This window comes from Typopeltis vanoorti, chromosome 24 (genome assembly GCF_054136105.1).
Source record: "Typopeltis vanoorti isolate ZY-2024b chromosome 24, IOZ_Tvanoo_1.0, whole genome shotgun sequence".
NCBI classification, from domain to species: Eukaryota; Metazoa; Arthropoda; class Arachnida; order Uropygi; family Thelyphonidae; genus Typopeltis; species Typopeltis vanoorti.
Window position 1 is genome coordinate 34,748,651 of NC_143572.1, and position 251,310 is coordinate 34,999,960.

Sequence of the window (251,310 nt, forward strand, 5' to 3'; positions counted from 1 at the left end):
AGAAAAATCGGAATAATACTACACACCAAATGGCAGGCAGAGTACACCTCCATTTGATCCCGGCAACCGAAACAGAGATGCACAACCCATCTGACCCTCTCCCCAGAACTTCTCAAGACAACACCAGAGACAATGTCTCAACACCTGACATCCAGTCCTTGGAAAACTGTGATGACTACCAGGTAGTGAGCAGAAAAAAGCATAGGAAGGAGGCTCCAGCTGCAGAGCCTGAAGCATCAATGGACACAGCGGCACAGACCAAAGAGCAGGTCCCACCGGTGATTCTTAGAGCTAAAGAGCAATGGTTGACATTTGCAGAGGTAACGAAGAACTCCGAGATTAAGTTCACATCGGCTAAAAACTTTGATGAAGGAGTCCGCATTCAACCCGTAATAGCATCGGACTATCGTCGGCTTACTGAACTCATGGATGAACTGGAAATTCCATATCATACATTTCAACTAAAGAGTGAGAAAAACCTAAAGGTTGTTATTAGAGGTCTAGTGGAAACGATAACATCAGAAGAGATAGCCACTGACTTAAATTCACAAGGACTAAAGCTGATAAAAGTCTCTCGTATATATATATATATATATCGGGCAGCCAAACGTCCCATACCTCTGGTTCTAGTGAAAATCAGCAAGAATCAGAGAGAGAGAGAGAGAGAGAGAGAGATATGATCTAAAGACTGTTTGTAATCTTGTGATAAAAACTGAACCAATCAGAAGGAAAACATCTACAGGTCAATGCCACCACTGCCAGAAATACGGGCATGCACAGAAGCTCTGTAGAGCAGAGTACAGATGCTTAAAATGAGGAGACAAACACCCGTCCCTCTCATGCATATTCCAAACCATGCACCACTCCTACTAAGTGCGCAAATTGTGGTGGTCTGCATCCGGCGAACTACAAAGGCTGTGCATTCCACCCAACTAACCTGTTGAAAGCTAGAGAAACAGGAACTCCAACATCACAGAACTGTACAACACCTCCTGCTGCAGAAAGCCCTCTGCAGACTACCACTCACAGCTCGTACACCACAGTGGTTGCCTCACATTCAAAACTGGCAGATCCCACTCCAAGCAGTCAAAACTCTGCTGTTATTCTAGCTGCTACCTTAGGAAAGATGCTAACTGCTTTCAGCAAAACCAACCCAAACCAGGGTGATACAAACAAATTCCTGAAAAATACTCAAGTCATATTCTGAATGCTTAATGGATAATCCGACTATCTCAAGTAACTCCATACAGATTGCATTCTGGAATGCTAACGGTCTTAGCAACAGACTCCTGGAGCCATTACGGATATACCCACGCTACTTCGCGGGATTGCCTCTACATACTTCGCTCAGGCGGCTTTCCACCCCCAATCAACTATTCAATAATCACCCAGCTACCATGAGAACGAGAGAGATGGAAACACAAGCGCCCGAAGGCAGTTCTGCTCATCGATACAAGCGCTCTGTGCTCGATAATTTTTTTCTACATTTAATCAACCCTTAGCGATGAAAGGATAAAAATCCACTGGATTATTATCCATCTTGACATAAAAGTTAACAGTTAACATTATTATGTCACTATAAAATAATACAATTAAAGCGTGACATTGCATTAATGTCCACGACCGTTTACTCTCTTTCTTTTTAGGATCAGAGGTGGATCTAGGCTTTGATAAGCTGTTAAAACTTTGACAGAAACCTTTCTGTAAGAATTAAACTGTCTCATCTCACAATGGTGATAGTGTTACAATAGACACCGAAATTCAGCTAATATGTAGGTTATATTTGTTTACTTTTTAAAACCCTAAATAATAAATTTCCAAAGCTGAAAAGAGTTTTATAAAACATTCTTGCCACAAAGGATTCGAACCTAGTATATTATAAAATCATAACGGGAATCAAAGTTATTACACTTTCTTTTAAAATTGAGCAATGTTTTTATTTTTTTAATTTGATTTCTGTCGCTTTCAAAAATGCATTTCTTATTTAGTTTGCTGAAAAAATATAAAACACGATGAATGGTAGATCATGCCATTCATGAAATATGGATATGCAGAGATCAGTTGTTAGTGATAATAGTACTTGAATAGCATTGGTAGCAAGTGCGAGGGTGGGTGGTTTTGAGATGTGGCTGGCGCTGTTTAAGCCATTATGATACGGTAACGCCTGAAACATCTGCAATTATTTCTGCTTTGTAATGCTACTGTAAATTTTCCTTGCATAATCACTGCCTTACTGTTGCCGTATACGTTTTATGCTGATTACGCTTACTTTATTATTATTTTTAATTCTTCACGTACTCAATGCTATAAGTGAAAAAGAAAAAAAAAAAAAAGAGAGGAATGAATGGTATTCCAGTATAGCGTGAAAGCAAACGTGACGCTTATATTTACAGTATAATGAAATGGAGATTAAATAAAGGGATACAAATGTAGTTTCAGCCATGAAATTAGCAATATATATATATATATATATATATATATATATCGAATTTAACGAACATTTGAAATCTGATGGAGCATTTAAAACGTTTGCTAGCAGGACTATCAAATTTGCCTTTATTTTGTTTGCAGTCAAGTCAGCAGAATATGTGCGTTACATATTTCACTTACAATTAAATTTTGTTATAGCTTTCCGAGTAGTGGTTTTACAGTTTTTACACGCAGGCCTTCCATATTCTTAAAAAAGAAAAAAAAAGTACACATGATTACACTTAAATTAATCCTAAGTGAATCAAAATTAAATGTACTATGGTTACTTTACTGAAGATCATCAATAAACGAGAGCTGAGGAGATTCGTATTTAATTCTAATTTATATTTAAATTTTATGGTATGGTATAATAACAGTTGAAATTTAAATTTTAGTAGGAGTTAGAGGATATATATATATATATATATATATATATATATATATATATATATATAATGAGTCTTCTACTCTGATGAGTCTTGACTCTTGCGAGTTGTCCTGCAAGCAAGCCATATAATAATTAGAACTGTGGTCAAACTAAGATGTAACTTGAGATTTCCCCATTCCATAAATTGACTGGCTTGTGTGTGTATTCACACTGTTTAATTTCTCACTTTCTTCCATTTTTCTCTCATCCCTTATTTTTTATTTATGCATTTTTATATTTAGCTTGACATTATTTTATATAAACTAAATAAAATTAGTTAATTACTATCCCTGATATGATTTTTTCCATTAACGAAAAATAAGAGAATGGCTTATGTACTAGCTCCCAAAATAGAATACATGTTTGAAGTTTTTTTGGATAAATAACTGCTAGCCAGGAATTCTTCTTGAGATGCTGTTTTCCTGCCTGCTGTAATGAGAGGAGAAATTAGATTATTATTATTACCACCCCAAGACCTCATGTTTCTTTTATTTTTTTGTTTTTGTTATGTAGCTGTTTTTAGAATTTAGAAAGAAACAATTCAGTGGTTCATCCATTATATTGGCTTTAAAAACTTGAACTTGCATTGCTTTTTTTTTTTTTTCCAGCTTGCTGTTCAGAAATACTAAAGATAAATGTTGTTAGTTTAGATTTAAAATCAGCATAAATGAAATATCATAATTATCGTTTAGATTGTTTCTCAACTTTCAGTTATACCCAGGCAGAAGGATCTGCATCACCTGAGAACTGAAATAGATATAGCAATAACAATAGTTAGTAAGGTTTAAGATAACCATTAAAAAAAAAAAGCATTGTAATATATGTCTCTTTCTTGCTTTATGCAGCTTGTTGCATCACCAATACTGTCTGCATCCAAGTAGACCAAATAGGCAATGCTCATTGTCTGTTTCGTCTACCAACTGGTCTTTTCATATTTGTATCCAATTTCTTGCTGGTTTAACTATTCTTTTTTGGCTTCATTCCAATCTTTTCTCCCCTTCCCCCATACATTTATGAGCTACAATTGATATTCTTCATAAATCGTTTAAGTTTTTAATTTCTCAAATTTTGTTTTATTCAATATTTTTTATGAATGTTTTCATTTCACATGTTGTATTTATCATCATCAGTTTCCTGATGATGAACATCCCCCCAAGGGATGTTCACGTTATTATGACTACATTACATGACTAAGTTGACATTATGAATATATATATGTTCTATAGGTTCTTCATTCAGAATGCAGTTGATGTATTAATATTTCTGCCTATTTTCATAGTTTTGGTCTTTTTATTGTTGATTTTCATGACTAATTTGTTATAGCGGAACGTGAGAACCCTGCTAACCAACACACTTTTACAGTTCATCTTAAAACTCATAGGACCAACTTTACTGCCTCTTCTTTTATTCCATCTACTTTTGTCCTTTGGAACAGTCTTACCCACTCTGCCTTCTCCAAAGATTACAATCCTCAACTGTTCAAGCAAAATGTGAAGAGACTCCTCCTTTCTTCTATTCCTCTTGCCCACGCATGGCACCAGTGTGCTATAGGTCTTGTGGCTTTTGTGTGTGCAAACCAGATATATAAAACCAGGTTTAAAATAGCTTGGTATCTTTAACACATATATATATATATATATATATATGCCAGCCTGGTTGGTCAAATGGTTAGCTTATCCACTCTCCAACAAAGAGGCTGCGGGTTCGAATCCTGCTGCATGGATGTTTGTGATTGTCTTCCACCTTCATACATTCATACAAGTGAATAAACACTCTCCCAAGATGGAGTGCGGTCACCATGGGAGAAGTAGACCCAACCCTCTCGCAATTGGAGAGACCTTTACCCCAGCAGTGGAGAAAAGTTACAGGCTGGTAATATATATATATATAAACTGTTATGTAATTTAGTTAGGAATCCTGGAGACTTTAACTAGATGTATTTAGGATTACATCATCATCTGCATAAAGCAAAGAGCTAAGTTTCACATCTCCAATTCTAATATCAGGCCTAATGCCACTTTCTTTTATAATATACATCCTTGTCTTATCCTTGATTTTACATCAAGCCATCTTCCTGCGTTTCCTTCATTTCTAACTGCTGACCAGGCCCGGCTGGTGTTGTGTGCGAAGTGTGCAATATACACAGGCGCCGCAGAAGAAAAGGCACCTAAAAGATGTCAAAAAATATGAGATAAGAGTTTAAACGAACAACGAATGGTACAGAATGGTACATATTATGAATGTACATCGTCTTCCGTTCGGGCCCCTTCAGATCTTCCCAGAAACGAACAAATAAATTCTGAAATTGTATCCTGGACCCGATTACATCACTGTAATTTTTGATTAAAATTTACGAAAATATACCTAAAATAGTTCTTCTTTATTTTTTGATGTATCATAAATCAACTTATGATTAATTGTTGAGTTCCGTGTAAAAAAAAATTGTATAAGCAGGACTAATCCATAGGTAACATTATATTTTAAAGCGGATTTCATTTGTTTTTCATTTCCTGTTTATTTTATTCACACTTTATTCAAAGAAACGTTTTTGGAAAGGTGCCGAACATTAATCGCACACACAAGAAAAATACTAGATGCCGGCTCTGCTGGTAACTTATAACTTAAATATAGATCATGCATTGCTCCGTATAATATTAAATAATATAGTATTACTCCGTATAATATTGCTCCATATATCCTATATAATTGTAGTCTTTTGAAAAACTTGTCTTGGGGCACCTTTTCATAGGGTCGCTGAAGCACGCGGCAGTGGATTTGAGCTGTTGTTAAAAAAACATGTTTTATAAAAGGTATATAGTGTGAATTCTTTTGTGAATTGTGCTCCATTTTTTTCTCAGTAACACAAGTGTTGTTTAGTGGTTCTGCTTTAGAGTTTCGTTGTTACATATCGTGTTATTTTTAATTTACCGAGAACGGCAGGTCACAGGCGGGAGCATTGGCGGTGGAAGAAAAGATAAGTTATGTGCTATTTGGTATAGATGAATATAGCGTTTATATATATGTATATATATATACATTTAGCATTTATATATATATATATATATGTAATAGAGTATTTATATATAATTAACGATTACTTTAGTAGTTCCTTGGCAGTAAGGAATGAATTCAGCTGCAATCACAAATGGCGTGTCACCAAGTCCTCTGCCATTTAAGAACTCTATTATAAGTAATATAATAAGGGAATTTGTGGCATGCAGTGCTTGCGGCATGTGTGCGTCTCGGGAGTTGGATATGTGCGCAAAATGCAGGCAGTGAGAAGAAATAAATGAATTAGATATATCGATAACTGACTTAGTTGCTCCAGGAATGGGAAATGAATATCGGAAGATGAGTAGTGTGATAGGAGAGAATGAAGAAAAAAAATATGAATGAGAAAATAATAGTTGATAGTATGGAAGGTGTGAGTGACTGTGAAAGTTTCGGAAATGGTTTTGTTTGGGAGAATGAATTTCGATTAAGAGTGACTGACTTGCAGAGAGAGATAAATGAGCCGAAAGAGGAGGTGGAATGACTTATGAGATGAGAAGTAGGAAAGATGAGATTAGGAGAATGGAAGAGATAAATGCAAGACGAATCAGAGTAGGGGAGAGAGAGAGTTTTGGGAATGATAGAAGAGGAGAGAATTTTGGGAATGATAGAAAAGGAGAGAATGGAAACAGTAGGAGAGAGGGAATAAGAGAGAGGTATGGGAATGCTAGAAGAGGAGAGAATGGAAACAGTAGGAGTGAGGTATAGGAATGCTAGAAGAGGATAGAATAGGAGAGGGGAATGAGAGAGAGAATGGAAACAGTAGGAGAGAGGGAATGAGAGAGAGGTATGGGAATGCTAGAAGAGGAGAGAATGGAAACAGTAGGAGTGAGGTATGGGAATGCTAGAAGAGGATAGAATAGGAGAGGGGAATGAGAGAGAGAATGGAAACAGTAGGAGAGAGGGAAGGAGAGAGAGATATGGGAATGCTAGAAGAGGAGAGAATAGGAGAGGGAATGAGAGAGAGAATGGAAACAGTAGGAGAGAGGGAATGAGAGAGAGGTATGGGAATGCTAGAAGAGGAGAGAATGGAAACAGTAGGAGTGAGATATGGGAATGCTAGAAGAGGATAGAATAGGAGAGGGGAATGAGAGAGAGAATGGAAACAGTAGGAGAGAGGGAATGAGAGAGAGGTATGGGAATGCTAGAAGAGGAGAGAATGGAAACAGTAGGAGTGAGGTATGGGAATGCTAGAAGAGGATAGAATAGGAGAGGGGAATGAGAGAGAGAATGGAAACAGTAGGAGAGAGGGAAGGAGAGAGAGATATGGGAATGCTAGAAGAGGAGAGAATAGGAGAGGGAATGAGAGAGAGATATGGGAATGCTAGAAGAGGAGAGAATAGGAGAGGGAATGAGAGAGACATATGGGAATGATAGAAGAGGGGAGAATAGGAGAGGGAATGAGAGAGACATATGGGAATGATAGAAGAGGAGAGAACAGAAGAGAGAATGAGAGAGACATATGGGAATGATAGAAGAGGAGAGAATGGAAACAGTAGAAGAGAGTTATGGGAATGATAGAGGAGGGGGGAAATGGAAACAGTCAGAGAGAGGAAATGAGAAGAATGAATGCGAGGGAGTGCTGGAACCAGGGACAGAGTGATGCGAGGACAGCAGGTAAGTAGGGGAACACAGAGAGAAAGGGTTTGAGGAGAGAGAGAGAGTGAGGGATGCAAGTGAGCAATCAAGGAACAGAGTGGTTAGAGGTGTGATGTATGGAGACTCAATGATCTCTGGTGTGCAAGATAGGATGCCAGAGGTGTGTTTGCCTGGACGGATGATAGAAAATGTGGCTATGGCAATTAAGAGGGGTGAAAGGATGGATGAAATGATTGTGATGGTGGGCACAAATGACTTGAGAGGCAGTGTAAATTGGGTGGCGAGATATCTGAGATTCTTGCTACTATCATAGCAAGAATCTCAGATCTAGGTATGATAGTAATGAACTGAGCAGAAGCGCAGCAGTACTGAATTGCATAATAGCCAGAATGCGTGGATGCTTGGAGGTCATTTGAGAACAGAAGGGAGAATAGAACTGTATGCTAGAGATTGCTTGCATTTGAATTGAGGAAGGACGAAGGCATCTGGAAAGATTGCTGTTTTCTGAACGAGTCAGTGTGTCAATGCAGGGAAACTAGAATTCCCAGGGTGGATGGTAGTAGGGGTGGCCTCTTGTGGAAATGGGTGCTTGGGGGAAGGGGGACGACATCAAGTAACATTGATTGGGGGGGGGTCGAGAGGGGACAATGATAGGTATAGAAGCAGTGACATTTTTATGCTCTATACTAATGCCACGAGTATCTGAAATAAAGGAGATGAATTGGTGGCGCTGATAGCATCAACCTGGCCAAAGATTATTGGGATCTCTGAGACGTGGTTGACGGAAGATGATATAAAAACCTAAATTGAAGTGGCAGGGTACAGCATTTTTCGTCAGGATAGGAAAGGGAAATGTGGTGGTGGAGTGCTGCTTATGATAAATGATGACTTATGTCCTCTAAGAGTGGAGGCTTTGGAAGGCAGTGACACAAATGGTTTTGAAAGCATATGGTGTGAGGTAGAAGTGGCCAACGCAGGATATTTAGTGGGGTGTTGCTATAAACCAGGGAGCAGAGAGGGTAGGGACCAGGAGATGTTTACGGCAGATGAGCTTGGCAAGTGCAAGAAGAACGATTGTTATGGGAGATTTTAACTACAGCGGTATAAGCTGGGAAGAGGAAAATGCAAGTGGTAAGAAGGGGATGGAATTTCTGGAATTCTTGAGGGACAAATGTCTTCAGCAGCATGTAATAGAGGGAACAAGAGGTTCAAGAGTTTTGGATTTGGTCATAGCATCAGAAGAGCTGATAAGAAGTGAGATGACATCTCTCCCACCAGTTGGAGAGAATGACCATGTGGTTTTGACTTGGAAGATGAACAGACATGCAGGTGTATCAAAGAAAAGGGAACGTATGTGGAATTATAAGGCTGGTAATTATAATAGTCTTAGGTATCAACTAGGGGCAGTTCCATGGAGGGCAGAATTGGAAGGCCAGGATATCATTAGTGCTTGGGAAATTGTGAAAGAATATTTGTTAGCAGCAATAGTAAGCTGTATTCCACAGGTGAAGTGGACACAATTTGGTGTAAAGTGGATGACAAACGATATCAAACAGGAACTGTAGTTGAAAAAGAGATTATGGAAGAGATATAAGGAGAGGGGTGGAGGACAGATACATGAAGAATATGAGATGCAGGCCAGGAGAGTGACCAGAATGGTGAGGAAGGCAAAACTGGAATATGAGAAGAGATTGGCACTAAGATCCAAAGAAAATCCTAGGGAATTTTTTAGCTATCTGATTGTGAAAGAATGACATTGCGGGATAAAAACTGGAATAGAGTGACTGATGCAGAGGACATAGTGGAGTGGTTCAATGAGCACTTTATTGGAGTATTTCATCCTGGAGGAGGTTTTAATACTAGAGGGATAGAGCAGGTTTAGAGGTGCAAGAGGAGAGTGTGTACCAAATACTGAGTACTCTGGATACCAGTAAAGCTGTTGGACTGGATGATATTTCACCACTGGTTTTGAGAGAATGTGCTAAAGAACTGACAGCTCCGTTGACCTGGCTTTTCAATAAAAGTCTGGCTGCGAGAAAGGTACCCAGGGAATGGAAAGAAGGTAAGATAGTGCCACTGCATAAGGGCAGTAGCAGACTGGAAGTGTCTAATTATAGGCCTGTTTGTGTGTCATCAGTAGTTGTTAAGGTCTTGGAGAAATTAGTGAGGGACTGTATACAGCATTGGGCAGATGAGGGTAATGTTATCTGTGAGAATCAACATGGATTTGTTAAGGGGTGCTCTTGCTTTAGTAATATGATTGCCTTTTATAATAAAGTGACAAGAGCAGTTGATGAGGGAAAGGCATATACTGCCATTTTTTTTTGATTTTGCAAAGGCGTTTAACAGGGCACCACATGATAAGCTGATATTTAGGTTGCAGCACATGGGTTTAAATTTTGGGTTAGTCAAATGGATTCAGGATTGGTTGACTGATAGGTATCGGAGAGTTGTGTATGGTAGGGCAATATTAAGGAAGAAGAAGGTTACAAGTGGGGTTCCACAGGGCTCAGTACTGGGACCTGTATTATTCAACCTTTGTATCAATGATATTGTCAATGGATTGCAAGGGAATATTCAGTTGTTTGTGGATTATGTGAAGCTGGGAAGGGTTATCAGTAATAGTGCAGATGTGGCAGCCCTGCAAGAGGATTTGAATAAACTAGTCAGATGGGCAAATGAATGGGGGTGTTGGTTTAATGCAGCAAAATGTAAAGTCTTGAGGTTTGGGATCCATCGATGGGAGGATGTATACTCGATTGGAGGAGATATACTGGAGGAGGTAAGGGGGACAAGAGATTTGGGGGTATTGATTGATAGAAAACTGAAATTCAGGGAGCATATTGCAAAATTGGTGAGGGTAACTGAGAGGATTGCTGCAATACTGAGAAGGATGCTGACCTGCAGAGATAAGAGTTGTATAAGACCCTGATCAGACCACACTTAGACTATTGTTCTCAGATTTGGTCTCCAGGATTTGAAGGGGTTAAATTGACTGTGGAAAGGGTACAGAGGTGGATAACAAAGATGGTTTCAGGACTGTACAATATGGGTTATGAAGATCGACTAAGGGAATGTGGACTGCACAGTTTGGTGGATAGAAGAAGGAGAGGTGATATGATCGAGACTTTTAAACTGTTGAGAGGCAGTTACAGGGTAGACATTGGAGAGTTCTTTCACTTGGTGGAATGGCGGGAAGGAGCGATGACAAGGGGCTATCCCTGGAAGTTATGAAAGGATGCTGTGTGCAAGAGGGTAAGGAGTGGTTTCTTTGCATGGAGAGTGGTTGAACCTTGGAATGCATTGCCTGAGAGAGTGGTTGGAGCAGGAACGGTCAGTGGGTTCAAGGAGTGGTATGATAAACTTTGTGTTTCCTAAAAACGACCTCCCATCTTTTGACTCCATGGAGGCCTGGATAATAATTACAAAACTTAAGTACAGATCCTTGTGATATTTAAGTGATTTCTCAATTATTTGTTGTAAATGAAAATCTAATCTTGACAACCTCTATTTGGCTTGAACCCAGCTTATTCTTCTCCAAGTTTCTCTTCCACAGTTTTTCTCAACTTTTCAAGTATACTTGCATAAAAATTTTACTTGGAACAGTTAGTAAAGAAATTCTCTGTAATTTTTACATTCAGGTTTATTCACTTTTTTATAGATGGGAACTATTAGAGCTCTACTCCAATCATCTGGAATTCAACCCTCTGACCAGACCTTCTCTGTATTATGCAGTGTAACCACTTGGCTGTAAAACTTTTATACCTCCATATTTGAACATTTCTGGTCAAATATCATCCACTCCAGCTCCTTTCTCCTTTTCAGGCTTTTGATAGTTTTTTCTCCCTCGTATTGATATGTACTGCTGTTTGTATTTTCTTGAAGATTTTCTACTGTTGTTCTGTTACTGCTTCTTTCTTTTGGCTTTCAAAGTAATTACTCCAGGCATGTAGGATATCCTTATATATTCAGTTTTCATGTTATCTTTATTATATTTTATTTTGGGGGTTTCATCTTGCGCACAGGCTAATTGGCCATAAGAACACAATGGTAATGTTATGGCATTGTTGTTAGCAGTAGTAGTAGTATAGTAGTGTATTTGAAGAATTAACTAGTAGGGGAGACGGTGAGATGTTTCTAGCAGAGTACAGTTTAGTGCCCTCCTGTAAAGATTCCTTGTAGGTGTCACATAAGAATAATAATAATTATCTTTGATTTCTTCTGTGGTACTCTTTCTCCTATTTCTAAGCTTTTTCAATAGTCTTCCAGAACATTTTGCTGCCTTCCTGATATTAGCTTTTATATTCTTACTGAAGTCTTCACATTAATTTTGTTTAGCTACTTTTGCACATATCTTGGCTCTCTTACATTTTTCTCTGCATGTTTTTAGGGCATCTGCTGAACTTTTGGTATGCTTTCTTCTTTTACAGAATTGCTTTTTTAACTTCTTGTGTCCACTATGGGGGGGGGGGTTCTTATTTTTCTATCCTTACAACTTCACCACATACATAAATGATATAGGAAATAACCTGAAAGGAAATATTCAGTTGTTTTTTGATGCAAAATTAAGTAGAGTAATAGTTAATCAAGACGATGCAGAGAACTTGGAATCTATTTATCCCAAAATGCATTACTTTATATTTCTTGGCATTAAACTGATACCCATTAACTTTTGCCCATACTGACAGTCCATTTAAACTGTAACTGCAAGTTCTCTGCATCGTCTTGATTAACTAATTAACTCTCTGTCCACCACCAGCATTGATGGAGCTAGAGTTTTAAGGCTGGTGGTGGACAGAGAGTTAATTAGAGGACATAATGCTAAAGTTGCTAAGGTAGCCTATAAGATTATTTGGCTGTTGAAGAACACATTAACAAGTAGAGATAAGGAAGTTGTTATTACTCTTTATAAAGCCTTGATACGCCCACATCTGGATTACTGTGCTCAAGTCTGTTCCTCTGGGTTTCTTGGGGATAAAAAAGTGGTGGAGAGGATGCAGAGGTGAGTGGCCTGTGGAATGTTCCTTGTGAGGATAGATTGAAGGTGTGTGGATTGCAGAAATTGGTATAAGAGAAAAAGAGGGGATATGATAGAAACATTTAAGTTGCTTCAAGGGTTTTATATGATAGATGCAGGGGGGGAAATGTTTCAGCACTTGGCTAGAGGGATCAGAACAAGGGGTCATCCCAGGGAGTTGAATAAAGGTGTGGTTAGTAGGGGGTGTGAGGACTAGATTTTTTGCTTGGAAAGTTGTGAATGAGTGGAATGGGTTGCTAGAATCAGTTGTGAGTGCTTTGTCTGTTAATGGGTCCAAGGAGAGGTATGATAGATTGGGTCTTCCACGATGAGTCTTCAGACTCCATGGAGGTGTCCGTATAATAATAATAATACCACCTACCTAGCTAAATCAATCAATATCTTCTTCCAAGTTTGCCACTGAGACTCCAAGGTTTTGTTCTTGTTTTCAAACTGCTTTAAATTTTCTTCAATAATGTTTGTATAATTGAGTCTACAGTTTACCTGTAAAAGCTGTTCAACTTTAATTCTTTTTAAAACTTTCCACATTTCAAAAAAAAGAACAGTATGTAAGACTGTTCTTTTCAATGTAGTATCCATTTTTATCATGCTTAGCACTAAGTAATGGTCACTTTAAATATAGAATCCTCTATACACTCCTTTATCTTGAACCAGCATGAAGATATCACTATCAACAATGATGCAGTCAATAAGGCTTTTCTTATTTCTTGTGTCATCTTTCCACTTGAAATTGTGCACATCTTTATGTTGTTTCAATGTGGTGTTAGCAATGACTTAGTGTCCTGAGCATAAATTCAGTAAATATTTACCATTATCATTAGCTTTTCCCTTTTCTTTAATTTTCCTGCAACATTCCTGTATGCCTGGTGGGATTCATTTCCTACTCTGCTGTTTAGATCTTTAACAAGGACCACTTTTTTCATTGTCAGCTGCCTGTTCTAATGACTCAAAATTCTTCTACTTCTTCCTTAGAAGAACCTTCTGTGGGACCATAGGCAGAAATAGTTTCATTGTCCATTTCCTCGTTTTGAAGTCTTTCCACATTGCTCTACTTGAAATTGCCTTCCAATAAAGAAGCTTATCTTCAATATTTGGTGTTGAATGGCATACTTCATATGTTGTATAATTTTTTACTTTATCAAATTTTGTTTTATCAGAACACACACAATTTACAGACAAAAAATACTAGTTGTGGTGGAGGTGGGCGGTAGATGGCATTGATGGAGATGATTCTAGTAGAGGTTCGGTGTAGTGGTTGAGACAGTTGTAGGTGTCCTCCTGCAATGAGGCTTCGGACTCCTTGGAGGTGTCACGAATAATAATAATAATTTTTTTTCTTAATGTTTTCATTTCTTTAATGTTTTCAAGTTAGTAAGGGGTTATTATAGGATCACTGTTGGAGAGGTTCTACAGAAACCAGTGGGAGATCAGGAGAGAACCAGAGGTCATCCCTGGAAACTGTATAAGGAGGGTGTGAATAGGGAAGTGAGAAGCAGGTGTTTTTCATGCAGAGTTGTGAATGATTGGAATGCCTTACCTGAAAGTGTGGTGTCTGCAGAGAATTTGAGTGTGTTTAAAGCATGGTATGATGAGCTGTATGTATGATAAAAGGACCTCCCAGATGAGTCTTTGACTCCATGGGGTCATGGGTAATAATAATAATTTCACATATTGTATTTATATGCTGTATTTTTGATTTTTCTATTGTTGTAGAAAGTATTTTACCTTGGGTATGATAAATGTTAAAGATACCAAGCTATTTTAAACATGGTTTTACTCTATTTCCCAAGTAAGTAAACAGACAAACAAGTCAAGTTTGCACCTGCAAGTGTTGTAAGTCTAGCTGACCCCGCACGTAGTGCAAGACCAAGGCAACTCTTGGCAAAAGTAGAATAAACTCTGATCACTAATCTTAATATTTACCCTTAATGCAAAGCACATCTCCTGGAGGAGATGCATGATGCTTTGTATTAAAGGCAAGGGGCCACTACCCAGACCAGTTTCGACCTTTATTGAGGTCTCATCAGTGGGAGCCAGGCTAGAAATACCAAGATTTTAGTAATACAGAGCTTATAAGTATTTTACCAGAACAAGTTTCCATAAGGTGTTTTAACCTTATTAAATAAAAATCTCAGGAGGAGATATAAATGTAGAAAGTATTTTACCTTGGGTATGATAAATGTTAAAGATACCAAGCTATTTTAAACCTGGTTTTACTCCATTTCCCAAGTAAGCAAACAGACAAACAAGTCAAGTTTGCGCCTGCAAGTGTTGCAAGTCTAGCTGACCCCGCACGTAGTGCAAGACCAAGGCAACTCATGGTAAAAGTAGAATAAGCTCTGATCACTAATCTTAATATTACCCTTAATGCAAAGCACATCTCCTGGAGGAGATGTATGATGCTTTGTATTAAAGGCAAGGGGCCACTACCCAGATCGGTTTCGACCTTTATTGAGGTGTATTTAAGTAAAGACCTCTCTAAAAAATTAGGACGATCCCTAGACCACTCCATAGTGGCTGAAAGACTATCCAACTCAGCGTTGTTCCACTCAGTGACAGGCTCATCCCGTCACCGAGAAGAACTTCTCAGCGTTGGCTCTACCCAGTGGCAGGCTCACCCCACCACCAGCTAGAGCCATAATCTCAGCAGTGGCCCTACTCAGAGACAGGCAAAAACCTATCCCCAAGCAGAGCCTCTCAAAGCCAGCCCCCACCAGTTCCAACCCCTATCGAGGTCTCATCAGTGGGAGCCAGGCTAGAAATACCAAGATTTTAGTAATACAGAGCTTATAAGTATTTTACCAGAACAAGTTACCATAAGGTGTTTTAACCTTATTAAATAAAAATCTCAGGAGGAGATATAAATGTAGAAAGCATTTTATCTTGGGTATGATAAATGTTAAAGATACCAAGCTATTTTAAACCTGGTTTTACTCCATTTCCCAAATAAGCAAACAGACAAACAAGTCAAGTTTGCGCCTGCAAGTGTTACAAGTCTTGGACTACGTGTGGGGTCAGCTAGACTTGCAACACTTGCAGGCACAAACTTGACTTGTTTGTCTGTTTGCTTACTTGTCAAATGGAGTAAAACCAGGTTTAAAATAGCTTGGTATCTTTAACGTTTCTATTGTTGTTTCACATGCATATGTCAGTATTGATAGTACTACTATTTTATATCTTACTTTTGTTTCTTTTGTTAGATCTTTATTTTTACATATAATTGAATTTAAACATCCTGATGTTTTTATGAGCCTCGGGATTTTCTTTTTTTAATTCATCTTGTGATATATTTTAACAGTTCACAGTTATCCGTAGTTATTTAAATTTCCTTACTTGTTCTGGTATCTTTCCATTCAGTTCTAATTAACATCTGATTGGTTTCCTTTGTAATTGCCATTGTTTTTGATTTTTCTGTTGGTATTTGCATCTTAAAACTGCTGCATAAAGTAAAATGAGCTATATGTGTGAAAGTGGGACCTCTTGCGATGCGTCTCTTGACTCCATAGAGGTCTGATAATGATAATAATAAATAATGTTACATCATCCACATACCAACTGAATTAAAATTTTTCTTTAATTTTTATTCCATTTAATTTCTGTTTCTTAAATTCTGTTATTATTTTATCCATTGTGTTAAATAAACACATACTTAAAGAATTGTCTTGTCTGATCCCTTTTCTTATAGGAATTTTCTGTGTATTTGTATTCCGATGTCTTATTACACATTCATTCTTTGTGTATATATCCTTGATCATTTCGATGATTTGCAGTGGTATCTTTCTTGATGCTAGTACTTTCAGGATGTCCTGTAATCTGATTCTGAGATGAAGAAGCATAAGAAGAACAACTTTTTATGTAAGTTAAATCTTATAATGTGAAGAGGTAATGGAGGATTAAGTAGTAGAGATGGTGGGTGGTGTGGCCCACCTGTAATGAGTTTTTTAACTCCTTGGAGATGTCCTGTAATAATAATAATAATGATAGACATAATTATAGAAGATTTTTCATTAAAATCATAGAAATAAAAATCATCATAAACATTTCAATATGCTTTTCTTAATACCTCATGTTACTATTACTCAGGAAGTTCTGTGAATTCTCATTTTGGAATGTCCATGCTAACCATTGTTCACACGATGCTTATCATCACCCCCCCTTAAACTCTAATGTTACTTCTAAGCCTCCATGCAGTCTGAAGAACTCATTCGTCGATGAATTACTTGCAAACACATATATTTAAGCCAAAGAATTTAGACCTCGTGGCTTTGCTAACCACATTCATACACAACTTCCATTGGTGAATTCTTGTTCTCTCCTCCCTTCTCATGTATTGAAACTGTCTTCTTCATCTATCCCATAAAAAACTCTTCCTGTCAACCGAATTTTGCAATCTACAAACCTTCATTTGGTCCACATATGGAATGCTCCACAGGCCAGTCACATTTTGGTCATCCACCTCTAGATCCTCATCCTCAAGAAGCACAGATGACTAAATCTGTATATGATAATTAGTCTTAGATGTGATCATTATCAGAGCTTTATATATATATATATATATATAAAAATGAATAATAATCTCCTTGTTTCTGTTTATCAGTGCCGTTTTCAGCATACAAGTGAGCTATTCCAGTGAGCTATTTTTCCTACTTTTATAATATGTCCTGTGAACTTCACCTACCTAATGACTATTTCTTGAAGTTTTCAGTGTAATAATATTTTCATTCTAAAGTTCATAACTTTATGCTTTATCCATTATCCCTGCAATCTTTACCCTTACTGTTAGTCTATTTAAGTCATCCTGCAGGGCATCTCATTATCTGTATTCATCATTGCCCTTCCCAATTTAGCAATTTGGAGACAACTGGTATTCTCCCCTAACAACAACACTTACTGCTGCTACACCATTGAGAAAGACATTAGTAAATAGGAACAAGAGCTTGATGATTCTTGTATGAAGCTGTGTTTGGTTCACAATGGTCCCCAGTTATAATACTATACGTGTACAATTCAAATATAATACATGTATTGGAAAATCACCCTTTCTTCTCTTCTCTTTTATTAATCATGAAATTCTAGAATGTGTTAATCATGTACTGGCTTCTGCATGAGTGAAGTAACACTTCTATCTTAAGAATAATCATCAATTTATTTTTATATAGTGCTTTTTATTATACTCTAATAAAGACACATTATTTGCTAGTATATTATTGTAAGACTGTATTGCAACATATGAATATTGCAGTACAGTATAAGTTTTTATTTTATAATAAATATTTGCATAAATTATTCTGATTATAACACCTTTGTGGATAGTCTCTGGACTCATCACAGTAAGTTACTCCACCCCACACCGATTCGTTTTCATACAGCCACACTATGCTACACATTAATCTACATTGCTGATGTATTTTATATCTGTTAATTACACATGTTCACTAGTTGGTTTACCTGTTTTGCAAGAGGGAAAAAAACCAAGACCCTGCTACCTGTGTATAAAACTGGCTAACTCACCTTATAAAGATGGAATCTCTTGCAGTGAGTCATGACTTAATGGAGATCTAATGTTAAGAATAATAAAGATTTTTCAGAGATGGTGTCTTTTTATGTTAACATACACCTTGGAGAACATAAAAATGCCTTTGATACCATTTTTATGGTAAGTCTGGACTGGCAAACCACGCTTTGGACACCCCTCACAGGATTAGATGGAAGAAAATGAATGTTCTTTATAGAAGTCTTTACATGTCAGAAAGATTATTTGTAGAGTCAGCCATGGCTATGAGGCATTCCCCTAACCTTGAACAAGTATGCTTGCATTAATTTGCAATTAAATTTGGAAGACTGTTATCTTAAGATCAATTCCTACATATCTGTAATACTTCTTTTTTACAACATTAGAGGGTGCCAAATTAGGACTTTAGATCTTTATTATTATTATTATATGACACCTCCAGGGAGTCCAAAGACTCATTGAGGGAGAGTGTGCCAACAGCATCGAACGATTGAATCCCTTCCAACTACTAACCACACTCAAACTTACTTAACTTTTTGCGAGCCATTAGTAGCAGAGGCTCTACCAATCGACCAACTTTGTCCGTTATTCTTTTACTTTCTTATTGTTGCATGTTAACCATAATGTATAATGTGCTCTGAAGATGCTGATTTGTAAGCCAGTTAATAAACATCTTTTTTATAATTTAGTTGGTTTGGTATTTATAATACCATTAAAATCAGTTATGAATTTTGGCCAACTTGAATTGATAAATGCCCAAAACTCTTCATGCCTCTGACATTTGTGTACATGAATTTTATAAACTTAGGCCATCAGCTGTCTTTGTATTCTGCAATTACCAACCCATTCAGATTTGAGACCTGAGAAACTATTCAACATTACAATCCTTTCTGTACATCATTTGTCCTGTGGCAGATGGATATGTTTGTCTGCATCTCTCTCTCTCTCATTCCATCATTTTGCACTTCCGTCCTCTTACTGAACAACACTTTTTTTCTAACCACTTAATTCCAGATCTTTCTTTCATGGTTATTACATGGTGGTCAGCATTCACTGTGTAGAATAATGGGTGTGAACTGCCATTTTGACCTTTATATTAAGGTCATTTTCAGAAATGCATATCTATAGACACTGGGACATGAACTACATCACAATACACTTTAGTGAGCTATAGCATAATTTCTCTGATCATTCTACATAATACTTTACTTGAATACTATTTTTTTATATCAGCCCCCACATATGAGAAGTCCCAAGACCTGTGACACAACAGTGGACAAGTGGTAAAAAAGTAAAAAGAATTTATTGATGTGTTTCTTGGCGGGCTGACAATTGCAATCATTTAGGAAAACAGTATGGAGAACACTGTTTCGAAGAACAGAGATATATGAAATGGAGGAGGAGAAGGTTCTATACATTTGGATCTAAACTGTGTATGAGTGTTGACCATCTGTTGCTTTTATTTGTACATGATTAGAGAAAAGTGGAGGAATGGTAGTGAAGTTCAGTCCATCAGTGTAATACAGCCTCTAATATTTTCATTCCAAAGTTCATAACTTTGGAATGAAAATATTACAGTTCAGTAGAGCAGTATCCATGGAAATGCTTATAGAAAATAAATAATACAGCAACTCATCTGTTGGAAAGCAACTGGAGGGGAGTCATTAAGAGAGAAGGAAGGGGTCATCTATTAAGTGAATAGCTCTCTTCTGAATACTGCCAAGCATTCTGAGAGCTGTTTTAGGTGCACTTCCAAATGTAAGAACGGTATTCAAAGGTCATGCAGATTTGAGATTTATAAAGTGTCAGGAGTTGAGCAAAAGAGTAACAATATTGTTCAGAATGAAAAAGAATCTCTACCTTTTTTTTTTTGGACACTGAAATGGCTATGGATGTGATGTGTTTTGTGCAAGATTATATGCCTTGGATATATTAATAGTGATCAATTGAATTTCTGTTAACTTTTCCATGGCATGTGTCCAAAAATGAGATGTGATTCTACTGTGAAGCAAGAATGGTGGAATCCATAGGGGTGATCATTAAGTTTTTTTTTCTTCTTTTAAATGTTACTTCCACCCACGAAAGGTTATTAGCGAACCTCTAGTATATTTTTGTACTGTGGGTGAAGTAAGGATATATATATATTTATCAATTTTATATATTTTTTGTATTTTGAGAAAGGTTATTAGCGAACCTCTAGTATATTTTTGTACTGTGGGTGAAGTAAGGATATATATATATTTATCAATTTTATATATTTTTTGTATTTTGAGTTTACTTTTTACATAGTCCAGAAACTCCTTTAGAGACCAAACATGGAATTTTTTCAAAACATTTCATGCCTCCAATAAGTGAGGTGGTGGTCTCACACCAGGTGATGAAGTTCATCTCCCACCTCCAGGTGGTGAAGAGGTTGGCTGTTGATGACTTTTCTGGTGTTTTCAACAGCATTGGAATCAGAGCAATAGGGGCCAATAGCTTGATGGTTGACTTTTATCTCCCATTATTCCTAGAATTCCCACCTCTACCAATATTGGGTGATGTTGGCTGTGTGGAAAGTCCTTGAAGATTTTCCACACAGCCAACATCACTCAGTATTGGTAGAAGTAGGAATACAAATACCAATAATACGGTCCATTCCACGACCAAGATGGAATTTTAGGAAAGCGAAATGGCAGGATTATTCACAAGAACTGGATAAAATAGTAAGATGGACACCACCTGTGAGTGAAAACTACAACACATTCATTAGAGCAGTTGTATCAACAGTGAAGAAGTATATTCCAAGGGTTGAAAGTTTATTTTTCACTTGGTCAGACTATAATAAATTTAGTTTAATCCTTTATCCAAGTGTGTGTAAACAAAGTTTGCACCTGAAAGTATCTTCAGGACTGGGGTAAAGTGGTACAACACCAGGCAACTCCTTGCAAAGGTGGAGCAAGCTACCAACACTCCTGTCTCAGTATCTCCTATAATGCAAAACACATCTCCTTGTGGATATGTATAATGTTATGCATTAAGGGAAGGGCCACTACCCAGACTAGTTTCGACCTTTATTGAGGTCTCTTCAGTGAGAGCCAGGCCCAAGTGGAGATACCAGGCAGAGCATTAGCAAGGTAAATTTATTATAGTGTGACCAAGTGAAAAATAAACTTTCAACATCTTTCTCTAAATCCAGAGTAATTTAATAAAAAGGTGGCACACCATTTGGTAGCTCCTATAGGAGGAGATGACCTTGCTAATGCTTCTGCCTGGTATCTCCACTTGGGCATGGCTTCCACTGAAGATACCTCAATAAAGGTCGAAACTAGTCTGGGTAGTGGCCCTTCCCTTAATGCATAACATTATACATATCCACAAGGAGATGGGTTTTGCATTATGGGAGATACTGAGACAGGAGTGCTGGTAGCTTGCTCCACCTTTGCAAGGAGTTGCCCGGTGTTGTACCACTTTACCCCAGTCCTGAAGATATTTTCAGGCACCAACTTTGTTTGGACACACTTTGATAAAGGATTAAACTAAATTTATTATATATTCCAAGGGGTTTCCAAAAGGAATACATACCTGGCTGGAATAAAGGCTGTGAAGAGCTATACGAAGTCTATTTAGAATATGGTGACTGTAACATATCTGCCAAATACTCCAGAAGTTTGATAGCGAGTGCAGAGAAAAATGGATAAAAACTACAGAGGACTTACACTTAAAAAAATCAAGTAAAAAAGCATGGAGCTTCTTTAATTAACTCCATGGTTTTTTGAGTGATTGGGAAGTAACCCAATCACCCATAAAGATCCTTTGATGACTCCAGATCAAATTGCCTTTGAATAACCTTGCTGTCTAGAGTTCCTCAAGATCATCAACACACATGGGAGGTTAGGTCACTCAGAAACTTAAGACAAAGTTCAGCTGATAGTTCCCAATTTTCAAGTGATTTTACCTTGATGAAATAACTGAGGCCTTAAAGGAGGGTTAAAACTGGCAAAGCATCAGGCTTTGATGATATTCATCCTGAATTCTTGGTTAACTGTGGAAAAAATTCTCGTCACTGGCTAAAAAGATTCTTTTCTCACATTTTAAGGATGGGAAACCTTCCAACAGCTATTGAAGAGAACCAAAATAATAGCCATATTAAAAACCAACAAGCCTCAACATCAAAAAGCTATTGCTATTACCCAAATGTGCTCCTCAGTTGCTGTTATGAGTTCCTTGAAAGACTCCTCCTTAACAGAATTGGGCCAAAAATTTTTGAAGTTATCCCTGTTGAACAAGCGGGCTTTAGGGCTCAATGTAGTTGTATGGACCAAGTACTAAGCCTTACTACCCATATCAAGACAGGCTTTCAGATGTTTGAAAACTTCTGTTGTGTTTGTTGACCTTACTGCTGCATACAACATGTATGCCTTCTGACAGGGTCTTTCATTCGGTACTGGGAAACAGAATGAGCAAACTGAGAAAGCTGAACAATGGGCAGTATTAGCACCAATTTTATTCAACTTATATACATCTGATCTATCGAGAACTAGGTCAAGAAAATTTGCTTATGCTGATGATATAGCACTCGCCACTCAACATAAGAACATCGAAGTAAATGAAGATATTCTCACAAATGACTTTAGAGCCATTGGGGAATACTTTCATAAATGGAGACTAACACCAAATCTCAATAAGACCGAGGTTAGTTGTTTTCACCTAAACACTAAATTGGCAAATAGGAAACGTCAGGTCAGTTTTAACAACACAATGCTGCAGCACCAAGATCTCTCTAAATATCTGGGTGTTACCTTGGATAGAACACTATCTTTCAAAAGACATCTGAAGAATTTCTCTTTAAAGATCAGAACCTGTAATAACATACGAAAACTGTGTGGTTCTACATGGAGTTCTTCTGCTACTAAATTGCGATTCTCCACGTTGAGCCTAGTCAATTCTGCAGCAGAATATTGTTCACTAGTATGCCCCCCCCCCCCCCAAAAAAAAAGTATAAATGAATTCTGTTATCAGTAAATATCCACTTAATTTTGCTGGGTTGCTTCATATATCATCAAGCCTTGTTAGTTCACAATTCTAGAAATGTAAAATCTTTGATAATTGTTGAGCATAGAAATCTCAACCTTAAGAAGCAGTCCAGGCAGAATTAAGTGGATGTTTGTTGAAAAAGAATATTCCCATAAAATCTTAGTGGAGATAATCCCTACACAGTGCAGCAGGGGGGGGGGGGGGGTATGGGAAAAGACATGCAAAAAGGTGCCATAATAAGCACATCCTAGTTCGATTTTTCATGTCACCATGATAAGCTTATTGCCCAAATGCAGCCACCCCTTTTGGATGATTGAAGTGCATGCTTCTCTACTGTTATAGCCATTGTTGGTTTAACAACCAGCATGTAAAATTTTTGAAACTAACAATCAACTGGCACCACCAAACTCCAGCACAACACTGGCCAGAAGCCATTTAAAGATTAAGAAGTGTAACTTCTTATTCTCTGTACCTGTAGCAATAACTAATGTGAGAATTGAAGCTAAGAAATCAGAGGTATTTAATATATTGCAAAATTTAAATGCAAAAGTTAAATACTTTTGTATTTAAAACTGCTGTAGGTTTAGATGGAATATCAGCTCGGGTGTGTGAATGTGCAAAGGAATTGTCAACCCCCTCTTACTTGGATATTTAACTTAAGTTTGAACTCTGGTATGATCCCTAGGGAGTGAAAGTTAGGCAAAGTGGTTCCTTTGCATAAAGATGGCTCTAAAACTGCGGTAGTTAATTACAGACCAATCACCATCTCACGAGTTGTGGTAAAAGTATTGGAAAAGTTGGTTAAAGACAAAATTCAAGAATGGGTGGATCAGGATATGATACTCTATAGAGGCTAACATGGTTTTGTTAAAGGTAGATCCTGCCTTAGCAATCTATTAACTTTTCATAATAGAATGACATCTGAGTTGGACAAAGGAACTGGCTATGCAGTGGTACTTCTGGATTTTGCTAAGGCTTTTGACAGGATACCGCATAGAACACCGTTACGCAAATTTGAGCAGATGGGAATGGATACTAAATTGGTGATATGGATAGGAGAATGGCTCAGGGAGAGATACCAGAAGGTGGTGTATGGAGGAGCCGAGTCCAGGATGAGGCAGGTGACCAGTGGTGTGCCTCAGGGCTCTGTGCTTGGACCATTGTTGTTTAATTTGTATATAAGTGATATAGGAAATAGCTTAAAGGGAGATATACAGTTGTTTGCTGATGATGCAAAGTTGGGTAGCACAATAAAAAATCAAGCTGATGTTGAAAGTTTTCAGGATGATTTAAATAAGCTGGTAGAATGGGCAAAAGGTAATGGATGTCAGTTCAATGTGGAAAAGTGTAAAGTCATGCATTTTGGGATTAAATGATTACCAGCTGTGTACTACATTGATGGAAAGGTACTCCAAGAGATTGATGAGGCTAGGAACTTAGGGGTGTTGGTAGCTAGGGAGATGAAGTTCAGGGGACACATTGCTAAGGTGTCCAAGATTGCACATAGGATTACTTGGTTGTTGAGGAACACACATCCAGAGATAAAGAGATTATTATTCCCCTTTATGAAGCATTGATACTTCCATATTTGGATTACTGTGCTCAGGTCTGGTCACCTGGATTCCTTGGAGAGGAGGAGGCTGTGGAGAGGGTTCAGAGAAGAGTGACTAAGTTGGTGAGTGATGTAAAAAATGCTCCCTACATTGATAGATTGAGAGCTTGTGGATTGCAGAGGTTGGTTGATAGGCTGAGGAGAGGGGATATGATAGAAACATTTAAATTAAAAAAAAAAAAAAAAAAAATCAGCTAACGCCTTTTTATTCCCGTATATACGGGAGTAGGCGAGGCCATTTAGCCCTATCTAACTTTTGGAGACTGAGTGGGCAGTTCAATCTCCACTGGTACCCAATCAGAGACAGATGGCCCAAGGCTATCACTAATTAAGCGGTACGCAGTGAAGAGAGACGGCTCAATTGTGCCGCCATCTCGTGGTCTCTAACCCTAACACAATATATTTAATGTCTGAAATAATGTGGGTTCTACGGTCGATTTTCTTGAGTTTACAGGACGAAAAACCCGAGTTTCCGGGAGGAAAAACCTGCTTGCCCGTGCCAGAGATCGACTAACTCGGATACCGGTCGAAAAAAGGCTTAGAAAAATTTCCTCTAGTCGCCGACTAGACTCGAAACCAAGACTTCCTTCGTGCGGCCTAGCGCGATGGTGTGCAAACGCCACATCCACTGAGCTACACAGGCAACTTTTAAATTACTGAAAGGTTATTTTAGGATTGATGCAGGGGAAATGTTTCAGCTGTGTGATAGTGATGGAAGAACAAGAGTCATCCCTGGAAATTAAAGAGTGTGGTTAACAAGGGTGTGAGAACAGGGTTTTTTGCCTGGAGGGTGGTGAATGAGTGGAATTCATTGCCTGACTTAGTTGTGAGTTCTTCATCTGTAAATGAATCCAAGAAGAGATATGACAGATATTGTTTTGCTAGTTTGGGTCTCCTGCGATGAGTCTACTGACTCCATGGAGATACCTGTAATAATAAATAATAATAATAATAACTATCTATTAAAGTGTGACTATCTATTAAAATACCTGTTCTGTTTTCATGTTTGCTTTCTCTTAAGGAAATTAAAGTGCAGGTATCTGTCTTAAACTCTCCTGATCCTGTCCACCTAATCTTACTCATTCCAAGAATGTTGATGTTCATTTCTTTTTGATATTTTGTAGTTTGTCTTTTTAAACAAAATTTCTCATGTTTCTATGCATAGTCTAATTTCCTCGTTTTCAAAATATTGGAGATTCAGATTCAAAGCATCAGATATTGGAGGCTCTGAAGGGTCTACTCCAATCTTATCACTCTTGTGACTTTTACTTCTAGACCTTCTGGAGCCTCTTCCCTGTAGTTTGAAACAGACAAGGTCACAGGGTTCTTGACCTGATTTGTATCTTGCTTTTCCTTTATCATATTGCCATGATGTCCTTGGAATAATGTGTGGTGGATTTCCAGGCCTATCCACACAAGATTAACATCTTTGATTAAACAAATTTGTCTCATATAATTCAAAACAAATTTGTCTCATATAATGTAACAAGGTATGAGTAAGAGTACTCATACCCTTGTTACACCACCTTCACTGCTGTTTTGTTCTTCTGAGGAACTTCTCTGCCCATTCCACTAATTTTTTTTTAGCCACTTCAGGCCTTCAGTAAGCAAGGAAGTTATCTCATACTGGGCGATGAAATTCATCTCTCACTCAGTGACAATCATAAGCATCCGTGCCCATAGCAGGATTCAGACCCACAGCTAATTGTTTGGAGAGAAGATATGCTAACTACAATTTGCTTATTTATGAGTATTTTTTTGATATTTTTCAAATTAATTTTAATAAGTTTTGGATTCCCTTATATTATTTCCAGTTGAAAATGTATATTATTTAACTTCATATTATAGGCTTTGCAAGATGATGATGATTCAAGACTGTTTTCAAATATCCATCTTATAAAGACGTAACAATGTCTGAAGAAAAAATCAACTCTTTCTTAATTAATCATGTGATTGTTAAGGGTCTTTCACGCGTATCTAATTTACATTCTGTTGTTAACATTCACAGTATTGATGAAATTCAAAGTTATTTGAAGAATGGCAATGTAAAACAGGTAAATTTTTAAAAAGTTTATTGCTATAAAGATAAATATACTACTAAAAATATACTACTAATGTCATAAATACGCAGTGTAATAAATATTACTATTGCACTGACAACTGCAAGCAGTAATCACAACATTTTTAATTACAGTAATCTGTAATTTATCCTTCCTCCACCAAAGCCGGCCTGTGGTTAGCGTATCCACTCTCCAGCCAAAAGGCTGTTGGTTCGAATCCCTCCATGCCCATGGAGGGATTCGAACCAACATGTTTATGATTATAAATGTTTATGATTGTCTGTGAAAATACTAGTGGTGGTGGCTGGTAGATGACGTCAGTGTAGATGATGATGGTAGTTGCAGTCTGCTGTAGATGGTAAATCAAGTGGTGAAGATGGTGAGTTGTGGAGTGGGTGCTTTCCTTGGTTGAGTCATTGGGCTCCTTGGAGATGTCATGTAATAATAATAACAATAAGGCTCTACAGCAGGTGCTATGGCTTAGTCAGTAAAAACGCCCATCTTGTAAACAGGACAGCTGCTTTAATCATTCGAATCCCACTGGTGGCTTCATAAATTGATTCTATATTTTCTGGTGTGAGATAAAGGCCAGCCAGACAAAATATACAGTTGGTTGTTGCTATAGTCCAGTGGTGTTCAACCTTTTTTTACTATGCGAGCTACTTTTCTATAAAAAGTTATTTGGCGATCTACTCTCTTATATAGATCACATTCCCCCAACCTGATATCTGATTCCGCACAAATAAACAACTAAAAAAAATACACAACTAAAAACTTTATTTGTGTATTTAAAAATTTATTTATCACTTTTAATTATTTTAATACAACAAAAAAAAAACAAATATATTGGAATAAAATATTTATTTCTCTATTTTGGAAAACCAAAGTTAGAAAAAACAACAGATTGATTACAAACTCATAAGTTACAGGAAATGCTGGTTGATTAAAAAAAAAAAAGTTAATGTGAAATTTGCCATTTTTTGCACCTCGCAATATTTTCATAGTCAAGTTGATATGAAGAAGTGGCCAATCACAGACAATTATCCAAATGATCATTTGTAATTTGATTTTTTATGACGGTCATATTTGAAAAAGCGGATTCTGACAAGTATGTTGATCCAAAACACGGCAGAATTTTTCGTGCAATATCAGTTAATATTGGGAATTTTTCATGTACATACTTCTGTCGTGACGTTCTATTTTCATGTTATGTTCTAAATCCGCCATCTTGGTTCAAGTCACTCTTATCAATATAACACTTAATCGCAAATTGATCACCGATCCAAAAGTAGAGAAATTTATAATTATACTGCGCCACCCTATTTTTAGATTAGTCTATATAAAATAGTAGGATCAATTCTTAATTAAGTTAGTAGTCTTCTCATTAGTTTAGGCCGAATTATTTACTATTCCATTTGGGGTTCCCGCAAGATTCGAATATTTATGAACGGTGCAATAAAAAGGAATTCAGGCAAACACAATATTTAGATTAACAAAATAAAACATTTAATATATGATATATATAACAAATACAAGAATTCTGCTTTAAAATGAAACATTACAATCAACTTAATACATCTTGCTAAGTCACTTATGCCAATTCAATGTTCTAAATTTTCACATACAATTCACAGTTTCAAAATCGCAAGCTTTCTTAACTCAAATTAGTAAAACGAAACTTCTTATTTAAACAGTCTCCACATATCCACCAGCTGTACTTAATATTTAAATTCACAGGAAACACTAATCAAGGTAGACAATATTCCAAGCAATCTTATTCCGGACCTTGAACTTCGAAGATATGTTAATGGTAGAATAAACAAACAAATATGACTACTCTTACCAGATACAATCTTCAGTACATCAATTAATTGTGAGCACACTTATGAATTAACTTATTTACGTTAGCGGAACACATTAATAAAAATTCTCCAACGATTTAACTGAACTACTGTTAATTGCGCTTCGCTACTCAAAAAAAAAAAAACACATCAATAAGGCACTGATATCTTTCCTTGTTTACTTTTCTCAAACTAGTTAATTCAATATAATTCTTCTCAGGGCAACATAGTATTAAGACGTAATCCTAGACTAACTGGAACTAATCAGAATTTTTCATTGAATGTCCAGTTCTTTATTTATCCGGATACGGCATTAATTTTCCTTTACAACACAGCTGACTTCACTTGCAGCTAAGTATATGATTCACTATGTTTTGGCTCACTTCTAAACACTATTCTCATGAATTTCTGCCCTAGAGAACTTATAATTTTCTTCCACTTCTTTTGCTTGTATCCTACCTTCCTTTCCGCTCCGCAAAAACTTCCTCTCTTCTCTCTAATTAAAAATCTTCTATATAATATCTTTCCTCTCCTTTCAGTCCGAAGGTCACGCTGTATTCGACTCGTGCTTGTTTATTTCATGCGTCTCCATGACAACGCATGAACGTAAACATTTTGCTAATGTAACACAACGCTCTACTCTTACATAAGTGATTACATAACGTTAAATTTTCACAAATAAGAATAAACAGAATATTTGAGCTACTTAATCAACTCTTTCATTACGTTTACAATTATTTATAATACACTTTTCGTTACTTTACATATATATTTAGTTATCATAAATTTCTACACATATTATTATTTAATAAATTAATAGTAGGTTAAGTTTAGAATAAATATTTAAATAGTAATCCTTAATTAAGGAACAATAAATAATCTTTATACAAATTATGATTAATACATAATATGCAATGTTAAATGTGAATAAAAAAAAATAAATTGCACAACATAGTTTCATTCACAATTTAACACTTCCAAATGACTTCATTGTTTATTGATTTTAAATGTAAACTATTCTGAATGTTTATTAGATCAAGTTCTACTTCAGCTTGGTTTATATCAAACAGCCCACAAATTTTATTTGAAATTTCTGTGATTTTCAAGAAAACTTGAAAGTTCAAGTTTTCTTGAAATGGATTATTGATAAAAGATACAATCATTTCAGTTTTATTAAAATCTTTAAATCTTGAATTTATTTCTTCCTCAACTAATTCTATTTCACGAATAAATTCTTTTAAATCATAGCGAAGCATTTCTTGATTTTGTTCAAAAAATTTTAATAAATATGGGAGATGCCTAAATTCGCAGTCATTTGTATTTTTCTTTAATAAAAGTAAGTATTGTTGGAAAGTTCTTATTGAACTTAACATGTCAATTAAATTTTTATCTCTACCTTGTAACTCTAAATTTAAATTGCTTAATTCGTACAGAAATCTACTTAAAATGAAAAGTGTAACAACCATCTTTTATCACTCAATTGTGGATAAATATCTCCTTTTTCATCAAGAAAAATTTTTATATCATTAATTAATACAAGAAATCTTTCTAAAAATTGACTTCTGCTGAGCCGGTGAACATTATTGTACAACAATAATGTTACATATCATCATCTGGCTATAATTTAAATAACCGCCGTTGCAGGGCTTTTCCTCGAACAGAATTTACAATTTTAAATGTAATATCCAAAACATCTTTTGTGTTTAATCTTTTACTACACAGTACTTGTTGGTGAATAATACAGTGGTATGTTTAAAAAATCTGGATATTTGTCATCGTTTTTACATAATGAAATGAAGCCTGATTTATTACCTATCATTGAAGGGGCACCATCAGCAGTAATAGACACAAGTTTAAAAAGCAGAAGTTTGTGTTGTTTCACAAATTCATCAAATGCTGAAAAAATGTCTTCTCCCCTAGTCCTTCCCAATAATGGCATAATTTTCAAAAGTTCTTTTTTACTTGAATAATCTTGAAATACCATGTGAATAAATACCATTACCTGAGCTATATTAGTGAAGTTGTTTGATTCATCAAATTGTAATGAAAACGCAACACACACACTGGTGAATGTCTGACGTTAACCTGGCCTGGAAACTTTTCTCCGGCAATTGGAACTCTTCCTTTCGGCAATTTGAAACCTTGTCTGCAGCCTAGAAGTAGTCTCTCTCTAACGACGTCTCGAACCGAGAAGCTCCTTTCTGGAAGCGGGAAACTCCTCTCTCAAGCAACGTGGATCCGGGCAGTCTCTCTGATGGCGACTTTTGACCGTGAGTCTTCCTCTCTGACAGCAATTCTGGAACTGGGACCCCTTCTGCTAGCTTCAGTCCCTTTTTATTAGGCCTCCTCTGAGACCTCACATGAAGTTTGGCAACCCCCAAAAGAATCGGTATGAGTCTTTCATCTTAAGTTTCAAATTCGACATGCCTTTTGTTCTCCTCTGCTTTCTTTTGATTGTAAGTTGCCGGCCATCGGAAAGTTGTTTGACCTCTTTCTGACTGACTTCAGAGATGTTTACACTTAGAGCCTGCAAGCCTTTCTCATACATACAAGTTTCAATAACAATCTTTTTAATGCCGCCATGTACATCTTCGGCGACAAAAATATTGCCTTTGTTTTTAACACTCTAACATATTCTTATAAAGCAGTATATACAGTTAGCTTCAAAAGAGTTATTTACAAAAACATATAATACAAATTATACCGAGACAAACAAAGTTTATTTTTTTACAATATTCACATGGGACTTAACCTAAGTAAAAAATCGATATAATGTGCTTTGGAATATTTAATATTTAAGCTACAATCGAGTTTTTACACTTTGCTTATAATCGTATTCACTCGGCTCGTTGTTTGACTTCCACTGATCCAAATTAATTCATTTACTCAGACTTATAAGAAAATTACTGATTTGACAGTTTTAACGAAAAATAAATAAACAATAGCAATACACTTAAAGCAAATTAAAAATAATACAAAATAATAATAAAGAAAATATTATGTTTAACATTTTAATTAAATTTGTAAGTAAGGAGGAATACACAAGAGATCGACCAAAAATCGCTCTGCGATCAACCGGTCAATCGCGATCGACAAGTTGAAGTCCAAGAAGTTCATGGATGATCTGGAAGACATGGATCGGCAAATTAGTACAATGATTACAAATTGAGTGATATGGGGTACTTCAATTATGGAGATATTGACTGGAAGGACGAAAGATCGCATGGTAGGAAGGAAATGGAATTTATACACCTACTAAGAGATAATTATTTGAGGCAGCATATGATGGAGGTGCAGAAAAGTATTGGATCTGATCATAGGATCAGAAGACCTATCTGTAACCATGTTGCCATGCGATCTTGACATGGGAAATTGTACAACATGAGGAATATTCTGTCAAGAAGGGGTATATGTGGAACTACAAGGGAGATGATTATGACAAGCTTAGGAAGAAACTCAAATCTGTGCCATGGTATAAAACATTGCACGATAAAGATGTTGTAGTGCATGGGAGATGGTTAAGGATCATCTAGAGGAAGTATTATTAAATTGTATGCCTAAGGTAAGGAGGATTAATCAGGAGCAGTTAGATGGATGAGTAATATCATTAAGCACCACGAGCTACAGAAGAAGAAAATGCTGTGGAAGGTATATAAAGAGAAAGGTGACCAGCAAACTCATGAACTGTTCAAGGCTCAGGTAAGAAAGGTGACCAGCATGGCAAGGAAGGCAAACTGAGATTATGAAAAGAATCAAGCCGAGCAGGCCAAAAGAAATCCCAAAGAGTTCTTTCATTATGTGATAAGTAAGAGGAATAATGACTGTAGAAGATTAACCTTAATGAGTGATGATGATCACGAGGAGACAGAAGCAGATAAAATAGCTGAGTTACTGAGTGACCATTTTGTAAGTGTATATCATCCTTGTGAGATTACTGCTTTAACATAAGTGACAGACACTAATGTTGGGAGTAGAGGTGAATGGAGGTTCATAGGATATTGCAGAATTGCAGTTTAAATACAGCTGTGGGATTAAATGGGATATCAGCTTAGGTTTTGTGAGAATGGGCAAGAGAGCTGGCAATTCCTCTTACTAGACTCTTTAATTTAAGTCTCAGCTCTGGTAGAGTTCCAAGGGAGTGGAAAGAGGGCAAAATAATTCCCTTGCATAAGGAGGCAATAAGACTGCAGTGCAGTAGCAAATTATAGACCAATCAGCATCTCAGGCATAGTGGGAAAATTGGTAAAAAAAGATAATTAAAAAATGGGTGGATAAAAATATGATAATGTATCAGGGGCAACATGGCTTTGTGAAGGGTCAGTCATGCCTTATTAATTTATTAATGTTTTATAATAGATTACAGCAAAGTTGGATAAAGGAAATAGCTACATGATGATTCTGCTGGATTTTGTATAGGCATTTGACACTGTGTGGAAAGGCTTATGTTGAATTGGAATTTAACAGTATTGATGCGAACACAGATTGATAAGAAAATAACTATTTATTAACTTAAAAGCTAATATTTCGCTGGTATTATATCCAGCATCTTCAGAGCACACAAACAAAGTTTGTTACAATAGCGAGACAACCAACAATCCTTTGTAACAGTGGGACTAGTATAAGTAATTGCAGCGTGCAACATAAGGCTAAAGTCCTAATTAGGCGCCATCTAAGTTTAAAAAAAAAAAAAAATTACTTCGGACTACTGTTTTTTTTAAAAAAAAAACTGTAGTCCGAAGTTATCCAAAGCATGGTCTGCCAACCTGACTTGCCATAGCGAAAGTGCCGGATATATATATATATATATATATTTTATTTTTTTAGAACTGTGGACATCTGACTCAGTGAACACAAAAAATATAGGCTTCTACAAGTCAGAGAGGTTGTTCCTGGAATCAACAGAAGCCTTAAAAACATACTCCAAACCTCAACAAGTATGGTTGTATAAATCTACCAAAGATTTGGGAGACAGTCATCCTAAGACCAAATTAATTTTTTTTTTCTTTAAAACTTTGGACTACTATTTTTCAAAACTTTCAAAGACTAGTATTTTTCAAAACTTCGGACTACTGTTTTTTTTTAAACTTAGATGGTACCTAATTAGGACTTGAGTCTTGTGTTGCATGCTGCAATTACTTATACTAGTCCCACTGTTACACTAGATTGTGGTTATCCCGCTGTTATAACAAACTTTGTTTGTGTGCTCTGAAGTTGCTGGATATAATGCCAGCGAAATATTAACTTTTAAGTTAATAAATAGTTATTTTCTTATCAATCTGTGTTCACATCAATACCGTTAAAATCCAATTCAACAGGCATTTGACAGAATCACATGTAACTCTGTTATGCAAATTAGAACAAATGCAGATGAATATGACACTGATTAAGTGGATGAGAGAGTTGCTGCTGGACAGATATCAAAAAGTGGTATATGGAGGGGCAGAATCAAAGCAAAAACAGGTGACTAGTGGTGTGCCACAAGATTCAGTGCTAGGACCCATTGCTGTTTAATTTGTACATTAATGATATAGGAAATAACCTGAAAGGAAATATTCAGTTGTTTGCTGTTGCTGATGATGTGTAATTAGGTAGAATAATAGTTAATCAAGGATGTGGAGAGCTTGCAGGATGATTTAAATAGGCTGTTAGTATGGGCAAAAGTTAATGGGGGGGGGTTCGGTTTAATGTCGAGAAATGTAAAGTTATGCATTTTGTGATAATAGATTACAAGCCATGTATCACATTGATGGCATTGTACTCCAAGAAATAGATGAAGCTAGAGATTTAGTGGTGGTAGTAGACAGAGAGTTAAAGTTTAGAGGACATATTGCTAAGGTTGCTAAGTTAGCCCATAAGATTACTTGGATATTGAAGAACACATTAACAAGTAGAGATAAGGAAGTTGTTATTCATCTTTATAAGGCCTTGATACAACTCTGTAGTTTCAACTCTTTACCTGCATCATTCAGTTGGATGCACTCGTTTGACTAACACATTGCATGGCAAATGGCTATAATCATAAAAATTGAGTACCATGCTGTGATAAAGTTTTTCACCAAAGAAGGGCTTTCTCCAAGCAGTGATTGGAGGGTTGGTGTTTATGTTAAAGCCTCTCCTTAATACTCCACCATGAAAAAATGAGCTAAACAGTTTTGTCTAGGAAGAGAGAGCATTGAAGATGATCCTTGTGATAGTTGGCTGTGGAAATGATGAATGAGGAAAATGTCTCTCATTGAGGAGGAACTGCTCAATGACAGACAGCTGAAGCTCAAAGAAATCTCAGCAATGTTGGGACTTTCTGTAACACCTATCTTTCTCATGATTCGCGAGAAGCTTCACATGACAAAGGTCTGCAAGTTGGGTGCCCCAACTTCTCTCTTCAATTCAGAAGGAGCATCATGTGACCTGTTCTCCCAGGTTTTTAGAGTGAGAGAAGTGCTAGAATCCATTGTGACCATGGATGAAGCCATGGTCCTTTATTATATGATCCTCTTTCCAAAGGGAATCCATGGAGTGGTGCAAACCAGGCCAAGCACCACTGAGAAAAGCCAAGGTCTCTCAGTCCACCAAGAAGATCATGGCAACGACCTTTTCAGATTACTGAATTCTCCTGATTGACTTCAAAGAAAGGAATACCACCATGAATGCAGAATATTATGCTTTGCTCCTGCACACGCTGTGTGATGCCATAACGGAGAAAAGACGAGGAAGTCTGAGTCACGGTGTTTGCCTGCTTCATGACAATACTCCAGTCCATAGAGCTATTGTTGTAAAGGCTGTAGTGAAGGATCCACCTTCACTATTATATTGGATGGACCAACCATCCAATCCATTCCTACAGCCCACATCTAGCACCTACACGAAACTGAAGAAAGACCTTTGAGGAAAGAAAATTTGCAGATGCCAGTGAGGTGAAAGCAGTTTTCACCCCTGAAGGTACTTAATTTCATGATGATGATTCTTTTGTTTCATAGTGGGAACAGTAAAGAAATATTATGTAAGGATAACCTAATCAACTGTGTTAGTATGTTGATGATAGAAACAGAAAAAATGGTTGAATCAGTTGTAAATTACTTTGTAAGTGTATATCAAGCAGCTAGAGATAAAGTGGTGCTCAGTGAGAGGGGGAATCAAAATGAGAATAGAGGTAGATGAACTTTGAGGTGTTTAGGATAGCAAGAAATCTCAGTGTGAATACAGCCACAGGATTGGATGAGATAGCATGATATGGAAATATGCAAGAGGCTGTGTGCATAACCAGATTGTTTAAATTTCAGCTGATAGTGTGTCACGGAAGTGAAAAGAGATCAGAACAGTTCCATTGAACAAAGAAAGCTCCAGAACTCAGGTTTCAAATTATAGACCATAATATATCTGGAACGGTTGTTAAGGCATTGGAATGTTTGTTAAGGACTGAACTGTGGAATGGGTGGATAAATAATGTGATACTTTATGGGAAATAGCATGGTTTTGTGAAGGGGAGGTCTTTTCTTAGTTATTTACTTACTTTCTACAAATAAAGTGAGTAATTTATTGCATTCACTCACTGGATTCCACATGGAGACTTATTTACATAAGTTAGAGCAAATTGTGGTGGACACAAAGCTGGTGACATGTAAAAGAGATGGCTAATGCACAGACATCAAAGAGTGATATAGCAGAGTCAAAGAGAAGGCAAGTGTCCTAGCTTTGTATTCGGCTACTACTGTTAAGTTTGAACATCTTTGATAATGTGAGTGATTTGAGGAGGCATTTCCAGTTGTTTGCTGATATACTAAAGAGCAAACCTTTTGTCAATGGGTTTTCCGTTAAAAAAAAAATTTGGTAGTTTGGACAGAGTATAATGGCTGTCAGTTCAGTGTTAGAGTGTTAAGCTATGTGCTTCAGGAAGAAAAAACTGCAGGTTGTGTATTGCATAAATAGAACAGCATTTCAAGAACTTGATGAGGCTAATGGATTTATTGTGATGGTTGGTGCATAGTTGAAATTCAGAAAACATTGCAGAAGTGAGCAGAATATCTCAAAAGATCACTTGGTTGTTACGAAAGATTGCCTCTGGTAACCTACTCCACTCATTTACCACTTTTCAAGCAAAAAAACTTGAAAAGTGGTAAGAGAACTTCCTTACCCATTTAAGGTTTTGATACGATCACATATGAGTATTATGCGAAGATTTCATAACCTGCATTTCTTGGAGATCTGGAAGTGGTGGAGAGGATTCATATCGATTGGTGACTGGTTTGCGGAGTGCTCCCTGTCAATATACTAAAGATTTGTGGTTGGGAGAGTTTAGCTAATAAGCAAAGAAGAGGGATATGATGGAAACATATAATTTATTAAAGGAGTTTTGTAGAGCATATGCTAAAGTTTTTTTTTCTTGAAAAGTGGTAAATGAGTGGAGTAGGTTACCAGAAGCAATCTTGAATGCTTTCTCAATGAATGGCTTTAAAAGAAAGATATTATTGGCATTGTATCAGTAATTAACGTAGGTCTCTCATACTAAGACTTTGTACTCCAAGGAGGGATCTGTGTAATAATAGTAATAATAATAAGTTTAGTTTAATCCTTTATCCAAGTGTGAGCAAACAAAGTTTGCACCTGAAAGTATCTTCAGTACTGGGATAAGGTAGTGCAACACCAGCAACTCATTGCAAAGGTGGAGAAAGCTCTCATCACTCCTATCTCAGTATCTCCCATAATGCAAAACACATCTCCTTGCAGATGTGTGTAATGCTATGCATTAAGACAAGGGCCACTACCCATACCGGTTTCGACCATTATTGAGGTCTCGTCAGTGGGAGCCAGGCCCAGTAGTGGAGATACAAAGGCAGAAGCAATGAGAGGTCATCCTAACCTATAGGAGTTGCCAAAGGGTGTACAACCTTATTATTAAATTACTCCGGATTTAGAGAAAGATGCATAGTTTTAATGCATAGCATTACACATATCCGCAAGGAGATGTGCTTTGCATTATGGGAGATACTGAGATAGGAGTGATGAGGGCTTTCTCCACCTTTGCAACGAGTTGCCTAGTGTTGCACTACCTTACCCCAGTCCTGAAGATACTTTCAGGCGCAAACTTTGTTTGCTCACACTTGGATAAAGGATTAAACTAAACTTATTATAGTCTAACCAAGTGAAAAATAAACTCTCAATAGTAATAATAATTTATTATATTGATAGTAATATCACCATGCTGGTTCAGGATACAAGAGTGTACAAAGGATTTGAAAGTGAAAGTGACCATTACTTAGTATTAATTATTATTATTATTATTATTATTTTGACACCTCCAGGGAGTCCAAAGACTCATCGAGGGAGAGTGTGCCGACAGCATCGAACGATTGGTCCCCTTCCAACTACTAACCGCGCTCAAACATACTTAACTGAGCCATTAGTAGCAGAGGCTCTACCAATCAACCAACCTTCGCCGGATAAAAATGAATATCACATTGAAAAAAACATTATAAGAAAGTTTTTAAAAAAATTAAAGTTGAGCAGCTCTTACAGGTAAATTGTAGACTTGACTATACAAACATTATTGAAGAAAAAAAATGAAATAAATTGAAAACAAGAACCAAACCTTGGAGTCTCAGTGACAAACTCTGAAGAAGACTTGGATTGATTCAGCTTGGGAGGTATGTGGTGAAGTTGTCTGCAACCATAGCAAAATAAGAACATCATGGTGGACACAGGAAGTTAAAGAAACAGTCGTGAAAAAGAAGAAAGCATACCAAAATTTCCTAGCAAATAAGACATCAGATTCCCTAAAAGATCTTGTACAAAGAAAAATACAAGAGAGCTAAGCCATGTGTAAAAGTAGCTAAATAAAAGGCATGAGAAGACTTTGGTACAAATACAGAAAATAAATATCAGAAAGGTGGCAAAATGTTCTGGAGACTATTGAATAAGGTCAAAAATGGATGAAAGAATATTGTAAAAGCAATTAAAGATAATAAAGATGACATGAAAAATGAAGATAGGGATATCCATGTCTGGAGTACTTACTTTGAAAGACTGTTAAACAAACTAAGCAGTGACAGAACTGTACTAGAAAAATTTCAAGAGGAATGCAGAGAGGAGTATCTACCAATACTTGAGGTAGAAAAAGCCCTCAAAATCTTTAAGTGTGGAAAGTCAGCTGGAGTAGATGATATTTGACCAGAAATGCTGAAGTATGGAGGTATAAAAGTCGTGCAGTGACTACACTTCATCATTCAGAGAGCTTTGTCATAAGGTTCAATTCCTAATGATTGGAGCAGAGCTCTCATAGTACCCATCTATAAAAAAGGGAATAACGCTGAATGTGAGAATTGGATAGGAACCTTTAAGTTATTAAAGGTGACAAGGTAAACTTGTCATCTTTAATAACTTGGAGGAGAACAAGCTGGGCTCAAGTCAAATAGAGGTTGTCAAGATCAGATTTTCACTTTAAGATAAATAATTGAGAAATCGTGGGTATATGACAAGGATCTTTACTTAAGTTTTGTAGATATGGAAAAGGCATATGACAAGGTGCCCAGAGAAAAGCTTTTCGAAACACTACAATTATATGGGTTGATTGGAACATTATACAGATCATTACAGTCTATATTTAAGTTGTTAGTCAGCAGTTGAATTGAAGTAAATGCAGGAGGATGGGTTGATGTAAAATCAGAAGTAAAACAGGATGCACATTATCTCTACTCTTATTCATCATCTATATGGATCACATTATGAAAGAAAGTGGCATTGGGCCTGATAATTAGAATTAGAGATATCAAACTTAGCTCTTTGCTTTATACAGATGTTGCACTGCTAAGCACATCTAGTGTGAGTATCCAGGATTTCCTAACTAAACTGAATAATTGCTGTAACAAATTTAGCATGAAAATCATCAATAAAAAGACCAAAACTATGAAAATAGGTAGTAGCATAAAAAACTTCAGCTTCATTATGAATGGAGATTGTATAGAACAAGTAAAATATTTCAGCTATCAGTTTTTAGTGAAAATGGCAGATTAAATCTGGAAATAGAATAAGCAAACAACAGAATATGCAAAGCTGGTATGGTGGGGATAGCCAGCTGAAAAAATTTATACATTTAGTCATGACATGAGCTAAATTAGGAATACACAAGACAGTGTTCAAACCAATTTTAAGTTATGGATCTGAGAGTTGGGTTAGAAATAAAGCACTTGATCAAGGACTAGAGACGAAAGATATATGGGTTCTGAGAAAAATTAGACAGTGAATAGATGGCATCAATGGCAGAATCATATTCAAAATGAAGATATTAGAAAGGAACTTGACATTGTTAGCATTCAAGAATGTGTAAGCAGAGCTTAAGATGGTATGGACACTTAAACAGAATCGGAGAGGAAAGGTAAGCAAAACAAATGTTTAGCTTACCACCTAGAACAAGGTCTAGGTGGATTGATTTAGTAAGAAGCTTAGAAGCACAAAATGTTAGATAATATTGGTGTGCTCACAAGTAATAGACTAATTTGGAGTAAAATTGTTGGTAGATTAATAATAATGTAAACTTAACCACGTAGTGCTGTTATAGTAACCTGAATACCCCTTGAGGGTACATATCAGGAAATTTTGATAGTTATTATTATTATTACCCCAAGATCTCATGGAGTCAAAGACTCCTCTGGGAGGTCCTTTTATCACACACACAAAAAATCTGCCTCTCGCTCCCTTACTCATACCCTCTTTATACAGTTTCCAGGGATGACCTCTGGTTCTCCCCTATCTCCACTATTTTATGTAGAACTTCTCCAGCATTGATCCTATAACAACCCCTTACCAACTTATAGGTCTCTATCATATCTCTCCTCTTCCTACTGTCCACCAGACTGCAAATTACATCTTCTCAATCTTTCCTCGTATTCGACATTCCAGAGGTCAGTAACTACTTTAGTCAGTCGCCTTTGGACCCTTTTCAACATCTCTTCATCCCTCTGAAAACCAGGTGACCAAATCTGGACACAGTAGGCCATGTGTGGCCTAATCAAAGCCTTATTCTGTATCAAATGGCCTATATCAAAGCCAACACAAAGTCCAGAAGCCTTTGTGTTGTCTTCACAATTTTGACTGTGAAGTCCCCTAAATTTCAGATCCTTATCCACTATCACCCCCAGATCTCTTATTTCCTCCACCTCCAACAATATATCCTCACCAAGCATAAATTCTGCATCCCATCTTTGTTTTCCAAATTTTAAAACCTTACATTTTGCAACATTGAACTTGCATCTCCATTTCCATGCCCAATCACTCAATTTATTCAAGTCTTCTTGTAAGGCCACAACATCTTCACTACTCTTCATGGTTCGTCCCAACTTTGCATCATCTGTAAACAACTGAATATCTCCATCCAAATCTTCACCTATATCGTTAATATGCAAGTTAAACAATGGTCCTAAAACAGACCCCTGAGGCACTCCATTAGTGACTTTCCTTTTCCTGGATATCGCTTCCCCATACACAACTTGTTGATACCTATCAGATAGCCAGTCTAATATCCAACCGCATCTGCTCTAGTTTGACTATCAATTTATCATGAGGTACTCTATCAAAAGCTTTTGCGAAATCCAAGTATATTACTGTGTATCTTTCTCCTCTGTCCAAGGAAGCAATCATTTTATTGTAATAAGTAAGTAGATTACTAAAACATGACCTCCCTTTAGCAAATCCATGCTGTCCATCAAAGATAATACCATTGTTGTCAACCCAACTCTGGATGCTAGTTCTCACAAGCTTCTCCAACAACTTAACCACAACACCTGACACACAGATAGGCCTATAGTTTGATGCTTGAGTTTGATCATCCCCTTTATGAAATGGCACAATCTTGCCCTCCTTCCACTCCTTAGGAACTTGACCGAGTGCAAGAGTCGTATTAAAAAAATATGTCAAAGCAGGTGTCAACTCCCTGGCACATTCCTTCAGAATACATGGTGATATATTATCCAGTCCTTATTAACATCTAGTTTACTCAACTCCCCATACACCTCTTGCTCATTTACAGTCACTCTCTCTCAATCTCTCCATGAAGTCACATTCACAAGATTGAAAGACCTTTATGAACTGCTCATTAAGTATCTCCATCACACATTCCACAACAGCTGTCTTTATACTAATTTCTCCTATCAATCTCATCCTTCCATAATCATTCTTTCTTTTGCTGGCTACATATCGCAGGGATTCTTAGGATTCTTTTTGGCTACCCTCACCAACCAAGTCACCCTTCTTGCCTGGTCTTTGTAGACCTCATGGAATTGGTTATTTCCACTTCTCTTATGCTGCTTCCACAATGCCCTTTTTCTCTGTATCACATGCTTAATTTCTTTATTCATCCATTTCACACCTACCTTATTTAACCTTCTCACCCTTGGAATAGACTTAGACATTGCATCTACTAGATAGTTTTTGAAAATCCCCCAAGCTGCATTGATCTCTTTTCCAGCTAACTCTCATTCCATGCTATACCCACAAGCTGTCTCCTGAGCTCTTCATAATACCCCCCCCCCCCTTGTAGTTCCACATATACCCTTTTCTCACACAGAGATCCTCACACTGCTGGCAACCACTCAGGTAATCACCTCATGGTCACTCTCACCAATTGGTGGATGATTTGACACCTCATTATAATTACATCCTCTGATGAGATGACCAAATCCAAGACCCTCAATCCTCGTGTCCCCTCTGTTACATACTGTAGGTAGTTATCCCTCAAAAACTCAAGAAACTAATTTTCTTTACTTCCAGTTGCTATCTCATCATTCCAGTCTATATTGCCATAATTAAAATCGCCCATTATGATCATCCTTTTCTTATTTGCTTGGCTAATTTGATTCCATTCACCTCTGTCTCACACCATACTGCCTCAAAACCATTGGCACTATTTCCCTCTTGCATCTCTACTTTGTATGGACATAACTCTTTCTCTATCATCAATAGCACTCCCCCCCCTTCCTTTTTACCCTTTCTATCCTCACGAAACGCATCATACCCTTCCATCTCTATTCTTGTCAGGATATCATCCTCTTCCAACCATGTCTCACTTATTCCGACAATCCTTGGGTAAACAGACGCAATTAATGCAACCATTTCATCTGCCTTGTTTCTTATACTTCTAGCATTTGTACACAAACACAACAGCTCATTTCAAGATCTACAGATAGTTCCACTGATACCACCCACTTGATGTGATCTCTCAATGCTCGACTGGGGCCATTTCCCTTTCTGCTTATTCATTTTAAAACCCTTTTCAATTCCAACTGTTTCTTCTCGATCCCAGGTCATCCCATTCCTTTCCTATCTACACATGCTCTCACCTCCTTTTGGAGCATCCACCCTTTTCAAGCTGTGTACCCCTGTCTACCCTGAGCCTCCCCGTTTCCCTGCTCCTCTTGCACACCCTTTATCTCATTTTCTATACTCATACCACTCACTTCCCCCATTCATAACCACCTCTTCAATCTCTCCTGCTTTTCCACATCACTTTCCACTTGATCTTATTCATTCTCTCTACTCACTTCTCTACCTTCCAGCAGCAGTCTCACCAAGCGACTCATGCCATAACCACGGAAATGCAGTCCGTCGCTCCCATACAGTTCACTTCATCCTTCAAACTCATTCCACAAATTAGCAAACTGTACTCCCATCTCCTCACATTTCAGCCAGCATATCATTCATAATCCTTGCTCTCCTCCTCATCTCACCATAGTCATACCTAGGCAACATGCTGACCAACCTTCCTGTCACACTATTCTCTTTTATCCTTCTAAACAGCCTCCTGATATCCATTCTGACATGCTCTTTGTCCTCTGTCAAATCATTCTTACTTATTAAAACCATCAACTCCTTTGTTTGCTCCCTCCTCATATCCAAAGCCTCAATCACTCTACTCATTTTACCACCTGGAAAACATACCTTATGCATCCTATCATCCAGCACACCTTTAATAATGGAGTCGCTCTACAACGCCACTCACTTATCTTTCATTAACTCTTTCATGCCATCAAGATTTGTTTTAATATTTTTACCTGAATTTTCTTAATTTCATTCCCCATCCATTTCATCTCTTGCCTCATCCAATCCAATTCAATTTCTGAATCTTGCATCACATTCTCTCTATCATTCAATCTTTCTAATTTTCTAACTCTCGACCCCTCTTCTCACTTTCACTCTCATTCATCCTTCTGTGTTTCCATACTTTCGGTCCAACATGCGTCCAACTTTAGCTATCATTAATTCTTTTGATTTTTTCTACTTTCGATTCCTGCATCATGCCATTTCCAGTTTCATTCGTTCTCTCAATTTCGTTTCCTTCTGCCAGTCTTGCCTCACTTTCGTCCTTATTAACATCCGTTACAGTTTTTAAATCTCTTTTTTACTGATTTTTTTAACATTTTTTTAATCTTTTTATTTATCCATTTCACACCTACCTTATTTATCCTTCTCACCCTTGGAATAGACTTAGACATTGCATCTACTAGATAGTTTTTGATTTTTTCTTTCATCTCTTTCAAATGTGCACTCATTTTCCCCACGACATTCTCGCTACTAATACTTTCTGTCATCAATTTCATGTTAGCATTCATCAATTCCTCATTCAGGTCATACTTCGCACACACACCCTCCTTTTATCCATAAATCATTTATGTAATCAAAAGAATACATATAGCACACCTCACACTTAACGAAAGGACTGAGATCTAAGTTAAAGTCATGGAATGACACAGCTGCCACCATGTTTCCTCTGTCGGTTACTACTCTAAGGTCTAATAACGAATTCGTAATTAAGTTTAGGCAAAACAAAATCCCCATACTAATAATAGTGGTAGTGCACAACTTCTACAGCAGCTCTTACTCAAACAAATACTCATATACACTTAATTATTCCAAGAATAACTTATCTCAATCCGGAGCTCTTCTTACACATGTCTGCCGAGCTTGACTCATGACTTAGTACTAAGTTTTAACTATCAAAGTTGGAAATTCTTATTAAAGTATTTATAAGGTGTCTAGATGTTGTGTTAGTTGTTTACATTAAAAATAGCTTGTTGAAATCTGCATTTTGGTTAAAAATATTTTTTCTCCTTTTTTTTTCCAGGCAAAAGAAATTATTCGAAATAATCATTGGTCTGTCAGTCACCCAGTAAGAAAACTTTTGTGGCCATTGTTATGTAAATATAATAGTAAAGAAAAGCACATAGATGGATTTTATAATGATATGCGTCAAGAATTATTAGGTAATATTAATGGATAAATTTATATTTATTTTTTCTACTATTCTGTACTAGGGAATAAACTTTTTTGACATAAGGATAAGAGTCTCCTTCGAACATATTTTCTAGCTTTCTTTCCCACTATTGGAATCGCTTATTATTTGTTACAATTTGCCAGCAGTATTACTTTAAAGTACATGATTGCAATTTGTTTGTTGCTAACCTGCCAACATGTTTTGTTTTAAAATCTGATTGAGTGAAATTCATTCAAATTCAGATTTTTGTATATTTATTTTACTTGTGAACATTCATGTGAAATATGGACTTTGGAAGAATTATGACTCAACTGATTGCTAACATATACATCAGTTTGAAATTTTTGCATGTAATCATTAATGTGATAATAAGTAATAGAAACACAGCTTTTATTTGTTGCAAACTGCTTGCAACAAATGAGAGTTATTCTACTGGCAGCTAGGAAATAACAGTTATTTCCCAGCTGTAGAGAATATGTGATGCACAAATGTTTATTAGATTTGTTTGTCCATCTTTATTTATGCAAGATAATCTGAGACTCTGGGAAGGGTTTTATTGAAATTTTGTATGTGTAATGTCAACAAAAATTTGTCAGGCTATCTCGTTTTTTATTTAAAAAAAAAAAATTGAGATATGCTTATTCATTCAGATAATTTTTGAGGACACAAGAGTTTGAGAACAGGAATCAAACCTTGGAGATTCAGTGGCAAACTCTGAAGAAAACATTGATTGATTCTGCCAGAGAGGCATGTGGTGAGGTTGTCTGCAAGGATAAAAAAATCAGAACTCTCTGGTGGACACAGGAAGTTAAAGAGGCAGTGAAGGAAAAGAAGAAAGCATATCAAAAGTTCCTGTCAAATAAGTCAGCTTGTGCTCTTAGAGAATATAGAGACAAATGCAAGAATGCTAAACACTGTGTAAAACTAGCTAAACAAAAGTCATGGGAGGACTTTGGCAAGAACATAGAAAATAAATATCAAGAAGGTGGCAAAATATTCTGGAGGTTGTTGAAGAAGCTTAGGAATGGAGGAAAGAGTGCTGTAAAAGGAGTTAGAGATGATAAAGGTGACATGAAAACTGGAGAAAAAGATATCCTTGAAGTATGGAGTAATTACTTTGAAAAACTGCTAAATGAAACAAGCAGTCATGACAGCACAATGGTAAAAAACACTGACCAGGCATGCAGTCAGGAATACATATAAATACTTGAAGTAGAAAAAGCCATCAAAGGCTTGAAATGTGGAAAGGCAGCTGGAGTAGATGATATACGACCAGAAATGCTGAAGTATGGTGGTATAAGAGTCTTACAGTGGCTGCACTGCATAGTTCAGAAAGCCTGGACAGAGGGACGAATTCCTGATGATTGGAGTAGAGCTCTCATAGTACCCATATATAAAAAGGGAAATAAAACTGAATGTGAGAATTACAGAGGTATTTCCCTACTGAGTGTTCCTGGCAAGATCTATGCAAGTATACTTGAGAAACGGTTGAGAAGAATTGTGGAAGAAAAGCTTGGTGAAGAACAAGCTGGATTCAGGCCAAACAGAGGCTGTCAGGATCAGATCTTCACTTTACGACAAATAGTCGAGAAAGCATGGGAATATAACAAAGATATGTATTTAAGTTTTGTTGATTTGGAAAAGGCATATGACAAGGTGACAAGAGAGAAGCTATTCAATATGCTACAGTTATATAGTGTCAATGGGGCATTATATCAAGCAATACTAAGAGTTTATTTGAGTTGTAAGTCAGCAGTCAGAATTGAAGGAAGTACAGGAAGATGGTTTAATGTTAAATCTAGCATGAGACAAGGATGTACATTATCCCCTCTGTTATTCATTATCTATATGGATCACATTATGAAGTGGTATTAAACATGATATCAGAATTGGAGATGTTAATGTGCTCTTTGCTTTATGCGGATGATGTTATACTTCTAAATAAATCTGCTACAAGTCTGCAAGATTCTCTGACTAAATTGAATAGCTGTTGTAATAGATATGGTATGAAGGTCAGCAATAAAAAGACAAAGACAATGAAAATAGGCAGAATCATTGAAAATGTCAACTGTGTTGTGAATGGAGAACGTGTGGAACAAGTAAAACATATCAGCTACTTAGGCACGATTTTTACTGAAGATGGTAAATTAAATATAGAAATAGACAACAGAATCAGCAAAGCTGGTATGGTGGGAAGTCAATTGAATAAATTCATATGGAATAAGAGAGAAATTAGTCAGAACACTAAATTAGCTGTATGCAAGACAGTGTTCAAACCAGTTTTAACTTATGGATCTGAGAGCTGGGTCAGAAGTAAAACACTTGACCAAAGACTAGAGACCACAGATATGAGAGTCCTGAGAAAGATTATAGGCGTGAACAGATGGCATCAATGGCAATATCATATTAAAAACGAGGATATTAGGAAAGAACTTGACATTGTCAGCATCCAGGAATTCGTTAGCAGAGCTAATCTCAGGTGGTACGTCACCTAAACAGAATGGGCGAGGAAAGATTAGCAAAACAAGCGTTCTCTGCCAGGTTGGCAGCAAAACGACCCAGTGGAAGACCAAGATATAGGTGGATTGATACGGTACAAAGTGTCTTAGACGATAGAAATATAAGATCTGATAATGTTGGAGTCTTGACAAGTAACAGACTGATTTGGAGGAAAATTGTAGATAGGAAGTTAGCAATGATATAATTTTTTCATGTAGTACTATCATATCCTGTACACCCCTTGTGGGTACATGGCAGGAATTTGATGATGACAAAAGTTAAAAAAAATTTTAAATTATATATATCAATAATTACTCTAACTCAGGGGTCGGCAAACTTTTGAGATGGAAGAGCCAAACCTGTCCCTCACAATAATTTAAAAATTATTCGAGAGCCATAAATATATTTTTACAAATTAGGAAAATTTAAAGTAATATTATAGTAAATTTATAGTAATATATAACAAGTTGTAATATTAATTATATTTTTATTAAATGAAGAAAAAATCACACAAAAAAAATTGCTCTCATTGGTTTTAATCAGTGTGAGTAATGAGCTTGCATTTCCTTAGAAAGTTTCTGTATGTCCGGTTTGTAATTAGTCATTTTTAATATAAGGGATGATTCCAAGTTGTCATCAGTAATTTGGCTCCTCGATTTACATTTAATGATATTCATGTTAGAAAACGATTGCTCACATAAATATGTAGACCTGAAGATACTGAAAACACCAAATGCAAATTTTTTCAACTCATGATACGAGTCCAGAAGACTATTTCAAGTATTGAAAATCATTGAGTCTGCCTTCTGCAGTTCTTTTATAGCAGTCTGCTTGCACTGTGAAATCAGACTGCATGTTTCTTTTTCCAGTTTTTCTATTTCAGAACCAAGACGTACAAATATGGAGTTCCATAAGTCTTTGCTTGTCAAGTCCAGCAATTGTATTTTAAAATTAGCTATATCAATATCAAACGGAGAAAAATTTAATTCCTTCACATTGACATTAAGAGGATTTGTAATAAAAGCTAGAGTCACTTTATTATTTCTGAATTCTTGAAACCTTTGAAGAAAAGATTCTCTCATGTTTAAAACTGCTGTCTTGAAATAATCTTTCTTAATGAGGGCATGGCATTGTTTTCTCGGTGATATTGAGACAAGTTTGGGAAATGAACTAAAGTTCCCTTCTCTAAATCTTCAGCGAACAGAGTCAATTTCTTTTCAAACGAAATAACTTCCTCTAGCATTGAAAAAGCAGTATTTCCCTTGTCTTGTAATTTACGATTGAGCTGATTCAATTGTGATGTAACGTCCACCATAAAGTACAATTTTTGCAATCACTGATCTTCTGTTAATTCTGGATATTGAACATCCTTGTTGTCGAGGAATAGTTTGATTTCATTTATGCAAGATGCAAAATGCTTTATCATGCCGCCTCTGGAAAGCCATCAAACTCTGTTGTACTAGAGAAGATCTGAATACTCGCTCTCCATTTCACTTAGCAGCTCTTTAAATTGTCAATGGTTAAGTCCCCCTTGCTATAATGGTGTTGGTAATCTTAATTACCAATTCCATAATGTTACCAATTTCTTCTGTAAATGTTTGTGCACAAAGTGCTTCCTGGTGGAGTATACAATGGAAAGTAATCACTTCATGATTAATTTTTTCTTTTAAAATTGAAACAAAACCCTTTTTTGCTCCTGTCATACTTTTTGCACCATCAGTTGCATTTGACACAATTTTATTGAGTGGTATATGATTTTTTTCCATGCAGTCAAGGACGGCATTTGCTATGTCCTCTCCACGCATTTGGCTCTTGAGTGGCAATAATCCCAGAAGTTCTTCTCTATGACCCTCAGATGATACATACCACACAAAAAGGGAAACTTGGGTTGTATCCTTGATGTCGCAAGACTCATCTACCGCAATTGATAAAGCTGAAGCTAATTTAACGCCTTTGACTTGTTGGTTGATCACATTTGAGGACATTGTAACTGTCCTATCTGCTACTGTTTTGGCAGATAATGGTATGTTTTTAATTTTATTTAAAATCTCTGCTTTGTTTTTGAAATCCTGAAAAAGTTCTTCAGATGCATTAACAAAACAACATTTTATGTATTCACCATCTGTGAATGGTTTTCCTCTCTTAGCGATCTCCTGACTCACAATGAAGCTTGCAATATTTACATCATTGGCAGATTCTCTCCAATAATTAAATACAGAACTTGATTTTTCAACATTTTTCTGAAGTTCTTCAACTGCTCTCTTTCTCATGTCACCGACAGGATATTTTCTGGCAAATGTGGCATGTTTTGTTGTGAAGTGTCTCTCCAAATTTGACTTTTTGTTGTGCGCCAGTTTTTCTTGGCAAATAAGACAGGTTGGAAGACCATCTAAGTTCGAGATAAACGTGAAAGATTCAGTCCATTCAGTTTTAAAGTCACAATGCTCATCTGTTGTTTTTCTTAGTTTTCTCTTCATATGTTGAAAAGCACCCTAAGCAATATATTTTATTTAACACATTATATAAATACATTATATAAAATGAACTAAGTGATTATTCAAAATAATAAATGACAATAATTCGAAAATATAATAAAAATAAATCTCGCCAGTAACATGTTTTATTGTAACAGTTGCATGTGAAATAAAACACGCTGCGGTAAATCGCGACTGTCAATATCTAAATATAATAAAACCAATATTATTTATATATATATGTTTAAAATAATTGCCTTTATAATAATTGCCAGGTTGCCTTTATCACCTTAATGCAGTTTTGGATGCACCCAGCCAAAAGAGAATACTAAGTTGCAGAAACAGCAAAGTGACAATTACTCCACTTTCACATTTCGCCATTGCCAATGTTGCCGTGCTGAGTAGAGGGTGACGGTGTTCTCACTTATTAGTCACTTTGTTCTGCAAATGACCTCAGATGTTGAGGCACCCTAAAACCTAATCCTAATTAGTCACTTTGTTTGGCTGCCCTGTCTACCATGTGCTCAACCATCCCCTCCGCACTTGCTTTCTCCTCCCTGATATTGCACATCTTAGTGCCATGAAGTTTTGCGAGACCTATAAAACAAATGAAATCACCATTATGTGAATAAAATGCTTTAAAAATTTTTTAAATGAAACTATGATAGTTTTATTTTTATTTTCAATTTTACTTCAGAGCCACATGTACATACACAAAGAGCCGCATGTCGCTTGTGAACCGCAGTTTGCCGACCCCTGCTATAGCTGGTTGGAATTTGAAATTTATAATGTATGCCAGATTTTATCCACAAGGTTCAGGTTTAGTTTCAGTTGGATTTTTTTTTTTTTTTTATTATTATTGTGGAAAGGGTTTGAAGTGGTGGTAATAATTCTGCAGAGACTATAGCTTCATTATTTTCAACAAACCTTTTATTTGAAAGACCTGGATTCAGATCTTTTCTAGGATGCAAAGAACCTGTATCAGGGCTTTTAAGTTAAGGATGATTGAGCTTGTCTCATCTGTAGGTTGCAGGCTTTTTCCTCCAAGAAACTTGGATTTTTTATTCCACAACAATACAACCAGGCCAGGAGAACATAAGCAGTTTATACACAAAAATATATATTTAGGCATAAGACTATCAACCTCAACTTCAACAATAATCCTAAGATTATTGTTGCAAAAACTAATCTTGGAAGGTTGTGGACTTCAAGAGCCTGTAAGTACTGCACATTGTTATTAGCATAGTAAATCTACTTCTAAATCTACTATCTGCATGCAAAGTAGTAAAATATGATTTGTAGAATTTCTAGTTAAATTTGATAAATCACATCAGTTTTATATTAAAGATGCCAAGAAATTATATTCTTGGTTTAATCCTTTAACCAAGTGCAAGCAAACAATGTTTGCGAATGAGGTATCATCACAACTGGGCTACTTGTATATAGAGGCTAATGACTTCACATCGATTGCCTCATGCCAGTTTTGATCTTAATTGAGATCTCATCAGCAGGAGCCAGACCTAGAAGAAATGCAGAAGTCACATATTTTTCATATACAAGTACAGTCATCCCCCAAGTTACGTCCATTTTGAAGATAAGTCCGTAATTCCTTAAGGGAATAAATAACATTTTCAGCTATACTTTTGAACAAGACACAAGCGAGCATCAAGTAAAAAGGTTTCTATTTATCTACAATGAATTATGCGCAATGGCAACAGCTCATTCAGTGGCAACCTCCCTCAGCAGTCAGCATGTGTCTTCAACAGTTCTTCTGTTGATTTTGTTTTTGAAAAGGTTATTTGTCTATTTATCATAAATATTTTGTGATATTTTGTGCCTCATGACCCCTACACACTCGATCAAAAAACCTAGTGAAGAATCACAGAAAAAGAGGCCAGCAATTGATCTTGAAACGAAGTTGCAAGTTATAAAGCAACATGAAGCTAGGACCCTGTGAGAAAAGGGTATATGTGGAAATACAAGGGGGTGATTATGAAGAGCTCAGGAGACAGCTTGCGGGTGTAGCGTGGAATGAGGAGTTAGCTGGAAAAGAGATCAATGCAGCTTGGGGGATTTTCAAAAACTATCTAGTAGATGCAATGTCTAAATGTATTCCAAGGGTGAGAAAGTTAAATAAGGTAGGTGTGAGATGGATGAATAAAGAGATTAAGCATGTGATACAGAGAAAAAGGGCATTATGGAAGCAGCATAAGAGAAATGGAAATAACAAATTTCATGAGGTCTACAAAGACCAGGCAAAGAGGGTGACCTGGTTGGTGAGAGCTAAAGAGAGGTATGAACAGCAGTTAGGGAACTCCTAGGGAGTTCTTTCGATATGTAGCCAGCAAAAGAAAGAATGATTATGGAAGGATAACATTGATTGGAGAGAATGGTATAAAGACAGCTGTTGCAGAATGTGTGGCGGAGATACTTAATGAGCAGTTCATAAAGATCTTTCAATCTTGTGAATGCGACTTCATGGAGAGATTGAGAGTATTTGATGATGGGGAGGAGAGACTGACTGTAAGTGAGCAAGAGGCGTTTGGGGAGTTGAGTAAACTAGATGTAAATAAGGCTGTGAGATTTGATAAAATATCACCGCGTATTCTGAAGGAATGTGCCAGGGAGTTGACACCTGCCTTGACGTATTTTTTTAAAATATATGAGTCTTGCACTTGATCAAGTTCCTAAGGAGTGGAAGGAGGGCAAGATTGTGCCACTTTGTAAAGGAGGTGATCGAACTCAAGCATCAAACTTTTGGCCTATCTGTGTGTCAGGTGTTATGGTTAAGTTGTTGGAGAAGCTTGAGAACTAGGATCCTGGTGAGAACTAGGATCCAGAGTTGGGTTGACAACAGTGGTATTATCTTTGATAGACAGCATGGATTTGCTAAAGGGGGGGGGTCATGTTTTAGTAATCTACTTACTTATTACAATAAAGTGACTGCTTCCTTGGGCAGAGGAGAAGGATACACAGTAATATACTTGGATTTCACAAAGGCTTTTGATAGAGTACCTCATGATAAGTTGACAGTCAAACTAGAGCAGATGGAGTTGGATATTAGATTAGTGCATTGGATTGGAGAACGGCTATCTGATAGGTATCAACAAGTTGTGTATGGGGGTACGATATCCAGGAAAAGGAAAGTCACTAGTGAAATGCCTCAGGGGTCTGTTTTAGGGCCTTTACTGTTTAACTTGAATATTAATGATATTGGCTAAGATTTGGATGGAGATATTCAGTTGTTTGCAGATGATGCAAAGTTGGGACGAACCGTAAAGAGTAGTGAAGATGTTGTGGCCTTACAAGAAGACTTGAATAAATTGAGTAATTGGGCACGGAAATGGGGATGTGAGTTCAATGTTGCAAAATTTTAGGTTTTAAAATTTGGGAAACAAAGATGGGATGCAGAATTTATGCCTGGTGAGAATATATTGTTGGAGGTAGAGGAAATAAGAGATCTGGGGTGATAGTAGATAAGGATCTAAAATTTAGGAGACACATCGCCAAAATTGCGAAGACAAAACAAAGGCTTCTGGGAATGATGCGGAGGACACTGATGTGTAGAAGTAGAGAGATTCTTGTTTCGTTGTATAAAGCTTTGATTATGCCACACATAGACTATTGTGCCCACATTTGGTCACTGGGTTGTCAGAAGAATGAAGAGATGTTGGAAAGGATCCAAAGGCGACTGACTAAGGTAGTTTCTGACCTCTGGAATGTCGAGTATGAAGAAAGATTGAGAAGATGTAATTTGCAGAAGCCTGTGGACAGGAGGAAGAGGGGAGATATGATAGACACCTTACAAGTTGGTAAGGGGTTGTTATAGGATCAATGGTGAAGAAGTTCTACAGAGAATTCCAGGAGAGAACCAGAGGTCATCCCTGGAAACTGTATAAAGAGGGTATGAGTAAGGGAGTGAGAGACAGGTTTTTTTTCATGCAGAGTTGTGAATGATTGGAATGCCTTGCCTGAGAGTGTGGTGTCTGCAAGGAGTTTGAGTGTGTTTAAGACATGGTATGATGAGATGTGTGTGATAAAAGGACCTCCCAGATGAATCTTTGACTTCATGACGTCTTGGGATAATAATAATAATGAAGCTGGTAAGCCCATTAGTGTGATCGCATTTTACAGTGATGGTCATTTTGAAAAATAGGGATAAAATCGTAGAGGCTGTGAAAGGATCTGCTTTCATTAAATCAACGATAGTGATGAAGCAATGACAAGGTCCTCTCAATGATATAGAAAAGCTACTTGCATCATGGATAGAGACCTGAACCAAAAGTGCATACCCCTTAGCACTAGGACCATAACTGATAATGCACTAAGTCTCTTCAACATGTTGAAGGAGAAAGCAGGACCTGATTACGAATTCAACACTTCTTCTGGTTGGTTTATGAGATTCAAGTAGCATTTTGCACTGCATAATGTGAAAATGAATGGTGAATCTGCAAGTGCTGATGAGAAGCTGCCAAGGAGTTTGTTGAGAAATTAGATAAAATTATTATGGAGGAAAATTATTTGCCACAGCAAATATTTAATATGGATGAGACCTTGTTTTGGAAAAAAATGCCCGAGAAGACATTCATCCACAAAAAAAGCTAAAATCTATGCCTGGTTTCAAAGCTCTTAAAGACTGTGTTACAATTTTGTTAGGGGGTAATGTGGCTGGATATAAACTGAAAGCATTTGTGATATGGCACAGTGAGAATCCATGAGCCTTCAAAAACATTAGGAAGCATTCTCTTCCAGCTCATTAGCAGAGATATAAGAAGTCGTGGATGACTCAAATATTGTTCATGGATGACTTAAACAACTGTTATGCGAGTGAAATGGAAAGTTATTGTGTGAAAGAAAATGTAGAATTTAAAATTTTATTAATTCTAGATAATGCCCCAGGTCATACGTCTTATATGGTGATCTTCACCAGTTCAAGGTCATGTTTCTCCCTCCAAACACTACTTCATTGATCCAACTAATGGATCAGGGAGTTCTTGCAGTGTTTAAGGATTATTATCTATGGAGAACTTTTTCACAAACATTTCTACCACTGAAGGAAATGACCAGACTCTCATGCAATTCTGAAAAGCATTCAATATTTATCATGCTATTAAAAATATTGCTGTGGCTTGGGACGAAGTGACCTACTTCTCAGTGTTTGAGTGGCATTATGGAAAAAGACATTAAAAAGGTTTGTGTATGATTTTGGAAGTTTTGAAAAAAATGAAGACCTTTTGTAAATTGAGTGAATAAATAGTGGACCTAGCAAACAATCTGAATCTTGAAGTGAATGAGGACGACATAATTCAACTCATAGAACCAGCCTCTGAAGAGTTGACTAACGAAGAATTGGTCGAACTGGAGCAACATGTTGCAGAAGAGGAAGAGGGAAAAGAGAAAAAAGAAGAGGTAGTTAAGCAATTTACAGTGAAGGGATTGCAAAAATGTTCTCAAAATGGCTGAAGACATGGACTCCAATGCTGAATCGCTACTAATTTGTTAAATTTGTGCTCCCGCATTTTATCATAACTGCAAGTGTTTTTTATACAAAATAAGCAGCAAACGGAAAAGTAGCAGAAGGTACTAAGCAGCCGATTACTACAACAGAAATCGTAAGTACCCATAGTCCATTAAAACTGCTATATTTTACAACTAAAAAGCCACGTGAAAGCGCTATGCCTACAGTCTGAAATAAAGATGGCAGTAACAAAAGCCAACAACGGAAGATTACCTCAAGTCCCGTTTGCGTAGCGTCGCCGACCACCAACAAATCGAATGACATTACAAAATGCTGCAGCTGTGAAACTGAAGTTAAAGAAGGAAAAAAAGGTATATTGTGCGATTTCTGCTGCAACTGGATACATATTTCTTGCGCAAAAATAAATGAATCAGCGCACAAGCTTTTCACCGATCTAAACCAGCCCTACTTCTGTACAATGTGCCTCCCTTCCATAAAACAGATACTAAACCTAGGCAAAAGAGTCACAAACCTCGAGCGACAGCTTAATATCATGATTGATACCTTCTCCTCCAAAATCGAAAAGTTTGAAACCAAGCTCAAGATGCTTAACGATCAGTGCCCAACCGCAAGTGCGCCCGTGCCTGCTAACGAACTTTGTGACCTAATCACATCATCAGTACACGAGTCAGTCGAGGCCAAAAATAGGAAACTGAATGCTGTTATCCTCAACTTTCCAACAGAAAATGGTAATTCCCTAAAAGAAGACATCAGCAAACTTGCAGGAGAATGCAATTTCGATCCCAGAAATATCATCAAATGCCATCGTATCAGACCCATAAACAAAAGAAAGGACGAAACAAACTATCCACATCTCGTAAAAGTGACCTGTGACTCACCAATAAACACAACCAAATTTATAACAACGATAAACAACAGGCAAAAGGACACTTTCCATCAGTTGTGCATACGTGCTCGACCTGATTTAACCTTTGCCCAGAGAGAAGAAAGACGCCAACTCCGAAGACAACTAGAAGAAAAACTCCAAAATGGAGACAACAGTTGGGTGATAGACTACAAACAATCCAAAGTTGTACAAAAACCAAGTGACGCCACTAGCAGCCACCAAGGACACCAACATGCAGCCACCGCATAGGAAATGTGCAAGACCCTTGGGGTCAAATCCATGCCTCACAAAACCTTGCATATCCACTTCACCAACATCCGTGGTCTCAACTCCAACCTTAATAAACCCCACCTATTCTTCTTAACAGAAACTCAAATCTCACCTTCCCCCAGGACTATTCATCTCAACCTTCCTAACTATACACTATTTAACTACTTTCAACCCAAGGGAGACATCTGTGCCTATATCCGCTCTGACATACCCTGCCAGAGAGCAACTAACTTGGAATCGCCCGACTTTGACCTTCTTTGGCTGAAGATATCCCTCCCCCCACTCAGTCAAATTCATGTCTCTATCACTCTCCTAATACCACCAATCACTCTGAGCTCTTTCATTTCCTCTCCCTGAAAGTTGATTTTCTCCAGTCCCATTCTCCTAACGGTGGAGTCGTCCTCCTGGGTGATTTTAATGTCCATTGGCTTTCCTCTTCCAGTTATACAGATCCTGCAGGCAGAGATGCTAAAACATTTGCAGTCACTAATGACTTCACACAAATTGTTCAGAAACCAACCAGAATACCAGATAACCCAAACCACTCCCCAAATACCCTAGATCTCTTCCTTACTAATGACCACTCCAAATATGCAGTGAATGTAGTGAGGCCCCTGGGCAATTCTGACCACAACTTAGTGCTCATCTCCTCCCCCATGCAACAACGCTTACCCCACACAAGAGTAGTTTGGCATTATAACAATGCCAAATGGGACAGTCTCAGAGATTACTATGATTCATAGCCATGGTTAGACTATTGTTTCCAGTCTTCCAGTTCAAACACATGCACTGAACGCATCACCAAAGTGATCCTCACTGGCATGAAAACACTGGTTTTCAAAAAAATGTGCCAAGGCTGTACAAATGAAGAATCAGGCATACCACAGCTGGCTCAAATCAAGAACACCATCCTCATTCAATACCTATATTGAAGCCTGTAACAAATGCAAGAAAATTATCAATACTTCCAAAACAGAATTTGAACAGGCCAAAAGCAGGAAGCTTACAGCCTATCCAAATGGCAGCCGTGCCTTTTGGTCTCTTGCCAAGGCAATTGGCCGTAACTTTTGCCCTACACTATTCCCACCTCTATCATACCCAGATGGCTCAATTGCAACATCACCCATAGAAAAAGCTAATCTCCTGACATCACACTTTGCCGCCAATGTACACATAACTGACAATGTCAAATGCCCTTCAGTCATTCCAACTGCCCAACATACAATGCTCCCTGTATCCTTTTGCCAAAAAAAAGACATCACAAACCTGCTGTCTAAATTACACACTAAAAAGTCTCCTGGCCCAGATGGAATTCCTCCAATTATCCTGAAGGTCTGTGCATCTGAACTGACTCCTATCCTATGCCACCTGTACACACTCTCTTACGCCACTGGTATATATCCCAAAACTTGGAAACTGGCCTATATTCAACCCATTCCTAAAAAGGTTGACAAATCACTGCCATCCAACTACCGCCCAATCTCAATCACCTCAGTCCTATCAAAAGCAATGGAGAAAATCATCAACTCTCAACTCCTAATCTACCTTGAAAGTACTCGGCTATTAAGCGACCACCAGTATGGATTCCGTCAAAGCCGTTCAACGGGAGATCTACTCTCATACATCACCTATCACTGGACAAACGCCATGGAAAAATTTGGTGAATCTCAAGTAGTTGCACTCGATATCTCCAAAGCCCTTGATTGAGTCTGCACAAAGGCTTACTAAGCAAACTCCCATCATTTGGACTGCCTCAGGACTTCTGCAGATGGATTGCCAGCTTCCTGTCTGGATGCACACTATGTTTGATGATAGATGGCTCCCTATCCTCTCACCATCCAACTAATGCCGGGGTCCCTCAAGGTTCAGTTCTCTCCGACCCTCTTCCTTCTATATATCAATGACCTACTTCAGTTAGCCTCTAACCCAATACACAGTTTTTTCAGATGACAACACACTACATTCCTCCCTTTCATTTGACAAACCCTACTCCACACAACTTACTTCAACCCACAGAACATCAACCACTGCTGCCCTTAATTCTGACCTCCAAGCCATCCGCCAATGGGGCTCAGACAACCTTGTCAACGCTAGTAAAACCCAATTCTGTCTTATTTCTCACAAAAAAGAACCATTTTCCCCCAGCATTGTTTACATGACACATAAATTCACAGACAAGACGAAATTTCTCTTCTTGCAATTACCTTGCCATCAAGCCTCTCCCAGCATAAACACATCACAACCACTGCATCCTCAGCTTCCAAAAAACTAGGTTTTTCTCTCTTGCTCAAGACGTTACTTCACTCCTAAACAGCTATTAACACTATACAAGTCACAAATCCACCCAGCTCTCGAATACTGCTCTCACATCTGGAGTGGGGCTCCAAAAAGCACCCTCAAAATGCTTGACTCAATACAGAGGAGAGCAATTAGACTAATAAATGACCCATCCCTCACCAACTTGCTCCCCTCACTTTCACATAGATGCTTGATCTCTGCAATCTGTATATTCTATAAATACTTTCACGGGAAATGTTCATCTGAAACAGCATCAATAATTCCCCCACCCTGTACTAAACCCATTGGAACGCGTACAGCTGCCGCCCAGCATCCTTTTACAGTACACCTCGAAACCCCAGAACAAGTTCTTTTCCTCCTACTGCAGTACTGTGGAACAGTCTTCCCCCTGACATATTTCCCAAGGAATACAATGTGCAGGCATTTAAATCAAATGTAAACAAGTTTCTCCTTTCACAACCCATCACCTATGTACGGTGCTAACGTGCTATAGGTTGACCAGCCAACCTCTTGTATATGGGCCCAACATAAAAAAAATTAGTAGAAACGAAAGTACATGATGCTTTCATGTACTTTTGCTTGCTATAAACAAATTTATGATGAAAAGAAGAGGAATAAGCAAAGGACATTTGATATTTTCATCAAAAAACAAAGGTTACACCAGAATAGCTGCAGCCTGTTCCTTCACATAGGGAAGGTAATGAAGATGTGATTGTGGAGAAAGATTTGGGTGATTATTCTCCTGTTTTATAGTGGCAGTAATGCATAGTACAGTTTTATAATAAGGTTTACAAATTAAAATGGAGTGTACTTATTACAGTTAAGTCCCTAACCCTTATAACACTATTGATTTAATGTATCGACTTACATCTGACCGACTTATGTTCTGCCAGATGGAACAGAACCCTGACGTAAGTCGAGGGATGACTGTAGTGAAAAGGTGTAACACCTTATTGAAATATTATGGATTAGATCCATTGGTTAAATTAATGATGACAAGAAATTATATTATCGTTTAATCCTTTATCATAGTGTAAGCAAACGAGGCCTCAATAAAGTTCGAAACCGGTCCGGGTAGTGGCCCTTCCCTTAATGCATAGCATTATACATGTCCACAAGGAGATGTGCTTTGCATTGTGGGAGATACTAAAACAAGGAGTGATGTGAGCTTGGTCCACCTTTACCACGAGTTGCCTTAGTCCTGAAGATACTTTAGGCGCAAATTTTGTTTGCTTACACTTGGATAAAGGATTAAACTGAATTTATTATAGTCTAACCAAGTGGGGAAAAAACTTCCAACATCTTTCTCTAAATCCAGAGTAATTTAATAATAAGGTGAGACACCATTTGGCAACTCGTATAGGTAAATATGACTTCTCCATTGCTTCCACCTTGGTATCACCACCTCTGGGTCTAGCTCCCACTGACGAGACCTCAATAAAGGTCGAAACCGGTCTGGGTAGTGGTCCTTCCCTTAATGCACAGCATTATACATGTCCACAAGGAGATGTGCTTTGCATTATGGGAGATACTAAGACAAGGAGAGATGAGAGCTTGGTCCACCTTTACCACGAGTTGCCTCAGTCCTGAAGATACTTCAGGTGCAAACTTTGTTTGCTTACACTTGGATAAAGGATTAAACTAAACATATTTAGATTTAACTAAATTTATTAAGCAAACAAAGTGCCCAAGAATTCTGGATCTGCATCCCAATGAGGCCTCAGTAAAGGTTGAAACTAGTCTGGGTAGTGGCTTTTCCTATAATGCATAGCATTATAGGAAATTATATGCACCCAAAAGGATGTGTGCTTTGCATTATGGGATACTAAGGCAATTAATGTGAAGTGCCTCTATGTTCAAGTAGCCTGGTCATGAAGATACTTCACGTGCAAATTTGTTTGCTTACACTTGAATAAACGATTAAACAAGAATATAATTTCTTTGCATCTTTAATTTACTATCTCTCTCTCTCTCTCTCTCTCTCTCTCTCTCTCTCTCTCTCTCTCTCCTTCTCTTCTAACCTCAAGACAGGTTGAGCTGCATGTAGATAAGAGCCTTCCACCATTCTCTGTCCAAAGCAAACTCTTTCATATGCCAACAGTTGTGAAAGTCCAGTGTAGTTCTAAGAAGTTTCTTCCATGTTAATCTATGTACAAGAGATTATTAATCACAAAGAACCTTTTATAATTATATTCAAAATTAACAATAATGGATTCAGACAATTCTTTCTCATATCCCATTCTGTGAATACAAAACAATCCTACCAATAAAGTTTAACACTAAGCTCAAAGCCTTCTTATATATAGTCAATAATAATATATAAAAAAATGGGAACATATTACTTGAGTAGTTTAAGCGCAGTTTCATTTTCTTGGGCTTTCATGATGAATGCCATTTATCACTTAAGCATGCATTTACCAACAGAATTCCTTATTCTTGGAAGGTAAGTCAAGAAAGTTCTTGGGCATTTATTTTTACTTAATGCCGTAGAGTAATTAACTGCTGACTCCTTTACTTTCTTGTAGGCTCTCCTTTCCGACGACTTTCCTATTATGACGTTTCTTCATCTTTTTCTTATCGACAAATACTTCTGTCGACAATTCTATTGATGAAGATCGCTGTCGACGAGCCTCTGTTCTTCTAACATGTAGACTCCCTTCTTTTCCAATGATGACCAAACTTCTCCCTTTCTTTTCTCTCCTCTTCTTTTCGACAAGCACTATTGCCCCCTTATAGTAGAAGTTTTAAAGCTTATGCAAATGCTTGTTTTCCAAGATTTACATCAACAGTACTGTCACAACACATTTGCTGTATTTAAGCTTCCATGTCACATGATAATTTGAATAATATAAAATTACCATATTGACATGACAGAGATGTAATTCTTATATAAACACCAAAAAAATTGTAAAAAACGAACATATTTCACTAAGACGTGAGTTTTTAACAATGGCTTAGTATGTTTGGAGAATAAAAATGTGCAAAAAAAATTTTATTTTTTAAATATCACACACACACATATATATATATATATATGTGTGTGATATATATATATATATATATATATATATATATATACCAACAGATATATATATATATATATATACACCAACAGATATATATATATATATATTTATTTATTATTAACTTTTAGGGAATTACATCTCTTACAAACATGGTTTCTAGGCTTTAAATTATAATGCCTTTGCCTATATTCACCATTTGTTAGTGTAGTCTTTACTAACAGTTTCAGAAACTTAGATATCATCATTAACATTATCTAAATTAGAAGATGTAGTTTCTTTAATCTCTTTCGAATCATCATCTGCATATTTATGATACATCATTATCATCAAATTCCTGATATATATACCCTCAAGGGGTGTACAGGATATGATAATACTACCTGAAAAATTACATCATTATTAACTTCCTATCTACAATTTTCTTCCAAATCAGTCTGTTAAATGTCAAGACTCCAACATTACCAGATCTTATATTTCTGTCATCAAAGGCACTTTGTACCATATCAATCCACCTATATCTTGGTCTTCCTCTGGGTCTTTTTCCTGCCAACATGGCAGAGAATACTTGTTTTGCTAATCTTTCCTCTCCCATTCTGTTTAAGTGACCATACCACCTGAGGTTAGCTCTGGTGCTGACAATGGCAAGTTCTTTCTTAATAGCCTTGTTTTTATTATGATATTGCCATTGATGCCATCTGTTCGTGCCCCTAATCTTTCTCAGGACTCTCATTGTCTCTAGTCTTTGGTCAAGTGTTTTACTTCTGACCCAGCTCTCAGACCCATAAGTTAAAATTGGCTTGAATACTGTCTTGTATACAGCTAATTTAGTGTTTAGGCTAATTTCTCTTTTATTCCATATATATTTATTCAGTTGACTTCCTACGATACCAGCTTTGTTGATTCTGTTATCTATTTCCATCTTCACTAAAAAATCGTGCCTAAGTAGATGAAATGTTTTACTCGTTCTATAGGTTCTCCATTCACAATGCAGTTGATATTTTCAATGCTTCTGCCTATTTTCATTGTCTTTTTAATGCTGACCTTCATACCATATCTATTACAACAGTTATTCAATTTAGTCAGGGAATCTTGCAGATTTATTTAGAAGTATAACATCATCTGCATAAAGCAAAGAGTTGAGATTAACATCTCCAATTTTGATATCAGGTTTAATACTGCTTTCCTTCATAATGTGATCCATATAGATATTTATGATACTCTGTCATTAATTCTTCTAAAGTACAACTATTTTCATGACTTAAATTATCATGTTGCTTAATTTTATCATCTACTTTCTCTTTAGAGAAATTAGGTCTATAGTGACGTATATTACTAGATGTTCTTCTGTAATTATTATGGCTTTGTTGCCTTAGAATTTCAGAACACTTAGGTTGATATCTTGTTTTATTTTTATAAAACTTTACTTTCTTACTTAGATTAGTTTGAATAGGAACTAAAGGCATATACTGCCATTTTCTTGGATTTAGCGAAAGCATTTCACAGGGTGCGGCATGATAAGCTGATATTTAAGTTGCAGCACATTGGTTTGGATGTCAGGTTGGTCAACTGGATTCAGGATTGGCTGTCCGTTAGTTATCAGAGAGTTGTGTATCAGAGAGAGGTGGGGCAGTTTCAAGGAGGCAGAAGGTTACAAGTGGGGTCCCACAGGGCTCAGTACTGAGACCTATATTGTTTAACCTTTATATCAATGACATTGTCAGTGGATTGCAGGGGGATGTCAGTTGTTTGCAGATGGTGTGAAGCTGGGAAGGGTTATTAGTAATAGTGCATATGTGGTAGTCATTCAAGAGGATTTGAATAAGCTAGACAGATGGGCAAATGAATGGGGGTGTCGGTTTAATGCAGCAGAATGTAAGGTCTTGAGGTTTGGGACACATCGATGGGATGCTGCATACTCTATTAGAGGAGATATACTGGAGGAAGTAGGGGAGACAAGAGATCTGGGGTTGATGATTGATAGAAACCTGAAATTCAAAGGACATATTGCAAAGGTGGTGAAGGTAACACAAAGGATTGCTGCAATAATGAGAAGGACGCTGACCTGCAGAGATAAAAGAGTTATCATTCCGTTGTATAAGACCCTGATCAAACCACTTGGACTATTGTTCTCAGATTTGTCCCCAGGATTTGAAGGGGATAAATTAACTGTGGATAAATTAACTAAATTAACAAAGACAATTTCAGAACTGTACAATGTTAGTTATGAGGATCGGCTGAGGGAATGTGGACTGCAGAGTTTGGTGGATAGAAGAAGGAGAGGTGATATGATTGAGACTTTTAAACTGTTGAGAGGTGGTTACAGGGTTGACACTGGGGAGTTCTTTCGCTTGGTTGAACAGCAGGAAGGAATGATGACAAGGGGCCATCCCTGGAAGTTACGAAAGGAAACTGTGAGCAAGAGGATTCTTGCTGTGGTTGAACCATGGAATGCATTGCCTGATAGAGTGGTGAGAGCAAGAACGGTCAATGAATTTAAGGAGTGGTATGATATACTTTGTGTTCCTAGGAGGGACCTCCCACGTTGAGTCTTGATAGGTGTGTTTCCTAGGAAGAACTTCCCGCGATGAGTCTTTTGACTCCTTGGAGGCCTAAATAATAATAATAATAATTTCAGCTTTACTGATCTCATAACCTGAACATTCAGTCTCCTTTAAAAAGAAATGCCATTTTGAACGTTTCAAGTATAATTTAGCTTCATCTAATCTAGAGAGAACTTTCAATAATATTTTGTAAGATATTAGATCTTTTGAGTATACAAGCAAGTCATCTTGAAGACAACTCCTTTACCTAACATATCTGATAGAACAGAATTCATCAGAGACTGAAAAGACATAGCTGAGTTTTTAGGGAAGTCTACATAATTGGTATTTCTGCCATCGTGTTGTGAAGGCAAAATATTTCTCTCTCTCAGATCTAAAACAAATCTCAAACTTCCATTAAATTTTTCTATTACAATGAAATTACTATTCCATTTTGAGTTAGACTTTTTTATAATGCCTGCTTTTTCATACTCCTGTAACTTGAAACGTCTCCATATATTTCATTGGTTTGATATTGTCTCACATAGATAGGTGTCTGAGAGTAAGTTGCACAGAATGCTCAACTGCATTAGTACAAGACATAGACACAATATCTTCAGTGAAGACATTAGGAAATAACTGAAAAGCAGACTCAAAGAATGTCCTAATTAACTTCTCACTGCCAACTTCATTGCATTTTCCACTAGGGTTTTTTTTACTCATTGAATCTTCCTTTTTACTGATGGTTACCGGCCTGGTTGGCTGAGTGGTCAGTGTATCTGCTCTTCAGCCAAAAGGCTGCGGGTTCGAATCCCGCCATGGGCATGAATGTTTGTGATTGTCTGTGACAATACTAGTGGTGGTAGTGAGCAGTAGATGGCATTGGTGTAGATAAGGTTAGCTGTAGTTGTGGATGAGTGGTGGAGATGGAGAGTTGTAGTGTAGGTACCCTCCCTCGATGAGTCTTTGGACTCTCTGGAGGTATCACATAATAATAATAATGTTTATTGCTTCAGTTTCAAGCAATTCATTCTGTTCAACTTCAGAGCATACACTTAAATCTTGCATCTTGTGAACAGGTTGCTTAATTGGATTATATTCTAATCCACAATGAGAAATATGTCATCCAAGAAATTACAGGCAAACTGATATCTCTTTAAGAAATCAAGACCAAGAATGATCTATATTTAGATTTAGAGGTCTCTGGAAGAACAATTAATTCATGAGAAACATTCAGAGGAAAATATGGAATGTGAAGAGATACATCTATTTTCTTAGAAGTAGAAATTTCAGTTTCAAAAATACCCGAATTGGATAGTTTCAATCTTACAGTATCATTAGGAATTAAGGCCTTAATTTTATTAAGGAATGACCAAGAAATAAGAGAAATATGTGTTCTGTATCTAATAGAATTTCACAAGGTGTATTTTCAATAAAACCCTTTAAGGCTGTTAAAGTTTTATCATTACTTAAAATTGTGATATTGTAAAAATATCAGCTCGATTATTTGAAGTTAGTTTGTAATTCAACTTATTGTTTTAAACTGAATTATCTATAGTTAAGTTTGTTTTCACTAACACTATATTTGAATCATATTTCATTCCAACATTAGAATTTATCCTACTCTTAGATTTATTCCCTCTAAGATTAAATATTTTCACTGAAACAATTATTAGATATATGCCATAACTTGCTTCAATTATAACACCTAGGAATAAACTTTTCTTTCACTACTTGACTACAGACTATTTTGGACTGCCTACTAAGGAGAGACATACTTTACATCTTAGTGGACTTAAATGCAAAAGTGGGAAAGAGTATGAGAGTTATGCCGGAGTGTGGCATGTTTAGTCTAGGTGAACATAACACTCATGGTGAAAGACTGTTGGAATTTATCCATGCTAACAGATTAGTTATTACCAATACCTGCTTCCAGAAACACCCGTGACGGACCTATACTTGGATATCTAACATTGATAAGTCAAGTCACCTGGCTTTCCAATGGAAGACAAGCATCTCTGATGTGCATACTTGTCCTGGAGAAGATTGTGGTACAGACCATCAGCTAGTAAGAGCCAAAGTAAGACTAAGACTCCAAAAATTTCCAAGTCAGGCACATCCCACTAGACTGAATGTTAGAGTAATTCCTAGTGGATTCACAGAATAAACATCAACACGGCTGGATGATATTTTGGAGACCAGTGAGGAGAACTCACCAGAAATGCTTTGGGAAGGAGTCAAGGTGATAATACAGGATACAGCTAAGAAGTATCTCTGCCCAATAAGAAGATCAAGAGACCCATGGATATCAGATTCAACATGGGAACTAATCAAAAGAAGGTGGTTGGGAAAACAAAGAGATACAGGGACTGAAGACAAGGAAAAGTTTTACACTAATAAATGTGAAGAGATAAAGTTCCTGATGAGGAAACAGAGTTATAAAAGGATGTTTTATTTAGTTCATAACCTAACACACAAGTTTAAGCCCAAATTGAATGTCATCAAAGACAGGAATGGAGCATTACTAATAGAAGAATTGGAAATCAAAAAACAGATGGAAAGATTACTGTGAGGAACTGTACAATAGAGTGGATAAAGAAAATTTAGAGGCACCAGGAAAATTTTAGTTTGGATCCTCCTCCACTTAAGCAGTTAAGCAGCTTAACACCAATAAGGCTCCAGGTGTCGATGGAATCCCATCTGAGTTAATTAAGGCCACAGGGGATGGAGGGATAAGAGTCTTTCATAGATTAATTAAGGATATGGGAGACAGGATCATAGCCTAGAGATTGGAAGAGGTCAGTTTTCATACCACCATATAAGAAGGGAGATATGACGGCTTGCAAGAACTATAGAACTATTAGTTTAATATCTCATTCAAGCAAAATTTTATTGAAGATCATACTAAGTAGGATTGAGGACAAAGTTGAGGTGGAAATGCTCGAGGAACAAGCAGGTAAGGGCACAAGAGATCAGATCCTTTGCCTCAGACAGATCATAGAAAAATATAAAGAATTTAGACTCCCTCCAGTAATGTGTTTCTTAGGCTACTCTAAAGCTTTTGACTGTGTTCAGCATGTGAAACTGTGGGAAGTAATGAAAAGAATGAGTTTTCCTCAACATGTTATCATGTTGATAGCCAACTTGTACAGGGAACAAGAAGCCATGGTAAGAACAGGTGTTGGATTAACTGATTGGCTTCGGGTTGGAAAGGGAGTTAGGCAAGGATGTTTACTTTCTCCTCACTTGTTTAGGATATATGCTGAGGACATCATGCATGAAGCTTTGGATGAGCTCAAGACAGGAATTAGAATAGGAGGCAGATTGATCAGTAATCAGTTATGCCGATGATCCCGTACTCCTCTGTAATGACTAGGAAGAACTAGGACAAATTCTTGATAAAGTTAATAAGATCAGTAATAACTGAGGACTTCAGCTCAATCCTAGCAAGACAAAGATTATGGTTCTTAAAGGAAATACAAACGGGGGAAGCTCTTGAGAAACAAGTGTACCTTAATGGAGAAAGAATTGAGGAAGTCAGCTAGTTTAGTACCTGAGATCCATTATTAATGTGAAGAATTGTTGTTCAGAAAGACATCAAAAGAAGATTAAAAATGGCTAAAACAACAGTCAAAGACATGTCTAAAATCTGGAAGAATGGATCTATCTCCATGGGAACAAAGTTCAGGATTTTGGATGCAGTTGTTTTTCCAACAGCAACTTATGGCTGTCTTACTGGGCAACTTGCCCAATCCTGAAGTTACTTCAGGTGCAAACTTTGTTTGCTTACACTTGTACTAAGGATTAATCCAAGAATATAATTTCTTGGCATCTTTAACCTTCCAAATGGCCAGGACATCTATAGATGTCCAACTAAATCTGGATATGATTCAGCCCACCTGTTTAAAGAACCAGGATAAGAAGTGCAATTTGACCGTCCTGTCCATTAGAAGGTGTGATAAACCCTCACGCTGAAGAGAACGGTTAATCGGATTATTTCACATTCGTAGGTACCTCTCAGTTGCCTATAACAAGAAACGCACATCCTTGTTCTATGCTGGTTAACTGGATTTTAGTTATATAGGATAGACTAAAAATAGAGAAATTACTTATATTTTTGTTTTCTCTTTTTATTGTACAATACAATTTTAATTTCTGGACAAAATAAAGGTCTTCACTTAAATATTGCCTTACCTTGGAGAACCAATTCCATTTTTAATTTTTTTTTGCTAATTTTTTTCTAATCGCTTTCTAGACAAAACATTATTCTTTGTTCTCGAAGAAATTAATTCACGATAATTATTTGAAATATTTTTTTAAAAAAAGAAAAGAAAACCGGCTGCCGACGTTCCAGATTATATTATTTTTATTTTTGTACAACACCATCGAAATCGAATAATACTTCACAGATTTCCTTTAGGACATGCTGGAGCAACTTTGCTTTATAGAGAATAACATGAAATTCTTTAATCACATCACTAAATTTTTTCTTTATATTATATAGTAATCTACTGTTCTTTGTACTTTCACTTTCTTGGTTTCCCTGTATAATTGGTCATTACAAAATGAAATTAACAGTTATAAATATATACTGCATAATTCAGATATTTTATTCTCCAATTTTTAAAGTAAGCGATACATTTGCTTATTTTTATCATTCAAAATATGTATATCAAATGCATCAAATGTGAAATTTCATTTCCTTTCACAATACAAATGAACTTTATTTTGACTTTGATAGCATCACCGCCCCCCCTCCCGTTGCAACATTATTAGACACCCGAAAGCTGTTATGAAACATAGGTACAGTTTTTATTTCATTCGTGATTTTTCCATAATAATTGTTCCACATAACGTTTAATTTTTTCGACACCGAAACTAAGTTTTGATTATTATAAATTTGCAAATTATAAATAAGAAAATATACATATTATTTCCCTATTGTTATAAATCAGGAAGTTATGTGACGTTGACTAATAGGGAAAATTAATATTTAAAATGTAGGATGACATTAAAAATGTCATCCTACAAATGCAATATCAGAATATGCTTCGAATGTCTGCTAATCAATCAGAAAGATGGAAAAACAGAACAAGGAATTTCTGCCTGTAAAATATTCAGTTATTGCACGAGGTACTTTAGTGTGCTGCCTTCTGGGCATGTTCTTTTGATCCGGTTCCCAGTGGTGTGTGTGTGGGTGGTTAGTAATCTCTGTTAGTCCACAGCTTGTTACTGGGCTGAAAGGAATATTAGAAAGTATACCCAATATGCAGTTCATTTGTGAGATGGCAAGCAAGAGCAGCAGCAGCAATAGAAGTAATTTTTTTCAAGATAATTATCAAATAATTTAGAATTTTTCGATAATAAAAGTGAAACTGGTCACTATAAATAAAGAAATCATTTTTGGCATAAATACTTCATCAGCCTGTAAAAGAAATGTCAGTTTTACTGTGTTAGGATATCTGAACAACAGAAAACGAAACAAGACATTCTTGCTTGAGGCAATTTAGTGCGACTTCTAGGAAACTTTCTGTCTTGTGTTTCTCAAAAGAGTAATCTAAGACTTTTAGCTTTTCCTCTAGGTAAGAGGATTATTGTCCAGCATTTCTAAGACATATTTCAGAAATAGCAATCAGCAGAAATAGAAGTAGTAATATTTAGATTTTTTTTTTAAAAAAAAGAAACAGAAATAACACAATTGAAATTTCTTTGTGTGGTATACAGTTTTACATGTTGAAAATACAGCATAGTATTTCTAAATCTTAGAATAATTTCAGCAGACCACTGATTTCAGATTCAAAGAAAGAGTACAGAATTAGAAGCTTCGATATACAACAATATTATTGCTTTATTTCTTTTGTCAAAACAGTAAAATGAAATAAGAGATTTTGAATCCCGACTGAAAGCTTTTAAAGCTATAGAAATTTAAAGTAGTTATGCAACTCAGTTCCAGGACAGGAGAGGGTCGATTGCAGTAAAAAATCCTAAAAATGAGCATAAATTTTTAATCATTCCATACAAGATATCCTTCCTATTATATTTTCAACATATCTACAGTGGTTAAGCACTGGATATTATAGTAATGTGCATCCTACAAAAAAAAAAAAAAAAAACCTCTGTTGCAATTTTCAGCAAAAGAAGGCGAAGAGTCTCTGATAAAATACCATTAGGTATAAATTTTTGATACTAAAAAAGATACAATATCGGAAATCGAGTAATGCAGTTTATAATCATTTGTTGTTCATAAAAAATAAAAAAAAACAATCGTTCCTGAAATTGAAATGTGACAATCCATATAAAGGTATTTTGCAAAGAAAGAAAGCAAAATGTCATATTTCACTAAATGTTATTTAAAAATATAAATATTTGACAAAATATTTTAAACGTAAACAAACATTTGAAAATTCGCGAAAAAGAATATGTTGTCAGTAAAGTGGAGGAAATTAACTATTACTAAAGTATATTCATTGCAAAGGCTGATCTATGGGCATTTCAGGATTGATTATTTATTTTGGCAGATGTGAAACTTCTATTTTTGGAAAGAGACACAAGAAATAAATTGTTCAGCAAAAAAAAAAAAAAAAAAAAAAACAATCAAATATCATAGTACAGTGAAGAAAATTCAAAGTAACAGAGTACATGTAAAGACAAGCGACACAAAAGTCGCTCAACCACAGTTAATCCGCTAATGGCTCTCAAATCGCCTTTGAGGGATTAATAGCGGTGGAGGGTAAATACTTGATAAAAGATAGAATGCCGATGAAGTTTTGATCCACGAAAAAGTCTGGGGTAGTCTTGCTATTTCATCCACCTTGGCCGGTAGGAGGGTTAATGTATAATCCAATCCTATCGGATTTTTATCCTGCTGGCTGTGCCATTTTTGTTACAATATTATTATAGTATTGTTTTACTTTATCTCATATTATTCCAATCCTATCAGATTTAACCCTCTAGGATTTCATCGTGTCAGCTGCAACATTTATGTTATGTATATATATATATTCCATGTTAGTGTGAGGTTTTCATGATACTATAATAAATATTTGTGGTATTTCCCTTTTTATGTTTAACCGATAATTAAAGATATAGTCGTGGCTTGAAATAACATTTAATTTAAATTCTATCTTTTAGTTGGATTTTTGTTTGTATTTTTTGGAACAGTGCATTGATTTCAATATCGCTATATTGTTTTCACAAATTAATGAAGCTTAAATAAAATTTCACAATATTTACTTTACCAATCACAAAGAATCTTTTATAATTAAATTCAAAATTAATAAATAGTCAATAAGAATATATAAAAAATGGGAACATATTACTTGAGTAGTCCAAATCCAGTTCCATTTTCTTGAGCTTTCACAATGCATGCTGTTTATCACTTCAGCATACATTTATCATACAGTTATTTATTCTTGAAAGGTAATAATTTAAAAAGTTCTTGGACATTTATTTTTACTTAATGCCATAGAGTAACTAATTGCTGACTCCTTTACTTTCTTGTCGACTCTCGTCTTTTTGATGATGACCTTCCTATCCTGCCATTTCTTCATCTTTTTCTTATCGACAACCTTCCTCTCCTGCCGTTTCTTTTTCTTATTGACGAATACTTCTGTTGATGAACAATTCTATTGATGAACATCGCCATTGACGATCCTCTGTTCTTCTGACATGTCAACTCCCGTGTTTTCCGACAGCAACCAAACTTCTCCTTTCTTTCTTTTCTCTCCTTCTTTATGATGAGCACAATGCCATCTTAAATTACAAGTTTTAAAGCTTATGCACATGTTCATTTTCTGAGATTTATGTCGAGAATACTATGTCACAACACGTCTGCCGTATTACAGCTTCCACACGACATGAAATTTGAATAATGTAAAATTACCATATTGGAGAAAATTTACATGACAGATGTAATTCTTATACATACATACATCTTCAAGGCCCACCTTTCCTAATTGGGTTGTGGGGGCAACAGCTGCAAGAGGAACTTCCAATGGTTACGATCCTCTGCCACCAAGCTCAGGTGTTCTGGTGGAATTCCCAAATGTGCCTGCCCAAGGTTTTGGATATAATCTATTCAGTGAGTCCTTGGCCTTCTATGTGGCCTCCCACCCTCTGACTTGACAAAGAGGGCCTGCTGACAGAGCCTCTCTTGTGGCATTTTGACCAGGTGCCTGTACCAATGTAACTGTGATCTCTCAACACGGAGAAGCAGCAGTTGAGTATTGAGGGGTTTCCTGAATTGCAGAGCTTCTGACTCTGTCGAGTCTTGTCAGCCCTGCAACCCCTTGAAGGAACCTCATTTCAGCCGCTTGGATTCGTCTGTCTGCATTCTTTCGGTCATTACCCAACTCTCATGACCATAGGTGAGGATGGGGACATAGACTGTATTGAAGACAGCCAGCTTTGCCTTCTGGCTTAACTCTTGCTTCAATACTACTTAACGGCCAAGCTCCCACAATATTGAGCTTGCTAAGCCAATTCTAGTATCTAGCTCTACGTCCCATTTTCCATCATTCGTGAATATGGACCCAAGGTATTTAAACTTCTCCACCTGCCTCATTGGGACTCCACTTATATGTAAAGTGCACTGGGATGGTTGTCTTGAGACCACAAATGTTTCAGTTTTGGCCACACGGATCGTCATTCCGGTGTCTGCACAAACAGCTACAAACCTATCCAGGGTCCGCTGGAGGTCATCTGTGGAAGAGCTAAGCAGAACTAGGTCATCTGCAAAAAGCAGACGTCCAATGCTACATCTTCCAATTCTGACACACTCACTGCCTCGGTTGTGCCTATCAATCCAGTCCATAAATATTATGAAAAGGAGGGGTGACAGAACACACCCTTGGCAGAGGCCAACAGAGACTGTGAAAGGTTTAGACTTTGTGCTGTTTACCCTGACACAAAACTCTGAGCATTCATACAGGGACTCGATGGCAGCTAATAGTTGGCCATCCACTCCATACTCCTGTACTACTTGCCAAAGCTTATCCCGAGGAACCCGGTCATATGCCTTCTCCAAGTCCACAAAACATGTGTAGACATTCTTGGCATATTCCCAAGATTTCTCAAAAACTTGCCTTAAAGTGAAGATTTGGTCAGTTGTGCTTCTACCAGGACGAAAGCCACATTGTTCTTCCTGGAACTTTGACTCAACTATGCTCCTGCACTGTCTTTCCAAGCACCTAGCATATGCTTTCCCAGGCAGGCTGAGCAGAGAGATGCCACGATAATTACTGCAATCCTTCTGGTCTCCTTTCTTGAAGACTGGTATTATTATGCCTGTCTGCCATTGCTTTTTTGCTCGCCCAGATATCCAAGCAGCCTGATACACTCGAGTCAGCCAGAGAACACCATCTCGATTTAAGGCTTTTAGCATTTCAGGCCGAATTTCATCATCGCCAGCAGCCTTGCCCGATTTTAGCGATTTTATTGCTAAATGGACCTCCTCTGTTGTGAGACTAGTCATTTCTCCGATCTGCACCTCTTGGATGTTCACAACTGCTGGGCCACCCGGGTTAAGAAGGCTCTCAAAGTAATCCCTCCATCTGTGGAGGATATCCTTCTCGGTTGTTAAAAGTGTACCATCAGAGGCCTTAATTGCCATTGCTGTGCACGAAGGTGCCGGATGGTCTGCCAGAATACTTTGTTTGCATTTGCATAGGATGAATCTAATCTTTCTCCAAAAGGATTCCCAAGCCTTCTGCTTTGCTGTCTTTACTCAGGAAAGTAAAGTCTTTGCGGTGTGCCTCAGCATACCGCAAATGCATCTCAGGTGACCTGACTCTAAGCCATGTTAGGTAGGACTCCTTTTTTGCCCGGACAGTTTTTTGGACTTCTTGGTTCCACCAAGGTGTCCTTTTCTCACTGCCCGTTGCCATGCCGAGCCGCTTTCTGCCACAGCATGAGAGTGCAGAGGCAGTGACACCTGTTCCGAACAGCTTCCACTCCTCCTCAACATCTGCAGTATGCTTGGGAATCTCTTTGAACCTGGAGGAAATGTCATTTGCAAAATTCTTCCTCACAGCCTCATTTTCCAATGCCTCCTATTTCATGCGGTATAGCTGCTTAGGCCTACCAGCATTGATGGTAGCATCTGGTTTCTGAAGTCGTAGAGTGCACACAACAAGGTGATGGTCAGTTGACAGTTCTGCCCCTCTTCTCACACGAATGTCCAACACTGAGGAAAATAGGTCTGCTGAGACTATAAAGAAGTCAATCAGAGACCTTTGTTCTAGTGTATCCCTGTACCAGGTATACTTATGGACTTCTCGGTGCAGGAAGAAGGTATTCATTATGGATAAGCTGTTAGTACAGCAGAAGTCTAATAATTTCAATCCATTCGCGTTAAGGTCAGGGGCACCATTCCTCCCAATCACACCCCTCCATGTTTGGTCCTGTTCCAACATGTGCATTGAAGTCACCCATTAGCAGGACTGATTCCATGTCTGCCACCCTGTAATTCTTATATAGACACCAAAAAAATTTATAAAAAATGAACATATTTTATTAAGACATATGTAGTTTTTTACACAAGCCTTATGAAACAAAAGAGATATATGGAATGAATTATAGAGCAGGAGCCCGTGGTAACTATAAAAGAGAATGGTGACCTCTAGCTTGATAACTGAAGGAGAAAGAAATTGGTTGTGCCTAGGATGTAGTCCAAAATCATTTTATTTATGGCAGTAAATAGTTTTAATGGAGCATGTGTGCTAGATATATTTAAAAACTTTCACAGTTTGCACATGTAAAAGTATAGAATTTTATTCAAAATCTCCAATATATTTCATTCCTTGTTATGTGGACATCATCAGGGAGCCAAGTGTTAACTACATTCAAAACATGAATCATGAAAATGAGTCATAAAGCATGTGCATACTAGCTCTTGTCTCATTCGCAGCTGAAGTATATAATTACACTAGTAGAGTTGAAAGGAACAATTGTAAAAGTTGCATAGATAAAAAATAATTTAACATAATAAAAACAAAAAAATGGCCAGTCTCTTCAAAATAGCAAAGATGATATGGGCAGGGGTATGTGATAGACACTTGGTAAGGAAAAAGGTGGTAATGTATCCTTTCAGGTAGGGCATTGAAAACTTTTTCACATTGGATTGTAGTCTTGCTGAAGGATGATAATTACCAGAATTTTTTTAAATGGTAGTTTTGCTGTATCCATTAGACATCAGATTGCTTTTAATTTTATTCAGTTCATCTAACAGAAGGGAACCAGAAGAGCAGATTGTATGAGTTCTGTGTACTAGATTGTTGATAATACCCATCTTCTGTGATGAATGATGGTGCAAGGATGAGTGATTGTATCTGCCAGTAAAGGTTGGTTTCCAGTAAACTGTAAAATCAACATGCCCTGTAGGATTTCAAATTATTATGGTATCCAAAATGAATAGATAGTTATTGGATTCACTTCTCATTCAATAGTGAACTTGATATGGGAATACAAGAAGTTTATTTTTCCCAGGAACTGAAGGTAATTCTGACTCAGAGTGGAACTAGACTGCAAACATACAGGGTGTTCGGGATAAATTTGACAGTTTCGTAAGGAAAAAGAAAATCTTCTTTGTATCTATTAAATTTAATGAATTGACAAAAAAACATTACAGGCAGAGTTAATTACAATACTATCAACAAGATTTACTCAAAATAACCACCATTAGCATCGATCACAGCTTCAATTCTGCTTCGGAACCTCGAACAAGCTGATGCTACAGTCTCCCTGGGAAGGGCCGCAAAAACTGTTTTAATTTTATCCATTAACTGGGCTTTTGTATTACTGGAAGTGCGATTGGTGTCTTTTTCAACTGCGCCCCATACAAAATAATCCATGGGGTTAAGGTCTGGGGAGTTTGGAGGCCAAACATTTGGACTGGTGAAGTCGTAGAAATTTTCAGACAACCATTTTTGACTTTTCCCAGAGGTGTGGCAAGGGGCCGAATCCTGCTGCCATACATACGGCCTACCATTGGCTACCCTTGTTATCCAGGGCTTGACTACAGTTAGCAACTCCCCGAACAAAGCCCGAATTCCAATGCCAGGGTTCTTCAACACCTGTTCCTGCAGATTTGCGAGGAATTCTGCTGTACGAACGCAATCAGATCGTCTGCTAGGGATCTTTCTTCTTGCTACATCCTCGTAGTCACCATTGCAAGTCTCTAGTTCATGCCTGATTGTTTTTACTGTATTCAGGGAGCATTGGGCAGCAGTCGTAATATCCTTATTTTGATGGCGGGCACGAATCATCATGATACAAGTTATTCTCTTCCATGATTCAGGTGGGTTCCAGCTATCCATCCTTTCTGACATCTTGTATATGAATGAAGAAGGGTCCAAACTTTTAAATGAAGAGAAGTGTGTGTTAATACATGTAACTTACGGAAAAATATAATTAATTATAAATATGTCAAATTTATCCCGAACACCCTGTATCATCGACAAAAATGTAACTATATGAGGTTGAAGAAATATAGTGTCAGTTGTTTTTCTAGATGCTCCAGTTTTTCAGTTTATTGGAAATGAACTTTTACTGGCTTTTACTTTTATTTACCTGTTGTCTATTAGGTACCTTGCTCATGTCAACAATTTTCCTCAAAATTAGTCTATTACTTCTCAGCACAATATTGTCATAACCAACATAAATTAAAGTTGCCAAGAAATTATATTCTTAGTTTAATCCCTTATTCAAGTGTAAGCAAACAAAATTTACCCCTGAAGTAAATTCACATATCCTTACAGACATGTATAATGCTATGCATTATGGGAAGGATCACTGCCCAGACTGATTTTGACCTCTATCGAGGTCTCATCAGTGGGAGCCAGACCCAGAAGTGATACCAGGGTGAAGTAATGCAGAAATCATATATGGAAATTACTAACTATTATAATAACGGAATTAACTCACATAAATTATTCTTTATTTGTAGAATTTTCACCTGAGTATCACAGGCATCATCAGTACAGGTACAAGGCTAATTAAACAATAACTGCTATATTCACAAAGTGCCACCTAAGTAGCTAAGGTTAAATTTCCTAAATTTATTTAATTATTATTATTATTATTTATTTATTTTTAAATTTTTTTTAATTATTTAAATTTAATTATTAAATAATTATTTAATTATTCAATTATAATAATTTAATTTTTTTTATTTATTTTTTATTTTATATATATAAATATATATATATGTGAATACAATTACCGCGTGGTTAGCCTAGTGGCTTTGCGCTTCGCAACCATATACCTGGGGAAGGAGTGCCCCAGGTTCGATTCCCGTTATAGACGTGAGGAATTTGAGGATCTTCCTCAAGCATAGCCAAGTTAGCCGGTCTTGGGCGCGGTCAGTAGGGTTTTTCCCGCCATTTTATCTGGCGTTTTTCATCCCGCAAACAGGCAAACCGGCCCTATGAACATATGCCTCTACAGTCAAAAATATATCCCCCCCAGCGGCAGACCAGGCGACAGGTCGGTTGGGAGTAGTACTAACAAGAAGTCGCATCTAAAGTAACACGCAGACCCTGCATGGGAAGCGGGAATAACGCGTAGTAGAAGAAGAAGATATGTGTATACAATTATATGTTAGGAAAGATTTGCTACTTTATAAAGTACTATCTCCCACAAGGGGGAAAGACATAGACCATCGGATCTGTTTAGGTTAGTAATGTTTCACATGTTTCTTTGTATAGCCGTTCCATTAGGAACCGACTTTTGTGAATGACTTTTGTCTTGTTCCACTCACAAAAGTTTGTTCCTAATGGAACGGCTGTACAAAGAAATATGTGAAACATTACTTCACTCCCCTAACCTAAACAGATCTCCGATGGTCTACGTCTTTCCCCCTTGTGGGAGATAGTACTTTATAAAGCAGCAAATCTTTCCTAACATATAATTGCATACACATATATATATTTATATATATATATATATAAAAAAAAAAAATTTTTTTTAATTATTATAATTGAATAATTAAATAATTATTTAATAATTAAATAACTAAATAATTAAAATATAAATAAATTTAGGAAATTTAACCTTAGCTACTTAGGTGGTGCTTTGTGAATATAACAGTTATTGTTTAATTAGCCTTGTACCTGTACTAATGATGCCTGTGATACTTAGGTGAAAATTCTAAGAATAAAGAATCATTTACGTGAGTTAATTCCGTTATTATAATAGTTAGTAATATGTCTATTCACGGTATTTCCTTACTGAAACTTACATATATGGAAATATGACTTCTGCATTATATGAGTAGTGAGTCCTGAAGTCACAGCACATGCAAACCACATGTGCATATAGCAGCACTCAATGTTCAAAATGTCCCCCTTTTGTCTTTGCATGCACAACATCCAATGGAAATGCTGCCACTACTTGACTGCAAATCCACCTTCAGGCTGGCAATGTTGGGATGTTGTTTTTTGCAGGTTACAGTCTCAAGCTCTGACCAGAATTTGAAGTTCAATGAATTCAGATCTGGACTTCCAGATCTGAATTCATTGAACTTCAAATTCAAATTGCCTTGTGTGCAGGGGCTGAGTCCTTTTGGAATGTCCACTGCCTACTGTGAAACAGGGTGTTGTTCACTAATACACCTCAGCATAGGTTTTGACCACTTTCTTGCAGAAATGCAACTTGGTTACCCCCAATACATCACATCCCATCAAACAATCACTGACGCAGGATGATGACCTCTGAATCCTGGGTGCTATTGCATGTACTGTTTGACTATTCAGGGCATATACCCCATCATTTTGGTGGTTAAATGACTCTTCAATGAAAATCTCATCTGTGAATAAGATATCTCTGTCTGTTGTTTGCATACCACTGGAGGAGTGCCTTTTATTTTATTGCCCTCTGCTGCATACGTTGTGTTGTTAGGAATTGTCCAGTAGAACAATGATAGGTTATCATCCCCAGGTCATCATTTAGTACATCTGAGGGATCTTTCAGTGTTCTCACAGGATTACAGCAGAGGCATGCCTTCACAGTCCTCACAGCTGTTGCATCCTAACACGGCATGGTCAACCTGTTCTTTGGTCGTTATAATGGCTATTATTCCAGTACACAAACATCCTACTGATCCTGAGTGTTTTTAGTGTGTTGAAAATAACAGGTAGCTGCATTCCAACCTTGTGAAGTGCTATTACAGCTACACAGTTCTTCTCATAATCTCCCCACTGCATCTTAAACCGTTCAGCTAGACAGCTCTTTCTTTCTTTCTACAGATAAACATGTGAATGCTGGCTGTGCACAGTGCCAATAATGGAACTGGGCTTGCCCAATTCCATTATTGGCACTGTGTACACATTGTAAGACTATGTATAATGTCAAACTATTTAAGATATGAGCATGCCCATACATGCATCCATTGTCACAAACTGTATGTAGTTCATGCTTTTGCACAAATATTAGTATGTGCACTTGTCACATGCTTGAAATGTTTGGAAATATCTGGCAAAGACATTTCCTGACATTGCTTCTGCCAGCAGGTCCAAAGCAGTATTGCTCTCCTTTTTATTCAATTCCTCATTCTATGATATAGCTGCAAGCTATCTTCTGAGCTTGTCATCACCAACCTTATAGTCTGCATTCTTCCTTTTCTCACAGAAGTCCTCATATGGCTGGCCATCATCAAGTAATCACTTTGTACATTTCATCAATTGGAGGACAATTTGACACTTCATTTACAATAACATCTTCTGATTAAATAATCAAATCCAAGATCTTTGATCCTCTTGTATACCATGTTGCATACTACTAAAAGTAATTTTCCCTGAAAATTTGAAGAAATTCATTCTCTTTCCCCTCCAGATGTCTATTTATTCCAGCCTATATCACCATAATTAAAATTATCCATAACCCTTTTCTTATTAGCCAGACCAGTTTTTCTATACATTTCCTTCTCACTCCCCACCACATTACCATGTCTATAACACCCAACTAAATATTTTCTCCTGTCCACCTTCACCTCACACCATACTGATTAAAAACCACTGTCATCATTGTTCCTCGCATCTCCGTCTGACTCCTCCACTATCATCAACAGCACTCCTCCCTTTCTGTACATATCTGCCTTCACAAAAAACATCACACCTCCTCTATCTCTGTTACTGCCAGAATGTCAATCTCATCAAACCATGTCTCGCTTCTGACAATTTTTGGGTGGATGAGCCCAATCACTGCTAAAATTCATTTCCCTTATTTCAAATACTTTTGACCAGTGCCATAATGAGAGCGTGGCGAAAGAGGCACCCCCCCGTGGGCGCAACTAGGTTTGGGGCGCAAAATGTAAAAAATGTAAAAAAAATAAAAATAAATAAATAGATATAAAAGTCTGCTATTTTATATTGTATTTTTAAATTTCAGCAATATGCCGCTTTAGACATAAATTCTGCAACACACTGCAACTCATTTTGATGGAGTTAATAGTAAGTATTTAACATATTGCATTTAGTAAAATTGAACTTGTTACATTTAAATTTTTCAAAATTTTTGTCATTTTTGGGTTAGAGGGGTGCAAATTAGACACTTGCATTGGGTTAGGGGGAGGCACAAGTTAGACACTTGCCACAGGTGCTTCACACCCTCATTACTGTACTGCCTCTGACTCTGGCGCTCTGACAGTGGCTCTATAACAGGTCCCACTGACTGTACTTCTCAGATTTGACTCCTCCATATCCTTCCAGTCATTCCTCTCTGTCATCACTAATCCTACACCTCTCCCCAGATCTATCTGCATCCTTGGTCATCCTTTCTTGTACATTCACATATCAATACTTCACAGTGTCTCTCTTCCTACCTTGACACTCCTCTTACGCTCCTCAACAACCTCCTGATGTCCATTCTTGTTACCAACTATATCATTTGTGCCTCTACCACTACCAGTTCTTTTGCTTGCTTATTCCTCATATCCAGTGCTTCAGTCGCCCTGCCTATTCTGCTCCAGAAAAGCAAATCTTATGTACTTTCTCCTTAACAACACCTCATAATTGAATCCCCATAAATAGTAACTCTTGATCATTCATCACTTCTTTCACATTGCCATCTTTTATTCTGGTCTTCCTCACTCTTCCATACATTTGTTATTCTCCTCATTTCACTCTGCAATTGTTTCATCTCTTGCCTCATCTTTGCCAACTCTCTGCTTTCACATTCTCGATTACTTTCTCACTGCCATTTACTTTCTCTTCCTTTAGTGGTTGCACTTTCTTTCCCATTGTCTTTCACATATCATACCTTACCATTACCTTCAACTACCTCTTTTATATTCTCTTTCACATTACTTTCATTGTTATGTACTCCTACAACTCCATTCTCTTCAACAATCTTGATTTCATGCCTTTCAGTATTCACTTCATTTTCTGACTTCTGAAAAGTTTCGTATTTCTGGCTTATGAGGCATATCTGACACTCTCTCTCATGTTCACTCTCTCCACTCCTTCATTCCACACTTTTTTTTCTCTCAGCAAAGAGTATATAGCACACAGACATGACAACTCATGTCAAAGCCTCTCATCAACGATTTCTTGGATGCCATTTTCTTGTTCTCTTTGGCACCATGAATGATGCTATTTATGTAATACACACTTCATCAGAAACAAAATGCTCTCAGTTACAGTCATGCATAAGGATACTGCTACCAGTAATTATCAATAATGTTGTGAATTATATATTAAATAACTTATCTGTAAGCTCGTGTTCACATCGCCACTTAATGTAAACTATCTATTGCTCTCTATGTATCATTTACTCCATATAATTGTACCATTTTGAAACTTTTCTCTTGGCATCATGTTGTATGCTTTTTTTTTTTAGATCTACAGACCTTAAGTATTGTTAATGTGTTCTTCAGTAACCAAGTAATCCTGTAAATAACCCTGGCTACCTTAGCAATATGCCCTCTTAACTTGGTCACTCTATCTACTACCCCCCCCCCCCCCCGAGATCCCTGGCTTCAGTTTCATCAGTTTCCTGGAGTACAGTTCCTTCAATGTGGTACATAGCTTGTAATTTTTTTATCCAAAATGCATAACTTAACGTAGTACACTTTTCCACATTAAATTGACATCCATTATGCTTTGCCCATACTTTCAGCCTATTTCAATCATCCTACATCACTTTGATTATCTATTATATAACCCAACTTTGCATCCTGAATTGACTACCCTATTCGATATTGCTCCTGAGAGACTAGATTTTGTATTTGTTGGCCATTCACATATGCACTCACCTCATTGGTGTCTTAGCACACACACTCATCTGTATCTACCGTAATTTCTTTAGTTTTCCTGACTTTGCACATCCACACTCTCGGCAAACAAAGCTCTCTCTCAACACATAACTCCAAATCATTCAAGTGTATTCCATGAGCATTATACAAGATCTTTCTTCCATCAAACTCAGACCATAGGTCCATAAACTCTGAATCGTTCCTTCTGCACAATCTACATATTCATTAGTTATCACTATCCTCAATTCGCCTCTATCATAGCATGGCAGAAGACCTAAAAACTTCACCTCTTGCTCTTCTTTTTCACTTTTTTCAATAATTCTTTGACATCTTCCCTCATCCAATAATAACTTGTACCTCTCAAATCATCAGGCCAGCCAAAACAATCAGTTTTTCACCTTTCCAAGGATACATTTCAAGGATATTGAAGAGAGATCATACAAATCAGGTATAGTTCATCATACTGCAAATGAGAAACATGAAGTCTTCTGGGAGCTAACAGAAATTTCATATATTGAATTCAATAGTTATATTCAGAATTTCAAGAAGCATTGGAGATAATAGTATAGCATTCATTTCAATGCAACAGAAACCAAGGCCTCATCCTAAATCAGCTTTGATCATCTTCAAAGAAAACCTGAAATTTGCAGAATTAGGTTATGATGGACATTATGCAGCATGGATAAACAATGAAGTATACATGTGAAGTATATCATTTTTAAATTATCATGCAGTGATTCTGTTGATACTAGTTAATGTTTCAAAATTTATTCTGCTTCTTTAGATATTTGATTTGTTAACATATTCTTGAAGAAGTTTTAAAAGAGGTATACCATGAGTAGACATATCGATACAAAATTAATAACTGAAAACTCACGTTAAATTAAATACTTTAAACCTGAAAAGTCTGGACTTTCAGAACATGCCATCTTCACTAGACATAGAGTTCATTAGAGAAAGACAAGAGTCCTTCACAAAAGTCGGTTCCTCATGGAATGCCTTTATAAAGAAACACGTGAAACTTTACTTCATTCTCCTAACTTAAACAGATCCGACGGCTTACGCCTATCCCCTTTATGGGAGATAGTACTTTATAAATAATGCTAATCTTTCCTAACTTTTTATTGTATACATTTTTTTTTTTGTTAGGAAATTTATTGACCTTTTTGGTTATCTTACACCAGCTACTTAGGTGGTGCTTTTTGGAATTGTCAGTTATTGTTTATTTTGAGCTTAAAATGTACTGAAGATGCCTGTGACACACAGGTGAATATACTATTAAATAATCTTTGTACGTGAGTTTTCCGTTATTAATTTTGTATAGATTCTTGAAGAAGCATGCCATAGTGTATAGGAAGTAATAGAATTAACAAAACATTTTTACATGTGGTCATACTTAATTATTTTAATATTATGAATAATAACCATAGAGATTTAATGACTTCATTACATAAGAATAATTTATTTTATTTTAGGGAATTACACTTCACCACCAAGCCTCCCATCTTTTGTTGATCCAGCATACTGTGAACATTATTACCTTAACAGTGATGGTCGAAAAGGAGCAGAACGGGTTCTATGTGTTGTAGCTCATACCCATCCAGATATTACTTATTCCCCTTTATTATATCCAGTTGTTTGCTTGTTTATGCATTACATGTCAGAAGAAGAAACCTTCAATTGCATTAATGATGTGATAACTGCACCTAGCAATCATATTGGTCAAACTAGAGCTGTTCATCAAGCCCAGTCCCGAGTCATAATGAAACTGGCCAAAAAGTTTTCAGTAGGCATCTTATATAACTAGAATTATTATTAATAATTATGCAGTTTTGATTCCTGTAAATCGTTGATTAATAATAATTGATTTGTAAAACAGTAAAGATACAAATCACTGTCATGTAATTTACATATATACACCGTATTTTTCGATAGATAACGTGCGCGTTATCTGTACAAAAAAGTCTAAATTCGTTAAAAATGAACATGCACGGTATACATTTGAAAGGTATGAGAGGTAAATCAAATGTAATAACAAAACTAAGGTAGAAGTATTACTTAATATTTATTGAACATTACACTATTCAAATCCAAAAAATTCTTCGTCAGACTCAATATTGAAAGAATCAATTGCGTTAAAAATTTCTTTTGGTATTTCTTTAGCTTCATAATCATTATCACCGGACACCACTGCATTCCCTTGTGCTTTAATGAAACCATTTCTAACACAGTTTTCACTTACAGCAACCCAACTTTCTACAATTCGTGTAACTATATCTTTATATGACGTTCTTTTCATCTGCCCTGTTTTGTTATATTCATGGATGCCATTGATCATCCAGTCTTCCCACTTAGTCCTCAAATTGTCTTTGAATGGTTTATTTACTGCAAGATCAAGGGGTTGGAGTTTTTTTTGTTAAACCACCTGGAATGACAGCCAATTTGGAAGAGCACACACTTAAATTGTTTCTCTTCATAAATCCAAAAACCCAAGATGGGTAGGCCTTGAAAACCTTTATATTATCGTTTTGTGCAATTCTTTTCGATTCCTGCAACACGGACAGTAGATATTCTCATACCTTTAGCTCTTTCACTAACAATCCAATCAAGCAGTTTTTTCTATGGTTGGCCACAAGCACCTTTTAAACCTCATCTTTCTCCAACACTGAACAATCTACCAGTTTCACAATTCCCTTTTTCCTTTGCTACTTCTACCACTTCAAGCTTGAACTGTGCTGTGTAGGATTTTCTCCAAGAAGTACTTCTGTCTTCCGTGAGTAATTCGGATCTAATAATAAAATATAAACAAATAATGATTTACTTTATGAAATGTTTTAAAATAGGATGTATGTACGGAATAATGTAACTTCATATTATACAAAAAATGTACACCTACCTTTCAATTGTTGATGCAACTAGTTACAAGAGAACGATTACTAGCAACGCACATGCTTTTAAAGAATTCCTCTGTCTTCTGTCTGTACTTCCTAACTCTACCGCTAGTTGGCGCATGCGCGTTATCTATACATCAAAAAGAAGTGATGAAAATGTTGGGGCTTGGTGTTATACATTAGATGTGTGTTATCTATCGAAAAATACAGTATATATATATATATATTTTTTTTTTTAAAATTGAATGACTAGAAACTGAGAAAAATGAAAACAAAGTTTATTAGCACAACTAGTTTCTGCTTGTATCAGCCTTCTTCAGGTGCACATTAAAAAAAAGAAATAACCAGTAAAACATAGAGGAAATAACCATAAACATCACGGAAAGTTAGTGTGTGTATTTCAATATTGAAATGCTGAAGTCTGTGCATTCAAAACTGTTCTCTCGTTGGCTTCATTGTTGGGCGTATGCATGCGTATAGCATGTCCGGTTGTATAGCATCTCGCGAATGCCAGTATTTGGTCGTAGCACAATGACAGTCAGAAAGGTTGTAACTCAGGTTGTTGTTGAGATGTTGGGGGTTGAGAATGATTTCTTTTGATTCTACTATCTTCCTTTCTAATTCATCGTAGCAATGGAAAATGTTATTAGACTTGTCCCATAGGACTGTATGTCTAAGGTTTTCTTCATTAGAATTGGCTGAGAACAGAACATGACTGGACAAAGCACTGGCTCGTGTTCTCCTGTAATCGATGTCTCTCTTATTTTCTTCAATGCGTAACTCGATCGATTTCTCTGTTTGGCCAAAGTAAGGTATATCACAGTTGCACCAAATCTGGTAAACACTGGGATATTTAAGGTTGGGATGTCTAGCTTTCGAACGGCTCACTAAGGAGCGGATTTTCAGAAGAGGAGTAAATAAAGTTCTTATGTTGTATTTCCTAAGAACCTTGGCCAGTTTGGGTGAGACAAAGCTTGTGTATGGTATGGTATGGAAATATTACCTTTCACACTATTGGTCTCTCTTCATTATGGTGAGCAGGCGGATTTAATAGGAATTTGTCAATTGTTTTTTGTGAATAACTATTTAGTTGAAAAGTAGACCTGAGAAAATTAAGTTTTTTTATTAAGTTCTATCTCATCATCCTTGATGATGAGATAGAACACTAGGACATTGTGCATGTCCTAATGTAGAAATGATTCCAAACTTTTGAGGAGGATAATGATGGGATTGACCGTGGAGATATCTGTTGGTGTGGGTAGCTTTTCTGTGAATCGAGATTTTTAATTTCTTTGAGAAGAGAACCATTAGCTTCAAACTCAGCCATAAATTTTATGTTCAGATGTTGATTATTTAGATGTTCTAGGAAGTTTAGGAGAGATTCGCAGCCATGGCTCCAAATCAGGAAAATGTCATCAATATATCTTTTCCAAATTCTTGGTTTTAAAGGATAAGAAGAGATGACTTTAACTTTCAGATCTTCTAAATAGATGTTCGCAGGTGACAATGGATTACCCATTGCAAGACCATAATTTTGTTTATAGATTGTATACTTAAACTTGAAGTATCCTGAGTGGATGCAATGAGTAAGGCCATGATCTTTTTAGATAATTTATCTTTGAGTAGTACAAGAACTTGGTCCATAGGAACATTTTAAATATGGAGATGATGTCAAAACTAGCCGTGATTTCATCTTCCTTAATAATAATATCTTTTATACATGATACAAATTCGGCAGAGTTTTCAATAAAAGACGATGACTTACTGGAAAAACACTTGAGAGAGTTAGCCAGATATTTTGAAAGGTTATTATTATTATTATTATTACGGGTAACTCCAGGGAGTCATTAGACTCATCGAGGGAGGTCCCAAAACATATTCATCACAACTATTCGACATTCATACAGTATCTATCATACCTTGCCTTAAACTCATTCACTGTCACAGCATCCACCACAGACTCAGGGAGCACATTCCACTCATTCACCACTCTAAAAGTAAAGAACCCAGCTCTAACGCCTTTACTAACCACACTTTTGCCCAGTTTCCATGGATGTTCCCTAGTCCTCCCACAACCAGCCCTGTTCTCAAATATATCTTCTGAATTAATTTTATAGAAACCCTTCAGTAATTTGAATGTCTCAATCATATCTCCCCTCCTCCACCTATCAACCAATTTTTGCAACCCACAAATCCTCAACCTGTTCTCATAAGGTTCATTCCACAGACCTGCTATCATCTTGGTCACTTGCCTCTGGATCCTGTCCACCTCCTCCCCATCAAGAAGAAACCTAGGTGACCAAATCTGGACACTGTAGTCGAGATGGGGTCTTATCAAGGCTCGATACAGAGGAACAATAACCTGCTTGTCTTTGCTTGTCAACGTATTCTTCAGCAACCAAGTGATTTGATGAGCTGATTTGGCCACTTTTGCAATGTGCCCCCCCCGAACTTCATGTTGGAGAGCCAATTCCTTCTACAATAGGTCGAAGTGGAGTTTTTTCCTTATGAATTTTAGGTACTCCATATAATTGTGGAATAAGCAGATGGAGAGAACGAAGAGAAAGGCGTATGTTTCTAGGTAGTTCAGAGGTCGTTCTTAGTAGATTGTTGGTCTGGTTGTGGAGTTCACGAGTGGGATCTCTCTCGAGGATTGAGTAAGTGTCACTCCATAAAAATTCCATCATCTTGTTATGATATTCATCAATGTTAAGAACAACTGTGGCATTGCCTTTATTCACGGGAAGAATAATTATATTTTTGTTGTTTTGTAACTTCTTAACCTCCTAGAGACAATATCTCTTCATCGTTCCGATGAAGAGATATTGTCTCTAGGAGGTTTGGCTTTATTGATGATGAAAATGGATTCAGTGCGGAGTAGGTTTGCCTCTTGGGTAGGAAGAAAGGAGGTAGCTTTTTCGATCTTTGTAAATAATAATTCTTTTGGAATAGATCTAGGAGATAAAACAAAATTTAGGCCTTTACTGAGGACACTTTTCTCTACATTGGAAAGATTATAGCTTGATTTGTTAATAATAACTTTGTCGGGATGGAGGTGTGGTTTTGAAGAAGTTAAATTTCTTTGTTATTTGTTTAAGGGCTTCGAATTTTCTAATAAGTTTCAGTTTATTGTCATTTTGAATTCTTGCGGCTTGAGATTCACTTCTCACTTTGAGAAGATTCCAACTGTCACTATCTGGAGATTGTTCAATTTTTTGAGATAATATGGTTTTTTTACTAAATAAAAAAGCTAGAGTGCATTTAGTATCAAATATCCTCTCAGCGAGAAGATCTAACTTTACTCTGTGGTAAATCCTTCTAGCCCATTCCGTTTTAATGTTTTCTTTAAAGGAGATAAACTTAAGAAAGACGGCATGGAATTTACAGCCCTTGAGAAATACTAATCTGTTGATGTTCAGGCCTATCCTCTTCAAGGTTTTCTGGAAATCCCTGATGTTATTGTGAGTTGCCTCGTCATAAGGACTAGAGATGTAGGAAGATTGATTTACTTGGTTAATATACATTTTTTTTAAAAAAAATGAATGACTAGAAATTGAGAAAAATGAAAGCAAAGTTTATTAGCACAATTAGTTTCAGCTTGTATCAGCCTTCTTCAGGTGCACATTAAAAAAGAAATAACCAGTAAAACATAGAGGAAATAACTATAAACATCTCGGAAAGTTAGTGTGTATATTTCAACATTGAAATTTGAAGTCTGTGCATTCAAAACTGTTCTCTTGTTGGCTTCATTGTTGGGTGTATGCATGCGTATAGCATCTCACGAATGCTAGTATTTGATTGTAGCACAATGACAGTCAGAAAGGTTGTAACTCAGGTTGTTGTTGAGATGTAGGGGGGGTTGAGAATGATTTCTTTTGATTCTACTATCTTCCTTTTTAATTCATTGTAGCAATGGAAAATGTTATTAGACTTGTCCCATAGGACTGTATGTCTAAGGTTTTCTTCATTAGAATTGGCCGAGAACAGAACATGACTGGACAAAGCACTGGCTCGCATTCTCCTGTAATCGATGTCTTTCTTATTTTCTTCAATGCATAACTCGATCGATTTCTCTGTTTGTAAGGTATTTTGCAGTTGCACCAAATCTGGTAAACACTGGGATATTTAAGGTTGTGATGTCTAGGTTTCGGATGGCTCACTAAGGAGCGGATTTTTGGAAGAGGAGTAAATAAAGTTCTTGTGTTGTATTTCCTAAGGACCTTGGCCAATTTGGGTGAGACAGAGCTTATGTATGGTATGGAAATATTCACACTGTTGGTCTCTTCATTATGGTTAGCGGGTGGATTTAATAGGAATTTGTCAATTGTTTTTTGTAAATAACCGTTTGGTTGAAAAGTAGACCTGAGAAAATTAAGTTTTTTTATTAAGTTCTATCTCATCATCAGAGAAATCGATCGAGTTACTCATTGAAGAACATAAGAGAGACGTCAGTTACAGGAGAATGCGAGGCAGTGCTTTGTCCAGTTGTATTCTGTTCTCGGCCAATTCTAATGAAGAAAACCTTAGCCATACAGTCTTATCGGACATGTCTAATAACATTTTCCGTTGCCACGATGAATTAGAAAGGAAGATAATAGAATCAAAAGAAATCATTCTCAACCCCTTACATCTCAACAACAACCTGAGTTACAACCTTTCTGACTGTCATTGTGCTGTCAAATACTGGTGTTCGCGAGATGCTATACGCATGCATACACCCAACAATGAAGCCAATGAGAGAACAGTTTTGAATACACAGACTTCAACGTTGAAATATACACACTAACTTTCCGTGATGTTTACAGTTATTTCCTGTAAAATTGAATTGAATGACTACAAACTTTCTCGGTTTGTAGTCATTCCGAGTAAATCAATCTTCCTACACATATATATATTTATATATAAGTGTCATTTGATGACAGAGTAATGCGATTTAATATTTTTATGGCAGTTGTAGATTATATCTGAAGTACCTGAGAGGTTAGAGCCTCTCAGGTACTACAGATATAAATTGTATAATATTTTGCTTTTGATTACAGCTTATGTCATAAATATTCTTTTGAATTGAGAGGAAAAAGCGTATTCCCATATGCTTTACATCTCCAGTTCTGAAACAGAGAAGAGCATATATTCCATACTGCAAGCTCAATATGCTGCACAAGGGAAACTGAGTATTTGTTTGTTTATGTGTGTGGAGGGGGGGGTGGGACTAGGTTCAGATGGTAAGGTGGTAGTATCAAATTTGTCTTTTTATTGTTTCAATGATCATGAGCATTGCCAGAAGAATTTTTTTTTTTTTTTTTTACAGTAAAAATAACCATATTGCAAGTTTCAACTTCTCTTTGAAAGGTGCAATATTATTATTGTTGCATAATAATATGGGAATCTCTGTGTGGTCCAAAGACTCATCATGCCCAGACTACCCACGCAATATCAGTTCTACTTCTCCTGGAAAATATTCATCAACAAAGTGGCCACAACAAATATACAAGAAACTGGGTTTCTTGTATATATGGAAATTGTATATTGGTCTTATGTTTGCAAGTCTCTCACATCTCATTCAGTGCCACTGCTCTTTATATGCTGTTTCCTTTCTCCAGACCTGAACACCTCCTCTGCCAAGGTAATCTAAGAAAAAATTTAGCATTGCAAGTGACTTGAGATGAAAACTCCAGAATTGCTCAGAAAAACTCAGTCTGCAATGCATCTCACATAACTGCAAAAATCCACCAGTGAATCTAAATCCAATTTTGAAAGGGTCAGATGCCATAAACTTCAATCCAGGCGAAATACCAGTCATTTCTCCTGTTCCCTTGCCAAGCTCATTAGATGCAACTTTTATCCATTTGATTCAATCACTCTTGCATCCAAATGGTACCATTATAATATTACTAAAAGACGAGGCTGACTTACTGGCATTACCCTTCTCCATCTCTTGCATAAATGACTAAGGAAAGCATCCTTCACTTTATCAAAATCATCTTGCCTCATGCTACACCCAGACTTTCATCATAAAAATATTCAGAAGAATTGTCAGTGACTTGGACACCAAAAAAAAAAAAGTCATCTTTTTTTTGGATAAAGAATATTTATAATGAATGTACAAAAGTTTGAAATGTTTCAAATAGCCTGTTAGTTTTGAAACTGAAAGACATTGATCAGTCAGTTGTGTTTATTATTAGGTACACCTCATATGCAGTTTGCATATTCTTGGTATCTTTTATTTATAGTATAATGAAGTGAAAAAACCTTCAGCATCTATCTCTAATCCAGAGTATTTTAGTAATAAGGTGTGACACCTTTTGACTACTTGTATATGTGAAATATATAATGTCTGCATTACTTCAACCTTTGTATCTCTTCTGGTTCTAGCTCCCAATGATTAGATCTCAATAATGGTTGAAACTGGTTTGGGTAGTGGCCCTTCCTATAATGTATAGCATTATACATACCCGTAAGGATATGTGCTTTGCGTTATGGGATACTAAGGCTAGGTGATGTGAAGTCATCAGCCTCTATATACAAGTAGCCCAGTCGTGAAGTGACTTCACATGCAAATCTTTTTTGCTTACACTTGGATAAAGGATGAAACCAAGAATATAATTTCTTGGTATCTTTAATTTATAATTCAGCATGTGAGGCTGCACATATGTGATGAAGCTCTTTGCAAAGATATTAAAAAAAAAAAATATATATATATATAGAACTCTATGTCATGCATTTAGGAAGTTGGAGGCAATTCTAGAAAAGAACACATATTGAAAGATCATTACACTCTGAGAGATTACAGAGAAAAATGTAAGAAAGCAATGCAATACAAGGCAAGAAAATTTCTTGAGGATATTGAAAATGAGGAGAACAGTGGAAGAAAGAGGTGCTAATATAAGGAATCAGAGGTGATAAAGGTGACATGAAAACTGAAGACATCCCGAATGTGTAAAATAAAAGTATTACTATTACTTCCAAGTAATAGTAAAACTCCATGGAGGTCAAAGGCTCATTGCAGGAGAGTGAACACCTATAGACAGTGATAACTATCATACCCTGCCTTTAAGTCATTTGGCATTGGGGCACTCACCACCCATTCCCCATTCTGCCAATTCATTCCTCTCATTCACAAAGTTGTGTTGCAAAGATTCTCATAACTGCTTTCTGGGGATGACCTCTCATTATCATATCACCCATTATCCTGTTCATTAATTCCCCTATATCTATCTGATAAGTTTCTCGATAATTTATACATTTCAATCATATCACCTCTCCTCCTCCTGCTATCTTCCAAGCTCTGCAGACCATATTCCTTTATCTGTCCTCATACTCAACATTCCAAACCTGAAAAATTTTTATTCATGTCTGCACCCTGTACATTGTTTCCTTATTGTCGTTATAACCAGGGCAAAGAAATTCAACATCTCCTAATCCCTCTTCTCATTCATCTATTTAAAGCAGAGTTTCTTTACTATGATAAATCTCATTCCATCTTTTCTGACCAAAGTGCATAACTTTAGACATAGTAACATTGAAGTGAAATCCTCATTCTTCAGCCCGAAGCACCAAACTATTCAAATCCTCTTGCAGCATCACATCAGAACTTGTTCTTCCTAATTTAGCATCATCAGCAAACAATTGAATATCTTCTCTCAAACTTTGAACTATGGTATATAAATTAAACAGCAGTAGTTCCAGAAGAGAACCCTATGGTACCTTCCTTCCCCCATACACAACACTGATAGAGAATATCCAAAAAGATCTCTTTTTTGTATATTATCTACTACTTTTTCTTTTCACTGTTTAATTAGCCAACAACGCTGTCAGCTAATTAGACAGTGAAACATTGAAGTTCATCTAATTTTTGTAATAAATCTATGAGCCATATTCCACATTATTTATATTCAAAGACTATTAAATGAAACCAGAAGTGACAGAATGATAATAAAAATATTGAAGAAGATTGTAGGCAGGAGTAAATATTAACCTTTGAGATAGAAATAGCTGTCAGAAAGCTTAAACGTGGAAAGGCAGCTAGAAGTAAATATTTGATGAGAAATGTTCAATGGAGACAAGTTTTATCACTGCACTGCATAATTCAGAAGGCATTGCTCAGAAGGTTGCATTCCAGATGACAAGAGTAACTTCTTGTAGTATTCATCTAGAAAAATGGAAAATAAAACAATGCAAGAATGACAATGGAACTTCATTTATAGAAGAAAATTCTTCTGTAATTGTTCTAAGTAAGGTTTATGCAAGTATACTTGAGAAAAAGCTAAGAAAAATATGGAAGAGAGACTTGGAGCAAGTATTGTTTAGGTTAAATGGGAGTTGTTAGGATCATATTTTCACTTTAAAACAAATAGTTAAGAAATAATTGGAATATTAGAAGGATATATATATAAGTTTTGCTGTTCCTTTCTTTTAGTTTTACATGGGTGAATAGCATTCATTTTAGAAATTATTGATTTTACAACCATGTTATAAATAACTATTTTAATTTTCCAACATTTAGACCTTCATATTAAGATCATCATCTGGAGTATACACAAATATTATTATTATTATTATTTGACACCTCCAGGGAGTCCAAAGACTCATCGAAGGAGGGCACCTGCTCTACAACTCTGTCACAACCACTTAATCCACCAACGGCATCTAGCGCCAGCCACCACTACCACTGGTATTTCCACAGACAACACAAACATCCATGCTCATGGCTGAATTCGAACCCGCAGCCTTTTGGCTGGAGAGCGGATATGCTAACCACTCGGCCAGCCAGGCTGGCAATGGTTTTATATACAAAGACAAGCTGAGTTACATTTCACACAGTATGCTAAAGAGACAATGATTTGATCAAGAGTTATTCTACTGGCATAACCTCTAGTGAAAATATAATATATATATAAAAAAATAAATAATAAAAAATAAAACTTAATTAATTAATTAGAAACTACATCAAAGCTATATTCTATTTAAGATAACATCAGAGAAACATTCTTTCATATAGATACTTTTCTTACAGTAACAATGATGTCCTAATTTAACATGACAATTGTTATATTAGATTTAAGATTCTTAGGGAGAAAGGTTCCATGGGTAGAATATGTGCATTCCATATGCTTGGAATTTTTAGACCATCATTATTGTTAAGATTAGGGTAGTTGATAAGAATCACACAGGCTTCCTTGAATTTACGTTCATACAATTTTTTGGTGTGATGTAAACAACTGGTGCTTTTCCAGTCAATTCTATGTAGAGTGTTCAGGGCATGATCAGAAAGGCCAGCTTCACCATAGTTATTATATTTAATGTGGTGTTTATGTTCCTTTTGTCTTATAGGAATTGTGTGTCCTGTTTCCCGTATATATGGTATATTACAAGTGCAATAAATATGGCATGCTCCAGGGTAGGCCAGCAGAGGGAGTGGGTCTTTGGATGAGTTGAGTAAGCTTTTTAATTTTGCAGGAAGTTGAAAGGTGGCTTTAAGGTTGTATTTCTGTAGTATCCTGTTTATTTTATCTGATGTCTCTTTAATGTATGGTATGGTTATAGCTTTATTGTAGTCGAGTTTATCTTTGTTTTTTAGTGAGGCCTTGTAGTGAATTTTGTTTATAGTGTTTTGGCTGTAACCATTTTTTAGGAAAGTATTGCTGATAACTCTAAATTCGTCTTTAAGCTCTTGTTCATTGGAGCAAATCTTCAAAGCCCTGTTTTTTAGAGTATTAATGACACCTAGATTTTGTGTTGGGTGGTAGGAGTTTATGTTTATATATTCGCCAGTTTAGGTTGGTTTTTGGTAAACGTTGAAGGTAAGACTGCCAGATGGAAGACGTATGACAAGTGTATAGAAACGGAAGTGTGTTCTGCTTTTCATTGTCAGTTGTGAACGGTATGTGTTTGTGTTGTTTGTTTAGGTGGCTGAGGAAAGTGTTTAATGTCTGGGGGCCATGGGGCCAGATAGCGAAAAAATTGTTAGCGTATCTAAGCCAGACTTTGGGTTTTAAAGGAGAGGAATCTAGAGCACGTTGCTCAAAATATTCCATATAAAAGTTAGCAATAGGAGGGGATAATGATGATCCCATGGCTGTGCCTTCTTTTTTGTAGGTAGAAAGCGTTTTGCCGCACAAAATAACCAGAATGTAATACATGCACAAAGAGTGCCTGATATCTGGAGGGAATTTGTCCTGTGAAAGTACGAATTGAGTCATTGATTGGAACATCGTAAAGAGGGTAGAGACATCAAAACTGACTAAAAAATCATGGCCTGAAGATACAGTCAAAAAATCACTTCCGCACTGTGCTCATTCTCTGCAAATTTGTGATCTACAAAAGATACACAAACAAAACACGCCACTCTGGCCGATAGTCGAATGTAACAATGCCCAAAAATTTCTTAGCCTAGCTAAGAAATTAGCATCAACACTCATGGAGTTGGTAGGTCTTTCCCCATCCTATATCAGAAACACACAACACTTTATAAACATAATCAAAGACATTACAGTAGAAAAAGATGATTTATTAGTCAGTTTTGATGTCTCTGCTTATCATCATCATCAAATTCCTGTCATGTACTTCAAGGGGTGTACAGGATATGATAGTACTACATGAAAAATTTACATCATTACTAACTTTCTATCTACAATTTTCCTCCAAATCAGTCTGTTACTGGTCAAGACTCCAACATTATCAGATCTTATATTTCTATCATCTAAGGCACTTTGTACCATATCAATCCACCTATATCTTGGACTTCCTCAGTCGTTTTCCTGCCAGCCTGGCAGAGAACACTTGTTTTGCTAATCTTTCCTCGCCCATTCTGTTTAAGTGACGATATTTGATATAATGCCCCATTGACACAATATAACTATAGCGTATTGAATAGCTTCTCTCTTGGCACCTTGTCATATGCCTTTTCCAGATCTACAAAACTTAAATACAGATCCTTGTTATATTCCCATGATTTCTCAACTATTTGTCATAAAGTGAAGATCTGATCCTGACAACTCTATTTAGCCTGAATCCAGCTTGTTCTTCACCAAGTTTTTCTTCCACAATTCTTCTCAACCGTTTCTCAAGTATGCTTGCATAAATCTTGCCAGGAACACTCAGTAGTGAAATACCTCTGTAATTCTCACATTCAGTTTTATTTCTCTTTTTATATATGGGTACTATTGGAGCTCTACTCCAATCATTGGGAATTCGTCTCTCTGTCCAGGCTTTCTGAACTATGCAGTGCAGCCACTGTAAGACTTTTATACCACCATGTTTCAGCATTTCTGGTCGAATATCATCTACTCCTGCTGCCTTTCCACATTTCAAGTCTTTAATGGCTTTTTCTACTTCAAGTATGGATATGTATCCCTGACTGTATGCCTGTTGAGTGTTTTTTTACCACTGTGCTATCACTGCTTGTTTCATTTAGCAATTTTTCGAAGTAATTACTCCATACTTCAAGGATATCTTTTTCTGCCATTTTTATGTCACCTTTATCATCTCTAACTCCTTTTACAGCATTCTTTCCTTTATTTCTAAGCTTCTTCAACAAAGTAATTTCCTTTTTCACTCAACAACCTCCACAATATTTTGCCACCTTCTTGATATTTATTTTCTATGTTCTTGCCAAAGTCCTCCCAAGACTTTTGTTTAGCTAGTTTTACACAGTGTTTAGCTTTCTTACATTTGTCTCTGTCATCTCTAAGAGCACAAGCTGACTTATTTGCCAGGAACTTTTGATATGCTTTCTTCTTTTCCTTCACTGCCTCTTTACCTTCCTGTGCCCACCATGGAGTTCTAATTTTTCTAACCTTGCAGACAACCTCATTACATGCTGCTCTAGCTGAATCAATCAGGGGTTTTCTTCAGTGCTTGCCAATGAATCTCCAAGGTTTGTTTCCTGTTCTCAAACTCTTTCATTTTTTCTTGAATAATGTTTGTATATTTTAGTCTACAGTTCACATCTGAAAACTGCTCAACTTTTATTCACTTTAAAACTTTCTTACGTATTCTTCTTTTCAATATGAAATGCAATTTTATCCTGCTCAAGACTGAATGGTGATCACTTCCAATTTCAATTCCTCTGTACACTCTGATGTCCTGCACCAGAGAAAAACACCACTATCAACAATAACATAGTCAATGAGACTTTTCTTATTCCTTGCATCTTCTCCCCATGTGAATTTGTGCACATTTGTATGTTGGAACATGGTGTTAGTAATAACCAATCCATGTCCTGAGCAGAAATCCAACAAGTATTTGCCATTACAAGTATTATTAGCATTGCTCTTTTCTCCAAATTTTCCCAAACTATTTTTGTATGTCTGACAATCATTTCCTGCTCTGCTATTTAGATCCCCAACAAGGACCAATTTTTCATTGTGTCAGTTGCTTTCTCTAAAGCCTCACGAAATTTCTCCATTTCTACCTTAGTAGAACCTTCTGTGGGACCATAGGCACAAATAAGTCTCATTGTTCAGTTTCCCATTCTGATATTTGCCCATATCACTCTACTTGAGACTGCCTGCCATTCAAGAAGATTAGCCTCATATTTAGTATATATATTATATTTTCACTAAAGATCATGCTAGTAGAATAACCATTGATCAAATCATTGTCTCTTTATCATACTGTTTGAAATGTAACTCTGCTTGTCTTTGTATATTTGTGTATACTCCAGGTGATGACCTTAATATGAATTTCAAAATGTTGGGAAATTAAAATAGTTATTTATAACATGGTTGTAAAGTCCATAATTTCTAAATTGAAAGTTTTGCTGATCTGTAAGTGTGCGACAAGGTGTCAAGAGAATAGATGTTCAGGACACTATAATTATATTGGGTTGGTGGAACTTCATGCAGAGCAATACATAGTCTATATTTAAGTTGTAAGTCAGCAGCTAGAATTGAAGGAAGTACAGGAAGGTGGTTTGATGTGAAATAATATGTAAGACAAGGGTGCACACTGTTTTCACTTGTATTCATCATCCATATGGATCACATTATGAATGAAAGTGACATTAAACCTCATATCAGACTTGGCCTTTTGCTTTAATCAGATGGTGTATGTTGCACTCTTAAACCAATTCAACACAGGTCTCCAGGATTCTTTAACTAAATGAAATAAAAGCTTAACAAATTTGGTATGAAAATTAGTAATAAGAAGACCAAAACTCTGAAAATAGGCAGAAGCACAAAAAACTTCATCTGCATTCTTATGAAGAATCTATAGAACAAGTAAAATATTTCAACTATTAAGGTACAATTTTTAATGAAGGTGAAAATTAAATATTTAAAACCAAAAATAGAATAAGCAAATCTGATATGGTGGGAGCCAGGTTAATAAATTTATATGGAATAAGAAAGAAATTAGCTGAAGCATACATATAGTGTTCATACCATTTTTACTTATCAATCTGAGAGTTATATTTGAAATAATTGATCAAAGAATTAAGATGGCTCCAGGAATAGAATCATATTAAAAATGAAGATATTAGGAAGGAACTTGAAATTATTAGTATTGGGAGGTGTTAAGGTAGTGTTGTTGCAGAAAGTGTAGCAATACAAGTGTTTGATACCAGAATTTTAGAAAAAAAATCTCAGAAAATGACCAAGATCTAGGTAGATTGAAGCAGCAAGAAGGCCAGTGTGTAAGGGTCTGACTATTGAACTGCTGGCATGTTCATATCAGGGGGCTATCAGACAGGGGATGTCAGTAAGAAATTAGATAATGTAAACTTAATCATGTAGAACTATCATTGTAGCCTCTATCCCCTTGGAGTGTATATACTCATAATTTCATAATACTGAGGTTCAGCCTAGTTAGGTGCCATAAGTGTGATGCATAACTTGTGACATCTAACTGCATTGTGTTCTTTCTTGGCCATCTTGAGAATACTCACTTTTCCCTTTATTTTAGAGGCTTTTTTTTCTGTAAATTATCTTTGTGTTGATCTTCTCTTCTTGAATAATTCTCTGCTCTCCTAATATTATTACCAATTATGAATAATAGTTATTAATGCAAAATAATTGACATTATGACTGGATTGCATTTATCATTCACATATTTTGCTTTTCTTTTAGAAAGCTGCATTTTCACAACTGGAAAAGGAAATAAAAGAAAAGGATGCCCTCGAAAATATGTTTCTTAGTTGGCAGAGGTGGATCTTTAAAGGTCTTCCTTTTTCACATGTGGTAGGTATGAATTATCTGAGATAGACTAGGTGCTGTTAAATGCTTTAAAAACAATTAATATAGTGGTTGGTTCCCTCTTTAGATTATTTTCTGACAGTTATTAACTTAACTGTTGACAAGTTTCCATTTAATATACTAATTGATGCATATTTTCACCCCCACCCACCACACAACATGCATGCACAGTATTTTATGATACAGTTCAGTAACTAATCTTGATGATGAAGATTCAAGTCCATCATGATTTTCACGGTATTTCGTTTATCAGAATTTATTTGTATTTGTAAATAATTATAAGGATATTTAAATAATTGGTGTAAATGTTTAGCTAGCATTTCTAAGACAGGATTCTGCATGTATATCATTTTTCCATATCACAAATCACTCTTAACCACTTAACAAAGTATACTAATTGTAATAATTGGTGGTACTTTTGTTGCTGTTGGTGGTAGGGCTTGTCCTTGAATTCTTGAGATGAAGATAAGTTTTATTATTATAAGTAGTAGTAGTAATCAAGCCATAACTGTATTTTAAGGATTTTCAAGGTATTTATGAGTTTATTTTAGTTTGTGTGTGCAGTATTATAGTAGTAGTAAACTGTTCGACTTTTGACCTAAATAATTTTGCTTGATGTAGCATATGTGAGATGTATTCATTCTCATGCAACAAGCAGTTTGCGAGATAAAAGAGGTTGATGGATTGAGAATTTGTTAAAAATTCATTATGATTAGCCAGGTAAAGGAATGGGACTCATTGAATGCCACTGAAATTGGGCACAGAGATTTGTGATATGACTGAGGATATAGGTAAGCAAATACAGAAAATGCAAAAGTGGTGGAGATACTCATAGACCCATACAGAGACCATTCAATTTCCATGTCATAACATGTGGCTTTGATATTGCTTTCATTTAAATACTGACAAATTTCTCTGGATTCCGTTGAAACACCTTCAAGTTGTCCTTGCAACAGTTCACACATTGATGCTTTTGATCCAGTGTGAGCAAACGCAGCACCCATCTTGCAGATAGTTTTCTCACATGTAAATATTCATGTAAAATATTATGTACGCGGTCATTTGAGATGCCCACACACAGCCTTAGCAATTTCACACACCTTCACTCTTCTATCATCCATCACCATATCATGGATTTTTTCAATAATTTCTGGAGTAGTGACCTCAACAGGGTGTCCAGAACATTCAGTGTCACTTGCGCTTCTAATCGAAGGTGCAGACTCACCATAATGTTTATCAAGCTTAGCTTTGGTTTCCTGAGCCGTGTTGCCTTTCAAAAAGTAATGTTTAATCACTACACGAAATTCTTTCTTATCCATTTTTCACAAATCACTTGATCGATTCAAATGAATGCCAAACAGGGTAATAGATCTATCTGACTGAAACTTAGTGTATGATCTTCCAACAGTTGCCAGCAACTAAAAGTAACCTTGATACGTACTGGTGGGGCCATCTCTTTGACTTTTCACAGACTTATCGAACAGCCCTCGTATATATATGCATATATAGGTATTATCTTCTCATGCTTATGTATGCATTAACATTCTGCAATATTTTGATTGGTTACATCCAGTTCATCTTCCTCTATTTCCAGATCATTTTTCCTGTCACATCTGTTACTGTAATGTTTGCTTCTTGTTGACGTGCCCTTGCAAGGTTGACAGCTCAATAACTCAACTATGTTATCTGCTTCTGTCACCTCTCTATCATTAACTTTAATTAAACCTAAACCTGTTCTTCAATAGTCTTTCTTTTACTCACCACATTGCTTTAAAAGTACTCTTTGGGATTTAATTTGGCTTGCTTGGCTAATTTCATCATGTGATTTTATCTTCTTTACTTTCTTAGTATGCTAATCACCCTCCTTGCCTGTGTCTTGTATTGCTTTTGAGCTTGCTGATTCCAATGCTACTATTCTCCTTGCTTACTACATACACTTTTTCAGCTTCTACTTAATAGTACTATTCATCCATACTAACTCCTGCCTGATTTATTCTACTTGAATATATGGCCAGTATACAGATGGAGCTGATTCTGACCAGTTTGTTTCTCTAGAATAATTAAAGTAATCATTTAGTGTATATTAGACAGGCTAGTTCAAAACTGGATCTGGATATGGGGTAGTTAGTACTTGGATCCTTTTTAGAAGATAAAATAAGTTAAAGATAGGTATTATTAAAATTCATATTTCATAATAGAGTGAACAGCAGAGTTATAGGATAAGAGGAATGAATATATCATGACACTTCTGGATTTTGTCAAGATATTTGACAGAATTCTACATGGGAAATTATTATATAAATTCAGGGAGATGGGTGTGCAAAACAGGCTTATGAAGAGAATAGAAAAGCAACTGGCTTTTCTTTTCTATTAGTGACACAGGTATCAGAGACTGATGCATGAAGTAGATGAGCATAAGAAAATGAGTGACCAAGCACAGGTTTTTGTGCTTGGCCCACTACATTTCAGTTTGATTATTGATGCTATTGTGGTTGGTCAGCTTATATATAATTATTATTATTATTTGACACCTCCAGGGAGTTCAAGGACTCATCGAGGGAGGGCACCTGCTCTACAACTCCGTCTCCACCATTCAATCACCGTCTGACCGCAACTACACCAACGGCATCTACTGTCGACCACCACTGTTATTTCCACAGACAATCACAAACATCCATGCCCATGGCAGGATTTGAACCCACAGCCTTTTGGCTGGAGAGCAGATACGCTATCCACTCGGCCAACCAGGCCGGCCACTTATGAATCTCATTAAAAAAATTAAAAGGATGACATCTCATGTAAATATTACATACAAAACAACATAGTAATTAAAAACCACACTCCAAACCATATGACACATTTTCAGTATTTAGAATGTGATGTAGCATTTGATATAATGAAGTGAATAATACACCATTTTCAAGCAGTCTATAGAACAAACAAAAGAAGACAAAACAAGAAAGGAAGCACAAATAAAAGTTTATAAAGTCATAGAAATATCAACAATATTATCATCATTAATTTTCTTTGTTTATTAGGAAATTAATGATGATATTATTCTTAATCAACTATCCACAATTTTCCTCCAAATCAATTTATTACTTGTGAGCACTCCAATATCGTATATGTAACATTCCGTGCACCTAAAACACTTCTGACTGAATCAATCTGCCTAGACCTTGGTCTTCCTCTCAATCTCTTTCCTGCCATCTTGGCATCAAAACTCTTCCTCATCCATTCTACCTTAGGTGAGCTCTACTGACACATTCTTGAATGCTAATAATGTCGAGTACATTTCTAATGTCATCATTTTTAATATGATTCTGCCACTGATGCCATCTGTTTACTTCCTAATTTTTCTCAGCATCCTCATATCTGTAGTCCCTAATCTTTGATCGAGTGCTTTATATATAACTCAACTCTCAGATCCATAAAACTTAAAACTCGTTTGAACACTGTCTTATTTAATCCTAGTTTAGTTAATTTCTCTCTTATTCCATACAAACTTATTCAGCTGGCCACCCACCATACCAGCTTTGCTTATTCTTTTGCCTGTTTCCACATTTAACATGCCATATTCACTAAAAATCGTGCCTAAATAGCTGAAATATTTTACTTGTTCTATAGGATATCCATTTAGAATGCAACTGAAGTTGTCTCTATTCCTGCCTATTTTCATTGTTTGGTCTTTTTATTGCTTATTTTCATGCCATATTTGTTACAGCTGCTATTAAATTCATCATCATCAAATTCCGGACATTTACCCTCAAGAGGTGTACAGAATATGATAGTACTACATGAAAAAATTACATCATTACTAACGTCCTATCTACAATTTCCTTCAAATCAATCTGTTACCTGTCAAGGCTTCATCATTGTCAGATTTTGTACTTCTATCTTCTAAGGCACTTTTTGTTGGAAGTAGAGGAAATAAGAGATCTGGGGATGATAGTGGATAAGGATCTGAAATTTAGGGGACACATAGCCAAAATTGTGAAGACAACACAAAGGCTTCTGGCAACGATGCAGAGGACACTGACATGTAGAAGTAGGGAGATTCTTGTTCCATTGTATAAGGCTTTGATTAGGCCACACATGGACTATTGTGCCCAGATTTGGCCACCGGGTTTTCAGAAGGATGAAGAGATGTTAGAAAGGATCCATAGGCGATTGACTAAGGTAGTTTCTGACCTCTGGAATGTCGAGTATGAGCAAAGATTGAGAAGATGTAATTTGCAGAGTCTGGTGGACAGGAGGAGATATGATATTGACCTAAGTTGGTAAGGGGTTGTTATAGGATCAATGCTGGAGAAGTTCTATATAAAATAGTGGGAGATAAGGGGAGAACCAGAGGTCATCCCTGGAAACTGTATAAGGAAGGTATGAGTAGGAGAGTGAGAGGCAGGTTTTTTTTAGTGCTGAGTTGTGAATGATTGGAGTGTGGTGTCTGCAAGAAGTTTGAGAGTTTTTAAGACACGGTATGATGAGCTGTGTATGCGATAAAAGGACCTCCCAGATGAGTCTTTGACTCCATGAAGTCTTTGGGTAATAATAATAAAGCAAAGGGCATAAAAAAAATCTTCAATTTTGATATCAGGTTTATTACCACTTTCTTTCATAATGTGATCCATATAAATAATGAATAACATAGGGGATAATGTGCATCCTTGTCTGTACAGATTTAACATTAAACCATCTTCCTGTACTTCATTTCTAACTGCTGACTTACAACTCAAACAAAGACTAAGTATCTTGATATAATGCCCCACTGACACCATACAATTGTAGAGTTTTGACTAGTTGGCACCTTGTCATATGCTTTTTCCAGATCTACAACACTTAAATACGGATCTTTGTTATATTCCCATGACTTCTCAACTATTTGTTGTAAAGTGAACGTCTGATCCTGACAACCTGGGTTGTAAAAATTGGTTGATAGGCGGAGGAGGGGAGATATGATTGAGACATTCAAATTACTGAAGGGTTTCTATAAAATTAATTCAGAAGATATTTTTGAGAACAGGGCTGGTTGTGGGAGGACTAGGGGACATCCATGGAAACTGGGCAAAAGTGTGGTTAGTAAAGGTGTTAGAGCTGGGTTCTTTACTTTTAGAGTAGTGAATGAGTGGAATGCGCTCCCTGAGTCTGTAGTGGATGCTGTGACAGTGAATGAGTTTAAGGCGAGGTATGATAGATACTGTATGAATGTCAAATAGTTGTGATGAATATGATTTGGGGCCTCCCTCGATGAGTCTAATGACTCCCTGGAGTTGCCCGTAATAATAGTAATAATAATAGTAATATCTTACCAGGAACACTCAGTAGAGAAATACTCTGTAATTCTCACATTCAGTTTTATTTCCATTTTTATATATGGGTACTATGAGCTCTACTCCAATCATCTGGAATTCATTCATCTGTCCGGACCCTCTGAACTATGCAGTGCTGCCACTGTAAGACTTTTATACCTCCTTACTTGAGCATTTCTGGTCGAATATCATCTACTACTGCTGCCTTTGCACATTTCAAACTTTTGATGGCTTTTTCGACTTCAAGTATGGATACATATTCCTGATTGCATGCCTGGGCCTGGTCAGTGTTTTTTTTATCACTGTGCTGTCATCACTGCTATTTTCATTTAACAATTTTTCAAAGTAATTACTCCATACTTCAAGGATATCTATTTCTCGTTTTCATATCACCTTTATCATCTCTAATTCCTTTTACAGCACTCTTTGCCATTTCTGAGCTTCTTCAACAACCTCCAGAATATTTTCCCACCTTCTTGTTATTTATTTTCTATGTTCTTACCACAGTCTTCCCATGACTTTTGTTTAGCTAGTTTTACACAGTGTTTAGCTTTCTTATTCTGTCTCTGTATTCTCTAAGAGTACAAGCTGACTTATTTGCCAGGAACTGCTGATATGCTTTCTTCTTTTCTTTCACTGCCTCTTTAACTTCCTGTGCCCACCATGGAGTTCTAATTTTTCTAACCTTGCAGACAACCTCATCACATGCAGCTCTAGCTGAATCAATCAGGGGTTTTCTTCAGTGCTTGCCAATGAATCTCCAAGGTTTGTTTCCTGTTCTCAAACTCTTTCATTTTTTCTTGAATAATGTTTGTATATTTTAGTCTACAGTTCACATCTGAAAGCTGCTCAACTTTTATTCACTTTAAAACTTTCTTACGTATTCTTCTTTTCAGTATGAAATGCAATTATATCCTGCTCATGACTAAATGGTGATCACTTCCAATTTCAATTCCTCTATACACTCTGATGTACTGCACCAGAGAGAAACACCACTATCAACAATAACATAGTCAATGAGACTTTTTTTATTCCTTGCATCTTCTCCCCATGTGAATTTGTGCACATTTGTATGTTGGAACATGGTGTTAGTAATAACCAATCCATGTCCTGAGCAGAAATCCAACAAGTATTTGCAATTACAAGTATTATTAGCCTTGCTCGTTTCTCCAAATTTTCCCAAACTATTTTTGTATGTCTGACAATCATTTCCTGCTCTGCTATTTAGATCCCCAACAAGGACCAATTTTTCATTGTGTCAGTTGCTTTCTCTAACGCCTCAAGAAATTTCTCCACTTCTACCTTATTAGAACCTTCTGTGGGACCACAGACACAAATAAGCATCATTGTCCAGTTCCCCATTCTCATATTTGCCCACATCACTACTTGAAATTGCCTGCCATTCAAGAAAATTAGCCTCGTATTTAGTGTTGAATACTATGGCTCCTCCTTCTTCTTCTTTCATTGTCATTGCCTGAATATAATATTTTGTATATATTACTCAGAAAGATCTCACAAGTTTTTGTCTTTTTTGTTTCAGTCACCTCTATTATGTTGATTTGGTACTTATCCAATTCCTCAGCTAGCTCCATTTCTTTGCCATTCAGGCTTCTTATGTTGATAGTACCGATCTTGAACTCTCGTGATATTGAGTTGGGGCATGTTTTAGGATTTGTTCCAGTAACTGAATTTTCACTGTTTGCCCTGGTTCCCAGGCAAAAACAACGGGGGGGGGGCCTTGTTTAACCAGGTGACACCCCAGCTGGCATGAAATTCTGTCATGTTGTACCATCATTTAATATTGTACTTTAAGCCAGTAAGAATACAATTTGGTCAGCTAAATCCCAATTTGCCAGCCTGTCTTCGTTCATTCAGTATTCAGATAGATACCTAACGTGGTGTACCATGAGAAGGTGAGGATTGGACATTAGGTCAGAAGCCTTGATCGATTCTCATCATTCCTTTAAAGGTTATGTGGAGGTCTCCTCTCAGTTATACAGCTTTGACCCTTAAGCAACCTTGCTATTAAATTTAGTTAAGGAATCCTAGAGACTTGAACTAGATGTTTTTAGGAGTACAACATCATCTGCATACAGTAAAGAGCTAAGTTTCACATCTCCAGTACTAATATCATGCCTGATTCCACTTTCCTTCATAATGTGATCTACATAGATGATGAATGAGAGTGGAAATAATGTTCATCCTGGTCTTACCCCTGATTTTACATACAACCATCTTCCTGTATTTCCTTCAATTCTAACTTCTGACTGAAAACTTAAATATAGAATTTATATAATTGTATAATTATATAAATAATTATACAATTGTAGTGTTTTGAAAAGCTTTTCTCTGGGGACCTTGTCATGTGACTTTTCAAAATCTACAAAACATAAGTACAGATCCTTGTCATATTCCCATGATTTCTCAACGATTTGTCTTAAAGGGAAAATCTGATTTTGACCTCTGTTTGCCCTGAACCCAGCTTATTATTATGTGACACCTCCAGGAAGTCCAAAGACTCATCAAGGGAGAGTGTGGCAACAGCATCGAATGATTGAACCCTTCCAACTACTAACTGCACTCAAACTTGCTTGTTGCATGAGCCATTAGTAGCAGAGGTTCTACTAATCGGCCAACTTTTGCTGGCAAGTTTGGTACTGCAAGTTTCTGTTCATAATCTTTCTCAACCTCTTTTTAGGTATGCTTGGATAAATCTTACCTGGAATACTTAGTAGAGAAATTCCTTTATATTTCTCACATTCAGCTTTATTCCTTTTTTTATAGATGGTACTATGAGAGTTCTACTCTGCTCATCAGGAATTCAAAATCATCAGGAAACTGAACAGTTCCGAGGACCCCTCTGAATTATTCAGTGAGCTGTTTCCAAACTTTTATTCTTCCATACTTAAACATTTCTGGTTCAAATATCATCTATCTCAGCTGCCTTTCACCATTTCAAGTTTTGAGGGCTTTTTCTACCTCAAGTATTGGCATGTACTCCTCTTTGCATTCCTCTTGAAAATTTTCTAGTACAGTTCTGTCACTGCTTTGTTTGTTTAACAGTCTTTCAAAGTAATTACTCCGGACATCTAGGATATCCTTATCTTCAGTTTTCATGTTATGTTTATCATCTTTAATTCCGTTTACAATACTCTTTCCTCCGTTTCTGAATAAGCTCAGAAATGGTTGAAATGACCTCCAGAATATTTTGCCACCTACCTGATATTTATTTTCTGTATTCATACCAAAGTCTTCCCATGCCTTTTATTTAGCTACTTTTACCACATGGCTTAGCTTTCTTACAGTTTTCTCAGTATTCTTTAAGGACATCTGTCAACTTATTTGCTAGGATGTTTTAGTTTGTTTTCTTGTTTTCAAGGACTGTTTCTTTAACTATTTATGTCCACTATGGGGTTCTTATTTTTCTATCCTACAGATAACATCCCCACATACCTTCCCAGCTGAATCAATCAATGTCTTCTTCGGAGTTTGCCACTGAGACTCCAAGGTTTCGTTGTTGTTTTCAATCTGTTTCATTTTTTCTTCAATAATGTTTTTATAGTCGCATCTGTAGTGTACCTGTAAAAGCTGCTTAACTTTAATTCTTTTAAAAACTTTCTTACATATGGTTCTTTTCAACATGGTATTCATTTTTATCCTATTTAGCACTAAGTAATGGTCACTTCCAATTTCAAATCCTCTGTACACTCGTGTTCTTTACCAGCATGAACTTTTCGCTATCAACAATGAGGTAGTCAATGAGGCTTTTCTTATTTCTTGTGTCTTCTCTCCATGTGAACTTGTGCAAATCTTTATGTTGAAACATGGTTAGTAATGACTAGTCCATGTCCTGAGTAGAAGTCCAGTAAATACTTACCATTATTATTAGCTTTGTTCTTTTCTCTAAATTTTCCCAACATGTTCCTATATGCCTGGTGGGATTAATTTCCTACTCTGCTATTCAGATCTCCAACAAGGACCACTTTTTCCATTTTTTTTATGTCAGTTGCCTATTCTAATGTCTCAAAAAATTCCTCCATTTTTCCTTAGAACAATCTTCTCTGGAACCATAGGAACAAATAAGTTTCATTGTCCATCTGTCCATTTTGAAGTTTGCTCACATAACTCTTCTTGAAACTTTTTTCCAATCAAGGAATTTATCTTCATATTTGGTGTTGAATGCTATCACAACTCCTTCCTTTATTTCCTGAAATAACATCCTATGCTTATTATTTGGTAAGATCTCACCTGTTTTTGTCAAAGAAGACAAAAACAGGTGAGATCTTTTCTGAGTAATGCCAATTATTTCCACGTTGTACTTTTCCCATTCTTCTACAAGTTTGATTTCCTTTCCATCAATGCTCCTTATATTGATGGTTCCTATCTTCACTTCTAGATGTTGAGTTGGGGCTTATTCTAGTAGTTGACTTTTCACTGTTCACCCTGCTTCCCTGATGTAAATATCAGGAGTGTCATTGTTTAACTGGGCAACACCCCAGGTGGTATGACATCTCATCATATTGTATCATCATATGCATTTCTGGTTTAAGCCAGTGTAGAGTACAATTTGCTTGGCTAAGTTCCAAATTGCCAGTCCATCCTCATTCGTTCAGTACCCAGTGGATACCCAGTAACAAGGCGTACCATGTGAAGGTGAGGATTAGGTCAGATGCCCCCAGTCAGTTCTCTGTACTCCTGGAAGGCAACGTTGAGGGCTCCTCCCAGTTAGTTGGCTTTCACCTTTAAGCAATCCACTTATATGGTTCAGAAAATTAATAGAGAGAGTGAGCAGATGAAAGTAGAATATAAGCAAGCAGTTAAAATGAGATTTCTCAGAGCATTTAAAGGATGTGGAAGCGTATAGAATATAAAATGATTATAAATAAAACAAAAAAAGGAATGAATTACAAATAAATGATAAAATAACAGCAAAATGCTTGGAAAGATTATATATAATGAATAGAAGAGGAAAGACTACCAAAGGAAGTAATTAACTATAAACCTGAAGGGAAAAAGAGAATGATAGCATTGTCCTTTAGATGTTGAAAAAGCTATAAAGGCTATAAAACGCTATATAAATATAAAGGCTATATAAAAAGGTTTTATAGCCTTAATAGATCAAGGCTATAAAACCTTTAATAAGGTTTTATAGCCTTGATCTATCAAGATTATTATTATTAGCCTCCCTGATATTATTACCAAACTGTCCTTAGAGTCAAAAGTTTTTTATTATGACAGTGGCATGAACCTTATCATTACATATAAATAATTTTTTTGCTGTATAACTTTTTCAAAGCTACTATTTCTTTTTGTTGACTTTTGACCTTGGGGAGCTTTGGATTTAGTTAAGGTTTATAGTTCGCCCACCGATTAGAGATCCCTTGACACTTCTGCACATGTCAGAAAAAGGAGAATCCATTCCAATAATAGGGTAATCAATCTGTCTTCTGGGATGAGTTTGTTTATTATTACAGGTTGGAAAATTTAGCTTTTCTTTTATGAACATTGTGGTTTTTAAAGTGTAACTATTTTGCTTGTGTAACAGTTGGAAAAATGTACGTAGAGTATTAACGAAATTAAAAAAGGTATAGCATAAAACAAAAAGTTAACTAAGTTTATTTTTAAGAAAGTTTTCTATAAAATAAAAATAATTATACAGAAAAACAAAAATTTTTTCAAATGAACTTAGATATTCTAAACTTACAGTTGAGAGAACTGAAACACTTTAATGTCCTAAACCGATTAATTATTTATGACTTGTTGTGACTCTTTTAACAAACCCATGCAAAAAAAATGTTGGAAAAAAATACCATTATCAAATCCTTTTAATCTTCAGAGTCATCTGAATCGTGTCCGAATCGGCATCGCTTTCACTTAAACTGATCACCAAAGGTTCGCATAATTCTTCAATAATTCCTCCTCTGTCCCAATGCATATTTTCCAATGAGGTGACATGAGAGCAATATTTTCCCCAGTTTTGAACTGTAATACTTTCAATCGCCTGTTCTGAAAGCTTAAAAAGTTTCGACATGTCAATATCTCCAGTTACGTTGCGATGGCGAATGAAACTTTTCACTTCTGCCGAAACATACCCAATAGCATTAATATCGCAATGATATGGTGGTAGCCTCAAAGCTAGAAATCCATGCTCTTTGAGCATCGTGTCGAATTTAAATAGTTTAGTTGTGGGCGAGTTTCTTTTGACCAAATTAAGCAATTCAATTTTTCGCATATCTGGGGAATGAGAAATGTTATTTGCAGAGAGCCAATCCATAAGAACTTGCTTCTTATTAGACCAATTTGGAACTTTGTTTAATCGAATAGAGTGATATGAAGCGTTATCAATTATAACAACAGCATTTTTAGGAAGGTTTGGAACCACTTTTCGAAGATCGTAGAATTCATTTGCCCATGGTAATCTCCAGTAGTTGAATTGGCTTCGTATAGCAAGTTTGAATTCGGTAAAAAAATCCATTTCTTCACCCGCACACAAAATTATTATGCGCCGCGAGGCATTTCCGGTTTGTAGCACTCTACATTCTTCTTTAGACTGCCAACATTTTTCATAAGTTAAATTACTATCAATCCAAGTTTCATCTAGATACACAATCAGTTTTTTCTCCTCGCTGAAACGTCTTATTGCTCTCAAATACTGCATTCAAGATAAAACAATGTCACTTCGCTCCATGATAAGTTTCCTTTTATTCTGGGACTTTATGAAACAAAATCCGATTTTATGAAGTATTTTCCTTAAAGTTTCTCTTTTCCAAGGAAAATTAATTTTTTCTTTAAGCACAGAAATCAATTTTGGAACACTCTTTTACACTCTTTTCTCGACCACATAAAATTCGTGAATAGTTCTTATAATGTCTACATCAAAATCATTCAAAGCTACGGTTTCGATGGTTTTCTTTACTCTGGCGCTTTTTTTTAGGAGATTTAAATTTTGGCTTACCTTCACCTTTTGATTCCCTACGAATTCTTTTAACAGTCGACCTCGATATGCCCGCAATTGCATTTGCACGTTTTATGACTTGAGAAAGGGGAACAAGGAGACGATTCTTTTTCGCAGAATGTCAACAAGTTCTGTTGTTAAACGTTTCAGTAGCTCTTGCAAAAGAGCTACTGATAATGTGCTGACATTCTGCGAAAAAGAATCGTCTCCTTGTTCCCCTTTCTCAAGTCATAAAACGTGCAAATGCAATTGCGGGCATATCAGGGTCGACTGTTAAAAGAATTCGTAGGGAATCAAAAGGTGAAGGTAAGCCAAAATTTAAATCTCCTAAAAAAAATCGCTGGATCCATCATACAAATTAATAATAAAAAAATAATGCATAAAAGCGACAACAAAAATCAAGCTAGTACTAGTACAGCGACAGACAAGAAAGAATCCTTCATTTCTTTCTCCCCTTCACCATGAATCGACTATTCTTGGCAAAATGGCAAGGAGAGATCTACAAATGGTGGGTGAACTATACTACATCTAAATGTAACTTGTTGGTGACAGCTGTATAAAAGTAGTTCTCCCTTTCGACATTTATAATCATTTCTCATTTAGGTATTTGTGTGGATGTAGTAGCAAAGTTATTCCTTTGGCTGATAGTATTGACAACTTTTGTCATCATCATTATGACAATTCATAATTAGCAGACTGTGTATATGTGTGTTTCTGAGGGATTATTTTTAGTTCATCATCAGTCGTGAAGTAGTTAGTACTATGAAGCACTAAATTCAATAAGTATGGCTGTATTAATTTACCAAAATTTTGAGAGATATTCTTTTAAGACCTCCTTTAGCGTAATAACTTGGAATAAACTTCCTCATTTGACCATAGAGGGGTGCCTTAATAGGGAATTAGTTCTTCTTTTTCTTCTTATTAGTCTGTTGACTCCATGGAGTCAACAGACTCATCGTCGGAGGTTCATTCAACTGACAACATATCATTAATGCATTCCATTCACTGACAATTCTCCATGTAAAAAATCTACTCCTCACACCCTTCTTCACCACACTTTTACATATCTTCCAGGAATGACCTCTGGGTCTTCCCTTCTCACCTTCTACTCTTTTTATAATCCCCTCTGAATTAATCCGATAAAACCCTCTCACTAACTTAAACGTCTCTATCAAATCACCTCTCTTCCTCCTATCCACTAAACTCTGCAATCCACATCTCTTCAATCTCTCTCTCTCTCTCTCTCTCTCTCCATAGCCAGCATTCCAAACTCGTGATACTTATCACTGGTCATTGGAGAGGGACCAAAGTCGCTCGTCTCTGGACCCTCTCCAATGTCTCCCCATCACATTGAAAACCAGATGACCAGATGGGAGCACAATAGTTTCAAGTGTAGTCTGACCAGTGCCTTATACAGTGACACAACCACTTCCTTTTCCTTGCATGTTAGAGTACTTCTTATCATAGCAGCACTACAATATGCAACCTTTGCAACACTAGCAATATGTCCTCTAAACTTCAGTCTACTGTCAAGCATCATTCCCAAATCTCTAATCTCACCTACTTCCTGCAGTATGGCACCATCAATATAGTACACAGCCTTATATTTCTGTACTCCAAAATGCAACATCTTGCACTTATTGCTATTAAAACTGTAATCCCACTCTTTTGTCCAAGTAAAAAGTCTACTGAAATCTTCCTGAAGAGATTCAGCATCAGCAGTGCTACTTATAATTCTAGCCAACTTTGCATCATCAGCAAATAACTGAAGATCCCAGTCAGTCCACATGATATATTGTTTATAAACAATTTAAACAGCAGGGGCCCAAGAACAGAACCCTGGGGCACGCCACTGATTACCCTTCTTTTTTGAGACACTGCTCCATCATACAACCTGCTGGTATCATTCAGAGAGCCAATCTCTGATCCATCTAATCAATATTAATTAATAAAAAAATAAAAAATAAAAATATATATAATCAATATACTGTCTATTCCCATCCTCTGCAGCTTGTACACCAAGTTATGTGATAATCTATCAAATGCTTTTGCAAAGTCTAAGAATATCACTGTATATGATTTTACCTTATCTAACACACTCGTCACCTTATTATAAAATGCAAGTAAATTACAGAAACACGACCTATCCTTTACAAATCCATGCTGATCATCATAAAGAATGCCATGTCCATCAACCCAATTCTGTATTGTATTCCTTACCATTCTCTCCAACACCTTGACCACAACATCATTTATACAGACTGGCCTATAGTTGGAGACTTCTATCTTAGAACCATGCTTGTGGAGTGGTATTTTGCTATTTTGCCTTCTTTCTACTCCTTAGAAACCCTACCCACTGCAAGACTTTCATTAAATAATCAGGTTAAGGGCATAACCAACTGTGGTGCTCATTCCTTAAGCATACATGGTGATATGTCATCCATTCCCACAGCCTTATTCATATCTAACCCAACCAACATCTGATAAACCTTTGTTTCATTCACTTCCAGTTCTCCTAATACTTGCCTCTCTTCTATATATTGTCCCGGATAATTTATACCAGTATGATAAATGCTAATAAAGTGCTCGTTCAATAATTCCACTATATCCTTTGCAGCTGTTAGTCTGTTGCCATGACTATCCACCAATGTTAGTCTGCCATAATTATTCTTCCTTTTGCTTGCCATGTAGCAGAAAAATTCCCTTGGCCTGACCAGCCAGTTTCATACTGCACCTTTTCTTTCTTTACTATGCTCATCACCTTTCTAGTGTGCACCTTATACTCTTCATGGATTTGATCACCACCAACTATCTTGTACCTCTTGCATAACATTTTATTTTCCAGCACAGCTTGCTTGATTTCGCTCTTCATCCATTTCACTCCCACTCTATTTACTCGCTTAACCCTCGGTATGCAGTCATATGTTGCTTTTGTCAGATACTGCCTTATGAGTTTCCATGCATTGTCAACATCTTTTCCACTCAGCTCATCTACCCAACATACTGACACTAACTGAACACAGAGCTTCCTATAATTACCTGCTTTATACTTCCACATGTATCCATTTTTGGCAGTGACCTTTTCTTGTTTCATCACTTCCCAAACAAGTACCTCATGATCACTCTCACCAACTGTGTCAACACCTCATTAACCACTACATCTTGTGAAGTTATCACCAAATCCAAAACATTAAAGTCTCTAGTTGCATCAATCACGTGCTGCTTAAGATACTTATCTCTCAGAAATTCCACAAACTCGCTCTTCTTGTTCCCACACACTATCTCCTTCTTCGAGTCTATATTCCTGTAATTAAAGTCTCCCATCAGGATTACCTTCTTTTTACATGCCCGACTAATTTGCCTAAACATTTCACAATCAGTATTCTCAGCATCCTATCAGATATACTAACCGGTTTGTTTCAACTTCGCGCCACACAGATTCAGAATCTGTGCATGCAGTATCAACTTCTACACTTTGCAGACACAATTCCTCTGCAGTCATTAACATCACTCCCCCCCCCCTCCTCTTTTTCATATCTCTATCCTTCTGAAAAATTATATATCCTTCTAATTCTATTCCAATTACTTTTGGGCATACTGTCTCAATGAATGCCACAAACTCAGCTCTCTTGTTTCGAATACTCCTTACATTTGTTCATAAACATAACAATCGCTCTGTGTTTGAGGCCATCCTACCAGCACTAACATTCTCTATTCTACACCTCTCTCTCTCTCTTCGGTTTCACCACTCCCTGTTTCCCTGATCCTGACTGTGATTTCCATTCTTACCTGTCTCCCCTTCACCTTTATGCATTCCATCACTTTGTGCTGATGCAACCACATCTTCAACCTCATATCCATCTTCCTCCTGCTGTGCAATCTGTTGATTTGTGCTATCCTGTTGCACAGGTAGACTCTGATCATTTGCTATATTAACTTCTTGACTCTGTGCCTTCTCAGAAAACAATAGCCTTTTTAAATGCCCAACACCAAACCCATTCAAATGTAATCCATCAGCTTTATACCATTTGAGCTTCCCTTCAAATTCACTCCACAGATTTACAAATTGAATCCCCTTTTAATCAAAATTAATGGTAGTCATGGGCACAAAATAGTACCACTCCTCAGTCATCTTACTAATCATTATCTCTGCTCTCCTTCTCAAATCACTGTTATCATATCTGGGCAGCACGCCTATGACTTTCCCAACACTATTCTTCTTTACTTGCTGCAACAATTTCCTCAAGAGTTTCTATCAACATTCTTCTTCTCCCCAACTAAGTCATTTGTGCCCACGACTATCACTAATTTTGACTCCCGGTATTTCCTTTTCTGCAATGCATCAGTTATTTGTTTTATTGTTCCACCAGGAAAGCATGTTTTCTGCACTTTATTAATAATCACACCTCTAATGATCAAGTCCTCATACACTGATATACAACCATCCTTTGATTCTTTCTTTATAACATTATCTTCCTCCTTCTCCTTATCATAAGCCAATCTCTCCTTTAGCTGTTTAATATCCTCTTCCAGATGTTTCATCTTGCTTTTCATTAACTCCTGCTAAAGCTCTTCTAACTGCAATCCCAACGTTTGCTCCACAAAACAAAGTTATCAATACATGAGGAAGAACTATTTGAAACTTTAAATCCTGAACTGTGTTCTGTTCTTTACAACATCTCTCAAGTTGCAGCAACTAAAGAATTTAAATATTAAAATTCGTCACATTAAAAAATTCAAAATTCTCCAACAGCTTAAAAAAAAAAAAGGTGCTAACTGCAATATTGACAGGCTCTCGTAGTTGTTAATTTATCATCATAGCAACTTAACAAAAGAAGTTGTCACCACCATCAGTCAAGATCATAATTTTGCCACCACATCTAGGTAATTTCCTACATTAGAAATTATGATCAATGTTGAATATGAGATCCGTGATCTACTTTCCATAGTGGTTAACATCCTGATTCCATGTAAACTCACTAAGACCAATATTTGATAAAATGAAATAGTTGTATACCATACTTTTAAAAAAAAGTATGGTATACAACAAGAAAATTTTAACTCCAGCTAATAAGGGATAATGGTGCTGTCAGTAATGAATCAAACAAAATATAACAATTAAAAAATCCTCTCTTAAAGGATCATTCAACTTAGGAGATTATAGATTAGAAATTAGAACTCCACTAACATGCAAAAGAAAAAGGTTTATAAATCATGAAATAAAAGGGAGATCCAAATAATTTGGGAGATATTCTTTTATGTTAACCTTTAACATAATAACTAGGAATAAACTTCCTTATTTGAGCATAGTGGGGTGCCTTAATAGGAAATTAGTTCCTATTTCACAAAACAAAGTTATTAATACATGAGGAAGAACTATTTGAAACCTTAAATCCTGTGCCAACATAAGTATGGACAAAGATGTAATTATTCTCCTTTAAAACATAAAATTATGTGTGACAGCTTCAGATACGTATAGCCAATTTTATTCCAATGAATAAAAATTATTTTTAAAAAAATTTATATTACTTATTTCCATGCCATTTATTCTTTTACTTACAGAAAATGTTTTCTATTATGACAATATGTAGACATAGACATGTACAGTCAGTCCTCAAATTACAACGTGGTTCCATTTTGATGATCCTATCATAAGTCAGAAATAACTATATGAACCATAAGGATATGTTAAGAATTAACATACCTGAATGCTAAAATGTGTATGTCTGTTTGGTTCTATTTTTTAACTATTTTTACTGGTAATTTATAGTGAAATAATACAATTTACAAATTATAACAAAATTTCTTTGTAGCCCTGTGGAAATATACTGTTTGCATTCATAACACTGGGAAGCTCCCCCCCCCCACCACCACCACCACCAAAAAAAAAAAAACCATTCTAAGTTCAGATTGACTAGATCTTAACACTTTTTTTAAGCCTTTCTTCAACCATTAGTCAGTCTCTGGTCAATCATAGGCAGATAAGTTGCTTTGTTTTTTTTTCCCTGGAAACTCGGCATTTTAATCTTGCAATACAAGAAAATTAACCCTAGAACTTGGACTGTGGACAATAATATATAGTGTTATGGACCATGAGATGACAGCTGTCTGCTGTACTCTCTTTCCTGGATGCAGTTAAAATCAATCTTGGGCCATATCCTGATTGGCTAAGGGTAGAGATTGACTGCTCCAGTTTCCAAAAGTCAGAGCTAAATGACCCTTGTTTGCTTTCTTTGAGGAATAAAAGGGATTAGCAGATTTATTTATTTATTATTTATTTGAAGTTCTGTATACAATACTGTACTGTAATAAAGAATGAAAACATGAGTGTACCATGCTCCTATGTCAGTAAAATAATCAACCAGAAGCACGAGGCAAGAGTAATTCTTTGAAGCTGATGCTGTATTGGACATTTCATCAGAAATAGGCATGAGAGGCTAGATAATGAACAATTCTTCAAATTGTGGAATTGTATCAAAGTATTCTGAGGATGGTTCACTAGATTCATAACTTGTGGAAAGGTATAGACTTGTTTTCACAGGATGAGGTGAGAGCAGGAGTGGGCTTCTTTAAAAATTTGTACATTATGTCCAACTTAGTCTGCAAGATTTCCCTTTCTTTTCTATGATCTATACAAGATTGTGGCTTGTATCATTCTATCTACTCTGTTAAATCTCTCCAGAGATCCATTTCCTCAGACAACCAAACTGCCTTATTAACAGGTAAAATCTTCTGCCAATTTTTTTCAATGTAAACTTTTTTGTGTGATTCACCTTTCTCTTCTTGTTCTGTTTTTTTCGTTTCTCTTCAATTTTTTGTACTTCTAGCTCTATAAGGCCTTCATTTGAGAACTCTTCTTCCACAGCTTCCAACAAATGCTCTACATCTTCATTGTCAAACTTCATCTCTTTAGCTAACAGCACTATCTTGTCACCAGTGTCTTATAAAGCATTATCTAATGCCATAAATGTGTGACCATATATTTTCAACAGGTTCTAAATACCATTCATACACTTTGCTCTCACTTCACTCATGCTGCATCTGCGCAAGATATATTCCTTCCAAAAGTCTGAGAGTTTTCCTCGCATTCAATAGCAACAATAGCCTGACCAAAAGCATTTCTTAAATAATATACCTTGAAGACAGCAATAATACCCTAGTCCATGAGTTGCATGAGTGAGGTGGTATTCACTAAATGTATTAATGGGATAGCCATCGTAAGTACCAGTGGTCATAAGTCGCATGCATCTTAAGTTGAGGACTGACTACACACACAAACACACAATCTTAATGAAACATTTTTAATTTTAAATATCATAGTGTAGTTTTTTTTTGAAAGAATTAATTTAATATTGATATAATATTTGATGATTATTTGATGCAAACCTGGTATTTTTTAAATCATATAAATTATTTTAGTCATGGTTATGCAATCAAAAAACCATCCATATTTTTAACATTTTAGGTGCGGGTAATGGACTGCTTTTTACTGGAAAGCAATAAGGCATTTTTTCGAGTTATATTGGCAATGCTGATTTTATATAACAAACATACAGGTAATAATTTGTGCATATTGTATTATTTAGAAGTGACTTGGCATCTGTTGATCTTATTGAATGTTTTTTTGCCTTCTCTGTATTCTGAAAAGTTCAGTTGGATGAGACCAGTGAGTGATAGGCAGGTGATAATAATGGGAGTCTTTAATACAAATGCATGGATTGCAAGCAGGAAATAATGTATAGCGATAATAAATTCCCTCAACTACTTAAGGATAATTACATTGCCCAACATATAGTGGAAAAAGCATAAGTGACTGAAGTGTTGAGTTCAATAACATCTTATACTTTGATAATAGATGTCATTCTGAAGCCACCAGTTGGTGAGAGTGGTCATGCATGGAAATTAGCTAGGTAGGTGCAGGTTTCACTGTGAAAAAGGTATGTGTGGAATTGCAAGGCAGGAGACTGACAAACTAAGGGAACAGAGTGGTGGCCAGTCATGGCATGATCGATTGAAGGAGAGAGAAATCAGTAATGACTGGGACTTGGCTTTAGATCAGCTACTTATGTTACATTGTATTCCTAGTGTTGGGTCTTACGTTCTACTCCGATGTATATTCTAGCTGTTGACTGACATTCAAACACAGAGAAAATTTATTTTTGACTGCACCACTCTATGTTCTAATTTGCATAAGCAACGTTGTGAAATCAACCATCAGCTAGCAAATATTGTTATCAACTTTATTCAGGCTGAAATTTTCCTTATTATATATATAGGGTTCCCGCTAAGATTCGAACTATTTTAATGAGCGGTGCAATGAAAGAAATCAGGCAAACACAAGTTTCAACTCAAATAAAAATATTTAATGCTTTAATGCATAAATTTACATTAAAACAAGGATTCTAGCAGGGATAATGCAATTAAGAATGACTAAGTTCTCATTAAAACATTATCAATTTACTCAGCTGAGTATATCATTTACAATCAGAATTTATGCATATAAATTACACTCTTCTTATTATCAAGAATCCAAACACAATTTCACTCTAAACAAAGCTATCATTCAAAGTACTTTAAATATTGATTCAGTTTAACTATTCAGAACAATCACAAAATATAAGTCATCAGCCATTCATTTATAAACTTCAAAGTTTTATCAATCTAAAACAATAGTCATCAGAAAGTTTAGTTTCAGTTTTACATTGCATTCTCACGTAACAGGCTTCACTATATCACACATTCAAATATGAACTATTAATCCAGAGATACTTCATATATTATGTTTACGATGAAATGCTTCACTATATCGCACATTCAATCTTGAATTGATAATTTCAGCAATATGAACTATATCATGTTCTCCAGAAACAAGCTTCGCTACTTCACACAAGGCATAGAAAAGATATCCTTACCGGTATAAACAGTATAGCTTCCTCATTATCGAGAATCCTAGAAACACTCCTTGGTTCATGAATACTTTCACTTTGAGAGCACACAAATATTATAGAATCCTGGGTTTCAGTAACTGATTAGTTAACTCAGGAGAATTTATCTTCTTGCTCGCAATTGTTTAACTTTCAACATTTCTTACTCATTCTTATTATCCTTTCGTCCTAAGCTATCCTTCTGCGAGGTGATAGGAATTTATGAAAGAATAAGAGTTCGAAGAAAGATAAGTCAAAATACAGAGCGATTCCCAGTCCTTCGTACTCCGTTCAGCCCCAGGTTATATCTCTCCTTGCTTATTACTGTGTTACTTCCTTTTTCATGCCCTTCTCATCACATCCTACTCTCCTTTCCCACCAAAATCTGGTTCTAACTGGTTTTGTTGATATCGAACTGGCTTCTAGCATATTGTACAGTAACTCACGCTAAAGCACGCTCTGGCTAAAAATAACATAATTTCTCACAACAACCAATCAAATCTTATTTTGAAGAATTACTTGGATACATTACATTTTACTAATAACATAAAAAAGATTACATATTTTACAGTTTTTATCTCTGTTTTAGTAATATTAATTTCATAATAAGTGATATTTAATACACAGTTTTCACAACTGTACTTCATATTAAAATAATAAATGAACAAATAAATATTAATAAACATAACTTGAAAGAAATCATATGAATAGCATACTATTAATAAGAGATTATTAGTCTGATGAGCAAATTTGGCTTAGAGAATGGCTGATTATATTGGACTATGAATGAAGTATTAATAATTTCCAATTCTCCTCATTTTGCAGATAAAGAGGATGGATGATATGGAGACTGTATAAAGAACAAAGTACTCAGCAGATGAGGCATGGCACAGCTAGGTGCATGATGATGATTGTGGTGATTGTAGAGAAATTAGCATATGAAAGGAGTTTGACTAAAGCAGCAAAAGCATTCGGCAGTTTAAAGCCTTTAGAATTAAAGGCAGTATAGGAAGATGGCTTGATGTCATATTAGGTGTAAGACCAGGGTGCATTGGTAATTATCATTTGTACAGATCACATTATGAAAGAAAGTGGTATTAATCTGATTTTGAAATATTCTATTCAGTTCTTTACTTTATTAATATGTTGCTATTACTCCTAAGTCTAGTACAAGTCTTCATGACTCTTGAACTAAATGGAATGACTACTGTATTTAGTTTGTTGTGAAAATTATCAATTAAAAGATGAATCTCTGAAAATGATCAGGAACAGGGGAAATATCAGCTATTCTCAGTAGAAAAACCTACAGGACAGGTAAAATACTTAAGCTATTTTAAGTACAATTTTAGTGAAGATGTCAATTTAAATTTGGAAATAGACAATAGTATAAACAAACTGTTATGATGAAGAAATGTGACAGTATTGAAGAGCCTGGCTGTAATTATATAGGATAAGTGAGAGAGAAATGGTTCAAAACACCAAAGCATCTGTATAAAAGACAGTGTCAAGACAAATTTTAACGTATGAATCTAAAATCTGGATTATAAATAGTTACTCAAAAACTAGACTACAGGTATGAGAGTTCTGAGAAAAATTAGAGGAGTGAACAGATGGCATCACTGGAAGAATCATATTAAAAACAAATATATTAAAAAGAAAACTGACATTGCTAACATTCAGAAACATGAAGACAACTAATCTTAGGTGTGTTAGGGTCACTTAAACAGAATGTGAGAAGAAAGATTAAACAAGAGAGTACTTGATGCAGGAAAAAGACCTAGAGAAGGACAAAGATCCAGGTGGATTGATTTTGTTAATTCCAAATAACTAATAATTAAGGAATTGACAGCGTACACTAGAAATATAAATTAAAACAACTTTAATAAATACTTTCCGATATTTCGGCAACGTCACGTTGCCATCTTCTGGGGAACTTAAAATAAAGAACAGGTGCACGCAAGTACTACATAACAGCAAATGAGAAAAGAAGCGAGGAAGGTACACCAAGGTATCTGACTTCTGTTTTCCAAGGAATTGGTGTTGAACAGCAAGATGTCCCCTGTAGGAGATACTGTTCTTCTGGATAAGAGCATGGCTATGCTCTTCAAGAAGTTTACTTGTAATCTCCATTTGGAGAACCATTTTTTCTAATATTTGTAGGTTTTCTTGGAGTTTTTTGGTGACTTGGTGTGGGTGATGAGATTGGTCAGTATCGCTGTGTCATCAGCATAGAGGGTCAAGATAGATGACATTGGATTTTGTGGAATATCTGCCATAAATATCGAGATCAGAATTGGGGCCAGTAATGATCCTTGCGGAACACCAGCCAGAATGTGGCGCTTGGTAGATATAGTGTAGTTTATCTTGACCTGCATAAATCTGTTGCTGAGGTATGATTGGATCAACTGTACTATTTGTAGCGGGATGTTAAAGGTGATGAGCCTGTGGAGCAGACCATAATGCCACATTTTATTGAAGGCCTTGACCATATCCAGAAAGACAGCCCCGGTAAGATGCCAATTGTAGCCTGTGGTAATATATTCAGTTAGTCTATGGATCTGTTGAGTGGTGCTGTGATGTTGACGGAATCCAAATTGTTCATTTGGGAGGATATTCAGCTTATTTACTATGGATTGGAGTCTGGTGAGGATGACCCTTTCGGCAATCTTTCTCAGGTTTGAAATCAGGCTAATGGGACGATAATTTTGCGGTAGATGTGGGCCTTTTCCTGGTTTATGAATGGGGGTTATATAAGCAGTTTTCCACGGGGAAGGGAAATATTGGAATCTAATAATCGCGTTGATTATGTTGGTAAGGTACACATGGCTCTGCGGGATAGTAGTTTAATAACTTTATTGGTGAGTTACATAGAATCATAGCAATTTCGTTATATGTTATATGTTTTATACAAAAATAAAATGGTATATCTTCCCAATTAGAAAAAAACTTCGGAAATTTTAAGATATTGATAATAATTTTTATTTTTTCAAGTATTATATTATCATTTACAAGGAACTTCATTCTTATTTTTATTAATGTTAAAATATAAGATTCAAATAATATCTGAAAAATGCCCAAGTATAATTTTCTTACATTTCAAATTTATACTGATTAAGATAACAATAAGACAAATTTATGTATACCATATATAATTATTACAGATAATCTTTTGTTCTTTTTTTTTCCAGTTAGCATCGCTGAAGTTATTAATTATTAATTTATAGAATTTATTACAACTTGATCCAAGTGTAAATAGCTAGTAATGACACACTTTAATATTTCCAGTTTGCTAGCCACCAATCACCATCCCCTACATCCGAGGCACCTCGGAAAAAAATCAACAAAATCCTAAAAAAACATGACTTAACTGCCTGTTACAGACCATATAGAAAATTGGCATCCCTTATCTGCTCCACTAAAGACTACCCACTTCCCCTAGACCTACCTGGTGTATACCAGGTCCCTTGCAGCTGTAAATTGTCCTACTTTGGCCAAACAGGCAAGGGACAGCAAATATCAGAATCTCAGAACACAAGGACTACATCCGATTTCACCAGTACACCCACTCTGGGCTTGCGGACCATGCTCTGGATACCCGCCACAGAATAAGGTGGAAGAAAGCCACAGTAATACACCGCAGCAAGTTCAGATATGAAAGACTATTCATGGAATCAGCCTCAGCCCTTAGGAACATGCCAAACCTCAACAAATTTGGGTGCATAAGACTGCCCCAAATTTGGGAAACATGTATCAGAAGAACATCAAAAAAACAGTATCTCATGATAGTATATTTCTAGCTCATAAACCACACAATATGGGCTGTGCATGATGAAGGCAAATCTGGCAGCAGATGTGAAAATGCAGCATCATGTGCTCATAAAGTGATTAGACTCTTAGCCACCAGTTATGCATGCATCTCCTTTGAGAACCCAAGTAGAGTTAAATAACCTAGTGAGAGATCCAAATCTTAAAAAAACAAAATTTCATCTTAGAATCTAAACTGCAAGGTTGGAAATTCCTTCAAAAAAAGGGTATATGAAAACCACCTCATTTTTGAAGTGTTACTAAATTTTAGAAATCTTTCCTTCCATGATTACTTGTCATGTGTGTGTGTGTGTGTGTGTGTGTGCTGGGAAGGAAATGCTGGAGCAAAAACATGATTGAATGAATGGCATTTACATGCAATGGAAATAAATTACTCTAGTAGCATATGCTATCAATATAAAGAAATTCTGGAATATGGCTTTGGTTCTTAAATATATAAGCTACAACGATGGTGACACTCAGTTTGATATAAAAATTTTGTTAAGGCTTTAAATAAAAATTTAATGTGGAAGAAGCAAGTCAGCAGGTTACTTTAAATTAAAGATACCAAGAAATTATATACAGGTAACCCTTGTATAATGCGGATGTTAGGTTCCTCAGAAATGCCGTGTTATATAAATCGCGTTATGTGAGACTTAGATCACATAGAAAAAGTAGGTTAGGTTCCAAAATTGTTTTATTTTTAAAATTATATAAACAACAATTACATATCCAACAAAAACAATATTTTTATTTAATTCAGGTAATTCATGTAAGTTAAGAAAACATAAACTATGAGACAAATGCGTAGTATAAAATTATAAAAATTACAAATTTTACATAAATTTCATTGCACATAATGCACAAATGTTTTAGACACAATAAAATAAAGCGCATATTTTAATCGTCATCACTGTCTTCAGAAATAACATTTCATACATGTTCTTTAAGTGGCCGGAGGTCGTCACCACTTGAAATCTCTTGAATATCATTTGTATAATTCTCATATGTATGTAACTCACCAGAAAATAAACTGCTCAGCTTGAGATTAACACACTTATCATTTTAAATGCGCTTTCCTGGCAAAAAACGAAGACAATTTTCAACAATAAACACTTTATACAGTAAACCCTAGATGGCGAACCTATGGCACCCGTGTCAGAGGTGGCACTTCTGAAAAATTTGCTGGCATGTCAATGATTTACTGGTGATATCCTTTTATACTCTTATAAATTATTCAAGTTTTTTTTTTAATTGTTACAATACGTACAAGCTGAATTTTGCTTTACACAAGACAGCAGCTGTAAAGACGTGCATATGATTTGTGCGGTATTAACAAAAGATCGTGTGACCCAAAGACAAAAGCAACCGACAAGTGTTGAGTTGAAATGCTAATTCTCTTCAGTTAAATTCCGTAACATGTGAAACTGTCATAACAACATTCACTATTAGTTTTAACACATTCACAACAGGGTGTCACTTATCGTTCTGATGGAACTTCTCATTAATGACTGGCTCAACTCACTCAAATGTTTCAACCCTTGGTTGAATTTTATGGCTTTTTGTTTGCGTTTGAGGTTGCAGGCGAACTCACACATTCATTATATGGCATGTTTCAATTCTTGGTAGTCTTTTATTTTAAGTTACCCTTTGTGATCTGTCATAATGACATCGAGAATTTCAAATGCAATAAAACAAACACTTATTTCATAATTGAAAAATTGGACAATAGTTTTTAGTTAGATACTGTGTTTCAGTGCAACATATGGTTTTGCTTAAGTCTATACAGCATAGTTTCTGTGAGAGGGAACATGTGATTTATTACTTAGCACCGTTTTTATTCCATCTGTCTCTAATTGCACTATTTGTTGAGAATGACACAGACTGCAAAAGCCTCTGTACAGTACCTTATTCAGTGATGCAATAAAACGAAATTCGATACTTGAATAACTACTTGCGTGATACGGGCAGACACAAATTTAACTAAGATAAAATTTGATTTTTAAGTCCTGCGGTGAAAAATATGAAAAAATAAATAAGGGGTTACTAGAAATTGTAGACTGCGTTATATCAAAACCGCATTGTATAAGTACCGTGTTATACGAGGGTTACCTGTACTTGGTTTAATCCTTTATCCAAGTGTAAGCAAACAAGTTTGTGCCTGAACTATTTTCAGGACTGAGGCAACTCGTATATAGAAGCTTATGACTTCACATCATTTGCCTTAGTATCCCATAATGCAAAACACATATCCTTACGGGTATGTGAAAATATGACTTCTGCATTACCTTGGTATCACCTCTGAGTCTGGCTCCCACTGATGAGACCTCAATAAAGGTCGAAACTGGTTTGGGTAGTGACTCTTCCCATAATGCATAGCATTATACATACCAGTAAGGATATGTGCTTTCATTATGGGATACTAAGGCAAGTGATGCGAAGTCAGCTTCTATATATGAGTTGCCCCAGTCCTGAAAATAGTTCAAGTGCAAACTTGTTTGCTTCTTCTTCTTTGGCCCTACAGCCCCATGTACGGCCGTGGCCTCCCATTTTTGGGTTTTATAACTCGCTACGAGGTGGAGTCATTACCCCCATGCTCAACCATGTGTAATGTCTGTGAAGCGTTGTGTTCTTAAGACCAGTTTGCCTGCTTTGCAGGAGGAAAAACCCCAGATAAACTGGGGAGAAAAACCCTGCAGTAAATGCCCAAGACTGGCTAACTTGGCTATGTCTGAGAGAGATCCCAACCTCCTCACGTCAGTGACGGGAATCGAATGCAGGACATTCCTTTCCCAGGCATATGGTTGCGGAATGCGTAACCACCCAGCTAACCGTGCGGACAACTTGTTTGCTTACACTTGGATAAAGGATTAAACCAAGTATATAATTTCTTGGCATCTTTAATTTATAGTATAAACAAGTGGAAAAACTTCCATCAGCAGGTTACTTCATTTTTTGTCTTTTCATGGCATTATAGGTTTGTAACCTCGTGTACAGGATTAGTTTTAAAAAAAATATGCACTAAAAAACTTGACTCTTTATTTTATGCACAATATATTACACTCCTAAATAAATCGGGTACAAGTCTTCAACTAAATTGAGTAAGTACTATAACAAATTTGGTATGAAAATCAGCAATAAAAAAATAAAAAATAAAAAAAAAAAACTTTGAAACAGGCAAGAATATGAAAAGCATGACTATCATTTTCACAAAAGGACCTCTATATAGATAAGAAAAATATTTCATCTTACTATTTAGGCACATTTGTTGGAAAGATGATAAATTAAATTAAATATGGAAGTGTATTGTAGCATAAGTAAAGCTGGTGGGGTGGGAAACCAATTGAATAAATTTATGTGGAATAAGAAAGAAAGTAGCCTAAACACTGAACTAAGTATACAAGACAGAGCTCAAGTCAGTTTTAACTTAGATATCTGTGAGTTTTCAGTTAGAAATGAAACGGTTAATGAAAGACCACAGATATGATAGTTCCATGAAAAATTAGAGAAGTAAACAGATGGCAAAATCATTTTAAAAATTATCATATTTAAAGGGGAATTGATTATTAGCATTTAAGAATGTGTAAGCACAGCCATGGCCTTTTAAACAGAATGGAAATGTTATAGCCAAATGTTTGTTTTGTTGCCAAGATAAAGACCAAGATATTGGTGCACAAACTAGTACCTTAAAAGAGCAGAATATCAGATTTACATTTTTAATCATATTACTGTCTATATTAAATATGAATTTCCAACTAATATGGGCATAGCCAAGCAAGGAGGTAGTCATCATCACGAAATTTCTGACATGTATTCATAGGTGGTGTATGAGATATTATGAAAAGTCTAAATTATTACTCCCTTCCCATTGACAATTTTCCTTCAAATTAATCTATAATCTCTCACAACTTCAAAATCATAAGACCTTATATTTCAGTCTTCTAAGGCTTCTTACTGTATTGATCTTGATCTTTGGTTCTTTTTCTTACCATCCTGGTAAAAACTTGTTTTGTTAACCTTTCCTCTCCCATTCTCTTTAAGGAACCATACTTCTTTAGATTGGCTCTGCTCACACATTGAATGTTAGCAATTTCATGTTTCATAATATCCTCAATATGATTCTAGCATTGATGCTATTTGTTTACTCCCATAATACCTTTTCTCAGAACTTTTGTATCTGCTTTATTTCTAACCCAGCTCTCAGATCCATAAGTTAAAATTGACTTGAACGCTCTTATATAGAGCTAGTTTAATGTTTTCACTAATTTCTCTTTTATTCCATATAAATTTATTCAGTTGACTGACTCCTACTTTGCTAATTCCATTCCATTTCACTATTTCATTTACCACCTTCACTAAAATTGTGCCTAAACCGCCTATGTTGTAAGCCTTTTTTTTCTGACCCAGAATTTAAATGCAGATCTTTGTTATATTCTGTGATTTTTCGACTATCTTTCTTAAAGTGAAAATCTGATCTTGACAATATCTATTTAGCCTGAGGTCAGCTTGTTTTCAAGGTTCCCTTCCACAATTTTCTTTAGAATCTTTTAAAGTATGCTTGCATAAATATTATCTAGAACACAGAGTAAAGAATTCTCACATTCAGTTTTATTTCCCTTTTTTTGTAGATGGATACTATGTCCACTCCAATCATCTGGAATTTGATCCTCTAACCAGGCTTTCTGAATTATGCATTGCAGCCACTGTAAAGCTTTTATACCTTTGTTTGAGCTTTTCTTGTTTAATGTCAGCTGCTTCAGCTACCTTTCCACATTTCAGGTTTTGATGGCCTTTTCTATCTAATAAATTAATATGAACTGGTGATTGCATTTCTCTGGAATGTTTTCTGTCTCTGTTCTACCACTACTTCTTTCATTTAGCAGTTGTTCAAAGTAATTACTCCAGAAATCTGAAATAATTTATGTTTTCTGTCACCTTTTTCAGAATCTAATTCCTTCTACGGTAGTCTTTCTTCTCTATATTTAGAATGATGTAGAATTTGTGGATCTGTGGTCTCTGTGTGACGGAAAGAAGTATTTGTACAATGCGGATGAATTGCATCTGAATGGGTTTGGTGTTAGGTGCCTGGAGAGAGCTTAGTTCACCAAACATACTGAAGTGTAGATACAGGGAAACTTAAGCAATTAGGGTGGAAGCAAGTGAGTTTGTGTGAAGGCAACCATGAAGTAAGTGAGTGTGAGAATAACCAAGTGAGGAATCTAGTCTCTCAAGAAAAATATTGAATAAAAAATCAATTCAGAAAGTAAAGGTGGGTTGCTGGTGCAACTTCACCAAAAGTTATAGGCATTAGTGAGATTTGGCTAACAGCAGATGATATAGTTACAGGGATTCAATGTAAAGGGTTTAGTATTTTCAAGGAAAATAGAGAAGATAGGATAGTGGGGGGGGGGGGAGTACTGCTGATGATAGTAGATAAATTCCAACCAAAAAGAATTAGACAGGCCAGAGGGTGGTTGTTTATTTGAACCAGTCTGGTGTGAGATTAAGACCAATAAGACAAATTGTACAGTTGGTTGTTGCTATAGACTAGGGAGTTCCACAGATGATCTGGAAGACATGCATTGCCAAATTAGTACAATGAGTACAGGTCAAGTGATTATTATGAGGGACTTCAACTATGGAGATATAGACTGGAAGGAAGAAAGATCACATGACAGAAAGAAAATAGAATTTATACACCTGCTGAGAGATAATTACTTAAGGTAGCATGTGAAGGAGGGACTAGGGGTGAGTGAGTATTGGACATGGTCATAGGATCAGAAGAGCTATCCGTAATCAAGATGACAACATTGTCTCCAGTTAGTGAAAGCGACCATGCAGTTTTGACTTGGAAGATTGTAAAACATAAGGAATATTTTATCAAGAAGGGGTATTTGTGGAACTACAAGGCAGGTGATTATGACATGTTTAGGAAGAAGCTTAAATCTGTACCATGGCATAAAACACTGCAGGGTAAGGATGTTAGTAGTGCATGGGATATAGTTAAGGGTCATCTAGAGGAAGTAGTGTTAAATTCTACCCGATTAATCCCCCTTACCCTAGGTAAGGGGGATTAATCGGGTAGATTAGATGGATGAGTAATATCATTAAACATGAGCATCAGAAGAAAAAAATGCTATGGAGGGTATATAAAGAGAAAGTTCACCAGCAAACTCATAAACAGTACAAGGCTCAGGCAAGAAAGGTATCCAGCATGAAAAGAAAGCAAAATCAGATTATGAGAAGAAATTTAACCAACCAAGCCAAAGAAAATCCCAAAGAGTTCTTTCGTTATGTGGCAAGTAAGAGGAAGAATGACTATGGAAGATTAACCTTAATGGGTGATGATGGTCATGAGGAGACAGAAGCAGATAATTGTTAGTTGAGTTACTGAGTAACCACTTTGCAAGCATATATCTTCCTAGTGAGGTTACTGCTTTAACCTATGAGACACTAATGTAGGAACAGAGATGGATGAATTTGCAGTTCTTAGGATATTGCAGAATCTCAATTGTAAATACAGCTGTGGGACTAGATGGGATGAAAATGTGCAAGGGTACTGGCAATGCCTTTGACTAAGCTGTTTAATTTAAGTCTCATCTCTGGTAGAGTTCCAAGGGAGTGGAAAGAGGGCAAATTTAAAATTATTCCTTTGCATAAGGGTGGTCCTAAAACTACAGTAGCAAATTATAGACCAATCAGTATCTCAGGCATGGTGTTAAAAGTACTTGAAAAATTGGTAAAAAAGAGAATTTAAGAATGGGTAGATAAAAATATGATACTGTATGAGGGTCAACATGTCTTTGTGAAGGATCAGTCATGCTTAGTAATTTACTGACTTTTTATAATAGGGTAACAGCTGAGTTAGATAAAGGAAATGCTTACACGATGATTTTTCTGGATTTTGCAAAGGCATTTGAGAATACCACATGGAACACTGTTACACAAATTAGAACAAATAGGGATGTATATGACAATAGTTAAGTGGATAAGAAGGTTGCTGCTGGTCAGATATCAAAAAGTGGTATATGGAGGGGCAGAATCGAGGCGAAAACAGGTGAGCTCAATGTTGAGCTGTTTAATTTTTACATAAATGATATAGGAAATAACCTGAAAGGAAATATTCAGTTGTTTGCTGATGATGTGAAATTAGGTCCAGTAATAGTTAATCAAAGCAATGTTGACAGCTTGCAGGACAATTTAAATAGGCTGTTAGTATAGGCAAAAGTTAATGGGTGTCAGTTTAATGTTGAGAAATGTCAAGTTATGCATTTTGGAACAAATAGATTACAAGTCATGTATCGCATTGATGGCACTGTACTCCAGGAAGATGAAGCTAAAGATTTAAGGGTGATGGTAGACAGAGAGTTAAAGTTTAAAGGACATATTGTTAAGGTAGTCCATAAGATTACTTGGCTAGTGAAGAACACATTAGCAAGTAGATAAGGAAGTTGTAATTCCTCTTTATAAGGCCTTGATATGCCCACATCTGGATTACTGTGCTCAAGTCTGGTCCCCGGGTTTCTTGGATATGAGGAAGTGGTGGAGAGGATCAGAGGCGAATGACTAAGATGCTGAGTGGTCTGTGGAATGTTCCCTATGAAGATAGATTGAAAGTGTGTGGATTATAGAAGTTGAGTGATAGGAGAAAAAGAGGGGATAAAGGGGAAATGTTTCAGCACTTAGCTAGAGAGACTATAACAAGCGGGTCATCCCTGGAAGTTGAATAAAGGTGTGGTCAGTAGGATTATGAGGACTAGATTTTTTGCTTGGAGAGTGGAATGGGTTGCCAGAGTCAGTTGTGAGTGTTTTTTCTGTTAATGGGTTCAAGGAGAGGTATGATAGATTGGATCTCCCGTGATGAGTCTATGGACTCCATAGAGGGCCCGTATAATAATAATATTTAAGCTTTTTCAATTTTCCTCCAAAACATTTTGCCACCTTCCTGATATTTATCTTGTATATTGCTACTCAAATCTTCCAGTGGCTTTTGTTTAGCTAGCACTGGTTTTACATATTGGTTTATCACATAATATATATTTTTCATTGTTTTTTTTTAAATATAATATAATCTTAATAGGATTATGTTACATATTAAAGATTTTAAATACTTGTATTTCTTTACAGAGAAAAATGGTGACCAGGAGAATGAAGGAATGATGGAAAATTTATTGATGTTCTGTCAGGATACCAATGTTTCTGTTGAAAAACTGTTTAAGGTTAATATATTTAAAAATATTACTTTTTGATATCAGTGATTGACTTGGAAATTAATGTCGATATTTTCTTTTGCAGTAATATCAGGTGTGTATTATAAAAGATCTTTGAAAGATCTAGTCCAAAAGAACTTGGTTTAGTTATAAAGCTTGATGTCACCTATATATTCTTTATTATGACAGTATAGAAAATGTTTATGACAATTGAGTCACACCTGCTGGTTATTGTGTACCATCTGTCTCCTATTAATCAGCAAAACAGTAGTGGAATGTATGATTTACTGAAAATAATGTATATAGATGATACATTGGAGTGTACGCCTATCTTTGAATTGTTCTCTAGACATATTTTGTATTTTCATCCATATTTTACACTCCTGTAAGAAAACAAATGTTTACGGTCTTCACAATTTAACTACTGTTATGAAGAGAGCAGTTGACATTTCATTATGGGATACTCTGTGTATACCATAATGCACAGCACTATCTTCTAAGGATTTATAAAGTGCAATATGATATGATAATGCAAGCATCACTACTCACATCAGTTTGAATTGGTATTGAGGTCTTGTTAGTGGATACTGGAACCACTGGTGCATAATGATACACCAGTTTTACTACTGGTGTATCATTTTGCTTTTTTAAAGGAAACAGTATGATTGTTTCCTATAAAAAACACTTTTGCCATTGGTAAACTCACCGTATCTCTAGAAACTACTTCACTGTTGAGCTATATATGTAGTATTTTAGCTGTCCTTCAAAGGAAGTGTGCTGGATATTATGAGAGATGAATTATCTTATTTTGAAGTCATCTACTCTGTATACTGCATGGCTGAAAAGCATTTGGAATATTCGTTAAAAACACATGATGCAAAGAACATGCAAATAGAAGCTATATGAATGATGTAGATTGTGTGTTCAAGAAAGATACAAATATAAAGTTAATGTCATTTAGCAAGTTGTTCACTTTAAACAAACACTTAGCAAAACAAACATCTGAATCGATGAATCTCGCTACACTCTGGTTTCATTGGATGAGAGAACCGGATTCGGGAACAGCCTGTCAAAGTTCCTCTAAATTGTAGTCGTGTGGATGTTGCAATATTGAACACCCTGAGTTCACCTCCCGTCTAGGATATTGATCATTTATATGAGCTTTTCAACTGGGCTCATGAAAGTGGCAAGGTTTCATCCCAGAAATTCTGAATTTTCATTCACAAAGCAGACAAACCTGCCAAAGAACACACACAAATTAAGAGACATACTGGCCTCATAGTTTCTTTGATCGTATTTACAAACAAACCAACAAGGAAGACTGGTGAGTGATAGGGGGAGATAAAGTAGATTAAGAAAGAGAAAAACAGGGAGGATAAGGATATAGTTTTGTATGGCAATTCCATGATAGTGCTTAAGGAATATGTGATGAAATCATGATGCCCTGAGGATGAGAATAAAGAGAGGGAAAGAGATGACTAGATCTAGAAGGTGACAAGTGTGATATGTGAGTTGATGTTGAAAGGATTGTTAGCACAAATGAATAAGAAGAGTAAGGGTCAGGATTGTGAGTCTCCTACCACGGTATGATAGAGGCAGGCTGTGAAGAAGGGCTATGATTGTAAATGAATGAAGTCAAGTTGTGCAGGAGGAATGTTGTGTAATTAGTGGAATGAGTTTAATGGACAGAAGGACTTATATTAGGCAGATGGTTTGTGTTCAAATGGATTTGAGCTTTGTCAGAATTCAAAAGTGCAGAACTGAGAATGTAGAGTGTTGGGGGGGGGGGGTATGTAGTAGTTTTAGTGAGTGAAAGAGTGATCACATAATTCTGAATGTAGCTCCCAGGCTTTTAACTTTTGTCAGAGAACTTGCAGGATGAAGGGATATTGCAGTTTATATATACTAATGCCAGAAGTATAGAATAAGGGAGAGCAGGTTATGGATTGCTCCTAGGGAGCATTCCATAGACTGCTCTCCCTTATTCTATAATGATTAGCTTTAATAAGTAGTTGATAGTCAAAAGAGTCCATGATAGAAACATATGTTATTAAATGAGTTTTTAGAATTGACATCAAAGATTGTCAGGACATGTCAGGAAGTAGTGAACAAGGGTTTACTCCTGGAAAATGTTTAAGTGTTGTCAATGTTGTTAGCACCAGATTATTTGTTTAGAGCAGTGGTTGCAAACCTTTTTATGTGCATGTGCCAAAAGTTTACAAATTGAATTGCAGCACGTGCCAAAAATTTACAAATCAAGTTGCTGATGTGCCGGGCAGTTTTTAGTAGGGGAAAAATTAATAGAAAATTAATTAATTAATGATATTATATAATATTTTATAAATAATTATAATTTTATAAATAATATTTTATTTTATTTATAATATTTATATATACATTTATAATATTATTCAGTGTAAAATTGATTATTGTATTATTAAATTGATTTTAATGATGTTGGTTTGAAAAAAAAAAAAAAAAAAGAAAACGGTAGTGAGAAAAATATTTATGCATAGTAACTCACCATAGAAGTCAGCTGAGCAGGGGAAGCAACAGAAGGATGTCGAAACGCTTACCGTTTTACTCGAATATAACTTGCCCTCACATCCCTGATTTTACTTTATGAAAAAAGACATCAAAAAGTTTTGCATATTACCTTGCACACGAAAAATGTTTAAACATGTTCACGTTGAGGCGATAGTAACTCACTCCCTGCAGTAATAACATGCCCTCCCCAACATTCATTATACTGCAGATGCAAGAAAAACAAGTGTAGTTTTATTGTATCCATGAATAAGGTACAGAGACTTTTGCAGTCTGTGTAATATATTTCTCAACAAACAGTATGATTCATTAGTTAGAGCAGTTTTTATTCAAGCTGTCTCTAATTGCACTATTATTGTCCCCTCCCACAGAAACTATGCTGTAGACTCAAGTCTACAACTGTGTTTCAGTGCAAACATGTTTCATATAAAAACAGTATCTAACTAAAATCTATTGTCCAATTTTTTAATTACATGAAATAAGGGTTTGTTTTATTGCATTTGAAATTTTCGATGTCATTATGACAGATCACAAAGGCTTACTTCAAATAAATTTCTTCCACGAATTGAAACATGCCATATAATTACGGTGACCATACTTCCTTTATTTAAGAGGACAGTCTTTATTTCACTGCTCTGTCCTTTAGATTTATTTTATATTTTTTCTAAAATGGCCATTTTGTCCTTTATTTTGTGAAATTGAAATAGTAAATTGAATATTGATGTCAACATATTTAAAGATGCAATTCATAAATTTTACCAAACCTGTATTGATTATTTAAATAACTAGGACAGCTGTTTCGTGGAAATGGAAGTATTATTTGAATGGGTCCTACTACAAGAAATCCCTCTGCGAACTATTTGATGAAGTTTCGTGTATTAAAAGTTATGTCACCAGTGAAAAGATCGAAGAATGGTGACAAAATGACAAGTCCTGCCGACGTAGATGGGTTGAAAATTTTAAATATTTCGCAGATAAACGTGTGTTTTAAAAACATTTTAAAAATCGTTGAATTTTGCTTATGTCTCCTTGTAATGCCCCCCACTGAACAAGTATTTTCATTAGTGAACATTATGTGGACCACTGGAAAAAACCCAATTAAAAATCGAAACATTGAAAGCATGCATTTATACCAAATGGAACTTTGACATGAATTGTATACACTTTTATGAATTTTTAAAACACAAACCTCATTTATTAAAAAAAGTTCAGCCTTGTGAAAAGTATCAAAATTAAATTTTTTAAAGTAGTAATATGATTGTTTAAAATGCTATGTATATGCTTATATTTTATAATAAACATTATAAAGCTTTTTAGTTTTAGTGAAACAAATAAACGCAACCTGCTTTTTTTATTATGAAACAATTTATGATTTGTCCTTTATTTTCTCCAAAAAAATATGGTCACTATACATATAATGTGCATGGGAGTTTGCCTGCCAGCTCAAAAACAAACCTGCAGCAATAAAATTCAACCGAGGGTTGAAACTTTGTGTGAGTTGAGCCTGTCGGTAATGAGAAGTTCCATCGGAACGATAAACGACACCCTGTCGTGAATGTGTTAAAACTAAGAAATATGTAGTGAATGTTGTTATGACAGTTTCAGATGTTATGGAATTTGTTAAAGATAATTAGCATTTCAACTTAACAATTGTCGGTTGCCTTTGTCTTTCGGTCACGCAATCTTTTGTTAATACCGCACCAATCATATGCACGTCTTCATAGCTGCTCTCTTGTGTAAAACAAAATTTAACTTGTACGCATTGTAATAATTTAAAAAAAAAAGTTGAATTTATAAATGTATAAAAGGATATTACCTGTAAATCGTTGACGTGCCAGCAAAATTCTCGGATGTGCCATAGGTTCGCCATCTATGGCTTAGAGGGTTGTGAATGAGTGGAATCAATTGCCAGTGGTAGTTGTGAGTGATTAGTTGATCAAGTTCAAGGAGAGGTATGCTGGGTATTGTGTGAACATTGGTTAGAGTGAGCCTCCCACTAAGTATCTTTAACTTCATGGAGATGCCCAAGAAATAATAGTAATAATAATCTTCTGCTCAAATGCTCTAAACATGGCTGCTTGCATTACTGCATACAATCTTGTTCACAGGTGAATACAGGACTGCATTTCCCAGTTGTAAACTTGATGATAGAAGTGTGAAGGTGTTTTTTATGATATGGAATTGTAAGCTCTGGATAAACTGCACTTTTTGTAATTTAGTCTTTTCTGGATTAGTTCAAGTATAGCAACACGCCTCTATTAGTTAAAACTAATAGAGGCGTGTCTAATCAACACTAATCAACCCCCCCCCCTCATCTCCCATTTTATGAAAAATCTCTTCCATGTCAATTTGATAACAACCACTGACTAGCTTATATGTCTCCATATCCCCACTCTTCCTCCTATTCACGAGGTTTTGCAACTTTCATTCTCTCAATTTGTTCTCATACTCCACATTCCAAAGACCACTGACCACTTTTGTGAATCTTCTCTGGACGCTTTCCAACATATCCTCATCACCACCATGAAAACCTGGCAACCAAATCTGTGCACAATCAATATGAGGCATGATCAAGGCCTTATACAATGGCATCATAACTTCTTTATTTCTGTATGTCAGAGTCCTCTGCATCATTGCCATTATCCGATGTGATGCCTTCACAACTTGTGTAATGTGGCCCCTGAATTTCAGGTCCAGTCCATTACCACTCCTAGATCTCTCATTTCCTTTATTTTCTTTCAAGTTTCTCCACCAAGTGTATACTTTCATTCCATCATTGCTTACATATGTCAAAACCTTTCACTTTGCAACATTGTTGCTTTCTTGGATACTTTAGTTACAAGGCAAGCAGATAGTTCTCTCACATATTCAGTTTACTGTAAGCCCACAGATACAGGCAGATACCTACACACCACCATCCTGCCCAGAAACTTGGAATTTTCAAAACTTTAGCCACCAGGACAGAGTGAATTTTGTCCTCAGGCCCAGCACTTCACCTGGAACAATAGACTCTACTAATGTCATTCCAACAAAATAGATACAACAAAAAAAACTTTGCCAAACTCCTTAAAAAAAACAACAAATCTCCCCCTTCCCCCAGACCATACATACATATCTCTTTACCTTACATCCAAGGCACAACAGATAAACTTGACTCCCTCCTGAAATGACACAGAATCAGAAATATATACAAACCTCTAAACAAAAATTCTACCTGCCTAAGACAAATCAAAGATCGCTTAGATCAACTTTCTTTTTCAGGTGTCTACAGCATCTCCTGCCAGTGTGGAACTCAATATTTTGGACTGACAGAAGAAACTACTTTGGTTTGAAAAAAAAAGAACATAAAAGATACTTCCAGAATGGAGAGTCAAAAAGCAGAGTATCTTAACATGCATTAGAGAAAGACTACTTCATAAGATGGAAAAAAGCCAGGCTACTTTACAAATCTTTGATTTAAATTGGAGAGACCGTTCCTGGAAGTGGCACAAGTTCTGCAGAATCCTGTTAACTGTAACAGAACAGGTGATATGATTTTAAATAGCTTTTGGCACAATGCCCTCTCGACCTATCAGCATCTACAACAATAATCACCATGAATAGCGTCACTACCACCCTACATTCATGTGATTTCCCTTGTTATCCAGGTCATTTTAATTTGTGTCTTCACTTAGGGTGTAATGTTATATTACCTCTGATAATGCTAGCTGAAACTAGTGAAATGTTGGCTGTAAATAATTAATTTTAGATAGTAAATTATTTATTTGCATTCTAGTGTTTATGTAGCTATTTGTTCCAGTAACTTTGACATGAATATTAGCAACAGCTACTGAAATTTAAACATGTAAGTACAACTCTTTATGAAAAAGCTTCCAAGGAATGCTACTTAGTTCTTGTCTTCAAACTCTTTCACTTTTCTCAAATAATATATATATTTGGGTCTCAGATTAAATGGAAATCAGTTCCTATTTTGAATTCCCTATATACCTCTGGTATCTTGGGGAAAAATTCTTCAGATTGATTTTTTAAATTATTATTTTGGTGTACTGTTCTGTCATCATAGATAAAAAAAAAAAAAAAAAATCTTTCAGTAATTATTCACTTTAAGTACTGCAACTTTGCAAATTATGAAATTTATTTTATGTACGTGAAATAAATATTATTACTAAGATACTTATGCTTATAAAAATAGGTAGCATATGGAATTCGTGGGTTTAGCACCAAACTTGTCAGCCAGCAGTTACTGAAAGCCGAAATGGTACTCAAAAGCCAGATGAGTGCTCGTGAACGTGCAGGTTCCCTTGATAGAATTCCCAAATCAAATTCTGCCTTTCACTTACATTTGACTTCTTCAGCAATTACTGTGAAAGAGGTTTGTCATTTTTGTAATTTATTTTAATTTGTCTTAACTATTTTAAAAATGATTACATACCTGCTAACCACCCCAGTTTCTAATTATTATTATATAACACCCTCCATGGAGTTGGTAGACTCTTCATGGCAGGTTCATTCAACTGACAACATATTTATCATACTGCATCTTAAAATCCTTAACACTCCCTGTACTAATGACACATTCAGGTGGTGTGCTCCATTCACTCAGAATTCTCTATGTAAAAATCTACTTCTCATACCCCTCTTCACCATGCTCTTACATAACTTCCAAGGATGACGACTGGTTCTTCCCCACTCACGTTCTACTCTTTTTATAATCCCCTCTGGATTAATCCAATAAAATCTTTTCACTAACTGAAACACATTTGTTCAACCTCTCTCCATAGCTAGCATTTAAGAGTCCTGATATTGTCTTACTCACTCAGTCCAGAAACGTATTTCTTTTTCAATGTGATATGGAAACACATCACATTGAAAACTATGTGAGCACAATACTCCAATTGTGATCTGACTAGTGTTTTATACAGTGGTACAACCACCTCCTTATCCCAACATGTTAAGAGTACTCCTTATCATAGTGGCACTATGATGTGCAGTCTGTACAATACTTGCATTCTAAACTTGTCTACTGTCAACCATCATTCTCAAATCTCATCCATGTCCTGCAGTACAGCACCATCAGTATTGTACACTGCTTTACATTTCTGCACTCCAAAATGCAACACCTTGCACTTATTAATATTAAAACTACAATCCCACTCTTTTATCCAAGTCAAAAGTCTATTCAAATCTTCCTGAAGATGTGAATAGACTTTATCCTTCAGAAATCTCCCCAACTTGCATTATCAGCAAACATCTGAAGATCCCCAGTCAGTCCACATGATATATCATTTACAAACAAGTGAAACAGCAGGGACCCAAGAACAGAGCTGTGGGGTTCACCACTGGTTATCATCCTTTTCTAAGACACTGCTCCATCGTACACAACTTGCTGGTATCATTCAGAAAGCCCATCACCAATCCATCTAACCAGTATACTATCTATTCCCATCATCTGCAGCTTGTACACCAAATTATCATGTGGAAATCTATCAAACACTTTTGAAAAGTCCACGAATATCAATGTAAATGAATTTCCCTTATCCAGCACACTCATCACCTTATCATAAAATGCAAGTAAATTGCTAAAATAAGACCTACCCTTTACAGATCCATCATGACCATCACAAAAAATACCATGTCCATCAACTCAATCTTGTGTTTTATTTCTAACCAATCTTTCCGATACCTTGACTACAACTGCATTTATAAGACTGGTCTATACAGGTAACCCTCATATAATGCAGATGTTAGGTTCCATAGAAATGCCGCATTATATAAATTGCATTATATGAGACTCAGATCATATAGAAAAAGAAGGGTTATGTTCCAAAATCATTGTTTTTGTTATTTTTTAATTATATAAACAAAATGACGTAATCCAACAAAAATATGTTTTTATTTAATTCAAATAAAAAATACATAAAATTATAAAAATTACAAATTGTATGTAAACTTCATTGCACTTAATGCATAAATGTTTAAGGAAAAAAAAAAATAATAAAGTGCATATTTTAATCATCATCATCACTGTCTTCAAAAATAACATTTCGTGGATGTTCTTTATTTACGAGTGACCAGACCTCATCATCACTTGAAATCTCTTGAACATCATTTCTAGAATTCTCATTGCATACTTCGGCTGGTTTAGTTATCAAGAAGTCAGTAATAAGACCTTGCTTACCAATATGCTGCAAATTTTTATTAAGTTCATAACATGGAGCTGAACAAATATCCAGTTGTCTCGTGAATTTTCCAGAGTGCTCCATTGAGGAATCATTATCCGTAAAATAACTTCCTAACTTTCTTGCCAAATCCAATCCTTCTGCTAATTTCTTTAAACTGAATTTTTTAACGGATTAATCGCAATCAGAATCTTCAGCAGAACTTTCCCTGCCATTTGGTCTGACATCATTTATTAATTGTACCAATTCCTCCTCATTTAAATCTGTTTTCGCATCAATTAATTCACTAATTTCATTTTCAACCATATCGCAAAAGCCCTCTCCACCAAAAATATGTGTGATGTTTATTATATGACTTAGCTCGGCATCTACCAGAGGTACGAAATTTTGTTGCAGAACAGCTTCAGGCCATATATTTTTTCCAGCAAGCATTCAGTGTAGAGGGTTGAAATTCCTTAATAGACAGAGAAATAATTCACACAATTCAATATTGAAAACTCTTTCCACGCTTGAGGCAGTGTCATGCTTGGATTAGATTCCATTTTTCATCATCATCGTCATCAAATTCCTGCCATGTACCTTCAAGGGTTGTACAGGATATAATAGTACTACATGAAAAATTTACATTATTACTAACTTCCTATCTACAATTTTCTTCCAAATCAGTCTGTTAAATGTCAAGACTCCAACATTACCAGATCTTATATTTCTATCATCTAAGGCACTTTGTACCGTATCAATCCACCTATATCTTGGTCTTTCTCTGGGTCGTTTTGCTGCCAACCTGGCAGAGAACACGTGTTTTGCTAATCTTTCCTCTCCCATTCTGTTTAAGTGACCATACCCACCTGAGATTAGCTCTGCTAATGCATTCCTGGATCCTGACAATGTCAAGTTCTTTCCTAATATCCTCATTTTTAATATGATAATTGCCATTGATGCCATCTGTTTGTGCCCCTAATCTTTCTCAGGACTCTCATATCTGCAGTTTCTAGTCTTTGGTCAAGTGTTTTACTTCTGACCCAGCTCTCAGATCCATAAGTCAAAACTGGTTTGAACACTGTTTGAACATTGTATACAGCTAATTTAGTGTTCTGACTAATTTCTCTCTTATTCCATATGAATTTATTCGACTGACATCCTACCATACCAACTTTGTTGATTCTGTTGTCTATTTCCATATTTAGTTTACCATCATCACTAAAAATCGTGCCTAAGTAGCTGAAATGTGTTACTTATTCCACAGGTTCTCCATTCACAACCCAGTTGACATTTTCAATGATTCTGCCTATTTTCATTGTCTTTATCTTTTTAATGCTGACCTTCATACCATATCTATTACATCAGTTATTCACTTTAGTCAGGGAATCTTGCAGATGTGTAGCAGATTTATTTAACATTATTTATTTAATTAATTAATTTATTTAAGTATAACATCGTTCACATAAAGCAAAGAGCTGAGATTAACATCTCCAATTTTGATATCCGGTTTAATACCACTTCATAATGTGATCCATATAGATAATGGATAACAGGGGGGAGAAAACATACATTCTTGTCTGAAAGCAGATTTTACATTAAACTACCTTTCATGGTACAACATGAAATTCTGTCATGTGTTGTACCATCATTTTTTATTTTGGTTTAAGCCAATAAAGAATAAAATTTGGTCGGTAAATCCCAAATTGTCAACCCATCTTCATTCGTTCAGGTAGATACCTAACGGGGCACCAGGAGAAGGTGAGGACTGGACATTAGGTCAGAAGCCCTGATTGGTTCTCTGCAATTATGGGAAAAGGATCAAGAGGCAAAAAATGAAGGACATGGCTTGAAGGTGTGTTACTTATTCCACAGGTTCTCCATTCACAACCCAGTTGACATTTTCAATGATTCTGCCTATTTTCATTGTCTTTATCTTTTTAATGCTGACCTTCATACCATATCTATTACATCCGTTATTCACTTTAGTCAGGGAATCTTGCAGATGTGTAGCAGATTTATTTAACATTATTTAGAACATTATTTAACATTATTCAGAAACAAAAAGGAAAGCCACCAACAGAGAGAACTGGAAGGACATGGTGCTGCACCCTCTCACTGAGGAAGCCATATGAAGAAGAATACTGTACCAAAGCACAAGTAAACAAAGTTTTCATATAAAGTATCTTTATAACTAGGCTAGTTGTATATAGAAGCTATTGACTATACATCATTTGCCTTGGTACAGTTATCCCTTGCTTAAATTGGTTTTGCTTAACGTGGGATTTGATTAATTTGATTGCGACAATCCCTTTATATATGCACAAGAGTTTTGATTAACGCATCTTTAAATTTATCATGCAAAAACATGCAAGCCTCATAACAATCTAAGTGCTATAATGGTTGAATTGGAAGATCTGTTGATTATTTGGCTGGAAGACTGCAGTCAAAAGAGAATTCCAATCAATGCCTATACTATCACGGCCAATGCTCTAAGCCCCTTTTCAAGACTTAAAGAGACTAAATATAAAGACAACAATTAAAAATTCACAGCTAGTTAAGGCTGGCTTGAATTTTTTTAAATCTAGGGCTGGACTAAACAATGTGAAAATACCAGGTGAAGCTGCAAGTCCCGATGAAGATGCTGTATCTACATTTGATTTTGTCAGCTAGTAATTCCAAAGAGACTTTGGAATTACTAGCTGACATCTTCCCACAAGATATTATAAAACTATTTGATTTCGTAATGCACTCTGAATATTTCTTATGTCAAAATAAATTTTACAACCAAGTGGAAGGAACAGCCATGGGAAGTCCACTCTCTCCTGCTCTTGCAAACTTTTATTTAGAACATCTAGAAAAAGTCCTGTTCTCATCTATATTCCCTCAACCATCCTTTTGGGTTAGATATATAGATGACATCTTTGATATATGGCCTCACGACAGAGACTCCTTACCTTCCTTTTTAAGCAGTATCAATTTGTTACATCCTCGTATAAAGTTTACCATGGAAATTGAAAAAGACAAGTTATCCTTTTTAGATGTCCTTCTCATCCGTTCACCTTCTGGTATTCTTACAACAACAGTTTACAGAAAATCAACTTTCACAGGTCGTTATATTCTCAAAGAATCTGCTCATCACCCTTGTCAAAAAACAGGAGTCACAAAATGTTTAATCCGACGAGCAAAAACTAACTGTTCAACTTCTCATTTATTACAGAAGGAACTTTCAACTATCAAACATCACGTGAAACTAAATGGCTTCTCCGAAAAGAGTACATAACATCTTTTCGATTCTTACAGAACAACCAAGATTTAATACGTCGAGTTCCAATTCCTTACATTTCTGGGATTTCAGAACCAATTTCGAGAATTCTAAAGAAATATGATCTAACAGCCATTTATACACCTATTAAAAAATTATCCACCCAGTTTCCTTCATCTAAAGATAAATGCTCAACCTTGTCTCTACCTGGTGTGTATCAAGTTCCTTGTAATTGTAATCTTTCTTACTTTGGACAAACTGGACGTTCCATAGAAAAAAGAATTCAATAGCATCAGTCATCAATTCAACGCAACAAACCTGAGAAATCTGGATTAGCTCAGCATGGATTAGAAACAAACCATAACATCCTTTGGTCCAAGACTCTCCTCCTACACAGATGTCGCTACAAATTTGAACGTTTATTTAAAGAAAGTGTAGAGGCCTTACTTCAACGTCCTAACTTGAATCGTAATGACTGTATATCTATATCAAAAATTTGGAAAAGTTTAATCAGGATAACACATTAATTTTTTTTTAAATTTTTTTTTTTTATCAATATAATGTTATTTAAGATCATTATATGAATTTCTGAATTAATATCTTTAATTATGTTTTTTACAAAATGTTTACTCTTCTAATACTTAGCAATATGACATCACGCAGCGCATTCTATGTATGAATGATCAATTGTTCGTATTCCACTTTGTTTTTTAAAACTATTCCTATGTAGCCACTGAAGATGGTCTGTAATATTCAGACCGAAATATTTGGCAAATTAAACATTATTCTTGTGCTAACGTGTATATATATTTCTAACTTATATACATTTTCTGCTGAGCTGCAGAAAATTATCGAAGAAAATTATTACAATTACTACCAAATTTTCAATGTAGATGAAACTGGCCTCTATTGAAAAAAAATGCCATCTAGAACTTTTATATCAAAAAAAGAAGCAGCACAGCCTGGCTATAAAGTATCAAAAGATCACTTAACTGTTATGCTTGGAGGGAATGGTAATGGAGATTTTAAATTGAAGTCGCTGCTTGTCTCTATTGAACTCAGAACCCAAGGGCTTTAAAAGGATGTAACAAGAACTCTTTACCTGTAATTTGGTGGGCGAATCAGAAGGCTTGGGTTACCCAAAGCCTATTTGAAGATTGGTTTAAGTCTTATTTTTGTCTGGCAGTTGAAGCTTATTACAAGAGAAATAACTTAGCTTTCAAAGCTCTTTTGCTTTTAGATAATGCACCTGGTCATCCAAATTCTCTTAATGATCTGTGTGAGAAAGTGAAAGTTTTATTTTTTCCACCAAATACGACATCATTGCTACAACCCATGGACATTGCAATTTCAAAGCCTATTTTCTTATAAAGACATACTAAAAGGCAGTAGAAACAACAACAGGAGAAAATGCGATTGCATTCCAAGAATTTTGGAAAAATTTTAACATTAAACAAACACGCAATTGAAAACATTCATGACTTGTGAGAGCAAGTGTCTTCTTGCTGCATGAGGGCTGTTTGGAAAAACCTTTTGCCAGAATGCATTAATGACTTAGGTGGTTTCAAAATCCTGTGAACAATGTTGTTGAAGAAATCATTGCAGTTGGTGAGGACCTTGGTTTTGATGGTGTTGATGCAGAAGATGTTAAAGAATTACTGGATTCAAATTCAAAAGATTTCAGTGACAACGATCTTCTTGAAATTGAACAACAACGTGTATATAAAGACACTGAGCAAATTGAATGTGAAGATGAGGTTCCAGAAGAGATAACAATCAAAGAACTGGATGGAATATTTCATTAGAATCGCTTAAGGCAGCAAGTAATGGATATGGATCCAGATGTTAATCGAAGAATGCTTGTTTGCCGAGGTCTAGAGAGTCATTTTGCTGGTTATCATAGAATTTATGGTGATAAGAAAAAAAAAAAAAAAAAAACTATTCAAACAACTCTTTATAACTTTTTTGATAAAAAAATTGCAGCAACTAATGTAGGTACAAGCATTTATTAAACATTTATTTTGCATTCATTTTTTATCTTTCCTAAAAGAGTACCATATAAAATGAATTATTAATACAGTAATCAATCTTTGGACGAATTGTAATTTTTACCATTGATTATTATATTTGATTAACGCAATTTTGATATATGCGGTAACATCGAGGGATTAATTTATCATGTTAATCGTGGGATATCTGTATATATATATAAGCTTGGTTGTGAAGATATTTCATGCACAGACATTGTTTGCTTACACTTGAATGTAGGATTAAAATAAGAATATAATATATGGGAATTGGGTTTGAGGCTATTTGGTGGAAAGACATGCTGTTTTAATAATTGGAAATATTGTAGTTTTTAAAAGCATTAAGAATGGCGTTAGAAACTCGCCATAACAGAGAAGTGTCTAAAGCCCAAGTTAAAGTAGTTACGACTGAGGGGAACCTTTGTTCTGATGAACAGAAATGTTGCAGCAGTGATGATGATAATATAACTGAGGTTAATCTGACATTAGAAATATCCCAATTAAAAGAAAGGAAAAAAGTGGAAAAACATTTCACAAAACTTAGGATAACAAAAATTATCAGAGCAAGAAGAAGCAGGAAAGCACTGAACTTTAGAACTATAGTTCTAGATGATGATGATGATATGAGCAAGCTAAGAACACTTAACAATGGACTCCCACAAGGGTCAGTTCTGGCCCTCTTCTTTTCAATTTGTATATTTCTGACATTCCAAGGACAACATCTAGAAAATGCACATATGCTGATGATGGTGGCAAAACAATAACTGAGACATGTTCTAATGCTGTGATCAAATGTAACACTTTGAGCTTGAGTCACATCTCCCACTAGCTACTTGAGACATTGGTCATGTTTGTTCATGTAATGGTATGGTAATTCAGTTATAAAATTTGCACTTGCCAATGGAGTTGCTACTTTTATCTTCCTGGGGGGGGTGGAATTAAAGATGTAACAAATGTAATAGAAAAACAGAAAAGTAAGTAAAAGAGATGGTAGTTCTTGTTTTAACTAATGATTTAAGTAGCAACAAATATAGTATGATATGATAGGGCTGTTTCAAGATGCAAGAAAGAAAGTGAGAGAGTGAAATTTTAAGTTTGCTGCTGAGATATCCTAGTATCGGGTTAAGAAGGAGGGCTATGATAATAAATGATTCAATGCAAAGGCTCTGTAGAAGAAATGGATGTGAGTTTTTAGATGTCTGGAGTATGTTTGATGGCAGAAAAGACTTGTATATGAGGGATGGCCTACACTTGAATGGATTTGGCATCAGGAGCCTGGAAAAATTACTTATTGGGATGAGACCTAATGCAGAGAGTCAGGGAAAACTGGATCATATTGGGAGGAATGGCAAGAATGTGCACAAAAGTTCAGTTATAGTATGCAAATATGAAATTAAAGATATGTATGGTATTGAATATGGTTATACATCTGGCAAAGGGGTGGAAATGTATGCTTTCAATGTACCTTTCAGTGTGTATGGGGGGAGGAAAAGTGAAAGTAGTACAACAAGGCCAAGAAGATCGCATATCTAAGTATAAGAAAAGGCCTTAAAAATTTCGAAAAATGCCTTAAAACTGGTGCAGTCTTTATAGACTTGACGGCTGCATATGACATCGTATGGAGGAACAGCATGATCTACAAGCTCCTTAAAATACTGAAATGTAAAAAATGACTCATCTGATCAAAACTATTCTACCTAATAGAACTATACAGGTAGTTCTAGATGATGATATGAGCAAGCTAATAACACTTAACAATGGACTCTGCCAGGGGTCAGTTCTGCCCTCCCCCTCTTCTTTTCAGTTTGTATATTTCTGACATTCCAAGGACAACGTCTAGAAAATTTGCATGTGCTGATGATTTATGCATCACATTCCAACACCAGAACTTCTGTACTATAGAGCACATACTAACTAGTGACCTAGAGGAGCTAAACCACTTCTTTGAGAAGTGGCATCTTATTCCAAGCACTACCAAGACTGAAACGTGCTGTTTCCATTTGAACAATAGCATGGCACGAGACATCTTAAGAGTGCCACTAAATGGGAACATACTACTGCACAATTTTAATCCAAAGTATCTGGGCAGAACCCTCTCCTTTAATAGACATCTCTCCAATATTGCTGCCAAACTCAGAACTAGAAATAACATACTGCATAAACTTGCCGGAACAACCTGGGGGGGGGGGGACTTTTGCTCCCACATTAAGGACATCTGCTCTGGGCCTCGTCTACTCAACTGCTGAATACTGCTCAACTGTCTGGCTGAACAGTGCACTCATTAAATTAATTGATACTGTGTTGAATCAGACAATGCGTATCATTTCTGGAACAATAAAGACTACTCCATCATATTGGCTACCAGTCCTGAGCCACATACAACTGCCACAACTACGATGCCAAGACAAGCTGATTTGTGAATATAACAAAATTTGCCAGAACCCACTGCTTCCTATACAATCTGATATTGACAGCTTTACATCGCAGAAGCTTAAGTCAAGACACCTACCTATTATAACGACACAACTTGTCACTGAAGACTATGATCCAACAGTAGCATGGCAGATGGAATGGACCTCCAAAGCCCCGGTAATTTGGTAGACGGAATGGACCTCCAAAGCCCCGGTAATCTGGCAGACTGTCTTTAACCCAAACAGCCCTCCATCAGTGTCCGACCTACCTCGAAAAATATGGACTTCCTTAAATAGGGTTCGCACCAACCATGGTATGTGTGGAGCTTCCTTATTTACTTGAGAAATAAGACCAAACTCATCTTGTGACTATGGTGAGGATAACCAAACTATACAACATATCACATTTGACTGTCCTTACAGAGCTTTTCATGGGACTAGTATCTGACATCAGTTTTCACTGATGCTGTTGACTGGTTGTCGAACTTAGACATTCAATTTTAATTTTATGCTTATTTGTATATTTTTATATGTATATATGACTACAGTGTCACTTCACACTATTGTATTCTTTTATGCATTTTTGTCTTGTATGTGGTTTTTTTTTTTTTTGTGTGTGTGGTAGCATATGCATGTATTCTTCTTAGCCAAATGCTAAAAAAAAAAAAAAAGAAAGAAAGAAAAGGCCTGATGATAATTTCAATCTCTACAAAAAGTGTTTGTAGAGAGCTCCTGAACAGATAAGTATTATTTTAAGTAATAATTGGTAAATTTGTTTGAATCTTACGTAGTATTATTTACTTTTCGTATCTTAGCATGTCTATGTGATTTTTGTGTGTGTTCTGAGTTATTTCAATTAGTAATTTGATAGGTACGATTATTAGCGTGCACATGGCGCCGATAAGAAGGAATACAATGGCGTCCAGATTGCCATCTTTGTCTAAAAATGTTTAAAGTGTGTTTCAGGTCATGAGAGTGATATCATTGTTGAAAATGAGAATGTAGAAAATAGTGATATTTGCAAAGTAGTACCAGATAGCTGTGAGAGTGGCGTTGAAAGTGAGAATGAAGGCAAAATACAGAACAGATGAATGAATTAACGGATAATAAAAATGATGAGACAGATGCAATGAGTGAGATCATACAGTTACGCGGAGCGATACATAGGACAAATCGGCAGCTGGAGCGTTGGCAAAAATGTTTACTGAGAATACCAACTAATAAATGGTAAAAGTATGATAAGAAAAATAAAAGTATGATAGTGAGTGTAAACAAAATGAAAGAGCTAGTGTTGTACGGAGATTCTTTAGTAAGAGGTGTGATAGATGAGAGTTTGACAAAATCGTACCAACCTGGTGCGAACGTTTATGATGTAAGAGAGTCAATTAGAATGCAAAAGCAGAGGGTGAAAGAACTGATAGTAGTAGCAGGAATGAATGATTTGAAAGGAGACAAAATGGCTATGAGAGAGGAATTACTTGAGGTAGCAAAAGAGAAGAGTGAGAGAGTCAGGATGGTTAGTCTGTTGCTGCAGTATGACAGTGAAGAGTATAGAAGGAGGGCCAAAATTGCTAATGACTTTATGTGTGGCTTATGCAGGAGGAGTGGTGTGGAATTTGTGGATGTCTGGAGTGAGTTTGATGGGCGAAAGGATTTATATAAGACAGGTGGTTTACATTTGAATGGATTTGGTGTACGGAGACTTGAAAAGGTGTTGTTGAATGAAGTGGAAGTGTGCAGAATCAGGGAAACTAGAGTTATTAAGGGGAGTGCGGAGTAGATATGCAGACTTTAGGGAGACAGTTGAGTTGTATGAATGTGTGTAATATGCCCGAGCAAGTACGAAGGACAACAAATCAGAATGGGATAGTTAGTATACGGCATCAAAATAGAGATGGGACAAATGTGCTTCTGCAATTTAAAGTATTAGGAACAAGAAGGAAGAAATTTTGGCCTTGGTTGGCACTTCCAGGCCACAAGTTATTGGCATTAGTGAAACATGGCTGACAGAAGATGATATAGCTAGTGGGATTGAATGTGAGGGGTATTGTATGTTCAGGAGTGACAGGGAGAATAAAATGGGGGGAGGAGTGTTATTGATGATAGCTGATGAGCTGCAGCCAAGGAGAATAGAAGTGGAACTGCAGGATAGAGAAAAAAGCACATTTGAGGCTATTTGGTGTGAGATTGAGACTAGAAGAACAAAATATACAGTTGGGTGCTGCTATTCCATCTATTCCACCAGGTGATGGAATAGATGGTGGAGATAGTATGCATAAGCAAATAGAATAAATGAGTGGAAGGAGAGTAATTATTATGGGAGATTTGAATTATGGTAACGTTGATTGTAAGGAGGAGAGGACACATGGGAGGAAGGAATTGACTTTTATGCGGTCATTAAGGGATAACTATCTGCGACAGCATGTAATGAAAAATACTAGGGGTCAGAGAGTGCTTGACCTAATAATTGCATCTGAGAATTTGGCTGTAATGAATATGACCACGTTGCCACCAATTGGTGAGAGTGATCATAGGGTCTTCACTTGGGAGGTGGCTAAAGGTGTGGAATTTACAATTAAGACAGGGTACATGTGGAATTATCGGGCTGGTAAGTATGACAAGCTTAGGAGTTCGATTGGTTCAGTGCCATGGCATGTAAAACTTCAAGGGCTGGATGTTGATAGTGCATGGGAGGTGGTTAAGAAGTGTTTGCAGGAGGCAATGGCTGACTGTATACCTAGAGTCCGAATAATAAATCAAGTAGGGGTTAAATGGATGAATAACACCATTAAGCTTGAGCTGCAAAAAAAAGAAACAACTTTGGAGGGAATTTAAAGAGAAAGGGGACCTGCAGGCCCATGAACAGTATAAAGCACAGGCCAGAAGGGTAACGAGTGTGGTAAGAAAAGCAAAAGCGGATTATGAAAGAACATTAGCCATGCAGGCTAAAGAGAATCCCAAACAGTTTTTTCAATATGTTGCAAGTAAAAGAAAAAATGTATATGGCAGAGTGATTTTAAAGAATGCCGATGGTAGGGAGGTAACCGAATCAGTTGATATAGTGGAATTACTGAGCGAGCACTTTGCAAGAGTATATCATCCAGGGTGACATTGCAGGAATGAATGAACCAATAGCTTATATTGGAATTGTGGTGAATAGTCTATTACAAAACCTCAATGTCAATACATCTGTGGGATTGGATGGTATACTAGCTCTTGTCGTACGTGAAGCGGCTAAGGAATTGTCAGTGCCCTTGACCATTTCGTTTAATTTGAGTCTCGGGTCTGGGTTAGTCCCGAAGTGGTGGAAAGAGAGGAAAATAGTTCCACTGCATAAAGGAGGTTCCAAGACTGCTGTTGTAAATTACTGACCAAACAGCATATCAGGAATCGTTGTCAAGGTCTTGGAGAAAATAGTTAAGAGGAAAATACAGGATTGGATAGATGAAAATGGGATACTGTGGGGGGGGGACAGCATGGTTTTGTGAAGGGTAGATCATGCCTCAGTAACTTGCTCACATTTTATAACACAGTGACGGCTGAACTGGATAAGGGTAATGGGTTTACAGTGATTCTACTGGACCTTGCTAAGGCCTTTGACAGGATACCACATGGAATTCTAATCAGTAAACTGCAGCATATGGGATGGATATAGGGTTAGTGAGATGGATAGGAGGGTGGTTGATGGTGAGATATCAGAGAGTGGTTTATTCAGGAGTAGAGTCCAAAAGACGGCCTGTGACTAGTGGTGTGCCATAGGGTTCTGTTCTTGGACCACTACTGTTCAATTTGTTCATTAACGATATAGGAAAGGATCTGAGAGGAAGTGTTCATTTGTTTGCTGATGATGCAAAGTTGGGTAGAGCAATAGTGAGTGCACAGGATGTCAGAATTTTGCAGGATAGTTTGGAGGACTGGGCTAAGGAGAATGGATGTCAATTTAATGTGGCAAAGTGTAAGGTTATGCATTTTGGGGTGTAAAGATTAGCAGCAGTATATCACATTGGTGGAACTGTACTCCAGGAGATTGACGAGGCCAGGGATTTGGGAGTGTTGGTGAATAGGGAGTTGAATTTAGGGGGCACATCGTAAAAGTGGCTAAATCAGCTCATCAAATCACTTGATTGCTGAAAAATACTTTAACAAGCAGAGACAAACAGGTTACTGTTCCTCTGTATCGAACCTTGATAAGACCCCATCTAGACTACTGTGTCCAGATATGGGCACCAGGGTTTCTTCTTGATGCAGAGGAGGTGGAGAGGATCCAGAGACGAGTGACTAAGATGATAGCAGGTCTATGGAATGAACCTTATCAGAACAGGTTGAAGATTTGTGGATTGCAGAAATTGGTTGATAGGCAGAAAAGTGGTGATATGATTGAAACATTCAAATTACTAAAGGGTTTCTATAAGATTAATTCAGAAGATATTTTTGAGATTAGGACTGGTGGTGGGAGGACCAGGGGCCATACATGGGAGCTGGGCAAGAGTGTGGTTAGCAAGGGTGTTAAAGCTAGGTTTTTTACTTGGAGAGTGGTGAATGAGTGGAATAAGCTGCCAGTCTGTTGTGGGTGCCATGACTGTGAATGGGTTCAAGGCGAGGTATGATAGATACTGTGTGAATGTCGAATAGTTGTTCTTGACATGATGTTAGGGCCTCCCTCGATGAGTCTATCGACTCCTTGGAGTCGCCCGTAATAATAATAAAAAATAATAATAATGTCTCATGTAGCAGTGATTTTGAGGCTATCTATTGTTAAATCGACATCAGGATGAAATATACAGGGTGTCCCATAATTCTTAGCAGTTTTTATCTTTAAGTGCTTCAAAAGTATCACAGTTACAGAGTTGCAATAAATATCATTTGAAAGTATAACTATTAGAATTTTTGATGCATGAATATGATTATTTCATTATATTTTTCTTATTTTTTTTTAGACTGATGTGATTTGAAGATGGCAAATGTTGAAAAAAAAGTCAATTGCGTTCTGTGGCTTGCTGAACTCGAGTCCATAACAGCAGTAAGAAGAAAATTCTCTTCCCATTATAACAAGTAGGCTCTCCACAGAAATTGAATTAAAAACCGGATGAAAAAATTCAAAGAAACTGAATCAATTCATGACAAACCCAGATCAGGATGGCTTTCTTCAAGAGAAGTGAATGTGGTCGAAATCGAAAGGACATTTGATAAGAGTCCCAAGAAATCGGTGTGACGTGCTGCTGCTGAGTTTAAATGTACCAAAAACTACAGTGAACAGAATTCTAACCAGACAACTCCATAAACATGCATACAAAATTATGACTGTTCAAATGCTACAAGAAGAGGATTATTATGCCAGGTAGGATTTTTGTCAACTGATGAAGATACAAATGGAAAATGTTAAAAGTTTATTTTTTACTTAGTCAGACTATAATAAATTTCGTTTAATCCTTTATCCAAGTGTGTTACACACTCACAAATAGAAAATGACACAGGTGTTATTGACATGTTGGCTTTTTTTTCAGATGAAGCAACATTCTACATAAGTGAGAAAGTTAACCATCACAGTTGCTGCATTTGGAGTACAGAGAAGCCTCAGGAAATGTAGCAACATGAAAGAGACTCACCAAAAGTTGATGTATGGTGCACAGTTAGGAGATGTTGCATTATTGGGCCATTCTTTTTCGATGAGCCCACTGTCAGGGGTGAGCCTTATTTAGCAATGCTTCAGAATTTTTTTATTCCTGAATTAAAGAGATTAAATCTTATGAATAAAACCATTTTCCAACAGGATGGGACACCCTGTTACTATGTGATACAGGTCCGAAAGTTTCTGGATGACACTTTTGCAGACAGGTGGATTGGTAGAGAAGGTGCTCTTGTGTGGTCACCTCGATCACCTGATCTGACTCGGTTATGCAGCCACATCAAAACAGTCATATATGCTTCGAAACCTGCTTCTCTTGATGACCTTAAGACTAAAATTACAAACTCAATCAATGCAGTCACTGCTCAGCAACTACTAAATGTTTTCCGGTACTTCGAAAATCGCCTAGTTACATGCATCGCACAAGATGGTGGTTGTGTTGAGCACTAATAAGAAACAAATCATTGTAGATTAAACTAATTACATACTCTTTAAGCTATTATATGCTATAAATCTGTAACTTTTATAACGTTAGACCTATTAAAGTTTAAAACTGCACTAAGAATTATGGGACACCATGTATGGTGGAATGTTGTTACAGACCTGGAGGCTTAGTTCCTGGGTACTGAATGGGTAATTATTATGGGTAACTTAAATTATCCAAACATTGGTAAGAATCTCATGATAAGAATGAAGGATTATTTATTAATTTCTTGGACAACTTTCTCAAGCAGCATATGAAAGAAGGAACTTGAGGTCAAAAAGCATTAGATCTGTTCATAGCATAAGAAGGGGTCTCTATTAAGAATATGACTAATTCACCACCAGTCGGTGACAGTGATCATGCCATACTTTTCTGGGAAGTAGTAATTATTTGATATTTTAAGGATACTTGTGACATAAAGATTGAATAATATAAGCACGTAAACAAGAAAGATATTTAATTAGCAAATATTTCAGTCTGAAAATTGCACTACAAGAGTTTTAAAAAATACAAGGTGGAATACTAACAATAGATCATTTAAAAATAGAACAAGCCATGTGATGTTATATCACTAAGTATTAAAGGAATATTATTAAGCAGAGACATGATTGAAATAAAGATATTAATTAATGATATCAAATAACATAAAAATAATATGAATCAATGAGTTATCCTGATTAGACTTTCCCAGATTTTTGATACAGATATACAGTCATTCCGATTCAGGTTAGGACGATGAAGTAATGCCTCTACTCTTTCTTTGAATAAACGTTCAAATTTATAGCAGGATCTATGTAAGAGGCGAGTTTTCAACCAAAGGATGTTGTGGTTAGTTTCAATCCTGTGCTGAGCCAATCCAGATTTTTCAGGTTTGTTGTGATGAATGGGGGATTGATGTTCTTTGATTTTTTTTTTCAAGAGAGCGTCCAGTTTGTCCAAAATAGGAGAGATCACAGTTGCAGGGAATTTGATAAACTCCAGGAAGAGACATAGTTGAGCGTTTGTCTTTAGGAAAATAGGAAGATAATTTGTTAATAGGTGAATACGTAGCTGTTAACTCATATTTCTTCAGAATTCTTGAGATAGGTTCTGAAATCCTGGAGATGTATGGAATTGGAACTCTATGTATTGAATGTTTGTTGTTTAGTGGTGAATTATAAGAATCGAGAAGATGTTGTGTACTCTTTTCGGAAAAGCCATTGAGTTTCATGTGTTGTTGGATAGTAGAAAGTTGTAGAAAATTAGAAGTAGAACAATTAGTTTTGGCTCTTCTGATTAGACATTTTATGATTCCTGTTTTTTGACAAGGATGATGGGCTGATTCTTTAAGAATATACCAACCTGTGAACGTTGGTTTCCTGAAAACTGTAGTTGTAAGAGTATTTGAAGGCGACCGGATGAGGAGAATGTCTAAAAATGATAACTGGTTGTTTTTTTCCATTTCCATAGTAAACTTTATATGATGATGTAAGGAATTGATACTGTTTAAAAAAGAAGGTAAGGAGTCTTTGTTGTGAGGCCATATAGTAAAGATGTCATCTATATATCTTACCCAAAGGATGGTTGAGGGAAAATAGATGAGAAGAGGACTTTTTCTAGATGTTCTAAATAAAAGTTGGCTAAAGCAGGAGAGAGAGAGGACTTCCCATGGCCATAACTTCTACTTGGCTGTAAAATTTGTTTTGACATAAGAAATATCCAGAGTGTATTACGAAATCGAATAGTTTTATAATGTCTTCTGGAAAGATGTCAGCCAATTTTAAAGTCTCCTTGAGAGGTACATTTGTATATAAAGATTCTATATCAAAGCTCACCATAAGACGTTCTCCTCATCCAGTCACCTTCAAATACTCTTACGACTACAGTTTTCAGGAAACCAACGTTCACAGGTCAGTATATTCTTAGAGAATCAGCCCACCATCCTTGTCAAAAAACAGGAATCATAAAATGTCTAATCAGAAGAGCCAAAACTAATTGTTCTACTTCTAATTTTCTACAGAAAGAACTTTCTACTGTCCAACAACACATGAAACTCAATGGCTTTTCCAAAAAGAGTACACATCTTCTCGATTCTTATAATCCACCACTAAACAACAAAGATTCAATACGTCGAGTTCCAATTCCAAACATCTCCGTGATTTCAGAACCTATCTCAAGAATTCTGAAGAAATATGAGTTAACAGCTACGTATTCACCTATTAACAAATTATCTTCCCATTTTCCTTCTCCTAAAGACAAACGCTCAACTATGTCTCTTGCTGGAGTTTATCAAATTCCCTGCAGCTGTGATCTCTCCTATTTTGGACAAACTGAACGCTCTCTTGAAAAAAAGAATCCAAGAACATCAATCCTCCATTCATCACAACAAACCTGAAAAATCTGGATTGGCTCAGCGTGGGATTGAAACTAACCACACATCCTTTGGTCAAAAACTCGCCTCTTACATAGATCCTACTATAAATTTGAACGTTTATTCAAAGAAAGAGTAGAGGCATTACTCCATCGTCCTAACCTGAATCGGAATGACTGTATATCTGTATCAAAAATCTGGGAAAGTCTAATCAGGATAACTCATTAATTCATATTATTTTTATGTTATTTAATATTATTAATTAATATCTTTATTTCAATCATGTCTCTGCTTAATAATATTCTCTTTAATTCTTAGTGATATAACATCACGTGGTTTGTTCTATTTTTAAATGATCTATTGTTAGTATTCCACCTTGTATTTTTTAAAACTGTTCTTGTAGTGCCACTGAAGATGGTCTGCAATTTTCAGACCAAAATATTTGGCTAATTAAATATATTTCTTGTGAAGATGGTCTGCAATTTTCAGACCAAAATATTTGGCTAATTAAATATATTTCTTGTGTTTACGTGCTTATATTATTCAAGTAGTAATTATATTGATGTTCGAAAAGGACATCAATATAATTACATGCTGAGTAATTACATATAATTACAGACAGGTTACATGCTGAACCATGAAGCTGGAAATTATGACCAACTTAGAAGAATACTATCTTTGGTTCCACGTTATCAGTTATTCAATGGGAAAGATATCAACACTGCATAGGAATCATTGAAAAAGTGCTTAAATGAGGGCAGTATCTGAACGTATTCCTAGAGCTCAAAGAATAAATAGGATGGGAATGAAATAGATGTGCTTATTAAAATGTTCTTATTAAAAAAGAGATTCATAAGAAGAAGATGTGGAAGGAATATTGTGAGAATAAAAGTGAAAGGATTTATGAAATATATAAAGCACAGGCCAAAAAATAACGATATTGGGCTGAAAGCTAAATCGGAGTATTAAAAGAAATCGGCTATGCAGGTTAAAGGCAACCCAATAGAATTTTATCATTACTCTTTTGCTTCATAAAGCAATAAAAGAAAGAATGAATGAATGTGGAAGAATAATTTTAATGAATGCAGATGCTACTCTAGTATCAAAAGCTAATGAGGTTATTCACTTAATGAGCACTCACGTTTTTGTTAAGATAAGATATAACAAAACAATTGGATGTATGTAACATTGTGCATAGTGCTACCATTAGATGAAGAGTTAGAGTTGCATGAGAATGAGGTTAAGGGCTGTTGCATAACCTGGATAAGAATTTGGCAATACAGACAGTGGAATGTCAGCATATGCTAAAGGCATGTTTAGCCAAATTGGCTAATCCTTTGACATGTATGTGTATAACTTGAGTCTCAGCTTATGAAAGATACCACCAGAATGGAATGGAAATAATGTATGATAGTTCTGGTGTACAATGGTGGTGCAAAAACTGATGTACCTAACTACTGGAATACAGTATGATTGTATGGTGGTGAAGATTTTAGAGAAGTTAGTAAGAACTCGGATATAGAAGCAAATAATTATATAATAATAAGAACGTTTTAATAGATTGGAAATTTAAACAAATGAAAAAGGCTGTCTACTCAGTGTTAATGAGTGAAAAGTTATGCACTTTTGACTTGGTGAGATTTCTAACAGCATGTTACATTAGCAGGATTATGCTATAAGAAACTGATGAGTATAGGGATCTTGGCATAATGGTTGATCTAAATTTGAAGTGCAAAGGTCATATAGCACAAATCACAAATACAACTCAGAGGATAATTGCAAGGATAAGGAAGTCATTTTGCCGCTTTACAAGGCATTGATAAGACTGCACCTCAGCTGCTGTGCACAGTTTGTCTTCTGGGTTCCAGTAAAATAAAGAAACAGTGGAAAGGGTGCAAAGAAGAGTTACAATTATGTAAATTATGTAATGGGATTATGGAATTTAGATTATGAGGACAGATTGTGAATATGTGGACTACAGACTCTAGAAAACAGAAGAAAGGGAAGTGATATGATTCATTCAGACATTCTGCAAATGTCTGAATGAATGGGTGTTATAGGATATCATCTGATAAAATTTATGGAAGGTGGAGAGAAAACACTTAAGAAATCGATAAGAGCTAGACTTTTCTCTCGCATAGCAGTAAGTGAGTAGGATAGTTTGCCTGTTGGAGTTGTGAGTGCATCTAGTGTGAATGATGGTGAAAATTTTTTCATTTGGTTATAAATTAAAGATGCCAGGAAATTATATTCATGATTTAATTCTTTAACGAAATGTAAGCAAACAAAGTTTGCACATGAAGCAAAAGATTGCATTTCACATGCAAACTTTGTTTGCTTACACTTGTATAAAGGATTAAACCAAGAATATAAATTTCTTGGCATCTTTAATGGTGTGAATGAGTTTAACAGTAGGTATGACAGCTGGTATTTGGGTGATGTATAGCCTCCCACAATCAGTTCTTGACTCCCTGGAAGTCTTGCATAATAATAGTAATCATAATTTCTTGTTTGTTATAATTTAGTTCATAACCAAGCAAAACAACTTTTCATAACTTTAAAAGCTGCATCAAAAACCTGAGTGCATACACATTCATACACAACTGATTGTATGCAATTGTTTAATACTTGCACTTAAATTCCAGATGTGCATATGGACCAGTTCTCATGTGGTTTGTTAGTTTTTATATAATTCTAATTTCTGTATCATCGTCGTCATCATATATTTGTGAACAGATTTTTTTCATGTAAAATTGAACAAATCTAAGACTTTAAATAGGCTATCATATGATCATCTTCCCCATTTATTATGAATTGATGTATCACCTTTATAATCTCAATTCATATGATGCACATACATAGCCCCTCAACATCCTATTGATATATATTTTTCTAACACAAGTGTAGTAAGTAGTTACTATATAGTTAAAATTTTCTTCTTGTTCCTTCTGTGTGTTAGGCCTACTATCCTAAGCCCTTTCAAGCCATACCCATCCCGAGGATAAGGTGGCTAGCACTATGCCTTCCAGTGTGTCCTATGTCTGTAGATGCATGTGTTCACAGGGCTGGTTTGCCTGGTTGCAGGTGGAAAAACCCCAGATAAAGTGGGGAGAAAAATCCTGCTGTCCACTCCCAAGACCAGCCAACTTGGCTATGTCTGAGAAAGATCCTTACTCAGTTCGATTCCTGTCGGCGATGGGAATCGAACCCAGGACACTTCTTTCCCAGGCATGTGGTTGTGAAGCACATTATTATTATTATCCGTGTGTAGCTCAGTGGAAGCAGTGTTTGCATCCTGTGTGTTAGGTTGTGAAAAGAAAGATTTAAGTTCTAGTCTAGTTTAGAGGAAATTTTTCTAATTCTTTCTTTGATCAGTTCATGAGGTAGTTAATCTCTGGCTGGGACAATTGGTCTTTTTCTCCAGAAAACTTAGTTTTTTGTCCCAAAAACTCATGAAAATCGACTATAGAACCCATACTATTTAAGACAATAACCTATCGTGTTAGGATAAGTGATCACGAGATGGCAACACGTCAGTTGTCTCTTTAAAGGATGCCCCCTTATAATTACAGATACTCTTGAGCCAACTGTTTCTGTCTGGCTACCTGTGTAAATTGAACTGCCTACCCAGTCTCCAAATGTTAGGGTGAAAACAACTTCACGTATTCTCTATAAAGGAATAAAAGGCATTAGCTGATTTTATTATTATTATTATTATTGCACAGCACCTCTTAGGAACCATGGAGTTCCTAAGACTCATCATAGGAGACACAAACTATCAAAAAAATAACTATGACATCTCTGCTAGAAACCACTAACAGAGAAAGCACTCCCGACTGTCTCAGGCAACCTCTTCCATTGATTCACCACTCTCCAAGAGACAAATCTAGTCACCGCCTCTTAGTGACACTCTTAGTCACTTCCAGGGATGAACTCTTGTTCTTTCCCTTCAGCCAAGTGCTGAAAGAATTCCCCTGCATCAATCCTATAAAACAGTTTAAGCAATTGAAATGTTTCTATCACATTCCCCTTTTTGCCTATCAATCAGCTTTTGTAGTCTATAAGACCAGCCTCATAGGGAGCATTCCACAGACCACTCACCATTTTGGTCACACATCTCTGGAACCTCTCCACCACTTACTCTTCCCCAAGAAATCTGGGTGACCAGATGTGAGTACAGTAGTCTAGAAGTGCTTTTTAAAAAGATATGATACCTCCCTTATCATTGTTTCTTAGTGTGTTCTTCAATAACCAAGTAATTCTGTGAGATATCTTGATTACTTTAGCAATATGCTCTCTAAACATCAACTATCTACTACTACTACCCCCAAATACCTAGCTTCAACCTCTTGGAGTACAGTTCCCTTAATGTGATATGCAGCTTGTAATTTTTATATCCCAAAAATGCATAACTTTACACTTTTCCACATTAAATTGATATCCATTATGTTTTGCTCATACTGTCAGTCTCTTTAAATCATCCTGAAAGCTCTCTATATTACCTTGATTAACTATTACCTACCAAATCATAAGTAAAAAACTGAATATCCCCTTGAACTTGTTTCCTATATAATTTATGCACAAATTAAGTTGCACTGGTCGAAGAACAGAGCTATGTGGCACACCACTAGTAGTCTGCCTTCTCCTGGTTGTTGCTCCTCCATATACTACTTTTTGATATCTGTCTAGAACTCATCCTTTTTTCCATATCACCAGTTTCCTATTCATCCTCATTTGATGTAGATTTCATAACAGAGTTCCATGCAGTATCCTGTCAAATGCATTTACCAAACATATCAGTATCACCAGGTAGCCATTCCCTTTATCCAACTCAGCTGTCACTCTATTGTAAAAAGTTAGCAGATTGCTGGGATATGACCGACCTTTTACAAAGCCATAAAATATCATATACTTCTCCATCGATTGCTGAATTCTCTTTTTTTTGAACAACCTTTCTAGTACTTTTACCACCACTTCAGAGATATGATTGGTGTATGTAGTTTGCTACTACACTTTGAGACCCTCTGTTAACTAAATAAATAAAATCAATCTATTAAATTGGTCACGTGATCGAATATATAAATGGATGCTGGAAAATATGTGCATTATTGCTAGTTCAGCAAGGTAGGTATATGGGGAGGAGGAAGAATTGCAGTAAAGTGGATGTTCTCCATGAACATACTCTTAAGTAACACCTATCACAATACTGAACTGGCATTCATCTCACCGTTATCCAAAAAAAGTGGAAGCTTTTGAAACAGGTGGGAGCGACTGAGAGAAAAATCATTGATCAGTAAACTATCCTTGTTTATACAGCATCAAGGATTTTCACGGTTATTTTTTATTTATTTATTTTATTTTTTTTTTTTTGTCTGCATAGCCCCAAATGTGTGAAACAGCATTTCACGATTCAGCTGATTTCTGATTTATACAGCGTTAGCAGCTGGATCTAATCAGCAGAAAATGACACTAAGTATTCTTATGGATAATACAGGAATAGATATGATATACTCATATCAGGAAAGGCTGGAGGTAAATGTCAGCTCAAGAAGAAAATGGGATATTTGGTGTCTTTCTAAGCTTTTTCGAAAAGCATTTTATAGATACATGAAAGTTTTAAGAGTGTGGTGCATCAGCAATCATCTTAATTGGTCCATTGCAGTTAATTGTCGGATAACTTTGAATACTCTTTAATTTATCAATTAATTGTAATGAAATCTGCATAGAGTGGGGGACAATGTGTTTGTTTTAAGATATAAATTACTGAAAGGTGTAAATATAATAGTAAATTCAGAGGATGAGGCTTATCTCCTTCGACTACAATCATACAATCCACAAAAGCTCTGGCAGAAAATGGGGCATTCAATAGAACTTTAACACCATTGAAAAATATTAGTTAAATTTTGATAAAATTAAAATTTTATCAAAATTTTAATTTTGATAGTTAAAATTTTGATACATTTTAAGGAATGCTTTTAATGAATCTAAGAATGTGTTGTTTCTGCTATGTGTTCTTTGGATACATTCCCCCTCACACACCACCACCACTGCCTCCAAAGTTTAAATATGGATGCCATGGCCTTCAGTCAGTCATCACCTTTTCCATGAAATATGACTTTTGAGTTTAAAAATGCTTGAGGTCATTGTTTATTTTATTTTAACTTAGATTAAGGATGCATCTCTCATTTTTTCACTAATTTGTTTACATATATATAATCTTTCACAATTTCTAAAAGAACCTGTGAAAGATTATATTGGATCTAGACTTTTTGTTTGATTTTTGCTTAAATTTCTTATTCTTGATGGTCAGTCATTTGACATCTCACAATCACCGCTTTTCACACTTGATGACTGGATGTGTTTCCATGTACATAGATATTATTAAGTTATCATTTAATATTATAAATAATTATTTATCTATTCCTGAGCAGTAAGTGTGCTTATGGTGTTTCTGAAATGAAAAACTTGATCTAAACTAAAGCATAGAAAGTGTGCCTCATTTTTAAAAATAGAGTGCCATTGTGGTGATCATAAAGTTGTGCAATGATTTGGTCCCCTGGATTTGTTGCGATGAAGTGGTGGAAAGGATACAGATGCAAGTGACTAAAATGGTGATTCTGCAGAATGCTTCCTGTGAGGAGAGAGTAAAGGTGTGGGAGAATATAGCATACTTTTCTAAAGGAGTTTTATAGAGTAGATGCAGAAGAAATATTTCATTATATGACAGAACAAGAAGTCACTTCTAGAAATTGCAGATGATGTGTTAAGGTGGGCAAGGGCATGAGAAGTAGCTTTTTGGTATGCAGAGTGGATAGTTGAATGAGTTGTCAGAGGTGGTTATTAGTACTTTCAGCATGAATGAGTTTTGAGGAGGGTTTCTTTCCTTTCTTTTTTTTTTTTTTTTATATCAGCCCCACAAAAAGACTTATGATACGACAGTGCTATGTGTGTGTAAGTGGTTAAATGGAAGAGAGGAATTTGATTGTGTTTTTTGAAAACTTAAAGGTTGCAATCATTGGGAAAGACTGGATGACTCCCAAAGAGCAGAAGTGTAGGAAACGAATACAGAGGATGAGAAGTTGGCTCTATGAGATTGGAGTTGAACTGTAAATGGATGTTGACTGGCAGCTGCTTTTGCTCATGTATGATTATAGGAAAATGGAGAGATTGTAGCAGCCCGTTCAGAGGACAGCGTCCATGAAAATACATATAGAAGAGACATAATGCAGCAATAGAATGAGTGGAGGGAGGTGGTGAGGTAAGAATAATCAATTAAGTGGTCAGTTGCTTGCTTCTCTATACAGTCAAGCATTCTGAGAGAAGTTTTAGGTGTATGCACCAACTCAAATGTGAGAACTATATTCTAAGGGTGAGTAGATGATAGACATTGTGTGAATAGTAGTCAGTGTGGACCCCCCCACACACAATGAGTCTTTGGACTCCATATGATGCCTGTATAAAAATAATATCAAATATGATGGATCTTACACCATTTTTTTTGTTTTATTTTAAAGATAAGTGTAATTTTAATTTAAATTGCACTTATCTTTGTCACCATAACAAAGAAGTAAGCAATTAAAATTATGTCTAAATCAGTTTTACAACTAGCTCATTTCATGCATGAAATGAACTAGTGATAATAAGAGAAGTTCATTAAACTTCATTCACTAGAAAAGTTAATCTAATAATCTGTAGCCTAACATCCTGAAAGTAGATGAGTTGGTCAGAAAAGACTTTAGTAGGAAGCTTTAATTAAAAATGTAGTTGGCTGGATTCATGAATTGCTACCATAGCACTGGATGTAGTCAAGGGATTGATAATTTTTAATATTTTTTTTTTTTCCTGCTTTTCCTTTTTTTTTTTTTTCAGTTGTTATTTTTCTATTTTTCTTTATTTAGTTGACCAGTTGTTCTGTGTTTGATTCTTTTTGTTATTATTTTATTCTATTTATTTTTTAATGTTATTCTTTTACACATTCTCTCTGCATATGTATTTCTTAAAAGAAAAAAAAAAGTATAACCCATAAGCTTTTAAGCCCATAAGCCAACATTAAAAATATTTATTTTTTTCCTCTTAAACCTTTATCCCCCCCCCCCTCCTTCCATGAACATCTGTTTGGACTCTCTCTCACACACACACACACACACACACAGAAAACAAACCTAAGAAATACATACATGCCTGCTTTCATAATTTCTAATTGCCTTCTTCAAGTACACTTATACCTTCTTTGTTAACCCTTGCCCATAATTCTCCTGGCTTTGAGTCTTGTATGATTTATTCCAATATCATACAATATATCACTCAGTATAAAACAGTAAAAAAAGATCATTTGGTAAATTTTTAACCATGTACACATTCAAAGAGGTTGCAAAATCTACAACACATTAGTACTATGCGGATATGGCCAAGTGAGCAGAAAGAAGGCACCTATTAATAATTCCTATTAATATTCTGTATTGTGTTCCTTAACAACACTAGAGGTTGTCATTAGGAACACACTGCAGAAGTGCATTAGTTAGTTAAAATAAGGATAAACTTATTATATTTCAGAGAAATCTAAATTGCATGCACCTCAATAATATATGGACCCTTCTTTGGTCCTGATCACACATTCCACCATTATAGGTACTCGCCACCAGTTTGGGATAATTAGATAAGATGCATGCAGTTAACTGTTGTTCTGGGTTGCCTTTTTTTTTTTACATTATCATATTCCACTCATATCTATCCTGCAGCATGCATAAAAATTAGTCCACATTTAGGTCTCTTTCTTTTTCAGCATGACCACCAGTCCATGTGCCGTTGTTAGATACAGCAGTGGTCTAGTCTATACCCAGTGTTCCAATTCATCCAAAAGGTATTCTAATTAAGTGGAATTAGGACTTATGCAGGACAGCTGAGTTTTTCACATTATTTTGCTCAAATGTTATGATGATAGCATCTACAGCATGACAGTGTTCATTGTCATGTTAAAAGAGACATGAGTCTTTTCCATAAAACTCACACAATGTACGAAGAACCCATTGAATGAGGAGACCATCTAGTGTCCTCCATTTCTTGTACTGATGATATCAGAAGACCAGTCCTGATGGCATTTCTTCAATCATCCTAAAGATGTGCAGTTAACTAAATTTTCATCATATGGTCTTTCTCTTGACTTCTGTAACTGAGTTGCCAGAAGATAAGGAACCATGCACATTGCATATAATAGTTGTTAGTTCCCTATCTTCTAGCTGTGTAACCAATGCTAGGGTCCCACAAGGTTCTGCCCTCTCACCCACCCTATTCTGTACATTAATGACCTGCTTCAGTTGACCACCAGTCCAATACACAGTTTTCCTGATGACAGTACACTACATTCCTCTTTCTCCTTGACAAACCACCACAACTGACAGAGCAACAATTTCTGCAAGCCTAAATTCTGATCTCCAAACTATTCTTCTATGAGGCTTGAATAACCTTGTCAATTGCAATGCCTGCAAAACAGAGTTCTGCCTTATTTTCACAAAAAATAACAAAAAAACATATTATCCTAGCTTTACCTTTGACCAATCAGCTGTATGATACGTTGCCCTCAGCATTGTTTAGTTCTGCTATATATGATGCTTCTGAGCCTCCATAGCTCAGTCAGTATAGATGAAGCCCTTTGGTTGGAAAGACCTGGGTTCGATTCCTGTCAGCTACGTGAGGAACCTTTATCTGGTCTCTTTCGACGAAAAGTGAGTTAGCGGTCTCGTGTGTGTGTGGGGGGGGGTTTCACCTGGAAACTCGAGTTTTTCATCCCCCAGAACAGGCAAACTGGCCCTGTGAACACACGCATCTACAGACATAGGACACACCGGGAGGCATAGGGCTAACACTTATCCTCGGGATGGAAGGGCAAAGGACAGCTCTGTAACAGGCCACTAGGTCTAATACATAAAGGAGGAAGAAGATATATGATGCTTCTACCATTTAGCCTCATTCAAATCTAAACTTGATTAACTAATTTCAAAAATCACTTATATTCCTCTATATTCAGTTTACTAAATTCACTAGAGTGAAAGAAGAAAAATTACCATTTATAGACCTCGTCATCTAATTCATGAATAGTTTGCATTATTACTGACTTCTTATTAACACTTTTCCTTCAAATTAGAATGTTACATGTTATTACACTAGTATTGTTAAATCATATATTTCTGTCTTCTAAAACATTTCTGATTGCATCAATCCATTTAGATCTTGGTCTCCCTTTGGTTTTTTATTCATCCTGGAATCAAACACCTATTTTTCTAAAACTTTCTTTCTCTGTTCCATTTAAGTAACTATGCAACCGTAGATTAGCTCTTCTCACAAATTTCTGAATGCTAACACCAAGTTAAGCTCCTTCTTAATATTTTCATTTGTCATATTGATGCTATCTATTCTTCCCCTCTAAGTTTTCTTGGACTTCTCATACCTATGGCCTCTGTTTTTTATCAACTGTTTTTTTTCTTTCCAACTCAACTCTCAGATCCATAAGTTAGAACATTTTCTTCTGTAGAGTAACTGATAACCTTTATTTAGATATATATACCACATTCTATGCTTTAATAAATTAGCTGACTTAAGTATACAACAATCTAAATAAAAAGTTAGAAAGAGATTGATATAATGAAATGTATTCATTCTCCACCCCCTCCATTTGCAGTAATGTCATGCAGTTTTTAATCTGTGATGGAGTATTAAAAATATTATCATTGTAATTAAATTCATTTGTCTTCATTTCCACAAAGAATATATCATGTTGGAGGCTTAATGGATTTTTTACAACACTCAAAAAGAATTAAAATAGAATTTAATACTTCCTATATTTCGTCCTAGTCACTAGGACATCTACGGAGATTACAAAAACAATTAATGTAACATGCACACACAAATCTTACAATACTAAGTCCAACCACGTGGGTGATAGGACTTTAGTGTCACCCACGTGGTTGGGCTTAGTATTGTGGAACGCCCTCTAAGGGCGGTAGTAGGTGGCCTGGAATGTAAGTTGGGATGTCTGGTGATGAGTGTTTCCCAAATCTTCGGAAGCATAATGCAACCGTATTTGTTAAGATTTGGTTGGTTTCTGAGAGCTGCTGCTGCTTCTAAGAAAAGTCTCTCTTTCTTGAATTTGCTGTGGTGGAGCATGGTGGTTTTCTTCCACGATACTCTGTGGGTGGTGTCCAAAACATGGTCAGCCAAGCCTGAATGGCCATAGTTGTGCTTACAGATGTAAGACTTGTGTTCCTCCAGGCGGATGGATGCTGATCTGCCTGTCTGTCCAAAGTACGCCAGCTTACAAGAACAGGGTACTTTGTAAACTCCAGGCAGAGAGAGAGGAGGGAGCTGATCTTTCGTAGAACGGATAAGGGTAGCAAGTTTGCGGTAGGGCTTATATGCTGTGTGTAGGTTGTACTTTTTTAGTATCTTAGCTATTTTTTCAGATGTGCCACGGATGTAGAGTATAGCGATAGCATTTTTAAAATCTTGTTGAGGAGAAGGACGGGGAATGGGGGAGGAACTGATTATTTTTTTGATACTGTGTTCACTGTAGCCATTGGAGAGGAAAGTGTTGTGTATGTGGTTAAGCTCAGTAGTAAGGGCGGTTCCACTGGAACAAAGATTGTGGGCTCTCTTGGTAAGAGTTTTGATGATGCCATATTGTTGTGAGGGGTGGTGGTGGTGGGAGAGTTTGTGAATGTATCTGCCTGTGTGTGGGGGTTTTCTGTATACAGTGAAGGCAAGTGTATCATTAGGCAGGCGTTTGACTAAGGTGTCTAGGAAGGGTAAACAATTGTTCTTTTCCTTTTCCATAGTAAACTGGATTCTTGGATGTAGGCTATTGAGATGACTGAGGAAGGAGTCTAACATGTCTGGTCCATGAGGCCAAATAGAGAACACGTCATCTACATATCTTAGCCAAGATTTTTGTGGATTTTTGGTAAACCGTATATTCGGGGGGGAGCAGAAAGGTTTAAGTTTTTTCGTGACGTCAGGGGGCCGGGAGGTTACTTTTTTAAGTAAGATTTTTAATTTCTTAACTTGTGTTTTTGTTGGGTCATGTTCTAGCGGGATCGCGGTAGCGCGATCGCGGAAGATAATGTTCATTTTACGATTGTATTCACTGGTATTAAGAACAACTGTGGCATTACCCTTTTCCGCTCTGGTGATGACGATACTTTTTTCTTTGCATAGTTTCAGGAGAGCCATGCGTTGGGTAAACGATAAGTTGCTTTTTGGAGGCGAAGAATGAGCGAGGATATTGGCTACATCAAGTCTGATGTTGTTGGCTATCTCCGATGGTAAGCGACTGATCCCCTGTTCGATGTTAACCATTACATTGAGCACCGGCACTTCCTTCGGAGCGACGGCAAAATTACGGCCGAGGCAAAGGGCGCTGATGGCATCGTCGTTGAGCCTTTTGAAAGAAAGGTTTACTACTGTCTGGAGCGGTTGAATTTGTGGTTGTGGTTTCTCTTTAACCAGGTTGCTATATTTCTTGACGTGTTTATTTTTTATTTTTTGAAATTCGCTGTGTGCAGAAGTTTCCAAAATGCCAGAGAGAATCGACCAAAGTTCAGGGTTACGAATGGTGGAGAGCTCTGAATGTAAGGAGCCAATGGCGGCGTTCATCACTGAGAAGGTGGCACGAGTAGAGGCGATTTGCTCACGTAGTAATGCCAGTCTGACACGGTTATATATACGGAGTGCTTTTTTGGAATGGAAATTGATCTTCATTTTAACGCAGTTCGGTATCACTCTTGTATCCCGGCATCTTTTTAAAATTGTGTTGGGCAACTTATCGTTTGCCCAATGCATGGCTCTCCTGAAACTACGCAAAGAAAAAAGTATCGTCATCACCAGAGCGGATAAGGGTAATGCCACAGTCTTTCTTAATACCAGTGAATACAATCGTAAAATGAACATTATCCTCCGCGATCGCGCTACCTACATCCCGCTAGAACACGACCCCACAAAAACATAAGTTAAGAAATTAAAAATCTTACTTAAAAAAGTAACCTCCTGGCCCCCTGACGTCATGAAAAAACTTAAACCTTTCTGCTCCCGTCCCCCCCGAATATACGGTTTACCAAAAATCCACAAACCCAATTCCCCACTCAGGCCTATAGTAGATGCCACCAATGCACCTTGCTACAGACTGTCTAAACAGCTGGCCAACTCTCTGACCCCCCCCCCCCTCACTGGAAGGTCCACTTCCTATATAAAAAACTCAACCCACTTTAAAGCCCTCACAGAAAATTTAACCTTGAATAATGCAGACATATTGGTAAGTTTTGATATCTCCTCTTTGTTTACCAATATTCCCCTAACTGACACCTTATCTCTCCTAGAAAACGTTTTTCCCCTCTGACATCTTAGATCTCTTTTCCTTTGCCATTAACTCTGGGTATTTCTCTTGGAAGAACAAAATCTACAAGCAGATACAGGGAACCGCCATGGGTTCTCCCCTCTCATCCCCCCCTTGCCAATTTCTATATGGAAGATTTCGAAAAACGAGCCATAGACTCAGCCCCACTCAAACCTTCTATCTGGCTATGATAGATGGTTTGAGTGTAGATGATGTGTTCTCTATTTGGCCTCATGGCCCAGACACGTTAGACTCCTTCCTCAGTCATCTCAATAGCCTACATCCAAGAATCCAATTTACTATGGAAAAGGAAAAGAACAATTGTTTGCCCTTCCTAGACACCTTATTCACACGCCTGCCTAATGATACACTTGCCTTCACTGTATACAGAAAACCCACACACACACAGGCAGATACATTCACAAACTCTCCCACCACCACCACCACCCCTCACAACAATATGGCATCATCAAAACTCTTACCAAGAGAGCCCACAATCTTTGTTCCAGTGGAACCGCCCTTACTACTGAGCTTAACCACATACACAACACTTTCCTCTCCAATGGCTACAGTGAACACAGTATCAAAAAAATAATCAGTTCCTCCCCCATTCCCCGTCCTTCTCGTCAACAAGATTTTAAAAATGCCATCACCATACCCTACATCCGGGGCACATCTGAAAAAATAGCTAAGATACTAAAAAAGTACAACCTACACACAGCATATAAGCCCTACCACAAACTTGCTACCCTTATCCGTTCTACGAAAGATCAGCTTCCTCCTCTCTCTCTGCCTGGAGTTTACAAAGTACCCTGTTCTTGTAAGCTGGCGTACTTTGGACAGACAGGCAGATCAGCATCCATCCGCCTGGAGGAACACAAGTCTTACATCTGTAAGCACAACTATGGCTATTCAGGCTTGGCTGACCATGTTTTGGACACCACCCACAGAGTATCGTGGAAGAAAACCACCATGCTCCACCACAGCAAATTCAAGAAAGAGAGACTTTTCTTAGAAGCAGCAGCAGCTCTCAGAAACCAACCAAATTTTAACAAATATGGTTGCATTAAGCTTCCAAAGATTTGGGAAACACTCATCACCAGAGGTCCCACCTTACATTCCAGGCCACCTACTACCGCCCTTAGAGGGCGCTCCACCTAGATAGGACTTTAGTGTCACCCAAGTGGTTGGGCTTAGTATTGTAAGATTTGTGTGTGCATGTTACATTAATTGTTTTTGTAATTCCCATAGATGTCCTAGTGACTAGGACGAAATATAGGAAGTATGAAATTCTATTTTAATTCTTTTTGAGTGTTGTAAAAAATCCATTAAGCCTCCAACATGATGTCTTAACAGCACATAAACCTCTACACATGAACACAAAGAATATAAAAAGTATATTAAGAAATCATTATGTAACTCATAGAGCAACAACCTCTGCAAGCCTAAATTCTGAACTCCACACCATTCTTCGATGGACTTGAATAACTTTGTCAATTTCATTGCCTACAAAACACAGGTTTGCCTTATTTCCGACAAAAAGGAATATATTTCCCAGTCTTACCTCTGACAGCACCCAGATCTTTAGACAAAATGATAGCTCTTCCCTTAGGATTAACTTGACATCAAGACTCTTCGCATAAACACATTACAACCATTGCCTCCTCAGCATCCAAAAAATTAGGATTCCTCTTTCATTCAAGGCATTACTTTACCCCTGAACAGCTATTAATCCTGTACAAATCACAAATCCACCCATCCATCAAGTACTGCATATCTGGGGAGGTGCCCCTAAGAGCCCAAAAAAGATGTGCGATGCAGTACGAAAGAGAGCAGCCAGACTGATTAATGATCGTCTCTTACCAACTCGCTCCAACCACTCTCACACAAGCATCTAGTATCTACTGCATGCATCTTCTATAAATATTTCCATGGTAAATATTCATCAGAACTCACCCAACATCCCTTCACTGTCAAACTCCATACTTATAGAACAAGTTTCTCCTCCTTTTCCTCCCTCATTCCTATTGCTGCTGTGTTGTGGAACAGCATTCCTTCCCATGTATTTCCCAAGGAATACAATGCACAGGCCTTCGAATCCAATGTGAACAAGTTCTTTGTTTCCCAATTTTCTTCCCATATATGGTACTAATGTACTATAAGTTGACCAACTAATCTCGTGTATGAGCTCAACATAAAAAAAGTAAACGTTAACCCTTGTTCTGTGTTGTCTTTTTACACTTACATATTCCAATGGTATCTATCTTACTGCATGAAAATGAGCCTACATACAATCCAGTTTTTCAAAGTATGGCAAATCCTTCAAGGTACCATTTAATTTCTTAAGTGCTCAAGTAATAAATGACCAGTATGGATTCTGCCACTGTCAGTTAACAGAAGATCTGCTTATTAGTGTCGCCTATCTCTGGACAAATTGATATCTTTCAAAGGCTTTCAAAATCTGGTACATGGGATCTATTAAGTATGCTCCCATCTATCCTGTGACTTCCAGTTTTCTGATTAGACACATGTGGTAATGCATGGTGCTGGCTGAGAGGTTTCTTATCTTCTTACTAAGCAACAAATGCTGAGATTCCACAAGGCTTTTTTCCCTCACCCATCCTTTTTCTTTTATGTATCAGTGACCTACTCCAGTTGACCACCATCACAATACACAGCTTTGCTGATGACAACACACTTGGAACAACCACCTCTCCTGCTCTAAATTCTGATCTCCAAATCATTCCTTGATAAGTTTCAGATAACCATATCCAAAATGCAGTCTTGCATTCGTTCTCAGAAAAAAATCACCACCCCTTACATTTGTCTGTAGACTTTGCAGACACCAGTACATTTCTCAGCCTCTAAAAAACTAGGTATCCTTTTCTACTTAAGACAACTTTTCCACTTTTCATCCATCCTGCTACTATCCTTAGAATATTGTTCATGTTTGGAGTGGTGCACCTAAAATCCTGTCTAAAAATTCTTGTGCTGGCCAGAGGAGAGTGATTCAAATAGATGGTCCCTTTCTTCTTACTGACTCACTGCTCTGTAAAACACTGGCATCTGTCATCCTCTTGCATGAGCCTATTGAAACACTCTGACTGCAAATGCACCAAATCTGCTTTACCTCTTCCTCTTTTATTCCATCTATCTCTGAATAGTCCTCCTCATAGGATGTTCCCTAACAACTAAAACTTCCAGCTTTTCAAGAAAAATGTCAGTAAGCTCCTTTCCAAACTACAATGGCACTAATGTGCTATAGGATCTTCACCCTCTCGTGTGCAGAATTGATAATAATAGTAATTATATGTATAAGTCCTGGATCTCCACTCTGCCCTTAAACCCTTAAATCATATTTTTTCATTTATACAGCTGGTCACTGTAGAACTTGGGTACTGTTATTAAGACACAATTTTCTAACATGTTACAAGTGTCATATTAGGTTTGTGTTTATTGATAAATCTTCTTATCAGTTTTTACTCATGTTTTCTACAGGTGAAGGAAGAGATATCTGATACTATGAGACCTCTTTCAGAATAAAGGAAATAGATACCATCTTTGTATGATTATCCTTTCTAAAATACATGCAGACTTGATCCATTATTGATCAGACCTTGAGACTGCAAAAAGCATTAAAGGTGTTGCTTTAGATGCCAAACATTTTTTGACTGACAGAAGCCCTTTTACTTGAGAATTGTTTTTATAGTGTCAATTATGATTGTAAGCTTCAGTTTATCTTTGTTTGTTCCTTTATTATTTACCTGATTTAGCTTGCTCGTTTATCTGTTTGTATTGTTCCTGAAGACACCAGTTTGTCTTTGGTGAAATACTGAAAATGATACTTTAAATGTTTTAATTGTTATATCTAATACATTATCACTATTAAAAAAATTAAAAAGCTGAATGCTAATTGAGCCTTCGTAACTTAATTAGAATAAACAAAGTCCTTTGGTTGGAAAACTTGGATTTGAATCTCATCTAGAATTCAGCTAACCCTCGTATAATGCAGTACTTATACAACACGGTTTCAATATAACGCGGTCTACAAGTTGTAGTAACCCTTGTTGAACGTGGTACTTATGCAACACTGTTTCAATATAAGATGGTCTACAAACTGTAGTAACCCTTTATCTTTTCATATATTTTTCAGCACGCAACTTAAAAATCAAATTTTATCTTCGTTAAATTTGCGTCTGCCCGTATCACACATGCAGTTATAAGTAGTGAGTTTATATTAGGGGAAATACCCTTTAGCACGTATGTATGTCAGTTGTTTACCGTATAAAGTATTTATTGTTGAAAATTGTCTTTGTTTTCTGCCAGGAAAGCGTATTAAAAATCATAAGTGTGTTAATCTCAAGCTGAGCACTTTATTTTTTGGTGAGTTACGTACAATATGTAATGATATTGTACGTATACAATATTTTTTTTATGTAAAAATATTGTTTTTATAGTAATGGCCACTTAGAATGCACTTTTGCGATATATGCGTTTGTTAATAGGGATAAACCCACCCACTGTAAACTGCCAAGGTAACAATTGAACAAGACTGAAGATGCATTCGGTTTCGATCATCACACGAGACTTAACCTTCGTGAAATTTTTCATAAGTGCTCCAATCTCTTCATTAGTGAATTAATTGATGGGGAAATAAATTTAAATGAGGACGAACTGGTACAATTAATAGATGACATCAAACCAGCTGGCAGGGAAAGTTCTGCTGAAAATTCTGATTGTGATGAATCCGTTAAAGAATTCAGTTTAAAGAAATTAGATTAGCAGAAGGATTGAACTTGGCAAGAAAGTTATTTTAGGAATAATGATCTCTCATTGGAGTGCTCCGGAAAATTTGCGAGACAATTGGATATTTGTTTAGCTCCGTATTATGAACTTAACAAAAAATTACAGCATAGTGGTAAGTAAGGTCTTATTACTTCTTGATAACTAAACCAGCCAAAGTATACAATGAGAATTATACAAATGATGCCCAAGAGATTTCAAATGATGACGACTTCCGCCACTCGTAAATAAAAAACATCTATGAAATGTTAGTTTTGAAGAGAGTGATGATGATTAAAATATACACTTTATTTTATTTTGCCTAAAACATTTATGTATTATATGCAATGAAGTTTACGTACAATTTATAATTTTATAGTATGTATTGGTTTCATAGTTTATATGTTTTCTTAACTTACATGAATTACCTGAATTAAATAAAAAAATATTTTTGTTGGATATGTCATTGTTTATATAATCTTTAAAAAAAAACAATTTCTGAACCTAACCCTACTTTTTCTATGTCATCTGAGTCTTGCATAATGCGATTTATATAACGCGCCATTTTTGTGGACCCTAACATCCTCGTTATACGAGGGTTACCTGTACAAAGAACTCAGGGCTTTTCAACTGAAGGTTAGTTAGCCAGTCTCATATGGAGGTGGCAAATTCCCTCCATTCAAAAACTTAGGTTTTTCATCCTGCAAACAGGCAAACCTGCCCTTGAGAACAGGTTTGCCTGTTTGGGGCAGTCTCATGCATCCATGAGACTTCCCCAGATTTGGGAAGCATACATTCTAAGATCATCAGCCCAATGGCCAAGACAACTCAATTTATCCCCCTAGGGGACACTTTTAGGACTCTAGGACCAACTTCGGTTACCTTTCTTCATTTGCTTAGCGTGAGTGCCTTCATGCACATATCATTGTTTTGTGATCTCTGAAGATTGCAATGTAACATTGCTGAAATATAGGTAGTTATTAAAATTTTTATAATTTATAATTTAGTTTACATTGTTATTTCCTAAAAAAATTAGAAGCATGTCTTACTAATATATAACTTATCTATGAGAATTAGGAAGAAGCTTAAATCTATACCATGGCATAAAACATTGCAGAATAAAGATGTTACTAGTGCAGGGGATATAGTTTAGGGTTTTCTAGAGGAAGCAGTATTAAATTGTATACCTAGGATACAGAGGATTAATTTGGTAGGAGTTGAATGTGTGAGTAACATCATTAAGCACAAGCTGCAGAAGAAGAAAATACTGTGGAGGGTATATAAAGAGAAAGGTGACCAGCAAACTCATGAACAGTGCAAGGCTCAGGCAAGAAAGGTGACCAACAGGGCAAGGAAGGCAAAATCAGATTATGAGAAGAATCTAGCCGAGCAGGCCAAAGAAAATCCCAAAGTTTTTTATCATTATGTGATAAGTAAGAGGGTGAATGACTATGGAATATTAATCTTAATGAGTGATTATGGTCACAAGGAGACAGAAGCAGATAAAATAGTTGAGTTATTGTGTTGACTATTTTGCAAGGGTATATCATCCTAATGAGGTTACTGCTTTAACCTATGTGACACACTAATGTGAGAACAGAGGTGCATGAATTGGAGGTTCTTAGGATATTGCAGAATCTCAATGTAAATACAGCTGTGGGATTAGATGGGATATCAGCTAGGGTTTTGCAAGAATATGCAAGGGAACTGGCAATGCCTTTGACTAGGCTGTTTAAGTCTCAGCTCTCGTATAGTTCTAAGGGAGTGGAAAGAAAGCAAAATAATTCCTTTGCATAAGGGAGGTTCTAAGACTGTAGTAGAAAATTATAGACCAGTCAGTATCTCAGGCATGGTAGTAAAAGTACTAAACAAAATTGGTAAAAAAGAGAATTCAAGAATGGGTAGATTTTGCAAAGACATTCAACAGAATACCACATAGAACTCTGTTATGCAAATTAGAACAAATGGGGATGGATATGACACTGGTTAAGTGGATAAGAGGGGGGGCTGCTGGACAGATATCAAAAAGTGGTATATGGAGGGGCAGAATTGAAGCAAAAACAGGTGACTAGTGGTGTGCTACAAGGTTCAGTCCCATGATCATTGCTTTTTAATTTGTACATAAATGATATAGGAAATGTCTGAGGTATGTTATATGTATTCCTTCGATTACATAAATGATTTGTGGATGTTTAGTGCGGATGGAAGAAGGGTGTGTGCGAAATGTGACCTGAACGAGGAATTGATGACAGAAAGTGCTAGTACCGATTGTGTCGCGAGTGCACGTTTGAAAGAGAAGGATGGTGAGAAAGACAGGCGAAAAAATGTTAAAAAATCAGGAAAAAAGAAAAAGAGCGATTTGACAACCGCAACGGATGTTAAAAGGGACAAAAGTGAGGCGGAAAGAAACGAAATTGAAAGAACGAATGAAAGTAGAAATGGCGTGATGCAGAAATTGCGAGTAAAAAAAATTGAAAGAATGAATGATGGCAAAAGTTGGATGCATGTTGGAACGAAAGTACTGAACCAAAGAAAGATGAATGACAGTAAAAGTGAGAAGAATGATAGCGAAAGTTGGACGCATGTTAGTCCGAAAGTACGGAAACAAAGAAAGATATGTGAGAGTGAAAGTGAGAAGAATGATAGTGAAAGTTGGACCGAAAGTACGGAAACAAAGAAGGATGAATGAGAGGGAAAGTGAGAAGAGGGGGTCGAGAGTTAGAAAGATTTAATGATAGAGAGAATGTGTCGCGAGGTTCAGAAGGTGAATTGGATTGGATGAAGCAAGAAATGAAATGGATGCGGAATGAAATTAAGAAAATTCAGGTCAAAACTATTAAAATAAATCATGATGGCATGAAAGAGTTAACGAAAGATGAGCGAGTGGCGTTGTATGACGACTCCATTATAAAAGGTGTGTTAGAGGATAAAATGCACAAGGTATGTTTTCCAGGCGGTAAAATGAGTAGAGTGATTGAGGCATTGAATATGAGGTGGGAATGAGCAAAAGAGTTAATTATATTAATTAGTACAAATGATTTGAGAGAGAACAAAGAGCATGTCAAAATGAATGTCAGGAGACTGCTTGGAAAGATAAAAGAGAATAGTGTGACAGGAAGGGTAGTCAGTGTGTTGCCTAGGTATGATTGTGGTGAAATGAGGCGGAGAGCAAGGATTATTATTACTATTATTACTATTATTACGGGCAACTCCAGGGAGTCATTGGACTCATCGAGGGAGGCCCCAAATCATATTCATCACAACTATTTGACATTCATACAGTATCTATCATACCTCGCCTTAAACTCATTCACTGTCACAGCATCCACCACAGACTCAGGGAGCACATTCCACTCATTCACTACTCTAAAAGTAAAGAACCCAGCTCTAACACCTTTACTAACCACACTTTTGCCCAGTTTCCATGGATGTCCCCTAGTCCTCCCACAACCAGCCTTGTTCTCAAAAATATCTTCTGAATTAATTTTATAGAAACCCTTCAGTAATTTGAATGTCTCAATCATATCTCCCCTCCTCCGCCTATCAACCAATTTTTGCAACCCACAAATCCTCAACCTGTTCTCATACGGTTCATTCCACAGACCTGCTATCATCTTGGTCACTCGCCTCTGGATCCTCTCCACCTCCTCCCCATCAAGAAGAAACCTAGGTGACCAAATCTGAGCACAGTAGTCTAGATGGGGTCTTATCAAGGCTCGATACAGAGGAACAATAACCTGCTTGTCTCTGCTTGTCATCGTATTCTTCAGCAACCAAGTGATTTGATGAGCTGTTTTGGTCACTTTTGCAATGTGTCCCCTAAATTTCAATTCCTTATCTACCAACACTCCTAAATCTCGTGCCTCATCAATTTCCTGGAGCACGGTTCCACCAATGCAGTAAACTGCCGCCAATCTTTTCACCCCAAAATGCATAACCTTACATTTTGCCACATTAAACTGACATCCATTCTCCTTAGCCCAGACCTCCAATCTATCCAAATCATCCTGCAAAATTTTGACGTCATCTGCATTCACTATTGCCCTACCCAACTTCGCATCATCCGCAAACAAATGAACTGTTCCTCTCAGATCATTTCCTATATCATTTATGAACAAATTAAACAGCAGTGGTCCAAGAACAGATCCTTGTGGCACACCACTAGTCACAGGCCGTCTTGTGGACTCTACTCCCGAGTAAACCACTCTCTGATATCTCTCCGTCAACCACCCTCCTATCCATCTCACCAACCCTATGTCCATTCCCATATGCTGCAATTTACTGATTAGAATTCCATGTGGAATCCTGTCAAAGGCCTTGGCAAGGTCCAGTAGAATCACCGTAAACCCATTACCCTTATCCAGTTCAGCCGTCACTGTGTTATAATACGTGAGCAAGTTACTGAGGCATGACCTACCCTTCACAAAACCATGCTGTCCCCGATACAGTATCCCATTTTCTTCTATCCAATCTTGTATTTTCCTCTTGACTATTTTCTCTAAGACCTTGACAATGATTCCTGATATGCTAATCGGTCGGTAATTTACTACAGCAGTCTTGGAACCACCTTTATGCAGTGGAACTATTTTCCCCTCTTTCCACCCGCTCGGGACTAACCCAGACCCGAGACTCAAATTAAACAAAATGGTCAAGGGTACTGACAATTCTTTAGCTGCATCTCGTACAACACGAGCTGGTATACCATCCAATCCCACAGATGTATTGACATTGAGGTTATGCAATAGACTACTCACCTCCACTTCATTAACCACAATTCCCGTATAATCTACTGGTTTATTTGTTTCTGCAATGTCACCACCTGGATGATATACTTTTGCAAAGTGCTCACTCAGTAACTCAACTATCTCAACTGATTCAGTTACCTCCCTACCATCGGCATTCTTTAAAATCAATCTGCCATGTACATTTTTCCTTTTACTTTCTACATATCTAAAAAACTGTTTAGGATTCTCTTTAGCCTGCATGGCCAATGTTCTTTCGTAATCCTTTTTTGCTTTTCTTACCACACTCGTCACCCTTCTGGCCTGTGCTTTATACCGTTCATGTGCCTGCCGGTCACCCTTCTCCTTAAATTCCCTCCATAGTTGTTTCTTTTTTTGCAACTCAAGCTTAATGATGTTATTCATCCATTTAACCCCTACTTGATTTATTATTCGGACTCTAGGTATACAGTCAGCCATTGCTTCATGCAAGCACTTCTTAACTACCTCCCATGCACTATCAACTTCTAGTCCTTGCAGTTGTACATGCCATGGCACTGAACCAATCAAACTCCCAAGCTTGTCATACTTTCCAGCCTGATAATTCCACATGTACCCTGTCTTAATTGAAAATTCTACACCTTTAGCCACCTCCCAAGTTAAGACCCTATGATCACTCTCACCGATTGGTGGCAATGTGGTCATATTTGTTACAGCCAAATCCTCAGATGTAATTACTAGGTCAAGCACTCTCTGACCCCTAGTATTTTCCATTACATGCTGTCGCAGATAGTTATCCCTTAATAACCGCATAAAATCCAGTTCCTTCCTCCCGTGTGTCCTCTCCTCACTCCAATCAATGCGACCATAGTTGAAATCTCCCATAATAATCACCCTCCTTCCACCCATTTCTTCTATTTGCTTGTGCATACTGTCACCACCATCTTTTCCATCACCTGGTCTATAGCAGCACCCAATTGTATATTTAGTTCTGCTAGCCACAATCTCACACCAAATGGCCTCAAATGTGCTCTTTTCTCTATCCTGCAATTCAACTTCTATTCTCCTTGGCTGTAGCTCATCAGCTATCATCAACAATACTCCTCCCCCCATTTTATTCTCTCTGTCATTCCTGAACACACTATACCCATCACATTCAATCCCACTAGTTATATCATCTACAGTCAGCCATGTTTCACTAATACCTATAACCTGTGGTCTGGAAGTGCCAACCATGGCCAAAAACTCTTCCTTCTTGTTCCTAATACTCCTAGTATTAGTGTACATGAATTTAAGACCCCCATTAGCCCCAACCCTACCTTGATGCCTTATATTAACTATCCCACTCAGATTTGTTGTCCTTATTTGCTCTGGCATATTATATTCATTCTTACATTCAACTGCCTCCATAAGGACTGTATCTCTACTCCCCCCCCTAACAAATCTAGTTTCCCTGAATTTGCACATCCACTACATTCAGCAATACTTTCTCAAGTCTTCTTACACCGTAACCATTCAAATGCAAGCCATTATGAATGATATTCTGGCTGAAATGTGTGAGGAGATGAGAGTACAGTTTGTTAATGTGTGGAATGAGTTTGAGGGACGAAGTGAGCTGTATGGGAGCGATGGACTGCATTTGAGTGGTTATGGTGTGAGTCGCTTGGAGAGACTGCTGCTAGAAAGTGGAGAAGTGAATAGAGAGAATGAATCAGATCGAGAGGGGAGTGATGTGGAAGAGCAGGAGAGTAAGATAGGAGAGATTGAAGAAGTGGAAATGAATGGGGAAATGAGTGGTATGAGTATAGAAAATGAGAGAATGGGTGTGCAAGAGGAGCAGGAAACGGGGAGGCTCAGGGTGGACAGGGATACACAGCATGAGAAAGGTGGATGCTCCAAGAGGAGGTGAGAGCATGTGTAGGCAGGAAAGTAATGGGATGATCAGGGATCAAAAGGAAACAGACGGAATTGGTTCAAAGGGTTCTAAAATGAAGAAGCAGAAAGGGAAATGGCCCCAGTCCAGCATGGAGAGATCACATTGAGTGAGTGGTATCAGTGGAACTAGCTGTAGATCCAGAAACGAGTTGTTGTGTTTGTATACCAATGCTAGAAGTATAAGAAACAAGGCGGATGAAATGGTTGCACTAATTGCGTCTGTGCACCCAGAGATTGTCGGAATAAGTGAGACATGGTTAGATGAGGATGACATCCTGACAGGAATAGAGATGGAAAGGTATGATATAAAAAGGGTGGGGAAGTGCTCTTGATGGTAGAGAAAGAGTTATGTCCATACAAGATAGAGATGCAAGAGGGAAATGGGGCCAGTGGTTTTGAGGCAGTATGGTGTGAGATAGAGGTGAATAGAATCAAATACTTGGTGGAATGTTGTTATAGACCTGGTAATGTGGATGGTGGTGATAGTGAAATGTATAGTCAAATAAGCCAAGCAAATAAGAAAAGGGTGATCATTATGGGTGATTTTAATTATGGCAATATAGACTGGAATGAAGAGATAGCAACTGGAAGTAAAGAAAATGAGTTTCTTGAGTTTTTGAGGGATAACTACCTCAGACAGTATGTAACAGAGGGCACACGAGGATTAAGGGTCTTGGATTTGGTCATCTCATCAGAGGATGTAATTATCAATGAGGTATCAAATCATCCACCAATTGGTGAAAGTGACCATGAGGTGATTACTTGGGTGGTTGCCAGCAGTGCAAGGACCCCTGTGGAACTACAAGGGGGGGGGGTGATTATGAAGAGCTCAGGAGACAGCTTGCAGGTGTAGCATGGAATGAGGAGTTAGCTGGAAAAGAGATCAATGCAGCTTGGGGGATTTTCAAAAAATATTTAGTAGATGCAATGTCTAAATGTATACCATGGGTGAGAAGGTTAAATAAGGTAGGTGTGAGATGGATGAATAAAGAGATTAAGCATGCAATACAGAGAAAAAGGGCATTGCAGAGGCAGCATAAGAGAAGTGGAAGTAATCAATTTCATGAGGTCTACAAAGACCAGGCAAGGAGGGTGACTTGGTTGGTGAGAGTAGCTAAAGAGAGGTATGAACAGCAGTTAGCTAATGAAGCCAAAAAGAATCCTAGGGAGTTCTTTCGATATGTAGCCAGCAAAAGAAAGAATGATTATGGAAGGATGACATTTTTGATTGGAGGAAATGGTATAAAGACAGCTGTTGCAGAATGTATGGTGGAGATACTTAATGAGCAGTTCATAAAGATCTTTCAATCTTGTGAATGTGACTTCATGGAGAGATTAAGAGCAGTTGATGAAGGGGAGGAGAGACTGATTGTAAGTGAGCAAGAGGTGTTTAGGGAGTTGAGTAAACTAGATGTAAATAAGGCTATGGGACTTGATAATATATCACCGCGTATTCTGAAGGAATGTGCCAGAGAGTTGACACCTGCTTTGACATATTTTTTTAATACGAGTCTTGCACTTGGTCAAGTCCCTAAAGAGTGGAAGGAGGGCAAGATTGTGCCACTTCATAAAGGAGGTGATCGAACTCAAGCATCAAACTATAGGCCTATCTCTGTGTCAGGTGTTGTGGTTAAGTTGTTAGAGAAGCTTGTGAGAACTAGGATCCAGAGTTGGGTTGACAACAATGGTATAATCTTTGATGGACAGCATGGATTTGCTAAAGGGAGGTCATGTTTTAGTAATCTACTTACTTATTACAATAAAGTGACTGCTTCCTTGGACAGAGGAGAAGGATACACAGTAATATACTTGGATTTCGCAAAAGCTTTTGATAGAGTACCTCATGATAAGTTGACAGTCAAACTAGAGCAGATGGGGTTGGATATTAGATTAGTGTATTGGATTGGAGACTGGCTATCTGATAGGTATCAACAAGTTGTGTATGGGGGTACAATATCCAGGAAAAGGAAAGTCACTAGTGGAGTGCCTCAGGGATCTGTTTTAGGGCCATTACTATTTAACTTGTATATTAATGATATTGGCGAAGATTTGGATGGAGATATTCAGTTATTTGCAGATGATGCAAAGTTGGGACGAACCATGAAGAGTAGTGAAGATGTTGTGGCCTTGCAAGAAGACTTGAATAAACTGAGTGATTGGGCAAGCAAATGGGGATGTGAGCTCAATGTTGCAAAATGTAAGGTTTTAAAATTTGGAAAACAAAGATGGGATGCAGAATTTATGCTTGGTGAGAATATATTGTTGGAAGTGGAGGAAATAAGAGATCTTGGGGTGATAGTGGATAAGGATCTAAAATTTAGGGGACATATCGCCAAAATTGTGAAGACAACACAAAGACTTCTGGGAATGATGCGGAGGACACTGACGTGTAGAAGTAGGGAGATTCTTGTTCCATTGTATAAGGCTTTGATTAGGCCACACATGGACTATTGTGCCCAGATTTGGTCACCTGGTTTTCAGAAGGATGAAGAGATGTTGGAAAGGGTCCAAAGGCGACTGACTAAGGTAGTTTCTGACCTCTGGAATGTCGAGTATGAGGAAAGATTGAAAAGATGTAATTTGCAGAGGCTAGTGGAGAGAAGGAAGAGGGGATATATGATAGAGACCTAGAAGTTGGTAAGGGGTTGTTATAGGATCAATGGTGGAGAAGTTCTACAGAGAATAGTGGGAGATCAGGGGAGAACCAGAGATCATCCCTGGAAACTGTATAAAGAGGGTGTGAGTAGGGGAGTGAGAGGCAGGTTTTTTTCGTGCAGAGTTGTGAGTGATTGGAATGCCTTGCCTGAGAGTGTGGTGTCTGCAAGGAGTTTGAATGTGTTTAAGACGCAGTATGATGAGATGTGTGTGAGATAAAAGGACCTCCTAGATGAGTCTTTGACTCCATGAGGTCTTGTTTAATAATAATAATAATAAATAACCTGAAAGGAAATATTCAGTTGTTTGCTGATGATGTGAAATTAGGTAGAGTAATAGTTACTCAAAGTGATGTGGAGAGTTGCATGACAATTTAAATAGGCTGTCAGCATGGGCAAAAGTTAATTGGTGACAGTGTAATGTCAAGAAATGTAAAGTTATTCATTTTGGGATAAATAGATTACAAGCTATGTATCACATTGATGGCACTGTACTCCAAGAAATAGATAAAGCTAGAGATTTAAGGGTGGTGGTGGTGGTGGTAGACAGAGAGTTAAAGTTTATAGAACATATTGCTAAGGTACCTTAGCAATATGTTTTCTTGCTGTATTGAGTATACAGCAAGAGAGTACATCAAGTCTTGTCCCCTGGGTTTCTTGGAGATGAGGAAGCTATGGAGAGGATTCAGAGGCGAGGGACTGATATGTTGAGTGGCCTGTGGAATGTTCCCAATGATTGGAGGTGTGTGTATTGCAGAAGTTGGTTGATAGGAGAAAGAGAGGGAATATGGTAGAAACATTTAAGTTGCTTAAAGGGTTTTATAGGATAGATACAGGGGAAATGTTTTGGCACTTGGCTAGAGGGACCAGAACAAGGGGTCATCCCTGGAAGTTGAATAAAGGTGTGGTTAGTCAGGGGTGTAAGGACTAGATTTTTTTGCTTGGAGAGTTGTGAATGAGTGTAATGGGTTGCCAGAGTCAGTTGTGCGAGTGCTTTTTCTGTTAATGGTTTAAGGAGAGGTATGATAGATTGTGTGGATAGATCGGGTCTTCCGCCATGAGTCTTCGGACTCCATGGAGGTGCCCATATAATAATAATCTGTTACATTATCACTCTCCTTAAAAAATTAAAAAGACGAATGTTAATTGTGATCTTCCATAGCTCATCAATTTAGACAAAGCTCTTTGGTTGGAAATGCTTGAAATTTTCATGAGCACATAAGCAAAGGAAAAAGAAAGAAAAAAACTATTTCAAATTTAATCAAAATCAGTTGAATGATGCAATCGACAGAGGTGTCTATAAAGGATGTCCTCCCTCCTTCAGTGTTCGTTCATTCATTTTAGGCTGATTAGGCTGAATTTCTCTGGGGGACCCAGAAACATAAAGAACTACATTCCAGATATGATTGAAATTGTTCAAATTGATGTGACCTATAGACGAGTAAAAGAATTATACTTTTATAGTTTTTTTTGAATTTTAGTATCCTGGTTTTTCAGTTGAATTTAATGCTTCAAACCAAATGATTATATGTTAACAATAGTATGAATGGTAAAAAAGAGGTACTGAATAGACAGAGAATGGTAACCTTGCACTAAGTGCAAGTTGTTGCATTTAGAATGCAGTGTATATAGAGCTAGTACTCATTGACAAGCAGGCATAAGAGGTTATTCCTGGCATAGGCCTTATTGTACCCTATTTGGACTACAGTTCTGGCTTGGTCATCTGATCTTCAAGTAAAAATCATTATTCCATATGATGATTTTCAGTTCCAGGCAGTTGTCCTTAAACAATAATATTATACTGAAACAGACCATTAATTCTGTCCTGCATGCCTTATTTTATTATTGTGTGCAGAAATTTGATATGAGGAAATATTTCTTCTTTGTTCTTAGATATTGGTGAGAAATTTTGCTGGTTTATAACTTGTGCATAAATGTACATTTTATTGCAGTTCAGATGATAGCATGCATAATGTTACAGCCATTCTGTATGAAATGTTTTGGTGATTTCTTTTTTTTTTTTCCCCTGTGGGAGAAAGGCAAAGATAGCCGTGCTCTTTCCCCATTCTGCAAATTTGAACTCTACAGTATTCCATGATGCTGTTCTCCCTGAAGAACAGCAGAAAACTGTCTTCAGACTGCCTGCCAGATCAAAGTTATTTTTTTAAGCTTTAGAAAGCTGCAAATTAGCAGGTTTCTCCTCCCAATAATTGAACATCCTTGAAGGACATCATTAGCAAATTAGCTCTGGATTCCAGAGCTAATTTGCTAATCCATGGTTTTTGACATTTTCTGAATCACAGTAAGTTAAGTGATATCATTAAACAGTATAATCACAAAACTGAAGTCTGGTTACTAATTCTTCCATCTGTAGTCACGTTGTTCTCTTGTAGTAGCTACTGCTGACCTTTAAAATGCATGAGATTGCAAAAAACAATTTAAGGTCAGATGCTAGGAGAGAAGAAAAATACTTAGGAAGATATACTTTTAATTAAAGTGGTAGCACTGGCTTCTTTTCTAGTGTCTCTTCATGGAAAACAAACCAAATGAATGACTTTGAGATTGACACATAGAGGCTATTACTTCACCTGTGCATTTGTGGCCTGCTTCATTAGTATTAATTAATTATTTTATATATTTTTATTTTTATAGAAAAGAATATCACCAGATACAAAAGGTAGAACCAAGTCTATGGGAATTGTACCCTTAGGAAAATTCAAATCTGATATCTTAGATGCAGAACAGGTATGTTTTATGTTTGTTTTTTCCCAGTGTTTTTCAATATTTGGTACATATTATTATATTATTTTATTGATGCTTCTTATGTTTGATGGTGCCAATATTGATCTCTGGAAATCTTCATCAATGGAAAAGAAATGGAATTAGCAGAAGAATTGGATAAGTACCAGATTGACATAATAGGTGTTACTGAAACAAAGAAGACAAAAACAGGTGAGATCTTTTGAAGCCATAAATACAAGATGTTATATTCAGGCAATAACAAATATGAGAATAATCTTCTGGAATGGCAGGCAATATCAAGTAGAGTGATGTTGGCTAATATCAGAATGGGGAACCGGACAATGAGATTTCTTTGTGCTTATGGCCTCACAGAAGGTTCTACTAAGGAAACAGTGGAGGAATTTTTTGAGACATTAGAGCAGCTGACACAACAATAAAGGAAAAGTTGGTCCTTGTTGGAGATCTAAACAGCAGAGTAGGAAATGATTACTAGACATATAAGAATGTTTTGGGATAATTTGGAGAAAAGAGCAAAGCTTATAATAATGGTGAGTACCTGCTAGATTTCTGCTCAGGACATGGACTAGTTATTACTAACACCATGTTCCAACATAAAAATGCACAAATTCACATGGAGAGAAGATACAAGGAATAAGAAGTCTCATTGACTGTGTTATTGTTGACAGTGATGTTTTCCCACTAGTACAGGACACGAGTATACAGAGGATTTGAAATAGGAAGTGATCACCATTTAGTGTTGAATAGAATAAAATTGAACTTCATATTGAAAAGAATGGTGTTTAAGAAAGTTTTGAAATGAATCAAAGTTTGAACAGCTATCAGATGTGAACTGTAGACTCAAATACACAAACATTATTCAAGAAAAACTGAAATAATTTGAAAACAAGAACCAAACCTTGGAGATTCAGTGGCAAACCCTAAAGAAAACTTTGATTGATTCAGCGAGAGAGAGAGAGGCATGTTGTGAGGTAAAATAGAAAAATCAGAACTCCATAGTGGACTCAGGAAGTTAAAGAGGCAGTCGAGAAGGCATATCGAAAGTTCCTAACAAGTAAGTCTGCTTGTGCTCTTAGGGAATACAGAGAAAAATGTAAGAAAGCAAAGCATTGTGCAAAATTAACTAAACAACAGTCATGGGAAGACTTTGGTAAGAACAAAGAAAATAAATATCAGGAAGGTGTAAAATATTCTGAAGGCTATCAAAAAAGCTCAGAAATGGGGGGAAGAGTACTGTAAAAAGAATTAGAGATGACAAAGGGGATATAAAAACTGAAGATAAAGATATTCTTAATGTATGGAGTAATTACTTTAAAAGATTGCCAAATGAAACAAGCAGTGACAGCATGGTCGTAAAAACACTCAACAGGAATGCCATCTGGAATATATATCTGTACTTGAAGTAGAAAAAAGCTATCACAAACCTTAAATGTAGAACGGCAGCTGGAGTAGATGATATTTGATCAGAAATGCTAAAATATGGAGGTATAAAAGTTTTGCTGTGGCTATACTGCATAATTCAGAAGGCCTGGTGAGAGGGTTGAATTTCAGATAATTGGAGTAGAGTACTCATAGTACCCATCTATAGAAAGGGAAATAAAACTAAATTTATTTCCCTTTTTCCTAGTAAGATTTATGCAAGTATTCTTGAGAAATGGCTAAGAAAAATTGTGGAAGATAAAGCTTGGAGAAGAACAAGCTGGGTTCAGGCCAAAAAGAAGTTGTCAGTGTCAGATTTTCACTTTAAGACAAATAGTTGAGAAATCATGGGAATATGACAAGGTGCAAAGAGGAAAGCTCTTCAAAACACTCCAGTTAATGGGGCATTATATCAAGCAATACATAGTCTATATTTAAGTTGTAAATCAGCAGTTAGAATTGAAGGAGGTACAGGAAGATGGTTTGATGTTAGGTCAGGTGTGTGACAAGAGTGTACATTATCTCCACTGTTATTCATCATCTTTTTGGATCACATTATGAATGAAAGCAGTATTAAACCTTCTATTAAAATTGGAGATGAATCTTAGCTCTTTACTTTATGAAGATGATATTATTATTATTATTACCAGACATCTCCAGGGAGTACAAAGACTCATCGAGGGAGGGCACCTACTCTACAACTCTATCTCCACCATATCCAGGACAAGTCTGCACAATTCCCTAACTAAATTGAATGACTGCTGTAATAAATTTGGTGTGAAAATCAGAATTAAAAAGAACAAAAACAATGAAAATAGGCAGGAAACATTGAAAACATCAACTGCATCCTGAATGGAAAATCTATCAAACAAGTAAAACATTTCAGCTATTTAGGTACAATATTTAGTGAAGATGGCAAATTAAATTTGGAAATAGATAACAGAATTAGCAGAGTCAACTGAATAAATTTATGTGGAATAAGAGAGAGCTTAGTTAAAATACTAGACTAGCTGTATACAAGATATTGTTCAAATCAATTTTAACTTGTATCTAAGAGCTGGGCTAGAAATAAAACTCTTGTTCAAAGACTAGAGACCACAGATATGAAAGTCCTGAGAAAGATTGGGGGACTGAACAGGTGGCATCAATGGCAGTATCATATTAAAAATGTCAAGAAAGAACTTGACATTGTAGCATTCAGGAATGTGTTAGCAGAGCTAATCTCAGGTGGTATGGCCACTTAAGTAGAATTTAAATTAAAGATGCCAAGAAATTATATTCTTGACTTCATCCTTTATCCAAGTGTAAGCAAACAAAGTTTGTGCATTAAGTAACTTCATGACTGGACAAGTTTTTAACCATTATATAGAGATATGTTTTAAAGCAATTTACCAGACTGACTAAAAAGAAAGATCTATAGCCAGTTTGTAGTCCCAACAATCATCTATGGTAGTAAAACCTGGAGTCCAACTAAAAACATCGCAACAAAACATGGAAAGAGGTATTTTTGTGATAACATAGTTAAATAAAAAGAATAATACTTGGATAAGGAAGCAAACAAAAGTAATGGACATTGCATTAGTAATCAAAGACAACAAATGGCACAGGGCAGGACATGTAATGAGAATATCTGACAACAGATGGACAAGGAGAACAGAATAGACACCAAGGACTGGTTATTGGAAATCAGATGGATCAGAATTAAAATGGGATAATGAAATAAAAAGATGTTACTTATGATGATTGGTCAAAATGGAGGACATTCATCGACCAGTGGACTGAATAAAGCTGTTGATGATGAATATCTCTGGAGTGGTGGTTAAGATATTGGAAAAGTTAGTTAATTGCAGAATTTAGGAATGGATGAATAGGAATGTGATACTCTATGCTGAACAGCACAGCTTTGTTGAAGGTGAGGTCTTGTCTTAGTTATTTACTCACTTTCTCCAATAAAATGACAGCCGAGTCAGATAAGGAAAATGGCTACACCAAGATATTGCTGGACTTTGCAATGGTGTTTGATAGGATACTGCAAAAATCCTGTTATGCAAATTGGAGCAAATAAGAGATGGACATGTAGCTAGTGACATGAGTAAGAGAGTGGCTGATAACATACATCAGAAATATATGGTGGAGTTGAAAAATAGAGAAAGCAAGTGATTGCTGGTGAGCTAGAGAGTTCTGTACATGGGCCATTGTTATTTAATTTGTATATGTAATCATATTGGAAAGCTTTGAGAGTAATATCTAGCTGATGCTAAAATGGGGAAGGCTAATAATAAAAGTTAATAAAGATGATATAGATGTCTGACAGGATGATTTCAATAGACTGACTGTGCGAACAAAGGATAACAATTACCAGTTTATTGTGGCAAAGTGTAATATTCAGTTTGGGCTGAAGACATTGCATGCTGTGTATTATACTTGTATTGATGGGATTGCACTGCAGGAAATTGATAAGGCATGGATTTAGGATGTAGTGAACATGGAGTTTGAACTTCAGAGAATATTTTGCAAAAGGATATTAGCTTATTTAGCTTATTGTTTCTCTTTAATGTGACCCCATCTGGACTATGGACAGATTTAGTTGTTTCAGTTTCTTGGAGATGTGGAAGTGATGGAGAGGATCCATAGGCAAGTGTCCAAGATGGTACTGGTCTGAAAAGTGCTCCTTGTCTACAGACTGAAAATGCTTGTTGGTTAGTAAATTTAGCTGATAGGTATAAAAGAGGGGGGGATATAAGTTCCTAAATGCATTTTATAGAGTAATGGTAAAGAAATTTTTCAGTGTAAAGAATGTCAACCTAACTGTATCGCATTAACAATAATCAACTGTATATAATTGGAATGTGCATCTCTTCTCCCTCCAGAAAAAAAAAAATAGATAATCTGGAAACCTTGATTACCATGTTTGGACCTTGAGAGCCTAAACATAACTTCTTCAATCCACCTCATACCTCCAGTAAGCAGGGTGTGATTTTGACACTATGTAGTGAAAACCGTCTACCACCTGGTAGATGTATTTTAGTTTACCACAATAAAAATAGAAATAATAAAAATAAATGAATATAACCCATTAACCAAATTTTGGCTTGTACTGTTTTTTGGGATCATGCATGTCTCTTGCTTCATTGACTGTAATCACTACATAATCATGTTCTCTCTATCTCTCTTCCCCCCCCCCCCACACTTCTGCACATATTTACTGCTGATTTTGTTGTGAAAATTCATCGATACTAGAGTGCATGCCTATCATACTCTACTCTAGGGTGAAGGTTTGGTACTGAAGAAACTTTGTTCTAGAGACCAAATGTGGAATTTTTTCAAGCCTCCAGTAAACAGGTGATGAAATTCATCTTTCACTAAGAGCCATTTACAAACATTCACACTCAAACTTGCAACCTTTTCATTGGAGAGTAAAGGACTTATTCACATGCATCTAGGTCAGCTTAACAGTCAAAAAATTGCCAGATTGTCCAAAGTAAATAGTCTGTTCATGAGTATTGTTTGTAAGATTCCATGAGAGCAGGAGTGACCAAAGTTCTACTAACTGGAAATGGCACCACTACTACTATTTTCAAACTCATGGTTAATCATGGTTAGATTCAGTAAAATTTGGTGTAATGACTGGTCCCTTTCTCTCTTAAGGATATATATTGTGCTTAGGTTTGCGTGTAAATTTGCTGGTCTGAATGGTTTGAGTGGATATTTATCTGGATTTCACCCAGTCAGCTGTGAATTTGAATCTCACTATTCTAAAGATGAATATCTTTTGGTGGGAGATGAATTTTATTGCCTGTTCTGAGACTACCATCTCTGCTTATTAGAAGACCTGAAGTGGCTTGAAAAACAGTGTTCCATGTTTGATTTGATCTGTAAAGCAGGGTTTTTAGGTTATGTAAAAATAAATTTAAAACAAAGCTAAAAAATAATAATCTCATCCACATATACTAATGTACTAGACTTTTGTAAACTTTTTTGGGTAGGAATATATAAATGATATATATTGTGTATGGAGAAATAGTACAAAAGAAGAGGATAGTAGCTACTGGGATTTATATTACTGGGGTAGGAGGTGGGGGGGGAATTACTATTCAGTGTTTATGTTAATGATATTGTTGAATAGACTACAGGAGGGACACTTCACCCATCTGTAAACAATTACATATGTAATTGTTTACAGATGGGTGAAGACTCAGATTCAGAGATCCCTAGGAACTACTACATTGGGTATCTCCATGAAGTCAGAAGACTGATCATGGCATGCCTACACTAACTGTTATTCACACAATACCTATCATATCTCCTTAAATTTATTCCCTGTCAGAACACTCACAACCACCTCTAGCAATCTGTATCATTCACCACTCTCCAAGCAAAAAATGTAGCCCTCACACTCTTACTGGCCACAATCTTACACAACTTCCAGGGATAACCCCCCCCCTGCTCTCTCCCTACTTATTATGTATTGAAAATTTTTCTTTGTCTTATTTATTTATTTAGTGTGTGGGGAAAAATACAAGAAATTAATGAGCAAAACTATATATAAAGTGACAGTTCAGTTAACCAATCATTGGCACTATTGAGGAGTAAATGCAATTTCTGAGACCTCCATGGAAGGAAGGTGTGTAAACTGCACAACCCACCCCCCCACCACAAACACATCTTGAGTAATCCGATACTGCTTATTTCAAACAACCCCCAACCATTGCCCATTTATTATTGATATTCTTCCCTTATAGCTTCTTATTCCACTCTCCTGCCAGTCAGAGGGAGAATGGCTGCCTTATGGGTACATTTTTGATGCTGTTTCCAGATCCAGCACTCTCAAACTCTAGGTCCCTTGCATCACATACTGTTTCAGATAATTATCCTCTAATAACTACATCACTTTCATTTCCATCTGTTCCCATAGCTGAATTCTCTATAATAATTGCTTTACGCCACTGATTGTGCTAATCTACCAATGCATGACCTCCATATCTATCTTTCTGTGACCCCCCCCCCCCCAATCTATAGCATGTTATATAGTGAATAGTGAATTTCTGCTGTTGAGCTTTGATCAGGAATTTTTAATGGCTTGTTATAGTGAGAGCTACAGCAACTGCATGTAAATTTTAAAGTTGTATTGCCACTTTCATTTACCATTCATTTTTTAATGATTTTATTTGGTTAATAAAAGTCTTCATTTCAGTTGTATGGTTAATAAATTTATTTTATTTACAAATCTAGACACAAGGCATATCTGTATAAACAACTGCTTCATGTTCACCTATTTTTACCTTTCCAGATCCTTTAGTTTTCCACAAAGAGAGTTTTCTTTTTCTCAATTAATAGTATCAATATGATGCTACTAAAAAAATAAAAAAAAAGACTCGTGAATTTAAAAAGGATCAAAATTCTGATACTAAAAATAATTTTAGTTATATTTCAGTATTTATGCAGCATTGGAAGGTGATGTAGTTGAGTCCCATCTCTCTCTCTCTCTTTCACACACACACAACACAAAATCAATTTTATAAGATCATTAGAAAAGTTTAAATCCTAAACAAAAAGCAGTGAGAAAACATACAAAAAAACTTCATCGTGATCATCTGAAACTTTTTTGACATCAAATAAACATAGACCTAGTCATGTTGCTTTCTTTTCAAAGGATTTTCTGGTAGCTACATGCAAAATACAGTGTTTAAAATGAATGAGTTTTCTTCTAAAATTGAAAACAGAACATAACATTTAATATCAAAAGTTAGAATGAAATTAAAAACAAACATTTCACCTGAATTTTGGTGCCATTTTGAACTTAGCATAATTTAAATGGACCACTCTAAAATGTGTCTGCATGGTTAGCCGAATGGCTATGTGCTTCGCAACCATATGCCTGGGAAAGGAGTGTCCTGGGTTCAATTTCCATCGCCAATGTGAGGAGCTTAAGGATCTTTCTTGGACATTGCCAAGTTAGCTGGTCTTGGATGTAGACAGCAGGGTTTTCCCGCCCACAAACAGGCAAACTGGCCCCGTGAACACACATGGATTAGTCATGAATACTTAGAGGCATAGGGCTGACCATCTTATCCTTGTATTTTGGTTATGAAATCCAAGCATGCTTGGAAGGTTATGGGCTCTTAAAGGCCTGTTAAAGCCACTGGATAAGATAAGACTCTAAAATGTAGTTTCAGAATTAAAACAAATCATGTTTAAAAAATTAAAATAAAAAAATGCAATAATCAATTATTTTCAAACCATTGTATATTAAAAAATTATTCACAATTTATAATAAAGTTACAGCACTGGATAAAGGAAATGGCTACACCATGATATTGTTGGACTTTGCAAAGGCATTTTACCGAATATCACATGAAAAACTATTACAAAATGTTGATTAATTTTAACAGATGAGAACACAACAGACTGATAAGAAAATAACTATTTATTAACTTATTGCTGATATTTCATGGTATTCTATCCAGCATCTTCAGAGCACAAAAATGTCACGGTACACAAGACAACAACAATCTGGTGTAACAGTGGGACTAGTTTGAACAATTGTAACATACAAATCAAAGACTAAAGTCCTAATTAGGCAACATTTAAGTTGAAGGGGGAAAAAAAAAACAGAGAGAGAAAGCAGGCATTAATTTAGTCTTAAGATGACTGTCTCCCAAATCTTTGGCAAATTTATTCAGCCATACTTGTTGAGGTTTGGAGTATGTCTCAAGGCTTTGTTGATTCCAGAAACAACTTCTCTGACTTATAAAAACTTCTGTGCAGCACTTTTGTTTTTTTCCAATTGATCCTGTGTGCAGGGGTATCTAAAGCATGGTCTGCTAGACCTGACTTGCCATAGCAATAGTGCCGGATGTGTTTTTTTATGTTCGCTGAGGCGAATGTCTACAGTTCTTCCTGTCTATCCATAGTAAGCTCGATCACATGAACAGGGCACTTCATAGACTCCTGGATTTAATAAAGGAGAGATTCTGTCCTTGGGTGAATGGATGAGAGTTGCGAATTTGACATACGGTTTAAATACGGTGCGTAGTCGATGTTTATTAAGCACTCTAGATATCTTTTCAAATGTGCCTTTAATGTATGAGGTTTAATGGTGACAGTTTTGTTGTCTTCTGTGGTAGACAGTGGGGAGGGGGATTTCTGGGGAGCATTTAGTATTTTGTCTATCTTATGGAGATTATAGCCATTGGCCAAGAAGGTGTGATGTAAGTGAGTGAGTTCAGCAGTGAGAGCAATTTCATTGGAACAAATCACTTTAGCTCTGTGGGTTAGTGTTTTTAGGACACTATATTGTTGAGATGGGTGATGGTGTGATTGTTTGTGTAAATATCTCCCTGTATGTGTGGGTTTTCTACAAACCAAGAATGATAAGGAGCCATCTGGAAGAGGTGTGATTAGTGTATCCAGGAAAGGCAGACAGTCATTAATTTCCAGTTCCATTGTAAAGCGGATATTTGGGTGTTGGCTATTTAAATGCACTAAGAGTGTATCAAATGTGTCTGGACCATGTGCCCAAATAGCAAGTACATCATATCCAAAGTTTTATTTAAATAAATTGATAATGATTGATGAGAGTTGGGGATAATGGTGGACAGAGAGTGAGTTGAATCTCAGAGGACATATTGCAGAAGTTTGTAAAAATGGCTCAAAGGATTACTTGGATGTTGAAAAACATGCTAACAAGTAGAGATAGAGAAATTATTATTCCTCTTTATAAAGCCATGATTCCGCCCCATCTTGACTACTGCACAAATTTGGTTACCTGGATTTCTTGGGGACCAGGAGATGGTGGAGAAGATTCAGGGACAAGTGACTAAGCTGGTGACAGTCTGTGGAATGCTCCCTATGAAGATAAGTTGAAAGTTTGTGGGTTACAAAGTTTAGTTGATAGGCAATAGAAATTTTTAAGATATTAAAGAGGATTTATAAAATCAATGCAAAGGAAATTTTTCAATATATGACAAGTAGTCAGAGAACTGGGGGCCATCCATGGAAGTTATATAAGAGTATGGTTAATAGGACTGTGCAGACCACATTTTTTGCATGGAGAGTGGTAAATGAGTGGAATGAATTTCAAAATTACTTGCGAGTCTTTCCTGAGAGTGAATGAGTTTAAGATTTTATGTTAGGTTTTGTGTGTATGTTAGTTTGGGTCTCCCATAATGAGTCTCTGGACTCATTATGGAGATACTGTATAATAATATAATAATAATCTTGTAATTGTTCCTGTAATGTTAACCTAAAAATTGTTGTTTTAATATTGAACTAGATAACAGTAGTATGGGGATGGCTGCCATCAAGAATTACAATGTTGCAACCTGAAGTTATTTACTCTACGAATGAACATGGCAGTTGCCTTACAGCTTTTTATATGAGAGTTAATCAGTGGGAGCCAACTATTTTTCTTATAAAGGCAATGAACGATGAGGTAAATATCAATATTATGAAATTTAATAAAAATTTATCCTTATTCTGTTTTTGGTTCATGATCTTTTATACAAATTAATACTACTTTAAACTTTGCATAAATTATTGTGATGTGCATGTAGTATAAATACACCCTCTGTCCAAAAAAGGAAACCGAACTTTTCGAAAATAGAAGAAACTAGTGGCGCCACCTATTGTATCTTTTTGTTGTCGAAAGCGGCAACTTTCATTAGTGTTGTGTCAACTGTTTATGACATTTGTTTCATTAGAAGCAGAGTTATAGTGCCAAGAGTGACAGTGTGTTTTGATGAACGGTCGGAAAATGAGTTTCAAACAGAGAGCTGCGATTAACTTTTGTGTTTAACTTGGTAAAAGTTTTACCGAAATGCATCAAATGCTTCAAAAAGCATACAGTGATGAATGCTTATCCCGTACTCAAGTTTACAAGTGATTTCAAGTGATCGTGAGACGCTTGAGGACGACGAAAAGCAGGGACATCCAAAAACTGGACTGAGCGAAGTTAACATCCAAAAAGTGCGTGATTTCATCGAGATTGATTTAAAGATGAATTGAGGATTCCAAAATCAACTGTGCACAACATTTTGACCGAGAGCTTGAGCCTTCGTAAATTGAATTCGCATTCGCAATTTGCTCCCCATAAGTTGACCGACAACCAAAAAAATGTATCGAATTGAACACTGCAAAGACCTCATTAAAACCGCTCGTAAGGGCTCAAACTTCCTTGAAATGATTGTTACTGGTGACGAAATGTGGTGTTTTGAGTACGAGCCTGAAACAAAGTGCTAGAGTACTGAGTGGAGACCACCAGAAGAGGGGCATCCGAAAAAAAGTCACTTGGAGAAGTCAAAAATAAAGACTGTGCTGATTTGTTTCTATGATTCCAAGGGCATTATCCACAAAGAATTTGTTCCACCTGGCCAAACAGTCAGTGGTGAGTTTTATCTCAAAGTTTTGAAACTATTGAAGCGAGAATTCGTCGCGTACGGCATGTACGCCTATTTGTCAAAACACACTGTCACTCTTGGCACTATAACTCTGCTTCTAATGAAACAAATGTCATAAACAGTTGACACAACACTAAGGAAAGTTGCTGCTTTCGACAACAAAAAGATACAACAGGTGGCGCCACTAGTTTCTTCTATTTCTGAAAAGTTCGGTTTCTTTTTCTTTTTTTTTTTTTTTTTGGATAGAGGGTGTAAATCCTTTTAATATATATATATATATATATATATATATATATTTCAAAAAATAGATTTAATGACTCCAAGACCGAGATAACATATAAAGATTTTAATGATAAATACTACTAGTTTCGGCATATAGCAGCCTTCTTCAGGTATTTATAAAGGAAAGGAATACTAATAAACATTGAATTATTTAAATAAACAAACTGGAAATTACAGGTACAAATTGCCTCACATAATCGATACATAAAAACGTTGTATTTTTCAAGTTGTTCCAACTGGCGTGCCATTGTTTGTTGCAATTGTGCGTGCAAGTTCACGTGAACGCCAATATTGAATAACTGCAGCATGGCTATCTGGGATGTTATAACTTAAATTATTATTTAAGTGGACCGGGTTCAGTAGGATTTCCCGTGATTCTACGATTTTTCTTTCAAACTCATCTTCACAGCGAAAAATATTTTCTGATCTATTCCAGCATACAGAGTGGCTTTGTTGGTCATCATTAGGATTATTTGAAAAAAGAACATGACTGGATAAAGCAGTTGCATGAGATCTTTTGTATGAGATGTCTCTCTTATGCTCTTCTATGCGTTGTTCAATAGATTTGTTAGTTTGACCAAAGTATGGGATATTGCAATCACACCACAATTTATATACTCCAGGGTACTTAAGGTTGTGATGAGTAGGTTTTGGATGGCTGATTAGAGAGCGGATGTATTTTTCAAGTTGGAACAACTTGAAAAATACAACGTTTTTATGTATCGATTATGTGAGGCAATTTGTACCTGTAATTTCCAGTTTGTTTATTTAAATAATTCAATGTTTATTAGTATTCCTTTCCTTTATAAATACCTGAAGAAGGCTGCTATATGCCGAAACTAGTAGTATTTATCATTAAAATCTTTATATGTTATCTCGGTCTTGGAGTCATTAAATCTATTTTTTGAAATGTATAACAACCGAGTAAAAACTAATCGCCACATATATATATATATATATATTTTTTTTTTTTTTTTTTTTTTTTTTCATGTCACATATCTCTAGCTGGTACTGTTGTGGCATAATGATGTGTTTCCTCCAACTTCGCCATCTTAAATACTTCATCATCAAGTACTGTACTTGATGATGTTTTGCTGAGTAAAACATCATCAAGTACAGTACTTGATGATGTTTTACTCAGTACAGCACTGAGCCAGCCATGTCATTTCTTGTATTATCCATCACTTGAACTTCAGCTTTCTGTAATTTTTTTTTTTTTTTAGATATATAATTAAAATGTAATTTACTTTCCAGATGGGGACCAGAAGTTTCTTGTTCCTCCAGGAACTTAATTTGAGAATATCTCAAGACACCAAAATCATTAGGAACAATGCTGAAATGAAAAAATCAGTTTATCTTTAAGCCACTCCATACTCTTTTCAATAATTTTATCATAATCATTTAGCAATTGTTAAAGAACTTCCCAAGGGCCAATTTAACTGAACTTGACTTCTAGATATACTGTGTGTGTGTGTGTGTGTGTGTGTGTGTGTGTGTGTGTGTGTGTGTGTGTGTGTGTGTGTGTGTGTGTGTGTGTGTGTGTGTATGTGTGTGGTAAAGCATCTATTATCTTATATATAATAGTAAGTCTCTAAGATAAATCTGTAACGACTGTGACTGTTACATAGGAATACTAAAGTTCCATGTTATTTCATGTTATTTCTCACTGAATATTGGATTTTAAGATTATACTTGCCTGTACACTGTCATGGGTTCTAAAAATATTCATGTTGATAATATATTCCCAGATCTGAAACCACTAAGAAAAATAAAATGGATCTAATTAAATCAAAATATACAGAAACTCTTTTGCTAGATTTTTTACACCTACCATTATCAAGTACACATGTACCACAAATACACTGACATGTTACCAACCAGAAGTATAATAGTGCAATTCTTAAATTCATATTTTCCAAGGTTTTTTTTGGGGGGGGGGAAATAAATTGAACTGTGATTGACATTTTTGGGAACTGATTTGCAATAGTAATCTATACGTTTTCATCTATTCACAGTACTGGTTCCATATTTTAGGTAATTTCATCCACACCACCTTTATTTATATTACTGAAGCATTTAGTAATTCAGAGACATCACAGCATGAAACAATCTTTCTAGAATTTTGATCTGTACAGCAATCATAGCAATATTTTTTGTTTTTATCCCAAGCATGCTTAGTATTGAATTATTGTCTAGACCAACATTCTGTTGTGAAAGGCTGCTGAAAAAACACTAAAATGTCCCAGTAATTTAAATAAAGATGATAGGATGAAATTACATATAATATGGAAAACAATACTATATGTGTATAGATACAGTTGCTAAAATGCCATCCAGGATCAACTCAACTATTGTTCACAACTTTAACTATGTATGTATTTATCTATTTATTTAAGTATTTATTATTTAAGAAGTATGTATTTAAGAATTGCTTGATTGCAGCAAAAGTTGTTAATTAGCATGTATATGTAGAGTATGTGTACTCTTGAAAATGCTAGTTCTAAAGCTCTAGCAGACTGTCAAGTTCTATATATCTTGACTTAATTAGTTATCACATTAATTTATTAATTTTATTATTATGTGATACCTCCAAGGACTCATTGTGGGAAGGCACTCCACACAATCCTCCCTCCACTACGTAATCCTTATTTACATAATATGCCACTATTCACCATCTACATACAACTATTATCTATACAAAATACCATTTGATTAGCTAAAATGTTATTACAGCTTTTAGGCTATGATATTTTATAGGATCATTAGTTCTATGATAACAGTAAATGTAACTTTTATGATTTATTTATCAAGTATATATTGTATTATATGCATATATAGGTGTTTGGTGCTTATTGCTCATCAAGCTGGTCTTCACGCCTTCTCTTAGATGATAGTGGACATCGATCCATGTATTTTGGAACTGGCGAAAGTTTTCTTTTCACCCTCCTTCCGAATGCTCAGAATTTTCCTTGGGTGGGTCTCAATCAACATGAAGATGTTCCTCATTCTTCTAAGCTCTTCATGGCTGCCGACAACACAATGATAGCTGTTGGAGCTGGGTAAGTTGCCTAAAAGATTTCTCAAAGCATTTCTTTCTGACCTAATTTAAATCAGCACTTCCTGAAGTTCTGTCTATGGCTCAATACTGGCTCTTGAAAAAAAAAAAAAAAAAAAAAAAGAATTACTGGTCTGCAAAAAATAATATAAAAATTCAAATATGGCATGTGAGCTCTCAATAGTGAAAACAATACATGATAAAAAATAAAATTAAATTAGATTAAACTAAATTAAATGATAAAAACATGTAACTATTGTCTGTTTATATTTAATAACATATATACACATATTTATAAAAGTTTACTTTCATATGATAATAGTGGTAATAAATTTCTACTCTTTGTTATTTTCAGTTAAATGTGATATAAAAATCTATAAACAGTGGATAAAGTATATACACTGATACAAACATGAATATCATCATCATCAAATTCCTGACATGTACCCTCAAGGAGTGTACAGGATATGATAGTACTACATGAAAAATTCACATCATTACTAACTTCCTATCTACAATTTTCCTCCAAATCAGTCTATTACTTGTCAAGACTCCAATATTATCATTATCAGATCTTATATTTCTATCGTCTAAGGCAGTGCTTCCCAAACTTCTGGATGTCAGGGCCCCCTTTGCAAAAATTAAAATATTTCATGGCCCCCCCTCGAAAAAAAATCGTAATAGAGAGATATATTATTATAATATTTATTGTATTTATATTCAATACAAAGCATACACAGTGAATATTGCAAAAATCAAATGCATATATTACATTTTTTGCATCTTACCGTTTGGTTCTGAAGACAATGCTCGCTGTTCGGTAAAATATGAAATACTGTCCTTTTTTTGAGTCTGTTTCTACTTCTTCTGATTGTTCGCGGGAATTTTTTTTATTTTTTATCAGCCACTTATCCATCTCAGGGTTAAATTTTTTAACGTAGAATATATCAAATAATATCACCACTTACCAATACTTGCACACCACAGACTGATAACATGAAATTAGTGAATATTACCTGAATAAGGGAATCCCAGGACCAGGAAATTTTTCTCTTTTGTGACTTTTCTCCCTTTACGGTAATTAAGCCTAATGTGAAACAGACAGCAAAGGCAGGGTTATTAAAACGTGCATATGATTGGTGCGGTATTAACAAAAGATCGCGCAACCGAAAGATAAAAGCATAGCTGACAATTGAGTTGAAATGCTAACTCTCTTCAACCGAATTCCATATGTGAAAATGCCATAACATTCATTATATATATATTACTTAGTTTTAATACTTTTACGAATTTTAACACGTTCGGTTAAATTTTATTGCTGCCTTGGGAAATCGAACTCGCACACATCTAATTAATAACAATAGTTTTTAGTTAGATACTGTGTTTGCCCATGCAACATATGGTTTTGTTTCAGTCTATACAGCATAGTTTCTGTATGAGGGGACATGTGATTCATTAATTAGTGTGTTTTTATCCCAGTTGTCTCTAATTGCACTATTTGTTGAGAAATATATTACACAGACTCCTCATACCTTATTCACTGGCATAATAAAAGTACTCGTTTTTATTGCCTCTGCAGTATAGTGGCTGTTAGGGAGGGGTGTTGTTTACCACTGCAAGAGAATTACTATCTCCCCACATGAACTTGTTTAAGCTTTTTTTCATGTGTGAAGTATATGCGAAACTTATTGGTAACAGAAAACTAACTTGGATCACAGTGATAATATAAAACGAGTTTTGATATGTATATAAAGTCAATATCAACAGTCCCTGATTACGAACATGTGATGAAAGGGACAGGAAGATTTGGAGCTTCCCTGGAGAGCATTCCAAGTAAACACAATTAACCACTGCTTTGAAATGAAACATATGAATAAGCAATATTTACTAATAATCATTAAGCACCGAAATACGCAGGAAGCAAAGTTTGTGAACCAACACCAGTGTGTGAATTTTTCCATTAAAATATAAAAAATAATAAAAAAGAAATAATAAACAATAAAAGTTAAATACGTTTCTTTTAAATAAAAAAATCTACTTAGTCTTAAAACATTTTAAATTTGTTTTCATTATTTCACGGCCCCCCCCCCTCAACAAAACTTACGGCCCCCAAGGGGACCACAGCCCACAGTTTGGGAAGCGCTCGTCTAAGGCACATTGTACCATATCAATCCACCTATATCTTGGTCTTCCTCTGGGTCGTTTTCCTGCCAACATAGCAGAGAACACTTATTTCGCTAATCTTTCCTCGCCAATTCAGTTTAAATGACCATACCACCTGAGATTTGCTCTGCTAATGCATTCCTGGATGCCGACAATGTCAAGTTCTTTCCTAATATCCTCGTTTTTAATATGATATTGCCATTGATGCCATCTGTTCACGCCTCTAATCTTTCTCAGGACTCTCATATCTGCGGTCTCTAGTCTTTGGTCAAGTGTTTTACTTCTGACCCAGCTCTCAGATCCATAAGTTAAAACTGGTTTGAACACTGTCATGTATACAGCTAATTTAGTGTTCTGACTAATTTCTCTCTTATTCCATATGAATTTATTCAATTGACTTCCTACCATACCAGCTTTGTCGATTCTGTTGTCTACTTCCATATTTAATTTACCATCTTCACTAAAAATCGTGCCCAAGTAGCTGAAATGTTTTACTTGTTCCACAGGTTCCCCGTTCACAACACAGTCGACATTTTCAACAATTCTGTCTATTTTCATTGTCTTTAATGCTGACCTTCATACCATGTCTATTACAACAGTTATTCAATTTAGTCAGGGAATCTTGCAAACTTGCAGCAGATTTATTCAGAAGTATAACATTGTCCGCATAAAGCTAAGAGCTGACATTAACATCGCCAATTCTGATATCATGTTTAATACCACTTTCCTTCATAATGTGATCCGTATAGATAATGAATAACAGAGGGGATAATCTACATCCTTGTCTCACACCAGATTTAACATTAAACCATCTTCCTGTACATCCTTCAATTCTAACTGCCGACATACAACTCAAATACAGACTAAGTATTGCTTGATATAATGCCCCATTGACACTATATAACTGTAGCGTATTGAATAGCATCTCTCTTGGCACCTTGTCATATGCCTTTTCCAGATCGACAAAACTTAAATACAGATCTTTGTTATATTCCCATGCTTTCTCATATATTTGTCGTAAAGATCTGATCCTGACAGCCTCTATTTGGCCTGAATCCAGCTTGTTCTTCACCAAGCTTTTCTTCCACAATTCTTCTCAACCGTTTCTCAAGTATACTTGCATAGATCTTGCCAGGAACACTCGATAGGGAAATATCTCTGTAATTCTCACATTCAGTTTTATTTCCCTTTTTATATATGGGCACTATGAGAGCTCTACTCCAATCATTGGGAATTCGTCCCTCTGTCCAGGCTTTCTGAACTATGCAGTGCAGCCACTGTAAGACTTTTATACCACCATACTTCAGCATTTCTGGTCGAATATCATCTACTCCTGCTGCCTTTCCACATTTCAAGCCTTTGATGGCTTTTTCTACTTCAAGTATGGATATGTATTCCTGACTGCATGCCTGTTGAGTGTTTTTTACCACTGTGCTATCACTGCTTGTTTCATTTAGCAATTTTTCGAAGTAATTACTCCATACTTCAAGGATATCTTTTTTCTCCTGTTTTCATGTCACATTTATCATCTCTAACTCCTTTTGCAGCTCTCTTTCCTCCATTTCTAAGCTTCTTCAACAATCTCCAGAATATCTTACCACCTTCTTGATATTTATTTTCTATGTTCTTGCCAAAGTCCTCCCATGACTTTTGTTTAGCTAGTTTTACACGGTGTTTCGCTTTCTTGCATTTGTCTCTGTATTCTCTAAGAGCAAAAGCTGACTTATTTGCCAGGAACTTTTGATATGCTTTCTTCTTTTCCTTCACTGCCTCTTTAACTTCCTGTGTCCACCATGGAGTCCTGATTTTTCTATCCTTACAGACAACCTCACTGCATGCCTCTCTGGCTGAATCAATCAGGGTTTTCTTCAAGGCTTGGCACTGAATCTCCAAGGTTTGGTTCCTGTTCTCAAACTCTTTCATTTTTTCTTCAATAATCTTTGTATATGTTAGTCTACAGTTCACATCTGAGAGCTCCTCAACTTTTATTCGCTTTAAAACTTTCTTACGTGTTATTCTTTTCAATATGAAATTCAATTTTATCCTGCTCAAGACTAAATAGTGATCACTTCCAATTTCAAATCCTCTGTACACTCTGGTGTCCTGCATCAGGGAGAAAACATCACTATCAACAATAACTTAGTCAACGAGACTTTTCTTATTCCTTGCCTCTTCTCTCCATGTGAATTTTTGCACATTTTTATGTTGGAACATGGTGTTAGTAATAACTAGTCCTGTTGGATTTTTGTTGGATCTTTGCCATTATTATTAGCTTTGCTCTTTTCTCCAAATTTTCACAAAATATTTTTGTATGTCTGACAATCAATTCCTACTCTGCTATTCAGATCCCCAACAAGGACCAACTTTTCATTTTTCATTTTGTCAGTTGCTTTTTCTAAAGCCTCAAAAAACTCCTCCACTTCTACCTTAGTGGAACCTTCTGTGTGACCATAGGCACAAATAAGTCTCATTGTCCAGTTCCCCATTCTCATGCCCACATCACTCTACTTGAGACTGCCTGCCATTCAAGAAGATCAACCTCGTATTTTGTGTTGAATACTATGGCTACTCCTTCTTTTCCTTGATTGTCATTGCCTGAATATAACATTTTGTATTTATTGCTCAGAAAGATCTCACCAGTTTTTATTGTACCCATATATTGTACCCATACTGTATATAAAAATGGAAGGGGGGATAGCAAAAATCAAGTCCTTTCACAACCTTTAACCTTTCACTGTTTCATGTTATCTGTGCAAGCAGAACCCAATTAAGTTTAATTGGTAGTGTGAAACAAGTGCATGCATGCATGCATGCACAGACATTGAGGAAGCAGTACAACTAGTAGCAACAGCTTTTGAAGTTTTATTGTTGTGTGGTTTGGAATGAGAAAGTGGGTTCCTTGAGACAGTAGACAGAAGTTAAAAGGAAGAGAATTAGAGACCCACTGATTTATCTGAAAGTGTTTTCCTTCAAATGGTGATCAACCAACAGAAGATAAAAATCCAATAAAATTTTCTGATATTATTATTGTTGTTATATGAGCACTTCCATTGAGTCTGAAGACTCATCATGGATACCAAACTATCCACAATATCTATCATACCTCTCCTTGAACCCTGGCAACTCATTCATTTGCCAATCTCCAAGCAAAGAATGTAGTCCACATGCCCCTACTAACAGCATTCTTATTCAAAATACAGGGATGGCTTCTTGTTCTGCTCCTTGTAGCCAAGTGCTGAAACACTTATCCTACATCAATCCTATAAAACTCTTTAAATAGCTTAAATGTTTCTATCACATCCCCCACTTTTTTGCCTGTCAACCAACTTCTGCAATGTGGGAACCCTCAATTTGCTCTCATAGGGAGCATTGCACAGGCCACTCTCCATCTTGTTTACTCATCTCTGAATCCTCTCCACTAATTCCACATCCCAGGTTACCAGACCTGAGTACAGTAATCCAGCTGTGAATGTATCAAGTTATTCTAAAGAAGAATAACAACTTCCTTATCTTCATTTGTTAGTGTGTTCTTCAATAGCCAAGTAATACTATGAACAACATTGGCAACCTTAGCAATATGTCCTCTAAACTTCAACTGTCTATCCTACCATCACCCCTAAATTCCAAGCTTCGTCTATTTCCTGGAGCACAGTTCCATTAATGTAGTACACAGCTTGTAATCTATTTATCCAAAAATGCATAACTTTACATTTCTCCACATTAAACTGAGATCCATTATCTTTTGTCCATACTGACAGCTTATTTAAATCATCCTTCAAGCTCTCCACATCATCTTGCTTATCTATTACTCTACTCAATTTTGCATCATCAGCAAACAACTGAATATTTCCCTCAGATTACTTCCTATATTTTATGTATAAATTAAACTGTAGTGGTGGTAGTAACACAGAACCTTGGGGCACACAACTATTCTCCTGGGTTCTGCTCACCCATTACCACTTTTTGGTATCTGTCGATTAGCCACCCTCCTATTCATATAGCCAGTGTCATATTAATTCTCATTTGTTCTAATTTGTGAAACAGTTCCTTGTAGTATTCTGTGAAATGCCTTTGAAAAATTCAGCAGAATCGCTGTGTAATAATTTCCTTTAATCAAGTCAGCTGTTACTCTATTATAAAAAGTTAGTAAATTACTAAGGCATAACTAACCCTTCACAAAGCCATGTTGTCCCTCATAGAGTATCATGTTCTGATCCATCCATTCCTGAATTCTCTTTCTTACCAAGTTTACCACTACTGATATACTGATTGGTCTGTAATCTCCTACTTAACCTCTGTCTTAGATCCTCCCTTATACAAAAGAATTATTTTGCCCTCCTTCCACTCCCTTGGGACTTTGCCAGAGCTGAGACTTAAATTAAGTAGCCTAGTAAAAGGCACCACTAGTTCCCTTCCACCTTCTCATAAAACCAATCTTGATATCCCATCTAATCCCACAGCCTTGTTTCTATTGTGATTTTGCAATAAATTAAGACACTCCAATTCATCCACCTCTATTCTCAGTCCCTGTCACATTTGTCACAGCAATAACCTCACTTGGATGATATTCCCTTGCAAAGTGGTCAGACTATAATAAAACTATAACCATTCCTTACATTAAAGGGACATCAGATAAAATAAACAGAATACTACAAAAATACAACCTTAAAGCCACCTTTAAACCTCCTGCAAAATTAAAAAGCTTACTTAACTCATCCAAAGACCCACTCCCTCTGCTGGCCCACCCTGGAGTATATTGTATTTATTGCACTTGTAATATACCATATATAGGGGAACAGGATGCACAATTCCTATCAGACAAAAGGAACATAAACGACACATTACATATAATAACTATGATGAAGCTAGCCTTTCTGATCATGCCCTGAACACTTTACATAGAAGTAACTAGAAAAGCACCAGCTGTTTACATCACACCAAAACATGGTATGAATGCAAATTTAAGGAAGCCTATGAGATTCTTATCAACCACCCCAGTCTGAACAATAATGATGGTCTATAAATCCCAAGCATATGGAAGGCACATATTCTACCCACAGAACCTTTCTCTCTAAGAGTTAACTATAAACAGAACTGTAGGTAATCCAGAATCCTAAATCTAAAATAACAATTGTAATGTTAAGGACATCATTGTTACTGAAAGTAGACCATCTATAAGAAAGAATGTTTTTCCCATGTTATCTTAAATAGAATTTAGTTTTGATGTAGTTTCTAAATAATTAATTAATTTGTAATTTTTTTTTTTCACTTGAGGTCATGCCAGTAGAATAACCAGTGATCAAATCATTGTTTCTTTAGCTTACTATGTGTAATGTAACTCAGCCTGTCCTTGTATATTTGTATATACTCGAGATGATGATCTTAATATGAAGATCGAAACGTCAGGAAATTAAAAGAGTTATTTATAACACGGTTGTAAAGTCCATAATTTCTAAAATGAAATAATGAGTGACAGTTAAATAAGGAGCACTGACAAATAAACTGCATGAAATTATGCTTGAATTTAAATGTTGACAGATTAATCTACATAGGAATCGTGACATATGCAGGGAGGAAGAAATTGTTCTGTGCTAAACTCTGCATATGTATTTTGAGAGTTGTTTACTAGGAGGTGGCAGGGTTTTTTCTCCCGGAAACTCAGGTTTTTCATCCCGCATACAGACAAATCGGCCCTTCAGAACACACCCAATTTTCAGACAAAAAATACTTGTGGTGTTGTGGGTGGTAGATGGCGCTGATGTAGTTGGTTGGTAGTAGCGGAGACAGTTGTACAGTGAATGTCCTCCCACGATGAGTCTTCAGACTCCTTGGAGGTGTCACGAATAAGAATAAGAATATTTGTACAGTTATCTTACACTGAGAGTAGATGACCCACTTCTGTAAAGTTTGTCTTACCATATGTCATATTTTGGTGGAGTGCCACATCTTCAGAGGGAAATGTAAATTCTAGTAATATAGCTGAGCCATATACACTCAAGCATATATTATCAGACTTGGACAAAATGCATAAGTTTTTAACTTTTTACAAAGAATTACTTTGTACAGTAAAGGTAAAAGTCGGATCATAAAAATCTTTGTGTGTTATATTTCATTGTTTTTATTTTTTTTTAATTTATTTGCTTGTACATTAAGATGCTATTTATTTACTTATTTAAATATTTATTTTTACCATGTATATCTTATATTTTACATGGTTTACCTGGATTAAGATTAATCCAGAGGGGATTATAAAAAGAGTAGAAGATGAAAGGAGAAGAACCAGAGGTCATCCCTTTAAGTTATGTAAAAGTGTAGTGAAGAGAGATGTGAGGAGTAGATCTTTTACATGGAGAATTGTCAGTGAATGGAACACATTACCAGAATGTGTTGTTAATGCAAGGAGTGTTAAGGATTTTAAGATTCTATATGATAACTATGTTGTCAGTTGAATGAACCTCCCACAATGAGTCTGCCAACACCATGGAGGGTGTAATAATACTGCTATAACCTTTATTAACTGTGCATTATTCATTCTGAATAAGTAACACATAGACACAGTTGAAAATATTTAAGATGGATTCATTACTGATATTTTGATTTATGTATCGTGGATCATCGTCAGTGTAAACACAGTTAGAAATCAAAAAATTAAACAACAATGAAGGTATATGGAGAATGGAATCTCTCCTCATATGTAAGTGCAAGGCAGCCAGGTAAAAAACAATATTATTAGGATCAATTGAAGTGTGCATGTATGTGATTTAAAAAAAAAATTGAAGTGTATGTGTTATATGTAATAAAAACTTTAATATATAATTAAACAGTATAGTTCTTAATAATAATTTCCCAGATATTTGGCATATAGAGTCCATCATTAAGGTTGGGATTTGGGCAATGTCAAAGTACTTTGGAGCTTTCTTTAAAGAGATGCTCATATTTATAAGAACATCTGTGTAGTAATTTGGCATTATTCCAAACAATCCTGTGGCTAGTATTAGTAATCCCATGTTCTGCTAGACCCAATTTGTTTCCTTTCTTGGAGGAAATGGAGGAGATTGGTATTCGGAAAGATGTATAGAAAAGATCAATCTGTTTGTGCAAAATAGAATAACTTTCAGTTGCATGGGAGTGAATAGACTCCAGGTAGCAGTAAATTACATGCATACTTCAATTGATCCTAATAGTATTGTTTTTTACCTGGCCGTCTCATGCCTCGTATAAGGAGAGATTCCATTCTCCATATACCTTCATTGTTGTTTAATTTCTTGATTTCTGCTTTACACTGACGATGATACACAAATTAAAATCTCTGTATTTAATTTATCTCAATTAAATATTTTCAACTGTGTCTATGTGTTACTTATTCAGAATGCTATAACCTTTGTCATGGTACAGCATGACCTTAGTTATTCATTATGTGCATAAACCTGAAACCTACTTACCCACCTGTCAGGTGTCCAGTAAGTGGGATAGTGATAGTAGTCTCACAGCTTGCATTAAAATTCACTTTCCTCCTAAAGACCTTCACGATGTTCATGCATATGGTGGAGTTGAACCCACAGCATGTTATTTGGAGAGCAGCACATTCACTTAGGAAGCTATGCTGGCAGGATGCTACTACATAATATGCATGTTTTCTAGCCTATAAAGCAAATTAGTGGTTAACTCAGAAGTCATTTCATTTTTGTATGCTTCACTGACAAGTAACACAGACACACAAAAAATAAATAAACATTTCAAAGAAAAATGCTACTCACATGTCATTTGGGTTAAATATATATTATACTGTTGCACAGCAGTTAAGCATTATTAAGTTGCCAGTCAGCACTATGCCAAAAAAATCAAATTCTGCAGTTGATACTGAGCTCAAGATACAGCCAAGGGTGCCTAAAATACTGATTGAGAGGAGCTAATTCTCATCAGAAAGGCTAGTCGCTTCATCACTGTAAGAATTCAGTTTCATGCTAGGAAAATTTTCCAGTAATTGAATTCTTATAAGAATTTAGCATATCATGTCTCAAAGGTGACATATCATATACTGCATAATGGTTGATTACAGTTACAATCTGCTCATGAAAGAAGAATCATAGTTGTATGCAAAGGATGAGGAGGGGTGTCACATGATATGCATGTGTATAGAGTTGAGATATAAAAATAAAGGAGCACCTGAGAGGTAAAAAGACTATTTCTCTCTGTACTCCTCAGGAGTTGAGGAGTATACACTCAACAGAGACAAGAAATGTTTCATAAGAAGCTTGGACCTTTTCATCATAAAAAGGAAGGGAGGAGGAGTTGTAAAATTGGAGTCAGGCATTGATGTAAGACATAACTACAGTGAATTGTGAGCAGAAACCTGTAAGATGCTGAAGTCTGTAATAGTATTAAAGTAGAGAATGATTCATCAGTGAGAACTATCCATTACTCTCCAAAATAAGAGTATGCCATTAATCTAGATTCAGAAGGCCGAGGGGAAGGGGGGGATAACCTTCCTATTGAGAATAATCCAGAATCTTGTGTTTTCAAAGTAGACATAAATTTCATTTAGCTTATCTGATGTCGAAATATGCAAAAAGATTGCAATTGTCCATGCAGGTGAAGCTTCCATATTGAAATTTCCTTAGTTGTAGCTATTCGTGTTGAAAATTTCTGGAATAAACTATGAGATCATCATACATATAACATCATACATTATAGATTGAAACCGGTCTGGGTAGTGACCTCCCGCCATAATGTATAACATCATACATCTCCTAGGAGATGGGTTTTACATTATGGAAAATACTAAGAATAGCGATCAGAACTTTCTCCACCTTTGCTACGAGTTGCCCTAGTTTGTACTACTTACTTGGACTACATGCTTTAGCTTACGCTAGTAGTCACCGATCTAGTAACTTTATAGTTACCATATTCGGCATGAAACTCTTTGATTCTGATCTTTGAGTTTCTTATTCGGTTTTAAAACAATGTGGGATTTAATATCCCCTTAATTTAACTAAATTAAGTATTTACAACCTAACATTTTGCTAGCTCAAGCTAGTATTATTGAAGGGATGTTTAAGATACACACTCAACAGAGACAAGAATTGCAATGGCTTCCAGAACAAGGACAACCACGTTCATGAAAGATGATAGTGGTGTCCTCTACGGGAGTTGGATTATGTTAACCTTTAATCATTCCTGTTTCATGGTTATTGCTGATGAGTGGATCAGTGAGCCAAAATTTAATTCTGTAACAGAAATGATGGTGTAATCTGCCTGTCAGAAATAACCATGAAACATCACTGATAGAGAGCAGCAATGGTGCCTTCCATGTATGTGACTATCCTTATTCTGGAAGCCATTGTAATGCTAGTCTCTATTGAGCATATATCTTAAAAAATCGTTTGATTATGCTAGCTTGAGCTAGCAAAAAATCAGGTTGTAAACACTTAATTTAGTCATTAAATTTAGTTATTTCATTACTGTGTCTACATAGTTTATTCCAGAAATTTTCAGAATGATTGCAAATGAAGCAGTTCCTCTGTGAAGAACTGTCCTTTCCTCTCTCCCCATCACATGGTAATTCAGTGAGAATTCTAAGTGTTTGTACTCAAGGAACAAGAGCTCTAAATGTTTACACACAAGGAAACATGCTGACATGGGTTGTGTTCTGAACTGAAATTGAGTAGGACTTCAAATACAGAATTTAGTCAATCTGAAAGTACTATTAAGGTAAGCATTTTAAGATTGCAGTGAATTTAAGTTTTAAGATAGTTGACAAAGCTTAATTAAGTTATTACATAGCTTAAAGTGAAGTACATAATGCTCAGCTTCGTACTTCACTTCTAGCAATGAATATATTCATTGCTAGATACTAGTGTAAATCACACTGAATAATAATTATTATTTATTATTATTAAGAGAGTCAGGGACTCATCGAAGGAGGCCATACTTATTCTTGAATTCATTTACACTGCTTGCACACACAACATCCATGGGAATCCATTCCAATCATGCACTACCCTATGAGAAAGAAATAAAAATCTAACCTCATCTTCTTAGCAGCATTCATTCACAGCTTCCAAGGATGCCTCTTGTCCTTTCTCCACCCTCCCTCCATAAAATGAAAAATTCCATCAACTGAAATCCGTATCACCCTTTCAGAAATTTGTAAGTCTCAATCATATCACCTCTCTTTCTCCTGTTTGCTAGTGTCTACAGTTTACAAATTCTCAGTCAGTCCTCATAATTAGTATTCCACAATCCTGATATCATTTTTAACACACTCCTGTGTATGCTCTCTCCACTGTATCAGAATCACAATGAAAACCAGGAGACACCAGACTTGCACACAATAGTCCAAGTGAGGTCTTATCAAGGCCTTGAAAAGAGGCAAAATGACATCCTTCTCTTTATATGTGAAAGTTCATTTCAGCATTGCAGTTATCTTTTGAATTGTATTTGCAATCTTTGCTACATGGACCCAGCTTCAACTTGCTATCTACTAATACTCTGAGATCCCTAGCCTGATCATTTCTTCTAGCATAATTGGATATCTAATCATGCCAAAGTGCATGAGTTTGCATTTACTGACATTGAACTGACATCCATTTTCTCATGCCCATGATTCAGCCTATTCAAATCATTCTGCAACTACTGCAGTAGCCTTCTTGATTACCCTACTTATATTTGCATCATCAGCAAATAGCTATATGTCACCTGTCAAATCCTTCACAATATCATTAATGTACAGATTGAATAACAGTGGACCAAGGACTGATCCTTGTGTCCACTGTTATTCAATGGTGAATCTCTACTTTGCAATGAACAGCATGGGTTTACTAAGGGACATGGGTTTACTCATGTTTTAGCAACTTGCTCACATTCTATAATAATGTTACCATTGAACTACAAGAGGAATGGATACACCATGATACTTTTGGCTTTTGACAGAGTAGAGCATGGAAGACTATTGCATAAATTGGAGAATATGGGTTTGGATTATAAAATATTACTGTGGGTAAGAGGATGGCTGAATGACAGATATCAAAAAGTGGTATAGTTACCTTAAATCTTGCAGATTCACATCCACAATATACCACTTTTTGATATCTGTCATTCAGCCATCCTCTTACCCACAGTAATATTTTATAATCCAAACCCATATTCTCCAATTTATGCAATAGTCTTCCATGCTCTACTCTGTCAAAAGCCAAAAGTATCATGGTGTATCCATTCCTCTTGTAGTTCAATGGTAACATTATTATAGAATGTGAGCAAGTTGCTAAAACATGAGTAAACCCATGTCCCTTAGTAAACCCATGCTGTTCATTGCAAAGTAGAGATTCACCATCAACCCATTTCTGAATGTAAGCCTAACCAATTTTTCCAAAACCTGCACTACCACTCCTGAGATACTGATTGGTTGATAATTAAATACTTCAGTTTTTGCACCACCCTTGTGCAATGGGATTACCATGCATTCTTTCCATTCTCACAGAATCTTCCCTGTTCTGACACTCAAATTATATAGCCTGACCAAAGGAATAGCCAGTTCAGCTGAACACTCTTTGAGCACATGCTGATATCCCATCAATCCCTATTTCTGAATTGTTATTCAGTTTGTGCAACAGCTGTAATACCTGCTCTTCATACATCTGAGTTTCTTCATTCAATGAAGAGGTAGCAGTGAACTCAATTTTGCATACACTAGGTAGATAGCTTTTAGCAAGGGCACTCATTAGTTGAACAACCTCTTCTTCTGCATCTGCCATCATCTGCATTCAGAAGTTATTCTTTCTTTTACTTGTAGCATCTCGAATTAGTGTAATAGAAGTAATGAATTACTTGTAACGAATTCTTGTGGGTTGTCTTTAACTTGCAGAGCCAGTTCCTTTTCATACTCAGACTTAGCTTTCCATACAACTATTCTAGTGACTATTACAACTGTTGTGCCTATTCTAGTCTGCTGCTCATAATTTTCATAACGGACTTCATCCTTATGCGCATGGTATTCCTTCTGCATCATTCATTTCTTATGAATTGCTTGGTTAATAAGATTACACATCCATCTAACTCCTACCCTATTTATTCTTTGAATTCTCAGGACACATTTTGATATCGCATCATTTAAATATTTTTAAAAATGCCTCCCATTCATTATTGTTCCTGAAATCTAAGCAGTCACACCTCGTTATATACTGTTTAATTTTATGATTATAAGATAAAAGTCAACCTCTTATCACATAATCAGGAGATGAATCTGCTTCTACATCATTCAGCACATGCATGCTCACACACACACACACACACACACACACACACACTGAACGTGTATATGTGTGAGTACGCCCAGGCATCATAACATTAGATTGTAGAGAGTCTGCATAATATGAGCAGTTGCAAACAGTTTTTTTTTTTTTTTTTTTTTGCATATTTCTATGACAGAGAAAGAGAGATGTGTGTACTGTGAATTCTCATGGAGGGGTTCAGTTCATAACTTTATTAACAACAACAAAAAATATGCATTATTATTTGGTATGGGCCAAGTCACACAGAGCCTAGACTATGTACCAATTGATGGTCCTGTGCAGTGATGAGTCACAATACATGCTGCTCATCCTGTATGAAAATTTGGATGTGTAAGATGTCCAGGGAATGCTTTCCTCTAAGTGAATTGTCTCAGCAAAGTTTTTAGGTGGCATTACAATGGTACAGAAGACTTCTCGTGATAGTATGGATTAAGTTCAGTCATAGTTAATGGAATCAGGACTGATTGGTCCTATATTAGGCAGTTGTGCATTTCCTATATTTGGTGATTTTATGGTACCAGCCTACTTTCAATATAACATTTCATGTCACAAAGTGGTTGTCGCACACATGCACACACAAGTGAGGGGAATAAGAGATCCCTCACTAGCCATACCTCTTCTTACATTAAAAATGTAACCCATTTTAAACCTTCTATCAAAAATTTAATTTTAAATGATTCTGTTACCATAGTCAGCTTTGGCATCACTTTTCTCTTTACCAGTATTGCCTTGCATGGCACCTTAACACTTTTAAAAAACATTTTTCCTTCCAATATCACATATCTCTACTCCTTTGCCATCCATGCAAATTACTTCTCTTGGAAGAACAAAATATACAAATAGGATACAGCAGTGGATTCTATCCTCTTACCTTGACACATTCCCACTTAAGCCTATGGTTTAATATCTAGCTAAGATATAGTGATGATATATTCTCAATTTGGCCACATTGCCTAGACATATTATATACATTTCCTCCTTCACCTTAACAGTCAATATATATAGAATCTGTTATACTACAGGAGGAAAAAAATAACTTGACAACAATCTAGCCTTTACAGATACCCTAATAACACATCTTCCAAATAGTATCCTCTCTTTTACTGCATACAGGAAGCCTACTCACACTGGCATATATTTGCAGACTTGTCATCATCATCATCCTCACTCCCAGCAGTGTGGCATTATTAAAACTTCCATTAATAAAGCCATCAATCTATGAAACATCTCTTACAGCTAAACTTAACCACAGTTAACAAAATACATAATCCTTTCCACCCCCCCCCCAATCCTCATTCTTTATATACAGATTATAGTAATGTGATCATTATTCCCTATCTCCATGTTATGTCTGAAAAACAAATAGTCAGTTTTGGGGGTTGGGGGGGGATTGTAATATTTTCACTGCCTTCAAGTCCTAACTTTGAAGCTAGCTACCATTATCTGTTTCCCTGAGGACCAATTACTTTTCTTAATTCTGGCAGGTATAGAGTTCCTTGTTTCTGCAAGTTTGCCTCCTGTGAACTAACTGGATGATCAACAAGCATCTACTTAGAAGAAAATAAAATAATACAACCCTAATGATGAATGCAGACAAAAAGGCTAGCAGACCATCCTTGGATACACACAGAATCAAATGGAAGATCAAAAGTGTGATATATTTCAAACCTGCTCACTATAACAAACTGCTGAAAAGTCCTAACTAAAGCTTTATGCATAGAATGCTGTGATAAAAGAAATTGATTATAAAAAACCACATCTTATAACAAACCAGTCCCATTGTTCCTATGAGTTTTGCTAATGAGAGTCAAATGTAAGAGGCTTTTTCTGGAATCTTCAGTTGCCTTTAAAAACCAGTCTAATTTAAATAATATGGTTCATTCCTTATGCTAGTTTCATTCATTAAACTTTTATCATATCTTTTTTATTATCACAGAAATGAATTTGAAACCAAGCAAATCATTCATTATTCTATTATATAGTGAAACCTGTGGAGTATTCATAACTAAACATACACATGTAACCACTGTAATTAAATTATTATTGATAAGTAAATATTTCATCCTAAGATACTTAGGACGAAATATTTACTTATTAAAAATAATTTAATTACTGTGGTTACGTGTAGTTTAGTTATTCGTTATTCTATCAGATAAATCTTAATACGTACATTAATATCTAATAGATAATAATTTCAATGTGATTTTTATCATTTTAGTTATCTGATTTTAATTATTATTACCTTAAATTAGCAATGGACATGGTTTATGGTTAAGTGAAGAACTCGTCCATGGCAGAACTCAGCACTGCGATACTTTCAATAATCCTCCACTTTGTAGTCAAGAAGATTTTGTGTGTAAAATCATAGAAGTCATTGCTTTCAAGTAGAATTATATGTGATATGAAAGTAAGTTGTTACTTTATAAATATTACCTTCTTAACAGAATTTTTTCTCCTCCTCCTCATCACATTCCTGATCTATGCTCTCAGGGTGGGAGGATATAGGATATTATGATAATACGATGTGAAAAGTGTACATCTTTAGTAAGTTCTTATCAACAATTTTCCATTAAACTGCAGACAATCAGGCTAGCAGACCATCCTTGGATACACACAGAATCAAATGGAAGATCAAAAATGCTGATATGACAAACTTTATATTATCATAGGATATTATGATAATATGACGTGAAAAGTGCACATCTTTACTAGGTTCTTACCAATAGTTTTTCTTCAAATAATATATTATTTATCAGGACTTCCAGTGTTGTCAGATCTTATATTTCTGTTTTCTGCAACTCTTCTTACTCTATCAGTCCATGTAGATCTTGACTTCCTCTGGATCTTTTTCCTGCTGTCATGGCTAAAAAAAAAAAAAAACACTTTTTTTACTAACCTTATCCATCCTATTCTAAGTTAACTATACCATCTGCGATTAGCTCTGCTTGCCCATTCCAGAATGTTAAGAACAAGTTCCTTACTAATGTCAATATTTTTAACATATTTCTTTTATTAATTCCATCGTTTATCCTCTTAATTTTTTCATAGAACTCTCTTGTCTTTGATTAACTGTTTTACTTCTAACTCAACTAAAAACCATAAGTCACAATTGGTCATAATTTAATAATAAGTCCTTATTATTAAATTACTCTGGATTTAGAGAAAGATGTTGGAAGTTTCCTTTCTTTTAAGCTTACACGGTGATCCGAATGCATTTTTGAAAATTATGGAGACGACTACTGTGTTTGAATAAAAACTTTAGTTTAATATAACTAAAATCTACATTCGACCTTTATGTCAAGGTCATCTTCTGGAGCATACAACTATACACAGAAAACAAGCTACACTACAATCAAACTGGTTTGTTAAAGATACTGACCAACCGCTGCAACAATTGTTGGCCTGACCTCTGGTGGGGAAAAAAAAAGAAAAAAATTATACATCAACGCTAGAGTCCTATTATTAGTGTTATCTGTTGGTTGTAGAAATACATTGGGCATAACAACAAGTATCTATCTATATACATATATTAACATCATGATTATATTTGTACATTCCAGCCAGTTGGTATGGAATAGTTTCTAATACTATACTAGCTGAAGATTGGCTAGAGTCCTGACTTATGCTGGATCTTATATATTAGGTAGGCTGAATGTGTGCCATCCACAATGTTGGAAGTTTATTTTCCACTTGGTTAAGACTATAATAAATTTAGTTTAATCCTTTATCCAAGTGTATGCAACAAACAAAGTTTGTGCCTCGCCTGAAGTATAAATCCAGAGTAATTTAATAATAAGGTGGTACACCTGTTGGCAACTTATATAAGTAAATATGACCTCTCCATTGCTTCTGCTTTAGTATCACCAATTCTGGGTCTGGCTCCCACTGATGAGACCTCAATAAAGGTCAAAACCGTCTGGGTAGTGGCCCTTCCCATAATGCATATCATTATACATGTCCACAAGGAGATGTGCTTTGCATTACCGAGACAAGGAGTGATGAGAACTTAGTCCACCTTTACTACGAGTTGCCTCAGTCCTGAAGATACTTCAGGCGCAAACTTCGTTTACATACACTTGGGGATAAAGGATTAAACTAAATTTATTATAGTCTTAACCAAGTGGAAAATAAACTTCCAACATCTTTCTCTAAATCCAGAGTAATTTAATAATAAGGTGGTACACCTTTTGACAACTCGTATAAGTAAATATGACCTCTCCATTGCTTCTGCCTTAGTATCACCAATTCTGGGTTTGGCTCCCACTGACAAGACCTCACTAAAGGTCGAAACCAGTCTGGCTAGTGGCCTTTCCCGTAATGCATAGCATTACACATGTCCACAAGGAGATGTGCTTTGCATTATGGGAGATACTGAGACAAGGAGTGATGAGAGCTTGGTCCACCTTTACTACGAGTTGCCTCAGTCCTGAAGATACTTCAGGTGCAAACTTTGTTTGCATACACTTGGATAAAGGATTAAACTAGATTTATTATAGTCTAATCAAGTGGAAAATAAACTTCCAACTTCTCTCTTATACATTTATTCAGTTGACTTCTTACCATACCAACTTTGCTAATTCTGTTGTTTATTTCCATATTTAATTTGCCATCTTTGCTAAAAAAATTGCCTAAATAGCTGAAATGTTTTATTCTATAGGTTCTCCATTTGGGTTGCAGTTGATGTTTTCAGTATCCCTGCCTATTTTCTTATCCTTTGTCTTTTAATTGCTGATTTTCATACCAAATTTATTGCAGCAGTTATTAAACTTAGGAAATCTTGTAGATTTGTACTGGATTTATTTTGGAGTGTAACATCATCTACATAAACTATATAGCTGAGGTTAGCATTTTACATTTTGATATCAGATGCCACTTTCCCTCATAATGTGATCCATATTGATGATGATTAGCAGCAAAATATGTGTACTCTTTTCTCATACCTAGTTTAACATCAGACCATCTTCCTATATGTCCATCAATTCTAACTGCTGACTTACAACTCAATTATAGACTATGTATTGCTTGATATGTCTCATTTACACCATATAATTATAGTATTTTGAACAGCTTTTCTCTTTAAATCTTGTCATATGCCTTTTCACATCTACAAAACTTACTGATCCAAACAACCTCTGTTTGTCCTTAACCCAAATTGTTCTTTTCCAAGTTTACCTTTCACAATTTTTCATAGCCTTTTCTCAGTTATGCTTGCATAAATTTTACTAGAACATCCAGTAGGGAAATTCCATTCCTCTAGAATTCTTGTATTCAATTTATTTCCTCTTTTATAGATGAGTACTATGAGAGCTCTACTCCTATCATCTGGAATTTGACCCTCTTGCTAGGTTTTCTGAATTATATAGTGTTGCCACTGTCAAGCTTTCATACCTCCATATGTGAGCTTTTTTTTTTATTATAATGGATAAGTCATTTATAAGAGGTTGTTCAACCTATGGTATGCTACTGCTGTGGATTGATTATCATGTACTGCAACTGCCCTTCCACATTTCTTTTTTTTTGTGTGCGGTTTTTTTCTACTCCTAATTCATTCCTCTTGAATGTTTTCTATGACTGTGGGTCACTGCTTTTGTTTAACAAGTTTAATGCATTGCTTTGCTTTCTTACATGTTTCTTTGTATTCTTTCAGTACACATGATGACTATTTGTAAGGAACTTTATATACACTTATTTCTTATCCTTGACTCCCTCTTTAACTCCTAAATCATTGAGTTCTGATTTTTCTATCATTGCAGACAACCTTACCACATGTCTATCTGACATTCAGATCCAAGGCTCACAACATGGGTTTCCATAGTAGGATCACAATATGCAAGCCCCACATTACCTGAACCAACATGCATTGTCATCTTCAGTGGTGTAAAGAGCATGTACAGTGGAATGTGGAAGCTTGGAAAGCTGTGTTATGGAGCAACGAATCATTCTACACCCTCTACCAAGCAGATGGATGGGTGTGGTGGATGCCTGATGAATATCTCTTACTAGTGTGTGTAACCTCAACTATGAAATTCAGAGATGGCAGTGTGATGGTATCGTCTTGTTTCTGGTTTGGCCTCAGACCTCTGTTTTTAATGCCACAAATATTGAACTCCAAGAGGTATCTGAACATTCTGGACAATGCAGTGCTTCCTACTTTGTGGTGTTTCTACAGAACTGACTATTATCTCTTTCGGCAAGACAATGCACTATGTCATAAGGCTGCTGCTCTAACTGCGTGCTTTGTAGATGTGAAAGCTGCCACCTTGACATGTCTCTACAGTGCTCTGTGGAGACTCCAGAACCTCATTGCATGACTACAGGAAGAACGGTTTAAAATTCCCATTGATCGCTATTGTATGCTTGTGGAAAGTATTCACTGTAGCATTCTGCAGTCATCGCAGCAAAAGGAAGTCTTACATCTTATCAAGGTGAGTGCCATGACTGTTTGTTCCTCACACTATAGTGTCTGTTGACTTCTTTCCAAGCAGTGTATTTTGTAGGAAATGACTATTGTTAGATGTCAAAATTTTGTGAAAATGGAACTGTACATGGGACCTTAGTTTAGTGAGTTTGTACTATTATTATTATTAATATGGGTATCTCCATGGAGTCAGTAGATCTCATTGCAGGAGATCCAAACTATCAAAACAGTATCTCTCATATCTGTTCTTGAATTCATTTACAGACGAAGAACTCGCAACTGAGTCAGGCAATGCATTCCACTCATTCACCACCCTCCAGACGAAAAACCTCATTCTCACACCCTTGTTAACAACACTTTTCCTTAATTTCCAGAGATGACCTCTTGTTCTTCCATCACTATCACACAGCTGAAACATTTCCCCTGCATCAATCTTATAAAAACCTTTTAGTAATTTAAATGTTTCCATCATATCCCCTCTTCTTTGCCTATCAACCAACCTCTGCAATCCACAATCTATCAATGTAGGGAGCATTTTTTACATCACTCACCAACTTAGTCACTCCCCTCTGAACCCTTTCCACAACCTCCTCATCTCCAAGGAACCCAGGTGACCAGACCTGAGCACAGTAATCCAAATGTGGAAGTATCAATGCTTTATAAAGGGAAATAATAACCTCTTTATCTCTGGATGTTAATGCGTTCCTCAATAACCAAGTAATCCTATGTGCAATCTTGGACACCTTAACAATGTGTCCCCTGAACTTCATCTCCCTATCTACCAACACCCCTAAGACCCTAGCCTCATCAATCTCTTGGAGTACCATTCCATCAATATAGTACACAGCTGGTAATCTTTTAATCCCAAAATGCATAACTTTACACTTTTCCACATTGAACTGACATCCATTTCCTTTTTCCCATTTTACCAGCTTATTTAAATCATCCTGCAAACTCTCAACATCAGCTTGTTTTTTTTATTGCGCTACCCATCTTTGCATCATCAGCAAACAACTGAATATCTCCCTTTAAGCCATTTCCTATATCATTTATGTACAAATTAAACAACAATGGCCCAAGCACAGAGCCCTGAGGCACACCACTGGTCACCTGCCTCATCCTGGGCTCCTCCATACACAACCTTCTGTAGCCATTCTCCTATCCATATCACCAGTTTAGTATCCATTCCCCATCTGCTCCAATTTGCGCAACAGTATTCCATGGGGTATCTTGTCATCGCAGCAAAATCTGCGATGCAAATATATTATACTGAATGCAGTTTTAATGAATTCTCAGTAGTTCAGAATAGCACATTTTGAACTGTTAAGAAGTCTTGAATAAAGACTTCTTAGCAGTTCGAACGAACAGTGCTTTTATAAGACTGTTGCAAACATCAGAAGTTCAAAAATCACTTTGGCAAGGTGTGCATTTACTTTATATAGTACTTACCAACAACAGACATAAATGGTTACCTGCTGTCTGCAAAACTCAGTAGTAGTAGTGAATACAGCAAGAGCGGTAGCCCACCTAATGTTTAGGGTAATTGTGTTTCTTTTCTTGACGAGACCATTCAGTGATTCATGCAATTTTCGACTGTCCCACCAGTTTTGAGCTTTACAAAAAAGAGAGAGAGAAAAAAAACAAAGCATCAAATGCAGTCTGACACCATCATGGAATTACTACAAATTCCTGTCTGTTGACAGATTTATCTGTATATATATATGTATATATATATGCACACACACACACATCTGATCCACACACGAAAGGCCACAAGGCCTAATGTGCTTATGTGAGCATTAATATGTGTGGGCAAGAGGAAAAGAAGAAATGAGGAATCTGTTCATATTTTGTTTGAGCAGCTGAAGGTTGTATTGTATTCTTTGGCAAAGGCAGAGTTGGGGAGGCTATTCCAAAGAACAGAAGTAGATGGAATGAAAGAGGAGGCAATGAAGTTGTTTTGATGATTTCGAGATAGTCTGTAGAAGGGTGTTGTTTCAGTAGTTGCTCTTGTTCTAATGAATTTGGACAAAAGTGGAGGAATGATAGCGGCCAATTCAGCAGAGTACTGGCCATGAAAGTATCTGTATAAGAGGCACGTGGTAGAAACTGAACATCTGTGAGAGATGGATTAAAGCGCATTTGTGAGAGAGGGGGAGGATTATTAATTAGACAGATTGACCTCTTCTGGATAGAATCAAGGAATCTTAGAGAGGATTTTGGTGCACCACCCCAAATATGGGACAGTATTCCATGGTTGGGTGGATTTCTATAGAGTTAGCAGCTGTGAAGTAGTATCTGTGCAAAAAATACATGGAATTTTTTTGAACTGCTGCAGAAGCTATAGTTAAAATGTGTTTGTGCCAGAAGAGATCAGAGGTGCAGGTTGGTTCAAGAAGGGAAATCTGATCATGTTTAGATGTTTCAGTATTATTGAAGGTAAGAGGGAAGAATGCAAGCTCTTTCTTGTGATAGATCAGTCAGGAGTCAGTATTTGGTGCCATTGAAGTCTGCAAGGTTGTCCTAGTCCCATTTTAAGTCAGAATTTAGGAGATACAAGAAGGTGATTTGATTTAAAATCAGGTGTAAAACAAAGATACGCACTATTTCTAATGTTATTCATTGTCCATATGCATCACTTTATGAAGAAAAGTGGCATTAAACCTGATATCAAAATTGGACATGTTAATCTCAGCTCTTTATTTTATGCTGATTATGTTATACTCCTAAATAAGTCCAGTACAAGGCTACAAGATTCCCTAAATTTAATAATGATTGTAATAAATTTGATGTGCTATTTAGGTGCAATTTTTAATGAAGATAAATAAAAGTAAATCTTCTAATGTTTTTTATTCTCCATAGAGGATATCATGAAAGAAATAGTGTGCTTCCTTGATCCTTCACAGGACAAAGTATGAGTTCGAATGATTGCAGAAATGTCAGGCAAGTGGTAGAGCTGAGAAGAGAAAGATATAAGAGGTGCAAGGGAAGAAAAAGGAATGAATGACAAAATGAGAGAAGAAACTAGAAATGCTTTTTTAAGATATCGTGTTCAGAGGAGTGTTTAATGAAAGTGTAGTTAAATCTTGTTTTCTTGGCACAAAAAATAATATTAAATTAAATGAGGCTGTCAGAATGCAAAGAAGTAAAGTGATGAAGTTGATTGCTTTGGCAGGCACTAATGACTTGAAAGCAAATATATGAGCTATTAGAAAAAGTGTAAAAGAAAAGAGTCAAGATTGCGAGTCTGCTTCCGCACTATGATAAGGCAAGTTGAGGAGGAGAACCATGATCGCAAATGAGATAGGGGTGTAGGTTGTGCAGTTTGTATACCTTTTGTAGTGAAGATGATTGCCATAAAGACTGATTTAAGTCTAACAAATTGCACTTAAATGGATTTGTAGTTGTACATGTGTGGAGAAAGCATTGTACACTGAGAGCATGGAAGTACAAAAGTCAGAGAAACTAGAGCTGTTAGGGTAGAATGTACACACCTACAAGGCAAGTGAGTGTGAGAGTGACCAAAAAAAAAAAAGTTGTGGGATACTGCAGTTCACATACACTGAACAGTGAATGATGTAGTTACAGGAGAAGTATAGTATTTTCAGAGAGGATAGAAAATAAGATGGGTGATGCTGATAATAGCAGAGGAACTGCAACCAGAAAGAGTAGGAGGTCACCATGAAGACAGTGCATTGTAGAAGGCAGTGCAATTGAGACAACCTGGTGTGAGATAGAAGAAAACAGAACAAAATATACAGTTCATTGCTGCTATAGACCAGAGTGGTACAAAGGAAGATGCAGATGACATGCATTGGAAAATTAGCATAAACGAATGCAGGCCAAGAAATTATTTTGGGGAACTTCAACTATCAGGACATACATTGGAAGGAAAGATCACATGACAGGAAGGAAATAGAATTTATTCACCTACAAAGAGATAATTACGTGAAATAGCATGCATGAGAGGGGATTTGTTGTTTGAGAGTGGCGATTCTGATGACATCGTCCATAAGCTATTGTCCACTGGTGCTGGCATTATTCTTATCCAATTCCTACATAGATAATGAAGGTAAATCACCTGTTTTTTTAGCTGGAACATTGGATGTCTCCTGAAGCCCTCCACCAGAAAGACATCAGAATAATTTTGAACAAACCTAGATACCATAAAGGCTGTTCCTATTGGAATCCCACCTGTTGTGTTCAAGAGATGTACTTCTGAAATAAAATAACACTTGTTGTTTAACATCTATACACTATATTATACTCAGCTTGCATCCCTCTCCCCCATAGCTAGCATAGAAACAAGCCCATATGTAGCCATTTCAAAAAAAAAAAAAAAAAATGACTATCCAACTATTGACTTATTGCTCTCACCTCCATGTTGTCCATAGTAATGGAGAAGGCCATCAACAGTCAAATTCTTTCTTTGACATCTGGAAAACTGTCAACTAATTAATGACCACTAATGTGGATTTCATCCAATCAAGATCCACAGCAGATTTCCTGGTCTTCACATCCACGACTAGACATGTACCATGGAAAAGTTTGGAGAAACCAGTGCTGTTGCACTTGGCATTTTCAAGGCATTTGATAGGTCAATAGTGATGTTTCACAGGACTCTTTGCTTGGATCACTGCTATTTAATTTGTTTAAATGATACAGGAAATGATCTTACAGAAATATTGAGTTATTTGCTAATCAAGGCAGTGTTGTCAACCTGCAGAATGATTTAAATAGTCTGACAGTATGGACAAAAGATAATGGATGCCATTTTAATGTAGAAAAGTGTAAAGTTGTACATTTTGGGAGACGAAAAGATTACAAGGCTATGTAATTACAATAACAAATGTGTACCCAAGGAAATTGCTGAAGCTAGTGATTTGGGAAAGTTGATGAATGGGAAATTAAAGTTCTGATGGCATTTTGCGAAGATGGCCAACTCATAAGATTACTTGTTTATTGAAGAATATACTAACATGCAAAGATAAAGAAGTTATTATTTCTCTTTCACTTTGATAGAGCCACATCTAGAGTGCTCTGCACAATTCTGGTGATGTGGGAATATGGTGGGGTGGATCCACAGGTGAGTAACCAAGATGGATGGTCTGCATGAGAACAGATTGAGAGTGTGATAGTTGCAGACATCAGATGATAGGCAAAAAAGGAGTAAATATAATAGAAACATGTAAGTTACTAAAAGAATTTTATTAGATTGATACAGATGACATACGAAATTTTTCAGCACTTGACTAGAGGGAGAGATTGAATAGATGTTTGATGATGGAATTTAATGAAATTTGGTATACGCCACATTCCAATATAAAAGTATGCATAAATTCATACATGAAGAACACACAGAAAAAAAAAAAAAAACTAACAAGGTTTTATTGGTTACATTATTATTCTATCCAACATCAGTTGGAATTTCCTAGATAGATTTGTATTCTATATTATGAATCAATATCTTGTGCCAGTTTGCTAGTGATATCTTCAGATTGGTGCAGGATACTCTGCTATGTAAAAAAAATTCAAACTGCCTGGATAGAAGTTGGAAGTTTTTCCACTTGGTTAGACTATAATAAATTTAGTTTAATCCTTTATCCAAGTGTAAGCAAACAAAGTTTGCACCTGAAGTATCTTCAGGACTGAGGCAACTCGTAGTAAAGGTGGACCAAGCTCTCATCACTCCTTGTTTCAGTATCTCCCATAATATGCATGTCCGCATTATTTTTCGGACATTATACATATCCACAAGGAGATGTGCTTTGCATTATGGGAGATACTGAGACAAGGAATGATGAGAGCTTGGTCCACCTTTACTACGAGTTGCCTCAGTCCTGAAGATACTTCAGGTGCAAACTTTGTTTGCTTACACTTGGATAAAGGATTAAACTAAATTTATTATTGCCTGGATAGAATTTAATGAAATTTGGTATTTAGAAATTTTGCACTTTTCACTCGCACCATTTACAGTGAACAAAATTATGTCTAGACTACATAAGCCAAATATGGCTCAATGTTTCATAAACTGACTATAAGCATACTTCCGCGCAGAACTGAAGGAGTCACAATAATGGACAAAATGAAAAGCAGCGAAATCAGAAAAAAACTTGGAATTACAACCTCCCTAAATGAAACAGTTATTTGCTATAGAAAAAAATGGAAAGAACGCATACTAAGAATGAATAGAAACAGAATACCTAAACAAATTCTAAATTACCACCCAAAAGGTACTCAATGCAGAGGAAGACCCTTTAAAAGATGAAATTGAGTCCGGAACAGGCCACTTGGCCTATAAGCCTGGAAAGGAAGAAGAAGAAGAAGCATACTCCCCATATTTTGACAGAAGTATCACTTTTTAGTAGGATTCTCTGAATAGCATAAATTTGTCACAGATATTATAATAATAATAATTATTATTATTATGCGACACCTCCAAGAGGTCCAAAGACTCATCGCAGGAGGGCACTCAATTCCACTTCACTACACACATCTCACCATCTCCCCCACTACTTAATTCTCCTACTACACAACTACCATCAATGCTATCTACCACCAACAGCAGTATTTTTTGTCTGTAAATTGCATGTGTTCTGATTTGCCTGTATGCAGGATGAAAAACTCAAGTTTTCAGAAGAAAAAAAAACCTGTTACCTCTGTATGAGATCGGCTAACTCTCTTGCAAGTAAAAAAAAAACATAAAAAGATTCTTCTCTTAATGACAAGAATCGAACTAGGCCTTTTTCAATCAAAGGGTGCAATATACCATCATTCTTCCAATTACACTACAGAGCAGCTTAATTGTCATGAAACCAATGGAAGTATCAAATAGCAAATTTAACTCCAAACATTTCAAACTGTATTGTACATAACCAATCACAGAAATTTTTATTTGGTAATATGCTGCAGTGTAATAATTTTCATTTTTTTGAATGTCCGTACACAAATTTTGCAAGAGTTGCCCAAGCATGGTCTTTAAAAGTTCTGTGTTTTGGTCTCTAGAGCAGCATTTCTGGATGATGTAAATAATAATAATAAACTAACCTCCTTGATAGTAATTTACTATAGGATTTTATAACCTTTCATGGGTGGAAATCACAGAAAAAAATGTGCAATATTTTTATTGGCAAGATAATTCAAAATTATGATAATAAATCTTCTCTCCTGAACTTGATGGAATTAAATGAAATATGGTATTTAGGATCACTATTAAAATTATCTTCTCTCCTTGATGGAATTAAATGAAATATCGTATTTAGGATCACTATTAAAATTTGTTACATCATTTCAAGTTTGACCATTTAATAAATTAAGCCCCCCCCCCTCCAATTTGGTAGGTTATTCCAATTTTGGTTTCAATTGGATCATTGATAGTGGCACAATTAGGCAAAACAAAATTATCTGCAGTGCTTAAGAAAAAAAAAAGATGGGTTGAAATTTTATAAAATGTATACTGCAACTTTTAACAAACTCTAGTTTTTCAAAAGTACACCATTTGAGAGGGCTCTTTGAATACAAAAATTTATTGCAGATTATGATAGTTGCTCTGAAAATTAGGGAAATAGTGAGCCAAAAATTCAACCCCAAACAGTACAAACTGTATTTATATGTAAGCATTATAAGAGCCTGCTCATGCAATGTGCATTTGGTATACAAGGGTTGTTTGAAAAGTTTGGTAAATTTCCAATAGACAGTGACACAATTCGTTCATTCATACCAGTGTCGGCATGTATCATCTTTTTCATGATGCATAATTCTTGTTTGGCAAACATTTAAAATGACCATGTTTGCATTTTTCATAAAAACGAGTTCCATGCAGTGATAAAACACTTTTATTGAAGAAGTGGACGGCTGCACAGTTCAAAGCCGTCTAGCATTAAAGACTACTTATTTTTGAATAAATCAGTTTAAACATGGTCATAAGTCCATCAAAGATGAAGCGCGCTCTGGATGCCCGACTGAGGTCACTACGAAGGAAATGATTGACAAAATCCATGGTATTGTTATGGAAGACCATCGAGTGAAAGTGCATGAGATTGCTGAGATTAATCTCAGCAATCTCATATATCCTACACGAAAAATTGCACATGAAAAAAGCTGTGTGCACAATGGGTGCCACGATTGTTGACTGTCAATCAAAAACACGTGTGAAAGGACATTTCAACAGTGTTTGGCGATGTTTAATCGCAATTCGCATGATTTTTTGCGTTGATTCGTGACTGTACACGAAACCTGGATCCACCACTACACACCTGAGTCCAAGCAGCAGTCAAAACAGTGGACAATGTCTGGTGAAAGAGCACGAAAAAAGCGAAGACCATTTTGTCAGCTGAGGTGATGGCCACTGTTTTTTGGAAATCCCAAGGAATTATCATGAGAGACTATTTGGAAAAGGGTAAGACAATAACAGGAGTCTGTTATGCATCATTGTTGGACCTTTAAAAGAAGAACTACAGAAAAAACGCCCAAAATTGGCGCACAGAAAAGTGCTCTTTCATCAAAACAATGCACCATCCCACACATCGGCCATTGCAATGGCAAAATTGCACAAATTGAGGTTCTAACTGGTTCTGCATTCACCATATTCTCGGGACTTGGCCCCGTGTGACTTCTTCTAGTTCCCAAACTTAAAAATTTGACTCAGTGGTAAAAAATTTCTTTGAATGAGGATGTCATCAAGGCTGTCAATGACTATTTTGCACAATTTGACAAATCCTACTTTTTAGATGGGATGAAAAAATTGGAAACTCGCTGGACCTAATATGTAGACCTCGATGGAGACTATGTTGAGAAATAAAGGTGATTTTTTCCAAAAAAAAAATGTATTTTACCAAACTTTTCAAACAACCCTCTTACTGCAGTACAATGATTTTCGGTTTTAAGTTTAAGACTGGTTGATAAATGATTTCTCTCTCCCCCCTCCTCCATTGCTATAACTGGACAATTTTAATGGCAAAATTAGGAAAATTAGAACTATGTCTACATTACATTCGCTGTGATAATGGAGTCATTATACAGTAATGTGATTATAAAATGCGCCATTTTATGATTATCTACAGTAATTTCCCTACTTGTAAAATTTGTTTATTACTTTCTTTAAAATCTCTTTATGCCATTATTATTGATTATTTTAAAAGTCAAGTGTGAGAAACAGCTTGTTGTTTTGAGTGTAAGCCTTTAATGTTAAATAGTGTTTTAATAAGTGCAACTCTTTATCTAGCTGCTGACAGTGTATTGCAAGAAAAATAACTCTATACATTCTTTAAAGCAGTTTTCTGATCAAAAGAATATTTTTATTTTTTTCCACAGCATTCAGAAAATCTAAAAATATTGAGTAATAAATATAATAAGTTTGGAATTAAGTACTTAAATACATAATTACTTCTGATATTAAAATGTATTCTCAATTCTTTATTATTTGAATGTATACCGTATGAAGAAAAATAACCTACAGACATTTTGGTAGGTAGGTGATATCCTGGAATAACCCGATATGACAGAGTCCAAGGTAAACTGAATAATGATAATGTGAAGAGTATGTAATTGTAAATCCATTGGAATTTGAAAAATGTGAAGAATGCATAAACGGTCCCATTGTGATAAGTGCACTATTATATGTCTTATGAAATGGCTTTGAGATGTTGAAATAACCATGATGCCTTAAAGATCATGGATTAAATAGCTCTGCAGTATATCAACAGTTTTTTTGGATAGTTTTAGATTCACACTAGAGATTTTTGAGTTAGTAAATTCAGATGTGTGGAAGTTGGAAGTTTTATTATATTTAATTTTATCTTTATTTCTTGGTGTTGAATCCAGTTCTCTATGGTGTTTTTAAATAATTCTAAATCTTTTCATCCTAGTTGGCTAATTCAAATGCTGCTTTAATTGTAAATATTAAATATTTTAGCAGTCTCCATTTTGTTATTACAGATCCTACTATATTGTGTTTAACTTTCTGCTATTTTATTCAGTCCAAGGGGGATCATAAAACTAATTGTAAATAAGTTGCAATTTTTTCTCCTTAATATGAGATTGCTAAAAGTAATTGAGTAAATATTAAAGTATCCAAGTTACATACACATATGAATCAAACAGCATATGTACACTTTTCTAAAAAACATGGAATTTCCAAAAGAATCCACACACACACACACACACACACATTTCTGTTAGTGTTGCAGGAGCTTCAAATTTCAGCTGCAGTAGAAGTCTGGTCAAATGCATTGCCCTTGTTCTCATAGTTCTGGCCTTCATAATCTTTCAGTTACTTTTCACTGGCACTTTTCAAAAAGCATGTTGAAGTTTGTTGAGATAAGCTGCATTAATGTTTTTTTTTTTTTTTTCCCAGAAAATCAACTGGTACATATTCCAGAAGACAGTTCTCATGACCTTATCAGTCTTGGCCTTCTTTGAGAATTGACATGTTGCCATTTTATTTTCTGGCAGTGATATATATATATATATATATTATTAGAATGCTGGTTTGCTATCATATTGCTAATTATTTAATGACTGAACGCCGAGAATTTTAAAGTCAAAAAACTTAAATAGATCACATGACTAGTTTTGTCGGACATCCAACTTTGTCAGGTGTAACAGCAAAAAAATATATAAAACAGAAAGACCATCGGTTTCCTGCTGTCTACAGAATTGTTTGTGATTGCGGTAAACCGTATTATGGTCAGACTGAAAAATCAATCCTTCTCTGCTTAGAACACAAGAGAGACATATCTTACAGCAAAATTTGGGCCAGTGCCCTGTCCAGCCATGTATTGTTTTCTGCAAACATCAATGATAGTCTCCAGCATCAAATACACTGGGATTTAATAACCAACATTCACAGATGTTATGACGAACTAGAGAGACATATTCTGGAATCGAAAGAAATAGTGCTTGACGCCTCCTACATGAACAGCAACCTTACAGTTTGCCAGACTCTCACAGTTCTGCCATTCAATATTGGTGCACACGCGATTTCACATGCATGCATGTGCATGACACTTCAACTAGAACTCGGTCTCCCATTTAAATTTTAATTACAGTTAATTGTCTTGTTCCATTGTATTGGAAATGCAATGCTTTTATGGTCTTTTTGTTTTATTTTTTTTTTTGCTGTTACACCTGATGAAGTTGGCTGTCCAACGAAACTAGTTGTGTGATCTATTAAAGTTTTGATTTTAAAATTCTCGGCGTTCAGTCATTAAATATTTAAGAATATATATATATATATATATACTAGGGGGGGATACACCCCCTTATCATTTTATATATATAGGGTAGATATATATGTCCTTACGTGTTCATCCATCAACAAGTGGGAAACTCAATAACCTTTGCATGATATGGATACTGTATGTTAAGGTGGGTTGCGATTTCTCTTATTGCTATCTCCAGATCTTCTTTGATGAGCGCATAGTTTCTGCACTTGGCACTCTATTATGAGTTCTTGGTTGACCAGCCTGAGGTTTGATCAGTGATAGCCATATTTCTGTTTTTAAAATATTTTACTCTCCTTCTAATGCTGATCATACCTATGCAGGCATCTCTGTACACATGAGATTATCTGCAATTGTTACAACATTTAAACATTAGGCCATTTTGCTGTCATAACATTTTGAGGGTGTAACGCATACTGGACTCAAGTTTTATTGAGCAGCCTTTAACTACCCAACACATATTTAGTATTCTCTAATACACAGCAGATGTTCCAACAGGAGTAAACTTGTTGCTTTTAGTATGACCTTCTCAGCATTGTAAATTTTTAGAATTATATGAACTAAAACATGTTTTCAAAATAGATAAGCTATAATTTAATTTTGAGGTTTCTTTTATCTGGTTTTCAGATCTTAATATTCTAAGAAATCAGATTATTTTGTATTAAAACAGAAATGAATAATATTAACCACACTACCGGCCAGGATATATATATATATACGTCCAAATTACCATGGATGCGAAGTGCATATTAAAATTGTAATTACATTGAAATATATGATGGATACAAAGCGTATGAGGATGCATATTTGATCCATAATGGCCGGTAAGGTGGTTAATGGCACATATTTCAGTTGCATACAGTTTTTGATGTAATTACATTATTTTTACTTTGTGATAAGTGGTTATTATTATTTTTACTTTGTGATAGGTGGTTCTATAGGAATTATATGCAGCTGTGGGACTAACATTGAAGTGTTTCAGCCACCTTTATCTATGTGATGTATTTTTTAGTATTGTGCTTTATTTTTATGAGATTTGCTCAATTTTTTTTTAGTTCCTAGTTATAATTTCCTGCAATCTTATATAAACCCCATTTAGATATTAAATGTAGTGTTACCAAAGAGTTCTGTTCTTTTCTGAAATATTTGTAATCAAGACATATGTCTTATTTATTCTTAAGATCTGTTCTTTTCTGAAATATTTGTAATTAAGACATATGTCTTATTTATTCTTGAGATAACTTTCTAAATTGTGCTATGGATTGATTTATACAGTTTGTAAATTTTATTATTTATTTGAATTGTTTTACATTCTTCTTAGCAAATTTGTTTTAGTTTTTTGTTATTGAGATTACTATCATTTTATGTAATGTGGGACCATTACCTGATTTTTAATTAAGAATAGTAGAAACCTCTTATACCATTGATTTTGAATGATCATTGTAATGCAATTTTTTATCTTTGGATGCGATCTCTCTCCGTACACATTTTAATAATAGAGTTTTTATATATATTTGTGGCATTTTATTAACTAAAATTTTTCTCTGGAGCATGCCAAATTCCATTAGAATTATTTTTTTAAATCTGCTATAGACAAAAAAAAAAAATCTTTTTCCATGTGTTGTTTCTTGTGGTATATTATAATTTATCTATACTTTCATAATTCCTAACCATCATATAATAAATATATATATTTTAATTTATTATTACGATGTAATAGAATTCTTTTGTCTCCATTTCATTTATATGTATATATGTGCATATTGATGTAACTATATAAGGCAGAGATAAATGGCATTATGGATTAAACATGATGAGTTTTGATATTTCTAGTTCATGCTTTATAAAGTATTATTAGATTATACTTTATAAGAAATTGTATTTTTCTTTATTTAGCCTAAACATATATATTCAAACCAAAGTTTGCTTGCAAAATATCTGCTCAACTTATCTAATAATTAAGAAATGAATAATGATTAGTGCATGTAAAATATAGATTTAATTGCTTTATATTTCTTCCTTATTGAAAGGAAATCATCAGGAAGAGAAAATGGAGAATATGCTTATATATATATATATGATATGAGAGCAATTGATTCATGTCAAGTTGTAGATCGCATGATGCACAGCACACTCCCTTCTCAGGTTCATGTATGGCATACATTGTGTTACAATTATTACCCAGACCAGTAGAAGTGCTTAGAGCTGTCTTGATGGTTAGAAGTCATTTTGCCATATACTTATAGCAAAATGGTGTATTACTATTATTACAATACTCTGCATCAGAGATAGTGTAGCTGCTGTTTTTTCCCTGACCTGGCAGGCATGGTATACTTGACAAGAAATTGTGTTCTTGATATCATCTTCTGCTATCAAGATTCGGGATCTCCACTTCCTGAATAACTCCCACTGATGAAATATCTATAAAAGTTGAAACCGGTCTAGGTAGTGATGCTTACATATGTGCATTTTGCAATATAGAACAAATTTATGTGAAGTCAATGCTCTCTACATACAGGTATCCTAATGTAAAGATATTTTACATGCAAACTTTTGTTTGCTTACTTGAGAATGAGATAAGGATAAAAATATTTTGTGTCATATAAATACTTTCCAATCTCAGAGTAAAAAAACTTGCTATAATAAAATATCATGTATTATAGAGGTGAATTGAAAATCGTTTGTCATGCAAATATAACAGATGTAGTTAGCACCATATGATTTTTGGTTTCTTTTATAACATAACATAATTTGTGTACAGTCCTGACCACCTTACTTGAATAGATAGCATTGTTCAAAATATGAAACAAGACATGGATATATCTCATCCTTCAGTGGGTTCCAATTTTTGAAAATGAATAAGAAAAAAAGAAAGTACAGGTAATCTCATATAACGCGGATGTTAGCTTCCACAGAAATGGCGCATTATATAAATTGTGTTATGCGAGACTTGGATCACATAGAAAAAGTAGGGTTGTGTTCCAAAAGCATTTTTTTTTTAAATTATATAAACAATGATATATCCAACAAAAAATATTTTTTATTTAATTCAGATAAGTTAAGAAAACAAACTATGAAACAAAATATATAGTATATGAACTTTCCCTGGCATTTGGTTCAACGTCATCTATTAATTGTACCAGTTCCTCCTAATTTAAATCTATTTCCCCATCAATTAATTCACTAATTTCGTTGTCAATAATGTCACAAAAACCCTCTATGTGGCCATTACTATAAAAATTGTAGTAACCCTTTATACGGTAAACAATTGATGAACATGCGTGCTAAAGGATATTTCCCCTACTATGAATTCGCTACTTGTAACTATATGCACGATGTGGGCAGATGCAAATTTGACGAAGATAAAATTTGATTTTTAAGTCATGCAGTGAAAAGTATATGAAAACATAAATGGTTACTACAATTTGTAGACCATGTTTTTATCGAAACCCTGTTGTATAAATACTGCATTGAACAAGGGTTACTACAATTCATAGAATAAGTACGTTATATGAGGGTTACCTGTACTCTGTAAATTCTTTTGTTGAATTGTTTCCTAAATATGCAGAAACAATATTGATTCCAGGGTTCATCAAGTGTCAGATCATACCATTATAACAGAGACCTTTCATTTTTATTAAGTAAATAATGATTAAAAAAAAAAAAAAAAAAATAGATTTATTGCCACCAGTGTTTCAACATCGCCTGGGAGAGAATAAAAGGGAATGGTAAATGAACATTTGAAACTGCTTTAGTTCATGTATCATGTATTTACTACTTGGGGCAAGTAGTAAATGTTGTCACAGCTGTGTCAACAAGAGAATGATAAGCCGTCATGTTAATTTAAAAGAAAAAAAAAAATCGAGGACAATGAATTATGATTCTTTCTCAGAACTTGAATATAGCCATATAGTCAAAGTGACTTGAAATTTGGACAGTTTAAACTTTCACATTTTAACCATCTCTTCCTGGGAACATGTGAAACAACACCATCCAATCTTAGTTGCTTTGATTGTATGCTTATATCTAAGGTTATGGGAAGTAATCATAATTGTCCAGAAGTGTTTTTCTTGTTATATGTAACCTTTGTAATCTGATTAATAAAGACTAGAATAGCAAATACATATGTGACATATGTAAATTTTCAATGTTGTCTTACCATCTAATGTTATTCTCTCTTTGATAATGCCAAATAACAGGGCTGAAATATATTGAAGGTAATACATCTATATTTTTTATGTTAACAACTATTCACTTAATAAAAAAAAAAGTTTAATACATATCTCCTTAAAATAATTGATGAGCTCTATTCCTTAATCAGCATAATTTTTTAAAAAATTATGTTGATTGATAGTGCATGTATGGACTGTTTCTATTTAATGTGGCAAACTGCTGTGCATTAGAAAAGAAAATGACACACAGCATCTACTTTCAGTTACATTTCTCTTGCTCCACTACCTAATCTGCTATCTAACATTTCTCTTACAAAATCTTTTCATGTAGAAAGCTTACACATCTGGTGATGACCATATCACATTAAACAAGTTCATCCCAAAGGTTTAAGGCAGTTGAGAAATTCTGTCATCTGAGATTTAAATCACTTTTTACATGAGTCCCTAAGTTTTCATGAAAACCTTATTCATATGATCTCTAAAGTTGTCTGATTTATTTTCCCACAGTTGGGCTCTGGATTGGCTCTACCAAATGTATATTGTTAGATGGTGAAGCTCTTCCAAACATCCACATGTTAATATTAATGCTGTTTTCCTTCAAAATGTATCAATATTTTGTCAAACTTGTAATTAACTTAAATACCCTATAAACTGTGGTCAAAAGTCTGTGTTTTGAGTTTTAGAATAGAATGTTAAAATATTTAATATATTTGCCTGTGATACAATAATAATTTGATAAGTCAGTTCCTATTTGCTGTTCATTTCATTTGAACTTTTTATAGTTGTATCTAGTTCATAATGTACATCAGTGCAGTACATTTGTGTATTTAAGAAGTTATTTGTATAAATTAAAATATTGCAATGTTAAATAAGATGTCACTGGACAGCATTGCTTTTATTAATTACATTTAATGTATGCATGTTTTAACATATTTATTCCCTTTGATTTTTCTCTCTAATACACACATTACAGATAAGATTTTGCAAGTAGAATTATTGATAATTTCATGAAAGGCTGAAAACTTATAACACATTTTTTTGTCACTATTTGAGTGACAAACATTATTTGAGCTAATCAGAAGTAGGTTAATTTGCCTGAGAGAAAGGAACTGTTCCCTAAAGACCGAACATGGAACTTTTTGGTCTCTAGGGAACTTCAAGCTCCCAATAAACAGTTTGGTAGTAACGCTTATACTTAGCTACTCATAACTGTATTTTTTAAGGAAATTACAATGTAAACTAAAATAAAGTTAATTAATACTTCTGTTTCAGCAAAGTCAACTGAGAGTAGGCCTAAAGTCGTAAATCATGTTCCCCAATAAACAGATTTGGGCTGAGTGGTCAAATAATGAATGTTGCTAGATTAAAGGAATGCAAGGGCACTCTGCTCTTGCCCCACTCTCACATACAGGTGTTTACATGGAACTATTCAGTCAGTCAGTGCCAAACTTTCTGCCTACTTAAAACCATCTGGTGCTGTGCTACCTAGCAATGTATTTGTTATTTTGTCACATTAAACACATGTTTAATGTATTTAAATAGCTAAAATCTTAAGAGGAAGTACAGGAAGATGGTTTAATGTTAAATCTGGTGTGAGACAAGGATGTACATTATCCCCTCTGTTATTCATTATCTATATGGATCACATTATGAAGGAAAGTGGTATTAAACATGATATCAAAATTGGAGATGTTAATGTCAGCTCTTTGCTTTATGCGGACGTTATACTTCTAAATAAATCCACTACAAGTCTGCAAGATTCTCTGACTAAATTGAATAGTTGTTGTAATAGATATGGTATGAAGGTCAGCAATAAAAAGACAAAGACAATGAAAATAGGCAGAATCATTGAAAATGTCAACTGTGTTGTGAATGGAGAACCTGTGGAACAAGTAAAACATTTCAGCTACTTAGGCACAATTTTTACTGAAGATGGTAAATTAAATATAGAAATAGACAACAGAATCAGCAAAGCTGGTATGGTGGGAAGTCAATTGAATAAATTCATATGGAATAAGAGAGAAATTAGTCGGAACACTAAATTTGAACACTATCTTATACAAGAGAGTGTTCAAACCAGTTTTAACTTATGGATCTGAGAGCTGGGTCAGAAGTAAAACACTTGACCAAAGACTAGAGACCGCAGATATGAGAGTCCTGAGAAAGATTAGAGGCGTGAACAGATGGCATCAATGGCAATATCATATTAAAAACGAGGATATTAGGAAAGAACTTGACATTGTCACCATGCAGGAATGCGTTAGCAGAGCTAATCTCAGGTGGTATGGTCACTTAAACAGAATGGGCGAGGAAAGATTAGCAAAACAAGTGTTCTCTGCCAGGTTGGCAGCAAAACGACCCAAAGGAAGACCAAGATATAGGTGGATTGATATGGTACGAAGTGCCTTAGACAATAGAAATATAAGATCTGGTAATGTTGGAGTCTTGACAAGTAACAGACTGATTTGGAGGAAAATTATAGATAGGAAGTTAGTAATGGTGTAATTTTTTTCATGTAGTACTATCATATCCTGTACACCCTTTGAGGGTACATGTCAGGAATTTGATGATGAAATCTTAAGAATTTATAATTATGTGTATAGTCTACCATTCACCAGTCACAAAAAAAAAAAACTGATAGCATGTTTAGTAGGGGAAAACAAAGAAAGAAAGTGTTAGAGGACAGAGTGAGTGAGAGAGGCAGGTGAGCAAGGTAGGAACAGAGTGGTAAGAGGTGTGATGTATGGAGACTCGATCTGTGGTGCACAGGATAGAATACTTGGAGTGTATGACTGGAGGTACAATAGAAAGTGTGGTTATGGCAATTAAGTGGGGTGAAAGGATGGATGAGATGATTGTGATGTGGACATGAATGACCTGAGGCCGTGTGAATCAGGTGGCAAGAGATCTGAGGTTCGTGCTTGAGGTTGTATGGAAGAAGACTCGAAGAGGGAAGATAGCATGTGTGTTGCCCAGGTATGATAATGAAGAGCTGAGCATTAATAATGAATGTAATGATAGCGAGAATGTGTCAAAAGAGAAGCTTGGAGGACATTTGAGGACAGAACGGAACTGTATGCGAGAGACCACTTACATTTGAATGAGGAAGGGCGTAGGCATCTGAAAAGAGATTGCTGTTCTCTGAACGAGTCAGTGTGTCATTGCAGAGAAATTAGAATTATTAGGGTGGATGATAGCAGGGGTGGCCTTATGTGGGAATAGGTACTTGGGAGAATGGGAAATACATCGAGTAATAGTGGAGTCTGGAGGAGGATAATAATAGGTATAGAAACAGTGACATTTTTACTCTTTATACTAATGCCAGGAGTATCCGGAATAATGGAGGTAAATTGGTGGTGCTGCTAGCATTAGCCAGCCTAAAGATTATTGGGATCTCTGATACGTGATTGATTGAAGATGATTACTAACAGGAATAAAAGTAGTAGGGTACAGCATTTTTCAACAGGATAGGAAGGGAAAAACATGGTGGTGGAGTACTGCTTATAATAAGTGATGACTTATCTCCTCTCAGAGTGAAAGATTTGGAGGACAATGGCACTAATGGTTTTGGAAGCATATGGTGCAAACTAGAGGAGGGCATGACAGGATAATTAGTTGGGTGTTGCTACAAACCAGGGAGAGTAGCTGGAGATGTTTAGGCAGTTCAGCTTGGCAAATGCAAGAAGAATGATTTTTATGGGAGATTACAGTGGTATATTGGGAAGAGGAAGCTGCATATAGTAATAAGGGAATAGAATTTCTAGAATTCATCATCATCAAATTCCTGCCATGTACCCTCAAGGGGTGTACAGGATATGACAGTACTATATGAAAAAATTACATCATTACTAACTTCCTATCTACAATTTTCCTCCAAATCAGTCTGTTACTTGTCAAGACTCCAACATTATCAGATCTTATATTTCTATCGTCTAAGGCACTTTGTACCGTATCAATCCACCTATATCTTGGTCTTCCTCTGGGTCGTTTTCCTGTCAACCTGGCAGAGAACACTTGTTTTGCTAATCTTTCCTCTCCCATTCTATTTAAGTGGCCATACCACCTGAGATTAGCTCTGCTAACACATTCCTGGATGCTGACAATGTCAAGTTCTTTCCTAATATCCTCATTTTTAATATGATATTGCCATTGATGCCATCTGTTCACACCTATAATCTTTCTCAGGACTCTCGTATCTGCCGTCTCTAGTCTTTGGTCCAGTGTTTTACTTCTGACCCAGCTCTCAGATCCATAAGTTAAAACTGGTTTGAACACTGTCTTGTATAAGATAGTGTTCAAATTTAGTGTTCCGACTAATTTCTCTCTTATTCCATATGAATTCATTCAATTGACTTCCCACCATACCAGCTTTGCTGATTCTGTTGTTTATTTCTATATTTAATTTACCATCTTCAGTAAAAATCGTGCCTAAGTAGCTGAAATGTTTTACTTGTTCCACAGGTTCTCCATTCACAACACAGTTGACATTTATTATCATCATAAATAAAAATTACATCATAAATAAAAAATGATGGTACAACATGACAAAAAAAAATTTCTAGAATTCTTGAAGGATAAATGTCTTAATATGTAGTAGAAGGAACATGAAGTTCAAGAGTTTTGGATTTGGTCAGCATCAGAGAAGAGCTGATAACTGAGATGGCATCTCTATCCCCAGATGGAGAGAGTGATCATGTGGTTTTGATTTGGAAGATGAACAGACATGCAGGAGTATCAAAGAGAGAGGAATGTATGTGAAATTATAAGACAGGTGATTATAATAGTCTTAGATATCAACTTGAGGTAGTTCCATGGAGAGAGGAATTGGAAGGGCGAGATATCATTAGTGCTTGGGAAATTGTGAAGGAATGTTTATTAGAAGCAATAGTAAGCTGTTTTGAGAAAATGTGGTAAAGAACTGACAGCTCCATTGACCTGGCTTTTCACTGAGAATCTGGCCAGGGAAAAGGTACCCAGGGAGTGGAAGGAGGATAAGATAGTTCGATTGCATAAGGGTGGTAGCAGACTGGAAGTATCAAATTATAACACTAGTTTGTGTTTCATCAGTAGTTAAGATCTTGGAGAAATTAGGGAGGGACCATATACAGCTTTAGACTGATGAGTGAAGAAAATGTTATATGTGAGAGTAAACATGTATTTGTTAAGGGGTGCTGTTTCTTTAGTGATATGATTGCCTTTTATAATAAAGTGACAAGAACAGTTAATGAGGAAAAGGCATTCTGCCATTTTTTTGGATTTTATAAAGGCATTTGACAGGGCACCATATAAGCTGATATTTAAGTGGCAGCACATGGGTTTAGATGTCAGGTTAGTGAACTGGATTCAGGATTGGCTATCTGATAAGTATCAGAGTTGTGTATGGGAGGATATCAAAGAGGTAGACGGTTACAAGTGGGGTCCCACAGGGCTCAGTAGTGGGACCTCCATTGTTCAACCTTTATATCAATGACATTGTCAGTGGATTGCAGGGGAATATTCAGTTGTTTGCAAATGATGTGAAGCCGGCAAGGGTTATTAGTAATAGTGCAGATGTGGTAGCCCTGCAATAGAGGATTTGAATAAACTGGACAGATGGACAAATGAATGGGGGCAATGTCAGTTTAACATTGAAGAATGTAAAGTTCTGGGATACATCAATGGGAGGCTGCATACTCTAGTCAGAGGAACTGTACTGCAGGAGATAGGGGAGATAAGGGATCTGGGAGTGATGATTGATAGAAACCTGAAATTCGGGCAACATATTGCAAAGGTACTGAAGGTAACCCAGAGGACTGCTGCAATGCTGAGAGGGACGCTGACCTGCAGAGATAAGAGTTGTCATTCTATTGTATAAAGCTCTGATCAGTCCACTTGGACTGTTGTTCTCAAATTTGGTTCACAGGATTTGAAGAGGATAAATTAACTGTGGAAAGGGTGAGAGGCAGATAACAAAGATGGTAACAGGACTGTCCAATGTTAGTTATTAAGACAGGCTGAGGGAATGTGGACTACAGAGTTCGGTGGACAGAAGGAGAGGTGATATGATCAAAACTATTGAGGCGGTTACAGGGTTGACATTGACACTGGGGAGTGCTTGGTGGAACAGAGGGAAGGGACAAGGCGCCACCCAGGAAGTTGTGAGCAAGAGGGTAAGGAGTGGTTGAACCGTGGAATTCATGCCTGATAGTGATAAGAGAGCACGAATGGTCAATAAGTTCAATTAGTGGTATGATACTTGGTTTTCTAGGATGGGCTTCCCACTGTGAATCTTTTGACTCCATGGAGGCCTGAATCATAATAATATTGCATGATACCAGATAAAAAAAAAACTAAAGATTTTGTTCACTCTTTCAACTAGAAACAAAACATATTTCTAACTAATACATAAATATGCCAAAAGTGAATCAAAATTTGGTAAGCATAAAATAAACGTATTGGGGAATAAGTTCGTTCGGTTTATGCGTTAGTACAAGTTTATGCCGCTTCGCTTGTCGTTATTATTGCGCTACTGCACAGTTGAAAGGTGACATTTCACATAACCTTTCAGCGAATTTTCGTTCAGCCCACTTCATTTGCAACATATTTTTAGAAATGGAAGGAAATAACGTACATTACCGGATATTTTGCTTTTTTATTTCAAAAATGGCATATGAGCTGCAGAGGCTCATAAAAAATATGCAGCATATATGGAGATGGTGCCTTAACAGAACGCGTTATGCCAAAAGTGGTTTGCCAAATTCCGTTCTGGAGATTTCGACATCAGTGATGTGACGGTTACCCGACTGAAGTTGATTCGAGTGTTGTGAAGGATATCGTCAACAAAAATCTGTCACAAACAGTGCAGGAGATTGCTGCAGTACTGAACATATCCCATACAAGCGTTGAAAACCATTTGCACAAGCTGGAATATGTTTCAAAACTCAATGTTTGGGTGCCACATGAATTGACCGAGGCCAATATGACTGCTCGCATATCCATCTAATTTGCTGCGACATTGCCAAGAAAACGACCCATTTTTGAAGCAGATGATTACGGGAGATGAAAAATCGGTTGTGTAAGATAACGTGGTACGTAAAAGATATCATGGGGGCACAAGAGCAAACCGCTGCAAACAACCTTGAAAGCTGGATTGCACCCAAAGAAGATCATGCTCTGTGTGGTGGGATTATAAAGGTTTTGTCCATTACGAGGTGTTACCATTAGGTAACACCTCGTAGTGGACAAAACTCATCAGGCAGAACGATTGATTCAAATGTCTATTGACCACAGTTAACATGACTGGCCCGTGCAATTAGCACAAAACGTCCTGAATTGGCAAATCAGAAAGGAGTTGTCTTTCACCACGACAACACCAGACCCTACACATTGTTAACAACCCGGAGTAAACTGTTACGTCTCGGCTGATATGTTTTGCCACATCCTCCATATTCACCGGACGTGGCACCTTCCGATTACCACTTATTCTCATCGTTACAGGATTCTCTGAACGGGAAAACCTTCGCTAACAAGGAGGCTGTCAAATGACACCTGGATCAATTTTTCGCAAGTAAACCTCAGGAGTTTTATGAATGCAGCATAATGAAGTTGGTGGACAGAGGGCAAGAGGTCACTGATAAAGAAGGACAATATATATATTAAATATGTGTTTCATTCCATTCTGAAAAACAATGCATTTATTTGCCACCCCTTGTCCTCCGTAATCACCGGACCTGGCACCTTCCGATTACCACTTATTCTGATCTTTGCAGAATTTTCGGAACAGGAAAACCTTCACTAATCAGGAGGCTGTCAAGACACCTGGATCAGTTTTTCACCAGTAAACCTCATGAGTTTTATGAATGCAGCATATTGAAATTTTTGCACAGATGGCAAGAGGTCATTGGTAAAGAAGGTCAATATATAACTGACTAGTATGTATTATATGTATATATATATATTAAATAAAATGTTTCATTCTACTCTGAAAAACTGAATGAACTTACTTGCCAACCCATATATAAATACAGTGGTCCCCTCCCCTCATGGACAGTACCCAATCTTATATATATATATACATAATGTTTTTTCCCCATACATACCTATGATAAAGTTTAATTTATAAATTAAGCATGGTAAGAGATTAATAACAAAATAAAACAAATATATACAAGCAACCTCAGCATATGATTTTTTTTATTATCATCATCAAATTCCTGCCATGTACCCTCAAGGGGTGTACAGGATATGACAGTACTACATGAAAAAATTACATCATTACTAACTTCCTATCTATAATTTTCCTCCAAATCAGTCTGTTACTTGTCAAGACTCCAACATTATCAGATCTTATATTTCTATCGTCTAAGGCACTTTGTACCGTATCAATCCACCTATATCTTGGTCTTCCTCTGGGTCGTTTTCCTGCCAACCTGGCAGAGAACACTTGTTTTGCTAATCTTTCCTCTCCCATTCTATTTAAATGACCATACCACCTGAGATTAGCTCTGCTAATGCATTCCTGGATGCTGACAATGTCAAGTTCTTTCCTAATATCCTCATTTTTAATATGATATTGCCATTGATGCCATCTGCTCACGCCTCGAATCATTCTCAGGACTCTCATATCTGCGGTCTCTAGTCTTTGGTCAAGTGTTTTACTTCTGACCCAGCTCTCAGATCCATAAGTTAAAACTGGTTTGAACACTGTCTTGTATACAGCTAATTTAGTGTTCTGACTAATTTCTCTCTTACTCCATATGAATTTATTCAATTGACTTCCCACCATACCAGCTTTGCTGATTCTGTTGTCTATTTCTATATTTAATTTACCATCTTCAGTAAAAATCGTGCCTAAGTAGCTGAAATGTTTTACTTGTTTCACAGGTTCTCCATTCACAACACAGTTGACATTTTCAATGATTCTGCCTATTTTCATTGTCTTTGTCTTTTTATTGCTGACCTTCATACCATATCTATTACAACAGCTATTCAATTTAGTCAGAGAATCTTGCAGACTTGTAGCGGATTTATTTAGAAGTATAACATCATCCGCATAAAGCAAAGAGCTGACATTAACATCTCCAATTTTGATATCAGGTTTAATACCACTTTCCTTCATAATGTGATCCATATAGATAATGAATAACAGAGGGGATAATGTACATCCTTGTCTCACACCAGATTTAACATTAAACCATCTTCCCTGTACTTCAATTCTAACTGCTGACTTACAACTCAAATAAAGACTAAGTATTGCTTGATATAATGCCCCATTGACACCATATAACTGCAGCGTATTGAATAGCTTCTCTCTTGGCACCTTGTCATATGCCTTTTCCAAATCGACAAAACTTAAATACAGATCTTTGTTATATTCCCATGGTTTCTCGACTATTTGTCGTAAAGTGAAGATCTGATCCTGACAGCCTCTATTTGGCCTGAATCCAGCTTATTCTTCACTAAGCTTTTCTTCCACAATTCTTCTCAACCGTTTCTCAAGTATACTTGCATAGATCTTGCCAGGAACACTCAGTAGGGAAATACCTCTGTAATTCTCACATTCAGTTTTATTTCCCTTTTTATATATGGGTACTATGAGAGCTCTACTCCAATCATCGGGAATTCGTCCCTCTGTCCAGGCTTTCTGAACTATGCAGTGCAGCCACTGTAAGACTTTTATACCACCATACTTCAGCATTTCTGGTCGAATATCATCTACTCCTGCTGCCTTTCCACGTTTCAAGCCTTTGATGGCTTTTTCTACTTCAAGCATGGATACGTATTCCTGACTGTATGCCTGGTCAGTGTTTTTTTATCACTGTGCTGTCATCACTGCTTGTTTCATTTAGCAGTTTTTTGTTTATTATTTTATGAAGTCAAAAACTTTCACCTTTTTCACTTAAAAGGAAGCACTTTTACAGCTTCTGTTTCGCATATCCAAATTGCCAGCATTACAATACTGCGACAGTCAATCTGATACAGGAGAACTACTCAGAACACGCACAATTTAAAACTTATGAATTGTCTATTACAATAAGAAAGAGCCACGAGAATACAATCATCGCCATGTCCGAGTTGCCTTAGCTACTAAGTTAAGTAGTGCAAGCTAAGGCAACTTGGGGATGCTAAGAGATTGTATTCTCATAAGCTCTGCAAGGCCTATAGCAAATAAATACCATATATATATATATTGGTATTTATTTGACGAGATAACTGTTGTAACCATTTAGAAAATAAAGTTGATTTGACAAACATTCCTTTTAAGTTTAAGGGAGATGGTAAATCCCGTATTATTGTACAGCCGGGTACGAAACTCAGATCGAAATCCATCCAATCCTAGAGTTTCATCCCAAAAAACTATCGGCGAGCCCAAGTGTAAGTAATCACTTGGGAAGTACAACACCAAGGCAACTCACAGCAAAGGTGGAGCAAGCTCCGTCACTGTCCTTAATATTCTCTCATAATGTAAAACACAGCTCCTAGGAATGTATTACTGTTTTACATTTTACTTTTTGGCGTGTTAAACATTCCTTTTTTTTGCAACAAGCTATCACACACACAAAAATAAAAAAATAAATAAAACTCAAATGGGAAATTAGTAGGAAGTGAGCTGGAATTTAAAAGTAGCTACTTTATGGATTATTTTTAATTAGTTATTATTCCAGTAGCTATGGTACTGCTTGATTTTTAGATAAGAATGTAAATTCTCATCAACTAATAATTTCTACCAAGTAGCTGCTTCTAAATAGCAGCCAACCTCTGCTTCCTAAGCGCTTGTGGTGGTCACTTCATTCTGTGGAAGCATATCCCTCTCTATCTTTACTTCACTTTAGTTCTAAATTTCTCAGATCTTTTAAGCAAAATATACACTATGATCCAAATTTGTCAGCAGAGGAAACAATCTGCTGCAATCCATTTTTGTCCTAATATGCTGAGTTTTTCAGACTTTTAGTAATGCCAATATTAATAATCCAAATTTAGTCAAAATCTGTTGAAAGATGAGTCTTATGGAGGTATCTGCATAAGATGGTACTCCTGATCACTCTAGTCTAACTGAGCTCGGATTATCCAAGTGGTGATAAAAAAAAAAAAAAAAAAAAAAAAAAAAAAAAAAAAAAAAAAATCAAATTTCCTAATATGCAACCACAAGGGGTGTTCAGGTTACTATGATAGCAATATATGATTAAGTTTTTACATTATTATTAATTTCCTATCAAGAATTTTCCTCCAAACTGTCATATCTAACATTTCATGCTTCTCAGAAGTGCCTTAGAAGCATTTCATGCTTCTAAGGCACTTCTGATTAAATCAATCCACCTTCCTGCCATCTTGGTATCAAATACCTGTTTTGCTAACCTTTCTTCACTCATTTTATTTAAATGACTATACCACCTCAGATTAGCTCTGCTGAATTCTTGAATGCTAATAATGTCAAGTTTCTTTCTAATATCTTCATTTTTAATAATTCGGCTATTGATGCTATCAGTTCACTCCCCCGATTTTTCTTAGAATCCTCACCTGTGGTTTGAAGTCTTTGATCAAGGGCTATATTTCTAACCCAACTCTCAGATACATTCCTTAAAACTGGTTTAAACAGTCTTACTAGTTTGGTGTTTTGACTAATTTCTCTTATTCCATATAAATTTATTTAGCTGGCTAGCCTCATACCAGCTTTCTTATTCTGCTGTCTATTTATGGACAAAAAAAAAACTGCATTCCAAATCCATATTGGTAGAAAACTGTGATGTGTCCCCCCTCATTTCATACAATTTTACTGGAATTCTCGTGGGAACAGATGCAACGCAAGAAATGACTGTATTCCAAATTTATTCAAAATCAGTCGTGTGGTGCCAGCTTGAAGAGATGTCCACTAAAGAGCACAAGTGGTAGAAATGTCTGTGGAGTAGGAGTAGAAAAAAAAAAAAAAGATTTAGTTTTGATTGTAATTGGATTTAGTGGTTCAAAGTTGGTAAATAAAAGTGGCACAGATCAATGATATTCACTTTAGAATTGGATGGAGTTCTAATGATGACCATAATAAGTCTATAATTTGTTATGGCTTAGTTGTTACTTTTGATCAGCAAAATGTGTGTTCAAGGACCCAAGTTTTGCTTATGCTTGACTTTTGGTACAATCCAATTAACCTTTATCTAATGATTACAACAGTTGTTTTCTCATAAAAAGCTATAGTCAAAGGTCATGTTATTCACCTTCTGATAATATTCAGAAGGCAAATAACGTTTTGAATGTCCATTTGATTATCAAAGGCAGCTGTGCTTTTACAAAAAAACGTAAAACGTTTTTTTGTAAAAGTTTTTTTACAAAAAAACGTTTTACCTTTTTTTGTAAGTTTGTTTTTTTAAGTTTTTTGTAAACACGTAAACTTTGTAAAGTCACTGATTTTCTTTTGCTTCTTGGAAGCTAAACTTTTTTCAAATGCTTCTTCTCAGAGCTGCATTAGCAATAAAATTTTGTGGAATGCTATATTCTGCTTAGCCCATTCTATACACATATTAAAACTGTAACTGCCTTTTCATGTTTTACTTTTTTTCTTCGAGTTGTTTATCGTCATCATGGTCTTCTAATTCATTCTGTAGTGTCACATTTATAATTTCAGCATCTGATTTCAATTCGAATTCACTTTTGGTTCTACTTGTAACCATTCCGTAACAACTGTTTATGAAATTTACATTTGTGTACAGTATAAAAAAGCAAATGTGAACACATAGTAAATCAAAATAGGCCTGAAGTATAACTGTACAATCGACAGTATGAAAAAAATACTGTACTGTAATAATAATAAAATAAATAATAATAGTTAAAATAATTATTAAATAAAAATAATAGTACACAAAATAATAATACGTAATAAAACTTTTTTTTTTCTTTCAAACCGCAAGTTCAGATTACTGGAGGGTCTGGATTAGCAAG

At 36.1% G+C, this 251,310-nt stretch overlaps 1 protein-coding gene across 3 annotated transcripts; it reads left to right on the forward strand.

Moving 5' to 3' along the window:
• Positions 1–2,078: 2,078 nt before the first annotated feature.
• Positions 2,079–235,870, forward strand: sky (GTPase-activating protein skywalker). Of its 3 annotated transcripts, XM_090413408.1 has the most exons (14): positions 2,133–2,157; positions 16,270–16,439; positions 26,573–26,778; positions 44,731–44,869; positions 84,075–84,385; positions 99,557–99,667; positions 119,412–119,502; positions 132,802–132,893; positions 139,621–139,800; positions 187,875–187,967; positions 197,677–197,835; positions 201,920–202,140; positions 218,842–218,996; positions 235,159–235,870. In XM_090413408.1, exons 3-13 carry the CDS (start codon positions 26,635–26,637, stop codon positions 218,975–218,977), a joined length of 1,677 nt encoding a protein of 558 aa, XP_090269534.1. In that variant the 5' UTR covers positions 2,133–2,157; positions 16,270–16,439; positions 26,573–26,634; the 3' UTR covers positions 218,978–218,996; positions 235,159–235,870. The 3 variants fall into 3 exon arrangements, with proteins under 3 accessions (XP_090269533.1, XP_090269536.1, XP_090269534.1); XM_090413407.1 differs by lacking the exon at positions 16,270–16,439 and having other exon boundaries at positions 2,079–2,157; XM_090413410.1 differs by lacking the exons at positions 16,270–16,439; positions 235,159–235,870 and adding an exon at positions 232,477–233,176 and having other exon boundaries at positions 2,079–2,157.
• Positions 235,871–251,310: the final 15,440 nt, after the last annotated feature.

Excerpts from the sequence above, each read along its gene's own strand:
- sky (XM_090413407.1), top strand. The coding sequence starts at position 26,635 with ATGTCTGAAGAAAAAATCAACTCTTTCTTAATTAATCATGTGATTGTT. Across the intron at positions 44,870-84,074 it reads TATGCGTCAAGAATTATTAG|GGAATTACACTTCACCACCA; the intron begins GTAATATTAATG and ends ATTTTATTTTAG. Across the intron at positions 197,836-201,919 it reads TAAAGGCAATGAACGATGAG|GTGTTTGGTGCTTATTGCTC; the intron begins GTAAATATCAAT and ends ATGCATATATAG.